General features: G+C 40.6%; 11 protein-coding genes and 1 long non-coding RNA gene across 22 annotated transcripts in view; 10 read left to right on the plus strand and 2 right to left on the minus strand.

Moving 5' to 3' along the window:
* The window catches only part of rab3db (RAB3D, member RAS oncogene family, b), an 11,030-nt gene extending 1,465 nt beyond the window's left edge, over positions 1-9,565 (plus strand). Inside the window, exons 2-4 of the mRNA XM_058654427.1 lie at positions 7,901-8,019; positions 8,243-8,367; positions 9,196-9,565. Of these exons, the coding sequence (XP_058510410.1) occupies positions 7,901-8,019; positions 8,243-8,367; positions 9,196-9,383 (432 nt within the window). The 3' untranslated portion in view covers positions 9,384-9,565. The remainder of the gene's footprint in view (positions 1-7,900; positions 8,020-8,242; positions 8,368-9,195) is intronic.
* Positions 9,566-12,662: 3,097 nt separating this feature from the next.
* On the plus strand, positions 12,663-17,480 carry epor (erythropoietin receptor). Its single transcript, XM_058652535.1, has 8 exons — positions 12,663-12,976; positions 13,114-13,249; positions 13,377-13,543; positions 14,439-14,590; positions 14,686-14,842; positions 14,966-15,053; positions 15,168-15,255; positions 15,572-17,480. The coding sequence occupies exons 1-8, from the start codon at positions 12,874-12,876 to the stop codon at positions 16,319-16,321; spliced, it is 1,641 nt and encodes a 546-aa protein (XP_058508518.1). The 5' UTR covers positions 12,663-12,873; the 3' UTR covers positions 16,322-17,480.
* Positions 17,481-19,618: 2,138 nt separating this feature from the next.
* Positions 19,619-25,879, plus strand: LOC131475299 (cyclin-dependent kinase 5 activator 1-like). Its single transcript, XM_058653296.1, has 3 exons — positions 19,619-20,212; positions 22,735-23,356; positions 24,248-25,879. The coding sequence occupies exons 2-3, from the start codon at positions 22,844-22,846 to the stop codon at positions 24,737-24,739; spliced, it is 1,005 nt and encodes a 334-aa protein (XP_058509279.1). The 5' UTR covers positions 19,619-20,212; positions 22,735-22,843; the 3' UTR covers positions 24,740-25,879.
* Positions 25,880-31,963: 6,084 nt separating this feature from the next.
* Positions 31,964-70,838, plus strand: LOC131475907 (vesicle-fusing ATPase). 3 transcript variants are annotated; one of them, XM_058654285.1, is made up of 22 exons: positions 31,964-32,164; positions 46,543-46,560; positions 51,089-51,174; positions 52,588-52,687; positions 52,879-52,918; positions 54,279-54,445; positions 54,537-54,647; positions 55,513-55,588; positions 56,655-56,810; positions 58,423-58,622; positions 58,708-58,873; positions 59,534-59,608; positions 62,162-62,349; positions 62,852-62,947; positions 63,034-63,190; positions 63,789-63,922; positions 64,015-64,161; positions 65,200-65,334; positions 65,871-65,984; positions 66,896-66,951; positions 67,373-67,430; positions 69,542-70,838. In XM_058654285.1, the coding sequence occupies exons 1-21, from the start codon at positions 32,153-32,155 to the stop codon at positions 67,401-67,403; spliced, it is 2,265 nt and encodes a 754-aa protein (XP_058510268.1). In that variant the 5' UTR covers positions 31,964-32,152; the 3' UTR covers positions 67,404-67,430; positions 69,542-70,838. The 3 variants fall into 3 exon arrangements, with proteins under 3 accessions (XP_058510268.1, XP_058510269.1, XP_058510270.1); XM_058654286.1 differs by lacking the exon at positions 67,373-67,430 and having other exon boundaries at positions 31,965-32,164; XM_058654287.1 differs by lacking the exon at positions 46,543-46,560 and having other exon boundaries at positions 31,965-32,164.
* A 4,963-nt stretch (positions 70,839-75,801) lies between these two features.
* On the plus strand, positions 75,802-182,322 carry LOC131474914 (thyroid hormone receptor alpha). 4 transcript variants are annotated; one of them, XM_058652633.1, is made up of 11 exons: positions 75,802-76,144; positions 90,813-90,903; positions 119,014-120,232; positions 148,446-148,653; positions 162,628-162,689; positions 164,103-164,224; positions 167,855-168,002; positions 170,211-170,416; positions 171,919-172,065; positions 173,703-173,961; positions 174,506-182,322. In XM_058652633.1, exons 4-11 carry the CDS (start codon positions 148,607-148,609, stop codon positions 174,754-174,756), a joined length of 1,242 nt encoding a protein of 413 aa, XP_058508616.1. In that variant the 5' UTR covers positions 75,802-76,144; positions 90,813-90,903; positions 119,014-120,232; positions 148,446-148,606; the 3' UTR covers positions 174,757-182,322. The 4 variants fall into 4 exon arrangements, with proteins under 4 accessions (XP_058508616.1, XP_058508617.1, XP_058508619.1 ...); XM_058652634.1 differs by lacking the exon at positions 90,813-90,903; XM_058652636.1 differs by lacking the exons at positions 75,802-76,144; positions 90,813-90,903; positions 119,014-120,232; positions 148,446-148,653 and adding an exon at positions 154,683-154,780 and having other exon boundaries at positions 164,124-164,224.
* Positions 182,323-189,014: 6,692 nt separating this feature from the next.
* LOC131474916 (dual specificity protein phosphatase 3-like) lies at positions 189,015-192,090 on the minus strand. The gene is made up of 3 exons (XM_058652637.1): positions 191,954-192,090; positions 189,323-189,555; positions 189,015-189,228 (listed from the first exon to the last, which is right to left on the minus strand). The coding sequence occupies exons 1-3, from the start codon at positions 192,073-192,075 to the stop codon at positions 189,020-189,022; spliced, it is 564 nt and encodes a 187-aa protein (XP_058508620.1). The 5' UTR covers positions 192,076-192,090; the 3' UTR covers positions 189,015-189,019.
* A 1,946-nt stretch (positions 192,091-194,036) lies between these two features.
* prl (prolactin) lies at positions 194,037-196,963 on the minus strand. Its single transcript, XM_058654604.1, has 5 exons — positions 196,664-196,963; positions 196,113-196,225; positions 195,338-195,445; positions 194,989-195,171; positions 194,037-194,905 (listed from the first exon to the last, which is right to left on the minus strand). The coding sequence occupies exons 1-5, from the start codon at positions 196,701-196,703 to the stop codon at positions 194,717-194,719; spliced, it is 633 nt and encodes a 210-aa protein (XP_058510587.1). The 5' UTR covers positions 196,704-196,963; the 3' UTR covers positions 194,037-194,716.
* A 1,910-nt stretch (positions 196,964-198,873) lies between these two features.
* LOC131476108 (uncharacterized) lies at positions 198,874-208,243 on the plus strand. 2 transcript variants are annotated; one of them, XR_009242562.1, is made up of 4 exons: positions 198,874-199,031; positions 201,010-201,135; positions 207,543-207,667; positions 207,908-208,243. It is a non-coding gene; the product is annotated as an uncharacterized LOC131476108 (long non-coding RNA). The 2 variants fall into 2 exon arrangements; XR_009242563.1 differs by lacking the exon at positions 198,874-199,031 and adding an exon at positions 199,566-199,696.
* A 6,098-nt stretch (positions 208,244-214,341) lies between these two features.
* On the plus strand, positions 214,342-235,202 carry brsk1b (BR serine/threonine kinase 1b). Of its 3 annotated transcripts, none has more exons than XM_058653087.1 (20): positions 214,342-215,427; positions 215,819-215,913; positions 218,706-218,791; positions 219,113-219,253; positions 219,813-219,929; positions 220,354-220,387; positions 220,618-220,686; positions 221,562-221,708; positions 226,244-226,275; positions 226,843-227,007; positions 227,346-227,443; positions 227,551-227,701; positions 227,791-227,851; positions 229,804-230,410; positions 231,053-231,101; positions 231,837-231,960; positions 232,068-232,169; positions 232,371-232,479; positions 233,057-233,146; positions 233,294-235,202. In XM_058653087.1, exons 1-20 carry the CDS (start codon positions 215,340-215,342, stop codon positions 233,506-233,508), a joined length of 2,580 nt encoding a protein of 859 aa, XP_058509070.1. In that variant the 5' UTR covers positions 214,342-215,339; the 3' UTR covers positions 233,509-235,202. The 3 variants fall into 3 exon arrangements, with proteins under 3 accessions (XP_058509070.1, XP_058509071.1, XP_058509072.1); XM_058653088.1 differs by having other exon boundaries at positions 230,140-230,410; XM_058653089.1 differs by lacking the exons at positions 214,342-215,427; positions 218,706-218,791 and having other exon boundaries at positions 215,827-215,913.
* A 4,548-nt stretch (positions 235,203-239,750) lies between these two features.
* On the plus strand, positions 239,751-266,062 carry cpt1a2b (carnitine palmitoyltransferase 1A2b). The gene is made up of 19 exons (XM_058653130.1): positions 239,751-239,899; positions 242,404-242,546; positions 242,953-243,092; positions 244,991-245,168; positions 245,617-245,718; positions 249,127-249,264; positions 250,107-250,184; positions 250,847-250,954; positions 252,224-252,311; positions 252,515-252,710; positions 254,465-254,653; positions 255,992-256,097; positions 257,013-257,129; positions 260,301-260,465; positions 260,677-260,805; positions 260,987-261,142; positions 262,242-262,355; positions 262,486-262,578; positions 263,223-266,062. Exons 2-19 carry the CDS (start codon positions 242,406-242,408, stop codon positions 263,358-263,360), a joined length of 2,376 nt encoding a protein of 791 aa, XP_058509113.1. The 5' UTR covers positions 239,751-239,899; positions 242,404-242,405; the 3' UTR covers positions 263,361-266,062.
* Positions 266,063-268,010: 1,948 nt separating this feature from the next.
* On the plus strand, positions 268,011-284,108 carry LOC131475647 (uncharacterized). 2 transcript variants are annotated; one of them, XM_058653899.1, is made up of 11 exons: positions 268,011-268,240; positions 268,360-268,455; positions 273,440-273,506; positions 273,989-274,048; positions 276,352-276,405; positions 276,500-276,574; positions 277,419-277,542; positions 277,831-277,842; positions 278,335-278,373; positions 279,632-279,817; positions 282,757-284,108. In XM_058653899.1, exons 3-11 carry the CDS (start codon positions 273,468-273,470, stop codon positions 282,834-282,836), a joined length of 669 nt encoding a protein of 222 aa, XP_058509882.1. In that variant the 5' UTR covers positions 268,011-268,240; positions 268,360-268,455; positions 273,440-273,467; the 3' UTR covers positions 282,837-284,108. The 2 variants fall into 2 exon arrangements, with proteins under 2 accessions (XP_058509882.1, XP_058509881.1); XM_058653898.1 differs by lacking the exon at positions 268,360-268,455.
* Positions 284,109-288,106: 3,998 nt separating this feature from the next.
* The window catches only part of pih1d1 (PIH1 domain containing 1), a 10,803-nt gene continuing 10,551 nt past the window's right edge, over positions 288,107-288,358 (plus strand). The window contains exon 1 of one of the 2 annotated variants that reach the window (XM_058653047.1): positions 288,107-288,191. The gene's annotated coding sequence lies outside the window, so the exon portion shown is untranslated. Of the gene's footprint in view, positions 288,192-288,249 lie in introns of those variants that run through there. The other variant, XM_058653048.1, reaches the window with a different exon arrangement.

The raw sequence follows: 288,358 nt of genomic DNA on the forward strand, positions 1-288,358 counted from the left end.
TGGTTTTTAATTGATGCACAGTTGAACATCAGTGTTTTTTGTGGCTCTACTTGCTGTGCATACTTACTGCGCAAGAGATGAGAGTGTTGTTCTGTTGTTGCCTGTTTGTTAAAGACATTTTTCATTGATTTCCTCTCTTTTATGCATCGCGTCTGAGTTCACGGTCTAAATCCACGTTCCCTGGTTTATGGCCGATGGTTTAAAAGGGCTGTATTTGCCTGAGTCATTATTCATGGTGGGTGTTTTGGTTGTAACACTAAACCAATCCGAGTGCCTTCTCTCCCTGTAAAAGGCAGGTGTGCTTGCACTTTGGCAGATTGCTGCTATTAGGGTGAATTTGTTCAGTCGTTGGAGAGAAGGCTTTTCTGTTTGTTCATATCTGGAGAGTGTGAGTGTTTGGATGATCAGCTGTGTTTGTAACAAGGAGAGGGGAGGCTTGTTTTTTTATGATGAGACTGCAGACTGTGACAAAGGGAAGACTCTACTCCTCTTATGCTTTTAAACACAAGATTCACACACTGGGTAGTTGCTGTGTACATTTGGTGGAGCAAGAAGATGATGGCCTCTGTGAAGCAAGTGTTGATAAAAGTCTTGATCTAAGGCTAAAGCAAATTTACACTCATACAAACACACTAATGAGCAGTATGTTGGTTTTCTAAATCTCCCTAAATGACTCACACAAGACCTTTTAACTTTATTTATCCAGGAAGTCCCCGTATTTGCTATTTGGATAACATGTGACATTGAAATCTGCATCGTCTGAAACTGGCAGTTGTGTTGCACCACATTCTGCCAGGTGTGAAAATCTCTTTCCTTGGTAATGGCAGAATCTCCTGAGTGCCACGATTCTCACACGATAAGATCCAAGGTGTCATTCATCATGTCATGGTTGTGTCGTCTGTGAGTTAATACAGTGCGTAGTTGTCGTCACTCATATTGTGTGTGTTTAGACCTTCACGGGTTGATTTATGCATTTGTGACGCTGCACTTTGACATAAATGTACTCCGTTGAGATCACATCTTTGATTATGACATGATTATTTAAGGGTTTCACTTGTATGTATTAAGTAAGTAAGTCAAGTTTATTTATATAGCACCTTTTGCAGATATGGAATCACAAAGGGCTTCACAGGGCGATACAAGTAAAATACTAATAGTTTAAACAAAGAACGGGGAAACACAATTAAAAACTCTGACTAAAAGCCTGATTAAAAATACTTTTTAAATGTGACAACAGTGTCTAGGCTATGAAGAGGAAAAGGGACAGCTAATATTATAATAAAAATGAAATCTGATACAATCCAGAAATCCTAAATGTCACATAAATGCTTCACTTGCCATTGATGCCATGTGACCAGAGTGCCGATCAAGAATCCACATGTGTGCCATACTGTAATGATCATGTCACTTATTTTGAAAAGAAACAGATCAGTGTCATGTTTTAAAAAGTTAGTCTAGACACACAAAAGTTGTATCGTTGCTACCCGTAGTTTACAATATAATAAAAGCTAATGAGCAGAATTTACAGTTGAAAATAAGGATGTGACTTAAAAAGAAATCAGGGAGATCACAAGAGAAAAAAAACACTGCAGCGATAAATCAAGGGAAATTAGGGATTCAGTGTTTGTTCTTTTAGCTGGAATGAGGATATTTCAGCCTGTGCAGTTTGAGTGTGTCTATTATCTGTTGCTCTAGCCTTACACAAATACAATATTCCATTTTTGAAGTATCTTACAGAAAGGTAAATGACAAACTTGGCACCGCTCGTGTCTTCAACTCCGGACTTTTCACTAAAAGGTGTTTCACCTTTCACCGGCACACATTCCTCACTGTGCAATAGAAAACCCATCAATAAATATTGTGACGGCTGTTCAAACAGATGATTCATGTGAGCCAACACTACACGAGCCACTGACTGTACAACACACACACACACACACACACACACACACACACAAACGGTGGCCAAGGTGAATCAGCAGCAGAGGAGCCCACGCCAAAACACACACACACACACACAGCTGAGTGAGAGGGTGGGACCTAAGCATGTCCTATAGTTCCTTCTGTGCATGTTTGCTGATCGGGAAGTTTGACATGAGTATATTTAAGTTTATATTCTGTATAAATACAGACGTACAGCGAATTCACAAGCGCACTGTACGTCACAAATTCCCCACGGAAGCGTATAAATGTGTGTTTATTTTGTCTTATTTGTTCCTGCTTCTATTTATATACTCTGATATGCAGTGCTATATGCTATTGAATCATTAAAACGACTTGTTTTACAGTAGTAGCTGTATATACATTTAATTTTAGTTAACAGGGACGGTGTCCATTAATTAGCATTTCTGTAAATGCACCACAGTTTTGCAGAAGTCCCGGGGCAGATGTTGTTAGTCAACATGAAAGTTAAATCAATACATGAAATCAATACATGTCTATGAAAAGTGAACATAATTACAACAATAAAATGATAACTGAACAGCACACGACTGATGTAATAAGACAAAACAACACTAAGACAACGTTTGAGGACAAACTGAGTAAAACCAAGATAGCAGCAGGTGGTTACACAGTTGATTGTGTATGAGCCATTTTTTCTGGTGATATTTAAATAAATGATATGAAATGGAGCTGGAACAAGTACTCGATTAATCGATTATTAATCGTTTGCTAATTAATTGTCAACTTTTTTTCTTTATTTCTTTCCTCCACAAAACAAAGAAATCATTAAAACTCAATCATTTTGCTTTCTGGATAAAAGAAGACATTAGAGAACATCATCATTTCCAGGTTTGACAAACACTGATCAACGACAGATTAATCAATTATGAAAATAATCGTTAGTTGCAGCTGTAATATGAAACTGTACACATGTAATATACAGGATACATGTGCCACAGTGTTTACATGCAGTGTGCAGGATGTAACATAAGCAAAGCGTCAGATATATAAGTGAAATGCGTAAAATAGCATCAAGATACTAGTGAGTCTGCTGTTATTTCAGCCAATGAACGAGCTTTATTTTAAAGCTCTTTCCTGTTAACAAGTCTTTGTTGTAGTTGGACTTGCTCATGCAAATGTATGATTTTATGTCTGTTAAATTCTGTCATCTGTTGCATTTTGAATGGAACATATCACAGAATTTGACATATATATACATATATATATATGTACAGTATATATATGTATATATAAGCATAAAATGTCAGAAAACCTTAAAAAATGTTGATCAGTGTTTGTCAAATGTCTTGTTTTTGTCCACAAACCAAAATTATTCACTTTTAATAATTTTTTTGTTATCGGGAGCAAAGAAACGTTCTAAAATATTCACATTTAGGGAGCTGAAACAAAGAAAACTTGTTTTAATAATGAAAAAAGCTTCAAACCGATTAATCAATTATCAAAATAATTGAGGATTAATTTAGTAATCGATTAATCAAGTAATTGTTTCAGCTCTATTTAATATAGTTTATGTATTAGCGAGGTTCCAGTGAATTAAGCGTGCACAGCATGTGTATGTTATGCTCAAGGTTTAAAAGAGCCTGATTCCTGCTATTGTTCAAGTGTAAGAGAGGAGGTCGCTCACACGAAATGTTCTCTTTACCCTGTGGAAGCATTTTTCATCTGAAAAAGAAGTTGCCATATTAATACCACATAGACACTTCCTGTATGTCCTTATTGTTTTCTAGTGAAGAGATAGAGACATGATGACATATGTGTAACAGTGTTGCTTAAACACTTACAGGACACTAAGACACTTACAGGACATCCTGAGAATATGTCAGGGGACTGCTCAGATGTTCTGGTCTCCTTAACATAATAAGCATGCAGTATTTATACATATATGTATATATGTGTATATATATATATATACATATATATATACAAAGATACAAAGGTGCAGAAAAGTTAACAGCAGTGAAATTCTCATTCTGTGTTTGTTCCTCTGTCTGATTTGTGAAATATTTCATTTAAAAATAAATAAGAAATAAAAAAGTGTAGAAAGAACTATCATTACAGGATTATTTTTATTAAATTCACATAAATATTTGTGAAGAAGATAAAACTTGATCCGCCGCAGCGTTTAAATGGATTGCTGGATGTAATGTTATTGCTGATTGGTGTATAAGAAACTTTTTTTATTTAGTTTGCTGCACATTTACTGACTACTATCTCATTCTCAGTGACACCTTCCTGCTAAAGTAAAGGCTATTTAACAGTCAATTTAGACGGCGAGGACATTTTGGCCGGTCCTCACAACTTTAATGGGTTTTTTTGAGGATTAAAACCTGGTTTTGGTGTCAGGGTAAGGGTTAAAGTTAGTCATTTAGTTTAGTTGTGATGGTTAAGGTTAGGGAAAGGGTCTAGGGAATCCATTATGTCTATCTGTCCATTCAAAACCAGCGTGTGTGTGTGTGTGTGTGTGTGTGTGCGCCCACTCTGCCCTCAATTACTGATAGCCTTGTTGTTGTGAATCATGACGAAGAGAGCTGGTATTTCCTCAGGTCAGGAAGTGGAGGAAGTTCCCTATCTCTGTGGATCACAGAGACTTGGAGTAATGAAGACGGAGCAGTGAGAGTGCAGCGGTGTGTTTTAAGGGTGTGGGAGCAGCGGGCATGTCCTTGTTTGAGTCTTTCTTGGTGTGACGTTAATATAAATACACTGAAGGGAAGTTCCCTGCCTGTCAATCCCACGTCTGCTCCCATTCATCGCCGTTCAATCTCACCTGAAACAAAGAGTACTGATGATCCTATGCCAGCTGCTCTGTGTGTGTGTGTGGGTGTCATGGAAACAGACGAGCGTGATAAGACGCCACATGGCCCTCACACACTGAATGTGCACACTTATCGTTTACATCCCAGCTTTTTTTTTTGTCTGTGTCATGGAAATGTATTTTTAATCTTTGAGTAAACACACATGGACGCACACACACCTTCTGCACACTTGAGCATAAGTGCAATACAAATGCACACACTCGTGTAAACACAGGTGACGCGTTGTTGAAAGATCGTGGTCAGAGTTATGACGTCAGAGACTCGGACCAGGCGGTTCAAGTGTGGAGGAAAGAGTTTCTATTTTTATCATCATGGCCTACTTCTGCACACGTCAGAATAATTAGCATAATTAACATTTATGCTGTGGCAGCGCTTATTTGAAAATCCCTACAACTCAACAGAAGAAGGCTTATAATAGGGTTTTTCCTCATGTCCTGTGTCCTGTGTTAGGTAACATTTGTTTATCACTTGAAATATAGATTTGAATTTAAGTTTCTGACTTGGAAAACTGAATCATTCTTGCAGGTAAATACCACATTCACTGCTAAAAAAGAGCCTGGTCACTAACGTACAGCGTGTCACACAATAGTTGCTCTAAATGAACAGCATTGTTAATTATCTAAATCAAAATCATTTTTTATGTTTCTGTAATGGTTAATACACCAGTACGTACAAGCTCTTAAACAGAAATGATATTTTTTAATGCTAAAATGTCATTATTATTGTTCCAAATAACTGAAAAATAGTAAAGCACATCATTATTATTATTATTATTATTATTTACTTGCATTCCTGAAGAGAAAAACATAGTTTCAGTGATTGAAATGTGGGAATAAAAAGGTGAATTCAGTTTTTTATTTGCCAAATAAATCAAGGTTTTTGAAAGATTTCTCAAATATCTATGTTTTAATACCTTTGCATCTTCACAATTATGATTTTAATTCACCGTTTTTTTCTCCTAGGTCATTATGTTGTGTTTGATTCCACTGTTACTGTCTTTGAACCTTTAATTTTCTCCCTAATAGTTTGTTTTCTCTCTTGTCTTTTATCATATCTCATGTCTGCACATATGAGAGACATTTATTTCTGTATACATGTGTGTGTTTATCAAAAAGACAGAAGGTAAAGACAGCTGCTCATCCCTCTCTCCCTCTCGACTCTCATATACGTAGACGACGTGAGGGCCAGCAGCTTTTGTTTACAGGCCGGCCTTGATTATAGCCGCCCTAGAGACCGTCTATTTGGTCAGACGGCCCCTTTTTTACGCTGCCAAATGTTTAATCACGTCTGCGTGGATGAGATAAAGATGAGGAACCTGGATCGTGTCACGCAGAGAGCAGCTTGTGTGACTGTGGCAGATATTTCTCTAACAACTCTCTGGCCTCCACCACTTGTCACTGTGTCGCACAAAGTAAGACGGATCATTTAGGCCGATCACCCGGAGCAGTCCGGGCTGTAATGGAACATTCATAACCTTCAATGGCCCCTGGTTACCTGGACAACCCACTCCTCCTCCTCCTCCTCCCTCCTCCTCCTCCTCCTCTTTACTGTGAGCAAAACATCATAGAATCAGAAACACTCACACATTCCCCCCCCCACGATGCAAATGAGAGACTCAGACTACCTGTTTGATCTTTCTGCTCTGAGCATCCACTGAACTATTTTGGAGCTGCGAGTGTGACATCACACACAGACACACACACACACACAGGCCTGATTGAATGAGGAGATGCTGTTGCTGCGAGTACCAACACATCTTCTCTGACTTCCTGACGCCGGCTTACTGATGTGAGCCAAACGCCCCGGCTGATGAGCAGCGACTGGGATAGACGCTCGTATCTAAATGCCATCTTGTGCTGGACTGTGTTGAGAGGAGCAACAAGCAAGTGTCTCCGTCAGGGCTACAGTGTTCTCTCTCTTTCTTCTTATATTCATACTAACTGTCTTTTTTTATTTTATCTCATCCACTACAAATCCACTGTTGCCTTTAATGATGTGCTGCTCACAATCCAATACACAATACACGGCCCACAATAATAATATAGGGTTATGATGATGCAGTCAAAATGCTGCAAGACAGTCATATAACAATGTTACGATTGCTTCTTCTACTTGTGTTCACTCCAACTTCTATTCTGTATCAATATTTAACGATTTAACTTCTATTTAATAAATCAAAAATACTCCTCATCATGAATAATGTCAATTAATTAGAACTGAAGTAGGGCCGGAACTAACAATTTCATAATGGATGGATCTCTTTTTATTATTTTCTCGTTTGTTCTCGTATTTGTTTGGTTCATAATGTAGATTTTCTGCATGGACGTTTGATGCAGGGATTAAGCAGCTAAAGAGGAACTTTAGTCTCAAACTGTGAGGAAACGGCAGTAAACATTCTCCTAAGATGTAATTGACTTAAGCAGGTGTAGCTTTAATTAGATGAGCGTTGTGTTAACAGTGGCTATAATCTGTTTTTCCCTTCTGTCCTCGCTGGCAGCCGCGTTATCCGGGTCCTGGATTGGTCCATGGAAACGGTTGCATGTTAGCAACGTGTTTAACACAAAGTCATTGTTGATAGTGTGTAAAATCTCTTGTACAAACACATACAAAAATATCCAAACTATCCCTTTAAGTCTGCTGTGAGTGAGGTAAATGACCTTGCAAGTGAGCTGCAATGAAGAAAACCTTTCCTTTCTGAACTGATTTGCAAATCCAAGTAATAATAGAATTAAAAATGTAATCACTTAACACTAATGTAACAATTTACACTTTTAAAGTGTCCGATAACGTCATATCATCACGTGAACATGTTACAGATGTTACAAATAATCTTATTCATGATGGCTGCATTCCATTAAGCTTCCTCAGTGTGTGCATGTGGACTCACACTGTCAAGAATAACAGTGATCACAGTCACAACAGTTGTGTTTCTATTCCTAACACAACGAACAAAACCTTTCAAAATGCAGCGTGTGTCACTGAAGGCCATAGTTTGAACAACATTGCCCCCTTGTGGCGTGAAATCCCATCTATGCCGCATGTGATGACACAGAAATGAACGTTACTGACACATGTAGAGTGTATGAAGCGTCACATAGAGATAAATGTGTGCTTGATTGCAGGACACAGCCGGTCAGGAGCGGTACCGCACCATCACCACAGCGTACTACAGAGGAGCCATGGGGTTCCTGCTCATGTATGACATCACAAACCAGGACTCCTTCAATGCAGTGCAGGACTGGTGAGCAGCAACTGAGGCTTATTACTGACTCCTGATAGATTTGTACCCAACATTCATCACTTTGAACACTACTCTTCTGATCACGTGTCCTCAAGGATTTGATGTGGTGCAGTTGCTTCACAAACCAACAACAGAGATGCCGTGAAATGTGCTTTTTCTTTTACATATTCTTCTTTAACGCTTTTGACACCGTCGTCCGTGCGACTGTGTGTTTGTTGTGCAGGGCGACACAGATCAAGACTTACTCCTGGGACAATGCTCAGGTGATCCTTGTTGGTAACAAGTGTGACCTGGAGGACGACAGGCTCATACCCGCAGAGGACGGCCAGCGATTATCAGAGGATTTAGGTAAAAAGGGTTTTTATTATGGGGCTGTTAGAGTTTTGTACTTACCTTCATTCATTTTTGGATCGTCTTCTTTCTCTATTTTCTTATTTACTTATTTTTTAAATTCTGAAACACGTCACAGGCTTGATTTTATTACTCCCAGTTTTTTAAAATAAAATATGCTATTTAACTATGACTCAACACACATAAGAAGACGAAAAACACGTTTTTTAAAGCCCGGAGATATACGACCTATAAACACACCCCCGCAGGATGTCCATATAAGGAGTTGTGTATAATTTACCATCAACCACCAAGGGTTAAAGAGTTGTTGTAATGTAATGTAAGTACACTACACTGCTTTAGTGTAGTGCTTGGCAGCCACTAGCTGCTTGGCAGCCCGTGGCCAAGTGGAAAGGGAACTTGACTTGTAACCGGAAGGTCGCCAGTTCAAATCCCCACCCGGCCAAAAAGGGCTGGGGTACCCCTGAGCAAGGTACCCAACTCCTAATGCTCCCCGGGCGCTACTCAGTGTGGCAGCCCACTGCTCCTAATTCTAGGATGGGTCAAAATGCAGAGGAATACTTTCCCTAAGGGGATTAATAAAATTAAAACTTTAGTAATACATGAGTATTATCTTTTTAGACAATTGAATACAGAAGTGTTACATACATATATACATCTTTGAAGTAAAAAGTCGATTTTTACAAAAGTAAATGAATCGTTCCTTCACATAAATAATAGTGGCTGTATTCTGTTAGGACACATGACAGACTCACATGTTACACTGTTCACTGCGACTGTAACAAAACCACAGTAAACCACGTTTGCGCTCTGGCTCGTCTTTAGGCTTCCAGTTCTTTGAGGCCAGCGCGAAGGACAACATCAACGTTAAGCAGGTGTTTGAGCGTCTGGTGGACGTCATCTGTGAGAAGATGAATGAGAGCATGGAGGGAGATGCCAACCTGGTGTCCAACCACAGGAACCAGGGCCTTAAAGACTCGCCTTCAGAGAACCAAGGGGGCTGTGCCTGCTAAACCGCCTGTCCTCCCACCGAGTCCCCCCAACACACACACACACACTAATACTCCCACATCCTACAAAGTGTTGCACCGCTTCTTCTTCTTCTTCTTCTTCTTCTGTCTTCACTTAAGCCACGCCCCAGCTCTGCTTTGTCACAGCTTCATCATCAGCACTGTCAGACCCCCCCCCCCCCCCCCCCCCCCCCCACACACACTCAACTAAATCAGCTTTTATCGTTTCACGTCACATTTTGGAGAATTCTGCAGTTCATAGTACCCGTATACAAAATAACTACTTAACCAACCATGCAGTGGGATGAAAGTACAACATTAACTCTGTAACTGTTAGTTACAGTTACATTTACACTAGAGTGAGGGCTTAATAAATGTCACATGCTGGTCGGGATGATTCTAAAGCTGCAGGATCACTAGAAACAGAGCTGATTGTTGACATTGTGGGACCATGGCTCTCTGTGCTGAGCTCCTCTCATCACATGAACACGGCGAGTCTCTCCATCTCTAAAACTCTCCACTGATGTTGAAAGGTTTTATTGTATTTATTGTCTCATTCACTTTTAGACTCTAACCCCTCTTTTGTGCTTCACTCCACAGAGTAGGGAGTGAAGTGTTGTTTTTGGTGGCTCTGTGTGCGTCTGTGGGCTCTTGATTTCTTTGCAGTGTAGGCCGTGGTCGCTGATGCTGAAGCAGTGATCTGTAACTTGACTTAACTGATCTGTGATCTGTGAAGTGACGGGAGACGCAGAAGTCTCTCAGATCACTATATTTTTCGTTAGGCTGAAATTTAATTATGCTCAATAACAGCAAAGACATCCTACCTCTGCACCTTTAAAGCTCACTCCATGTGCATGCGTGGGTATTCACGTGCATTTACAGCATCTGAGTGTGTCTGTAGACGCTGTGTCGCAGTAATAATCAAACACTTCTCATCACTTGCAACAAAATCGTCACTGGCATCGAGCTCAAAAATAACCTTTTCATCAGCTTTGGATTGTTTCTGCATGTTTGAAATACAGTGATTCCAGATGGATGTACGGTGTCAGCGCAGAGCATCCAAATGTGTGTTTCCTCGATCTGTTGTGACATTCTGAGGCGTTCGCTCATCAGTCACCGCTTTATCATGCGGTGGTTAAACATGTGTGAATCTCACTGTCAGTCTCTCACGCTGACACTGATGTCCACTGGTGGACGCTGTGCCACGTCCTCCACGTCACGTTGTTGCTCATGTGAGGAAGTCGTTTAACACTGGTGACAGCGGTTGTTATTGTCAGGGGGACCTGACACTCTTTCCCTCTCTCACCCTTCACACACACACACACTAACTGCTGCATGGCAAACCAGTTGACATGGCTCTTGATAACTGGAGCATTTGTGAATTGTTTGTGTGTCAGTGTCATGTTGCTTGCTGAGGGTTTTTTCTGAGAAAGAAAAGGTGTGTTCCTCCTCTCAGAGGTCGAGAGGTGACGTGCCTGTGTCACTGTGAAATCAGTCCTGTTCTCATTAAAGTGGCTCAAATGAACGTTTTAATAGCTTTTTGACATTCCAGTCTTCAGTATTGATACCGGTGTCACGGTGGATGAAACTATAATCCCATGTGAGTCCATGTGAGACTCATCAGTCAGTTAGTACCAACCACAGCCTCTACATAACGATAGTAGCCTTGTGTTGCCGTGCCAATACCCGTTGTCACTTGGCACATTTTTTGGGGGGGCTGGGTCACAACCCTCCTCCTCCTCCTCCTCCTCCTCCCTGCTGTTGTAAAAGCCTGTGGTCAGTTATCTCTGCTGTTCGCTGTGTGTTCTGCTAAAGACTGGACATTTGTGTAATCATGTCACCTGCACCACGGTGAGCTCTGGTGCGGCTCGGGCCACTGACTCTCAACACTACACCGTGTGTTTTTTGCTGTTGTATTTAAAGTGAATGCAAAGGAGGCGGAGCGTGCACCGTATCTGTGACACAATGTGCTTAAGATGTACCTGGCACCATTGTGATAAAGTGTCCACTTGTCTTGTATCTGCCAGTTGATGCTGCTCTGTGCTCTCCTGAAACTCTAAGCCAGATGTTTCTTTCTTACTTGCTTGCTTTTATGCTCTGTTGTGTTTAAGCACTCCTTGTTTTCACATGTTCTCCTAATATGTCGCTTTCTAAAAAAAAACCAAAAAGAGGTGAAATCAGATCCTTCAGTTCTGAATGTGTTGGCTGGACACATTATGGAAAACGTGCATCTTATAAACAAATCAAACTTGAACATGTTCACATGTGTATATGAGAATAAAGAGTATGTTCACTGCATAAATCAAGCGTTGTTGTTTTCAGTTCCTTGTGCAAATCTGCAGCAGTTCAGTTCTGCTTTTGTCTTTGTGGTGATTGTTGTGTCCAAGGTGTAATTTATGACCATACATCCTCCTGCATCTTAACCTCAAAACATTCGGCCACAGCGTCTCTCATGTTTTATCTGGAGAACCAGAGAAACCACACTCTGCCATTGTTTCCACAACAATGTGGATTTCTTCATCTTCGTTTTCCTGTTACCACAGTCACAGAGGGACTATGAAGTTCTCCCAGTGCTGGGCCTCTCTGCACATCATGTGTGGAGTTACCTTTTTTTTAAATGTTTTTTTATGGAGCTAAATTGAACAAAACTGGTTCTGTTGTAACACATAATCTGCTGGACGCTTTCGGGTGAACGCAGGATATGTTGTCCTTGCATCATTTCACTGGGATCACATCATCTCTCGTTTGTGCTGATGTAAAGAAGCGTTGAATTACATTTAAACTGACGGGGATGAGCCGCCACGCCCCCTTTTTCTTATCAGGGGTGAAGAAAAAACAGGGTTATCTGCGGCTGCGACGCTGTGTCAAACGTGGAAAACATGTGGGTGCAGCGAAAAGATAAGAAACCGTTTAGGACCGCTGCCTCTGACGCTGCAGCCTCACTTTCTTCCAGGCGGACAGAGATTAAATTGTTTTAGGGCCAAACTGGAGCTGACCTATAGAGGGGTCAATACTTGTGAGGCACATGTACTCGACTAATAATTAAAATAACAACAAAATGACATTTTAAATTGTCATTTAAAAAAAAAAAAGTCAAGAACAATGTGATCCATGAACGTTTGTGCGCTTTTACGCACGGCGCAGGTCACCTTCCTCATCCACGGCGCAAACACGTAAACATCAGTGAGCTCATGATTCCCGCCCATCATGAGCAGAGTGAGAAGTTTTGTTAGACTGCAACCCCCAAACCCCCCCAACACACACACACACTCACTGACTTGTAGTAGAAAGTAAACAGGACAGCTCTCCGCGCCTTATCGCTCACAAGCAGGCGCGTGACCGCGCTGCACTATCCGCGGCATCTCAAAGTGAAAAAACAAGCCTCCCCACTGTGAAAGCTGTGACGGACGCGCGTGTGTGGCAGCTTGTTCTCCAGTGATGCAGGTGGACAACAAAGAGCCACGGTGTTTGTGTTCACAGACGAGACACAAGGATGAGATGTGACCGCCTGAGCCGAGTGTTGGCACTTTACCTGATGCTGTGCGCCTTGCGGACAACTTCCATCGTCCAGGGCGCACGCGATTTCGAAAAGAAAGGTAAGAAAACGTGCTTTGTTTTTTTTTGTTTGATAATAATTTTAAAAAACGACATTTGAGAATTAATACATTGAGTCAATGCGACTCTGTTTTTGGCTGATTATCTCACATACTTGATGTCAAATGTCGAAATGTAGTGTCTATCGTGCTGAATGAAGAGCCAGAAAACCCAAAGTGCTTTGTTGAAGGCAAGAATGACTTCACGTGCTTTTGGGAGGAAGATGAGGAAAAGGCTGGATCTGTGGATCAGTACTCCTTCACATATGCATACCAGTAAGAAGGCTTACTTGGCTTAGAACGATTATTATAAGGATTAAAAAACTGTTAAACAGCTCAACCCATACTAGGACAGATCTTGAGGGGCCTCGTTGTTCACCGTGTGTCCTCTCGTCCTCACCAGATATGAAAACAGCAGCCAGTGTCCACTGAGAGCGCTGCCTGCTGCAGGTGGGAAGAAACTCTTCATCTGCCACCTGAATCAGTTCCAGATGTTTGAACGAATGTTCATCCGCGTTCACCGCGAGGGAATCATGATCCACAACCGCAGCCTCCTCATCGAGCTCACCTGTAAGTTGTTTGGTCTGGGATCCATGAATGTATTTAAGTGCCAGTGATGGATTATCTTACTTTTCATCTTTTTAAGCTGCTATAACTCACTGTTATTTCAAAGTTAGTCGTTGCGTCTGAGCAAAAAATTACTTTTTGTCACCAAAATGAGAAGCACTTTGTGATTCCTTGCACACACAGAGCCTCTGCTTATGTCACATGTGCTTCTTCAACTTAGAATTCAAGCTCTTCTCAGTCGACTCGCTCTTTGGACACAAACTGGTATTCTTGTGATTTTCATTCACTAACCACAAAGTCATCAACGTCGCTTATGAGCATCTAGTCTGGTCAAGCAGGGGCCGACATAGAGGAAAAAAAGTGGAAAAAACAACTATTTATAGCCGGTGGGAAATATAAGATATTCATTATGATATTAGACAGAATTGCAAAGTAAAAGTGCTTGTTTTGATATAAAATGATTCACAATAAAAACATATTTATGATGCACAAAAATGGAGAATTAAATTGAAAATTTACTAAATAATGAGGAGGATAATTGTGATTAAAACAGCTTAAATATATGCAATTTCATGTTGAGTGTAATACATTTAATAAAGCAATGATTACAATCGAATGTCTTATTACTATTATAAAAATATTGCCGGCAAATACATTTAGTCTTAAATTCTGTCTGTATTCCATCACCTCGCACAATGGTGGGCCGGCCGCATGTAATCGATTGGAGGGCCACATGTGGCCCCCGGGCCACCAGTTTGACACATGTGACTTAAAGCATTTTTCAGCTTACTGTTAATTTTATTTCATCAAATATTTTGGGTGTCAGCCGTTTACAGCGACACAGCTTTAAAATCAAGGGAAAAACCTCCCACTCCCACTCCCACTCTCTGCTCCACAGTCCTTCTTGACCCGCCCACTAACGTGACAGTGAACAGCACGGGGAAGCAAGGCCAGCTCAACGTGAGCTGGGTGCCGCCTTCTCTCAAGTACATGGACGACAGCATGGTGTACGAGATCAGATATGCGCCAGCAGACAGCCGTGTGGCACAGGTACGCTGCTGCTGCTGCTGCTGCTTACCCCCCAAACATTGACTGTCTGTCACATTAGATTATGGACCGCACTGATACGTTGAGGACTCTCACAGGTGGAGGAGGCACGAGCCGGCTCAGAGTTGATCCTGACGGGTCTGCAGCCGGCCACCGCGTACAAGGTGCAAGTGCGCGCGAAGCTGGATGGGATGAGCTACAACGGCTATTGGAGTGCCTGGAGTGAGACGGTGTTCATGGAAACACTGCCTGCAGGTGAGACTTCATTCATTCATTCATTCATTCATTCATTCATTCATTCATTCACAAAAGCTGTACAAGTTATATAATCATTAAAGAGGATTATGTGACTTTACTGATCTGTGATGGCTCCTCCAGAATTCGACCCACTCATCGCGTCGCTGACTCTCGTCATCGTCTTCATCCTCATGGTGCTGTCGCTCACGATGCTTCTGTCTCATCGCAGGTTGGTCCCACGAGGATCGGGACACATTATCTCATCACATTCAAATTCATGGCCAACTTTGCACACTGAGAGTTTTTTTATTTCATTTTCTGTGTCTGTGCTCCTTTTCTGCAGCTTTCTCTCAAAGAAGATTTGGCCCATTATTCCAACTCCAGACAGCAAGTTCCAGGGGCTTTTTACTGTTTATGGTGGGAACTTTCAGGTGAGAAGTCTCCAGCCACACTAATGATGGTGCTTTAGCATCATTTAGCTCATTTATCATTTATCTGCCTGGCTTTATTGTCTCTTTTCCTCCAACTGTTCTACTGCAGAATTAACATTAACTTTCGCAGGACAATGTTTATAAATCAAGTGAAAAGCAGAAGCTCATTTTCTTTTTGACAGCAGCTCTATCGCCCCTGTGTGGCTATTGAGTAAATTGCTATTTCTATTATGATCTATGGTCTGGACACTGGTGTGAGAACATTCGATGGTTGCTGTTGTTTTACGGTCTCTTTTCTCTTGTTGTTGTTGTACAGGAGTGGTTGGGACACACCAATGGAGGCTTGTGGGTGACGCCGGCTCTCCTCTACTCCGAGGAGCGGCCCGCTCCCCTGGAGGTGCTCTCGGAGCTAATCCCCCGTCCCTCACTGCCCTCCCCACCTCTGCCACCCAAGCTTTCCAGAGCTTTGCGTACGGACAAGAAAGAGGGCAAGAAAGGGCAGGATGAGAGAGAGCCGGCGGAGAGAGGCAATTCAGCTCAGACAGACGGATGGAGAGCAGCAGCAGCAGCATCAGCACCATCAGCACCACACGACCACTGGCTGGTGGACCGCTTACGGGCCCTCCACCAGCTGCCCATGCCCTGCTCTCAGTCCTCTCTGCTGGAGTCTCAGGACACCTACGTCACCCTCAGCAATCACAATGAGAGTGAGCACCAGGATGACACTCTGGAGGAGGCATTACCCCTCGAGGTGCTGTTTGCTCCCAGAAAACGAGAACTGTGTGAATCCCACTCTGACCTGGGCTCCGGGCAGCAGAGCTCCGGGTCAGGTCGTCTGTCGTCACAGTCCAGCTTTGAGTACCCGAACCAGGCGTGGGCGAACAAAGGCCCCGGGTACACGTACATGGCAGTGGCAGATTCGGGGGTCTCCATGGATTACAGTTCCATGAGCAGATTTGACGACATTGGGAAAGTCGTGATCTACGCCAACGACTACAAGAACGAGATCCCCGCTCACAGACCGCCCGTCCTGCCGAGACAGCACGCCGTCCACGACGAGGGCTGAGAACCAGGGCCGCACAGCAGGGCTGCACAGACTTGATCTGGAAATTCACCCAAAACAACAAAGCCTCATATCAACTGTTAAGACGGGAGGTTTTTTTGGCTCTGACAGAAACAAACTCCTACTTAGTGTAAGCTGAAGGACTCACATCTTTAGCTTTAGCCAAATCGTTCCTGATCTGTACTTTTCCACCACTATTACACGGGAATGGCAGCTGTGGTTTATGCCAAATACTGATCAGTGTTAAAGGTTTGTATGTTGGTCTCTCAGTGTCCTGTAGATCAGATCAGGATGTTGTTGTTTTTTGTTTTAATATCATTTACAAATTGAAGCTGAAATGAAATATGTGTGTTTGAGCTTTTTTGCTATTTTGATGGTATCCTTTGCTCTTCTTAGGCTTAAATAACAGCGTTAAGATAAATACACATTAGAAATATGTAAATGAACAACATGGACTCATGCACTTTTCCTTCTGCCGCTCTGACATGTCACACTTGACAGAATTGGATAAACTCTACAATTTTGAAATACAAATCCCGTGAAAAGACAAACCAGTAATGAAGTGATGATCCATCTCTGTGACCTCGATGTTTTGATTTGAATTCACATACATGAAGGCTGTAGGCTACTCAGTAAATAGACGTGATTGCATGTCATGTCTATACATTTCTGTTCTCTACGTGAGATTTATTGACAATAATTGAACATAGAATGTCACCTCGTGCCTTACAAAGCTGATAAAACTGTATTTGTAAATAACTTTATGATGCTTTTTCTATTTTAACTGTTTTATTTTATTCTTTTTTTATTCTAAATTCAAAGGCTTAAGCTTACTTTTTTTTTTTAACTATAACTTTACGATTCAAATGTCACCATTATACAACAAATGCTATATTTTCTAATTAGTGTTTTACTTAGCGTTAAGAAGCAGAATATTTCCTTTACTGTTTGTCTTCTTTAAACATTTGGATTATTATTTTCTGTGGGCAAGTATTAAGTATAAGTAAATTAATAACTGTACCCACTTCAGTTCAGTATTTCACACACAGTTCTCACTAACAAGTGGTTCACAGAAAGTGGGAGAGGACAGGGGAACAACTACTAATACTCTACAATGTACAAATATGTGTTTACTTGTAATATACAGTGAATTTCTCTCTGACTCATTGTTTTCATGAGTTTGTCCTTAAGTTCATGATTTCTTTGCCTGCTGGTGTCAGAAAAAATACAACGTTTTCAACGAGAATCTCTTATAATAGATTAAAATAATGTCTTAAAATAGACAAAACTAAAGAAAAAAAGATTCTGTGAGTGATATATATATATATATATATATATATACACGTATATATAAGATAAGATAATACTTTATTGTCCTTTTGCACAAAAAATTGAAAAGTATAAGGAATGAAGGAATGATTGTATCGGTTCTTTCTACAGCTGCTAATCTTGAACCAGAACACGAGAGGCAACGTTGTGACTCTTCCTTTTTGATTCATAGTTACATCATAGACATATAAGGTATAACATTCAACTCACAAAAATATGTATATATGTGAATCGTGTTTGTGTAACTTGTCTCTTCTCTTTCTTCTGTATTCCACTCATCTTAGTATCTTAAAGCTGTGGTGCTTTGAGGCTACGTACGTACGATATGTACGTCTACATGTAAACACTGACAGTATAGATCATTAAGAAGATAATGACACTTTAAACAGACAACAGTGAAAATGGAGTGTGAAAGCTGTGAATGTGTGGATGTGTGTTTATGGCCTCTTGTTTGTTGAGTGGAAAAATAATAGAACACACTTGTTTGAGTTAGGTTTGAAGATGTTTCACCTCACATCTAAGAGGCTTCTTCACTTCTGAATAACTGGTGGAATCATCCTGGTATTTTGCGTCTGTAGGTTGATAGACAGTGCAGGTTCACCCCCCCCCCCTTGACCAGTTCCCTTGACCAGTTCCAGGTTATTATTTTCACCTGAGTCCAGGTGTGACAGAGGGTTGTTAGGGTCACCTGTTGAGAGGCTAAAACCCAGGTGAAACATCTTCACACTTAACTCAACCAAGTTCAGTTGCCTCCAGCGATTCTGGTGAGTTAACACTTCACTGCTCCATAAAGTGTGTCCCTCTTCTGCCGTTAACTCCAACCCAAAGCCTGATTTGAAAAATGCAAAAATGCAAAAAAAAAGAAAGTGGGCTGAGTCCTGAAAGAGGGAGAGGAGGAGGGAGCAGAGCAGTTAGGGGGCGTGGCCTGGTGGTGATGTGTGACAACAAGTCACAGCTGCAACACAGCGACTAACAGCCTGTGGCAAAAATGTGAACGCAGTAGCTGGTATTTGACCAGAGAGAGGGAGTAGATATCACAACATATACAGTCAAATGTCAATACTTTACACTAAACTTTCATATGAAAAAAGTGGTTTAACACACTTTCAGATCTGACAGATGGATCACATTCTTGTTTCAAAATCCTGTACCCCTTCAGGTATTTGACCTCCACCCATGTAAACATTTTTTTAATTTTTTAATTCTTTATTTATTTTATTGTGAATTAAGACTGTGTCAAACCTTGGGTTTGTTTTAGTTTCATTTGTTTGCGGTTATGAAGCTCATTGGCGTATGTTCAGATATGATGATTGTTCTCTTATCAACCATCAAGACTGATGATATGATATCTCACCTATCTTTACAAAGTCTGTCCTCCAACTTACCTGATGAGTCACTGGCTGCGGTAACCTGGGAAACAGAGTCCAGAGAGTAGCAAGCACAACAGGGGCCAACCCAGTAAACACCTGGTAAAAGCCCCCACAAAGATCATCTTATCTGTGCATTTGGTGCATCTGTGCAACGTTCCACATTTCTGAAACCTGAAAATTAAAACCAAACCAAAGTATCATAACCAATAAATAGATGAACACTAAGATCAATAAGAACTATAGGAGAATTTCCTGTGATGGAAGATTAGATTTGATGTTCTTCAGTGAATTCATGTTCTTTTTACTACTCTTCTGCTGAGAAAGAGGGGGAGAGAGAGAGAGAGAGAGAGACTCTGATTCACAAAAACCTCCATCTCTCTCCCTCTGCAGCCTCCTCCTCCTCTTGTGACTCATGTGGCTGTTTCAGCACCTCGGACAGCGCACCATCTGATAGGCTGCAGCCTGTCAGCGGCCAATGTCTGGATCAGCAGCAGCATCTCTGCCGCAGCCAATCAGAAGCCGCCATTTCTCCCCTGCATCCAACCCGAACATGCACATGCCCGCATCTCTCTCTAATCCCCCCGCCCCCCCTCCCTCTCTCCTTCTCTCTCTCGCGCGCGCAGGGTTTCATAGCTGATGGTCTAAGCCGCAGTCTATTTTTGGATTTCATAGTAGCCATTTCCCCCCCTCTCTCTTGTTTTTTTTTATTTTTTATTAACGCCATTGTGTTGATTAAGGAACGCGTTGTTTTATATATATATGTGTGTGTGTGTGTGTGTGTGACGAGGTAAGTCACCATCACATCAGTAGCGTGACATTAACAGCCGTGACCGTGTCGGTTTCCCACTCCTCAATGGAAGACATCTTCCCACGCTCGGGAGTGAAGCTCGTGCCGCATCTGTTGTGCATCAGTATTCCCATCGAGGAGCGGGGGAATTCTCTACAGATGAAGATTTGAAAATTACAAAAAAATCTAATCAAAAAGACAGGAGGAGGGAGGCAGCAGCAGCAGCCGCCGCCTGCAACGCTGGGGTTTTACGTTTGTCATCAGGGTCCGATCCGTTTTTCACGGCCTGGACCCTCTGGTGGTGTGGACAGCAGCGGGTGGGAAGCGTTCTGACTCCTTCACCGCATATTCCCACAAGATAAGGAGGCAAGTCAATGGATTTTAAAGGAAGAAACAACTGATCAGAAGGTAGGACATGCACAGAGGGGGGTTATTTTTTTTTTACAGCACATGACACAAATCTGTATTTTTCTGGACCTGCAAAGGATGAGTAAAGCCCACAGAGAAGGCCCTGAGATGATAAAAAAAATAAAAAATACCCAACAGCACAGACATGATTCCATCACCATCATTTAATGCACCAGTGCGGCACCAGGCTTCTGTTTCCCACATGAATCTGTTCAAAAGAATACATGATGCACAGTAAACACCATCACCATTGCATTGTGTTTGTTTAGACTGTTGCATGGCTGATGTTTGTGAAGCTGCCTTATGTTGGAGGGGGGTGGGGGTGTGAGGGGGGGTAGGGGGCGTTTTCCAGGCTTCCATTTTGAAGCTAAGATGGATGCTTGTGCACACTTGTTTCTTAATGCCTCTGTGGCCTTATCTACAGTCTTATATAACGACCTGACGAGCAGCAGTAGGTGGGCGACACTGGGGACAGGACACAGTTCTGGTGAAATAAGCGCGGTGAGACATTCTGTGTGTGTGTGTTATGTGAGGAGACTTAATTACACACATTAAAGCTCCATCAGTGATTAAAACCCCACTGGAAACCAAAGTGGTTGTTGCTGATGTTCTTCGTGGACGCTCAGTGTCAGGGACAGGAAGCAGGGAGATGCTGTGTTCTCAAAGGCAGCAATTTATGCAACAACAGATTTTCTATTCCAGTTTCAGGCATGTTGTCTCTAAGATTAAAAAGAAAAGGGGAGGGGCTTGCATGCAATGTTTTCAATCAATCAATTGTTTATTTATAAAGCACTTTACTATACTGTATCTGCAAGTATCTGTATCAATAAATTAGCAGGAAACCATAAGGAAAACTAATGAAATAAGAGGGAAAGTGTCACTGGGCTGCTGAATATTAAAAGCCATTCTAAATAAATATGTTCAGTTAAGGTCAGTGATAAAAAAAAACACAGATCAGGTGTTAACCTGTTCCAGAGGTTAGGAACAGTCACTCTAACTCTAACCTGATGAGCGTAAAACTCTCATGTAAACGGCCAATGTTTTGTTAAGTTGTAATAGAAGAATACTGTATCTAAGGTATTCTTTAAAATGTATTCTTCACAACATTGGACAACGTTTTGGTTCTCTCAATGTTTAGGGAAAGTTAGGCTCCCACCTACTCCTAACAGTGTAAATTTTCCCTTCTTATCTTATCTTATCTTAATCTTATCTTACCTTAACCCTCAGGGAAAGTTTTTGGTTTGGTTGTAACCTTAGGAGGACGATCTTTGAACATTGTGTGTAAGTAGGGCTGCTGGTCAGGAAATCAGAAAACTCCACCATAAATAGGAGGAAAAAATTAATTAATAATAAATAAAATTAATAATTAAAATAAATGAAACCAAACTTTAAATAAACTGCAATCCTTGTGATGACATGTCCCTATCAATTAAATTCAAGTCCCCAAACCTCAGCAACAATGATAGGAAAAAATACATTCATTCTAGCTTTTTGTGCAGTTATGAGTCATATTCTATAAAATCATCCTGAGGTGAAGCCCTGGGAAAAATTGTATCCTGAATGAATGAAAGAAACAGAAACCCACTCTCTACTGTAGGCTGAGTAAGACTATGACGTGTTTAAAAGTGTCAGCTTTTAAGTGAACCTTGATTTTGTTACAAAAAGTCATCATCCAGGATGACAAACCTTTTCCTGGAGCTTTCAAGATCTCATGTCAGGATCTTTGTCTTTGAGGATTGAGTTTGTTCATTTGTGATGAGAGCAGCAAATCAAGCAAGAAATCTGTGGTTGAAGCCAGTTGTAAGGTTTCTCTCCTCATAAGAATGGTTACAACAAGTTCACAATATAATATGTATCATGATTTTGTGACAGTATCCACACTATGATATGAGTAGCTTGAGACTCTTATGTAACTTTAAGTGCTCGTCTCTATGAAGAAAGCTGGGAAAAGGTGTTTTAATTCAAGTGTGTCAAACACAGGTTTTTAGACATGTATCTCTCACCTTCTAAATCCTTAGTTGTCCACGACCAAAAAATGCTCTCGCTTTAGTTTTCACAGTAAACATCTTGAAATCTCTTGAGCTGTCACGCTGTCATGAGGAAGCAGGGTTGAATCAGGATGTGACCTCGTACACAGTGTTACTGGCATTCCCCAACATTTAGGTCACAGCAGTCTGGCACAGAGTCTGCATATTGGAGGGTTTTTGTCAGTCCAGCAAAATGAACCCACCTGGGACCATGATCTCTGTATTACTCACTTCACAAACTGCAGTTTCTGCTCAGAAGACGTGTGGTTTGATAATGTCACAGGTCCATGACTGTCAGGAAACACCTCTGTTATCATGACAAGTTTCATCCCATCATCTTATCAGTTTGCTCTGTTGTCATGGTAGCTTGGACATCGGGGACAGCGCCATGATAGTAGCCAGTCATGAAAACTAAGCATCCATCCCTAAATAATTGAAATGAATCTCTATAACAAATACAAACTACTAACACTACTTCCTGTTGTTTTCCCACAGCTTTGACTTCCTCTAGAAGTGTCACTTTAATCTTCTCAAAGCTCGCTCAAAGAGCTTTCTCACCCCACTACTCCCTACTCCACTGTGTCGCTACCTGTTGCAAGGCATCATGGGTACAGTGCTGTCGTTGTCTCCCAGCTACCGGAAGGCGGCGCTGTTCGAGGACGGCCCGGCTACAGTGGGCCACTACACAGCCGTGCAGAACAGCAAGAATGCCAAGGACGCTGCCGCAGCTGCAAAGTCCCTCAAACGGCCTTCCATTATTAGCGTGCTGCCATGGAAACGAATCGTGGCTGTGTCGGCGAAGAGGAAGGGCTCCAAGAAGCTGCAGTCAGAGGGCGGGGACGGCGGGAAGGGGAGCTCCCCGGAAGGTCACGCCACCGCCACATCCGGCTCGGCCTCCAACAGTCTGAAGCTGAAGAAGTCGCAGTCCTGTGCGAACCTTTCATCTTACACATCCAGCCAGGACCCCGCGACCACCACGACCACTACCTCCTCTCACCTGCCCACCTCTAAGACCCTGGCTAATGTAGCTACTGTAGCTGTCAAAAAGAATTCCCTCACAGGCTCTGGGATCCAGCCATCTACTGCAGCAGGCACGCCGAAACGTGTCATTGTCCAGGTAACTCTTTATTTTCTTCTGTCACGGAGAAATTGTGATTTAAAATTATTGTTAGCACAATCAGTTTAACGAGTCATTAACAGCGTTACACAAACCCATTTTAATGGCGTAAATTTTTCGCGAGATTAACGTTCTTTTTGGTAGAGAAAAAAAAATGTAGTTTTTTTTCACATGCTGTACAACTAGTAACATTAGAAAAACTACAACACCACAACGGATCTAGCTAGACTGAAAACAAAAAAACAGGCACACGAGCCTGCCAGAGAGTATAGGCTAACGTTACGTTTCGAGTGGATGGCGAGCGCTGTGCGCTTCTCCGTCTCCAAGCGGGCTCTCCGTACCCAACGCAGCCTGGATTATTTCTCAACGCACTCCCCACATCCAAGTAATGATGTATGCAGTGTTACCAACCAAGCTGGCAGACCCCCGAACTGTAGTAAGGAGACCACAGAAGACAGCTAGCTGCTTTAGCTCGGATTAGCATGTTACGGCAACAACACATTAAACCCCGGGACCCTTTTATTATTGTGCGGCTCTCACAATTAGAGGAATAACTCAAAATATGCAGGGTGACAGAGATATTGTCATTGAGATAATATATATGAGGGGGCTTGTGCACCTGGTAAGGATGCATCCTGGACGCCTCCCTGGTGAGGTGTTCAGGACACGTCCCACTGGGAGGAGGCCTCGGGGAAGACCCAGGACTCGCTGGAGAGACTATGTCTCTCGTTTGGCCTGGGAACGCCTCGGGATTCCCCCAGAAGATCTTGATGAAGTGGCCGGGGAGAGGGAAGTCTGGGCTAACTTAAGCTTGCATCTTAAATACCTCATCCTTGCCTTATTTTTATCTTCCCTTCTCTCTCTCTCTCCTGCGTTCTTTTCTCAACCTAGGCTTCCACCAGTGAACTGATGCGCAGCCTGGGTGAGTTCCTGTGTCGACGCTGTTATCGTCTGAAGCGTCTCTCCCCGACGGATCCGGTGCTGTGGCTGCGCAGTGTGGACCGCTCCCTCCTCTTACAGGGCTGGCAGGACCAGGGCTTCATCACTCCGGCCAACGTAGTCTTCCTCTACATGCTGTGCCGCGACGTGGTCTCCGCCGAGGTGGCCTCCGAGCGGGAGCTGCAGGCCTCGCTGCTCACCTGCCTCTACCTGTCCTACTCCTACATGGGCAACGAGATCTCCTACCCGCTGAAGCCTTTCCTGGTGGAGGCAGAGAAGGAAGCCTTCTGGGACCGCTGCCTGGAGATCATCAACCGCATGAGTGGCAAGATGCTTCAGATCAACACCGACCCCCACTACTTCACCCAAGTGTTTGCCGACCTGAAGAACGAGAGCAAGAAAGAAGAGGAGAAGACCAAACTCCTCATAGGCCTCGACCGATAAGAGGGAGCTTGGAGGGGGGTGGGGGGGGAGTGAGTGAGTGTGGAGGGATAGATAGAAAGATTGGTTGTGGTGATCGGTGGAGTGACGGGTGGATAGTGCTACTTTGGGGCAGTGCTGTTGTCTGGCGTCTCTACTGGTTTACGATGAGTGAAATTTCTTATTTGCAACCCACGACAAAAAAAAAAGCTAGAGATTGAATCATTTCAGTTTGATAATGTGCCATTTAAACATTTTACCAAAACGCAAGAGATAAAATCAGGGTTGTTGAAGTGACTTGTTGCTGTCCTGAGTCTGAGATGAGTTAGAAACACCAGACAACACAGATATTCACATAAATAATGGTGAATGTTATTATAGAGATAAAAAAAAAAGGTATTGATATTGTGTGATAGGCATTTTCACCATAGGGGAAATGTCGGCGTAATTTAATGAAGAATCGCACTGCTGCATGAGGTCACCTCATAATATGTCCTTGCACATGACCGCCTGCTTATTGCCAACTCCATTTTTCCCTTTTCCCTACTTTCCTGCCTGAGCTTACTGCACTCACCAACACTAGCTGCGAGGCCCACTGTTGAAACCTAGAGAGCATTAACTCTCTTTAATTCCATGATATGGATGAGCGAGAATCAACCACGACCAAAATGTGAAAATTACATTTTACCAACCGCGTGCAATTGTACTATAGTGGATTAGTTTTATCCATGTGGAACATAAAGTACTGTATCTTCAGGAGAGTGTTTGGGTTCATCCAGCCAAATCTGCTATGAATTGGAAGATCAGTTGTTTTTCTGTTTTATAAGAGTATAAAATGCTAATTTTGGGAAGCTGAAAGTGTTAATTGTTACAGAAGCCGGAATGCAAACTGTTTACATTTACAAAATTGACAAGGGAAAATGCAATACTGACCCCCGAGGGCACATTTACACGAGGAATTGTTGAATTCCTTCCTGTCCCCTGCACTTTGTCTTGCAGTCCATATTGGTGCTGTATTGAATGATCACGAGCAAGAAAGAAAGAATTCTGCTTTAAAACACTGCGCTCGTGTTGTGTGCGTCATACGTATGAATATGAATGATTGGCAGAGCTGAGCTGATGTTCAGAGGCTGGATCACATGATCCATGTCAGCTGATGGCAAACATCAGAATGATAGGGAATGACTTGGCGTGCGGGTGTGTTGAGCGACGGGGGACAAAGTGCAAAATGTGACTTTTCCTCTTCTGCAGCAGCAGCAGCGTTAACGTTGCTGTCGCTGCTCGACACGAGGGACTGAGGTTTGAAGTGTCCAGCCCCGTCCTCTGTCCCCTCCCCGTCCCCCGCGCTACTCATCACTCTTGGACAAACAACATGGACGTTTCCATGCTGGTCTGAACCAGTCCTGTCCTGTGTGGATACGGTCCAGTCCAGTTCATATCTAGAGACTGGTCCACTGACCTCGCTCATTCAGTCGTTTGATATGCATGTGTGCTTCTATAGGTTTCCTGGCGGCATGCTGCTGTGTGTTTTGGACACACTGCACCACACGTCACAGAAGAGACTGAGCATTCGCCGTGCTGCACTACTGAAGGCCGAGCTCTGTGATGTGACATCCACTCAGCATCAGGGTTCTCTGACGCGTCAGAGGCCGGTTGTGTCCGTGCGTCGCAGATAACGACAAAATCTGAGGAGCAAAACCGCCACCATTGTTGATTCGACCTTAAATGGCTCTAATTTCAGAGTTGCACAAAAGACTGGAGGGATTTAGAAAGAGAAAGCTGTCACGTAACGTGACAGAAGAACAATACATTTCCCACAATGCAATCAGAAAGCACATGTCAGACTCTATTTAGTCTCAAACCCAAACAAATATTGCTAATATTGCTCACCTCAATGTGTGGCAGGAAATCGCGTTTTAAGACAAAAGGAGAATGAAGAGACTCCATGCTCCGACGATGTCACATCACTGAGTGTTCTTTGTTTTAAAGAAAAAACCTCTGCCTTCTCAAACGGAGCAGAGACCTCGTGCCATAATCATTCTAAAGACTCGTTATTTAATACACACGATGGAGTGACACCATGAGCCAACTGAACAACGAGGAAGACTCTGGTGATGAAGCTTTTCCACAGTGTTGTTGTTTCAGGTATCAGTCATGCAGACCAGAATAGAGGGACTTTGAGAGGGATGTTATGATGCAGGGAGGCGGCTTTATGTGCCACAAGAACTCAACTGGTATCGTCAAAAGCTGGAGAGTACGAAGCATTCACTTCACATAGGAAGGTATTGAAATACAGATATGACAGAGTGGGATGCCTGTTTCCAGGTGTGCTGTCTCCACAGTAGAGATGAGAGACAATGTGTCGGGATGACGACCGTGCTGAGGGTTCCGTGCTGTTTATACACAGAAACAAACAAAAGAAAAAACACGTAGCCTTGATCCAGAGTCAGACCTCATAAAATATGAATACGATAAAATATGCACGTGAAGAATGAATCCATGGCAAACAGCTCGTTTACATGTACTTTATTATTAGTAGCATTTCTCCCACTTTAATTTTGCTTGTATTTATTTTGATGGTAGGTTTGATGAAGTAAAATATAGTGTATATATATATATATATATATATATATATATACATATGTATACACACACAAACATATATATATATATATATATATATATATATACATACATATATCCCTGCAGGTTAATTGGTAAAAGATACTTTATAAAATTAAAGGTGCTACATGTGTTGATGCAGCTGCTTTCTGCCAGCACAAATGTTTTCAAGTTCAGAGCCCAACCTTCCTTTAGTTGTTTAAGACGTTAAGGCATTAGCTCCTTTTCCACCAACATTTCCAGGAAGTTTTATTACCCAGAGAAAAGAATTCCTGTGGTAATATGTGTTGTTTGTGCTTCCAAAAAGTTGGTAAGCTGCAAAATATGCTCCACCAATCAGCGTTCTTCAGCACACAGCCCCGCCCCCTCTATGGTACCTGGTAATCTGAAAAGTCCCTCATCGCGAGTAGGTAATTTTGGTGGAAACAGAAAGTTCTGTAGTGGAAAAGGGGCTATTGATTTCCATTAGTGTTTGCTGAAGCCTTCTCTGACCAGAGGAAGCAGCACTGCTTCAGACATTATATACTTGATGACGGCAGAGTCTCTTAACAAGCAACAGTCACCGCTGACCACTGAAAAAGCAACTTTAAAGGTAACAGGATAAGACATCAGGTGAATGGAGAATAAACTGAAATTCATGATTTGCCATGATCCGAGCGAGGAGTGATGATTTCTTGCTTTCAAGAAGAACGCTCACACACTGATGATTATAATATACAGTAGCAGGATTCATCAGGTGATTTTACCAGCTATTACTTTAATGTTAGCTCCAAAACGCTGCCTCATGCTATACCATCTTTGTTTTGGGCCTCCCTCTTTCATAGTTCAAAATAAGGTCATATGAAACGGCTCTGTAGCATCTGAAGTCAACATACATACACAGTATACGTATACAGACGACCTGACCCTATTGTTCTCAAATATCGAGGGTAAAGCTGCTAACGTTGAACTCTGAACGTATCCTGGAATGTCTTCCTCAGAGTGGCGTGCATTTGTTGTGCTAACTGTGAATGGGGCTTTTTTGTTTTCTGTTTGAGGAAATGAAAACTTCAACCCCACCAAATAACGAATGTGCTCTTCAGAAAGTAATCCAGGTTGCAGCTTAAAGTAGACGAATGCTCTTCGTCCGGTCTGTACACATTTACTCTCTCCTTACACAGTTTTTAATTTAAAAAGTTCTGTTGATGCCATGTATTCTTACTTCTTATAACAGCACCGTGCAAACTCCCTCGGCCTGTGGAGTGCAGGCTCCTGAATCTCCAGAAACAGTCCAGTTTACCTCCATCTGTTCTGCTCATTTCTGATGCTAAATCAAAAACACATGTGTGCATGCATGCATTCACACACACACACACACACACTTAGAGTATTAAACGGGCTGTGGATGTCTGATGAAAGCCTTTGACGGACGAGACGAGCGATGGAAAAAAAATGTCCATCGACCACATTTGAACCACCTTTGCTTCCGGCTGCTTCACACTGGGACAGTAAATGAAGACACAAGGAAACGAGCAAAGGAACTGTCCTGTGGATGAATCTTTATCCGGTGTTAAAGAGAGAGATGTGTACGGTTTGAAATCACCCCCTCCTATACATCCTCTCATCACTGGTTCACTTAGAACTATGTGCCATATTTTTCTCTCTCGCAGACATGAACAAGACAAAAAAAAAAACTCTTGTGTAACATAATGAAGCTTATGATAACGATAATAATGTTATTACAGGATTTTTTCTTCCTTTTCATTTGTGAATCATAATTGTGTAAAGAAGAAAATCTTCGTTGAACAAAAGTGGAGGCTACTCGTGTTACTGGAGTGCTGATGCTGCAGTCTGTTACCATGTGGATGTATGAATATGTATGTGAGAAATAAGAATAATTTGATCAACTGTTACAGGTACTTTATATAAAAACCTTTACAAGCACGGCTGTCTTTGGTGTGTGTGTGTGTGTGGGTGTGTGGGTGTTCTCCGGGTTCTCCGGTTTCCTCACACAGTCAAAAAACATGCAATATGGGGATTAGGTAAATTGGACCCTCTAATATTGACCGTAGGTGTGAGTGTTAAGAGTGGATGGTTGTTTGTCTCTTTGCGGCCTTGTAATGAATGGTTGGTTTTAGAAGTAGCAGTCCTGAGTGTGACCACAGCAGGGCAGCAGTGCTGTTGAAGTGATCCACTGCAGCTGAGAATGAGACTGATGAAGAAAAGAGTTAGACGAGGAGGGGAAAGTGGTGAGAGCTTCTGTCACAGCAGAGAAGGTAAAACTGGCTCTTTGTTTATCATTCATAACTGGGCTGCTGATATTTTAACATCAACATGTAGAGCAACCTCTGACAGTTTATGTTAACATGTGACATCAGAGGCTGGGGCTGTGTTCAGGTCAACACAGTCCTGTAAACACACTGTCAACATGTAGAAGAAGAGAAACCACCTGCACTGTCTTACATTTAGTCCACATTTGGCCAGTGTTGTGGAGTCACTTTACTCACATGCTTTACATGGATTCTGTGTAAACAAAAGTGACCGCACTGCATCATTTACTGTGAGGTTGTGTGATAGTAACATTGGAGATGTGGTCATTTTTGTCATGTCACAGAATACTGTCATGTTCCCACAGTGAGACCTGATGGTTACTGACTCAACAATAAGCCACAACATTAAATCTGATATATATACATAGAAAGAGGGATAGATAGATAGATAGATAGATAGATAGATAGATAGATAGATAGATAGATAGATAGATAGATAGAAAGGAACAAAGATTGCTTGACATTAGAAAATCATAACAAATTTTGGTTTGTGGACAGAAACAAAAGACATTTGAGAAGCTTCATCATTTCCAGGTTTTAAAAACAAACACTAATCATTATTTTCAACAGTTTATGACATTTTATGACCACATGATTACTAGATTAATATAAAAAAAACATAAGGAATTTGAAAGATTAATTAATTATGAAAATAATTGTTATTTGCAGCTCTAATTTTTATATATTAGACAGCTAAGAATTGATTAATGCACTCATTCACTGCAAAAGTCAGATAGATAGATAGATAGATAGATAGATAGATAGATAGATAGTGTAGTGATAGATGCAAATGTACATAATAAGTTGCAATAAAGTTAAATTAGTTTTGACAGTTCTGCATTAAAATGACATCATTTTGATTGCTCAGGGACATTCAGGTGTTTTATATGAAATACACATTTACAGTTTAATTGGTGCTGCTGAAAACAGTTGACAGCTTTGTCTGTGTACAGTCACACGCTGAGTTTGTATGTGTGTGTGTGTGTGTCTTACAGTTCTGCATCTTGATAATTGACTCCAATAAACAAGCAATACATATAGAAACTGTAAACACTGAAAGACTGAGTGTAGTATTAGGACAGTAGTTTACATTTAAACGTTAAAAAACAACAGTCTGAAGTGTCCAGGAGATGGATGACTCTGTTGCTGTCCGTGGTGCTGAATCACCCTGCAGGCACTGCTGCTTTTTAATGGAGTTTTTGCTCAGCAGCTCTTTTCATATAGTGTCACAGGAACAGCACAGGTGTTACAGATCACACTGATGGAGGAAGAGAAATGGAACTCAGCCATCATTATATCTGATTAGTTACACTTGATTTTTAAAATGGCTGCTGTACAAAAAGACCATTGCTTCTCTATTAATAGTTTCCCCTATACATGATACACTTCCCCATGTGTTGTTACTGTTCTGTTGTTGCTTCAGATGTGTGATTCAGGTAAATATAAGTGGGATGATCTCAGCAGTATGTCGTCATCATCAGTGCAGTCATCCTCAGCACTGCCCCTCAGAAGAGGGAACACTGTTCAGGGTGCTGTCTGTGAAGCTGAAGCTGTGGAGCTGTGGCCACATTCTGCAGTGAGTACCAAGAATATGCAGAAAAAAGAAAAAGAAAAGTGCTGAGTCACATAAAAACCAGGCGCTCATCAACAATAAGAGCAATAGTCTAATCAAAATTCACAGGACTGACTGCCTTATAAATTTAAAAGGAAAGTCATTCAAGGGGGTATGTGTGTAAAATATGTACAAGTCCTGTAATCCCAATTCTAAATAGAGTCAAACTGATGATTCATTTTCTTCAGTATCAATATAGCAAAAAAACGATGTTGATGCAAGTGTAAAATACCTGGTTTCCTTCAACATTTACCGAGTATTTCATTATAATGAGATAATTATCAATATCGCCTCATTTCAATCAGCATTGTGTGAACTCTTGGTTGTTTGAACAGACATTTCATTATAATCTAGAGTTTTGAGGAGAAAGGCACTAGTCATTAGAAAATAAAGGCATCAAAGGCACTGAAGTAGACAAATATATTATACTGGTTGAAGGTCAGTACAGTGAATTTTGATCTTATCAATTGAATCGTAGTGTGGGAATTTGTTTTACATACAATCTCACATTTATTGCAGTTATTGGGATTATGCAGATAATCGCATTAATAGGCACATTAATAACCAACTGAACCTGGTTTGATTGCGTGTACACGTGCCACGTTGTAACCGTCGACATTTCAGTCACAGTGTTATATGTGTATGTGTGTGTGTGTGTGTGTGTTTTAGCCCACTCTTGTCAATCCCCCCCCACGTGAGAAGGTTTGTCACGGCAGAGGAGGAACGATCCTGTCGCGCGCAGCGTCGGCACGCTCGCGCTGCCGTCAGCCAATGAGCGCGCGGGGCAGTGCGGCTTATAAAGGGCCATCTGCTGCTGAGCCTCTCTGCTCACTGTACTCTCTCTGTATGCATTAGAGACCTGAGCTGCATCCCTGATCTACCGCAACCGTGAAGATGGCGGCCCGGGTAAGACGCACAAATACACACATTTACGCACATCCACGCGCTTCTTTTCTCCTCTGTAGCAACAACATTGTTGAGCCGCGGTTCCACACGCGGGCGGTGAAACATGAGCAGGACGCAAAATGTCCGTCGAGCTTTCAGATTATAGTCTTAGTGCATTTTTTTTGGCTCTTGAATGTGACCGTGACTGTGGTCAGTGGTCAGTGTTTATTCCACATGCGGCTGCACAGATATACAAGTCTGACATGTGTCACGGGGAATCATTTCCGCTACGGTGTTGTACCTTCAGCCCGTGAACCGCTGCCTCCTCACGGAGAGGATGGCTGTGATCCTGGGCTCTGTTTGTCCTTGAGCATACGCAGTTGCGTAAAAAAGAAAAAAGACAAAAGACATAGAGCGGTCACTTAGAGGCGTTTATGCGACCTGTGCATCTGGAATCACAGGGTGGATACAAAAACACGTCAGCAGGAGAGACTCTAACCTGCTGTGTGTGCATTAAAGGTCTGTTTGTGGAGTAGCTGCTCCGACTGCTACGTCTTCACTGTAACCTGTCAGACGATGTCACGTGACCACAGTCCCCACTGCAGAGAGTGGGTTCTTGAAAAGGACAGGGATCTGGTCCTCTGGTCCCACCTGAACCTGGACTGTTGATGCTAAAACAGGGGTCTCAAACTCAAATGACCTGGGGGCCACTCAGCTTCTTGTCTGGTCAGGAGGGGCCACTCACAACTGTTCAGTCAGAGTGGTCAAAATAAGTCTAAAATGATATCACAACATGCCATAATTACATCACAGAAATAATTTCCGTTACAATATTGCATCGAATTTCTAAATCAAAGGGTCAATAAATAATACGTAAATGTACTGTGATGCAAAATGACAGAAATAACTCATTCTAGCTTGATATTAGGTGGAGTGCACATGAAATCAGTTGTGGTCCACGGAATGTGGGTTTGAGACCTCTGTGCTAGAACTAGAGCCTTGTTGTGTGGTGGTTTGAGTGTTGCTGTTGCAGCATCTCTAAAGAAGCAGTGAGTTAATATCTAATTCATAATAGCCAATCAGACATATTTGCTGCTGCAGTTCAAATGTGTAAAAGTTCAAATTTGACCCTTACAAACCCATTTTATGTCAAAATATACAGTCTAAAGCTACATCAGACCATTTGATGTGATTACTGTGTGGTCCAGCAGGGGGCACTGCGTTCCCAGCTTGGCCTTAGCTCCCTCTCATCAGAAAATAAGACATGTTGATGTTTTGCTGAGAAAATGAAACCATTGCACCAAAGCATCTGAGAAGCAGCGTGTCAAAGTGTTTCAGATTCTACAATAAATCTGCAGACTCACCTGTTAGCTTAGCTGTTAGCGCCGCCTCATGTGACTATAAACATCTGTTTGTGTGTGTGTGTGTGTGTGTTTGCACAAAGCAGGTTATATTCATAAAAGTGACTTTTACATTCATAGAAACGTGTTGTACTCTATGTATGGTCTCTTATGTGAGGCTGAACGATATGGGTGAACTTGTGACGTATATAATAATGTGGGGCCACGCGGTTGGTGTAGTGGTTTCGTGTGTGCGTGGGTTTTCTCCAGGTTCTCCAACTTCCTCCCACAGTCCCAAAAACATGCAATATGGAGATTAGGTAAATTGGACACTCTAAATGAAATGGTAGGTGTGAGTGTGAGTGTTCAGTGGTTGTTTTGTCTCTGTGTCCCTGTGATGCACTGGCAATCTGTCCACAAGATCAGCAACCCTCATGTGGAGGATAAAGCGATAGAAGATGAATGGCTATTATAATGTGATTTGTGGTATAAATGTTTAAGTCCAGCAAAAAAAAGAGCTTTGTAACATGAGGTGCCACAAAAAATATGAACTACTATACTTCAGTGAGAAGGATGAGAACAAATAGATAAGTATGTTCTCCTTTTTTATTATTATTGGCACAGAACAATCAAAAAGAGAACGACTAAACAGCCCTTGTTGCTAAATTGTGTTGTTTGAAATTGCGATTTTGATTTGAAGACGATGAATTGTTCAGCCCTCGTCTCATGCTGTTAATCACACAGTCACACAGGATGAATTTTCTGCTCTGTGTTATTATTATTTCATCTCTGATTATTGCGAAGCTAGATCATGTTGGCTGTCAGGTGCAGTATATGATGGAGCCAGTATAGAAGTCCTGAGGCTGTGCTTAAACATAATGTGTTGCTTACACTCTTGCCAGTGGGCGTGGCTGATGCTTAGTACTGGAGGCAGCTAACAGAAGTTAGCGGAGCCGCGTCCTCTCACGGCTGCCTATGTAGCAAGAGTTGCTAATATTGCTAAAGGGATCGAAATGGTTTTTGTCTTTAGCATTAAGACTCTTCAATGCAAAGACATGAGTTGACACAAATGACTCTAAGGCTGTGACAAATCCTGCAAAGATGCGGAATCCACATTGTTTCCTGTTGAAAACAATAAGATAATTTACTATCATCATCCTCCTCTTCCTCACATATACTTCACACACTGGTATAGTGACATTAGATTAAGATGGAGCGAGAGATGAGGTGATCCAATCACATAACCTGGTTTATACAGTTGAACAGTATTTCTGATTTTCTCCAAGTACCACCAAAGGAAACTTGCGTATCACTGGTGGTACACGCACCACAGTTTGAGAACCATGGCTCTCGTGTGCTCAGTAATATTTCTGCAGATTGCTTATTCATAACTTCATAACAGAGCAGGTAGGAGACCTCATTCACAGCCTTTGCTTTGTACTTGCAGGCTAAATTTAGAGAAGAACCTTGTGCAGAAATGACACCAATGGGTTAATATTATGCAATTAGGCTGATGCTTTTATCCAAAGAGCCTTGAGCTGCTCGTGTATAGATTTTTCCTTTGTTTTGTCAATGCAAATGTATCCGACCTTTCAGAGGAAACACTCACTGTGTCAACTATTTTTCCCTAGTTGTGGCTGTTTTTTGGGCGTTTTATTTTGAGCTTTGATGAAAAAGTAAATCCAGCAGAACATATTTCAGGCTGTCGGGAGTTAACCCATTTGTTTTTCTACTGCAGAACCAGGACATGCAGCTACAACAGCAACATTAAGTCAGCAGTCAGACCGCCGCTGAGTCTTAACAATGCGAACATGGGCTGATTTGTTGATGTGGCAAAAACGTCCTGGGGAGCCCAGTCAATACTGCATCGAACGACAACAGGGAACGGTTTTAGCTCTTGAAGTAATTCAATAAATAAAACCCTTCTAATGCTGTCATATCGAGAGGAAGCCTTCAGGTCGGCAACAGTAAGGTAGCGACAGATCATGTGGACGACAGGCTGTGTAGTGTGGACTGAGAGGGACAACAAATATGATCATTCTCTGCCTCACTTGGCACCTGTGAGAATCTCCTATACATTTTAAAGCTATAGAGACTGAAACAGTGTTGCTCACAATCCTTAGTTACTGTTGCTATATCTGTGAAGTTTCAACAAGCGCTTACCATCGCGATCCCTGGATCGGAAACAAAAGAAAAGCAGATTCTCACGTCCGTCACATGCGTTTCAATGTAGTGAAACACAGACTGTGCATATTATCACGTTAAAAGACAAAGAAAATTCAGCGTCTTCACCAGGAGATGAAAACAGGAGGCTCCTGCTCTCACCAACAACACACGTCATCATTAAAGCCTGACCTGATTACTAATATTGAAATTGCAAATGTGATTCAACTGCTGTCGAGCCCAAAGACATGTCTATGTGAAGGCCCGTTCTTACTGAATGGGGACATTAAGTATTTTAATAATCCTCCTTTTTCTTAGCTCACTAGTTTTGATGGTTTATATTTTATCCAGAATAATGCAGCAGCCCTTGATGATGTGTTCAGTGCAGTGTAAGTGCCTCAGTCACATTATCGTCACCAAAGTTGGGGTGTTTTCAGTAGCATTTACCGTCTATATGTTAAGATCATCGTAAAATATTGAAGGAATACTACAGGACAGCAGCTGTGTGTCAGACTCTACACTGAAGACACTGTGTTGTCAGTGTAATCATGCAGTCATGAAGTACACAGCCGTCTTTGCAGTAGAGAACTGACTCTTCAAGAGTGTGCCACTTGTTGGTACAACGTGATAAACACCTGTCTGAGAAGAATCTTTAAAATCAAGTGGTCAGACAAGATCAGCAACCTTGAGCTGTGGGACAGAGCAGGAAAAAGACCCAGTTGGTAGCCTCAAGACCCTCAGGAGGAAACGCTCCTGGATAGGACGCACACTTGGGAAACCACCATCCAGCATTTACACACCAGGCTGTAACCTGGAATCCACAGGACAGACAAAAGAGAGGAAGGCCTAAAAACAGCTGGAGAAGGGACACGGAAGAGGAGATGAGGACTATAAGCAAGCAACATCTGTGTCCTGTACATGATTAAAAAGGTACAATAGATAGAAGTAGAAGTGCAGGACTGATGGCCTTTTCACTCCAGCAGGGCTCCGTGTTAGTTCCCGAATCGGCCCGGCATGTTTAACACGGACAAAATTGGTTCAGAACATGAAAAGTTGGTTCTCAAGCTGAAACCAAAAATAGTGCTTCTTCCTCGCAGACGAGACAAGCACAAAGTCGATTTTGCAGGTGTTGTGTTTACTTCCGCCTGAGTAACGTCCTCCCACTCCCTGGTTCCTCTTAAACTGGTGTGAACGCAGGCTGGTTTTGCCAGAAAGAACCATGGTTCTGAGGCTCCAGAAAGGCACCAGAACCTTGTCTGTCTGAAAGCACTATGAGAGACCTAACTACAGTGAGAAGTCTATCTGCCAATTCAGCACCACGGACAGCACCATAGATTCATTCCTTCATTCAAGCCTCAAAACCTACTCACAAACCTATACATAAATATCCATCCATCCATTTTCTACCACTTTATCCTCCACAGGAGGGTCGCGGGCCAATCTGTGCCAATCTGTGCCAATCTCAGCTGACATAGGGTGATAGGCGGGGTCACACACTGGACAGATCACCAGTCCATCGCAGTCGGGACACATATAGAGACAAACGACCATTCACTCGCACTCTCGCACTCACACCTATGAGTGTGCTAACCACTACCCATACATGAATATTTATGTTAAAATTGATAATATGTCCTTTCTATATTTTATGAGATGCATTTTTAATGTTTTTCACAGTAGATGGAAATTAAAATCACAACTGTGGGACTGGTTAATGTTAAAGTTAGTCTAAGTCAGGGAAATGACCTGCAGATACATGCAAAACCTGAACTGGTTCCACATGAGGAGGCCCATCTCTCTCTCTATATATATATATATATATATATATACTGCATAATCAATTCAGGTCATGGATGGAAGAGATGCAGCTGCTCTACATTTATATTTGGACGTCTGCTGGGTTAGTCTCATAATGTGAGCTCAGGCTGGACTCGGCATCATGAAAGAGAGAGGATTTTAATAATGCATAAGTGTGTGTGTGTGTGTGTGTAACCTCTCAGACCACATCCTCTGGTCCCACCAGAACCTGGACTGATCATGTGACTGTTAAAGCCCTAAAACAGGGGTCTCATGAGAAACTAAAACCCAGAAACTGGTTAAGGTTAGGGCTAAGATGTGAACTGCGCTTAGGTTAAAGGTCAGGGTTAGGCATTCACTAGTTAAGGTTAATATTGGGGATAAGGCTTTGTTTTGGCTGCACAAACGAAGAGATGTGATGGTGCATTCTTTCTCGCCGTCATCTAGCTTGAATCACAAGTGTGTGTGTCACATCCACCCAACCCCCCAAACCCTCCTGGCTCCAGCAGGAGACTCTCACACACACACACACACACACACACACACACACACACACACACACACACACACACACACACACACACACACACACACACACACACACACAGACACACAAACACCCCCACTGCAAGGACAATGTAAGGGCAACTGTGTTGATCCTGACTAAGGATGGGCATTTCAAGCAAAAAAAATGCTTGTTGAATATTTAAAATGCCTCATTAAGCACAGGATGTTAAGAGAGGTGATGTCATGTGACCAGAATGTGAACGAGGTTTGCACAGGATTGATTCTATTTGAATTTTGTTAAAGGACTATATCTTTTTCATTATAAGTATCATGAAAGAGGAGTAGTATTTAGCCAAACCTAGTGTCCATCTATTAGATTATTTGTTGTTTTTTAACAGATTTTCACAAAACACTGTGGTGGGTTGAGATCTGAGCCACGGACGAGCCAATTAAATGTTGTGCAGCTCCGGTTCAGAGGTGTAATCAAGAGTTAGAGTAGCTATGAGACTTGTTTTTATTTATTGACTGATTGTTTATCTGTGCGGAGGCTGGTGGTCTTAATTAAATGTAAATAATTACTTTGTGAAAGTATCCAGGACACGCGGCCACCAGTCGATGTCCTTCATTGAAACGCTCTGAAAGCTCTGATGTTTCAGGCTCATGCGTGCGATCAGCGTGTTCATCCTTAACAGAGTCCTCTAGTCCTCTCCAGTCTGATCAGTATTGATCTGCAGGACTAAGGCTAAATACTTAACCGGCCTCAGAATCCCCACAAGGATTGTCTGTGTTGCACTCATTCTCTTGCTGATGAAAATGCAAACCACACTTTTGTTCCTCCTCAGAGCAGAGAGTCAGTTTATGGTCAGGGAAGAGTAAAACGAAGGGTCAGTGAGATGTTTTGGACAAACTCCGGCTTGAACTAATGACCTGTTGTCCACTGGGCAGACTCACCGTCCATCTGGTCCAAATGAAGCTGCAAACCTGGGGATTGTCTTGATCATGATGAGATTGGAGCCAATACAGGCTTTTTTAAGTGATTGGGAGTTGGCAATCACCTCAATCACCTCCCCACGAACTTTTAATCCAGTTACACGTTGTGCCGTTGAAGTGCCTTCTGTTATCTACTTAATTAATAGTGAGCAAGTTCGTCACGTAGCTCAGCTCTGACTGTAGCATTTATTTCATATCACCTGTGTTTCATAGAATTGGTCACATTTTCATACAGTGACTTTTTTGATTTAGTTTTTTTTGTATTCTGGACATCAGGTGTTCTTTGTTTCTGCTTTTCCATGTTTCCTGTTTTATTTTGTAGTTTGTTTCCCCTTGTATGTACCCAGTTAAGTTTCACTTCCTGTCCTGTCTTTCCTCCTGATTGTCTGCCCCGCCCCTCATGTGATTCACCTGCGTTTGATTGTCCCTGTTTGCCCAGTGACTTTTGTTGGTTTCATGTGTTCTTGTGTCTCAAGGTATTTTCCCGTTTGTGTTTTACTTGTTGCCCTCCTTTCCTGCTTTCATTATTTTGTTTTATGAAGCACTGTTTGTAACGTTTGTTACAATAGAATATAAAAGTAAACACCTGTTAAAAAACATTTAATAAATATGAACAGAGAAGATATTTTTACACTTCTGGTTGCAGTTTAATGATACTAGTGCAGTGTCTGTGCAAAATCTGTTTGTGTGTGTGTTTTTAGTAATTGTTACGATTACACAGCAAAAGTTCAGTGACATTTTTATTTTTATTTGTGTACGGTAGCTTGGCACTGCACTGACTCGTGCCCGTAGCAAGACACCTTTCAAGTTAGAACTCAGACAGACACACACACATACACACAGACAGACAGTTGTGTTGGCGTGTTGTTGCAAAATCCGTCGACTCATTTTAATGCAAGCACAGCGCGTTCAGGGAGTCTTTGCACTCGCTTATCCTCTCAGGAAGCCCACAGTGCTGTGTGAGTGAGAGGGGGTGTGGCTACAGTAGAGCGGCGAAAGCCAATGTGTGCTTCTTTTACCGATGTTTTTAACGATATCTTTTGCATTACTTATCCAGACAACGTCAAAATTGGCACTGCACTCGTGCCCGTATCAGGAAATCTGTCACGTTTGAAATCAATCGGACCATCAGCTATGCGAATAACAGACACACACACACACACACACACAGACAGACATTCCTGTTTATAGATAGATGTTGTTTGCAAAAACACCACTAGTTAAGCTTCTGGCCCAGTCTCTCTATATTAGTGTAACCTCACATGAGCAGCAGGACAGACAGATGACGGATGAGTCTGAAAAAGATTCAAACCGATGAATCGATTATCAAAATAGTTGATGATTAATTTAGTAATCAATTAATCGAGCGATTGTTTAGGCTCTGAATTCTTCTATTGACCAAGTCATACAATACAAATTATTTATTCTGTGTATTCACAATAGTGAGAATGTGATTATTCTTTGGTAATGTGGACAAAACACTCTAATGTCCGTGTTCTCTGTTATATTCTTACTTATGTAGAAATCTACATTTGCACCTCAAACCACTGAAGTTTGGTGTTTTATCTGTTGTTCAGATAAAAGATGTAGATTACAAAATGTGAATATTATTTAGGATTAGTCAGCAGCTAAAGCATCAAACTCAGTTTGACCTCTGACAGTGGCTTCCATGTGTAAATTAGAATCCTTTTCACACGTGTCAACATTAGCTCCATCTCCCACCAGCACTGTCAGCGCCTGCACTGATGGATGAGTCGGCCGATCTGATTGTGCTGAAATCAGTGAGAGGAGCTGGAGTGGGAGCCAGCGTGAGGGGGGGCAAAAAGAGACAGACCGTAAAGAAAAGTGACTAAAAATATGCCCACTTGTGTGATGAAATGACTGTGAGGGCTACAGAAGATGGCAGCGCTCCTGATTTCCCCTCCTAATGAAACGAGCCGGTTGTTTCCCTCCTAATTTCCCTGCAGTGCAGTCGTCTTCTGCCTCTGAAATTTTTCGCCCACACCCAGTTTAGGATGTAGCAGACTGCGTTGTCGACAGCAGAGGCGGTGAAACTACCTCTGCTGCATTTTGGCAAACACTCCCCTCCCTCCTCTATCTCTCTTTTTTCTTTTCTTTTTTTTTATCTGCGATCAATGAACCTGAACCTGCAGCCTGTTTTACATACAGCAGCAACAACACCTCCATTTTCTGCAGCCTTTGTCTCAATTATTGTCCTTTTTTGTGCTTGAGATAATGTTCAGTTTAAATTTGACTGTTTTAGTAAAGGATAGATAATACAGATGAATTCATTCACTGAGAAACAAACATGAATATCAAACCTGAAGCGCTCCCTCACACCTTCACACGACTGTGTGTCACGACCGCCTCTTGTCAGGGTATAACAGCAGCAGCAGCTTCTTTTGTTTCGTGTTTGAACGTGATTGTGAGCTCTACCTATCTGTATGGAAACCTGATACGTGTGTGTGTGTCAGTGATGTCTGTATACATACAGATTGTTTGTGTGTGTGTGTGAGTAATAGATAATCTGTGGCTGTGTCAAAGTGGGGCCTTCCTTTTGAGCTGGAGCTATTTTTAGAGAACCTCCTTATCATTCTGCTGTGGGGTAAACAACCCACACACACACACGCGCGCACTTACGCCCATTAAAGCCCACAACAGGAAATATAATTTACATAGATCGTATACGCCTACTGTACACACTGTGTAGTTTAGGGTCTTTGAGATAAGCAACATTCAGAGTGCACTGTCTTCCTGGGTTAATAGTGTTTTGATTCTTTGAAACTCTGTATGTTTTCTGTCAGTGGTTTTAGGTTTAGATTGCAGTTAAACCTTTAACACCTAAGCCTCAAAATGTCTGTCTGCCCAGTTTTCCAAAATAACTTTCAATACCTGGCAGTTATTTACAACTTACTGCATGTTAAAATAGTGTATTAAGAAGTTTTATTTAAAAAACTTTGTCTCAATGTCCAAACACAGGCCAAACAATGGGAACTACTGTATGCACAGGCGTTTTTCCACAAATACGCTGATTCGACAGCGAGTGGTCTGCGATACACTCGGTGTTAAAGGGTTAATCCTCCATATTGTTGTTACATGAGTTTCTTAAAATAGATTATTTGTGGGAAAACTATATGTCTTGTCACCACTAATTTAATTTTAATTTAATCTAATGTAATGCTGTGGTCCATTTCTGGGTCCCACTCACATTATATATGAAAAAAGTCACATTTAAAAAGCATAAACTGGTCCAGCTGGTCAGGTCCAAGCTCTTTCACTTCCCACAGATGGTGTTGGTTAAAAAGTTTTCTTTTTCCATTTTCCTTCTGTTCTCTGCAACTCTTTTGCGTGCGTTGGTGTCTCATGAGACAAAAAATGAACTGTTTAAGCTCCTTTGTCTTGTACTAAGCAGAGTGATTTGTGCATGTAAACATTTGAATGAGTCTGTGACCAAACATTTCTGCACCACAGACAGGAAATCCATCACCTCTCAGACATTGTAGATTTTTAATCTACATTTTTGCTGCAGATTATACATTTATTCACTTGAAAGTCTTTGTGATCATTTGTCACGAGTGTGTAGTGTCTGCATGTCAGGCTTGAACTGAGAGAGGCTGCAAATAGCAGACGGCCAAGAAATTACTTAGTGTGATTTATTTAGATGGCAAATCGAGCTGACTCTGGTAAAAGACTTATTAATCTGATTAAGTCTTTGTGTGTGTGTGTGTGTGTGTGGAGCTGCAGTGGGAACCTTTGAAGTTGACTTGAGTGTTTCCGTTTTATTTGTGTGTTTTTTTACTGACGCAGTAATCATTTGAAAAGGTTTCAAACTTTAACTGAAGTTATTTAGTTTGACATTGACTTTTTTTCATAGACAGACGTTAAACTCAGTTAGCACATTCTAAGAATCCCCTTCTTCATAACAAATAACAGTTGCTAATATTTTCAAAATGTTGGTTTTGTTAATGTTGTGGCAGATAATAAAAATGTTTTACTAATGCTAAATAACATTTCATAGGCTTCTTACTGTGAAGAGGAACAACAGTTCAGTACACTGTGCATGTGATTTAGTCAGTGGATTAAATGTTAAATTGAATGATACATATTTTGAAAGGTTTTTGTTGTTTGCTGTGTGACTTTGTGTCTTTTGTAAAGTTGATGATGTGTGTGATTGGAACAGTAACAGGGTTTTGTCTTCTTCCAGCTCTTTTCCTGAGCTGTTTATCTTGCCGGCTGCTTCAGTGTCTTTCCCTGCGTTATCTGCTAGATTTAATGTCAGCGACAGGCAGGTACAGTACAGTACAGTACAGTACAGTACAGTACGAGCAGACAGTTGCTCGTGGCCCGGTGCTAAGAGCGGAGAGAATTCCCTGAGAACAGCTGATATCGTTAATCACAGTTATATGAAAACCCCCTAAAAGGTGATGAATGTAAAAAGGTACAGCGACAGATTTAAGCATATAAAACGGTTGTGTTTGTAATAAATAGCGTGTCTGCTTTGGAGCAGAATAATATAATTACATGAGAAAAAAACATTATGCATCTTAAATATTCACCCACATAATCTATGAGAGAGGGATGGAGAGAGCAAACATTGGCTGCATTTCCCAGTTTCTCTTCCCGTGCAGGAGAAAAGTATCTATCCAGTATCTATGTTTTAACTCATCTCCATGACAGACCCTCGTTTTCTCCACCGATTGAGACATTTTTGGTATTTGGTTGTATTTCTTAGTAACAAGCTGCTCTCTGCTTGCTCTGCTGACTTAAATGGTTTTTCAGCCTGCAAATGAAAATGTGTTTTGAGAGTATACAGTGAAGCCACTATTTTCAAATTCTATGTTAAAATGTACAGTATATACAAAGGCTTTAAGGATGTGCAATATAAAGTGTCTTATATCCTTTTTTTTCAGCACAGCCTCTCGGCAATGTGATGAAAAATGACTATACTTCTATAACTATACTAACTAACTAAAGAAAAGGGTCTACTTTACATTACTACTAAAAATGCTATATAAAATGAATCATAACTTTTGAGAAGCATTTTTCTTTTTAAAAAAGCCTGAATATGTGACCTATAAACACACACACACACACCCACAATGTCCATATAAGGAGTTGTGTATTATTAACACAGCAATTCACCACTGAGGGTTAACATCTGATACAAAATAATCATTTTATATCTTAACATAATCATTTTCTATTGTCAGGTCCCTATTGTATCTTAAAAGACCAAAAACTAAAACATTTAGCTGGAAAATGCATTAAAAAAAAGAACTGTGGAGTCCCAGAGGTGGCCGAGAATCCTGTGAGACATTATTCAGTAAAAAACCTTCACCTCTGATTCAGTAGCAGCTTCATGACTTATCAATTGCCACCCTGCAGACATCTGACTGGATAAAACCCCATGAGACACGGGGGGATGAATAATTTAATGGGATGCCTGGAATAAGAGAGAAAAATGTCGAGATGCAGGGAGTGACCGTGTTGTCACTGTCCTGCTTCACGCACGGCAAAGAGAGGAAGCACTTTCACAGTAATAGATTGAAGAGGTAGATATTCATTATGATAATTAGTCAGTTAAAAAATAACCCAAAAAAGAAGTGGAGGAGGAATTGGATTCAAGCATTTGAACCGACGATGAGCCACCAGAGCAGTTTTGCTGATGGTAATGGTGTTTGCTGAAATGATCGCACTAACTGATTTAGATGAGGGCGACGTTCTCAAGAGGCCCAGCGATAATTCCCCCGCCCACAACAGATTTGGAGCTCTGCTTCAACTAAAAGAATCAAAGTTAAAGAAGAGATGATGTTTTCACAGTAACTAATAACTCGAGAGGAAAGTGGAAAAAAAACAAAACACACGCGTTAACTAACAACACATTCAGATGCAGCAAATCCTCAGCCAACAGCAATTTAGAGGAAATCCTGTGGTGACAAAATGTCGACTCACCAAACCAGACAAAACATCGACTGTGGCTCAATATCCAAATTAATTAAACAGACTGTTTCACTCTTTTATTCTGTGTGGAGCGCAGGTGCAGTCACTGCACAAAACCACAACCAACAGGTGGATAGATGTCATTGTCATTGTCACACAGATCAGTTTATATTGTTGTATGCTGTGTTTTTATTAAGGAGTTACAGGGGAGTTAGTGGATTTATAAAGGCCGATAGATTGAAAAAGGTATGAAAAAGCCAACCGGCTGAAATATTCATTATAGTACTAACAGGAGTTTTTGTTTTATAAATGGTAACATTGATTAAGAAAAACAAACAAAGGTATTTCTAAACCTCCCTAATCTAATGACTCTCAGTTTTGAATCTATTACCACTAGGTGGCAGCAGCAGTAAGCACTGTTTAAGTGGACTGCAGTCTGAGAGTTACAAGGTTCACTGAATGCACCTCTAAGCTCGTGGACTCTGCATTAATCACACCAGCTCTCATGGATCCAGCAGCAATCTGCAAAGTCTTTAAAACAGTTCTTTAACCAGTTGTTATTGTTATCACTCATAGGGAGAAAAGTCACTTGTACTCGAGTTTTCAGCTAAAGTGGCCCTTAAATGAGCAAATATAACCACTGACCCATCATTGCTGCTGTGGTGATGTGCACCTCCACATGACAGATGAAGACAGAGCAGCCAATAGGTTGTAAAATGTCCCATTGGAGCAGATTAATGGGCGAAACCATTCATCTGTCAAACTCTAGTATCAATCTTAATTTCTTACTTTCTCCAGAGTGTTGACGAGCCATATGTTGTGTTTCCATAGGAACTAAAATGTGTCTTTACATTCAATGCCAATACACTACCGCAAAAAGAGGCTGCCACCATTTTGTACTTCTGCAGTGCTGTAATAAAGAAACACAGCTGTAGTTGTTGTATTCCTCTTTAGTTTGTCGAGCTGTCACAGGAAGCTCGGAGCTTTCCTGAGGCAAATGTAGGTGCTGCGGTTCTACCCGGTAACAAGAGCAGGAAGGCAAACTTGTACAAGACAATGGATGTTATAATAACTTGATCATGTGTTTCTCTCACTGTGATGTTTTGTCAGTTTGAGCATGCCGGCTAATTTGAGCCTAACAGTAGACGAAACATGAAACAACAACAGGACTTGTACTGGAATGAAGAACTGCCCTTTCAATAGCAAAAGGACAATAAAGTAGCAATCAAATATCAATGATTGACTGAATAATTGATTGATTACCAAAGGGCACATGACAGTAAAAGTTCCCAGTATTCCCAATCATTTTCCCCTTTTTTTTTTGTTCCCATTTCTGCATTTGTCACCACAATAAGACGGTTTGTCTCTAATGTGGGAACATGAACCTTGTAATGAACATATCATTATATGTTGAGCATGGCATGCATCGTCTCATGACTACCAGACGCCGGGCGTTACTTTGTCAGTTGGAAACGATGTATTTAACAATGATTTTAAAGCAGTCAAAGTGACCCCCGGCTCTGTCCTGTCCTGCATGCACGTGTAACCATCCCATCTCCCGGCGTTGCATTTAAACTTCACAGCTTAGCAGCTTGATCCCCCTCTGTCTCAATTGCTGTCTTCTGTCCTCCCTCTCTGCTTACCTACGCTGGCGCCCTCAAGGTCGTAATATTTTTCAAGGTATGTATGGAAACTCACTTGTTGAAAATGAAACGAGAGCGAGCTGCCGTCTTCCCCATCATGTGGATAACGCGGTATTGTTGTGTCTACAGAGGTGGTTGTGCGTCACTGTTTTCCGCTCCCTAGAGCTGAAGCACTGACAGGCGTCTCAGGAGAGAGGAAACCCTACGTGACATAATAGCGACAGCAGCCCTTGTATTGCCATTGCATTGCACCATTGCAACGTCAGGCTGGTGTCGACTGCTGACTGAATGGAAATGCTCGCTCATTAGCTTCCATCACTCAGCTCCCCCGACGCTCTTGGCTCAGAACAAATAAAGTCTCTGAAGCATTACTGGCTTTGTTCTATGTGGAGCTTTGCCATGTTTCTTTATGCGGTTGTCTGATAACCATAGACTGTTTCTGAAAGTGGACTAGTCTTCCAGTAGCAAAACGACTGGCGACATGAAACTGGAAGTTCACAGTTGTCACCTGAAACCAGGCTCCTATTGGACGGTACAAGCTGTCCATCGTGAAGTGTCCACGGGTCAAATGGAACTTACAAAAATCATCATCATGTGAGATCATCAACTTCTCAATCCTGGTGCTCGGGACCCACTGCCCTGCAAGATTTCCATGTTTCCCTGCTCCAACACACCCGTGACCAGACTTCTGCAGAGCTTGTTGACAAGCTGATCATTTGAATCAGGTGTGTTGGAGCAGGGAGAACATGGAAAACATGCAGGGCAGTGGATCCCCAGGACCAGGGTTGAGAAACACTGCTATAGACTTCCAGCAACTATGGCTGCAGGACTGTTTTTGGTGTAATTGAACAACTTTGCCAGGCAGCTAATGCTAATGAGTGCTGAACTGGTCCATATAAAAGCAATGGAATCGAGGAACTGGTAAATATTCCTCAGACATGTAGTTCTACTGGTCGTCTATGCCCCTCTTCCTTTTTCGTTCTATCTCCATAGAGTAGCTAGAAAATCTATCGCTCAAATGCGAAACAGATCGGCAACAATACTGTCATAATGTTGTCTACTACTAGGGATGTTGTTTCAGTTCCTACTCAATGTTTCTGGGTCTGGAGTAGATGATACTAAGTAACCATTGACGTTCCAGAACACCTAGTTGTTGTACAGTTTGTTCACCGCGGTAGAATTGTCATAAAAGGTGAAACCACATCACAGCAAATTAGCATTCAGCACAGCAAGTTCACTCCTACTGTACGAGAGCTTATTTTTAGTTTTCAGCTCGCAGTGTTTGTGCAGAGCTGAATATCCTGAGGACAAAGACGCAGTGTGGGATTCTATTAACCGGACACTGCATAAACATTATTAGGTCATTGCTTTAGGTTTTAAATAGACCGCGACACGAAACTTTATATTCACATTTTTCTAGGTTACTCTGATGTTTTCTTGGACATTTGAGCCGTTCACAAATAACCATGGCACGCTTGTGTTTGTATTGCAATGGTGTTGTGGTGTTTTTGCCCGTGTTTCCCTCTCCGTATCCTCCGTTATTGATTTACGAACCACTCTACTATCCATGTTGAAAGCAAATCTTTCCATCTCCATTACCTCAAAAAAAATATTTTTAATCACTTGTGTTTGTAATTTGTTCAGTGAGATAAATAGTTTCTCACTCCACAGTTTGTGGCGCGCCTTCATAACAGCAAATACTTAGAATGTCCATTATTATTTCTCACACCTGTGTTTTTACAGACACAAAATGGCTGCCGTTTATGCTCCAAAGTCATAATATTCATCTCTACCTATGTTTCCAACCCTGTCACACGTTATTGCGTTGACGACATCCTATGAAAAACTACAGCCTAGTGAGAGCTGAGATGGTTTCTATGGTGATGTGACCCCTGATGACCCTATAGGAGTGCAGGCAATAAATAGAGCTTTGTGTAGACAGCCTGTGTGCCATTGTTAATGAGAAACAACTGCCACTATAAGCTTTAATGGCTATTTGTTTTGTGCAAATGATCAGTTAGTTTATATCTTTAATCTGAAATTAGATGACAATATCATTCCCAACCAGGATTTCTCTCTTGTAAACACTTGTAAAAACCACAAGGGCTGGGCCACATGTCTGCTGCGTTATTGAGCTGTATAGAATAAGACCACTTACCATGAAAAGTCTCCTTTGGGTTGATTATGTATACAAATATGTGCAAGAAAAGGAAAGAACTGCTTTACACTCACTGGCAGCAACTTGATATGGTTAATATGGTCAAGACCAGTGAATTCCAAAAACAATAGATTGTTCGAGTGAGATTTTTTTGTGGGTCGACCACACCAGGTACCACTCCATCATGTGTCCTGTGTACTTAAATGAAGTAGCCAGTGAGTGTGTGTGTGTTGTTTTTTCTCTCTTTCACTGGTGTCTGGCAACCAGACCACAGAGGGGCAGTTGATGTACACTGCACTGCAGCGTTTCCTCCTTCCTCAGTCCTCTTTATCCTCTGTATCATGTATGATCTCATACTTTGATCCCAGATCCTTCTCTTGAAAGAGAAAAGAAGTTTGAAGCATGACCTGCGAAGTCGGGGGCGATAATGACAGAAACGACACGATGGAAAGAGAAAATCTGTGGAGGGAAAAAAGGGAGCGGTTCTCTTATCCAAGTGACTGTGGCGCTGGACCTGTTGTGGCGTTGGCGTGTATGTCTGCCAGATATAAAGTAATGGGATGAATGCTGAGGAATGAAGGAGCATCAGGGGAGTCACTTTCAGTACAATAAAGACTGGGTTTCAGGTGTCCACTTACTTTTGACCTTCTAATGTGTGGACACTGTTTTTATTTCATATTAAAGCAGATATTTGACTCTTTATTGTGAAATCCTCTGCTTTATTGTACTACTGCTGCAGCTCTCGGTGAAGCAAATCTCAACACACAGATCCAAAGCGGAGGGGAGCCTTTCCGCGCCCACAGTGTGATGCATTTGCTGTAATACATCACACACATATGATAGAAGCCCTGTCAGTGTAATTGCTGCAAAGCCTCGGGAAACACATAACTTTAACAAGATAAATCAATTGTCCCCTGTCCCTCCGAGACAGGGGACAGGGTCTCTCGAGCCAGTGATACATCCAGCTACTTGTGAAGCCTGATTTATATTGTTAAAGTCTCGGTCTGGTTGCTCAATGCAGTTGCCATGGTTACCACTTCATGGGCTCTAGCTGCAGTGATGTGCGTTGGAATTTCTCTATCTGCCAAACGCCGCCTGTTAAACGTTTGTACTTTTCTTCTCTGCAGGCAGAGATGGTGGCTCTGCAGAGGCTTCTCCATTAGGTCTGAAGTGAGAGTGTGTGTGTGTGTGTGTTTAGCCGTCAGCGAGCAGGAGAGATGGACTGTCAGCACAAATGTGGACGGACTGATGAATAATTCACACCGCTGTCTCAGCTGGACTCATTTTTTTAGAAAATCTCAAATATGTAACAGAACCTCTGACCGTGTTTTGGGAAGAGATGACGAGGGATTACATGCTCAGAAGAATGTGACGTGTTAGACCCAGCCACCTGAAAACTGTTGCTTATTAGTTTTACTCGCGCTACCTCAAATTTTCTGCAATATTCCTTTGGACAATACACATTCAGTGTTTGAGCTTACGCTTGTAGGTTTTGTATACTGTACATCTTGCTCTTTTAAAAGAGGCTTTATCTTATATACTTCAGTGTCGTATATCCTTCCATACCATAGCTGCCTTGCCTATTTTTTAACTTTGTACTTTCCACAATAATAATTATCCCTAAACATCCCTAAGTGAGATGAATCAAAATATTTCCTGGCTTATATATTACCTATTTATCTGCACCTGGTGTTGCACAAAAACAGCAAGTCATATATATCTGTCACTTCTGGTAGCAGTGAAAAGTTACCTTGCTTTGAGATGACGTGTCTTAAACATTGATTTGGTGATATATCGTCATCCTTTCTCATGCAATATAATATTGATTGGTTATTTAATAAATGAAGGCGCTCTAAAACACTCTAAACAGTCCCAGGCGCCGCTCAAGTCAATGAGGGAAACTTGGTTGGAAGTTACCTGGCTGAAGAAGAGGGCGTTTACAGCGGGATAATGGTGGAGAAAGCTACGTTAAGAGATGCTCCATCCACGTTCATACATAGACTTTATGCACTTTGTTCTCTATGTTGTGAATCTTTAGAGAAATCCTGCACTTTTATCTTTTCACAGACTGATGTATCGCTATGTGACTGTCTTGCAATAAAGTCATTATCTCAGAATCATTGTATCGTGATATGATTTAAATATGTAATGTGTAAACCACAAGTAATTAAAGAAATGTAGTGTACATACATTATACATAGTATACATATAAGAACACAAGTTCTGCAGTAATATTATCGCCATGTGAATCACAGACCCTGTGAAGTGCTATGTTTCTCAACCCTCTTGTTTGCCAGATCTGTTTAAATTAAATCACGAGAAGTGATGGATCACTGAAAAACTAATCAGTCATTTTCAACTCCTATCCTTCACTCTTCCTCCTCCTCCTCTGCTCTTGTCTTTGCAGACAATGCAAGCGGCACGATGCCCGACAGATGAGCTGTCGCTGACTAATTGTGCCGTGGTGAGCGAGAAGGATCTGCAGTCCGGACAGTGAGTCGTCCTTATCGCCCTATTCATCTATGGGTTTGTCAATGCAGGAGCACTTTGATCATTTTATCCTCCGTTTAAACACCCGCGTCCACGTTATCATCCATCACTCAACTTGAAGGTCACGGTCGATAATCTGACGTGCAGTTTGTTTATTTGGTTTTATGTTGTAATAATGAGCATGATGATATTACTATGGTGGATAAGATGGGTGGTAAAAAAGTCTCGATTTCATACTAAAGTCTGCAACAACTCCATGAAACTAAACAAGAAAAGAAATGTCACCTTTAAAACATTAGACATTTGATGTTATTTGATTTCCTGCCATCACTTTTGGTTGCATTTCGATTGACTTATATATAATAATAAGTAATTATAAACTTTATTGGTATAGCACTTTTCTTACCAAATGTTAGAAAGTTTCAGTGATTGAATCAGTAAATGAATGTATTTCTTCAGTTTCTGGCATACGTTTCCCTCCATGGACTGCATGCAATAAAATCTCTGATTTGTCATTGCATGGATTATCATCTCAGTTTTATCCTCTATTTTTACTGCCATGGCAACTGCAGCGTTGTCTTTATTGCACTAACAGCAAATAGCTCTTCACAGTTTGGTATTAGTCAACTCTGGTTGTTATTTGTCTCAATACCCCTGTTGTTTATTGCAAATTAAAACAGGTCCTAATATAAATATAAATATTTAAAGCTCATAAAAAAAAAACAATTATCTACCTAACTCTTTAATTAGTGTTGTAGAAAAGTTCATATGAGAAGGAGGAGCTGGTATCTTAGTAACCATCAGATATTATCCAATCACAGTTCGTCAGTAATGTGTCTGTAATGGCATATTAAACTGTGTTGCATGGTCTCTAAACAAATCCAGCTCCTAAGTGGAATAAATTAAACGGACTCTTTATGCAGCTTTGTAATTTGTTTTGTAAGTTATTTTCTTCAGAAGTTGATGGAGATCAGAACAGAGAAACAACAAGAATTGATACTGAACTTTTGTGATTATGAACATGTCTCAAATCATCTGGATAAATACAGATTTTTACAAAAATATGTCTTTGTTGGGCTTGACTTGTTTGCTGCCAATGTAGAGAAGAGTATAAATAGAGAATGCTAATTTGATTTAATCCTGATTGTTCATACATAGTGTGGAAATTATAATCAAAATACCTTGACCTCAACTGATGGGATTGACATTTTCCACAATAAACGTTCAGAGACATTATGTTCAGGAATGAATGCTTATGCCATTGCCTTCATTCTGCACTCTCCATTCATGTTCTATGAAAGAAAAGTTGGCCATTGTCTTGTTTAAATACATTTTTTTAATTAGGATCATTTGTATAGCCTAGAGGTGATAAAAGATGCAGCTCACATGTTCTGTAACAGTATTCCCTCTCTGCAGACACGTGACTGTGAAGACGACGCCCAACCACAAGTTTGCATTTACAGTCAAGACCCACCACACTGTGGCACCTGGAAGTATCGCCTTCAGCCTGCCGCAGGTACATAATGTGCACACAGGCACATTCCCATTCATTTAGACAACCTAAACAAAGCATTATCCCTTATTCTAACCATAACCAGTTAATACTTAACCCTAACTTTAACCTAACCACAGGTCCTAAAGATGTAAAAAATACAAGTACACACACACACCTAGAAATGTCCTAATAGATCTTTCTTTCTCTTTTAGAGGAAATGGGCCGGTCTCTCCATTGGTCAGGAGGTGGAAGGTACAAAACCCTCAGTTTGCTGCATCTGATGATTACCTGTACACAAAGAGAACCAGATTTTATTTCTATTTTTTTATTTCTGTTTGTTCGCACATATGAAAATACCATGTAAATGCAAGAAGTGATGTAATGATGAGATACAGAAACCCACAGGGTACAATTTTTAAAGGGAAGAACATTTGAAATAATTATCTCAATTTAAAAAGAAAAATGTGAATAAGGGATTCAAAACATGACAAAATATGAATTGTATATTGACAAATATTCATATATACACTGGATAACTGAACAAAATAAAACGAGGCTTGTATACAACAGCATAAATTATATTATATGAATTCTCAAACACTATTTATCCCACTAGCTGCAGTTATAGCTTTCAGTAGCAGCATTAGCTTACTTGCTAATGAAGCTAATATTAGCTCTATGAACCGGTTTAAGTGCTCTATTCTTTTCTCTTATTTTATTTTTTTAGCTGACTTGATAAAATAACAGCCCTGTGTATACAATACACTTACAAACAATATCATGCTAAAAATTGAACAATGCTGAATGTGTCTTCTTCACAGCAGACATTTTGACATGCGCTAACAGGATTAGCACAAGTGTTATTGATAACATTAACTAGTTAGGTTTAGTCAGGACAGAGAGGCAGCAGGTAAGTCACTAAACTAAAGAATCAATTTGATTATTAGCACCTGTGCTTTTCCTACTGTTACATGTCAACATGTCTGCCATGAAAAAGACAAAATAAGCAGTTTTATTAGCTTAAAAAAGACAAGGGAATAAAAGAGTGTATCAGGGTGGAAAGTGAGTTTGTGCTTACACAGCTTAATTTCTTTTTTTTCAGTTTCTTAGCTTACAGGATTATTTAACTCTCCTGTAATCCTCAAATCTACTGACATTGTTTTTCCTTGTTACATTTGAGGTACCTCAAATGCTGACTTTATGTCTTAGACATGGGTGACTGTATATTTGGTGAGGCCTGGAGCCATTTTTGATTAGCAGCACTAATAAGTCTGCCCTGTTATTCAAGTTGGGAGAGGGACCATAACTTTCCATTTTTGGAAGGCAATGATGCCTCATAATCATCAAAAAACCTCACTGACAGAAAAACCTTTAAATTAAATTCAAACACCTTTTTTTGTGTCATCAAATATGAAGCAAAGACGTTTAGAGAGCCATTAAACATTAACTGGTTGACCCCAAGGATAAAAGAAAGGTTACATTTATAATTAATGCCACTTTACAATTTTGCATTAAAAAAAATTAAAAGAGAATTCTAATCTAGTCGTTAAGTTACATTTATTTTCATAGACATATTGTTCATTTGCTTTTTGTGTGTGTGTGTGTCATGCAGTGTCCAACTATACATTTGACAAGTCCAAGCAGTGCATTGGCGCCATGACAATCGAAATTGACTTCCTGCAGAAGAAGAGCACCGACTCCTCTCCCTATGACTCGGACAAGATGGCTGCCGAGTTCATCCAGCAGTTCAACAACCAGGCGTTCTCTGTCACCCAGCAGGTTGTGAAGATTTTATTACCTCAAAGTTTCAAACATTTTTGCTGTTGGTCTGTAGGGTTTGTGATCGTGGTCTTGCCTCTCTGTCCCTCAGCTAGTGTTCAGTTTCTGCGATAAGCTGTTCGGCCTGGTGGTGAAGGACATCGAGGCGATGGATGCCAGCATCCTGAAAGGAGAGGCACCCTCAGCAAAGAAACCGCAGAAGGTAAGGAGTTGTTCTGCGGTTTCTGCCTCAGAGTTTCACGCAGTACAGTCGGTGATCGATTATTATTCACTGCGGCTGAATTCTGGCACCTGTGGGATTTCATTGATTATCCAGAACAAACATGTTACCCCTCCGTCATATAGTTCAAATTAATAAAGCACCGGCTTCATTGTTCTGTCATTAAATCAGGTCAAAGGCATTTTAAATCATACAGTGGCATATATTGTTAAATGATTTACAGTATGCTGCAGTTTATCAGCTTTTAGTGAATAATTAGTATCACATTTTCATTTATTTTTATTCATTAATGTTGGGGTATTAACATAAAAGAAATGCACTCCATATCTGTAAATACAGCAACACACGTAAACTGTGAAAATACAAATACTTCTGTGGAGGAGGATTAGGGCCACATGACACTTTATTAGTATAACAATAATAATAATAATAATAATAAATATAATAATGATGATAATAATAATAATAAAGCCAGAATTCTGAGATTAATATCGGGAATTCAGAGAAAGATAATAGATATACAAATGCCACATGTTAAAACTATAATGACAGATCACACACAAAGAAATCTGGCAAGATTATTGGAACATAGCTGACACAGGACACACTGTACTCACCTGCTCAAGTTTAGAACACACAGGCCTCAGTCATACACTTTAAACACCCCACTGGACTATGTGACCACTGCAAAGTTTTTGCATCACCAGAAAAGCAATAGTGGTCACTAAACATGAGCATGTGCTGCATTTGACTGGTTAAACATGGTGTATGATGTTGGAAGGGAGGCAAAGAAAAGATAAAGTCTTCTACATCACAAACTTGACTGTGGCTGTATTTCTTCTGACAGATCGACGTCGGGCTGATGGTGGGCAACAGCCAGGTGATATTTGAGAAGGCAGAGAGTTCTTCCCTCACACTAGTCGGTATGTGTCTTCTGTCTCCTTATGTGTATATCCCACAAACGTACTGACCTCAAAATCTGTAGGTTGTTAAGGTTGTTATGGTTGTCGGAGCCAGTATTGAGTTCCTTTAGTTTAAATGATTAATGCAGGATTACATGTTACAGTGTAATATCTCAATAGTTAAGGAGTTAACTAGTGTGACACTAAAGCTCGCTTTAAACCCTGAACTACAATCCCATAAAACCACGGCTTCAAAGCTTGCTTTAGTGTGAAAAAAAATCATGTCACATTTGTTCGTGATTCAATCAGGTGATTCACTGGCACTGTTCCTTGTGAGTGTTTTCCAAATGTGGAGACGTTGTGAGCCAAAAAGAAAAAATGAACTGTTGAAAAAACAATAGAATCTTTTGATTACACATAATAACCCCCTGCTATAGTTACACAAGCCCATCCAACCTCTCAAATCAGAGAATTTTCAAAGCAAAGAGACTTTAAATCCAAGGCTGATCAGAGAAAAGATGCTTCACAACAAAAGCCTCCTGTCCACCAACGAGTCTGCCTAATTTGACTGCAGCCTTGCACTTCGCCAGGAGAGGTCACTCTAACACAGTAATTAAAATATTTTGTGATCACGTGTTGTTGATCTGAGAGAGGCTTGCATGTATGTGGATGGAAATATGACGTGGATGTACAGCCATGTAAGTGGAAATAAATGTGCAAAACCTTTTCTGTGCCTTGGTGATTGAGGAATAGAAACAGCACATATGAGTCAAGCCCACTGAAACCTGCCTCCAGGTAATAACTTTGAGTGGCCTTGAAATTAACTTTAGGTTCGTTTAGGATGTAGAAAATGACATGAACATCTGCATGAAAAATATGGCATGACAGCAATGAGAGGCTTTATATCATTTGGCCACAAGATGGCAGTTTTATCCTTTGACAATCACAAATATCTAAATCACACCATCAACACACAGACGTCCTTACACATGGCTTACTTGCAGAACTTTTTACATATATATTATGCTGCTTTTATTTTCAAATTCTGACATGTGTAAGCTGAGTTGTTCCCTTTGTTTTTCCACAGGTAAGGCCAAGACCAAGGAGGCACGACAGACAATCATTAACCCAGACTGGAACTTTGAGAAGATGGGAATTGGAGGTCTGGACAAGGAATTCTCTGACATCTTCCGCAGAGCCTTTGCATCTCGTGTCTTCCCTCCCGACATCGTGGAGCAGATGGGTATGAAACTTAAGATCACATGACATATTTTATGTGTTACAGAATAATACAGTACAGACAACCTTTCTTTGTCCTCTCTTGTTGCAGAGCAGCCTGACGTACAGAGACAGGGAATAGACCAATAAATCATTGTTTACTTCAAGTCATAGCATTAACACTTTTGTCACCATGTAGATGTTTTTAAGTATATTAATGAGATTTATTGAATTGTTTAGAATGAGTTCAACATAGGCACTGCTATTTTAATCGTACTGAGACAGAACGAGGTTTCAAAAACATAGGTTTAATGCCGGGGATTTGGTTCACAAATGGTCAGTTCTTCGAGATTCATAGACGCACTTGTGCTCGTTTTCATTTCACCGCAACAGAGAGCCAGCGGTTGACTTGACATGCGTTTGTGAGAGAGAAAGAGTATTTTCTAAATCTGGTGGAGAGAAACTGTCACGTAATCGTCTGGTTGCAAAACAAACTCTTGTTGTGAATCCTTGAGATTTGCATTATTAACTTCACCTGCATCACGGCTCCTATTGTTGAAACCAGCTTTGAATCACACTAATGTTTACTATGTGTGCGTTATCCTCTTTTTTCATCTAAATGAGAACGTCATTTCCAAAATTGACATCATGTTCTTTTAGAGAAGACCTGAAACTAACAATAACTCCTCAGGCATCCAGTTCCAGTATGTATGGCTTCAGAAACTAGGGCAGTGAAACATGTACACTGAAGAAAACTACGACCTAAAACAACAACAAAAAGTACACATCATGACAAAGGGAAGAAATGTATTTTTATTTAATGGCCAGTGTTGGCCATGTTTGACCTCAACTAGTACGTCTGTGTACGGTGTTTTTCCCTGCGGCAGCAAAATGTTATATATAATAATACAGTTGAAAAAAACGGATTAGTCACAGCAAGAGCAACGATCCTCTCTCTGGTTCTCTCACACGCACACTCGTATGGTGTTTCATGATGCATTTTATGAAACCATTTTTCTCTCCCTCTGGCTCCAAGCACATAAAACACATAAGATGCAATCATCTATTCTCTTTCCCTCTACACTTTTGACCTCTACATTCCTTTCTTTATCTCCTGCATCCCTCACTAAATCTAAATCTTTTTTTCACAATTACTATTTAATTTCCTATTCATTACTACGTTGGTTTTTTTTTTTAGACGTGGGGTTAAAAGAAAGGTTAATTGGTTTATTTAATTGTTAATGTGGCAGTGTGATTGTGTGGCGGCCTTGAATTAAAGTCCAGTCCTGTTAGAACACAAATATTTAATGAGTTTCCTGAGTAAGATAAGTTCATTATCATTGAAACAAAATCAAATGAAGATTTAAATTTTACCGTTAGTTTGAGCAATGTCTCCTCAGTGCACTTACCTCTGCTGTGTCTCCTTTCCAGGGTGTTTGGTCTAACTAGTTTATTAATGTCAGTATTGTCACCACACATCACAAGAGAGATCTCATGCTGCTGAAAACAGGACCGAAAGCCACGTGTGGTTCAAAATTTGCTGCCTCCAGCCTCCTGACTTAAAGTCCAGCCGCTACACGGTCATTCCTAACACTTCTTTCATCCTCTAAACCCCCCCCGACTTCCTTTGTTTTCAGGGTGTAAGCATGTGAAGGGCATCTTGCTGTTCGGCCCTCCAGGCTGTGGTAAAACACTAATGGCCAGGCAGATCGGGAAGATGCTCAACGCCCGAGAGCCAAAAGTCGTCAATGGCCCAGAGATCCTCAACAAGTACGTGGGAGAGTCTGAGGCCAACATCCGCAAGCTGTTTGCTGACGCTGAGGAGGAGCAGAAGAGGGTGAGAGAGGTGTAGTGTAGTTTCTATGTTTGATTGAAAAAAAAACCCACAGACATTAACGCTTCTAAATTCAATCCTTCCCCAGCTGGGAGCCAACAGTGGACTCCATATTATCATCTTTGATGAGCTGGACGCCATCTGCAAGCAGAGAGGCACAGGAGCCAGCAGCACGGGCGTGCACGACACTGTGGTCAACCAGCTTCTGTCCAAGATTGACGGTGTGGAGCAGCTCAATAACATCCTGGTCATTGGTACGTAGAATCAGAGCCGAATCATCGACCTTTACGGTTTACGGTTTTTATGATACAAGAGCAGGGACACATTTCTCTCCTCAAATCAAACGACACACTTGCAACCTGGGCTGCAGCAATTAATGAATTCATTCATTAACGAATGAATCACCAACTATCTTGATAGTTCATTAATCAGTCTGTGTTTTGAGTTAAAAGTGTTAGCGCCAATTGTAACATACTTGTTTCAAGGAGAGACAGTTCACATATTGTACAGGCATCAAACTAGGACCCTCACTAGGATTCTGTACATAGCCTTCCACAGCAGACATTTAATAAATACCAAAGTGCAAGATTGTGGTCTCTGTAAAGCAAGGTCCTGGTCTACAGTACAAAAGACAACGCAAACTAAATGTTATATATATATATGTATGTACTGTGTATATATATATATATATATATATATATATATATATATATGTATATGTGTATATATATATATATATATATATTGTACTCAATTTCATCCAAGGAACCCTCCTAATTACACATTGAACCTTAAATTGCACATTTCATTGCACTTCATTTCTGTTAACTCCTGTTCAGATGTCACCTGAAACAAATGAGGTCAAATAAACATCAGTAAAGACAGTAAATATGTGTCTGTCATTCTGTCTCCAGGTATGACCAACAGACCTGACCTGATAGATGATGCTCTGATGAGGCCTGGAAGGTTTGAAGTCAAGATGGAAATTGGTGAGTGTTGCTCTGTCTTTTCCAGTTTCCTCTCTTTAGCTAACATGTGTTTCTCAGTATATTTTACCAGTAGCTCTAATACAGCAAGGGAAGCTCAGCTTCCTCTAAAATATCATGAAATAATGTACTGTGTTGTATCTATATTTCAATACTAAACTTGTCCTAGATGGATGACGGATCATCTTGCGTGATTTTCGTCACTTCCAGGGAAGCTCAGCTTCTCTCGGAGTCAATGGAGCAGTCGGGCGATGATTTGGTGGAACTGTCTGAAAGGCAGAACCAGTTTTTGATTGACAAGGTTGCAGAAAAAAACACGACAGCGGAGCCTCTTCTGCCTCAGTCCTGTGTGGATTTTGCGAGGAAAGTCTGTGGACAAATAGCTGGTGAACAGCGATATAGCCCATTTTCGTTTGTAGATATACACTGTAAATAAAAACGCATAATTATCGCATTTCCTTGTTCAAGTTGTTAGTTTGCAGAATTTATATATCAATAACTGGGCCTGAAATGAGCTCCCCCGTGTTTCAGTAACCACCACTGGTTCAAGGGCAGTTTGTTTGATATGCCAGGAGAGTAACCCGGTACATTTTTCAACCAAGCATCTCAACTGTGCCACCATCCTGTCGTTGTGGGAGAGACAAGAAAAAGCCCAGAAATTGTGTTGCAGCTTAATTGCCAGACTAGAACATATTTACCAAGCAGTCACCCATTGAAGAATCAGCAACAGAAGTTAGCTATGTGCTGTCATACGTGTTTGCTGAACAGAGCGATCCTTTCTCGGATGGTGAATTTGTGAAAGCCTGTATGGCGGAGGCAGCTGCCATGTGTCCCAGCAACAAAGGACAGTCTTAAAGTGTTAGTATGTCTTGCCGCACAGTCACTCAGCATGTGGAAGTAATTGATGAAGAAATGTCAGCTGAGCTGTCAGATCTCGCTAGACTGGATGAGAGCACGGATATCCAGGATGCAGCCCAGCTATTTGCTTTCATTCGAGGGATCAATCAACAGTTTGAAATAATGGAGGAATTTCTTGCCATTGGGTCAAAAAAGTGTCAAGATGTTTGGAGAGACTGAACCCGCCATGGACTAAATCATTGACCATGACAACTGATGAATCTCCAAACCTCATTGGGAAGAACATCGGGCTCCTGTGGAGGATTTAGGACCTGGTAAGAGGTCAGGACAATCACAGCTCTGATTTAATCTTCCTAGACTCTTTGTGTAAATCTGTGTTGAAACTTGATCCAGTCCCAACGGCTAAACCGTCACCAGTTCATCCAGTTACTGGAAGGAAGTGAAACAGAAACGGTTACACTGCTCATGTTTGTTGGTTGAGCCTTGGAAAGTTGTTTTGTTTTGTGGTAGTTTAAAGAGGGGATTTCTCGTGACTATTGTGAAAGTTGATGAGTTTCCAGAGTCGCAGTTCGCAGTGTGTGGTTTGACATGTGGGACAGATATGATGATGGGCTATCTAAACCTGAATCTTGCATTGCAAGGGGAAAGAACATGTTTGTGTACGAGCTGTACTCGCGTGCGAGCGAGCTGACCCTGTTTTACTGATAGCTACCTGACAAGGGTTTTTCCACATTTTCTAACGCTGGCCAACACACTGACAGACACCTTACTACTCCCACAGACCTCCACAACGAGTTCAATCGGCGTTTCTTCTTCTACTTTTTGTTTTGTTTGGCTTGGCACCACATAACATGTGCATAGATCATGACTGACTGATAAACACCTGTCCTCCGTGCCATGCATTCCAACTAGAGCTGCAACTAACGATTATTTTCATAATCGATAAATCTGTCGATTATTTTCTCGATTAATTGATTAATCGCTTGGTCCATAAAATATCAGAAAACCTTAAAAAAATGTGAACGGTGTTCGTCAAACCTGGAAATTATGACGTTCTCAAATGTCTTGTTTTGTCCACAAACCAAAATGATTGACTTTTAATGATTTATTTGTTATCCAGAGCAAAGAAATGAAGAAAATATTCTTATTTAAGAAGCTTAAACAATCAGAAATCTTGTTTTAATCATGAAAAAAGTTTCAAACCGATTAATCAATTACCAAAAATGGTTGTCGATTAATTTAGTAATCGATTCATCGATTAATTATTTCATCTCTAATTCCAACATCAAACATGACGCTCGAATTTGATAGTCTGGCAAAAAGAGGTGACCATCTCAACTGTTCGCATTAGGATAAGTTACATGCATAGAGATTGATCTTAATGTTGTCATTTAAAATGCTACTTACAAATTCATTCTCATTGGACAGTCACAGTTCATCTGTCAAACTGAAAATAAGTCACATGTCATTAGCCTGATCGTTTCTGTAGATCTGCTCTGAATTTGTTGCCAATAATCATATTTTCAGTCAAATGAATGCGATTCGTGTATTTGTTTAGAGATGATGGGAAGGTTAATGTGATGTTTCAAGCGGCCTTTTGCTAAATGCTCCTTTCTTTTCCTTCCCATACTCCTTTCTTCCTTCCCCATCTTTTCCTTCTCCTTCCACCCAACAACTGCTTCATCCTCCAAATTCCAGGTTTGCCCGATGAGAAGGGCCGCGTGCAGATCCTGAACATTCACACCAGCAAGATGCGAGGCTTCAATCTCCTGGCACCAGACGTCGACATCATTGAGCTGGCAGCCGAGACCAAAAACTACAGTGGTGCAGAACTGGAGGGCCTGGTCAGAGCTGCTCAGTCCACTGCCATGAACCGTCACATCAAGGTCACCTGGCACTTTGTTTTTAAACCTTTGATCAGACATATATGTGTCTGATCAAATATATATATATCAAATATATCAAATGATCAAATATATATATATATATATATGTGTGTGTGTATATATGTATATATATATATGTGTGTGTGTATATATGTATATATATATGTGTGTGTGTATATATGCATATATATGTGTGTGTATATATGTATATATATATATGTGTGTGTGTATATATGTATATATGTGTATATATGTATATATGTATATATATATATATATATGTGTGTGTGTGTATATATATATATATATACATATATACACACATATATATATATATATATATATATATATATATACATATATACACATATATACATATATATATATATACACACACATATACATATGTATGTATATGTATATGTATGTATGTATATGTATATGTATATATGTATATGTATATACGGTATACGGTTATTAAACTTCACTTTGCTCCTCCCAGGCTACATCTACAGTCGAGGTGGACATGGAGAGAGCAGAGAAGCTGCAGGTCACCAGAACAGACTTCATTGGATCCCTCAACAACGACATAAAACCTGTACGTGCCGCCTCCTTCAGGAGTCTACTGTACGCTCAACACAGATTAACCTTGAACGTCTCCTCATGTTGATGGTTTCTTTTCAGGCGTTTGGTACAAACCAAGAGGATTACTCCAGCTACATCATGAACGGCATCATCAAATGGGGCGACGCGGTCACCCATGTTATGGATGATGGAGAGCTGCTGGTGCAGCAGACCAAGAACAGTGATCGCACACCACTGGTGGCTGTGTTACTGGAGGGTAAGACATCATCACCACCACATGCAAACCTCAGCTAGGATCTAAAACTCAGCTTTTAATGGCTCCTTAACCATATTTGGAAAATAATTTCCACTCTATTCTGTCAAAGGCAATAGCTGGATGCTATTATAAGTCCCCACTCTTGTCGTAATATGTAATTACCTCGTGTTATTGAGGCTAAGCGAAAATGTACAGTATATGCTTTTTCCACTGGTTTTTGCAAGGATTTTTGTAAATAATGTATTAGCATTATTTACAATACTCAGTGGCCTAAAGTTTACGGATGGTCCTTGGCCTGGTTTGGGGATCAGTGTAATGTTGGCTTAATGTAAGCACTGGAAACATTCATAAAATCAGTTGTAAAGCCCTCATTGAGATGGATTTTATAGCTGATCTACCGTAAGTGCATTTTCAAGGACAGGCTCCTCCAATTATACCCATGCCTTTTCACTAAGGGTGGGTAGAGATATCTAATTATATACAATGTGCTGTACAACTTGGTGAATACTCAATTAATTTGATTTTAGTCACAAACCATACTCCCACCTTCATCGTACAGTTAACCCTCTTTTACTCTCAATACTCTCAACCCACTCAGGTCCACCCCACAGTGGAAAGACAGCTCTGGCAGCTAAGATCGCAGAGGACTCGCAGTTCCCCTTCATTAAGATCTGCTCTCCAGACAAGATGATCGGACACTCGGAGATCTCCAAGTGTCAGGCTATCAAAAAGGTATGTGCTGGAATTATGTGTCAACACATCTAGTATTGTTCTCTACGCCTACATTAACATCCCCCCTCCCCCTCCACCATCACCTGTTTCAGGTGTTCGATGACGCTTACAAGTCCCAGCTCAGCTGTGTGGTGGTGGATGATATCGAGCGTCTGCTGGACTATGTCCCTATTGGTCCTCGCTTCTCAAACATGGTCCTTCAGGCCCTGCTGGTGCTGCTGAAGAAACCTCCACCCAAGGTCAGAGGTCATCAGAAAGCCTTTTTACTATCCTGCTGTCCTGCTTTAAGGACCAGATCGAACCATTAATTGTATCCAAATATACATTTCTGTGTGTCTTCACAATTATTTGATCAAAGTCGTGGGCTGTCGTCGACTGTGGGTTTAGACCTAGAGCGCTTCACATCAGGTGATGTACAGGCCTACAGTTTATCCAGGGCTAATCTGAAGAGGGGGCTCAAGAGGGTCAAGTACTGCTAAAAACTGAGGCTTGAGGAACACTTCATCAACGTCAACCCTCAACAAATGTGGCAGGGCATCCAGGCCATGACTGAGTACAAACCCAGCAATCATTCGCCCCCAGCTACTGAGGGTTTTTTTGTCCTTGAAGAGCTGAACAACTTCTCTCCTCACCTTGACTGAGACAGGCAGGAAAATGCCACTAAGGCTGAACTCCCTGCAGACCAACACACTTTTCCCCAACTCGTATGTGGCAGGAGTTTAAGTGGAAGTGACATTTGTTATTTTACTACAACAAAGCAGACAGAATACCGACGTTTAGAGGTGCTGTGGGTGTCAGGAAGCCAATCACATGCATTTACTTTGGTTTTAGTAAAAATCTCAAACCCTAACCCTGTACAGAGGTTCATAAAACAAGAAAAGTAGAATTTAAAGCACTTGCTTTGGCAATTCTAACCTCTGTTTTAAGGAAATTTGAATTTCAGATGAGGTATTGTGAGGAACACATACAGACTAACTGATTATTACTAAATATTAGGCAGTCTGATTGCCATATGAATTCTTTTTTTTCTTTTTATTTTAAATGGTTAAAACTTATTTCATGCTACAGCATCATGAGTATGATGTTGTTTCACTCGTGGGAAGCCAGATCTACAAAACTACAAAGTTTGCTCGGCCAAAAAGAACGTTAATATTGCGGTAAAAAATTTTTTACACCGTTAATAACGCGTTTAACTGACAGCACTTATATTAAATTGTACTACATTTGTAATTAATTGCAATTAATCTTCACTCATGACATTAAATGTCCGGATACAGGGTCGGAAGCTGCTCATCATCGGCACCACCAGCAGGAAGGATGTGCTGCAGGAGATGGAGATGTTGGATGCCTTCAGCACCACCATCCACGCCCCCAACATCTCTACTGGAGAACAGCTCGTTGACGCGTTGGAGGTATGAACACACGCGCACCACATTTGTGAGTGCAAACGGATGCTCAAGGTTGGGCACTTACACAAGGACACTCAGACGGAAGTGATGAATTATACATACCCTCCATTCTCAAGAGCACACACACGTAGCTGTCCTTTGAAGGACTCTCGTTGACTTCCATTCATTTAGACAGACTAAACGAAGCATTAGCCCTAACCTCAACTTAACCACAATTCCATTCTTAACCCTCCTCAGAAATCAGGTTTTGCTTCATTATGACCAGGTCAAAAAGTCACTCATAGGGTAGCGAGGAGACCCGCGCACACGCCGGCATACTATTAATTACTGTGGCATTTCGGCACTAGACCTTCACAACATCGCAAAGGCCCTGCAGCCCAGTGCTCTGAATGTCAAAGTGGAGAAATGAAACGTCGGGAGTGACGATGACTCCGCTAAGGTAGCCAAATGCCTCGTCTAATTAGCGACGGGCATAATGTCAAGGATTTAAAAAATCTTCACCCTTTCTAAACGTCTGTGTCTGTGTCATTTTCGTGCAGCTTCTGGGGAGCTTCACCGACAAAGAGCGGGCCAAGATCGCACAGCAGCTCAAAGGGAAGCGAGTCTGGATCGGCATCAAGAAACTCCTGGTGTTCATTGAGATGTCGCTGCAGGTAAGTGGGACTCGTCAAAACAGCATTAATATCATTATTATTAATATTATTATTATTTTTAGTAGTATTATTATAATTGTAATAATAATAATAATAGTAATAATAACAGTAATACTTATTATAATAATAATTCTGTTATTATTAACACCATGCATGAGCTGTGATAGAGTGTGATGTGTTTGACCATAGGTATTCACTGAGAATTAAAGATAATGTGAAGAAAAGCAGGGAATTATGTCGGGTTTGGAAATCTAGTCTTTCTTTGGACGATTAAAAAATAAAAACATGTTGTCACTGGATTTTTTTAATGCCAACTCTTAGCTGCTCTTTACTGCACTTTGCTGGATCTTGTGGTCGCTGTGGGAAACAACAGGACGACGTGACATTGTTGTCATCTTGCATCTCAAAGCACTTAACAGTTTTGTGGTTTGTGAGCCTCGGAGTGTGACATTTACATCATTTTATGCTAATTAACTTTCCCACTTATAGATTTATGGTTGGATGCTAATCCCGTATCTGATGAGTAACAATAGATTTTCTTCTTTCTTTCTTTCTTCTACAAATTTGATTAAAACATGCAGTTGGACTCGAGGATGAATTGATTAAAATTCGGTGGTCACGTCTCAAGGTTGCCATGTCCTTGCAAAGGTCGCTTGATCTGATAATGTCGACAACTTTGCTCGAGGCGTTCACATAGGACGAGTTCACACTTAGGAGGTTATGTGTGTGTATATATATATATATATATATATGTATATGTGTGTGTATATTACGTTTCCTACCACGACAGTACTTGAGACAGTACAGCAGCATCTGTGTAGCTGCTGGGAGATTTTAATGAATGCAACTGTTTATTTCTGCCATGAACAGACTGTTCTCACGCTCCCACTGCTTTCTGTCTCCGTTTGTAGATGGACCAGGATTATCGAGTGACCAAGTTCCTGTCTCTGCTCAGAGATGAGGGGGCGTGAGTACAAGCACTCTGCACCACTTAATCATTTCACATTCACCGCTTGTAGTGCAAGCGCCATCAAATGAAAAGTAAATTAAAGTAATTAAAAAAGTCCCCGTCTTTCACTCTCCTCACATCTGCCTTCCATTTTAACGTCTCTTCTCTTTTACCCCTGTCAGCCTGTTATTTTAGACCATTACATGTTGTTTTAGTGTTATTTCAATAAACACTATTGACAACACACAAACACACACACACACACACAAGACTCAGTAATAGCAAAAAACAAAGCGTATTGATCACGATGTCTCCATTCTAGAGTTTACACACACACACACACACACACACAGAATGTGGGTGTTCTCATCGTTAATAATCAGTGACCTCTTCCCATCAACTGCTGACCTTTTTAACAGCTTTATTTTGCCATCACCAGGTTGAATGAAGGAGATCAAATCAGAATTTAAGGTGTGAGTCACTTTCACAGCAAACTGGTAAGATCAACATTAAAGCGATGAACCTGTAGAGCCTGACAGTTGAGCCGTGTTTCCACCGCGTGGAGCGCTTCAGCTTGGTACAGTACGGTACATTACGTTTTCCATCAGGGATAGTAACACAATAACCAGCCAGTAAATTATTTGGCACTAGGGATGTCGCGATGACTTGATTTCACAATTAATCGCAGTAGTAAACGCTACGGTATATTAATCATAACGTTTCCTCAATACCGTCAGAAAAGATTATTAAAGGTAAACGCACAGTAACTGGGTTAAATGACGTTATTAATGTTCAACTGAAGTTTTATACATCATGTGATGTCCGTTTCATTTATTACAAATTTATTTGTGTCATTGTAATTTAATAAATGTTCCTATATAATAGTGTAGTGCATTTGCTACATTATTTTGTTATGTTGCCATCAAAATATAAAAATAAATGGAACTTTTAAGACCTATAAGAGGTGTCCATGTGATTTTACACATTCATAGTGTTGTGAAATCAATGAACACATAATAATTGTGATATGGTGTTTAATTCTCTGACAATAATAATCGTCACATCCCTATTTGGCACCCTTCCCTTCGGGTAGCAGAGTAAAATGGTACGGTGAGGCTGGAGATAGACTGGCTCCACCCACAATGATCAGGTGATTGGGCGACATGGACGTCAAAGTAATTAGAAATAGCACAAAGAAGAAGAAGAAGATGATGATGCCTGCAAACGACAGCACGATCTTCTTTACGTCGTCGTTTGTTATTGTCAATATGACGTTACACACGACACACCTCCCTGACACAACCACCGGGCACAGCCTCACACTTCGCCTACCGAGTGAAAGGTACTGACCCAGGGCTTTACCATCCATTCCTTACCGTGCTGTACCACAGCGAACGTACCATGATGGAAACACAGCAGAGTTAGAGTTTAGAGTCCATAGTTGGCTAGTACAGTCATTCCCAACAACCTGTTTTTTCTTGAAGCTCCGCCTTTCTTGTGTTCAGAAAATGCCAGGGCCCCTTACTCACACACACATGCACCAGAAGAATAAAGGTTTATTTGCAAAAAAAATAAACAGCAGTTGTAGGTTTTTATAGGTCCAGTGTTTATGGCTGAAAACTGTCCTGTGTTTCCATAAATGTTATGATACCCATGAAGTTATGGTCACAGAAATCCAGAAATCAGAGGTGTAAATAGCTTAATAAATTTAAATGTGGACCAGAAACATGTGTTTTCCTTTGCATTTTCATTTGATTAGCAAAATAAGGCGTTTTATTTGGAATTTTTAAAATGTAATATGCACAAATATAGTTTTGACAAACGCCCTCTGCCTCTCAGGTTGAGAGCCATGGAGCTACGAGATTAACTTTACATGGATTTACCTCTGCTGTAGTATTTCGATAGGAGTGTTTTCGTTAGTATTGAACATTTTTATATGTTCACACAAAAGACGTGCGTCTTCCATTTTGCACCGTTCATGCATCACCCTTTTTTTGTTGTCTTCAGCATCCAAACTTTTGCACATTTGCCATGAATGTATGATCATAGTAAACGGTCCATAGATGAAGAAACAACAAGTGTTAGTCTTTATTAGATACAAAGTGTTGCTAAAAATGTCTTTGTCTTTCCTCATGCTCGTCCATGCTCACACGTCTGTCATTAGTGGAATTGATTTATCACTTTATCTGTTGATTATTGATAATCAAGCAGTATTACCAAACCTGACGGTGGGCGTGTTTGTTTTTCATACAGCCGCAGCAGTGCAGGGGCGGTCAATCATCGTTTCAGACTGCTGAACGCCCGGGGGGGGCGGTTTGTTAAGCAGCAGAATTCACTTCTGTATGCACTTCATTGTGTTCTCACTCTTCATGCTCCAACCTGTAATTTACAGCCGTCTCACTTTACTCGCAAAGTGTCGCCCTCGCCTCCATCTGACTCGGCTTAAAATACATCACTTCCTGTGTGCAGTGCGAGCTAATCAATGCTTTACAGAGGAAACACAAATAGCCGTGTGAAGCTGACAGACTTGATTATTCAGCGATGTGTGAACATAACAGACAATCCTAAAATAAATGTCTTTCCTTCTCCTGTGTCTTTGCTTTTCCAGTGGCCGCAGCTTCTATGAGTAGAGTCTCACCTTCAACATCCGCCAACCCCATAAGGAATTAACTAAGGAGAAGACAAAGATGGAGAGATCTTCGTCCTTTCTTTCACCCTCCGCTCCATCCGTCTATATATCTGAAATACGCCTGGTCTATGAGAGGAGTCCACCGGTCCTCTGTCTCTCAGCATGTTTCCACTGGCACTTATCACCTGTGTCACCTTCTTCGTTGTCAAAATGCTGACGCGTCACAGCGTCTCTGTTATCTGTAAAAAGGAAGGTTGCATTATAATGACTGTAAAAAAAAAAAAAAAACACGTGCTGTTTTGTGCATCCTGCATAAAAATAACAAAAAAGGGTTCGTAAGTACATATGTTTTTAGCTATAGTGTTTGATGTATATGTTGCATATCTCTTGAAGGTAGTTATCGTTACAGTACGGTGTGCGTGCGTGTGTGTGTGTGTGTGTGTTTAAAGAAATGCATACAGTATAAACAGAATACGTCAGAAAGTGACACAAAAGCCATCTGAATATTAAGAATCTATGAAAGGCTTTTTAGTAAACTTTGTTGTGGCTGTTAAAGAAAAAAAGAAAGACTATATAAAGCAGTTCCATGTGTAAATGTAATCCCTTTAACTATACAGTATATTCATGTCCTGTAAATAGTATATATAGACCAAGCAAAGTACAGTATGTCACCAAACTAATTTAAACGATCCATTTATTTGGTACGTTATCAGTATGATTCTTCTTCCCCGTCGCTCTTACCCAGGTTCCTGTGATAGTGAAGGTAAATGTTGGATAGTTGGCCTGTCTGTCTGTCTGTCTGTCTGTGTTGTGTACAGTTCAGTTCAGTTCAGTCTGCCGAGTGTAGCTATGGCATCATCAGTGTTAAAGATTTCTTTTTATTATTATTATTATTATTATTTTTTATTTTTTTTAAACAACAAAGATCTGCACTTTTAACATCAACTCAGAATTTGACCTGCTTCTCGGAAGCTGTTCTTGTGGGAATAGAAGTGCTACACGTTACTGTGTGTGTGTGTGTGTGTGTAAATGTGACAGTCGATGTTTAATTTGTGGAGTTTGTTTGTTTTTTTCCTCTCACGTCGCGTGTTCTGTGCTTTTAGTCCCAACAACTTCTTCTCTTCCGACCACTACTGGTGTGTATGCGCGTGTGCATGTATGTGTGTGTGTGTGTGTGTGTGTGTGTGTGTGTGTGTGTAAATATATTTTATCATGCAGGTGTAATAATATTGCAATAAAAAACACAGATGCACAAGTGAAAGACACTTCCAACCTGTCGTCTGCTCCTGTCATTTATTTATCGCCGCTCCTCTTTAAGCTGTTTTTGATCTGAACTGACTCCTGAGGGAAATATCGCCCTTCGTCCCCTCGACTCCACAGTGACGCAAAACCCCGTGTTTCCCACACCTGTTCATTACTGCGACCACATGTGTCTTATCTTTCCTCCCCAGTGTTTTCCTTTTCCCCCAGGATTGCACCTCGGGGGCTTCACACAACCACGGCAACTCCATTTTTGGCAGGAAACTATGCTGATTTAGCCCCTTGTACCTTCTGCACTATGAATTCCACATCTTTCCACATGACTAATGTAAAAGTCCATGCTGCTGTCCGGCTGTGAAACGTGGGGCCTGACAGAACCTCCTCCAAACCTTCATTAACTCAAGATTACGCTGTATCTGTGGAATCTGGTGGCCCAGGAAGATCAGTACTCAAGACCTACTGGAGAGAACAGGCCACGAACATGGTGGAAGTCACCATTAGAAGAAGGAGATGGAGATGGAGATGGATAGGCCACACCCTACGAAAGCCTCCTGCATCCATCACTAGATCTGCCCTTGAGTGGAATCCTCAAGGGAAAAGAAGGAGGGGAAGGCCGCGGCTGTCTTGGAGCAGAGGCGTCAACAAGGACTTAACCAGAGCCAACACCTCGTGGCAAGAGGTGAGGAAGACCGCATGTGACCGGATGGACGAAGAGGATTAAGTCAAGTGAGTCAAGTCTCCTCACAGCACATCATATTTCATCTGTATGGTTGTGCTTTTCTGATTTTATGTTCTAAACAGTCTGCAATCCAGGAAACTCTGGGATTTATCCTTATATCATTCATTTTTAAAATTGTGTCTGTTATTTTGCAGATGTTAGAACTCATTTACATTTTTCTGGACTTGTGCCACAGTTTCCTGTCTTACGTGTTGTGAGAATTATGTCGGCTTCCTCTCCCAAACTTTAGGATTAACTGCCCTAGAAAACTCACAAAAGATGACTCATCTTGACAAATCGGACATCTTACTTGTCCTACACTCCCTTCACAGTTTGTGTGAAAACACTATAGGCAATGAACAAAATCAATCTCCCTATAGTCTGCGCTGCGTCACTTTCCTCCTCTCGCCTTATCTCCGAACCTGCAAATTGACTCATTCTGCTGCACATTATCACCACAGCTCACCTCCTCCACCTTTGGGACACCTCTGCTTTCCTTTGATGAACTGATGATGTCTCACACTCAAAGATTTCTCCAGTTCTCTGACATTTATAGCAGTGAGGCGGCGGAGAAATGTAGGGTCTATACAGGGAGCGTGGACTCCTGAAATTCCAGAAGCAGAGACGAGCTGTGAATCCATTCACCGTTAATGTTTTTGAAGCTTTATTTATACTCAAATCTTTATTAAGCTCCTAATGCACATTTGTAAAGCTGATATTTACTTTTAAAATGCAATGTTTTTTTTTGGCGAGGGACAAAAATTCTTTGTTTATGCTGAGTTCCATCTGCATTTACTCTGACACAGTTGCATCTCCAGTGAAATGTACATTTCTTCACATGGAGTTTGTAAATGCAGAGGTTGACTCTATTTAGTCATTTTTCAAGCAGGGACCCCAAAAAGGAGGGTCAGGGAAGAGGAGGTTACCAGGAATATCTGTTTTGACTTTGTCTCTTGCAGTCTTCTCCCAAAATCCTTCAATATGCAACATTTAATTTTTTTATTCTTCTGTTTTTAAACAAGTTTCCATCTCTCAAGATCCAAGTTCTCTTCTTTAATTCCCTCGATAGTGCGGTTTCCTAAATTTTAGAATGACTTAGAACTCCTCCCTCACCACCTTGTTCATCTGGGGTGTGTTTTTTTTGCATCATAAATACATTTTTTTAATGTAAACTAAATATTGTCGGACATTAAAACAAACACTTTTATTTTGAAATGATCCTATCCAATCCCAATTTTATTTGTAAAGCACTTTAAAACATTAACAGTGGAACAACAGAATAGTAGATAAATAAAAGACATGAAAGCTCACACGAGGCAATAAAATACACACAAGAAAATGGCATATTGTTATATAATTGTCATTTTATAGCAACAGTTCAGTGGTCTGTGTCTCCCTGACGCTCAGTAGTCTGTGTTTTTACTCCCTCCCGTCAAATGTAGTCATGATAAATCAAGAGAAAATCTCATGAATGTTTAATATCATGTATATTCCTCTGCTAATGCACGAGACGGATTGATCGTTCACGTGTATCGCTACGGTATCATTTGTGTTTTGCCTCAACGTGCACTCCGGTTTACAACAGCTGCCGTTAATGATTCCTGATCCCAGATCATCCTTAACACACACACACACACATATACCAATACAAACACATGCAGATGGTGAACTGAATCATCAGAATTATTTCATCTGAACGAGTCTTTGCATTTGCATTCAAGGATGAACTCATTAGAATTGAACGTGTCTGATCTATACTGACGTCTCAAGATCACCTTCAGAGGCGCGTGACAAGTCAACGACAGGTGGAGATTTAAACTGTAGAAGAGAGAGCGGCACAATGTCACGGGCGTGACGCCGTGTAGGAGAATAGTTTGTTTGGACAGAGAGCAAAGTTCCTCAGGAAGACAATGCCTTTGCACAAACAGAGTGTGACAGCGACATGAAACAGAGGTGACGTGGGTGAACCAAACAAAACTTGTTTTCCCTGTCGACACGTGAAAACAACCAAACACAGAACGCACGGTTCATTCTCAGAGACCTGACACACAGCTTTTCTTTTTACACTCAGGGTTTATGACAACGGTGCGTAGTATATGTTCTTATTTTCCTTGCTGTAGTGTTTCATTTATGATTGAACAGCACTAAAATAAACTTTTCTTACTTGTGTGTGAGAATGACAGAGATGAGCGAGTGTGAGCGCGACCACTTCATCATTTCACATTCACTGCTCAAGGGGCAAATTTCGTACACGTCTCTCCTCTTTTACCCCGTCAGCCTGTTATTTTACAACATTACATGTTGGTTTAGTGTTATTTCAATAAACACTATTGACAAAAACACGCACAACAAGACTCTGTAATAGCAACAAAAAAGAAAGCGTATTGATTCTGATGACTCCAATCTAGAGTTTGCACAGACAAACACACACAGATAATAATCAGTGACCTCTTCCCATCAACCACTGACCTTAACAGCTTTATTTTTGCCATCACCAGGAGATCAAATCAGAATTCAAGGCGTGAATCACTTTCACAGCAAACTGGTGCGATGGACATTATTAAAGAAATTAAGCTGACGAGCCTTAGAGTCTAGAAACAACAGTGACACAACATGTGGTAACATAAAGCATCTTTCATAAATCAGCAAAACCCACTGAGACGTGAGAGAGAGAGAGAAATTACAAGTATTAGTGCTTAATGAGTCACTGAGTGTCCGTCTCTCCCCGTGCTCGTACGTGCTCACGTTAAATAAGATCTAAATAGATTAGGGCTGTGACAAATGATTCTTTTTATTTTCAATCTCTGTTGCGCCAAAACTCAAAATGACAACATACTTAAATAATGCTTCAAATATGTTTAGTTTACTGTAATAAAGTAAATAAAACCAGAAAATAATGACAATGAATTGATAATTGATTGATGTTGAAATCAACCTTACTATAAATCTACTGCACTAACATTCCTCATCTTCTTTTATACATATTTGTCAAAGATAACGTTCAAACTGATTGATTTTTCCTACTTTCCTCCCTGTTTTCATAATTCTGTATGTACAGGTATTACTAATGTTGTGGGGACCTAAGTCTGTTTACACAGTCACATTATGGCGACAAAAAGCAAGTTCCCATAATGTAAATGATTACATTTTAAGGTGAAGACATGTTTCAAGGTGAGGTTTAGACCAGTAGTAATTATGGGTAAGGTTAGAGTAAGTAGAGAAAATGAATGGAAGTCAATGCAATGTCCTCTGAAGTCATGGAAACCAGTGTAGAGGTGTGTGCGCTTCTCGTTTATTATTGCAATAAAAAAAACACAAAGAAAAAGACATCTGCAACCTGTCCGTTGTTCATGTATCGATGTCTCTGTGCACCTAACCATCTCTAACCATCTCCGCCTGTAGTTTGGTGCCGGGCAGGTTACATTAAGTGGCTTATAAGAACTTTCTTGCTGAAAAAATGAATTGTCTGCATGTGTGAAAACAGCGGCTGACAGAGTCCCAGTGACAGTGAACCAAAGTCTGCACAGTGGAACAATTAAACCCACAATAGATGCAAATCCCTCTCATATGGAGGCGCTGATGTCGTCACATTGTTATCCTAACACTATTACATACAGCTGCTGAGGACCCTTAGGCTGGGTCACATGGTGGCGTAGTGGTTAGCTCTGCTGCCTTGCCGCAAAAAGACATGGGTTCACGACCCAGTTGGAACAAGGGCCTTTCTGCATGAAACAGCTGATAGCTGAAACCCAGCGTCCAGAGTGTACAGAAACCCGGAGACCAGAGCCTCGGTGTCTGACACGGTAAACAACGAGCCGCTGGTGTGTTTTAAGTCCACTTGGAGCCGTAATCTGCAAATGTACATGTAAAAGTACACGTTTTATTTAGGAAATGTAGTGAAGTAAAAGTAAAAGTTGTCAGAAATATAAATAACGAAGTAAAGTACAGATATGTGAAGTACAGTAATGAAGTATTTGTACTGAGGATGGATGGATGGATGTATCTGTCTGTCACGGCTGAGCCATACCAAATCTGGGGGCCGTACAAAATCTGACCAAGGGCCAAGATTGTCACGCGGGCCGGACTTTGGACACGCCTGATTTAGAGAAGAACATAAAATATATAAAAAATAAAATATAATACATTACAAAAGACTACAAAGCAAAATAAAACAGAATAAGCATACATTATTATAATGAACATGTATGACAGTATTGCACATACATTCAAATCCAGTGGCATTCCCCGGTAATTCTCCAGACACTGAGCTTATGCAACCCCCCACACACCCACCGCCTTGCAGTACTCTCTCTCCGGGCGGTAGAGGGCGCTGCAGGTCCTGGTGGCGAATCGTCAGCGGCGGTATCTCCTCTCATGCTGACCCGCATTCACCCATACTGTACAGGCAGAGAGGGAAGGGGGAGGACCGAGCGCGGAGAGCTAACAACCGCTGCACACTTCCCCCGCAGACAGACCGTGCGTGGCCGTGGCTTTGGCAGTCCCGGGGCAGACATGACTATCCCGTCTCTACTCCACCTGAAAGCGGACTGAGAGAGGGGCTACCACCGGGGAAGAAGGCACCGGCAGCGACGCCGTTTGACACGGTAAAACCCAACCGGGCTCGCTTATTATTTATTCATTTCTCTGTTTCCTTCATTTATTTACTTGTTTCCTTCGCGAATGTTCGCTCTGCTGTGCTCGCTCCACACGTGTTAGTCGCGGCGTGTCGCGGCGCAGCGGGCGGCGAGGTCCAGGCTTGTTGTTGACGGTGTCAGAGAGTCTCGCATGTACAGTCAGTGGAGCAGGAAGAGGAGGGAGGGGAGGGGAGAGGGAGAGGGGAGAGGGGAGCGTGGAGGGGGGTGGGCGCGCTGGTGTACGGGGACGGCGGTGCAAGGTGAGTGCTGTCCTCACGTCAACCCGGTCGCCGCCGCCGCTACTGCACCGACTGACCGACCTCATGACTATAGCCGCCGCCTGCACCTATAGGACAGACTGTAGACTCTGTTACCTCAGTAACCTGCAGTCTGAGCCACATGACTGCCGTGTACTGTACTCACGCTGCCAGGACTCACGTTGAGCTCCAAAGTGCACGCTTCAGATGGAACTATAGGATCAGCCTGCAACAAGAAACCTGTTAACCTACACACACGCACACACACAGGCCCTGGCTGACCCTGCTGAGGGAGAGAGGTGACACCACAGCAAAGCACAGAACACAGGTTGTTGTTGTTTTCTCTATAATGTCTCTATATATACATCTACAGTGTATGTATATGTCACTCCCTGAGAGTGATATTTACTGCACAGTCATTGTTCACATTCCTTTGCTGTGACATAAATGTCTCTCTCTCTCACTGTTTATGTTAAAGTATGCCTGAAATGCTGCATATGAATCATGCATGTGTTTAATGGGCAGCATAAAATGTGGATCATGCCTGCGATATTATGCATTGAGTTCCATGTGGGCGCACAGTGTATGTATGTATGTATACGTGCAGAGCTGAAACAATGAATCTGTTATTAATCGATTACTAAATGAATCATCGGTTAATCGGTTTGAAGCTTTTTTCATGATTAAAACAGGGTTTCCCGTTTGTTTAAGCTTCTTAAATGTGAATATTTCCTTAATTTCTTCTCCGAAGTGAATCATTTTGGTTCGTGGACATAACAAGACATTTGAGAACATCATCATTTCCAGGTTTGACGAACACAGATCAACATTTTTTAAGGTTTTCTGATATTTTATGGACCAAACGATTAATCTAGAACAGTGTTGTCAAACTCATTTTTGTTCAGGGGCCACATACAGCACAATTTGATCTCAAGGGGGCCGGACCAGTAAAACTAGTAAAATAATAGCATAATAACCTATGAACAACAAGAACTCCTTTGTTTTTTCTCCTTTGTTTTACATTTAATGAAGGATATTTTTACAAAACATGAAATTTCTTGAGAAATTTAAGTGCAATTTCAACAATATCATGCCTAAATTTACTATTTACACAGCACACTGGATCTATAAATGCACAAACATTTAGTCACGAGTATCTGGAGCATTTGACATTACGTTTAGATTAGTGTGAAATTTTAACAAATTCATCCTGTGGGCCGGATTGGACCCTCTGGCGGGCCGGTTCTGGCCCCCGGGCCGTATGTTTGACACCCCTGATCTAGAACATAATCAACAGATTAATCGATTATGAAAATAATCATTACTTGCAGCTCTATATATGTGTGTGTGTGTTTTCAAGTATTTGTAACCATTTCTGGTTCAAACTCTGACCTTTTAAGGACTGGTCGTCCTCACGGAGACCAAAGCCTGTTCCTAATGAGGCAGATAGATAGAGTCCCATGTCTGAGGCTGTTGTTGAGGTCAGAGGTGAGTTGTGATTAGTGGTTAGGTTAATGTAAGCGTTAAAGGTGAGATATTAGAGAATTAAATGATTTAATGTCCTAACTAAGAAGTGCTATGCAAACCTGTGTGAAGGAGGGAGAGTGAGACAGAGACATGTCTATGATCTGTGTTCAATTTGTGTCATTTATGACCAATCAGGTGCAAGTCTGTGGTTCATATCTGTGATAAGTGTTTAAAATTGCAGGGTAATTCACTCCACACGATGCCTGAGAGTGAAACAGTAGTATTACACAATACAGTAGTGCAATAATCTACCCTATATGTTGCAAGGACGTGTCACATATCACCCTGAAATATGTTAAGTACAGGTTTGACTATGCTTTGCTGCCGTGATATCGCTGTCTGCTTCATTTTTGGCTTTCTTTTTATCTCCAGTGTTTATTCATTCCAAATCATTTGTAATGTCCATTTAATAAACTTTCTTTGTCCCCAGGGGCAATTCATCAGTCATTAAAAACATTTAGAAACAGTTAATGACAAAAACCCCAAAGTAAACAAGCATGAAACAAATGGAAGTGCATACTGGAAGTGAGCGCAAACTTGTGAGATTTATATGTATATAAACAGAATAAGTGAAGTCTGGTTTATTGCATGAGATGTAGCAAGAATTCAGCATGCAGGGGGCGTTCACAGATGTAGACGAGAAGGAAAACAGGTTTGTTAATATGACTGTGGGTGTAAGAATGGAATGAAAATGAAACTGTAGTAATAAAACAAGTCATATTTTCCCCCTGGGGTGCAGGAGCCAGGCAGGCCACGGATAAAATTACACAGGGAACACCCACAATGCTTACGAGGTTCCCCCAGTAACCCAGTTATTATTTCAGTAGCCTGTTCTGGAGGCTCTTTTAATTACTCTTCAGCTCCCTGCCAAAGGTCCGTCCCTCTGTACGAGCGCCGCTTCCTTTTCTTTTCTTTCATGCTTGTGTTTTTCTGGAAGCGAGGAAATCAGCTTTACAAGCACAAACCCAATACTTAATTGATCCTATTTAAGGGAAATTATTTCTAAAGCCCCAAATTAAAAAACAGAAAGTCTATGTGGAGAAGGAAGAGGAAGGAACAGTAAACACAAGCTGTCAGGAAAATGGAAACAGGATGTCTGTATTGCATCTTAGAAAATGTGCGGTATTGCATTTACAGTCATCCTAATACTACTGGAATATGTACACAAACCACACACACACACACACACACTCTCTCTCTTTCTCTCTCTCTTTCTATATATATTTACATATATGTGTATATATACAGTAATATGTATGTATGTGTGTATATCTATATATATTCTGTTCATACAGACATTGAGTCATAATCTTGGCCAGACATGACCTCTTTTGACGTCTATATCCCTGACTCCACCCCCTCCCCTCCCCTCCATTCCCATAGCTCGTTGCTGCGAGGCAGTGCCCTGGTTTTCTGAGGTAGGCTGAGGATTAATGTATAGCGAGAGGGGAGGAGGAGGTGACGTGGAAGGGGGAGGGTGGGTTGGTGGGCTCCGTCTCCCTCCCTCTCGTCCTCCTTCCTCTTCCCCCCTGCCCTTGTCTTTCTCAGTCTGAAGGAAATCAGTTATGTAACATATATAATGGGGCCTATGGAGGCAGTGGTTGCAGTCCTACAGCATGCCTGACGTCACACACACACACAAGGAGACGAGGGAGAGGGGGGAAGGGGCTGAGACGCATATATCTCCAGTAAGCCGGTTTGCTGAAGAAATGTACCCTCACATGCCTTCACATGCAGCGACGACAGCGACATGTTCCCCAAATGAACCACGGATAATGACGTCCTCTCAGGAGGTCATGGTCTGGGCTGTTTGTCCGCGAGCAGCAGAAATCACAACAGTGTGAAGGAGCCATAGGAACAGAATGTTCTGGGATATGTAGGTCTATGCCCAAAGAAGAAATGATTTGATTTTGGTGGTGATTCACGATGTGGATTTTTCTTCTTTCTTCTTTTAAATCAATTGCTAACCTTGACAGACAGAGAAGTGAATGGACACTGTGAGAAACAGGGTTGATGTGCTGGTGGTACATACAGGATTATTGATAAAAATCTGTGTGTGTTTCAACCCGAGATTAAACTGGTTTTTGACCACCAGTGGGACATGGTTGTAATACTCAGAGTTGACAAGTTGTCAAGCCAAAAAATCTGTGAAGTGAAAATTCTCTTGGTAAGACATTTCATCACAATAATCCTTACAAGATAAGGGTGATCTTGAAATTATGAAAACTAATTTTAAGATATATTTTTACTAGTATTGTGATGTTTTGTATCTCATACTAAGCTTGTGATGCTCAAAAATTGTATTTTCCCCTCAAAAGTGGCATCTTTTTTTGTCGTCCTGTTTGTTTCAGGTATATTTAACTCATTTTAAGTTCTATAATTGTGACACTGTTCTAGATTTAAGTCCAACACCTACTTGAAGTTAGATTAGAAACAAAATGTCTTGAAGTTAGCATTCCTTACTCGTTTTAGGCGGCGTAAGAAAAATAGCCACACTGTACTGTGCATTGGGAGTTGGGCATGTTGACCATGCCGTTTTCAATAAAGCAGATTATTTTGTTATAAGATATTCAAGATTCACAGTCTAAAAACAAGCTCCTTAAATCTCACTTAGATCTTACTCTATAGGTGATTTGGTCTATATATCAACCCGGGATTAAACTGGTTTTTGACCACCAGTGGGACATGGTTGTAATACTCAGAGTTGACAAGTTGTCACCTCTGAGTGGAGGAAACCTATTAATTTTCAGTGTGTCTGCAGGATTTCTTTTGCACTTAATCGTCATCCCAGAGCGGTGAGGTACTTAGTTTGATGTTCGACACCTATCAGCTACCTTAAGCATTTAAAACGGTTCAATCCCAAGAAATTGATTGAACCGTCATACAGTATACATCCACCTACATATATACAGTATATATCCATCTGTTTTGTTTTTATAAACATTGACACATTGTTTGATTAAAATTTGCATGTCAGAAACCAAATAATAAAAGCTGTAAAAATGACTCTACAAACATTGCATGTCGCTGCTGGCAACCAGTTACCTGAAGTGCTAAGAGCTTCGTTATTTACTGGACGGTGCATTAAACCGAAACATGGTCCACCATCCCCACGGCCGAGGTCATTTTATGACTTATTATTACATATATCACCTTTTAAAGTACTGATTTTGACATTGCTCACCGTCTATAATACATTGGCGCTGCTTCTCCTGTGCGTTCCGTAGTATTCAATGAAACCTTCTGACTGTTTTGAGGACAAGTGAACTCAAAATAGCAAGTGTGAACGTGGAAATATGTGAATTGAGACAGACATGGCAGCAGGTTGCACATACCCACGCGGCCCCCGAGTGCAGGTCTAATCAACCATAGTAAGTGAAATCACATGTTTGGATTTCCCCCGAGTGTGCAGGGCTTTCTCACGTTGACTTTGGACGTGGGATGGCGGGTAATGTACAGGTGTGACGGTGGCCGCATGCCATTTAGGTGAAGCAGTTGTTGAGTGTTGGTATAGAAGAGAGCTACACTGGGGGAAAAAAACGCCACTACAAAAATAAGCAAAACTAAATTAATACAACATATTTTTTTGCTGAAAATTCTCTTGGTAACATTTCTTGAAATAAGACATTTATATATAAGGCTTACAAGATAAGGGTGATCTTGAAATTAGATGTTTTTTAAAGACTGTTCCACTTAACAAGGTATTCAAAACAAGCTCCTTTATCTCACTTAAATCTTACTCTTTAGGTGATTTTGTCTAATATTATTTGTGATGAGATATTATGACTAGAAATTAGAAAAATATACTTTGATTTTGGTTTTGATTTTTTGCAGTGCATGAGTCTCTACTGCTGTGACTATACCGTTAAATACCCTTTTCTCTTTTGTGTTGTAGGAAGAGGCCACGGTTGCACCATAATACAGTATGCTCGTTCATTTTTCTGCTCACTAGCACATAACGTAGTTTCCATCATAATTACAAGGTGCTTCCAAAATGATAATGATGATGATAATTAGTGGCTGTGGAGATCTTCACATCACGAGTGTTGGTGGAATATCCTGCCAAATTGAAGTGTGCTAATTAAAGACGATTCTCCCTCCGCGGCAAATCACAATGGACCCAGTCAAGCTGCTGCTGTGTTGTCTCCATGTTGTTGTCAGATCTGATTTAATAATGAGAATGTCCCTGTCCTCTCCTGCAGCCGCACAAGAAAAGAACTTAACGTCTAAGACTAAGCAGAATCAAAATGGGTCTGAAATATAAGGGACGTCATAAGTAGCGTTTAAAGTTCTGGTGCTCTAAATTGAATTTCTATAATTAGGTTAGGTCTGTATGCATTAGTCTGGATGGAGGATGACTCACACGTCCTCTCTTTGAGCCAAGAGTTTGTACATCTCACCGTGCCTGTGTGTATTACCCACAAACCAGTTTCATTATATTTTATGAAAACACCCGTGCAGCAAGAGAATATACATGATTATACTGTAACATTGACACTACTTGTTGTTTCAGAGTTGTAAATAATTGGTGCTGATAAATTAGCCACTAGTATCTTTTACATAAACACATAGCGTGATATATGTGTGACACATTGGGACGAATTTTGACAAATAAGGATAACTAATATCGCATTTTGCCCTAAATACAAACTCATCAGTACTTGCGGTATGAAGTATTGATCACTGCAGTTTCTCATTTCTTACTATAATAGATACATTATGGATATAGTCTCAATGGAATATTAACTATTTACAACTAATTGGAAAATTAGAATTACAAAATAAATACATTTTACTAATTGAACACTTTGCCCTCAAACCTCTTGTTGTATCCAAACATTCTTCTGATGCGACTGTATTTCTGGTCATTTCCAGGACGCACCGAGATGAACAAGTTAAAACATCTAGGTTTTGATTGCAGTGCACTGCATATTATGTCACATTGCACTAATCGGTTTCATTTGAGTCAGGACGGTCGAGTTAACTGCCGCAACTTGATCATTGTCCCAGCACCATGCACCTCAAAAAATATTCCTGATTTGGGATGAGCAGATACGATACTCAGTCCTGGAATCCGTCTGATATTCGTCAAAATCACGGGATCAGACGTCGGAAAAAGAAATTTGATCCAAAAATCCTAAATTTGACATAAATGCTACACTAAGCACGGACTGTAAAAATGTTGTGCATCATTACACTCTATCAGGCTAAAATAATATTGTCTGTAACTGACAAGATAAAGTGGTATCGAGCCATTGCTAGCCACTGTTAATGTTGATCGGAAAATGAAGACAGTTCGTGATGTGCACTTTCGCTGATTTCCACCAATGTCTCAGGGTGAATACCTGAGGCAGATGAGCAATAATGAAAAAATAATTGTTAGTTGCAGCCCTATACAGTATGTGACTGAGCCAGTGTGAGAAGAGCTGTGACTAATTAGCCTTAAGAGATAATAACCCTTCCTAACCCGAGGCTGTTCTAGGAGTCATGTACATCCATCAGGTGGATGAACATGATGTACATACTGTCTGACTGACAACACCAGCAGAACAAAACATGCAGTACAGCTCTTAAATGTGCTCACACACATGCACAGGGTATTGAAAAAGAGCCTCAGGGTCCCTCCATGGTACCCGTTTCTTTGGAATGTTCCTTTTCTTTCCTGTGTTTAATGCAGCCTGTATCGAATTGTTGTCAGAACAAGAGCTGTGCATCTCCTGCATAGAAAATGAAATCAGGGCTAAGAAACACCAGAAGTCTCCTGACATATGTGTGATTGAGAGGAAAAGGTGCTGAAAACAGGACACATCTCCATCTCTCGAGGTGTATGTTTCGGGACAGACTAAACACGTGGAGATTTACCAAATGAATTGGTCACATTCTGCTAATGAGGAAGACAAAGTGGAGCAGGTTCTGCTTGTGAGGGGAAATGGAGTGTTTTTCCTGCACTAATAGGTAGACTTGATTAGCTTCCTCCCTGTAAGCACTGTCCTATCTGTAAAGCTTTTCATTCAGTCTTTTCTTTTATAAGCCATGAAATCATTGCATCTACAAGAAACCCCATGGTCTGGCTCTTATTTGTTCCACCAGAAATATTCAATTCAGTTCAATTTCATTTTTATTTGTATAGCGCCAACATAACATGCATCATATTATAATGTCATGGAGAGCAGAGAAACCCAACAACTCACACAATGAGCAAACACTAGGCATCAGTGGAGAGAAAAAAACTCCCTTTTAACAGAAGAAGAAATCTCTGACAGAACCATACTCAAACATGTGCAGCCATCTGCCTAGACCGGTTGGGGTGAAATATCTCAACAGTAACGTCCATGCCCCCTTCAGCGCAGGTAAATGTTGTTTTGGTGCTGATCTGATCAAAATTAGGACTAGAACTCACATTTATTTTGAATGATGATGTTAGAGAAACAATGACTCGATTACTAAATGAATCGTCAACTATTTTGATAATCAATTAATCGGTTTTAAGCTTTTTTTCATGATTAAAACAACATTTCTGATTGTTTTAGCTTCTTAAATGTGAATATTTTCTTCATTTCTTTTCTCCAGATAACAAAGAAATCATTTAAACTGAATCATTTTTGGTTTCTGGACAAAAACAAGACATTTGAGAACATCATCATTTCCGGGTTTGACAAACAATGACATTTTATGGACCAAACGATTACTCGATTAATCGAGAAAATAATGGACAGATCAATTGAATTTTAATGATTAAACGGAGCAAAGAAACCAGAAAATATTCGCGTTCAAGAAACTCTAAATAAATCACAAAGTTTTAATTATAAAAAAACCCAGCACTCAAAGCCAATTAGGCGATTATCAAAACAGTTGACGATAAATTTAGTAATCCATTAATCGTTTTAGCCCTAATCAAAATCCACTTTGTCCCATTTGGTTTATGAGCAGAATCAAATCTCCGTTATACATCGTGGGAAAAACTGCAAAAATTACAAAGTTGGCACATCTTAGCTGCTTAATGAATAGAGAGGGAGAGAGACGTGCCTCTCATACAGAGGGAAGTACCTGCGTCTTTAGCTGCTAAATGCCCCACTTCACAGTTCACCAGCTGTTTGGTGCCGGGAAGGCAGCGAGTGCTGTCTTAACTGGAGTAGGTCTGTCACAGTGAAGGAATTCCCCCTGCTGTGTTAAAGATTTGCATATCATTGCCAGTATCTGGTGGTATTCCACGCATGCCCTCTCAGTTTGTACAAATGACTGTAGCGTCAATGGAAATCCACTGTAGTTGTGTTGTCGTGTTGTGTTGCAAGAGAACTGTTCCTTCAGTCAGTGTGACATTGTGTAACAGTGGCTGTAAAGTATTCCCGCCGCACACTTTCACAGTTGTATTTGGCTTCAGTTTTCTTTTGGCTGACGTCCACGACACCGTGGTGCAGGAGGAAGGTGTTTACAACTGGATAATTATCAAGAAAACAAAAGGGGCAGAAGCTGTAGCTATTCTGGTTAAACACACATACACTCAGCTTTGGTCTTGAGGAGTCTTGACGTTTATTTCAGCTCAGAACACTTTACATTAATGCTCTGTCTGTGCTCGGTCACCAGCGTTCTCATCACTTACACACCACTGCTCTTAAAGGAACCACCTGTTTAGCCACCAGTGCAGTTGCCATTTTTTTTTCTGTCCGTCTACGAGATGAGGTCAAGCCGTGGTCACTTGCGGTCGTAATGGTTGCTTGCCATTATCTGCTGTTGGCTTGTTGTTGCTATCGCAGGAATTCCTTATTGCGGTTGCAGTGACTGCCCTATACTGGAGAATTGTTGCTAATGATGTTGTGTTTCGCTTTTCTCTAGTAACCGTTTGGTCCATAAAATGTCATAAAATGTTGAGAAATGCCGATCAGTGTTTGTCAAACCTGGAAATGATGATGTTCTGGAAAGTCTTGTTTTAGTCCTCATACCAAAATGATTCAGTTTTAATGATTTCCTTGTTATGTGGAGCAAAGAACTAGAAAATATTCACATTGAAGAAGCTGAAACAATCTGAACTCTTGTTTTAATCATGAAAAAAGCTTCAAACCGATTCATCGATTATCAAAATAGTTGACGATCCATTTAGTGATTGATTAATAATCAAGTAATTGTTTCAGCTCAAATAAAATGGCGGTGTTTCCCAAATCTCAAAATAATAATGTTGTCAAATGTCTTCTTTTGTCCACAAAAAAAAAAATTCCAATCTGTGGGTTCCTTTTTTTTATATGGAGCAAAGAAACCAGAAAATGTTCACATTACAGAGCTTATTTTAGTTATAAAACTCCCCAACACAAACTGATTCACTGATTATAAATTTATTGGATTGGATATTTTGATAAAGCGCATTTAAAATAACATAGTTCACCAAAGTGCTGTCCTGTAATTAAGCAAACAAAATACTTTATTATTTTAGCAATGGATTAATAATTGATGTATCAATGATCTAGTTTGGTATTGTTGTGGTTTCAGCTTGGGCTGGGTCTCATATGGACCAACAATCAGGTCAGAGTTGCACTTTTAAACGGTCATCTTTTTAAAAAAGTGTGATATTGACCCCCGACAGCATTGTGACTAATAATGTCATTAAGTAACAGTAAACTGTGAAGAATGGGGACAAAAAAATAGTATGTAGTAGGTATTTTTACCTGCTTCCAAACTGAGGATGGGTATTTCGAGCGAAAATGCTTGTGACAGTATATCATGCTATATTATACTCTGTTGACTCCACACACCACAGGTTTAATGGCAAATAAAAATGTCAACCCACAATGACTCCATTCCTCCTGTAGCGCTCAGATCTCGACTTGAAGCAAAGCCACACGCTGAGACCAGGAGGATGAAGAGAGAGAGAATCACCAGCTACTTTTTAATTGCTCACGATCTCTAACTGCTTGTGTTGTGCAACGACGGTCAATTAACAACAAAACAGAGGACAAAAGCAGCTTAATAGTTGCAGTCTGGAGTTCTTTGAGCTGAGCTCACTCAACAGTGTTGAGTGATCCTTTATCACGCTTGAAAACATAATGATATCATTTAAAAACTCAACATAAGGCCCAGCCCCGTTCCGATCATGTGTCGCACTTAGAGCTGTAACTAACGATTATTTTCATAATCGGTTAATCTGTCGATTATTTTCTCGATTAATCGTTTGGTCCATAAAATGTCAGAAAACCTTCAAAAATGTTGATCAGTGTTGGGAAATGATGATGTTCTCAAATGTCTTGTTTTGTCCACAAACCAAAATCAGTATCTTTTAGTTATTTCTTTGTAGCAAAGAAAGGAAGAAAATATCCACATTTAAGAAGCTGAAAATCTTGTTTTAATTGCGGTAAAAGCTTCAAACCGATGAATCGATGATCAAAATAGTTTAATTAGATTAATAATCGATGAATTGTTTCAGCTCTAGTCTCCTCATTTACATTGGAGTGATTGAAGCCTGTGAGTGCTGTTACATCAATCATGCATTTCTTCATGTAAGTGACTTAGTGATGCCCACTTTTCTTCAAATGAGCAACTGTTTGGCACAGAGGGTGGTTGGCGTCATCTGAGAGCGACAGCATGTTTTTTTGCTCTGATATTCTGTATTTTCCCTCATCACTGGTTGCTGTGAAGTCTCACTCTTTCACAAACATCTCTCAGGGGGATTGTATTGTTTTAGGGGATGAGAGGAGAGATAGAAATACCCTGCTTTAGTGGGACAAGAGAGGGACTTTGTAACAAGCTCTTTGCCTCCAGGGAGGGTTGTCAGACAGGACTGCCACACACACACATATATAGTACATGAACTCAAAGTAGCCAGAGCTCTGCACACTGTGCAGCACACACACACACACACATGCACTCTGTGTCCTATGAGGAAAGGAACCAAGACTGGCGTCGGGAGTGGCAACAACAGGAAGTGGTCCAGGGATTACTTTAAAAGGACGGACTCCCTGCTCGGATGAACTTACACGGAGAGGTTGAGCCTTTTGCTCGTCCACTCGGGGGCGGCTTCTTGTACAGAAAATCTTGTACAGAACGCTCACACTGTGACTTTTAAAAGAATATCTTGATATTCTGAGGGACACAGGCAGAGATGTTGTCAAGGGAGTTGAGATCAAGAGTGATAGAAGATACAGGGACTGGAAAAAAAACACTGTGAGGCACTGTGCAGTAAAGGTCACTTACAAAACATGGATCTCCAAAGCTGGAGGCATGCAGCATAAGCCTCCACCAGCTGGGTCTAATGAATTTCATCAGTTGCACATTAGCACTGTTATTGTTTTCCGTTTCTTATCAGATCACCTCTAAACAGTACATTGTGCACTCTTGCTCTGTCCATGAACAACATCATTTATTTAGCAACAACATCAGCGTTTTTAAGAGTTTTAGTTTTCAAAAGTGAAACTGTGTAACAGACAAATCTCAACCCGTTTCTTCCCCTGATGTGATTTTAAAATTCATGTGCTTGATGTGAATAAAGAGGGTGCATTGGAGTTCACCTCTGAATTATTCACAGATTAGAGCATAACTTTACTAAAGCCACTGATCTGAGGCTAACTCTGCCCCATGCCTGCTTTTGAAAAATGCCATGAAGTGGACAGAGAGCAGCGAGTGAGACCACCTGTGTTTTGAGTGTGATAGCGTTCTTTCCAATAAAATTGTTTTTGGTGGACCTGGAAAGTTGTGAGCAAATGACAAAAACTCTAAGAAACTATTACATTTCAGCTATTCTAACAGTTTTTAGTGGTCACTTTTAGTTCTCACAAATGTCAGTTATTACTGTGAGATTAAGGTTTGGACGTTATATCTTTGCCTGGCCATTATCATCTGTTGAATGTTTGATTACCTCATCGACCTTTGGACACAGTCACGCCTCTGTCTGACCAATATTTGCGTTTCAGTTTGTCACTATTCTTTTACTGTTTGATTTGTGGTATAGAATTGAATAAACTTTATTGTCTGTCGCAGGGAAGTTATCTTGGGTCAACAACAGAGATTTATATATTATTATTTTTGCACATTAGCACCCAGAGGGTGAAAGCTGGCAGCTGATATCCCAGTGGAAGTTCTACCTGGTATCAGAGCCATGTGATTTGTCTTGAGGCACATATTGACCCACTTATGAACAGTCAGAACATTCAGATTGTGGGGAATTTTCCAGCCCTCCTTTTCATTTAAACTAAATCAGCTTAACAAGTATATCAAGGACACGTAGCCATGCACAGACACGCAAAGCTCTGTCCTATATATCCTTTAGCTTCACTGGATTTAATACATTGTCAGTGTTTCCCCAGGGTTGGCTGCGTTTTTTCAGCAGTGGGAGGGGGTCAGGACACACAATGGAGAGAAATGTGGCCACTTACTGTACGTGACAGTAAAAGCTAAACACATTTATAATTGGCTGATGTGAAACACGCACACATACTTAAACATTTTTTCCCCCCTTTCTTCTCCTTTTGGAAAGGTTGTGAGGTCACAGTCATAGTTGAAATACCGAATCTGAAAGAGCTTGTGTCCCCTGGTGATTTTGAAATGATAATTAGACAGGATCAATCCAGAGCATCCAGGCTTTTTGCAGTCCAGACTTAAACAACTTTGACCCATGAACCTGATGGCACGCTAATGAGATCCTGCCTCGGTGTGCTGAGGGACTAGCGCTCTACATCGCCTTGAACCCAATCATTTTTTTTTACATACATCCTTCTTAAATGCTGCTGTCGGCTGCTAAAGCGGACATCAGTGGTTCCATTTGGAGAGTTATTGGTCAGAACTTTGGAGACGGTGACCTTGAAAGGGAAAGTTCATGTTTTTTTGAAGTGGGGTTGTATAAGGTAGTAGAAACCAAGGATAGGGTTCAGTCTGTGTTCCGTTTGGAGAGGGAGATTGGACGACTGAAACACGTTTTACGTGTTATTTTGATGTGAATAGGGACAGCGAGGCGAGCGTGTTATACCCCCGTAAAAGAGAGTACACTAAAGTGAGAGCCACATTGTAATGCAGCTCCCGTGTTTTTGCACCTCTGTGCGTAGGAATACAGTATGTTGAAAAACGATAAAAACAATAATGGCGTGTTTTCACCGGCATTTCCACTAGCATAGTACCTGGTACCAGGTACTTTTTCAGTACCTGAGGAGATACTATGCGTGACATCAACACACTGCCGGCCACTGATTGGTCAGAGTGCCGTCACAGGAAGAGACGTCCGACACAAAAATCAAGCCGAACAATGCCGAACTGTAGATCAGTTAAAAAGACTTAACAATCCTAAAAACTGTGGTTAATCTCCAACAATTAGCAGGGAAATGTCTAAAATCTCAATATTTAACAGAGGAGTCTGGTGTATTTAGTGACAGTCCCTATGATTCTAGTGATTCAGTTACACTGAAAACAACTGCTTTACAAGTCACTAGTCACTCGTTTGTTTGTGTGTGTGTGTCGCGTATAAAGCGAAGTCGATACTTGGGTAGTCTGATAAGTCGGTACTTTTTTTGTAGTGGAAATGCAACCTAAACTGTGCCGAGGCGAATCAAAAAGACGCATAAATCACGTTACAGTTACGCCGTATGAACCCCCGCTTCATAAAGACCTGAACTATCTTTAAAACAAACAGTAAATTGTTCAACCCTAGTCATTTGGCTGCAAATAATAAAAGCTCTCCATATAAATTAACCCCAATCTGCATGTCTTTGGATTATGGGAGGAAACCGGAGTGCCTAGAGAAAACCCATGCACACGTGGGGGGAATATAAATGATGTATAACATTTGTCACAATCAAAAAAAGTCACATTTTAAATTGACTTTCTTCCGTTAACTTAAAAAGAAAATTCTAAATGGATTTTTTTCCCCTGTAATTTTACAGAGTTATTGCATAGAGGACGACGCTCTGCCATTAGATGATTGTGTCAGTGAAGACGACGTAAGAAGACCGGCCTCTGTCTTCAAAGCACCAGGTTGGTTCTCCTCTCTTTTCCAGCGTTGAGTAATAACAGAAACCATGTGTTGTTCTGCCGTCTGTTCCTTTTAACCAATCCAGCCAACGCGGCTAATGCTCCAGAGGTGTATGTGCATTCCCTGCACAGATGGCCCTCAATTGCAGTTACTCACGTTTTAAACAGTGTATTCCCCTGACTTTACAAGCTGTCATGGGGTATAAATGTAGACTGAAATGATTGATCGTGGTGAAGCGGTAGAACCGTGCAGATTAAGATTCTGCAGAGGCAAAATCTTTATCATCTGAAGATAATCACACACCGACTTTAAAACTTTAAATCTGTAAAATCAGCATTGTATCAGACGGTGAGAAAATTGTGTAACACCTGCAGGCCAGGGCACATCATGCATTGACAAGGTAGCAAAGGATCAGTAGAGCTGGTCTGTGGAGCCCGCACACAGAAGACGCCTGGAGGCTCTGTGCTATAAAAAGGTCTCATGTGTAGCTCTCTTTAATGAGACACTCAGACATGCATCGACATGAGCTTACTAGCCCTTTTCCATTGTTTGCGAAAACTGTCTATTTCACGGAATCACTTCATACACTGTGCATTGCACCATCACTAACCTGCCGGCATGTTTTTGTCAGTTTAATGAGCCTCGATGTCTAAACCCCAACGAAACCACCAAGGATTAACTGTATATTAGCTCTGACACTGAGAGTATATGCACTGTGTTATTCATATGAGTGGAAATAACAGGATTTGACAACAAAGACCGCGTTCAAACATGACACGTCACGTCTCCGCAACCCTTGTTACGCTGTAAGTGCACTCTTAAGGACATCACGCTAACCCTGGATTTCCACTGGACGCGGAACGGCCGCGTAACGGCAGCGGCCCGGTAGCCGTTGCAAATCGTTTCCATTCTAATCAATGTGAGCATTCCCACCGGCCGCGCTGTGGCGCGGATCAGCAGCGGCCCAGAAGCGCCGCGCCGCGCCGCAGCGCTATCGATAGGAAACAGTTCTATTTTTTCCGTTGCCGCTGCTGAACCTCGTAAATTTCAACGAAGCAGATCGCACAAGACAGGAAGTCCGACACAGTATCAAAGTAAAACACTTTACGCAGGTCACAACTTCACCTCAACGTTACGTCATAACCGGTGCTCCCAGGTCAACAGTCATTTGATCCGAGGGTCTCGGAGACAATGGACGACGAGAGACTGATTATGGAAGTGGAGAAATGAAAGAAGCTGTGTTGTTGTTGTTTCCTTTATACACACAGTCTATCGCGGGATCTCGCGTCCGTTCGAGATTATCGCGCGGTCTTTCCCTGAATACCGCTGGCTCCCAAGGCTCCGCGCCGCTGCCGTAACGCGCCCGGTGGGGATTGACGTTTGGGAGAGGACGAAGCAGAACCGCGCCGCGGCCGTTCCGCGGCCGTTCCGCGTCCAGTGGAAATCCAGGGTAATGCTGTCGTCACTTGAGTCCGCGCAGCTTGTCCCGACTGTGACACAGTGACACATCCAACGTGTAGACCACATGTGTCAAACTGGTGGCCCGGGGGCCACATATGGCCCTCCAATCGATTACACGCGGCCCGCCCACCACTATGCGAGGTGATGGAATAGAGACAGAATATAAGAGCAATATTTTTATAATAGTAATAAGACATTCCTCGTCATTATTTGCTAAATTTTCAATTTAATTCTCTGTTTTTGTGCATCATAAATATGTTTTTATTGTGAATCGTTTTATATCAAAACAAGCACTTTTACTTTGCAATTCTGTCTAATATCATAATGAATATCTTATATTGCCCACCGCCTATAAATGCTCATTGGCCCCTAGGGCATTTGAGTTTGACACCCCTGGTGTAGACTGAGCACTGTCAGCGAACACTTGACTTACGAGGAGGGCTTTTTATTGCCGCTGATTTCCTCAATTTGGTTCCTATTCGATTTGACTGGATATTGATTCATTTAGAGCAGTTCTTCTCAAATAGTGGGGTGGGCCCCCCTGGGGCGTGAGAGGCAGGGCAGGACAACTCATACAGTGGTTTATACAGATAAATAAATAGAAATGATGCGTGGGGGGGCGTGAAGACATTTCTGTCCTCTGGGGGGAGGGGCATGACAGAAAATAATAGAGAACCACTGATTTAGAGATATTTAGTTGCCCCATTAAGCTTGCTTTATTATAATGTATCAAAGTAGTTGCGTTGATGCACTTTTGATTTACAATCCAACTCCAAATTTAGTTCTACAGCATACTGCGTTGACCAAAGTACTGTATTATTGCATAAATACATAAAATAGGATATTAAACTAAAAGCAATATAAAAAAACCAACAAAGCAATAAAAATGTAATGTAAAACCAATAAAGGACACAAACAAAGTCACTAAACAACATGAATATATTATAAAACACTAAAACTGCCGGCGTTTACACGTGGAGTGCCGAGGAGAGAGATCAAGAAGAGATCTCTCTGCAGACCTCGGTAAATAAGGATGTCAAAGATCACTGCGGCAACTCAAACTCAAACCTTAAAAACCTGTTTCAGTTCAAGATATACAGGCGAGAATCAGACTGTGACAATATTGATGGTATGTTAATTTATGTTGACATTGGAGGTAGTGGACAAAATATAATGAACTGTCTTTGAGCAGACAACCGTGGCACCAAAACTTCTTTTCTACATCCAGCCGAACCAAATGGTGGCCTGGGGGCCACATGTGGCCCAGAAGCAACCTCTTAGTGGCCCAGCACTTTTCACTGTCCCTCAAATGTTCCTACGCGGGACAGATATTTATCTTAATTCAGAAAAACAACATTAGTTTAGCTGCCTCCTTCACCAGGAGTAAGAGCTGACGGTGATAGTTTCACAAGAATATATTAAAAGATTGATTTGAGTATTTTATTAATAAATGTCGTTATGAATTGGAAAATCATCTTCAGGAACCCCAACCTACTTACGATTAGTTTGTCTTCACGACATTAGTAGGTAAACCAGCATATATGTTACACAGTGAGAAGGTAATTATACTAAGTGGCACAGTATTGTTTATAGTCCCATTATCTTAATACCATAGATTACTAGATTAATCATAGTATGATTTATCTAGGCTGACTCACACGTGCGGTGAAGGTGTCGACTAAAATGCTTCACATTCACAAGCATTTTTTAAACTGCGTGCGTTGCTTACATCGTAATCCGAGAAAGGTCAAACTTTGTCACTGCAAATTATACAATTATACTAACAGATGTTACAATTAAACCGTCCTCTACCAAACTGTAGTAGCACAAAGTGTCAGACACACCCACCGTCTATTGTCCGTGTGTGTGCGCGCGTGCAACGTTAGGCCACACGAGGCACTCATCTTAAAGAGCTAATCCTCGGTTACTGAGCAGCAAAGGATTCCTACCCAACAGCTTTTAAATTAGGTGGACGTGTGTGAGGACTGTAGCGCCGGGAGATTACAGATTTGTGCTCGTAATGATTTGATGACAGAATGTATTGTGGCGTGTTGTCAATCATGAGCCCATTCAAAACACTTCAGCAACGCATCGTTCAAGACTGTGTTCACATTGTTCCCGTTTCTTCACATGCAACATTGGAATCGGTCTGAGCTACTTAGAGGCTGGATGGATCTGCCCCTTGTGACGAGCCAGTTGTAGCGTTTCTGCTTTGAGTTGAAATTCCGAGTTCAGTGAAGAACAAAAACTGAGTGACAAGGAAAAAAAAATGCAACCATGAAGAAACATCCAGTTTCCAAGTAGCAAGAGAAATAAATGACGCCTTGCAAAGCAAATACGTGTGACAGGTTGATAAACCCTCTGGCTGTTTCAGAACAAAAACTGTGTTGCTACACCCTCGGATGCTTTATCAGGACGTTACCGCAGGAACTGCAGAGCGTGTTGTTGTCAGAGCGGGGAGCAGCAGGCGAGTAACAGATGAGGACAGACTGGTTGGTCAGGGTTCATCCCACAGCAACGTAATGAGGCAAAACATAGCAGGAGAAGAACCAGACGCAGGCTTCACGTGATAAAGAGCTGTACACAGTCGACTCCAGATTCCAACCCCATCAAGCTGCTTTGAGATCAAGTGAACAACAGGTGCAACGCGTTTGTGGCAATTTCCACAAAAGTGTTGACGTAAAAAAATATGTATAAAAAGAGAATTATGTAGGACATGCAGACCATTCGTATGTGGCTGCTGAATCAGCCAAAACATGACTAACAAGACCTGATTTTTTCCTTTTTTAGTGCATTTAAATCACAATTCATCTCAAAGGTGAGATGAAGACTTTGTTTCACTGTCGATTCCCTCAGATTTAATCTGAAATTAAGAGAAGCAGCAGATGAAATGCTGCAAAAACGGACTTTTCATTTCTTTGTGTTTAAGTGAATAATAAAGGCCGATTGCAGTTTGTTTGTAATGCAATTGATTAATTCAGTTATTTGCTTTTATTATCAAACCTTTATCTGATTTAAAACCTGAAACATAATAAACATACTGATCGATTAACAGCCACTGATTTATTCGATCAATTTAGTTTTAATCTGCCAGTTTTGTTGTGGAATAGATTCATATTTTGTCTATAAATGTTTTACCAATTTACCAATGATCGACACTCTTATGACCATCATGATAAACAGGCCACCTGGATTTATATTGATTTTTATGACTAGTAGACTGTAAATTAAGCTTTATAAAGTCAACTTCTGTCATTTATTGTTAAGTCGCGTGTATCGTCAGACTAAACATTGCAGAGTTTGTGATGTCGGTCATCAGACTCTCTCTCTCTGCCGTATGAAAAAGTTGCATCAGTTCATGTTGAGTTTACATCACTTATCTGAGATGCCTTCATGGGCCAGTGGGCCTTCAAACCCTTTCAGAGCCGCTGAGCATCTACTGCAAGATGCAAACTCCCTTCTCAGCATAAATTATAAAGTCCTTCTGAATGTTGCATAAATAAATTTGGTCACAAGATGTTCGTGAACACGCAAGAACACAGTGAGCCGAAGGCAAAACTGTGCATTAACCTATGACTGAGAAGATGTTGTCATAAGAAATGACAACAACAAGTTTAAATTCAGATTATAGACGGTCTACATACTGCTCTAAAGTATAGTCACAATGTAGTGGTAAATGGGATGTGTTCCAATATCTATCCTCCACTTACTGTTAGATATCATCCCTGTCTACAACTCATCCAGCAGGCCAGTCGGACAAGGTGTGGTACAGGATGAGTGTGATTATGGACTTAGATTTCATAACCTCCACACATCATCTTTACGGATGGCCCACTAAAGAAAGCAGTTCCTATTCAACCCCAATCCTTCCTTTGCCTGCTTCCTGTCTGGCTTTGCTCTTTTGTACTCCCTTTATCCAGATCCTGAATCAACATGCAAGGTTACTAGAGCTGGACTCTGAAACTCCGTACCATGTTGCATCAGTTCCAATACAATCGCCGAATCGCAACACAGATTTTAGCGCTTCATTTCGGTGCCTGACCCTGTTTCCATGAGCCACACTTTCATCGGCATCACGTCGGTTGGTGATAGAGGTTCGCAGATGTGGAAGGCGACGGTGTGCATCTCTGTTTGATCAGAGTTCAGATCACTAAGTTGTGGCAGGTAAAGAAATGAGACACCTCAGGCGGCTGCTGTGTGCATTTGTTAATGTCTGTTTCCACCTTAGATAAACAGAGCCTGACATAAGCAAGGACCTAATACAAACGAAAATATATCATACAACTGTACAAATGTTAGTGTCTATGTGTTATTTACTGCACAAATGCTCCAATTCAGTTAGGTTTTAGTCATTTTCAATTTATATAAGTAAAGTTATAGAAGTGTAAGTGGCAGCCCGTCAATAGATGGCGCTAGGGCGCCGCCCCACCTGTCTCACATGAAGAAGAAGATAGGACAATTTTTTTCTCGCTATAAACGGTGCATGTGCAGTAAACCTTCCTCCAATACCAAAGATAAGAAAATTTAGACAAATTTAGGATTTATCCAAATGTATCCACAGCAGGTGAAGCAGAGCAGCACAAGTACATCTGTGCACGTCAGCCTGGTCATCATGTCTGATCTTTAATCAATCACCAGCACCAGGCTCCAGTTTTTCTTCTTTTGATTTGTGTATTGCTCCCCCCCTCCCTCCCTCCCCAACATTTTCTATCACCAGTCGCCACTGATAAGTGTTCAGTTATATAAGTTCACATTTGCCTCGCAATGGAAAACGCCATACTAGGGAATAAACATACTCCAGAAAAAGAAAGAAGATAGAGGAGAGGAATGGTTGTGTAACAAGTGTATCGTGAATAACAGTAATCATCACCGTCTCCTTCACATCATCTTGACCAGGGTGTAACACGCCTCTTGCCCCCAACGCCGTCTGGGATTGGTTCCCTCAGAAAAGGGCAAGCCATAGATGAAGGATAGATGATGATAATAATAGCTTAAATAGTAATTGTAGTCGTGAGAGTGACAGTGTCAAAATCTGGACCTTGAAGCTCTGGAATCAGGGGATACCTGCAAATTAAGAACAGAGAGAGAGAGAGTGAGTGGATGGAGGGAGAGGGAACAAAGTTATCATCATAGGTACAAGAAATTACATTTTCGATACGCATCTAGATACACAGGTTATGATACGATTCAAAAACGTTATACTTCTATTACAGACTTGTTGCGATACAAATCGATACACTATATGAACGAAACGATTTGATTTGATTCTACGGTTAATATTTGTTGTATATGCTAGCAGCGCTCCTGCTTGTTGGTACTCACCGTCCTCTTGACCGTGTTTCCTCCTTGCATGCTGGTCGAGATTTGTAGTGCTGCCAGTGAACGTCAAAGATGCTCTACATAGCTTACAAATACTGTAGCATGGCTTCTGTCGAGCTTCCCTTCCTTCTTATAAAACCCAAAAATGGTCCACACTTTGGATTTTTGTTTCCTAGTTGAAAATCTTTCCCGGTGTCGTTCTTAACCTCCTTCATTTTCCTTGTTGTCACTTGTCTATCACTCATGGTAACGCCAGCTAGGCAGCTACGGAGTTTGCTTCAGCTCTCGCGTTGTTTTAGAGACGCTGACGCAAACTGTAAGTGTGTGAAGCCGCCAGCCGATTCCCAGTCTCGCGATACCCGATCCATGACTCTACAACCGATTCATCTAGGAATTCATGGCTAATTCGTATCGACTGAGAAGGCCGCTATCTCTCACGGTTTATCGTTCACAACCCTACAAGAAATGCCGACACACCGCACCATAATACACACTTTAACTGTGAATCTCTTCGTGTCAGTACCCCACGTTGTACAGCAGAGATGTATTTCCACAGACCTGCTGCTCTTCATCTGAGATTGTCCGTCGTTAACACCAGTTAGCTTAACTGCAAGCAATTCAGTGCAACAAAGACATGATGAGTCACACACGCAGGGCACCAGAGTAAGAGCCTGAACATTGTTGCGCCCGTTGATACTTATTGGGTAGAGAATCGACTATGACAAGTCCTGAATTCTAAAATGGAGGTGCCAAGAAGTGTAATTGAATTTCTACTGGTACTCTGAAGAAGCAATCAGCACCAACTGTGGGCTATAATTCATCATGGCCTATTTTGCCTGTGAGTGATAGTAGAGTCTGACAGACAACTACCTCTACTTGCAATTATTGGAGGAGCCAAATGGAGACACTTAAACACAAGCATTGTTAAAAAACACTGGTTTAATGCCGGGGTACGGGACAGATCAATCCAACGAGGCAGATGTATCTGAATCGGTAGACGGGAGGATTCCCCCCCACACTTGGTTATCTGGTTCATACATGTGAGAAAGTAATCTCTGCTGGAAGGCTGTACACGACTGACAACAAAACAAACTGGCAAGAAACAAGTAGACAACAGGTGTGGGAGATAACAATACACTCAGGTGAAACACTAAGGAACAGGTGAGGGTATTAATCAGTGTAAAAACAGCAAGTAAAACGAATTCTAACATGGCACCACAGCAATTTACAGTCAATCACTTTTCATTAATCATAATACTATTTGCAAATCTCAAAGGCTGTGATTTAGGAAATGTGTTATGCAGCATTGGGGTTGGGTACCGTTCATAATTGAATCGATATGATACCTGTATCGGTATTTGTAATTCGGTACCGGTACCAAACAGTACCTTATTTCGATACTTTAAAAAGGTTTTTCTGTTGTAAAACAAAGTCTGCACTTCAGTTTCAGTTTTTTATTAAGAAGATTTAAGAACAGTAAATAAATAAACATAAATAGTTAGAAATAGAAACAACAACAACGAGGATCAACATCTGGCCGCAAAACCACCTTCTGAGCTGGATTCAGCAGTTTGATTTAAGACCATGTCCAATGCTCCTTCGCTGTGTTTATGCTCAGTAAAGACACAAGAAGTGACTAAATATGAATAATGTTACTGTTAAAAGCTGACATCTGTTTTACTCATGTTTTGTACAAAGTAACCATGATAGTTAAATGGACACAATCTCTCCAGACCCATAAGTAAGAAGAGAATTACAAGAGGCAGATGCCTCAGTATCAGAGGCTCAAGTTGTTGTTACCAGAATCTAAAGAAATTAAAGCAATCTATTCTTTGAAATTCCACAATTGTTTATGGATGTACTGTGGGAGTTTATCCTCATAAAGTTAACTCTGAAGACTATTACAGCATTCTATGTGAATTTCTAAATAGAAACACTGTATTCTTTTGCCTGGGGGGGTTTTTGGTTGAGTCACATAAGTTCCACTGTTCAGTAAAAGAAGCTGCACTAAAAAGATCTGAAGGGAAAATAGTGTGTACAAAATGTTTGATTTATTTTCAGTCATGTTCATGTACCAGATCAGAGCCATAGATAAAAGCTTTTTGGCCCAAGGGTGACGTCTTTATTCGCGATGCACTGTTTCTAACAAGAGAGCGACTTATATTTAGCCCCAGCTGTGCATCAGAATATCTCGTGTTAACACATGGAGACATAGCTGGTGTTCCCAGCATGCTTTAGTCACAGCATGGCTCAAATGGGGGAAAAAAAGGATAGAATATATTTCCAGCCCATGAGCCATTAAATACTTCATGCTGTATGCCCTGGAAAGTAGCACCAGCTCTCACTAATAATTTCACTCACCATTGAATACCACTCCTTGTTAGAAGAGTCATGCGTGGACTGAGCACTTTTCCGTCCAAACAGATGAAAATAATGAAGTAGATGCATCAAGTGCCTTTGTGTGTATTTTCAATTTGTGCGAAAAAGGACTCTATGGTTATTTAATACGACGTATAACAGGAAAAATTAAGGAATCACAATATATAATATACATAGTAGACATTTTGGGCCACATAAAAACGGATTGATATATACGATAATTGCATAAAATCTGTTTTGCTTGGTTTTATGTAAACACACATTATCTTTAATATTATTATTATTATTTTGCAGTAAGCTTTTACAATAATACTTGTGCTCGTGGTTGTTTGTTGCTGGCCCAAACAATTCTCTTTGAAGCAATTATATTAAGTGAGTCATAAAGCAGCACAATGTAAATTGATAGAGCCTCTGCAGGTGTGTATATGTATAGTTGCAAGTGTGTGTGTGTGTAACCAACCATTGTTACTATGATTGAACTCAATCAATTAATTCAGTCCACTAAATTAAATAAAGAAGGTATTTCACACGTGTCTTAATGTTGATTTCTTCTTTTGTGTATTTCCCTGATTCCTGTGATTTTTATTGGGTCACTTATGGGTCAATATGACCCGCCTCCCATATAATTGATTTACGCCCACAACAGGTTTGAAAACAGTAGGTGAAAGGTGGTTGGTCATTATTTTGGAGAGCTATGACACGCGTATGCACGCCCAGGGTTGTTTTCAAGGTTATGTAGCAGTTGTTTTATAGTGGCACGTGGGAGCGTTTGCAGCAGTCACACAAATTTGTACCTAAATAGTGTAAGAGGATACTATTGATTTCTAATGGAGTTGCACAATTGGGTAGTATCGACACAGACCTTGTCCAAATTCATTATCATGGTCTTTCTCTTCAGTTTCAATTTGTAAGCAAACCAAGAGCGTGTGCCACCAACTACTGTAGACTGGAACTGGACGATGTAAGTTCAAATGGCTGCATGTACATTAGAAATACCTGTTCCTAGGAAACACTGCAGTGCAAGCTTTTCAAATACTCTAGGCTATAAAATTGTAGCTAAACTAGCTTTTATTTCAGTGCAAACTGTCCAGGATCAACAGTCTTGCTTTGGTAATGTTTGATTGTAGTTTCATCCAAAACAAAACAACACAAACCAAGAAGTGAATGAACGATTAATTTCTACTGGTTCATTTTAGCTTTTTATCTTTGTTTTGGCATATTAGGAGTAGAGTTTACATCCTTGCCCCCTTTACATCTGCATTAGAAGGTGTTTCTGTGTTCAGATAGCGATCGGATAGCTCTTCACCACATCAACAACAGCAACATTAGCCATCTTTGACAAGCGGAAAACAACGAAAGCACATGAGACTGTGCAGTTCTGGCGCCACTGTCGCATTAGCTGTACTCGGAGCCACCAAGTACCTCCACTCTGCTCAGTTGTTGTGTGTGGTCCACCATAATGTGTCCGCCTCCCGAAGTGGTTTGGCAGATCGGATAACATTCCGTCCTTGGGTGTATTTACACGTGTACTTACATGTACTTACATCTTTTTCTGGCCCACTCTTTACGGTGTACCCAGATTCTTTGGCACTTTTGCTCAAACAATTTGTATTCTAGCAATCTGTGAGGAAGTCGGTGGACACGGAGAAGTGATTGCACATTTTACACATAGGCGACACAACAATGGTTCAGGAAATTGCTCAAGTGCCCGAGTGTTGAACGCCAAGTTTCATCCGTCTTCCATTGTGGTCTGCATCGAATAGGAAGCCTTCCTGAGATGGATGTTCTTATTCAATCCTCTGAAGAGGCTGTAGAGAGGCGTCATTTGTCTGATTTCTTGTGAATTGATTAAAAATCTAAAAAGGCTGAAATCTCTAGTTTAGAACAGTATTTAGACCCTTAATTCAGGATTCAGAAGAAGCCCCTTTGGCTGCAATGACACTTCAGATTTCTCAGGCAAGTCTGAACAGGCTTTGCACACCTGATTTGGTTTATGACAGATACTCTCACGGTGTCAGTGAACTGCCATCGTCGGTGCTCTACACAGTTGATCAGGTCTCTCAGGGACTTGTGCCAAAGCCACTTAGGTGTATGTTTCAGGTCATTGCTGTACCGTGGGGTTAACAACCATACTATGTTCATGTACTAAAAAGCCCTCACCCCCACCCTATGGTTTTATGCCATACCACTATGTTTCAATGCTCTTCTTTGAGAATCATCCTGAAGCTTTCAGTTGACTTTCAGAGTCCTTTGAATGCCGTTCCATCGAGACTTTCTACGTAACAGAACTGATCAACGTTGCTGCTAAAATGTCCGCCTGGAGGATTTCTCATCTCTGCATCTGCATCGATTTTCTAAAGCTCCACATTAAGCCCTTTATATATAGGTTTATGCGTTTCTAAATAAAGACCAGTTAATTTTAATTTGCCTCAGATTGACTCTAATCAAGTCCCACATTAGGGATGAATTGAACCACAAGAATCACAGTAAACCACAAAAATATCCCTGAGGGTCAGTTGTATCATTACAATTTCTAATTACCGTTAAAATTGTGAGTAATTACTGTGGTGATGTGGTCGATGCTGTCTAGAATCAGTGTTGGTAAAGGTGCGCAGGTGCCGCAAGCACCATGGATTTGTCATGTGCAGTGAGAACTTGGCAGAAGGACTGTCCGAGTGTAAGAGGAGAATGACGGATATGAACCGCTTACATCCTCTGTTGCAAAAAGGCTGTTCTTACGGATTCGGACACAGGTGAAAATTATCTAAACATGGGGCTGGCAGTGGGTGGTAACAAAAATATATTAGTTTTTCACAATAAAACTAATATTAAGATGTGCTTTATGAAATAAATCACTCTTATCAAGCCTAAAGCCCAGACGTTATAACAGAGATGGGTGATGAGAGGTGATCAAAATAAAAAAGCCTGTTACCTTGAATAGAAATATTTAGGTTTTTTATGTAGATTTATAGAGGGTACAGTGGGAAATCCTTTGGCTCATAACATAAGGATAGACGTTTACGACAAGCATTAAGGCATCTGTGTGCAAGTGAGCCTGAAAGAGAAACTGTTGTTTCATAAATAATGTATGACACCAAGTAGTAAACTTTAATAGTTATAAAAGAATAGTTCAGGTTCAGTCAAGTTGTTCATAGTTTATCTCTGACAAGGATTTATCTTGTGCTTTCGAGGCGTTTTCTTAGCCTACACATTTTCCACAGTGTATTGACAAACTACCGTGTCTGTATCCTGTATGTATTTGTCTTGTGTTTACGCCGTCTCGCTAGAGCCATCTATCATTTCAAAGCCTCGGTGACATCGATGTTGCTGACCAATTCCTAACACTGTTGGATACTTCTTTGTTCCCTCAGCCCCACGCACAGTTTGTGTGCGCGCGCCTGTGGATGAAGGACTTTGTCGTCTTTGTGTACCAATGTCTTTTGTTTTCCCAGGTTTATATGTGCATGAATTCCATTTGTTGTCTGTGCTCATCAGCCTCGCGTCGTAATACGTTTCATTTTGATGGGGGGAATGACTGAGGCGCTGAGCGCTTTGAAAGCAAAACAAACACTCCAGCTCGTATTCAGACGCATGAACCACAAATGAGGCAGGACTGTGAGCTACTGTATGTTTGGTCAACTGTTGTGAAGTAGGTTTGGATAATCTGGTGTGAGGCCCATATAATATGGGGACACGACGAGACAAGCGAACCCTTGTTCCTGCGTGAACCCCCCCTCCCCCAAGAACGACCACCCTCAATTGTACTAAATCCTCAGTCTACTGTAAGATGACTGTGTGATTGATTTAAAATGACACCTCTGTCGTCTGACAGCTGACCGTGACATGAACTCATCATCACTTCAAGGTCAAGGGTGACATTTCCTTGATACTACAGACATCTGTGCAATGACCTATTTTGAGTCCTCCACGGCTGTTGTGCTGACGGCGTGCAGTATGTTGTTGTTGTTGTTGTTGTTGTTGTTAGTGTCCTGAGCTGACCTAAAGGATCACGGCTAATGAAAGACGTTTTCATAAATCTGAGAGCTCTGTGTCATGTTTGACAAACAAAATATTGAATGCAACTTAGGTAAAGAACGGTTGTGGGCAACATGGTATTAAACCTTTACCAAGCGGAATCACACGCTTTCATTTTCCTGCAGAAATAAACCATCAGATTAAATGCTAATAAACAGGCATTACGTCACCCAGTCGACTCGTATTTTGTAGTAACAAGTAACGAAGGTGGTTAAGGGAAATGTAGAGTTAAAGTACACATTGTACATAGGAAATGTAGTGGAATAAAAGTAAAAGTTGTCAGAAATATAAATAATGAAGTACAGATTGGTGAACATTTTACTTAAGTACAGTATTTGTACTTTGTTACATTAAAACACTGAGTAAGAGTTCACACATCGTGCTCGGCTACGACTGGATGACCACTGTTTGGACGTGGGGTTTAGTAAAGAGCTCTGTTAAATATTTGAAAAAGTTCAAACCACTGTGATGTTTTAAAGCATCAACATGGTTGTGCCTGTGAGATGGTGTGGTTCTGTCTTTATTATGGGCTGTGACCTGTTACAGTGTCATAAAGCTGCAACCGTGGCTCGACACTCTGTGAATAGATCGCATAATAGCAGAACTAATTTGTGTCTGCCCACAAGACTGGATATGTACTTTCTAAGTGGGTCATTGTCCTCACTGCATAGATTTGTTGCTGAGCAGATTTTTTTTTTGTGGGTAATTGAAAGTGATGTAGCATAACGTGAAGTGGACATTTGACCACAAGCAGTTCAATCTAACCAGAGTGGCTGGGAAAATCTGTGGGGAGATTTCATCTTTCATCTTCTCTGTTTCAACTGTTGAATATGGATTATTGGTAGATAATCCTGATCTATATTCAGGATTCACTAAAATATGTAAATAATCATTGTTCAGCAGCTGCTGAAAGGGAAGGGGACGCATCGAGCTGTTAAACAGTATCTGCAGCAGCCAGTTTATCAGCGCCCTGTTTCGGATGAATGATTAATTTTCATTTTACATTTATAGCTACGTTCAGCTCTCTACCTGTATTTTTTCCCCCGTTTCAGCTGTTAGATGAATAAGCCTTCAATGGTTGTACAATAGCTTGTGTGACACAAATTAACTTCCATGAATGGCATCATATTTTACACCGTTTATACCCTTTTCACGTTGGCACTCACGAAGCTTGGTTTAGCTTTATTTTCAAAAGGAGGAAAGAAAAAAAGGAGAATATTTTCCTAGAACATGCTTTCTTTTTTTCTACACTAAAACCTTCACCACAGCATATTGAAATACAGTCAGGCTTTTTTGGTTCATCCAGCTATGATCAAAATAACACTGTACTAGAGGGCATTCATCCTTGTATGATGTGAAGTCAATTGCTTAATCTAAAGTAGTTGTAATCTAATTTTTTTTTAACCGAAATGGGATAACACATGGGTTTCCAGATGATTCAAAGTAGGGCATGGGAGTAATATGTCTGAGAACCACTCTCTCGTCTTCTACCGCTTTGTCCTCCAATATGAGGGTCGGGGTGGGGCTCCGGTGCCAATCCCAGCTGACATAGGGCGAAAGCTGGGGTGTACACCCTGGACAGGTCATCAGTCCATCACAGGGACACAGAGACAAACAACCATTCACTCACACACTCACACCTACTGTCATTTTAGAGTGTCCAATTTGCCTTATCCACAAATCTGCATGGTTTTGGACTGTGGGAGGAAACCTGGAGAAAACCCACGCACACACAGGGAGACCAGGCAGTGTTGTACAAATACTTTGTTACTGTACTTAAATAGAATCTTCACATATCTGTACTTTACTTTGTTATTTATATTTATGACAACTTTTACTTTTACTCCGATACATTTCCCTTAACCATCTTCGTTACTACAGAATAAAAGTCGAGTTGGTTAATGCCTGTTTGTTAAGAGGCTTAAGCTAAGCGGCCAACTGGTGAGCGAGCGAGCTCACGCAGATAAACCGCAGAATTCGTCTCCAAGTGGAATTAAATCGCAGTGTTTCATGAACTACAATACTCTAATGCAATTAGAGCTGAAACGATTACTCGATTAATCGGTTTGAAGCTTTTTTCACGATTAAAACAAGATTTCTGATTGTTTCAGCTTCTGAAATGTGAATATTTTTCTTTGTTTGTTTTCTTTGTTTGTTGTTCCAGATAACAAAGACAAACTCGTTAAAAGTGAATAATTTTGGTATGTGGACAAAACAAGACATTCAAGAACATCATTATTTCCAGGATCGACGTTTGACAATAGTCAACAGATTAATCGATTATGAAAATAGTCGTCTAAATGCAATGATGCAAACTTAAAGACATGAATTGTTACTTTGGATTATTTGAATTGGCATCAAGCATAAAACCAATCAGAACTAGACGTGTTAAATTGCAGCCTTTGTCATTATTACCTTAATGTGTTGCAACAAATTAGTATTTAGATTAAAAAAATTTTGTTTTTTGAAGGTGTCATTTTTTTTACAGTTAATAAACACACACACACACACACACACACCCGTGGGGAAAGTATTAAACTGAAATAACCGGCATGAGCACAGTTTGGTTTGGGAGAGGTCATAAATAATGGTTTTACTAATTGGCTGGTGCTACTTCAAAGGTGTTGCAACAAAGAGTCGTCAGCAAAATGAAGTTTCACCAATAATCAGCTTTATTTCTCTCACCCTCTCCTTCCTTTTCATAACTTCCTTTGCCTCGTTCCCTCTCCCCCGCTGTCGTCCTTTGCACCCCTATCTCGACTCCTTTTATCTCCCAATCCCCTCAGCAATCTTCTGTTCCACCTTCAGCACTCTGTAACCACCACATCCTCTCTAGTGGTGGATGTTGTGTAGGATGTGTGTGTGTGTGTGTGGGATAATGTATGGAAGTGTGTGTATGTAGCTGTTCTGCCTGTGAGTGAAAAGCGTAGAGCGGTACATTTTGTCCCCATTTTGAGCAGATTGCAGAGATTACACAGACGTAGCTTTTCGCACTTCCACACAGTGCCTTTCCTCCCTGTTTTCTCCTGCTTCTGGCTGTCTCCAATTTGTTGATCCCTCCCAGCTTTTGTCTGCTTTCTCTCCTTCTTGCTTATCTTTCACCACCCTCCTTTTTAATACCATACTATATATAATATTTTTGACACTTTGTCTCTATTGCACCAGCACCCCTTCAAATCTTATCTGTCATGCTGCCTCCCCTCATCTCTATCTTGGTCTTGGTTCAACTGCTGGCAAAGCTTCCAGGATCCAAGGTCACCTATACTGTGCTTTCAGCCTGACAAGTGGGCGGGTGTGTGGTGTGTGTGTGTGTGTGTGTGTGTGTGTGTCCCCATGTGTGATGGCTGGGAGAATTTGGCACATTCCACAGAAGTGTTCATATCCATACACAAGTATTGTGTTCGTGTGTTTCATACGTGTTAATTCCATTGTCTGTTGTCAGTTATTATGCCTTGAATCAACGTCCTGATTGCCCCTCAGGATTTCCATATTATACACGTGTGTTTTGTGGGCGTAGACGTCTCTCAACATACGTGTCTCTGTGTGTCCTCGTGTGTCCCCGTGTGCCCTGTGCTTGTATAACCAACCCCCCCCCTGAGGCCATACATTGTAGGCGGTGATATAGGAGGCTGCGTGCGCTGGTTAACATACTGGACCTGCCTGTCTGTCTGTCTGTCTGTCTGTCTGTCTGTCTGTCTGCAGTCACTTACTTCACCCAGCAAATATTGACCTTCCTATGTGACATGGACTACCAGTGTGGCAAGAGCCGCGTTACTGTACAAGATGTACGTTATTTGGGTTTAAAGCTCGCCCAAAGCTGCAGTATTGATTGTTGTGTACCAGCACTAAGATCCAATTATGATTGTTCACGGTCTGTGCTATGCTCTGATGTTCAAGTATAAGAGACCTTTCCACATAATTGGCTGTAATTTGACTGCGTGGATCAGGTTGCTTTGAGAGAGTCTGCTGTTGTGGAACCTGTGGAGCTTGAAAAACAGGGGGCGGGAAGGCACACACACACACACACACATATATGTATGTATGTATACACCCACACTTATTATACACAAACATCAACAACAAGAGCAGATGAAGTAAAAATTGATTTCCAATTAAGCTGCATGTAACAGGTCACTCTTGTTATGCCAAAACTATATCATTTCATTTTCCCTCAGAAACTTGATATTTTACACTCGTCAGCTCTTTAGTTTTGTTGTAAAGTTCTTTGCAATATTAAATCCGGGCCGCGCCGTGGACATGTGTATCAATCAAGTCGTTCCGTTTTCATTAAAGTCTGTGGTTACGTACAAGAGAGAATCTTCATTTGCATGAAATTAGTGTGAAACTGAAGTAATAAGTGGTGGGACTCGCTCTGCAGCTGAACCCGTTGCCCCTCCGCCCTGACTGGACTCCTAATCAGACGCGCAGATCTGTTTAGGCTCCGCGTTGCTGTCCCATAGATCATCTTCCTCTTATCAGTGTTAATCAGCTCCTCCACATCAGTACATTCACACTCTCTGATCACGTGACATAACCTACATAACCCGAGTTCCCCCCCTCTCCCTCTCTCTCTATTTACTCAACCTGCATGTGTCCTGTTGCATATACAGTCAGTCAGTCACATGGTGTTCTGATTCACGCGGAGCGTGTCTGTAGGAGCCGCAGGCTTCACAGCGGGACGCCAACTCCGCACTTAACAGCCATGACAGGAGTGAAATATTAATTCCTGTACTGTGCATAATGGACACCTTGACACGAGACTCGAGCTAAAGTGTAATGTGTTCGTCATGTGTCATTTTTCAGCTTTGTGAAGACTCGTCTCTGTCATCTCTGAAGACATATTGGAGTGTCGGAATGTGCTTTTACTTTAAACCTGTGTCTGACAGCACCCACTGTGTGCCGTTCACTTCAATTTAGTCCGTCTACTGAGCGATTTTAATTCATTCTAATGGGGGAGCAGAGATGGTATGTGTGTGGCAATGTGAAGGAGAAATGTGGTTTTACTCATGGTCAGGCCGGGAGCCTTAATAGCTCACTCTATATTCTGCTTCCATTCTCCACCCCGGGTGAAAACAGACTCTAGACTTAATCTTTTGTTTTGGTGTTGAGACATGCGACTATAATTTACGCTCCCTAATGACTTGCAGATTGAGTTTATTGTCTTTACAGCTGCTTAAAGATATTTATGCTGTGCTATTTATTTTACATCGCTCATCATCACAGTGAATTCTTCCATTGATATTGTGGGGGTAAGATGAGTTAACCCCTCTCCTGTTACCACAGGGTTTGGCTTGCATACTTCCCATCATTACCGTAACTCCTAGAGAAACAGAGCTTTGAGCCCATATACTTTTCATTACCGTAGCCGTCCGTCCAATCACAACAAGATTCACCAGCGCGTCACACGTTTGTGACGTCAGCTTCTCAGTACCGTCATTCCTAAGCGGTCTAACTGCCAGATATCAAGAGTAAAAGTTATTTTGGGAAAAAAGGGGGCCAGAAGCCGTAAAATCAAAATAAATCCAGGCAGCCTGATTATCATGATGGTCAGAAGAGGGTTAAAAATGAACATGACTCTTTTTTAATTAGCACATCACTTGTGAATGATGTTGCAGCTTTTACAAAGTGAATGTTCTGCTGTTTCTGCGAAAAGCTACAAGGCTAATTGGCATAGTTTGGGTGTCGGAGAGTTTATGGGCTGTCAAACTATTCTTAGACACATGTGACATAAACACATTTCTTCAATCCGGTCTGGCCCTTTCCAGTGTATTACGGTAAAATACTCGGTTGACTCTTTGACTCCTCTGCTGTGACCAGATCACATCACACTTGCTTGGGCTGCAATGATTCTTAAATGTGTATATTTTCTGCTTTCCTGCCTCTGTATAACTGAGTCAAGGTCATTAAAAGTGATCAATGTTGTTTTGTGGACAAAATAAGACATTTGAGAACGTCATCCTTTCACGGTTTGTCACCGTTTGTCAACATTTTATGACATTTTGTACTCGATTCATCAAGAAAATGATCTGCAGATGATCACTTGTGAAAACAGTCATTTGTTTCAGCCCTGGCTCTATGCAAATACCGCTCAGTATATTTGCACGTTTGCTGGCATGTGCTGTGTGTGTCTGTGTCTCTATTTGTGGCTATACCTGAGATTTTTTGAACCTAGTGAACTTGGCTAATAACATCATTCCCATGGTGTGAATGTGATGTCACAAAGCCGCCAACAACAAGGCAGTGGAGCTCAGTGACACTGTTACAGCTACTGCAGGAATAATCAGTCTGTGTGCAGAGATCATGCTCTGAGACGGCCTTCAACGGTGGAAAGTTTTCAGCAGACGTCATTACTGTCAATTATTCATATGACGCCGACAGTGAGAACGCCACACCCAGCGAAAACAAAGCTCAGAGTTTATCGGTCCGTTGCAATAGTGAACTATACAGCACTCGAGCACTGATTCGAGGCTTCACCGGGTCTATAGAATCACCTTCCCCTCGTCCCAGAGTTCCACCCTGCGTTTTCATGCAAACTGCTTGACCACTGAACCCCTGTCACCACAGCAACGTGTAGTGTGGCACTCCTACAAAATAGCACAGGATTTATAGCTTAGCTTTGTCTAAAAAAAATAATGAAAAAAATGCTCCTATGCAAGCGCAGCTTTGCTCATATTTGTATTCAGTTATTCTTTTATGTTTGTTTGACAGGTTTTTCTACTGGAACTGCTTTACACTGGTGTTTTTGTAAGAAGGTCACACACGTTCTTATATAGTATTCTAAGTGAGTACACGCAGAGACATAATGCATACCCTTGCAGCCTTGCCCTAACCTTAACCATCACAATTAAATGCCTAACTTTAACCCTTAACGCTTCTAAACCTCAAAAAGCCCTTTTAAGTTCTGACAACCAACCTTTTTATGGTATATATGCTTTTTTTTGTCCTCACACACAAACAAAGTACACAAAAACTTGTTTTTATATCTTAGTGAGGATACATCATTGACATAATGCCCCCCCCCCGATCTTACCCTCATGTCTAACCTTAGCCCTGACCCCAACTTCAACCTAAACCCAGTGTCTAACCCAATAACCCTGAAAAATCCCTTTAAAGTTGTGAGGCCCGGACAAAATGTGCCCACAAAGATAAGTTTTTAGGGATTTTTTTGGACCTCACAAAGATGGAAGATGGAAAGACACACACACACACACACACACACACACAAACACTTGGCCGAGCACCAGCAGTTATTCCTATCGAGTGTGTGGAGGCGGAGTGGTCGATGTTTTCTTGACTCTTAAATCCATCCACCTCCAAAAAATACTTAGCAGTCTCTTTAAAATAATAAATGCACTAGATACGAAATGACTTCATCACTCTGTTGCCAAATACTGAAACAAAACATCGGGCCAAGTGATTCTACTCACACACACACACACACAGGCAGGCATGTGGTAAAATGTGTATCTCAGAGACAATGAAAGTAACACTGTTGTTGTTTATTGATACGTGGCCGCTTCCTTCTCTGTCTCTGACAGTTAAAGGTCAGAACCAGATATAGTTTAATGACCGGCAGTCTGACTTGCCAAATGTTCAGTACATGTATACTATATATATATATATATGCACTGTATCTATACAGTATATATCCATTAGCTGCACAGCTTATTCTTGTGGTGTTACAGGGAGGCAGCAGCAAATCCCCGCTGACATGAGGCGAGAGTGAACCAGGACAGGACGGCAGCCTGTGACAGCTGTTATATACAGACAAATCAAATCAAACGGCCATTCACTCATGTACTGTACACACTGATGGCTAATTTGAGTTTACCACTAACCTAACCTGAATGTGCTGGAATATCCTGAGAATACATGCAGTACACAGTATATCCTTTTCTCAGAGTAAGACATAATTCCTGAGTAAACCAAATTAAGTCAATCTACTTTAGTTTATTGAAAAACAAACCGAAATAAGGGATGTTTTTATGTCACGATTCACAATATTGATCCAGTCGATAACAAATATACTATTTAAACTGGTAAATTGGCTGGAAAAATTAGTAATATCCCACGGTTTGAGTAGAAAAAAATACTTTGAAAATAGCATATATATCATAATTTAAAAAACAAGATACACAATTATATATGCTCTATATACTATATACATATACTCTAACAATGTATCATCATAAGTAGAGCTGAAACAATTATGCGATTCATCGATTTGAAGCAAAAACAAGATTTCTGATTGTTTCAGCTTCTTAAATGTGAATATGTTATATATATATATATATATATATATATATATATATATATATATATAAAATATAATATAATATCTTATGGACCAAACGGTTACTCGAATAATTGAGAAAAGAATTAGTTGCAGCTCTAATCATAACCAGTAATGGAATTCTTATAGTGTTAGTTCAAGCTTTACAAAGCAGCAGAATAGCAACATTATAATAATTTAATGAAAGAAGAAGCACAACAGAGTCTTCAGGTCCTTGAGTGAACTTGCAGGCTCCCCCTTGTGGCATTTTAAATAAATCAAATCCCAAGGACTGTCAGTTGACGAGGTTAGTTGGCATTCTCACGTCACTTACGTGAGTGAATATTAATGAGTTTCCTCATTCATGATGATCCAGATAATGAAATTTCACCACAATAAATGTATCATCACATCCATAAATGTTACAAAATTTGAAAAAAATTTGGATTTTTAGTAGCGGTTGTGATTGTTTCAGCTTCTTAAATGTGAATGTTTTCTCGTTTCTTTGCTCCATGTGGCTTCATATTTCATAAATGGTCTAAAATGACTGTATCAGACTAAAATCGGTATTGGTATTAATAGTTTGTGATATCGGTATCGTCCCATCCCTAATTTTTAGCTTGATAAATGCATTAAAATGTTTGTGTCATCTTCAATTCATCGCTGACTCTGTCAGGTCATCTCAGTGATCTTATTATTTTCACATTACGGGAACACGAGGACGTTATGGCAACACAAATTACTGCCACTGTGCGTGCAGCTCCCAGCTTTATGAGTCCGTGTGAGCGCGCAGGTGCTTTGAGCTGAAAGCGCTACCATGAGACTGCAGCTGAGGCTGTTGAAAATGTTATGAGCTTAAAAAGTATTTGATCATAATCCAAATAACTGGACCATCAGCCTCTTGCTTGAAAGACAAGCAGAGAGAAAAAAGACAGAGAAATGCCTTAAAGGCCTCAAATTCAGGTCCTGGATCTGGATACGCTCCACGTCTCTCAGACCACTGATCCATCACAACACCCCCCCTTTTTTTCCTTGTGTATTATTATTTTTTTTTATCTCATGCCATGCCTCTTTTTCACTCCCCTTCCAACAGCCAAATGGTTGTTAATTTTCATGGCTGATCATTTATTTTTTTGGACTTTGCAGCCAATTTGGCAGCCAACCCCAGTGATAACAGCCTGTACTGTAAATCTGTCACTGTATGTGATGGGGGAGGGAAGTCATTTTCCTCCCTGCTTATAGAATGATGCATATTGTACGACCTCGCTCTTTCCTCTCATCCCACACTCTCTCTCCTCCTGTCGTCCTTCGTGAAATTAATCTTGATGTCTCTTTCATTTGTTGTTTCCTGCTGTTGGTTAATTAGACCCACTGCTGAGGTCGTCTTGGTTTGCCTGGGAGACGCCTGTGTATCAGGAAGACAAGGCTGCGAGGATGGTGTGAGAGTGTTTGTTGTTGTTTACCACAAAATAGCGGCAAAGAGAATGGGGGAAAATGAACAGGTGCTAATCTCAATTTATTACAATATTACTAATACTTACTAATACAGCTGGTATTAACAAACATTAGTGAGAAATGATCTGTTTTTGGGGTGGAAGTGTGGAGTCAGAGTGCTGACCAGAGCTGGCATGAACTTTCCCAACCAAAGTTAAAGTAGGTGCAAGGTAGACAGGCCTGTAGTGACATGAAAGAATTTGCACAGGTGAAAAGTAATGAGTTACATTTACTTGTGTAGGTTTTTTTGTACACTTGTACTTTTTAAAGTAATTTGTAATTTACCTTTTACTTAAGTATGTTTTTTTGGAAGTACTGTACTTGAGTATATAATGTTGGCCTGAATTTAAAATAAATAGGTTTTAGGTAAATGACGAGGACAGGTGAATGTCGAGGACAGGTGAGTGATGAGGACAGGTGAGTGATGAGGACAGGTGAATGTCCAGGACAGGTGAATGACAAGGACAGGTGAGTGATGAGGACAGGTGAATGTCAAGGACAGGTGAATGATGAGGAGAGGTGACTGATATCAAGGACAGGTGAATGTCGAGGACAGGTGAACGAGGAGGATAGGTGAATTGGCGTTAATTAAGGTCCCTGAGTGAGTAAGAAAGTAAAGCATTTGTGACCTTTGACCCATTTTGACTGACACATTCAGTGTTTACATATTTTATTTTGTCCAAACTTTATTTTGTAAAGGTTTAATTAAAAACAATTCAACTTTTACTCAGAGTACATTTTAACTAACTACTTTTTTACTTTAACTTGGGTCCATTTTTGACCAGTACTTTTACTTTACTTAAGCAAAATAGTGGTACTGTTACTTGAGTAGAATATTCCAGTACTCTTTTGAGTCTACAGTAAGTGTAGCACCATATTTCATTAGGTACGGCACGTGTCGGGGGGGGGGGGGAACACCTAAGCGGTAACCATGGTAACGGCTGCTTGTCAGGTACAGGTCTGTGAAATCTACTGCTGACAACAGAACACCTAATCTTTACACATATCCTCCCATGTTTTGGCGCAAACCTCTCCAACTTTTCCATCTCCATCTCCCACGACTGCAGATTGCCTCCCCGCGTCTGCGGTTTCCAGCACACCAGGTGTTCGTACGCCATGACATGTTTTCAGAGCCTCATTGAGAAGGATTAACGTCTAAAATGACGGCAAACGTGTCCGTACATCTGCCCGTATGTGTGCATTTGCGGACGGTGTAGGGCTTTTTTCACGGTAGGTATGTAAGTGCGCAGTATGTCACAATAATGTGTGTGCGTGAACTGTACATCATGAACCACATATGCATAATGTACAGCCGGTGTGCCAACTCCCAAGTTTCCAAACTCACTTGTAATAAGTAGGTGGGTGTAAATTTATGGCTCTTCTCAGCTAAATTCATTACGTGAGTCCTGTGTGTGTGTGTGTGTGTGTGTCTTGTGCACCAACCTACCTTACTTAGAAGTATGTTTGTCTCTATGATAAAAGCAGTAACACAAAGAAAATGATGTCTGTCTGTCTGAAACCCAACCCAATTGCAGCTTACACAGATGGAGGAAGATTAACAGGGTGAGTGTGTAGTGTGTGTGTGTGTGTGTTTGTCTGCACATTGTGTGCATTGTGTGGGTGCCAACAATAGATGTTCCATGCAGTAGCTGCTCTGCATGTTGAACAAGTCCTATAGGTTTTGTTATTGCGAGATGAGTGTTTTTTTTTCTTTTTTTTTTATGTCAGAGACATGTCAGAAAAACATCCTTTAGTATGGAATGCATGTAATGATTCGACTTGTTATTGCTCTGCCACTCCTTGTGAACTTTAGTGCAGTGAATAAACCTGCAGGATAAAGCACCTGGTGTCAAAATCACACTCGACCTCCTCATTCTTCTCTTTTTATACATGTTCAGGGCTGCTAAGACCGAGGTGTATTTTTTTATTAGTGATTTTTTATCTGAAGCATGTTTGTATGAGGTACTGACACGTTGTTCCTGAACGCCCCGTCACGTGTGCTGCTGTCACTTAACAACCAGCCTGAGATACGGACGCTCGCTCATACTGATAACATGGCAGCAGACTGGGACACAAGGGAAACCACACTTTGAGCTACTTAACAAAAACCTTATCTGATGAAACTGCTCAGCTCCTGCTTAGATCTGCTATATTTTGCCAATTTTTCTTGCCATTAGACGGCACTTTGTGATTGGAAACTGAGGTTTGTGAAATCCATAGAGACAAACGAAAGCTTTCTAACGTCAGTGTCACAAAATAACACATTTGAACACATTATTGATTGAAGTGTGTCACGATGGGAAAATCAATGATTTACTCAGTGGACTTCTCTGTGCGCAGGAAGTGAGTTTAGAAAGGAACACAAATTTCATCTTCTTGAGTCTGAGAGATGTGATTTTTCAGTTTTCACTGGACTCTTGTGAACTTCTGTAAAATGAATTTTACTGACCTTTTGTCAATCTCAAACTCGTTCTCGTGAACTGCCTGAATTTCATCGATAACAGTCTCTGCAGCTACTTGTTGTTGATCCTCTGACTTTTACAGCAAAGCCTCAGTGGCATCTTTCGATATCTCCACAAATATTAAATGGCTCAGATATTTATGATCCTCACAGTTTGAAAAGTTTTTTTCACTTTTCTTTTGTACCTTTGATGACATGCAAGCACATTTCAAATATATATATATATATATATATATATATATATCACATACATTTTAGGAGTCTATTTTAATATGATTTCCCCTTGGCCTTGCCCCGCCCTCACTCAGGTCAGCTGATCAGCTGCTCCTGACTGTGTCAAAAAGTAAGCACACACTTGTTTGGCCTCTGCTTTTACCCATGTTTTATGTCTGTTAACTTAGTGTCGGTGTGTCTTTATTTTATTACTCTGTGCAGCACTGAGGTGGTTTTAAAGTGCATTATAAATAAAGTTGAAGAGACTATGCTTTAATTAACAGCTGTAAACTAGAAATCGCACACTCTGTAACTGTGAAACATCGGCATTTCAGTATGAAGGTCCGCTATAAAACAATTAGAAGGGGGTTAATGGGCAGAAATTAAAATGTGCTGCCCATAATTATGTTTGAATAAGTGCATAATCACTTAAAAATGAAAGCCCACTGACTTTTCAGGCATTTCATTTGTACGTTCCTACGGCAACCTGACTCCACAAACCAGCCAGTTTGAGTGTGGATTTCCCGTTGTTTTCAAAGAACTACATCCTCTCTGACATGCAAAGTAAGGGCTTACCAAAGCAGTGCTGTCTTGTTTCTGACCATTAGATGTCTGCAGTTGATCTTTGTGTCTCACTATACTGCAGTAGAGCATGAGGCTTGTTTACTGTATCTTTATATCCTCATAGAACAAGAGTCCTGGATTACTGTGAGGGCTAAAGTGCATGCTGCGCTGCAATAGAGCAGATTTTATTCCCAATAAGATCATTTACTCTCTCATCATTCTCACATAAACGTCACGCTCTGGTATAGTGACATGAGATTAAGATGCAGTGACATTCTTATTATTTTTCCTCCAGAGGAAGCTCACTGGTGGCAATCAGGCATGTCCACTCTTGTTAGTTAAACAGCAAGTAATTTAGGTGCAAAGTTGAGACACAAATGGGTTTTATTTAGCGTGTTGAAGGCGGAACATGAATTCAGTCAATCACATCTTTGCTTGACGAGCAAAACAAAGCCGTTGTGCTTGTGCCTGTATCTGGTGCATTGCTATTTAAATTGCAAATGCAGGAAAATTGGAGAAGTGAACCATTCTGTGCTGAGGAGCTCATTTACTGTATGACTGCAGCGTGAATCCTTTCAAGAGCTCCATTAGACTCCGCACGATCAGGGATTGCACTGACATCCATCCTGCATTTAACTGATGAGCAAGAGCTGAAACACCCCCCTGTGTGTGTGCGTGCGTGCGAAATTGAGCCCATAGTCAAGAAATCTCCGAAACTGAATTTTCCTACTACTCATTTGAGTGTAGGGCTGCATCTAACGGTTATTTAGAGAGACTGATTATTTTTTCGATTGATCATTAATCGGATAAAAAGGAAAAAAAACACACTCTCTCTCAACAAAAGGGAAATACATTTAATATATATTTGACCAGATATTGCTTAAGTTTCTTTTACGAAGAAATGAAGGATTCACGATATACACCGTTATTCACCTTTTTCTGGCAAATCTTTGTCGGACGAGTGCACGACTTCAGGCCAGTTTAAAAAAAGAAACTTAATGCACATAAATACCCTCAGTTTTGTCCACTGTTGTTGATGGATAAGTGGTAAAATTAACTTACTACGAGCTTGGCGTGGATCTCCTTCACCCACGGCTCCAACATGAACTTCCTCTTCAGGTGCTCGTGCAGCGACGTTGTGCAGCCGCGCACCGAACGCTTCTTTGAAGGCGTTTATGTAACGTGCTGCCACACTTTTGACCACTTGGGTTGGACATTTTGTCTCTGCTGTGTCCGCCTCTGCCATTTTTCAAACCCTTCTTTCAGAATCACGTCACATGAGCTCATGGTTCTCTTCATCTTTTCCTTCTTCTTCTCCTTTTAAGCTTAATGGCGCCTACTGCCCCGGCTTTGGTTGGCTTACAGCAGCTGTACGTGTAATAACACAACTAATCGATTAAGTTAGTTGCCAACTATTTGAATAATCGATTAGTTGTTGCAGCCCTATTTGAGTGTGATAACCTATCAATATACGTTAGAGCTGAAACAATTAATCGATTATTAATCGATTACTAAATTAATCGACAACTATTTTGATAATGGATTAATCGGTTCGAAGTTTTTTCATGATTAAAACAAGATTTTTGATTGTTTAAGCTTCTTAAATTAGAGTATTTTCTTAATTTCTTTGCTCTGGATAACAAAGAAATCATTAAAAGTGAATAATTTTGGTTTGTGGACAATACAAGACATTTGCGAACATCATCATTTCCATTTTCGGTGTTTGACAAACATGATCAACGTTTTTTAAGGTTTTCTGATATTTTATGGACCAATCGATTAATCGAGAGAATAATCGACAGATTAATCGATTATGAAAAGAATCGTTAGTCGTAGCTCTAATATATGTGATGGAATCTTTCCCCACTGATGTCCATGGTCATGTTCTAACCTCCCGTTGTTGTCTTTCCATAGGTGGAGCGCCCTGAAGAAACCTACCTGTGTAAGTGAAGGGGGCGGAGCCAAGCAGCAACCTTTTTTTTTTTTTTGTCCTGATGGACACTGGACAGCCACCAGCATTTTTCTTTTTCAAAAGACATAAGATAGGAATCAAGTCTACTCAAGACTGATACTGCACAGTTTTACCTCTTGCCGTCCTCTCCTCTCACTCTGATCCGATCAGAGGAAAACCTCTTCAGACCATCTACCTCCCAGAGAACCAGGAACACAAAACTGTTTGCTCTCAGTTCCTCAGTTCCGTCTTCTCTTCATGCAACATTTCTCCATTTACCTCAGGGATCTTCTCCCACTGTCTACCTCCTCCACCAAAACAGCCAACCCACTGACTTTGGAACACGGCGCGAAAACACACCTGTTTGTGACCTTTCGCTGCTGTTACCGTGACGACCTGTATTGCCTCTCAAGCGCTAACCCGCTGCAGCTGTGACAACCAGCGATGACCTTGGACCTCTTACCTCCTGCCAGCTTGGATCTGCTCACTGCATGAATTGTGCCGATGCTACAATTGTAGCCTGGACCTCTGGCAAGTTATCACTGGAAGGACACACTCATACCCTCATTCCCCGTCTTTTACAGTCTACCTGGCAACTATATACCTCAGCAGATACAGTGTAGAAACTTTTTTTAGTCAGAGGGAGCAGAAAGGGAACTTTTCCGTGTCAAAAATCCACTTCCCTGGTTGCTCGTTCGAACCCAGCAGGTCACAACGAGACGACAACTCACTCCAGGATCTTCCACTTGCCTTGGAGGCAGGAGTATAGCAACAGTATCCAGGAAGGCCTCCCAGAGAAGCGAGAGGGTTTGTGAGCATCACCTGGATTCTCTTTCCCACAAAGTCACATCACACATGCACCTCGTAGTGTAAGCGGTAGCGTCGTTGGGAGAGGAGATCACAGAAGAGACTCAGAAGTTCCCCCTGCTTTGTGCTTCCTCTTCACCATGTGAAGCCTCCAGAGAAATAAAGCTACCCACAGTGCAGGAGAAGTTCTCATTAGCTTTCCTTGCTCAGGAGACGCAACTACAAAGACTGAAGCACTTCGTCGCAGATTTAACTGTTTAACCTTCGGAGAAGTACAACAACAAAAAAAGTGAACAGAGCAAATCCATATTCTGTGACGGCGGAGAGCGAGAGAAGGAGGGAAAAGCATTTGGGAGTGAAGAGAAAAATGCAGCGGTGAGTTCCTGTTCTTTTTCCTGCTTGTTCATCCTTCTTTTTTATGCTCCTCAGTAACAGGAGGCTGTGATAGGTATGAGGAACATCAAGGTTATACTCATCACTTGCCATTTTACATTAATGACAAAGAAACACTTCAAGTTTTCGGGCCAATTTTTATTTCTTTGTGTCTCTAACTGACATTTAACTGGCATTTCTGCCTTATGAGATAATAGCGAGCGGAGACAGAGCGGGTATTATGATGGAAGGAACATGGCGCAGTAAAGGTCATTATGAGAGTTTGGGCTTTTTATACTTCATACGTCTTTAGTTCGGAACAGAAATGCAGAAGACGGTCGACTTGAAAGAAAATGAAAGTTAATGAATGTTGATGTTGGCATTAGGCTCGGTGTTTTTGGTGTTTGGGTTAGAGCAGCTGTTTCTTATAGTCTCACGGTTCAAGAGCGGAGGAGGGCTGTGCAACTTCTGCTGGATGGCAGCCATTTAAAGAGATGGAATCATATATATGATATCATATATATCTTTTACAGTTTATTTTCCTCGGGAGTGGGAGACAATTGATCAGCTATTGACTATATATTGTATTGGCCTTTTAAAAAGCCACGATCTGTCACCAGTGTGAATCGCAGTTTCACTGAGGCCTCAGTGAGTTTCTCTGGCTTGTTTCCATAATCCAGTACTATGCAAATTGGGGTCAGGTTAACAAGAGACTGTAAATGTTCTTACTTTACCGATTTACATTAGGGCTGAACACTTCATTGTAATTTTATCGAAATCACAACACAGAGACGCAAAATTTGTTCAAGCCAAAATGTGTGTCAAAATATCATTTTATATGAATTATTATTATACATCTTATTCTACAGACTGAAGAGAACATCTGTGTTTCTCACAGAGCTGCACAAATGTCACACATGAATCCTTTTAAATATGAATGAAAATAATGAGACATATAATGATTCAATAACATTTCCTGTCAAAATAATCGGAATTAGATATTAGATATTCGTTGTATTACTAGAATATGGCTAGTATTTTAAAAAAATTATTGTGCTTCCTGACCTCAGTTTCCCCTAAGTGGAGAAATATCTTCATTCTCTTTTTTGTGACGTGTCCACCAGTGACACTTGGTCTGACCCTTGAAACTATAACGCACTTTTAGACCCACTCGTAGAGGGGCGGGACCTCATTCCCAAATGTAAACAGTGTCCGCCATCTTTGCTTACAGTTAAGCTAACAGGACCAAGCGTCACTGGTGGACACGTAACAAAGAAAAGAAAGAAAGACTCAAGGGAAACAAAGCTAAATGCAAAATCAGGGGTCAGGGGTGTCAAACATACTGCCCGCGAGCCAGAACCGGCCCACCACAGGATCCAATCTGGCCCGCAGGGATGAATATGTGAAAATGTGATGTCATTTACCATATTTTTCAGTTCAGGATACCTGTGACTGAATATTTTGTGTCTATGTCGATCCGCTGTGATCTTGCACACATGTCAATTATAAACTTGGGCATCACATTGTTAAAATTGCACTTATTTTGTTCAAGTAATGTTTTAGCTTTTTCATAATTTGTAAATGTAGTGAGTTGTGTGCATGAGTTTATTGGTTATTATTAAAATAATTGCATCATTGTGCTCACTATAATGAGTTTGATGCCCCTGCTTTAGGTCATAATATGGTTGTGGGGGATCCCTGGGTGGAGAAAATGCACGACACAGCTGCTGCAAAAATAGATTCACTCATACAGTGTAATATGTGACTTTGATAATGTGGACACACACTGTTCCTTTTTCCTTTTTTCTTTTTTTTGACAAAGCGAGTGTGTGGTAGTGAGGAAATTGTTGAAAGTGAAGAACGGTGAGATGAGAAAACGAGACGACTCACAGATGAGACGAGGTGGAGGTCGAGAAGGAGGAGAAGAGTGGACATGGCTTACCTCAGACACCCTCTGTCCTCTCGCTCCACCCCTCCCTCTGTCATTGACATGGAGTCACATATGTACAATCCTCATTGATAGTCCCCTCACACCTTAACGCCATAACTTACGCCTGTGCTCTGTCCCCTGGTTTGTGTTGCCATGGCAACACACAGTCTTCTTCCACCAACTGTGACTCACACGCGGGTAAATGTATAGGACGGAAAGCCTGTGTTGCCCAATCGGATCACTGGCTGCTTAGGTGCAAGAAGTTTGATCTGTGTGTGTGTGTGAGTGTGTGTACGATTTGTTACTCCTTTCTGGCATTAACACTGAACTTGTCAGGGCTCGTAGACCTAAAGGAGACCAAAACCAGCTCCTAATGAGGCAGACCCTCATTTCTGGTCATGTTTAGGGCTAATATTTGAATTGTTCAGGCTGTGCAATTGAAAAGAAGTCAGTGCAGTGTCCTAAGAAGAATAGCTGTGCAAACCTGTGTGTGTTTGTGTACATGAAACTGGAACACTGAGTGAGTCATCCATGGTCTCTCTGAGACTGCTGCTGCTATCACGCCATGTCTGGGGATGAAGGCGGGGGGTCTTGTTATTGCTCGTGCTGTTGTGGAGACCTAAATCTTTCCACACAGCCACATGATGGGGACTTCATTAGTCTTCATTTAAAAAAAAAAAAAAAAAAAAACATAACGAAAAGACTCACATATTGAAAATATGACAACATCATAACATGAGAACATCATGAAAAGACTGTTAGTTCTTCTTTACAGGAATGGACTTATATTATTTTACTTTATCTTCTGTTCCCAGATGATTTAAGGCACCAGTTTCAAAATGTGTTTATGTTAAAGAACTAAAATGAAGTTGTTCAGTGAAAACACTGAAAGTCTCTCTGGGTCCCTCCAGCTTTCCTGGAAGTGTGGTTCGTGGAACACTGTCATTTAAAAGCGCTCTCTAAATTATCTCATGTCGTACACGTCTGCCACGCCCCTTTTCACACTCTGAGCCCCGTCTGCTGTGATTGGTCAGCTGGCCCACTCTTTTGTAGTTGCTCAACTGCTCGGAAAATTCACACCCGTTACCGGCTTCCTGATCAGCTATAAAATCTCCTGTAGCCATGGTAACGATAGCGTCAGTCCTCGCCTACCGATTCAAGCTCAAAACAAATATTGGATGTCAGGATGAAAAAGTGCAGAAACCACCTTCGCAAAACAGATCATTTTACAGTTTTTAAAGTCACAGCTCTCTCGTCTCATCAGTCTGTCCATCTGTCCATCTGTCCTCTTTGTCCCACAGATGATCTGCCTCCATCTGGCACTGTCCCAGGCTACATGTCAGACCCATCTCTTTCAGCTCAGTCATCCAATGCTGTGTTTCCATCATGGTTTGGTTTGGTATAGTTTTGAATGGTAAAGCCCTGGGTCAGGCTTGAAGGGTGCCAAAGATTGGAACGGTTGGAGAACCGTACTGTGCCAAACCAAACCGTTCCACTCAGGGTAAATGAACACAGCTTTAGTTTGCCACCAGGTTTTCTCAGGGCGGCCTTTCTTACGGTTTCCAGGTGGGAGAGCAGTCTTTGGTTTATGGTTCTTGTCCATTCTGACCATTCAAGCCATTGTATGCAACAATCTCCATCACCAAACTTGATCTCTACATGTAAGATTAGTGTTGTGAGCTCCTGTCAATGTCATGGCAACAGATGTCACAGATGATTTATGGAAGAAAGGCCTTTCAGGTGCTGTCTCTCTTATTGCCCTGTGCTTTTGGCCTTTGGTCATTTTACATGCACACTAAAGGAAAGTGGAAAAAAAACCCTTAAAGCATAATAAAGGCAGTTAAAGGGTTATCTTTCTGTAGGCCAGTGACCAGATTTTTTGACTGGAATTGTTTCCAGTTTGACCAAAACATGTTGCAGCAGGCTTCGCTTGCCCACAGGCAAACAAACTCATTCATATGCAGATACCTGTCCATAGGGACGACCCAAAATCTTCAACCCCGGTCCTCGTCTTCCTCTTGTTGCTTGTCGTAAACACTGTTTGCCAAATGGAAAAGAGAAGTCTTGGCCCAGATATCTGCTTTCTATGCAGGAAAACTGTTGTGGCTAATTTGTCTCCAGACGATATAGCTGATGGTAATTATATGGATACATTATAGTCTTATAATCTGAGAAATAAACTTGAGTCCATGTAATGTTCTTTTACGTCATTAAAACAGACATCTGTGTGTGTGTGATCTAAGCCAGTGGTCTGTAATCCGATTTATTAACAGGAATTTTCCATAGACCTTACCACACAGACATTTATTAAAACATGTTATTACATTACACATTTGACGATTTGATTATTCGTTTGATTACAAAGAGTCGGTTAATGTGACTGTTTGTCGTCATGTTAAACAGACAAAACTGTAAAAAATGTTAAATCACTGATTACACTGATTGATAGATTGATTGATTATTTCTACATCGATGACACGCTGTCGATCCCACAGAAATGTCCCAAGATCTTTGAAGGCATCTCGTTCGCTGCTCTTCTAGCCTAACATGCCGTGAGCCCTGCATTACTTCCACTCGCTCTCATGCACTGGAATTGAGAACATTTGAATATGTTTTCACTTAAAATGCTCGTCTCTGTTGTGTTTTTCACTAGTTTGTTTGTTTTTAAAGGAATTGTTTGGTCCTGTCTGTGTGCGGGCAGGAGTTAGTCAGACATGCGGCGCATAATCATGTCCATCTTCATCTTCATCCACACTCACCTCGCAGTTTCAGTCGTTTAACGCTCATTACGTGAAGTGAACTTATTCACTCATCAATCAAAGTTGACACACCACACAAATGAAATTAACATTTAAATTTGGAATATTATAAATCATTGTTCCGTAGCTCGCCGTCGACATGCAGAGGACTTTAAAGTTGTTGAAGGGAGAGCTCTTGTACGCCACTTTACTAAAACGCTCTTAATAAAACTGCAAAGTTAAGTTAATGCCACTTTGTGAAGTGCTCTTTCCCCGCACACCAAACTCCAGAGGGAAAATGATCGATTTTACATCACAGCATGGAAGCAGGAAGTGTTGATCCCACGTTGATCCAACGGTGCCTCCATCATTAAGGTCAGATGTTTTATTGCGTTTGAAATCCTTTGATCGGTCTTACGTAAGTTCCACATGCGGCAGCAGGAGCTCCGGCAGCTCCAGTGTCCTGATTTTCTCTTTGGACTCTGTTGTGGGAGAGGGAACTAAGTTTTAGAAACTTCCACTCTCCAGTTGGAAACGGCTGTCAGAGGGTGAGAAAATGTACAAAGACATCGTAAATGTAAGCAGATTTTATGAAGTAAGCAAAGTTAATAAACGTCACGGCACACATTGGCAGTCACATGGGAATGCAAATGAGTACAGTCTCAATGTAGAATTAATATAGCTGCTTAAGGACTTTATAAGTTTATTGATCCTTAAAGAATCAAACTTCTGGGGAAATGTTAATACTTTAGATGGTTTCAAACATGCTTTAATCACTTTGTGCTTCACCTCAGTCTCGCGACAGACGCTGTGTGCGTCTTTGAAAAATGAAAGCGTAGGTGGTCACAAGCGGTGGCTCTGTTTTGAACATCTGTCAGATTAACATAAAAAAAAGACATTTGTGTACAGAGTAATACTGTTTTCTTAAGCTCCATAACAGTCAATGTGTGTGTACATGACTTAAAAAAACAATCAAATTCTCGCTAGTCTGACTAGAAAATGTATGAAATCAAATTTCTCAGTCGCACCAATTTGGCTAATTCACTTTCTTTTGTCTCTTTGTGTCGTCCCAGAGTAATCTTAGATGTATTGTTGTTGGTACCGTCCCCTGAAATGTTCTAAGTCTCACATCATTAACTTAAAGTCACTGTAGTCTACTACAGACTACTACCATGTTTTCCACATTCTCCTGAGAAATACTATCAAACTCTCAGATTGCATGGTAGTCATGAATAGAATAGCCTTTATTTGTCATGATGCATGTAAAAACGCATGAAATTGGGGAGCAGAGCCGGGAATCGAACCCACAACCTTCAAGTACCATTGAGCTGCAACTAACGATTATTTTCGTAGTCAATTAATCTGTCGATTATTTTCTCGATTAATCGTTTGGTCCATAAAATATCAGAAAACCTTAAAAAATGTTGATCTGTGTTCGTCAAACCTGGAAATGACGACATACCACAAATCAAAATGATGAACTTTTAAGGATTTCTTTGTTATCCAGAGCAAATAAGTGAAGAAAATATTCACATTTTGAAGCTTAAACAATCGGAAATCTTGTTTTAATCATGAAATGTTTTTTCGAACTGATTAATCAAAATAGTTGTCGATTAATTTAGTAATCGATTAATCAATTAATTGTTGATTTGATTAATTAATTGTCTGATTGCAACAAGCATTCAGACAATGCAGTGCAGTATTATAGGAACAATTCATAGAATTAATAATATTGGGTGAGGTAGTGTGTTCAGTGTGTCTCAACTGGACTCCCTCCAAGCTTCTACGTCCATTTCAGTGTCTCCAGTGTCCTCAAATGTCAGCACTATCAAGACTGAATTATCTTTATCAGTGTCACATGTTTATGGATAGAAGTTAAAGTTAAAACCTCTGTGGAATATTCTCCTCTCATCAAGTTTATGACTTTATCAATGGAAGCAAACGACAGCTTGGCCCAGGCCTTAATGTCAGTGTATTAATTATTTTTTGCAGCCATCCCTTTTTTCAATTTGGCATTAAAAGCACTTTGTAAACATGAAGACATTAATAAAAATAATCCCTCACATTGAAGCACATAACATCATAACATGCTTTGTGTTGCACATAAAGAACTCTCATTACTAATTCATGTATGAGTGGAGCTGTGCGGCGCGCCTCAGGGATAAAAATATCTCACATCAAAGCAGACAAAAACAAGACCAAAACGACAGAGACGGAGTTAAAAAAAAAATTTAAAAGCTTGGACGGGACAATAAAATGTAAATGAAAACCCGGAAAGGATGCGTTTAAAGTAGAACCTGGACAGTGTGCTGTATGTAACGTCACTAAACAATCACCTCTACTACTTACTTTGTGTGGAGTAGACTAACTGCACTGCTGTCTATGAAAAGCTGGACTGATGGAGGCCGATCCATACTGTTGATATAGCTCTGAGTGGCAGCTGTAAATTGAGCACAAGCAATCGAACTATAAATCCTTACCAGCATTTGTATAATCCCAGGGATGGGAATCAGCCTCACAGACGACAGAATAAATAATCCTTTAGACCCTTTAGCAATAAGGAGTCTGTACACAACTCTATAATAACAACATTAACTTTTATGATCATAAAAACTAAAGAAATCCTTCAGTCGTGCAGAATAAAACGAGGGTACTCCCGGTCAATTCTCATATCACCTTCAGTCTCCACAGACGGGCTGCACTCTGTGATGATCTGTACTCGTACCCCACACATTCCAAATTTTATAATTCATGTCATTTAACATGTTTGGGGATTCTGACTGATGTCATGGGCCATTTAACCTGTCGTCTGTCTCACGCTCCGCTGTCAAGTTACCGAGTTCAAACGGACTAACAGAGCACAAACCTGTCCCACATTCCTGCACACGTGTTCATATAAGTACACGCAGTGATTATGCTCTTTTTCTTTATCCCTCTTTGTGATTGTTTCCTTTTTCTCTTTGTGACTCATATCATTCCTCTCCTCCTTCACTCACTGTCGGTCTCGTTTGGTCTCTCTCTTCCTCAGCCGCGCTTCACCGCCCGTCTCCCTGTTGACGCCATAGTTTTTCACGCTCTCTTTACTTTGTTCGTTTCCCCACCCCCTCAGGGGTCTCCCATCATCCTCACCTAAACCATCAGATTTCTTTCTCTTTCTATCAATTTTCCCCATCATCTCTTCTTTTGGCCTTCCTACAGGGTGCATTGATCGAAACTTGGATGGACATTAAGTCCTTTGGCAGGCTTCATTTCAGTGTGTCAGCATGATCTGAGGCCACGCTGTTGGCCGTCCTCCTATAGACGCTGCTACACAGTAAATACATTAAGCTTGTCAGGTGCGGTTTTGCACCCAAGGCTTTTATTTTGGTCCTGAATTCAGACGCAGCTTTGGGGCCAACCTGACATGAAGGTTGGGTACATTAGTGCCATTTTGTGCAGTTTGCGCTGGATGTCTTAAGTTGTGTGTTGTGGTTGTGGCTCCAGTTAATAAACACATGCATCCTTCCTTCCTTCATCCATCATCTATACCACATAAAGTAATACTTCAGGTTTTTTTTTGATGTGGGCTTGAATAATGGTGCTTCTCCATTGTACAGTTCTAGCACTACTCAGCTCGACTCATAGTACCTGGTGCCTGTCTTTGTTTTGAGTACCTGGTTCCAAGCGAGCTGCTGCCCAGTGATTGGTCAGAGAGTGTCGTCACGATTATAGATTTTCTTGGTACTATTATTGTCAGAGAATTAATCACATTATTAGGATTATTATATGTTTATTGATTTCACAACACTATGGATGTGTAAAATCACATGGACACTGCTTATAGGTCTTAAAAGTTTCATTTATTTTTTATCTTTTACAACAAAATAATGTAGCAGCAAAGTAAAGTAACCGAAAAGTAAGGGGAAATGTTTGAATTTTTTAAGTCATCAATTGTCATCTATACCAAATAATCATTTTAATAATGTATGGCCAGATATAAAAACATAACTATATTCCATGTTTAAATTACAATGACACAAATACATTTGTAATAAATAAAGCGGGCATCACATGACGTATAGTGTAACGTGTCGTTTAACCCGTCACGTTACCCTGAAAGCCGAACATGTGTCATACACAATTGCAAATGACACGCTAACATTTAATTTCCTACCAGTTCAGTGTTACGTTAGTTGAACATTAACGTCATTTAACCCAGTTACTGTGTGTTTACCTGTACTCTGGCGTACAGAGACGGGTGCTTACGCCGTAAAACTCCCACACGGCTGATTTGATGCTCTTTGTTGGAGGGAATAACTCTTCCCCTGCCACACGTTAACAATCGGGTACGGCTCTATTCTGTGTTTTTTAGATTCTTTGTCACACGTTGTATCAGGACTTTTGTCTCTAAACAGAGATTTTAAACCGTTCTCAGTGTATAAGCGTGTCCTGTCGTTGCGTTCACTATCTCAGTGAGCACTAATCAGCCGACGGGGTCAATCCCTCGCTCACTCTCATTACTTTCACTTAATTATATTCTATGACATTTCACAGTTTTAATGCTCCCGTCTTTATGAATTCTCCATATTTGACACCTTGTTCATTTTAGCAGTCAAATGTCAGGAGACAGAGATTTATATATATATTATATCATCTGTGTTGAAGCGGCCTTCCTGAACCAGCCAAACACTTTTAAGGGTTGATTAACTCTATAGTTAATTTGATTAGACTGTGCAGAAGACTTTATGAATGAATAACTAAGTTCTGAAATATGAGGTCATCTCCCATTGTTAGATGTAAAGTTTTCAGATTAATAAATCACCCTATTTAAGGAGCAGCATGGATTGATTTTACACCGGAGCAGGAGAGAAACAGGAGCAGATATACATTAGGTCGATAGATGCTTATGTGATATGGATCTTCTGTCTCTTCCCCCTCGTCCATCTGCCTTCTTTTCCTGTGGAGATGCCCTGTTTTATATCCAGCCATTAAGGTTGATTAGCACTTTATCTCCTGGCTGCTGATTCCTCCTTACCCAGCGTCACCCACACACCAGTCACTATAACAAGGACGACGGTGGCAGGTGTTGCACTCGGTGTGTTTGAGTTGCTTTTCTATCGTTTTCTATCAAACCAGTCTGGTCATTGTCCTCTGATCTCTGATTTTCACCCAGAGAACAGATGCTCGCTGGATATTTTCTCCTTTTCACACCATTCTCTGCAAACACTAGAGATGCTTGTTGACATTTAGTCTCCTGGTTGCAAAACAAACTGAAACCTTGAGTTCGCAAATGGACCGGCGGCACCATGTCGGGTTTTGAAATTGGAAAATTCAGAGGCTTCACCTGGAATCAGGCACAAGCCGCCTGTCACGCTGGTTCACTTGTATGCGCCATGCTTTATTGTCTATTTTGTGATACACTCCACTTTGAGAGTCCGTTGTTGACTCTCTACTAGTAATTAACAGGTTTTCAGTGTCATGTCAACAGTAAATCAGTTGACAATTATCATTATTATCTACCTGTGGCCTTGGATAATCGACTGTCGACAGATAATTGTAAACTAATGTATGGTTTAACGTTTACTTGACAATAAATAAACACATAAACCATAAAAATGTATCACACATGATCCTGTGGATTGAGACTAATAGGAGGCGGAGACAATCTGCAGAAAAGAAATTAAATGGTGGTTAAACACTGCAAACATGGTATTTATATTCCACAGTGTCAGTGTTAAAGTCTGTAGACAAACACTTGAAGCACAACTGCCAGTTAATTGTATTATGTCACTTATCAAGTGAATTGAATCTGTTGACATGACACTGAATACCTGTTGATGACTGATAGAGAGTCAACAATGGACTGTCAAAATAAAGTGTTACCCTATTTTCCTCTAAATGGAAACGCAATTTACAAAACTGACGTCGCGTTCGCATTACACACGACCTGAAAGGACCAATCGACACCATTAACTCCTCAGGAAAATGTGAGTAGTTGAGTGATTGAGTGAATAAAGTAGAAGCTCGTTTCCCCATGTATGATGTAGTAGATGGAGTTCCCTCTTGGTGGCTAAACCTACTCCCTAAGCTTCACTTTTCAAACCGGAATACTATGTCCATTTTTTAAAATATACAATATAAAAACCATTAACACACAAGTAATAATGGGTAGTGACTCCACAGACTCCAGCCTCTTAAAGGTAGGGGTCGGAGATCCTGGTAAAACTGTTAGATCAGGCAACATTTTAATTAAAAAGTCCAAGCCCCTTTTCTTCCGACTTCCCCTCGAAGCTCCGCCTCCAGAGCAAAGGAACGCACAACAAACACAGATTCACGAGCGATGCGCGGCATCGCTGACTTTCGGTACTTTTCGGTGACACTAACCTTTTCTGGATACTAACGAAAAACAACAAATACTCTCAAAAGACCACAAAGACTTAACGCTAATCTACCTGTGCAGTAGAAACGGAGCCTCCGTGGCGTCATTTCGCAACCCTGGCGTTGTCTTCTGAGTGAAGAGATGTATGCGCATAGGCGTGAGGGGGGCACATGGCATCACAATCTAATTCATTTTGTTTGGGCCGTTCAATAAGATTGGACGGTGTTTTTACAGGCATGTCCGTTCCACAGGTGATTGAATTTTTTCTTATTTCTGTGATAACGCATTCATTAATTGGTGTGAAGAGGATTTTAAGTAATATAGTAAAAAAAATGCTCTAATCTCCCACCCTACGTTTAATGGATCCTTGTCGGAAAGTGGAAGTCACTGGAGCAGCAGTGACCTGTAACAAAGAAGAACACAAAAACATGGAGAAAGCCCGAGCTGAAAAATAGGTGGTTCTGTCGACAGATGTGTGGAGTTTATTATTTCAAAACCGTTTGGGCAGCACCAGACCATGTATGCTGGATGTGCAAATGAGATATGAAGATAGGAATGATTTACAGTGTTTAAGGGCTGTATAATGTTGTAATTGTTCCAGCCTTCCTTCTGTCAGGAGGCACAACCATATGTTTTCATATATTTACATTTCATTAAAATTAGAATGAACACTTCTGCTGTTTTTTTCCCTCCGCGGGAATATAACTCAAGTACGGAGAACAGGTGGCCGCATGTCACAACACCATTTTTCCTCCTCCTTCTTTTAAAAGTCAAGTTTAACTTTTCCATTTCTTTTTCACTCGAAGACCTTTAACCTTTTACAGATGAAAACGTCGGACAAGTGAGGTAACGTGAGGTCGAGAGTAACAATCCCTTTAAGTGCTTTACGTCTCGCAGAGAAATGTACTGTGTTTACAGCGTGTGTAATGTAATTCAACAGCTGGCAGTGTGTGGCATCACAGTGGCCATGGTGATTAATGTTTCTCTTAAAAGGGTGACCGTGTCCTGCAGTTTAACTGTTTATTTACACCCTCCCACTTGAAGAGGAGAGACCCACACAGCTGCTTGCGTGACTTCACACTGAGTGACCCTCCATCGAGAGCCTGGTGGGGGGGGTCCGTCCCTCCTCTTTTATTGTTTAATTTGTACAGAAAAGGATTAGGGCCACACAGGGCAAAAATATTTGAGTTCTGAATTTAAACACAGTTAAAGTCAGAATTCTGACTTTCTCAGAATTTCTGGCGTTATTCTCAGAATTCTGACTTTAAACTCAGAATTTCTGACTTTATATTCTGAATTCTGACTTTATTCTCAGAATTCTGAATTTATACTTTGAATTCTGACTTTATACTCTGAATTCTGGCTTTATACTTTAAATTCTGACTTTATACTCTGTATTCTGACTTTAAACTCAGAATTTCTGACTTTATACTCAGTATTCCTAAAGTCAGAACTCAAATAGTTGTCCCCTGTGTGGCCCTAATCCTCTTCTGTAAATTTATTAATGGGGATTGTGGATGATACGGATTCTGACTTTATTCTCAGAATTTCTGGCGTTATTCTCAGAATTCTGACTTTATTCTCAGAATTCTGACTTTAAACTCGGAATTTCTGACTATATATTCTCAGAATTCTGACTATATACTTTGAATTCTGACTTTATACTCTGAATTCTGACTTTAAACTCAGAATTCTTAAAGTCAGAACTTTTTGTCAATGGGGATTGTAGCTGATAAGGATTTAAGCACTGACTGCATATGATTAAAGCTTCTTTGGGCTCTAGAGCAGTAGCACTTCTCTCAGTTTTATATGAACACGAGAGTTTCATACGTGCGATGCATTCGCTGACTCCGTTAGCTGCTGACAGCTGAGTCTACAGATCTGTTCATTGCTTTGCCATCAAGTGTGTTCAACCGTAAACACGTCCACACTTTGCTTTCACACATTTCTGCTCGCTTTTGTCCTCTATTGTCACCGCAGAGCAACATCACTGTTGTCTTCCCTTGATGAGCAAAGACGGTCTGGATACAGGCCAAGCTGCCTTTACAGCTCCCTCTGCTCCCTCTGCACTTTCCTTTCCTAGTTAGAATGGATATCCATATTTCAGATTAAACTGACAGCCTTATGTGTCTCACTGATTAATGATGGCAAAATATTGTAACCCAGTTCTCACAGTAAGTGGTGACAAGTATGTTTTACTGTTTTACTATTATATTGAGTAGATATTTCAAACCTATACCAGGGCAAATATTGATATTTTAATTAACAAATAAAGCCACTCTGAAGTAAAAGGTTTTTACTAAAGAAAAAATAGAGAAATCCTGCACTTTCAACTTTTTGAAAAGTGCGTTTTCTTCATTTAGACAGATATTGTGATGTGTCGCTATGTGATCGTCTTGCAATATGTAGATTATCAAAGAATCGTTGTATCTGGAGCGATTCTTTTCATAATTGATTATTTTCACGATTAATCGAGTCGTCGCTTGGTCCATAAAATGTCAGAAAACGTTATCAGTGTTTGTCAAACTTTAGCCACAAACCAAAATGATTCACTTTTCATCATGTCTTCGTTATATGGAGCGAAAGAAACAAATAATATATTCACATTATTAAAAAAGCTTCAAACCGATTAATCAATGAAAATAGTTGACGATTCATTTAGTAATCAATTAATAAACGAGTAATTGTTTCATCGTGGTATTGGGGACCATGTGTTGTGTATGAGTCATAACTTCATTACAAGCATGTTACAGTGTGTCAGTTTCGATGATTACTGTTCTTGTTGATGTTACGTCCTTCATCTGATAACAGGCTCTGTCAAGCAGTACTATCAGACCCGACTGAGGGAGCGTTTGTGTATACAGTGGCAGCTCAGGGACAGACACGGACGTGTGTACAGCGAAGTGAATTGAACACTTGCTATACTGGGAAACTCAGAGAGAGAGAGAGTCATGTGGAACTGATTCAATCAGCGTTTGGGTGAACTCGTCTGACAATGGTTTAAAAACAGACATTTGCTGCTATTAAAAATTTAATGTTAACAGTTTTGAGTAAAAAAAAAGCCCAGACAGAAATTGCTGACCCTAAAAAGTCTCGGTGAATGACTGCTCTCGAGCGCTCTTGAACCAGGGTCTGGTTCAGTAATGCCGAGTGTGTTGTGCCATAAATACTTTTTTTATTTAATTCAGTGTGTGTATTCATGGTTATTTATTTACACGTCTTATTTGCACAAGTGGTAACCACGGCAACGCACAGTGCAGTTTACATTGCCTGCGTTTTGGCTGCGTTGGGGTTGAGATGGGGCTCAGATGGAACTCTCCTGGGCTTGAGTTTGAACGGAAAAATGCAAACCATGCAGCGTTCCAGCTCCGGCGTTCACTGGTTCATAAAGTACATATATTTTTAGTGTCTCATTTCAGTTTCAGCCTGAGCAGTTTCCACATGATTTGTCATGTGTGTGTTATTACATTATAGCTGATGTAATATGTTTTTATACCTACAGACTGCGGTGGGATTATAATTGAGACACTGAGATTCTTTTTTTAAAATTAAAAAGCGTCTGGCTACGATAAAGAGATCGAGGCTGGAAAGGAAGCAAAGGACACCTGCAGGCAGCTTCTAGTTTTCTCCCCTCTTTTTCACTTCCAATAGCTCAATTTTCAGAATGACTTTAAACTGATAATATCACATATATGTGTGTGTGTGTTAGATTGGATTGGCAAGGAGCTGAGAGAGGAATTAGAGGTCATATTCGAGGAAGGGATTAGAAGAGGAAGTGGAGCTCAGAGGGACGGAGGCTAGACTAGAGGTTATTAAGTCCGTTTAATAAGAGCACAGTGGAGGCTTCTCTTCCCACCACCAACACTGTGACCTCGGGTTCATGGAGTTGTTGTTCAGTTTTTGAGACCTCCATCCGTTTTGGTTGTACACATTTCCAGGCACTAAATATCTGCGTGAGGTTGCATGTAATTAACAGCTTGACTTGAATTGTAAGGCAAATGCAATGGAAACAGATCCAGCAAAGGAAGGATGATGTTTATAGATCACATGACAGATGCATCGCTCCAGCCTCAGTGTTTTACTGCACTGTAAAAAAACAGCAGAGGTGGTGAGTTTGAACTAGAGCTGCAACTAACGATTATTTTCATAATCGATGAATCTGTCGATTATTTTCTCGTTTGGTCCCTAAAATATCAGAAAACCTTAAAAAATATAATAAACCTGGAAATGATGATGTTCTCGAAAGTCTTGTTTTGTCCACAAACCAAAATGATTCACTTTTAATGATTTCTTTGTTATGCAGAGTAAAGAAATTAAGAAAATATTCACATTTAAGAAGCTTAAACAATCAGAAATCTTCTTTTAATCATAAAAAAAACTTCAAACCGGTTATCGATTATCAAAATAGTTGTCGATTCATTTAGTAATAAGCATGATATTTAGTTTTGATCATTCTTCGTGCTCTTTATTTACTCAAAACCATATGGGACCGGCATAACTGACCCACTTTGAGCCCATGACCAGTTAGTACACCAGGTACCCGGGTGGGCATGTGCTTGAAGTGAAGAAGACGCAGGTGGAGCCATCATGGAAACTGTGGACAAACCCCGTTGTGACCCCTGTTGACAGCTCAAATAGAAGCCTTATGGGGCCCACATGGACATGCTGGCTTGGTGGGACACTTTTTAGGACCGTGCCGTACCGTACTGTACTGTACTGTACCATGATGTAAACACAGCTATAAACCCATGTGAAACACAAAGAGATCTGTTTGAATGTGCCACTAAAATATAATGATTCCTCAGAAATCACCTTCAGCTGCCTCGGCTTTCTGCATCATTTTATTAGAATAATAAAAATGTCACACCCCGGGCGCTTAAGAGAATTAATATTGAACCCGACATAAAGAAACATCAATATTTGTGGTAGATAATCCAGATTCAGCCTGGCCATCAGATTAGGATGATTGTTCCTACATGTTTCCAGCAGCTGGGTCAATTATGCAGCTTCTGCAGAATGATCAACATCAGGAGTGAATGGAGAGCGATGGATGGGGATGGGGGGGGGGTGTAGTGCAGACGTGCCAGCTCATGCACATGAACTGGAGAGGAGAGGCGAAGGGAAGGTCAGCCATGGACGACATTCTTGGCTGCCTTCACACTGGATGAGCATTATATAGGGAGAGAACGGGGAGGAGGGAGGACAACGAGACAAAGCAGGCAGGTGGAGGAGGAGACACTGCAGGGGGGTGTGTGTGTGTGTGTGTGTGTGGGGGGGGGGGGGTAGTGGAGTGCTTTGATTTCAGAAGGTCAGTCTTTGCTTTTACATCATTTTGTGTGTGTGTGTGTAGTGTCCTTATATCATTAGTTAAAATTATGATTAATGAAAAGGTCATTTTTAATTTGGCTGTAAAAAATATATATATTTCATATATTTTTATATGAAATATGGACGTCCTGCAGCTACAGTATGTATACATATAGATATATATATACAGTATATATACACACAAACATTAAAGTTTGTCCTAGAATATAGAAAGGAGTACATCTGAATAGGCTTTTCATCTGTCTCTCTGCCTCATGCTGCTGAATGCTCAGGGATAAATATCTTATTTTCAACTTATTTCCCACTCACTTGGCCGTGAATTATTTGCTTTTTTATAGAATATATGAAGTGCAATGTATGCACGTTTTTGAAGGTAATGCAATTTACTGAAGAATGAGATTCAGTGTGACTTCCGTTTTCCAAGGACGTCTCTAAAAGCGTCCATAAATTTGCCTCGGAAATCGTATTACAAGCACGCTCCATCAGAGCTCCGGAAATCAATCAAGGCGATCCAGTATTGTTTGTACATAATCAGTTTAAAAATAATAAAAAACAGTGACGGAGAGCAAATCCTCACAGTGGAGAAACTAGATCCACTCTATATTTGGGTGTAAAAAAGAAAGAAAAGAAGCTGAAGCAATTACCCGGTTATCAAATTGATTGTTGGAATTGGTATTCCCATAATTTATACAGCAGAATGCAGAAAAAATAGCCTTCTCTCACCCAGAGTTGATCTCATTGTCACATGACTCACGTTTTTTTTATTTATTTTTTATTAAATCCTCGGGAAGTGCAGAGAGAGCTGAGGGAGGCTGATTAACTGTCATATTAATGTCAGCTCTGGTGGTTTTAAACCTGACAGAAACCCAGATACACATTTAATACGTCACTCTCTCTGTTTTGACTCATAACTACCTGGTAAATAGAGATGTTTCTTTGTATTTGCATCTTCCTGGTCTCCATAGCAACAAATTGCTAGGCAGATTTGAGTGACACTGCATATATTTATGTCCAGTTGCACCAAAGATTGAGCCATTGTCTCTTTTCTTTTTACCTGTTCATACCGTTTGTATTCCAGTGGTGTAGAGCTGCAACTAACGATCATTTTCATAATCGATGAATCCGTTGATTATTTTCTCGATTAAGCGAGTCATCGTTTGGTTCATAAAATGTCGTTAAACGTTAATAAATGACAATCAGTGTTTGTCAAACCTGGAAATAATGAAGTTCTCAAATGTCTTGTGTTTGTCCACAAACTAAAATGATTCACTTTTTATGATTTCTTTGTTATCTGGAGCAAAGAATCAAAGGAAATGTTCACATTTAAGAAGCTGAAACAATCAGAAATCTTGTTTTAATAATAGGGCTGAACAATTTTCAATAAATATCTAATAGTTAAAAAAGCTTCAGACAGATGAATCAGTTATCATTAATAATCGATTAATCGAGGAATTGTTTCAGCTCTACTGCGGTACACACATTTCTTCTTCAGAAATTTGAATAACAATATTACAACGGCACATTTTAGGCAAGCTAGCTCTCAGAGACGATGACCTGCTGCCACCACCAGAGGGCAGGAAATCACAGAATGAATGCAAAGAGGCAACAAAGGACATTTTAGTAACTTGACTTTCTTCCGTGAGTGAATTACATGTGGAGTCAATTAATAGCATTTTTTTTATTTTAATAAAAATCCAGTAATTCTATAACTCAATGCACTCGTCTGGTACAGCAATCAACCTTCTGTCGTGTGGACGGTATGAAGTCACTGATGGTGCTTTTAATTTCATCCAGGTCATGTGAGTGAAGTGCTCTGGCAGACGCGGGCCCCGGTTTCCATCGACATGTACCGCAGATGTTTATTACATTTCCAGAGAATGTGCTCAAGAAAAATGCAAATCAATGCACCTTTCCATCCATTACTGTTATGCTATGAGGAGTTGAGCGTTAAAATTAACAGCCGGTGGCGCTAATTGTCTTGGCGGGTGCCGTTACACTCGTCTGGTGTTGCCAGACTTTTAGAACCTCTTGGTTTATTCCCAACATCCATGGGGTGCAATCAGTGGCTGCAGAACAGACAGTGAGCTGTTTGCTCTTGTAGAGGAAATGTCCTCTCGTCTTCACGTCTTACTAAAATGTAAAAAAAAAAGGTGTTTTAATAAATCTTTATGGTTCTTTACATCGGCAGTATTTCCCACTGGGTGCCGTTCATCAATGATGTCAGAGGAGCACTTCTGATTTGCCAGTTTCAGGACAGATGGAAATCAGCTGGGATGGGACTTGAGCCAGATCCATCTGCGAGAGTGAATATACATGAGCCTTTGTGATTGGTCCGGTTTCCAGGCGTCAATTAGAACCACTGCATCATTAACTGTGCCCCAGTTAAACCACAGTCAAGCAGCAAGGAATTGGAAATGTAATTAACATACCGTGTTCGGTGCTTCATTTGAGGAAGTTCTGACCTTCTCGTCTGCTGCCATTTTTCTTTTCTTAGTGTATGCCAACATTGATTTGCCTCGTCTGTTTCCATTTTACTTTGTGCCATTCCGTTTCCTATTGATCCACCAACCTTTCAACTGCTGTGAGGCCTGAACACTTGACAGTTTTATCCAATAATGTTTGTGTGTGCAAACAGCTGTTTGCTGTTAAAATGACCAAAACAGGTGAAAACAGCTGACGGGGATAGAAAAAGACGACAGGGCTGTGAGCAGTTGTGTGGTTCTGGTGTTGTCAGGTGTTGAGAAGATAAAACTGACTGTTAAATATGATGTTTGAAGGTCAAGTGTGAGAATTAGTGCCATCTAATGGTGAGAAAGTAGAGCGCAATAAGCAAAGAGAATTGCGGTGACCTTCACATACTGGAAAGAATGTATTCTCTCCATTCTCCCACTCTGTGGTTTGTGTCTTGCTCTTACGGGAAAAAACATGTTCAGAAAAGGTTGATTATTTATTCAAGACGTGAATTACAGAGCATTACAGACGCGTGTTGTCTGAGTTTGGCACTTTGCTAATATATACTGTGAGACCAACTTCCATTTATGTCATTTTAATCCAAATGCCAACAATCACAGAATTTGACAGCGAGAAAAGCAACGCAGCAGGTGGCGCCCTGAGACCTTTGCACAGCACTGCAGTCTTGTGGTTTTTCAGTGTTTTAACACTGGTAATTCACCTGTAGTCACGCTCCCATTAGACGGTCCCAGCCGTCAATCACACATTCATATGTGCCAATTTTCCATCTAAATGGGAACAACATTGAAACTGGTGATTGAGAACATTAACTCTTCATGGAAATGTTTACTGATGTTATAAACCAAGTAAGAAGCAAACTATAGCTGAAACGATTAATCGATGAATCGATTAATTGATCACTAAATTAATGGACAACTATTTTGATAATCGATGAATCGGGTTAAAGCTTTTTTCATGACTAAAACAAGATTTCTGATTGTTTAAGCTTCTTAAATATGAATATTTTCTTCATTTCTTTGCTCTGGATAACAAATAAAAGCTGAACAATGACTCAAAATGTTATCGCAACACAGCTTACTGCAATTTTCAAATTGCATGAGACCCGCAATATTTGTTCAAGCCAAAATGTGTCAAAATATCATTTTAGATGAATTATTATTACACATCTCATTCTACAGACTGAAGAGAATGTCTTTGTTTCTCACAGAGCTGCACAAATATCGCACAGTAATCCTTTCAAATGTGTTTTTTTGAATGAAAATGAGAATAATGATGTAAAAATTACCATTCCCTCTGATATCGCAATCGTATTTCCTGTCAAAATAATCGCAATTAGATATTTATTCAAACTCGTTCAGCCCTATTTTCGTCCGTCTTTTTGCTCGTAGCATTCTTAGCAGTAGATCTTACAATGGTGAACAGAAGGAGTGATACCAACTAGAGCTGCAACTAACGATTATTTTCATAATCGATTAATCTGTCGATTATTTTCTCGATTAATCGATGAATCGTTTGGTCCATAAAATATCAGAAAACCATAAAAAATGTTGATTGGTGTTTCGTCAAACCTGGAAATTATGTTCTCAAATGTCTTGTTTTGACTTTTAATGATTAATTTGTTATCCAGAGCAAAGAAATGAAGGAAATATTCATATTTAAGAAGCTTAAACAATCAGAAATCTTGTTTTAATCATGAAAAAAGCTTCAAACCGATGAATCGATTATCAAAATAGTTGTCGATTAATTTAGTAATCGATTAATAATCGATTCATCGATGAATCGTTTCAGCTCTAATACCAACTACTGGAAAATCGTGTATTATGGCTGCAACCATTATTTGAGTAATTCATTATTACTAAATTAATCGGTTTGTAATAATGAACGATTTTTCAACTTCTTCAATGTGATTATTCTCATGGTTTTTTTTGCTCCATATAAGAAATAAATCAATAGTATCAATAATCAATAATCATTAGTTGCAGCCCCGGAGCGGTATAGTATAGTCAGTAGTAATCAGTCAGGAAAACGACAACACCTACAAATACAATTCCCCATAAATGGGACGACTTACATTCAGATTTCACCGCTGCGAAATCAGCTTGTGTTTTTTTTCTGGACAATAAAATGGTCGCCATGTTTGTTGATGCCTGCGACTCGGTGCTCGGCACTGCCCTCTAGAGGAAGTATTATGTAACGTCCACACCAATGTACAAGACGAATAAAGGTGTGTAGGGTAGTGACGGAGATGGAAGTAAAACGGATGAAAATGGAGCATAATAATAGACTTTAATGGACATTCAGACGTGTGCTCAGGTGATTTATATATAATGTACAGCTTGGAAAACCAAAGGTTTTTTTATTTTAAAAGGGATTGTACACGTAGATTAACATATTCATGGGTCGTATTTTTCAATTTCTGCCAATAATCCAACCTAAATGTGACACAGCAGAGCGCTAACCCAGACACTCCTGAAGTGGAGAAGTGAGTTTGTTGTGGCTTTAAAAAACAAGCAGACAATGTTCCCGGACATAATATTTGCATGTGAACACTGTGACACACAAAAGTGATCTACAAGGGTATGTGTGTGTGTGTGTGTGATCATGCACAGACACACCACAGACACAATGTCACAGAAATGACTCTTTTGTGAGAGATGCACACACATGGATGTGCACACGCGCACATGCCCACGCATCCATGCACACGCCATAATTACAGTCGCTGGCAGAGAAAACAGCGGCCATACATAGTCAATGAGAGTGGGGAAAACAATGCACCCGGAGAAGATGATTGCTGTAAATAAAAGACTGAATGTAAAGTGAGGGAAGAGGGAACAGAGGAGGACACGGTGCCACGAGCACACAGGGAAACGGGGATTGGAAAATAACAAGTGTAGAGACGAGGAGGAGGAGGAGGAGGAGGAGCAGAGCGTGATATAAAGACCCACGACATGGATCTACAACTCAGTTTTCACTTGTTTTTTTTTTTCCACTTCTGTGTCAGTTTGAAATATTAATAAGTAAATTCATACTAACTATTTCCCCACATGCTCGGAGCAGTTTGGCAGAAGAAGGAACTTTTTTTTTGTTTTTTTTTATGTAGACGCGTCAGAGAGGCTGTGGTAACTCCATCAGGTAAAGAGTGAGCAGGAAAAGATGACAGGAGGAATATAAAGGTTGACAGCGGCAATAATTCCACAATGACCTACAAACACTCAAGTGTGATCCCCCCCCTCTCCCCCTCTCCCCCTCTCCCTCTCTCTCTCCCTCTCTCTCTCTCTCTCTCTCTGAAAATGATGACATACATACTGTTTGTCTGGAATCCAGTTACTCTTTCCAGTGAGACATAAACATCCATAAATCATCGGCAGTCAGACATCGACGTGACAAGTTGATTCATTCAAACGTAAATAATGAAGTTTTGATTATAATCGTACAGCTCACGGCAACATTACACTTTAATAAGAACCGAGCAGCCCCGTCAGTTCAGACTGCATGTTTCATGCAGACCACATCATGTGGTTTACAAAAGAGTTCGCAAAAATAAATAAAAGTTGACCTTGACTATAGTTTTGTCAAATTTCCAGTTTCAACTTTGATGTTTAAAGCTGAAATATGCAACTTTTAAATAAGGACAAATAATACATTCTAAATTGAAAATTTAAATAAATAAAAAAATCTGTTATAGTCAAACCATTGTCAGAAGATAACAGATAAACAGCCACAGAATAACCATGTGGCAACCGGTCGTCATGTCACCCATTCAATTCAATTCAATTTATTTGTATATCGCCAAATCATAACATACATTATCTCAAGGCACTGTACATAGACAACATCAAGGAGAGCAGAGAACCCCAACAGTTCACACAATGAGCCAACACTAGGCATCAGTGGAGAGAACAACTCCCTCTTAACAGAAGAAGTCTCTGACAGAACCAGGCTCAGAGATGTGCGGTCATCTGCCTCGACCGGTCGGGGTGAAAGGAAAATGAGGGACAGAAAGGGGGGAGAGAAAGGACAAGAGGGAGATGAGGTAGAGACAGAAGAGAGAGACCAGGAGCAGATACACAACAACTGTGTATACAGTCAATGATGTCATGTTTATAGCAATACAATGTCATTTATATAAGCCGCAGCAGAGAGTGTTGATAAAAATGATACTGATATCGACTTTTAATTATAGCATAATAATAATGGTGATGATATGTATGATAGTAATAGCCTTGAGATATGGATCCTGCAACCTGCAACCTGCAAGATGAGGATACAGAGAGAGAGGGAAGGACGGAAGGAAGGAAGGAAGGAAGGAAGGAAAGAAAGACAGACAGACACAGACTAGGGAGAGAAAGAACAATGTTAATGACATATAAAAAGTCATATTCATACCCTGAGCATGTGACCTCGCCTTTTTGAAAATACAACACAAATACAGCTGTGTGTGTGTGTGTGTGTGTGTGGAGATGTGCTGTGAAGTGTCTTTAATTGTCGACTGTTGTGGAGGACGTCGTTGGCACTCTGCCACTCAGCTCTTTTTGTTTGTGTACTTCCTTGTAGATGAAGCCTACACTGCTTTGTTTTTTTTGTTTTCATTTAAAATGAATCACACTTTAATCTTTAGAACGCACAGCATTTCGGCTGCTTTTTTCCATCACTATGTATAAACGTACAGATCATACAGAGGCTATAAGACTGTGCAGTGTAGAGTCTCTTATATCCTTTTTTTCAGCACAACCTATAGGCAATGTGATGAAAACAAATCTTTTTCACCGACTATATAAACACACCTGAGCAAAAAAGTACTCAAAATGTTTCAAATAGGATCAAATTTGTGAAATCGCTCCGGTTCAAAGTTCACTTGGCTCGTTTTTAGGAACAAAAGAAAAGAAAAACGGTCTATTTTTGTGACTTCTGCACAATTATTGCTACTTTATGTCACTACTAAAAGATGATATAAAATGAATCATAACTTAACTCAACAAAACATTTTGTCAAATTTAGAGCTGCAACTAATGATTATTTTCATAATCGATAAAACAAATAAAAAAATGTTGATTGGCGTTCATCAAACCTGGAAATGATGATGTTCTCAAATGTCTTGTTTTGTCCACAAACCAAGATAATTAACTTTAAATGATTTCTTTGTTATCCAGAGCAAAGAAATTATGACGATATTCACATTTATGAAGCTTAAACAACCGGAAATCGTGTTTTAATCATGAAAAATGCTTCAAACCGATAAATCGATAATCACAATAGTTGTCAATTAATTTAGTAATTGATTAATAATAGATTAATTTAGTAATTGATTAATAATCGATTAGATTAATAGTTTCAGCTCTAGTCGAAATCATTATTTCCCATTAAACTTTCTTATTGCATCTTATTGGTCCCGACCTTTACTCGAGGAAGTTTTCTCTCTCTAGTTTTTGAATTGTAATTGAATAATCCTGCTTGTCATATCAACCATGAGATTTGCATATCGGGCTGCAGCCATTAATTGGTTTCTAGATTAATTGCCATTTATCTTCATGAACTGAATATGATATGGTTTGCCGACAAAGGGGAACATTTGAGGATGTTGTCATTTGAGAAAGTAACCCACAGATGAATTGATTATCTATGTCTTTGAATTGATTGCAGTTAAATAAAACATGTTGCCCTCTTATGAACAGTCCAGAATTTGAAGTTCTCCTCTTGCAGGTCTCTAAAGGTCATGTTTATTGCTTCTCAACATGGACTTGATCGAGTGGCACCTAGGGTTACACACACACACATGCTTGTGTGCAAGTCGCTGCAAAGTGTTTACATATGCTGTGTGTGACCCGGGTCAGATTAAAGGAACACACTGGGACTTTCACAGCAGTTGTTACCTTCTTGAACTCATGCAAACATCTAAGCCCGGAACATCCTAATGGTTTTACCCCACCTTTCACTCACTAAGTCCCGCTTGTGGCCTCATGTGGCACAGTCACAACGAGGGTTACAAATTTGGAAATATTACTTCCTTACTCCTAATTTAAAGAAACGGTGTCATATGCAAATATAAATATTTTGTTTTTTCATGCAATATGTTATTTACCAACTCTATTTAACTTCCCAATGTTAAAAAAAAATCAATTTCTGTTGATTCCCATGGAAGGTCAGAACTGCATACATGCATACTTACTTACATACATACATACATGCAGTGGCCGGCCTGCTTCTGTGATATATGTTCAGCTATAAAAAACTCCAGTGCTATCATGGATCATTCTAAGGCCCATATTTAACATGCCCCCGATGAACTGAAAGGTAGCCACATGTCAGCTGTCATAACGTGCTTACAAACCGTCAGCCAGCCTCTGCATGCTTCAGGTTTTCCTGCAGACGAGAGCGCAGACACAAGAGCAAACTTCACGTGAGTCGGTTATTGGAATGTGAATTTTAAATCTATTATTATTATTATGCTTTTATTAAGTTTGTCGTGTCACATTTTATGTTAAACAATGCAACAGAAAATGATGTGAAAGTAAAGCTGTGTCGCGGTTCGCCTCCCTGATGCACTGTGAAAGAAAGAAAATGTAATTGTGGCATGAAATTGAATACTGGCGATGTACACGCTGGGAAACACAGAACACAGAGAAGACGACTTATCCTCTGGGATTGTAGATCTTATTGTTTTTAAAAAAAAAAAACATTGGGAAATAAACCGATGCTGCAGATGATAATGATAATAATAATAATGATAAAAAAACAAAAGCAGTTCATTGAGTTATGGAATGATATTTATGAGGCTCTGCAAGAGTTGGCGGCTGAGGAAGGGGGGGGGGGGCTTATTGGAGAGACAGGGCATTAGAATCATAGCGTTTTGTGTGCGTGTGTTTTGGTATAGGTGTCTTTGTGAGGACCAAAAACGTATAAACCATGTGACATTTTGGGAACGTGAGGACATTTTTTGCTCGTCCTCACGTTTCACTTTGCTCGACACCAGACTCGAGACTTGGTTCTTTCAACGTATTACGAGACAAAATGTGTCATGTACTCCTCAGTGTTTCACGTATACATAATATATATGTATATATATATATATATATATATGTGTATATATATATATGTGTATATATATATATATATATATATATATATATATATATATATAGACATATACATATGTACATGTACACAAAATCCATCAAAAAATATGTGATACAGTGGACGACATTGAAGGTTTTGTCTTTACACAGACACAAGAGTTCAATGGCAGAGGTTATTTAGTAGCCTCTCCTCATTCCTCTCATGTTACGTTTTAAGCTAAATTGTTTAAACAGGCTCTGAAGAAAATGGAAATCTGAATGAACTTTAATTAGAAACAACACAAGAGCATGCAGGTTAATTGCACACTCTGAATGGACCATAGGTGTGAGAGTGAATGGTTGTTTGTCTCTGTGTGGCCCTGCGATGGACTGGCGACCTCTGCAGGATGTACCCTGCCTTTCACCCTCTGTCAGCTGGGATTGGCACCAGCAGCCGTATACTGTATATACCGCGACCCTCATATGGAGGATAAAGTGCTAGACAATGAATGAGTTAATTAGATTCTGATTTATGTTTGTTTTTGTAACATTGCTCAGTAATAAGTTGTGTTATGAACTGTTAATGTATGTATTGGCCAGATTTATAGAGTTATTGTGTTATTTTTCAACAATCTGGTCTGTGTCTCCTCCCTTTGTCTGCACTTTTATTTATTTATCTGTCTCTGCCTTGATAGTGATTATAGAGACATAGAGAGAGAGGGAATGCTGGATAGTGAAGTGATTGAAGGAAAATGGGGAGAAGGAGCTGGAGATGCTGGGTTGAAACAGTCATCTTTGATCACGCTGTCATGCTTCTCTCCATCTAATCAGCTCCCTCCCTCTTTTCATCCCTCCCTCCTACAGACTCAGACAGACGTGAGAGTGTTTGTGGGTCTGCTCATACCAGGGTGTGGTTTTGCCAAAGTGAATATGTTTGACAGAGACTCAAGTGTCTGTGTTTGATGGTGAAATAGCAGTGTGTGTGTGTGTGTGTGTTGAAATCCTCATGCATGATTTCTTCATAGCTGAGTGTCTATTTCCAGACGGGTACAGTACGTTCCACAGCAGAGTCAATGCACTGGTCTGTCTGTCGTTAACGGACAGGACATCGATCCGTCCTGTATGTGCGTCGCTGACCCATTGACCCACATGGTGTTGACACCAGCTGTGTTTGTGTGTGTCACTGTACCACTCTCTCTCTCTCTCTCTCTCTCTCTCTCGCTTCCTCACAGACATCATTTAAGACTCTTTGTAAGCCCAGTGTTAATAAAGTTGTGTTAGTTATCGACTCCTGACACTGAGTAACTATTGACTCTGTGTGTTAAACATGAACTGTGTCACCGCGACCTCCCTAACCTCGCATGTGTTCGCTCCGTATCACGGCTGCGTGATGTAAATATGGTTATCTCAACCACATGTACAGTATCATATAATAAAAGTCACCGTACGGCAATCACAGTAACTGTTTGCTCCACAGTATCGTTTTTATTAGGATGTACTTTGTGTTGGATGTGTGTGTATACATGTGCGTTGTGCACACAGTGTAATCAGACTGTTGTTGGTTCATAAGAGTGTCACAACAGTTTGAGGTTCACCCGATTTCTCACACTCTGATGCCATCTACTGTCGTCTCTGCAGAAGTGGAGCCCTGGAGTAGTAGCCTGGAAATACTATTTTATTTGAATTGTTTTTTACATTATTGACATTTTAATTGAGACAACTGTTACCTGTCAACACTGCCACAGAAACACTCAAAAGCAGCAGTGTCAAAATAAAAAGGTACTGATCCTGATATGGTCAGTGTTTATATCAGAAAAGGTCCTAAAGAGAAGTACAGTACAGTAATAAAAGTAAAAGCAGCACTAAAATGTAAATTTAGAGCAACAATTGTATTTAAAAACACAACACTGACATGAAAATGTGAATACCTATTGAATAAATGTATTTATTCAGCTGTTTTTTACATATTTTGTCCATTAGATGATCATCAATGCAAGAGACAGAACTCCTTGTGTTGCTATTTTATACTTAGATTTTGAGATTGACATTGACATGATGATATAATCCTGTGTTCATGGCAACATTGTGACACCCCGACACCTTACCAGTGCAGCTGTAGTCACTTCACTACTGTAACAAAGCTCACTTTTAGTAAGTATTTATGCCAGAAAAGCTCCCAAAGAGGTAACGAATACAAGTACAGTACAATAACGAAGGAAAACACAGCATTAACATGAAACATGTATATGAAAATAAGGTGAAATGCAGCTGAAATAAGCATTAACTCTAATGCTGTGTGATGTTTAATTGTACTTCTTTCTCTTGCTCCCTCCAGCTGTCTCTGGCCTCCACCGACGCCCCGCCCACTATGCTCCTCCTAGATTCCCCTCTCTATTGAAGGCGCCGGCGGCGAATGCTGAGCAGGCTGGCGAGATTACGGTCCGCCTCATTGTCCTGTGATTGGCCGCTGGACCGCGCCGAGGTTAAACCGAGCCAATGTCCAACAAGCAGGATAGCAACTCGTCTGAGGGGGACGATAAAGGGTGAGACAGACACGCGTGTGTGTGTGTGTGTGTGATGTGAGCTTGAAAGGGAAGCACTGGTTTGACAGAAGTGACTGATGAGAAAATAGCTGCAGGCTTTGATGAGTGGGTGGATTGATGGATGGATGAAAGACATAGAAGTGCACTCACACCCTCTTTTTTTTTTCCATACTCAAACATTCTTGTTGTTCTTACGTTCCTGAACCAGCTTTTTGGCTGAAGTGTGGATGAATCTGGAGTCAAAGGAAAACAATATAGTTTGAAGAGAAAATGAAGGAAAAGACGTGATCTGACTTGATGGAGTGTAGTGTATTTTTTGGAGGGGGGGGGGGGGTAAACGGGAGGAAGACGGAACTGTCTGTCACGTTGCCATCTGTGCCCTCTGTTTTTCTGCAGCACACACACACACACACACTGTGCCCCGACCGCTTTATTAACTTAATTCACTGCGACAGTTCAGAAGCGATAAAGAACTCTGAACAAGTCAAATCCCACTGTGAGGGGAAAATAATGAACGCTAAAGTACATCGTCATCACATGACACATGAATTGTGTCAAATATGTGACTAAACAATAACATGTCACAATGATTCCAACTCAACCCAACAAATCCTTATAAAAACTCTGTTATTATTCCAAAGTGATATGATTTTTTCAGTGGGTGCCTTAAAAAAATCATAATTGCACTTTGAACATTACATTTTCACACTTTTTCTTTTTCTATATTTATCATTGGACTAAAGCCCACGTTGCTCCTGTGTGTGAATGAGTGTAAATGATGTGTGGTAGAAATATGGCTGCATATAGACGCACTGAATGATTGCATATGAGAATTGGGACTTAACTGAGATTCAAAACTACGATGAAAATACAGACTATTAAGTTTTTCAAAGGATTTAAAAACCTACACTACTAGACAAAAACACCTGAAAGTAGTAAGGTTACTTTGTATCATTGAACTGAAGACCAAAGAAACAGATAATCGACTATTTATAATATAATTGAATTACAAACTATTTTAAAAATGGGTTTCCGTGCTTGTTCTTGATGTTTTTTTGTGATTACAGCTACTTAATTGTGAATATATTCTGGTTTTGCTCCTACATGAAATGAAAAGAATATTTGCGGTTTGTGAAGCTGGAGGACACAACGTCGCAACACACCTGACACCTGATTTATGCGTTATTCAAAAGGTTCAGTTTGTTTGACTGACTCTGAGCGGCTGAATCATCAGAGTTATCATAAAGCAAACAGACCAAACAATAGTGATGACAACTCTATATTCAGTGACTCTTTCACATCATGGTCGACTTTTTCTTTCATCACAAAAGTGACTTTCCCTCCTGACTCTGATGCAGCAGAGAAGCCCTGATCCTGACGACCTTTGGTGTCACATCACCATGTTTAGCAAGTGCGAGCTCTGTGTGATTCTAAATTAGCGTCTACCTGGGAAGATAATTGGGCTTTGGCGGGGTGTGTGTGATTAGCGTGTGTGTGAGCAGACGTGTGTGTGTGTGTGTGTGTGTTTTTCCGCCAACTGCTGTATACACAGTATGTGCGTGTTTACAATGTACATGTATGTGTGTGTGTATTGTCGTATCCCTGTGTGTGTGTGTGTGCGTGTGGATTAGAGGAGAGAGCTGGATTAGGAGCACTGAGGGCAGATGGAGCCACAGAAAGCAGAGGACAGCTCAGGACGCCTCAGTATGTGACATCAACTGGGGATTGTCGCTTTGTGTCTGTGCGCATGTGCGTCTGTGCCTCTCACACAGTGTCATTGACCACGCACGTGTTCTTGTGAGTGCTGCCTCATGCCCCGACCCCTCCCCTCTGTGTGATCTGAGTCACAGAGCATTCTGGGTATTAGCACTCACTCACACACACACACACACACACAGAGAGATGCTGCAGAGCTTGTTATTGCCTGGGGAAGAGGAAACTGACACAGAATTGTTGTTGTGTGGATGTGATGAATTTTGTCAAAATTAGCCACAAATGATGTTCCATTATTACAAAAATCAATACATCATCATATAACTACATCATCAGGTCACCCGCACGACTTTTGCTCAGCATTTGTTCTAGGAAGTGTTTTCTCCTTCTGTGCAGCATGGATATGGAACGAGCTGCAAAACCAAACTTCACTGGCTTCTTTAAACACCTTCAAAGGCGTTTGATGGAGCGTCATGAAACATGTTGTTGTTTTGGAGGGATTTGGATTAAGGACATTGATTGTATGGCCTGTACTTCTGTATTTTACTTTATTATATCTCTTCTTTCTTTTTTTACTCTCCCTTAACTACTTCCCTTTAGCTTTTCTATTCTGTTGTGAGATTTATATCTGAAATTGTTTTGTCCCTAACTATTTGTACTATCCATGCTGCTATCTTGACCAGGACACCCTGGAAGAAGAGATCTTGTATCTCAGTGTAATCTTCATGGCTAAATAAAGGATAAATTAATACAAATAATAAAATATTTAGGGAGAAAACAATTTAATATATTGCCTTGCTTATAGTATCCTGATTTATTGTATTCATGCTAAACATAAACACAGATTAAAGTAGTAGAAACTGACTGTACTTCTGTAAAGGAACGTGCATTTAAACTAGTGCTATTAACGGCGTTAACGCAAACCCGTCCCATAGTGTTGCCGCAGCCTTATTCCTGAAAATGACACCATTTTATTCAAGTTCCATGCAGAGCACACAGTTATGTGAAGCTGTATTGTACTATTTTATTTGAGTTTGTTACGCACTTTTTCTTTTTTATAGATTCCTTTATTTGATATATATATATAAATATACATATATATACATATTGACCCAGATTGATTTAGAGTTTGATGTATGCCACAGCTCTGTTGGTGACTAATAGGCCTGCATTCCTCTCACAACTCCTGTTCTAAAGCCCAGTCTTGCGCTCTCTCGTCCTCAGATAACCTCAGTGTAATTGTACATGGAGTCTGATGGAGCAAACACGCAAACACAACAACAGCTGTTTATTCACTCATTCACAAGCCCATTGGCCATTTTACTGGCTAATTTTGTCTGTGACAGGCGAATAATGAAGAAAAAGGATGATCATTATCATCATTATTATCATATTTCTTCTTTTTCACTTCACAGAAATCTATTTTTAGTGCTTTTCTTGTCATTTTATATCACATTTTCACTTACTGTTGATGTTACAGTGTCACCGTTCACGTCGCTCTCTCTCTGCTTTGCAGCATCACTCACAAACTCACCTCAGCAAATCCAGTTAGCATTCCCAAACCCTCTCTGTTTGAGCAGGACCGCTCTCTAATCTGCTCTCTAACACAGTTGTTCCCGTTAATCTAGCATTAATGCAGCTCCTTGTAGAGCAGAGAGTCTCACACACTTGTTTCACTCACTCTGTCATAGTTTAGTTTTGCAAACATGTTAAAGGAAGGTTAAGATCAGCATTTATCCTGGAACTTACTTATTTATATTAAAATGATATATTACTGTATGTTCATGAATTGTTTCATTGTTAACCAAACATCTAGCTGAGCAGTGTAAGATTAATGGATTATATATGTAATCCCACAGGTTTATTCAAGACTTTGCATGTAAAAAGAAGTACATTCACTTGCCTAAAATGTATTCTTTTGTTTTTAATCGTTGATGTTAAATGTCGTGGAACTGCAGATTGATTCTAACCTTAATTGTTTTAAGTTCCCACATCGGTTCCCCATCTAACCCTATCTGTACCTCAAAGCTGAAGAGCAAACAAAGGCAACTAGTTTCACTGAAGAAGAGATAATTGATGTAAAAAAAAAAAAAAAGCAAGGCCTTGCAGATTTTTCAGTTGGCAGGCAAACAAAGAGAAACATCACCAAATACTCAGAAATGAGAAGCCGCGGAAGCATGAGACGATGAGGGAGACAAACGGACAACACAGGGACAAATTGGGGAGATGAGCAGGCCAACTGACAAAAGAGGACAAGGAGCACAAAAACTAAACACACAATGGAGACAGGGATAATTGGTTATGAGTGAAAAACATTAGGGCAGGGCAGGCAGTCATGAAGGGGGGGGGGGACTGAGTCGAGAGACTCACAAGGTAAGGAAATAATAACAGACTGAAGAGTTATAATATCCATTCAGACGTCAAAGTTAAAGTTTTACACAGTTACAAGTTAAAAACAACAACAACAAAAAAGGTTCCAGGTGTCTAAGTTTATGATTCATGACAATCTAACGTAATGATTTAGGTAACACTCACACTAACAGCTTTTATTTAGCTTCTCTGTAGAATCTCCCTCCCTCCCCCTTCCCCTCTCTCTCTCTCTCTCTCTCTCTCTTCTTAAAATATGACCAATTATACACATCAGACACAAGAGAATAAAGGCTGTGACAAATGTGCTCCTAATAAAGCCCTGCTACAGTTTACAGCTACAGCGAGATTTGAAACGTACCGTTTAGAGCTGCAACTAACGATTCTTTTCATAATCAATTAATATGTCGATTATTTTCTCGATTAATCGATTAATCGTCCATAAAATATCAGAAAACCTTAAAACCTGGAAATGATGATGTTCTCAAATGTCTTGTTTTGTCCACAAACAAAAATGATTAACTTTTAATAATTTCTTTGTTATCCAGAGCAAAGAAATGAATAAATGATTCACATTTAAGAAGCTTAAACAATCGGAAATCTTGTTTTAATCATGAAAAAAAGCTTTAAATCGATTAATCGATTATCAAAATAGTTGCCGATTAATTTAGTAATCGATTAATCGTTTCAGTTCTATATGAATCACATTATCCAGGTATAGTCCGACTAAAACTAGCTGGATTTTTTAATAAAAACCAAATAATTGTCTTAGTCTGACTAAAGTCGGACTTTTAACATGCATGTAAACACCCTGCGTGATTTCTGTCTTTTGTGTCCCTTGTTTGGACCTCTGACTGTGAGCGAGGACATGTGTCCGGATCACTCACCCACAGCCACAGCCACACACACTAACCTCTCCCTCCGCATCAGTAAAGCCAAGCAGGTGGTGGTGGATTAATAAAGGACGCATTCCTCCATTAACAGAGGCAGAAAGAGAGAGTTAGCACTTTCAAGTTCTCGGGTGTGCACGGCAGAGAGAACCTGTCATGGGATCTACACTCAAGAACTGTAGTTAAGAAGGCACAGCTGCGAGTCTATTATCTAAAGCAGCCCAGGAAATCCGGCTCAGGCCAACAGACTATGAGGATTTTCTACAGCTGTGCTATGGAGAACATCCTGGCTGCAGTTTCCAGGGCTTCAAAACCTCAAGACTCCAGTCTGCACTATACACACACACACACACACACACACACACACACACACACACACACACACAGGAAACGACCGAGCGATGGGCCACACACACACACACAAGTCAGTTCAGAGCAGCATGGACACGGCTGTGTTAAAAACAAACGCACATGGCCAGGAGAGGGGGAGGGAGGGGGTATTGTTGAGGATAAAGCAGTAGACAATGACTGGATGGATGGATGTTTACGATGGTGTCGTAAAAATGCTTACTCCAAAACTGTAGGGGGAGCTACAGGCGCAAAGATTTGAAAAATTCCGCTTTAAACAGCAGTGAGTAACCTTTCTGTGTGTTCTGAATCAGATGATCTGGTCTTAAGATTCTCAAAGATCTACTACTCACTACTTTACAATATTTCTCAGCCAAATGCTGTCAAGAATATAAGAGAATCATTTATTTAATTTATGCAGATTTTAGAAAAATATTGACAATTAGGTGTGGCATTTACTTTTCCATTAAAAAAGATCCATCCACGTACAGTAAATAGGTGAGCACATTCCATATTAATGTTTTCACTTTATGACTTTTATAAGTTTCTGTTTCACTTAAAGCTGCATTTATTAAATAACAGCTTTCACCGGTCTAGAGTGACGTAGATTTCCTTTTTGTGCTCATGAAGTTAGCCTAAAGCAGCCTAAAGCTCAACCACGAGTTGACATCATTGATAGCAGCTTTAAAGGCGACATAGTCCGGAAGCTCCAATTAACGCTGCGTTTGTGTGTGTATCTGCGTCATTACCTCGTTTATGAAACCCTACAGTTTCAGAACAAACAGTTCAGCCACTGCTGAGAAAATAGGGTTTTATTGTTTTCCTGGGCTCTGCGAAGCTGATCGGCACTTCCCTATGCTGATGATGTCATCAGTAAACCTCTAGCACTAGTCCGGGCACATCCGGTTGCGTACATTCAACCGCAGAAGAAGAAGAACCACTCTCGTTGTAGCTGCTGAGATGCAGAGCATCCACCGTGCCAGAGGGGGAGCTGTGTATCTGAGAGCTGGCCTACCAATTACGTCACTTCCAGGTACCTGGCCAATCACAGGACAGTGGGAAAGCTCTCGTTGGCTGGCCAATCACAACACAGTCCACGTTCTGGGGGTGTGATTTTGGTCTGAGGCGAGAGCCTCAGTGAGGAGATATTTTGATCGGCTCGTTTGCAGCGACTTGGAGGTTTTTAACCATGAAAACAAGTTAATATATATAAGTAGACCTCCATAACTAACATATATGTGCGATACCAGCATTCGATGTCACCTTTAAGTCCAAAATATCAGCAGTAGCAGTGTAAATGCATTTGGAAAAAAAATAGTATCTGTGCAACCAACATAAAAAAACCAACAAAAGCCGTTGATCTTGAGGACTTTGAAGAGCTTTGAAGCACTTGATTTAAAAAGAATTCACCCTGTGGACATTTAACCATGTTATTGCACCTGGTTTGTCCGTGTCCTGCCACGTGAGATTGTGATCCGCTGCAGTGAGATGATATGACTATTGTGGCGTTTCATTTTTGCAATTACTGCAATCTAGGAAACTCTTGTTTGAACATAATTGTCTGGGCACTGTGCAACAGAAATGCACTGACGATGACATAACACTGTGTGTGTGTGTGTTTGTTTGTACGTGTATTTATATCTTGGTGGCGACCAAAGACCGTACAAACCTCATCTTTGTGGGGTGATTTTGTTCTGGGCACCACAACTTTAAAGTGCTTTTTCAGGGTAAATACTTTAGGTTTTAGGGTTAGAATTGAGTTTAAGGTAGAGTTAGGCACTTAGTTGTGATGGTTAAGGTTAGGGTAAGGGAATGCTTATATTATTTAAATGATGTGACCTCATTAAGATACACAAAACAAGTTTGTGTTGTTGTTTAACATGAAACTCAAGACCCCACATGAGCAGAATCACAGGCTTGTCACAGACACATGACCTCATGAATGAGGGAGCATAATTGAGGCTGGTTGCATCACGTGTCTTGACAACAGTCTTGTGATTAATTTTTTTTTTTGACATGATACTGAACCAGGCCTGAGGACGAAAAGTGGGAATCCAAATGTAAAAGCAGAGCTTGGCCTCTCTTCTCTTCTGTCGGCTGCTCCTCGGCGAGCGATGCAGCCCACAGACGGAGAGCCGACACTGTGCACTTTACCTCGAGGTGCTGCTAAAACCGTTTGCAGCACCTCGTGGTCGATGTCTGACAAAAAGGTGACGCTGTCAGTAAAATGGAGGAGACGTTTGCGGGAGTGATGGAAGGAGAGGGGAAATAACAAAGATGAGATCAATATAAGATTAAATATTCACCATTTACAAGAAAGTGACACGTTAAACTCTCCTTGAGGATGAAGATACATCTTTTTATTTATTAGAATGTAACGTTGCTGTACAGTATGAGTGTCGTGATGAGTCTGTGATGTATAAACCAATTTGGACAGACGCCATGAGCAGATGAGAGGATGACATGTTGAGCATATTTAGCTCTAACAGGATTAGGAATTATTAATGTCTGGTTAGGGCTCGCTTTCCTGGCCCACTGCTGCACTTCTATCCAGTCCTGTAGACATATAACAACTATAATAAGGGCTTTTTCTTTGAAATGCCACTTATTCACCAAAGGCTTTGTGTCTCTGTGAATACTGTCTGTGTCCTCACTCTGTCCTTACAGTTCCTCTTGCCTTTGCACTTAAAGATAAAGTGGGAGATCATCTGTGGAACGGACGGGTCTGTAAAAATACCATCCAGTCATATTGAACGGCCCAAACTAATGAACTGGATCAATCAAACTGCCATCTGGTCCTCTATCTCCTCCTTCTCCTCTATGCTCGTACCCGTCTTCGTGCACTAATCGCAGAAGACAACGCCAGAGCTTATGCTAGCTCACTAAATCCAGAGAGAGTATTGGTTGTAGAGCCCCAATTAACGATACTTTTCATAATCGATTGATCTGTTGATTATTTTCTCGATTAATCGAGAAATCGAGGTTCGTCAAACCTGGAAATGATGATGTTCTCAAATGTCTTGTTTTGTCCACAAACCAAAATGATTGACTTTTAATGATTTCTTTGTTATGCAGAGCAAAGAAATTAAGAAAATATTCACATTTAAGAAGCTTAAACAATTGGAAATCTTGTTTTAGTCAAACCGATTATTCAATTATCAAAATACTTGTCGATTCATTTAGTAATCGATTAATAATAGATTCATCAATTCATCGTTTCAGCTCTAATTTGTTGTTTTTTCATCATCACGCTGTCATTTGAACATGTATCCAAAAACCGAAAAGTACCGAAAGTTACCGATGCTGCACAGCGCTCGTTCCTGTGCTCTGGAGGCGGAGCTTCGGAGGGAAGTCTGAAGAAAGGGGCTTGGCCTTTTGAATTCAAAATGTAGCCCTGCTCTCTAACAGTTTTTCAAGGATCTCCAGCTCTACCTTTGAGATGAAATATTCTGCTATTAATCCAACTATGCATGGAGAAATTTGCCATTTTGTAGAAGCAAAGCGGGAAAACGGCAAAGTGGACGTAAAAAAAACAAGTTGGAAAAAAGAAAACAAGAAAAACAAAGCGTTCCATTTAGGCTAAACATAAATATTTAATAAATGTATATTATTATGCAAATGTTAATTATGTTTCCTTTATTTAATAAAAGAGTGCAAGTGTTAGTGACATCTCATGGTGAGACTACAGATTCCAACAAACGACGACGCCTCTGCTCATGAGGCTTTGAAAACCAGTTTTTATTTCAGTAATTATACACTTATACAAACATGTTGTCTATGAACCTAAGGTCATTTACAGTTTACAGTCAAACAGGAGCAAAGTAACCAGGAAATATTCACAAAATTATTATAAACTGCTAAATGGATCATCAGAATCCTCTGTAATTAATCTGGTAGTTGATACTGATCCATTTAGATAATGAGTAATTAATCATAGCACAGGTTTCACTGATGTCTTTTTTAATGAATGTTGAACAGCAAAGTGATAAAGATGAAGAGTGTGTTGAAGTCCTGCATGTTTTTATCTCGCCTTTATTAGAAACTCTGCTGCTGTTACAATGATTCTCTTTGGGGGGTTTACAGTGTACAATCAGAGATCATGAAGCGTCTCAATTCACTCCGTGTCCTCACAAGACTTCACTTAACTGTACTGTACAGAGACCGTGCCAAGCCTGCTGTTATGTAATCAAGTCGGCATTAAAGCTTAAGTGAATTTGGATGAAGAGTGAGTGGCGGCGGCGGCGGCGGCAATTTCTTTGTTTTTGTTTGCTCCTGCAAGGAGAGGAAGGAGGAGGAGGAAATCAGAAAAGGGGCATGAATGGACAAAGTGAAAGGGAGTCAATTATAGAAGTGTCAGCAAGGATGACAGGTGACAGACTGAGAGAGGGGGCGATGGATGAAAGGAGGACAGAGAGCGACAGCACGCAGGTCGGACAAGAGAGAGAGAGAAGAAATATGATTGATATGGTAGACGAGAGTCTTGTTTTGGTGGAGAACACGCCACTGGGGCAAACTACACACACACACACACACGCACGGAGAGGGAGGGAGGTGTTTGAGAGGAGGCTGGACTAGAGCAATTACAGGGGTGGAAGAGAAAGAGGGAGGGAGGGAGGGAGGAGAATAAACAGAGTAGCTGTTCCTCCCAGCAGTCAGTCTGAGGCACACAGATAGGGTTGCCTCTGATATCTCAGCTGATAGCAGCAACCTGAGGCTCCGCTCCACAGTCCACACACAGTGCTTCACTCAGCCACTTCTCCAGTGCAGCATGTGTCTTTGGAGATGAACCCAAAGTTGCTCTCGGTCACACTTTAGCTGCCGCTGCTGAAGAAGAAGAAGAAGAAGAGGAAGAAGAAGAAGAAGTGGAACTATTGTTATTGTTCTGGCTCAACGTGAATGGGACTGCACGTGCAGCGGCTCCTGTGGACCACAGCGAGGCTGTAGCAGCAGAAAGAGCTGCCGGCTCACCGTCTCTTCTGCTGATAATCCTTCAAAGGCAGCGTCATGCATATCTTACAGCCATACTTTATCAACAGGTTAGTGTTTTTGAACAGGTATTGCTCGTTCTTAGTGTTGGTGTTGGGGCAGTGTGTGTGTGTGTGTGTGCAGTGCTGGCATCCACATCCTGCTCCACAACAACACTGCGTTAACAAGGTCTCTCCTCCCTGTCAGTTTAGACTCGTCTGCTCCCTGTTTGTACACTAATATATTATCCTGCTGTCATGACAGTGTGGAAAAGCTTCAGCAGAAAATGGCTGGCACCAGTTTTAAGCCATCAGAGTTCACTGTGCACGTTTAATCCACGGAAAAATTGACTGATTGACTGAATGTGTCTGACCTTTACAGGAAATATGACCCTCTGATAAACTGACAAACTCCAGAGAAGACTCCAACAATGCAATGAAATGTACTGAGGCGTCGCTAGATATTCTTGTTTCCTGAACACAGCTGAAAACAACACGATCACCTGGAAATCAGCTGATTTTTAAGTTCACCATTTGTCTTTTGTCTTTTAAGTGCAGGTTGTCTTCAGCTGTCAATGCGTGTTAATGATTGTAAGAAACCAGCCAACAAACAATGGCCCAACTAATGAGTCACGTGTCAGCTGACTGGACCTGAGGCTATTTACAGACATGAGTGTCTGTGTAGCTCAGTGGCAGAGCTTTCAACTGGAAGGTTGTAGTTTCACTGTATACAGTAAATACTGACCATTCTACCATTCACATGCGTGGGCATTCACATTCAAATGTGCCGCCAGATCGTAGCCATGGGCTAATTTGTATCCGTCTGTAGTCTCTAGGCAGGTTGTTGCAACTCATAAACACATAAATGTATACAGTAATAACATCGGTACACAATACAGCCATACTTTGTCAATTTATTGATTTTACATGAATTAAAAAAACTGACAACTGGAGTTCTTTGAGTAAAACTGAAGAGTGGCACTTTAATATTATAATATGTACTTTTTATAGTCTCTCAATGGCTCTTTATTTAGACCAGGGGTGTCAAACCTACGGCCCATGTGCCAGAACTGGCACCCACCAGAGGGTCCAATCCGGCCCGCAGGATGAATTTGTTAAAATGTCCCATTATGATTAGAATCTAATCATTTGATTAGTTGAAATTGTACTGCATGTGGCCCCTGAACTAAAATGAGTTTGACACCCCTGATTCAGAAGACCATGTGATTAAGTTCACGTTCTGCTCAAAACAATAAAACATTTAACAGAAATTGATGTCAGAAATAAAATTGTGCAGCAGGAGGAGAATCCTCTGAGTGTTGCTGTGCTTCCTTCAGAGCTTCTCCTGTTGCGCTCTCACATTAGCTCACTGGGACATAAAGGAAGAGTTAAAGAGTTAAACCCTAAACATTTTCAGAGTTTTCTATTAAACTATTCTATGTTTCACAAAAACCACAAACTTAACTGTGACACATTTTCTCTCGTCATAATTTACTAAATATTTCATCTTTATAACATTAACATTGATGTTGCACTCAGAGAGGGAGAATCTGGTTTTAAAATAACATGAGGGAGCTGACAGGATGAGTGCACGTCTGGAAACCATGGACTGTGTCGCTCGTTAGCATTTTCCTTTACATCCGTACTTGTTTAGCAGTGTATCACCGCTTAAAGAAGCAAAGTATGACGGTGTACAACTGCACACACACACAGGAGGCTTTAAACTGTCAATTCCTCCAATAACAAGTGTGTCTAATGTCAAAATGTCTCCTCCAAACGTAAAATGAATGAATAAATCCGTAAGAGATTGATTCAACACAGCGCCACACACAATAATTATCATTACAGAGTTGACTAAAAACCTACAGCCGGCAACACAGCGCCAACAACCGACGCACAAAGCTTACATTAGCTTAATTAACTCGCTGCGGTGGATTGAAATCTGATCGAGATAATTAGCATTTCAGCTGCTGACGAGAGTTATTTAGAGAGCCTGTTTTTAGCGACCTCATCCCGACAGCGCGCAGTGGCTTAAGAATGATTCTCTTTGTCTGCCGGGAAAAATGGTGTTGATCATTTGTCAGATGTTGTTTTTGTGTGTTCTTTAGTTTGACTCCAGTTGTTGTGCCGTATAGCATCCTGCACGTTTGAGTAGTTGATCTCGTATTGAAGCTTGTGGTAGACGGACGGAGACGCACCGGCACTGGCACACAGTCGAGCTGCGGTTTGTCTTGAACAGACAGTGGAGGTGATGGTGTAGGTTGTTGTTGTTGTTGTTGTTGTTGTTGTTGTTGTTGCGGTGGTTCACCGTACAGTGATCTACGACAGAGCAGACGCCTTCCCAACGTGTGACTGTCTGACCATGTGCACTGCAATGAAATTAATACGTTTGCTCAACCGTGAAGAGCTGCAAGAACGGAGAGAGATGTTAGAGGATTCGCCCCCACCCCTCTTTCTCTTTCTCTTTTTCTTTCTCTTTTTTTAGCTGGAAGAGGGGAGTGGATTTGACAGCCAGGGAGAGGGAGGGGAGCAGTGTTACCTAATACTGCTGATGGAAGTTTTGGGAGGAGAGGAGAGGAGAGGGATGACTGGGAGGAAAGTTAAGGGAGCAGACAGACAGAAATGGGCAGTTACCAAAGCAGAAATGGAAGTGGGCGGGGCTGAAGAGCCACCCGTCAGACACGAGTGTGGACGAGACAGTAAATCCAAATCTGCTGCCAGGAGTGAGAAGAGTCGAGTGACGATGGAGAATCACAGACGGAGATAGGAGGTGTGAGATGAAGGAATTGTCTGAATAATAATCCGGATGGTGTCTGTGTTCTGTGCAGAGTATATGTCCACACGTGTCTGTAAGCTCTTTGGTGTTGATATTATAATACATAACTTGAATACTGATTCAAATGCATTATTGAAATGGAATATTCAAGACTTCTATAATATAAAAAGTCTTCCATTTCCCTCCAAACGGACATCATGTCCTATTGAAGAAGAGCTGAAAGTAGCATTTGAGACTCTTCAGGACAATGTGTGAGACATAGCATTGTTTTCCCATACACTTCCTTTTGCCCCCTGGTGGCTATTCAGTAAAGTGTCACTTCCTGGTTAGACCCACCCTGCAAACCTGAAGACTATAGCGATGTCCCAATCCATGGGCTGCGTCCTCCAGAGTTTTCATTCGCCTACAGGATGCTGTCCCATTTCAGTTTGATTTGTCATGTCCGACAGAACTCAATCTTACTTTATTTAATTTAAGAATGTGCGTTGGATGCATCACCATGGTTTTTGACCATCAAATATTCAACATACAGAAGTGATGGAACTACCATCCATCCATCTTCTACCGCTTTATCCTCCACATGAGGGTCATAGGGGGCGCTGGTGCCAATCCCAGCTGAAAGGCGGACAGTTCACCAGTCCATCACAGGGCCATCCACTCTCACTCATGTCATAAATGTGCATTCACTCACTCACTCACTCACTGCTTCATCGACAGAAAAGTGTGTGTGTTACTGAAAGTTGTTCCAGTCGACAAAGGCGCAGCTTTTCTCTCTTTGACATCATCGTTAGTTGAACCGGAAATCAAATTTGTGTTGGACACATTCAAGGTTTCTCTTTTGGAAAATGAGGTTTTCACATCATTCAGAGTTCACTTGAATAATGAATCCATTTCTTCTCCCTCTGCTCCTCCCCAGGTGGCCAGATGTGCCAAAGAGAAAGAGGAAGAACAGCCAGTGTTCGGTGAAGAGCATGTCTGGTAAGGATTCATTATCTCTGTCGTCACCTCCCGGTGAACACCAATCAGGCAGGTTTCTTTCACGATATTCAGTCGCTCGATGTGCTGCAGGATTTGTTTAGCGTAGCTCATCACTCTGCAGCGCGCTCCCCCCGGGCAGTGAATGCTTTCCTCGTACTCGTTATTATGATAAGCTCCTCCTTGACATCGTCTTCTTTCTTCTCGGAGGCTTTGTTGAAAACAAATTAGCTCACCTAGGTGACCAGATACAACCTTACAGAACTGGTTCAGGTTCAGGTTTATCTGTGCAGAAGACTTTGAAATCTGCCGCTGAAGTAGAGGTGAATGCGGGTTAGAGTTCGGACGCTCTCTTGCTCATCTCACATGACCATCACTTGTGACAAATCCTGCTTCCTTGAGCATAGAAATACAGCTATATTCACACTCTAAACATGGCTATTAAAAGTGGATCTATTTCTGTTTTCCACTTGTTTTCAGTGTATAAAAAGTCCTTGTGTTCATTTTCCAATGAAATACTGATGATCTTCTTGTGTATGTGTAAATCGCAGACTATGCCTTTGTCTTTGGCAACAAAGAAGTGATCATGTTGTCTGCTGTTTGATCATGGTGCTACTTACAGATAATCTGAAGAGCCAGATTTGGAGATTAAAGTTCTTTGGAAGGATTTTTATCTACAGTCACCCACATTATTCTTGCTGGTGGTTTTTGTCATAGCTTTATTTAATGAGTCCTGGGTATCGTTTCTATCTGAATATCCCCAGTTTCAAAAAGTAGCAAACTGAGGTCAAATGAAATTATTGACCTTAGTTTAGTTTAGTTTAGTTTTGAAATTATGAATTTAATGAAATTGTCCCAGAGATGAAATAAAAACCCCAGTAAAATGCTAAAAGTTTAAACCAATGCTTTTTTTTCACTTTTGTGTTTAATTTTTGAATCTTCAACAACATAAGAGCACACACACAGAGACTTTTGTATTTCCTCGACTTCTTGCTCTTCAAAGACTCTACATAGGACCTTCTAATCATGCGACTGTGACAGCTCGGAGCTCAGAGTTTGAAGAGAATTAGAACACAAATACAAACAGGAAATACTGTCTCCTCTCGGAGAAATAAATAAGGCAATAAAAAGTCCAGATGAAAAGCATATCTAATGACTTCAGGGCTTGTGACCTCATATAAGCTGTGCATGCAGAACAGACTGCCTACAGTTGACATGTTCCATCCTACATCACAGTCTCTTGGGGCCCAATGCACAGGAGCCTTGTTGATGCCCCTGTTCTAACACTCGGCCCCTTTTTCCTCCCTCCATCACTCCTCTCTCTCTCCTGCATCTTCCTCCTTCTTTATTTCCTTGTTCGCCCGGCTCTCACTCCACCCTTGTCTTCCTCTTCGACCTCCTCTTCCTCTCCTATAGCTCTTAGCGTCTCTGTTCCAGGGTACATCCCCAGCTACCTGGAGAAGGACGAGCCGTGTGTGGTGTGCGGGGACAAGGCCACTGGCTACCACTACCGCTGCATCACCTGCGAGGGATGCAAGGTACAGTAAAGTCATCTCATTCTCCACCTGTTTATTGTAAACTATCTAGTTTCCAGACTTTAGGAAACCTGCATGACGGGCCTGAGAAACCTTACATATCTTTAGTCTCAGTTTTGTACACATTCAAAGTCATCGTTCAGGTTTTCAGCACTGCACTGTGCCGATAAGCCGCAGTAGAGAGGCAGACACTTACTGACAGTAAGTGCTGCCACACCAAGGGACACCAAGGTGAACGCAACACAAGGCTCGTCCACTAAATCCAAGTTTGCACTAATTTAAGACCATTTTCACCACATTATCCCACAGTTAGAAAGTTTGTGTCGCTTTAACCGCTCACTCCGCTACGACAGCGTATGAAAAAAATACATATATATATATTTCAGGTAAAATTTCAAGAAAAACATTTGCGGATTTATGAGATTAAAAGTGGTAAATTTACAAGAAAAAAAGTACCATAGATTTGCTACTTTTAATCTCATAAATCTGCTACTTTTTTCCTAAATTTGCTACTTTTGATCTCATAAATCTGCTACTTTTCTCATAGATTTGCTACTTTCAATCTGATAAATATGCAACTTTTTCTCGTAGATTTGCTACTTTTAATCTCATAAATATGCAACTTGCAAGTGCATGGTTTACAAAGCAACCCAAGCATCAGTTTCCTCTTGGAAAAAGGCCGTCTTAACAGTGCACTGAAGTTGCTTTCTCTTTGCTGCCTGTCTCCCGTGTGTTCTCTGCACAGGGAGTGCACAGAGCACAGTCAGTCCTCATACAAACACACTGAAAGCTGTGGAATTCATCACATTTGTACAGTCACGTAAGCTGTTGAAGCTGCTTTATATAAAGCTTGCACTGTTCTCCATATGCAGTCACTGTGTTGTTCGATGAGACGATGTGTTTTCCTGGGGAGCTCACAGGACTGAACCTGGGCCGACTCTCAAGGCTCTGGACATACAAAATAAATGAACGGGACCTTGAAGTTGACAGCAGCCCAGAGGGCCTCCACTTTAAATCCTCACAGCAGCTACAGAGGTCATGACAAAAAAGAGATTATAAATGCATACCATCCACTGAACTGAGTTGAAAGAGAGTGCAGGAAAGTACATGGTTAACTATTCTCCCTCACTTCAGTTTCCCTGTGGCTCACTTCATTTTCCTGCTTGATTAACTAATCAAAAGCTCCCACAACAGTCTTTTGTGTTCGGGAGAATGGGGTTCTTATTTACAGTGATTAACCTTTATTTAATTAGGTGTCCTTGCTAAAGCTAAATGCCAGTGTCACATTAAACTTAAATTAGTTAAGGGGGCACATGTTAAAGGGGCATCAATAGCCTGCTGTCATTGGTGGCTTAATTTAATAAAATTGCATCAGCCTAGTCTTTTTACAAATCAAAATCAGTGGAGATCAATTGAAGATGCTAATGTAACAAAGACGGCGTCTCTAATGTGTAATGATTTGCACTTCCTGTCTGTTAGATGGGCATGGTTGCAAGACACAGTTGTTCTTGTTGTAGCATCCCATAATATCTGCACAAAACAGCAGCGTGTTTAAATCAAGTTAATGCACCAGTGTCTGACCATGACGAATCAGCACAACAAAATAATAGAATTAGACACAGAAAAGCACCGGCACCTTGTTGGTGATAAAATCCTGTTCAGTTTTTAGAGTCGTGCGTCTCGCTGCTCATTTATATGCTCCGTTAAAATCTGTTATCAGCCCAGTATCAAATCAGTATCATTGATTATTGATATTATTCGTTATTATTGGTAGTATAATAATCGAAACGTGTCATTCCAACCACTGTCCTCCCGTGTTGAATTCATTTTTCTTTACACTGGAAAAACAGGCCAAAAATACATGAGTGTGAAAATTCTCTTGGTAAAATGTTTCAAATAAGACATTTTTATTTGCACTATTCGACGCGACACAGTGGGATTTCAGTTTATTTCGTCTCCAGTGGCGAGAGACGGTGGACAGGCTTCTCTACGGGAAGCCAATCATTAGATAATCAATCCCCGCTCAGCGGATACAAACATCCACATCCACCGCGGAGGAACCTGCTGCCATGTCAGTACTGATGCACTGGAGTTCATGTGATTACATCAACACACTGGAAAAAAAGGCCACTCCAAAAAGAAGCAAAAACAAATTCATACAAGATATTTTATCTTGTAATAAGAAAAAAAAATCTGCATTTCTACTTTTTTTGTAAGATACTTGATAGAAGATTATTGTGCTGCTGCATGTACAGTATTTGAGTTTCAGACAAAAACATCACACAGCTGTTTAGCTCAGCACATACAGTACATTACATGTACATACTGTAGTCTCGGCTGTGAGCAGTTGCAGTTACTGCCCAGGCTGATATAAATGAAAGCAAACAGCTGCCCTAAAAGTTGCAAAAAGCACATTTGGATGACTAAAAAAAACCACTGATGTTCTTAGGACATGTGTTTGCCGTGCTGTGAAATGTGCTAATCAATACTGTACTGAATAACAGTGTTTATTCAAAGCAAAAGTGGATCCTCGTTTTCCCTCTGCACTGCAAAAATCTGTGTCACAGCAGTAGAGACCCATGCACTGCAAACACTCCAAATCATAAAGTATATTTGTCTAATTTCTAGTCAAAATATCTCTGAACTTAACTTGAATTGAGACAACAAATCTGCTTTATTGAAAACGGCATGGTCAACATGCCCAACTCACAACGCACAGTGCAGTATGGCTATTTTTCTTACGCTGCCTAATACGAGTCAGGAATGCTAACTTCAAGACATTTTGTTTCTAATCTAATTTCAAGTAGGTGTTGAACTTAAATCTAGAACAGTGTCACAATTATAGAACTAAAAATTTGTTGAATACACCTAAAAAAAAGATGCTACTTTTGAGGGGAAAATACTATTTTTGAGCACCACAACTTATTATGAGACACAAAACATCACAATACTAGTAAAATATAGCTAAAAATGAGTTCACAAGATCACTCTTTTCTTATAAGGCTTAAATATAAATGTCTTATTTCAAGAAGTCTTACCAAGAGAAGGTCCACTTTTTTTCCTATTACAAGATAAAAAAGATCTTGTATTACATTTTTTTGCTTCTTTTTGAAGTGGCCGTTTTTTCCAGTGTGTTGATGAAATCACAATCCTCCGTGGTGGATGTGGGTGTTTGTATCCGCTGAGCGGGGATTGATTATCTGATGATTGGCTTCCCGTAGAGAAGCCCGTCCACCGTCTCTCGCCACTGGAGACGAAATAAACTGAAATCCCACTGTGTCGCGTTGAATAGTGCAAATAAAATAGTCGTTTTCGCTCGGGCATTATGGAAAAGTACATGCTTTTGTTATATTAGTACTATTGAGGGATGCTTCTCACTGTATTACCTGCTGTGCAGTTTATTTTAAAAGCTATTCAGTGTGTGTGTTTTTCACAATTCCCGACACGGCTTACACACCCATCCTTGTAAAGCAGGGTCTGACCATGCAATCAGCAGCCTGCCATGTGATTCAACGCATTCCATGCACTTGTTCTGCTGCTTCAAACATTTCATTGGATTTAATTTGGAGGCTATGGTGTTGCAGATTCCCCCTCACTGAATGCTCTCTCTTCTTTTCTCTTTTCTCTCCCCAGGGTTTCTTCCGAAGAACCATCCAGAAAAACCTCCACCCATCATACTCCTGTAAATATGAAGGCTGCTGCATTATTGACAAGATCACCCGCAACCAGTGTCAGCTGTGCCGCTTTAAGAAGTGCATCTCTGTGGGCATGGCCATGGACTGTGAGTCATCTGTTCTTACCACCACTGCTGGTTTTTAAATTCAGATTCAGGCACAAAGCTCTAATATACAGCTCATGCTTCACCTTTACCAAGCACGTGAGGGAACTATGGTGGCCTTGACATATCAGAAAGGAAGTTGTTCTCCTGTGTTTGTGTCGTAACTAGCGTCTGGTTAACACAGGCTGTGGCTGCTGTAGGGAGATGGCAGTGTAAGACTGTACATGTAAGAGGCTTATCCCAGGTTATTTATACATTTGTACAAACAAGCATCTACAATTGTTAGATCGACAATTAGCTTTAAAAAAAGTCTAGTTTCAGTCAGTTTTACATGAAAAAAAGTCTAGTTTTAGTCAGTTTTACATGAAAAAAAGTCTCGTTTTAGTCAGTTTTACATGAAAAAAGTCTAGTTTTAGTCAGTTTTACATGAAAAAAGTCTAGTTTTAGTCAGTTTTACATGAAAAAACGTCTAGTTTTAGTCAGTTTTACATGAAATAAAGTCTAGTTTTAGTCAGTTTTACATGAAAAAAAGTCTAGGTTTAGTCAGTTTTACATGAAAAAAGTCTTGTTTTAGTCAGTTTTACATGAAAAAAGACTAGTTTTAGTCAGTTTTACATGAAAAAAAGTCTAGTTTTAGTCAGTTTTACATGAAAAAAGTCTAGTTTTAGTCAGTTTTACATGAAAAAAAGTCTAGTTTTAGTCAGTTTTACATGAAACGTCTAGTTTTAGTCAGTTTCACATGAAAAAAAGTCTAGTTTTAGTCAGTTTTACATGAAAAGAAGTCTAGTTTTAGTCAGTTTTACATGAAAAGAAGTCTAGTTTTAGTCAGTTTTACATGAAAAAAAGTCTAGTTTTAGTCAGTTTTACATGAAAAGAAGTCTAGTTTTAGTCAGTTTTACATGAAAAAAAATCTAGTTTTAGTCAGTTTTACATGAAAAAAGTCTATGTACATACTGTAGACTCGGCTGTGAGCAGTTGCCAGGCACGCACCTGAGACTCCAGGAAGTTACTGCCCAGGCTGATATAAATGAAAGCAAACTGCTGCCCTAAAAGTTGCAAAAAGCACATTTGGATGACTCAGTTTTACATAAAAGATGCTTTTGTGAAGCATTTACTTGATATTCTGGGTTTATGGATCATATCAGTTTTTATAGTAGTATAGAAATTATAGTCAATCAAATTGCAATATCCATCAGCAAAATTGCAGTTACATATCTCTAATGGAGCCGTATCTAATTAAACATTAAACTGTAATTTCCAAATATCAGCATTCTAGCTTAATCATCACCATGATGTGAGCATATGATGATGATGTCAGCACGGTCACACTCAAAACAGCGCAGTGCCTTTCTATTACATTATCTCATCGTGTCCTGGGAGTAATATTCATTTAGCAGCACGTCTGCTTTCCCGGATAAAGGAAATGTTTTCTTTACTTTACTGAATACAGAGCATCTGTGTGTTTCTCCCACAGCACTTTAATTATGTTGATTTAGCTGCTGTTGTCTTGCTGTAATATTCTTACTTTACACATAGCCACACGGCCACATACACACACATTATACAGCGTCTGTAATAGTCTTAAAGTGAACGTGTAGTTTTTGAATTTACCACATTTCCCCTTGAAACATGTTTGCAGCAATTACGGCGGTACAGTAAAGAATATCTAACTAAATACTTACATATGCTTCCTGTCAGCTTTGAATTGAGGTGTAGATGTATGTGTTTTTTTGTTTTTCTGCCACACACGGGTAATAAACTCTCTCGTTACCTTCCTTTGAAGGTCATCCAGCTTCACTTCTGAGAATATTAAATCAAGAATCCTTTCTTTTCATTCATTCAGGGACGACTCTGCCGAGAGTCACATGTTCAGTCCTCGTTCCTTTTCATAAATATCAGGTTAAAGTGAATAATAAAAGATGACGTGTTACAGGAGAGTGGTTATAAGCTCTAGTTGAGTTTGTTTGTCATCCAATTTTATATTTAAATGAATGTGCTTGGTACGAGGAAATGGCAGAGAGTGGAAAGGTAGAGGAGTGTTTCCATGCTTTGTAGTACGCTGGAGCAGGTACTAAAAATAGTACCTGGCACCAGGCTACTTAAACCGGGGTGAGGCGAGGCGAGGCGAGCCGGTGGAAATAACGCCATAATTCTTACACACTGCACACATTTAATTCAGCTAAACGAGTGTTCTCTCCTCCTACCCATCAGTGGTGCTGGATGAGGCCAAGCGAGTGGCCAAGCGGCGTCTGATCGAGGAAAACCGAGAGAAAAGGAAGAAGGAGGAGATGGTTCGGACGCTGCAGGTGAGGCCAGAGCCGGACACAGCGGAGTGGGAGCTGATCAGGATGGTGACCGAGGCCCACCGGCACACCAACGCCCAGGGATCCAGCTGGAAACAGAAGCGCAAGTTCATGGTAAGTCAATGTCAATGGCATTGGTGTTTGTAGTTGTAGTAAATGTATGCAAATCTTCTATATTATTTTCATAATCTCGATTAATCGTTTGGTCCATAAATATCAGAAAACCTTAAAAAAATGTTGATCGGTGTTCGTCAAACCTGGAAATGATGACGCTCTCAAATGTCTTGTTTTGTCCACAAAGCAAAAAGATGAACTTTTAATGATTTCTTTGTTATCCAGAGCAAAGAAATTAAGAAAATATTCACATTTAAGAAGCTTAAACAATCGGAAATCTTGTTTAAATCATGAAAAAAGCTTCAAATCGATTAATCAATTATCAAAATAGTTGTCGATTAATTTATGAATCGATGAATAATCGATTCATCGTTTCAGCTCTGTGTCTCACACCATCAGTTTTACAGAATGAACATCTCCATAGTGCACGAGCCTCAGATTCTCTTACTCTCTGCACATCAGAGCTTTTCAAAACTGGGCGGCTGCCTTCCCAGGGGGCTTGTCTTCAGTCTCATTATCTCTCCAGTCATTTCAAATAACCCTGATAAATCTGCATATAAGTCAAAGAAAAAAAAAGAAAAAAAGACTCTCCTTACAACCCCAGAAGTTGCCTGAGAATTTTTAAGTTGCTGTCATTGATGTACAGCACTGTACAAAGGTCTAATTAGAGACCGCTATCTAAAGTATCATTATTTATATATATCATCCCAAAAATACATATATTTTAAAACAGGAAACAGTTTTAAAATAAATATAAATGCTCCAGCTGCCACTAAAAATCTGGTAATATGTCCTGTAAATGCAAAATGTAAACCTATAAAATAAATCAAGAGAATCTTAGTTTTACGTGTTGAATCTGTCGTTATTTCAAAAACATTGTTTCCCTTTATCAAGAGTTGAACTCACATATGAAAGAAAGCAACTTCTTTCATTTCCTTTCATCCGCACCACGCTCCGTCACATCCCATGTGATCGGAGCCACATGCAGATACACGTGTCTACATTGTCGACGGTTACCTTGAGACAGAAGTCAGATGGCTGTTACCGGGCAACTATTTTCACAAAGGCAAAAACTGTCAAAATACACTTTTTAAAGACCTGCCAGAAAAAATAAAAAAATAATAACCCAGGGTGGTGAGGTTACATCACAGAACACATTTATGAATCAATTTTTCTTTTTAGCAACTGTCTCATTCCTCTACAGAAGGATCTTGTGAATATGAAGTGGCTTTGTAGATGTTTTTGTGTCTTTACTGTGTGGCTCAAAGCTGTTTCCTGTTGTAAGTTTCCATTCTGTTAAAACAGTGGTGCTGCTGATAGTGATATAACATCTTACCGCAGGCTTTTTGCTCTGCTCTGAGTGACCAAGACTTCTCCTGTTGATTTAGTAAACTACTGCTGTTGTTATTAACAACAGCGAAAATGCACTGCCATATTACACATTCATGACTCAATTATCTGAACATTACCCTGTTATTGAGTTTTTTGTTTTGTTTTTTTAGCCGGATGATATCGGCCAAGGTCCGATGGTTCCCACCTCCGATGGTGATAAAGTGGACCTGGAAGCTTTCAGTGAGTTCACCAAGATAATGACACCCGCCATCACACGTGTCGTTGACTTTGCCAAGAAATTGCCCATGTTCTCAGAGGTGGGTTTGCTTTGCATGCTTCAAATCTATTTTAACCAATAAATGTGTGTGTACATAATGGATTAAGGTTACATGTGGTGTTTAATCCAGAGTTCCTTGTATTACTAAGCATGTTGTAAGATAGCAAACCCATGCACGTCTGTTAAAGTGCGCTGATTTAGACCCAGTTCAAAAAATATCTCCCTGCTAATTAAAATTAAAAGGTAAATTTACCAAATGAAGCCTTTTGTCTTTTCCACGTTAATAAGCAGCGAAGCAGGTTCATGTTAGAGACTGTACTCACAGGTGCTACTAATGATGTTAATTAAGGTTCTTAATTAGATTCATAGCACATGTGTTTACTTTCTATTTCATGTCAAAATGGCTGCAGTGAAAGTTCTGTTTCTCTTTTTATCCTTCATGGATAACTGAAAAAGCTGTGTTAGCTTGTAGCTTTAGCCCCTAGTTTTTAGTGCAATAACATGTTTGTAGCCATTAAGTTCACTTGTAAAACTAGTTTTTATTAGTTTTCCAGTATTGTTTTTGTGTCGGCCCCTGACTTTGTGTTCAACCATCTCGTTAGTGAACGTTAGCTGGATTATCCGTCGAGCTAGTGCTAACAGTGTTAATCCAGTTAGCAATATTTACGGTCGCACGGGTAGAAATTCTGGTTTTCTGCTGTAAATGGAGGAGCCATTGTTTAAAGTTCTAGTGAAAGATTTGCATACTCTAGTAAATCTATCCTTTGCTGCGTTATATAATCTCATTTGATAATATTAAAAAATCTCTTCAAGGCTGTGTCGAAAACCAGCGCCTCATCCACATACTTGTTAATGTTCATTTATATATCCTAACCCTTTACGTATAACATCTATATGTATATTGACATTTTTTGTGCGTGCTGTAATTACTGCACAGTTTCTGTCAAAGCCAGGAGAAGATAGTTTATATACTTTAGACTCTGTGATTTACCTTTGAAAGGTACATTTGTCCTTGTAGCTGAACACTTGAATAAAAGGTAGTGAGTAAAAAGCCGCATAGAGACGAGAGATAAATGGACTAAGCTTCTTGTGTGGCTTGTCAGTGGTGCATGAGTTCCTGCTCGTTAACTCCAAACTTGTGTCATAAACAGTGTAAAATGACTGAAGAGCTTTTTTGCTGTTGATGGGATACTTCCTGTCTGGAGCCATTTGTCATGCTTATTTTTAGCTGTCATTATGTCAAACACTAATCAACCTCTTCCTCCATCTCTCTCTGTCTCTGCCCTCTCTCTGTGATGTGATAACTCACATATATATATATATATATATATATATATATATATATATATATATATATATATATATATATATATATATATATATATATATATATATATATATATATATATATATATATAGTAGAGGCTTCACAGTTACATAATTACAATTACAACGTATTTCTCTGCATTTAACATGTGGAGCATCGTTAGCAGGACAGCATGACGTTCATCTGTGTTTTTTTCCTCTGGTGCTGCTGGAATCCAGCAATAAATCCAAAACAATTATCTTAAAAATGCTAATTTGGTTTATACTTGTTGTAAAGTAGGTTAAGGTCAAGATTGTTGATTGAAATTCATTACATTTTCACGTCACTTCCTGTTCTCTGGTGTTTCCCAGCTGCCTTGTGAAGACCAGATCATCTTGCTGAAAGGCTGCTGCATGGAGATCATGTCACTGCGCGCCGCCGTGCGCTACGACCCAGAGAGCGAAACGCTGACGCTGAACGGTGAGATGGCGGTGAAGCGCGAGCAGCTGAAGAACGGCGGGTTGGGAGTGGTCTCGGACGCCATCTTTGATTTGGGCAAGAGTCTGGCTCAGTTTAACCTGGATGACACAGAGGTGGCTCTGATGCAGGCTGTGCTTCTCATGAGTTCAGGTGAGTACAGTGATCAGAATGCTGCTTCTTTTGTGGAAAGACTTTATTTTACTGATTTTACTGCATCACAGTCGTTTTGCTTTAGTCAAATATTTCATAATTTGCACAGAAATAATACTTTGAAAGGAATCAAATCACTCAACTTGTTGAACGGCTTCATGGAATTTTCCTTTTTACATCCGCAATTAACATGTTACAAAATGTAAACACAAAATTTGCACAACTTTGTTGACGCCTGAGTCACATGAGACATCAAACTGTGACAAGAAGTGACACATATCACAACAGGATATAAACAATCGAGACATGAACGGTAAATCCAGTATTGTGTTTTTGTGGTGTAAAATGTTGTCCACGTTCAGTTTGAATATAGTCTCCTCTAATCTGCCTTTAATCCTGCATCGTCTCAAACTGGATGAGTGATAGAAACAGTAGAGTGGACGCATATGAAACGTATTTATGCTGAAAAGTTGTCTTTAAGTTGAAAAATTTGAATAAATGTTTTTGTTTTTTTGGAATTCCTTCCGTCTCCTTTGTCACTCAGACCGCTCGGGGCTGACCAGCATGGACAAAATTGAGCAGTGCCAAGAGGCGTACCTGCTGGCGTTCGAACACTACATCAACCATCGCAAGCACAACATCCGCCACTTCTGGCCCAAGCTGCTGATGAAGGTAACAGACCTGCGAATGATCGGAGCCTGCCATGCCAGTCGCTTCCTCCACATGAAGGTGGAGTGTCCCAGCGAACTCTTTCCCCCGCTCTTCCTTGAGGTGTTTGAGGACCAGGAAGTGTAACACAGACACAGAAGTAAAGAAAAGACAGAGAAGTAAAAGTTCTTTTTTTTTATTCGTCTTCAGTGAGAACTGAAAACTTTGGTTCCCCCCCCGTTTTTTTTTTTTTTATCAAAACCTACAAGACCCACCACCTACCACCAGCAAACACATTAACATAACCAGAGAGAAACACACTGCTACTTTTTGTCATTTTGAGAGGTATATGATACACACACGGGGGCAAAATAGTCAGCCTTTTCACAGGGTTCAATTCCAAACACAGTGCCATGAAACTGCAGAATATCTATATGCAAACACAAAGTATCATCAACATTTAACTCCTTTTGCACCTGTGTGGAAACAAATAACAGCTGCACTCTGTTCCTGCAACTCATACAAACTAAGGTTATGGTTCTACTCCTTCCTCACACCCTTCAGTATAGAACAGTGTAGTCCTTCTAATCTCTGGGACCTTACCACTAGCTGCTCCTCAGAGAGCTCCACCCTGTCCACATAGCCAGCTCTCCTGCATCTCTTTCACTTGGACGGTGACCGACCATCATCTGCACGTGCAGTCCCGCCCCTTCAGTCCGCCGAGGTCACTGTGAGTGTTTGTCAACCTACCTCCCCTCACATGCTGGACCTCTCTATCTCCGTCTGAACATGCACAGAACACACTCGCACACGTTTACCTCATACCTTGTGTAACGTATGTCCTTTTTTTTTTATTATTATTATTATTATTATCATATGGTAGTCTATTTAGAAACCATCCTCATTTGTCCATTTACGTCTCAGCTCGTGATAGAAGCTACAGTGGGATTTATTTTTACTGAAAATATTGTTGACACACACCTGTGTGTGTGCGTGTGTGTTTCATATTAATAGTAATATAGTTATAAGATAGTATGATTGTATTCCTTTCTGTAAACATACTGTTAAGCGTATCCTGCAGCCAATTAGATTAGCTTAGCACAAAGACTAGAAATAGAGAAGGTCATTTTAGCCTGACTAACTTCGCTTATCTTAGATAGTTTATTTGTAGTACCATCAACCTCACTTGTGATGAGTGTTCGAAACTTATTAATATATTAGTATATATAAGCCTGTGTCAGTATAACCAATAATCACTGTGTTTATTTACATATATACTGTGTATAAACATTGATTACACAGTGTAAGTTCATATGTTTACAGAAAGGAGTCTTATATTAACATCTTATATGTTCGCCCCACTGTGCTTGGAGATTAAAAAACTAACAGAAAGGAAACTAAATGTCAATAATAGCATATAATATAAATAATTTATATATTATCTAGATTATTTATATCTAGAATACCTCTTCAACACGTACCTCTTGTTTTTATTACCTCACACACACATATTTCACGCATCTTTTATTATATTTTTTTTTTATATGTATGACCTCGGTGGTCGTTGTGTTGCTTTTTCTCTTCCTCCTCACGAGTTAATCACTGCTGGACTGTACCACACTTCCTGCCTTTGTGCGTGTTCATGTCCGTGCGTCTCAAACTGTTGCCCCGCCTCCCCACCTCCCTGCTGTCCAGTGTTCGCAGATGGTGGTGGGAGGGGATGGCACTCACTCCTGCAGCCCCCCCCCCCGCCCTCCCGTGTCCCGCTTAAAACCGACAGATTCTACCTCACCTCTCATTTCTTGTCTCAGTGCAGCCGCACCTCCCGACATAGGTGAACACACATACGGACAACGTGCACAAAAGAGTTGCCAACATGCACCTGTTGAGGTTGCTGCTCCACCGATGGTGTACAACGTGTCTATTAAAATAGGCCGTGGATCAACATTTGTCAGCTGACCTGGCAGATTCTGTCATGTTCTCCCCCGGTCTCATTTGTACCATACGCCACATGGGACCAACCATCACTTGGGGTTATGTTTTTTATTCAGGTACCTTAAATGACAAAAAGGGCGGTGGTGAGTTTGTGGTGTTGCCCGTTGAACTCAAACACGCTGGGACTCCAGTGGGAGACATTTTGGCCAACGGACTATGTTGGTGGTGACTGAGAGGTAAAAAAACAAAAAAAGCAAGTGAGTCAGCAGTATTTTGCCTCTGGATATAGTTTCATCTGGGCCAACGGGAGGGAAACTGTGGACGGACAACTGTGGTGGGTAACCATGTGACTCAGGCCAAGCCAATAGCAAACCACCACACAAAAAAAAAAGAAAGAGACCCTTTTTCTCACATCTACAGTTCAACAATGGATCCTTCCCTCACCGTCACAGGAGAAATGGACATCAATCAAGCCATTTAAAAAGACTTTGTGACTGACTGTCCTATCCCAGACACAACATGAAACAAGCTCCACCAACCATATCCCGACTTGCCATCCACTTAAAATAACGATCAGGTTTTTTTCTGTTGCACTAAAACCACAATGTCTGTATCCCTTAGTAGCTCAGAACCCTTCCTTTATCCCCGTCCCCCACATCTTTTCCTCTTTCTGCCTGTCTGAAGTAGTCTTAACTATAGTTTTTTAAAATATGTAACACACACACACACACACACACACACATGGAAACACACGCGGTCCTTTATTCCATCTCTTGATTACCTGGACTGTGACAATGGCCGAAAGGTGCCGCCACTCTCAGTGTTACTAATCTAAGTTGCAGGGTATTTAAATAGAACAGTAAGCGCTGATTATACAGGGATATAAACACACACACACACACACACACACAGAAAAAGCAGCAGCGTGCACACACAGCAATATTGTGTGCAGGCACAAGCAGGAAAGTCTCACATCCACCAAACCCTATCCAGGTCTGCTGCGTTTGTAACGAACTCTGCTCACGATCACTGTGAATGAAAGCCATGCTGCAACCAGGTCATGGCTCCGACAGGGAAACACTGGCTTAGTAATTCTGACATGTCAATGTGCCTCACAGAGGTTAGTAATGCAAAATATACACTATATAAATACAGAATAATACAAAGTATATACAATATATAAAGGTTATAGTCACTTTATGTGGCATTGGAGCGATCAGTGGCTGAATATAACGCTTCCAGCTCGGTCATGTAGCGGATGGTGTCGGAATTCAAGTTTACGCACCTGTATGACTAACTGTAAAGTAATATTTACCAGTAGTTTTCAGCTGTTTGCCTTGTGGTGATCGCCAACTAACCATCCTGGTCTAGCTGCTGCTCGCATACCTCGAGATCACGACAAGGAGCACAAGAATGACCCTGAAACAGAAATGTGTGTATGAGAGACAAAGATGGGATCTGGTCTCTGGTCCACACGGCTTCATGAACTGGGATTTGAGCTGGAAGCGCAGCCTCTTTGTACGTCTCTATTGCTCTCTCACACTCAGCCAAATGATCAACGGAGAAGTCCTCCCGCTGTCCTTTTAAAAATAAAAAAAACAAACAAAAAAAAAAAAAAGAGAACCACACCAGCACCACAGAGCACACTGCCTTCAGTTCAGTTGCACCAGCATAGCTGAGAGACAGACCAGTATAGTCCGTGAAACATTCTCCTCACCAAATAGCCATTTTACCTGGACGTCACTGTTACTACGGTAACGCTATGTTCAGACCTAACCAGGCAGAGTTACTACTTAAAAATTCTGTTAACTGTGTACGTTTTAGGTTTGGACACTTTTTGCTCTTCTGTATCCAAACTGATACTAGAAAAATGGATGTTTTGCATGGTTTAGTTGAGTAGGTGGTGCACAGGGCAGTTCTGCGACCTGTTTGTTTGTCATGACAGTAAAGCACCGCTTGATAAAAGCTCTTCTAAAGTCGGATTGCTGCCCTGTCGCCTCTCGTACTTCCTCGTCAAAGAGCGAGCGAATACTTTTCTTTAGATATACGTTACGTTTACAATTCAAAATGTGAATTTAATGCTAAGCTCTGCCACTGCAACATGGAGCAAAATTCCAACAGATACTCTAAAACAGTTCAACAACTCTCATGCAACTCGTTTTACCTCTTCTATATGAGATATTCCTACTATTTTCATTAATTACCCAGGGAAGCATCCTTTCTCTCCTCCTCACTTCTCTCTCACCATCCTTTCTTCTTCTTTCCATTCCCCCGTCATTCCCATTCCACTCTCTTTTTAGAACTTAAATTCCCACTATCCTCTTAGTAGTGTGCGCTGTCTTCTTCCCTTCCCTTCCCTCACGCACACACACATATACATATACGCGCACACACACACACACACACACACACAGACAAAAAGCTACCCTAACTCATTCTAGCAGTCTTTGGTGGAGAAAGTCGACAATCCCTGGAGCAATATGTCCACATGTGGAATGTAAAATACTGACATTGTACGATTAAAGACACGGTGTGACGTCCCACACTTATGTTTTAGATGTTGTTGATGTTACTTTAATTGTGCACCAAGTGTATGTTGTTCTGCTTATTCAAGGGTGGATGAATTTGCTGGTGGAGTTAAAACTCCAATCGTGTGATAGACTGCTACTGATATGTCTTTTTTTTTTTCTTTTCTTTTCTTTTTTGTTGAAAACATAGTGTGGTTGTAAAAGACTTGTTATGTGTGAGGACTGAAAATCCTGAGCGATGTAAAGCAAGAGATTTGTTTTTTGGATGGTGAAAAGTCTGGTTTTATATGATTATGTTTGATGTCATTATTAAGTTGCATCTGATGTTCTTGGTAAGTGAATGTCTATCTGTGTTGATGCTTTACTGTGAGAAAATGGCTGTATATGCACTTTTCAGACCATCATTAGTGCAGTGGTAGCTAGTGCTATAACATCACCCAAGGGTCAGGTTTTATTTCACTTTCAGTTCAACTTGTTTAATTCTGGTAATAAAAAACACAATGTTAATTATAAGATTTAGGAACCGGCCCACTGGTCACATTTCATTGAGAGTTTTGGCACAAAAAAATAGCTCTGTAGTGTGTATGTTGGCACTTTAATATGCATATTTGTGATATAATTATGCACATTATCTTAATTTTATTATAATTGACTGGCATATTTAAACAGTTGCAGTTAGTTAGTTTTATTTCTTAGCCAACTAGCTAGTTTTCAAGATTTGAAACCTACATTTGGGTTTTCCCGCCTTTTTTTGTCACCACTGATGTTATAATGACGCTTATATTCTCGGTGACTGAGAAACACACCCTAACACACATTTAGGCTCTAGATTATTTTTTTTTTTTATTATTATTTTTTTTTCAATTTGGCTTTGTTGCTAATAGAGGAAATGCAAGCTAAATGCTAACTAGCTGACGTCTTGACAACCTAATAACACAGTACAGCCCAGTAGAGTATTGTCACGTCAAACACAGAATGTGGTAGGCTAGTTTAGTTGTTAGCTGAATTTATCTGCTCCCACATCTGAGTAATTAGCATTACACCAAAGATTCTGAACGCAGAGAACACTCACTGCAGCTAGCTGACTAGCATTCGGGCTAATGTGACACAGTTTTCGCTCGCTCTCTATATATATGTATATATAAATATATATATATATACATATATATAGTTTTGTTGTTTGTATTTAGTATACAATCGTGTAAATTAGAAAATTAAATGATTATGTGGTTTTTCTGTTAGCACATTTCGCAGCCAGTATTTCGCCAGCCCAAAACCTACTTCTATTTTTGATATATTAAGCATCACTTATGTACAGTAAATGTACAGTAAATGTACAGTAAATGCACAGCATGCACATTACTTAGCTCTGATGTCTGCTGCCACTCTCATATTTGTTTGTTGCACCAATGGGCTGAAAATCCAACAATATGTTTCTTCTAAGGGACTGTTCAAAAATGACTGTTGTGGTAATGGGGGTTGAACACTATATTTTTTTACCTTACAGAGAAATTAGGTACTAACTAAAGTCTTTTTTTTTCTACTTTGTTATTTTCTTTTTCTATCATCTATAAACAAGGTAATTTATTAATAAAATATAAATCTCCAAGAAAGCCAGACAACCCTCCCTGTAAGAAAAACCTTGCCTTTTCAGACCCCCTCCACCTCCTCAGTACATTTTTACGGTCCCTAAAATTCCCGGATGTGTTTTCAAATCTGAACTGAAAGTGAATGAACTTGAATCCTGCTTTCCACAGTTGCTTGGGCTGTATCACTTTCTAAGCTGGGCGTTTGCTCTTAACCCTGATCTGGGTCAATGTAAAAAAAAAAAGAAGAAGAACATTCTGATCTTAGACCAGGGCTCATCCTGCGATATATAAATCTGCCATATATTAATCTCAGTGTTGTAACAAGAAATATGCTTGTGATGGAAGATAAGCCTCAAGTCATTAAGTTATACAATAAAAAAAAAAGATCACAAAATCGTAAACCAAAAAAAAAAAAAAGTACAACTGTTCATACCTCATCTAATCAATCTGTGCCAGAGGAAGGGAGGGGGAGTGGTCAGTCTCAAGCATGGAAATTCAGTGGTTGGCAGAATATGGACCTTACTGTGGTCACAGGAAGATTAAAAACGTGGCCCCAAACTTTTTGAATTAAAAACTGGTGGCTGGAAGAGTTTCTGTAGAGAAGGTTGAAAGTTTAGTCGCTTCTGGCCAAACCCTCTCCACATCCCTGAAATGAAATACTTCACAAAAAAAAGGAAAAAAAAAAATACATTGAAAATGTAAAAGTGTGCATCAACTTGATGAAATGCTTACATGATCTGTCCAGGTTGTGATGACAGTATTGTTCCTCTAGAAATCATAACAAAAAAAAAAAAAGAAACTACAGCACTTACTATGTTATATCTATAAGCAAGTGACAGCATGCAATATGAAGCCATGCTTTGAATATTTACCATCAGCTAAAAGATATTTATTCCTTCTCTATGTGTGCTCTGCCCTGACTAACAAAGAGAGGACTGACGCTTTCATCCGGACACCAGATGAGACGTAGTTTGGCCAAATGAATAATGACGAATGCAGCGCAAGCTTAAATTATCCTCTCAAAATAATCACCAGTGGAAAGGAATTTCAAAAATTGCTCCCGCTTCCCTGAAGCTCTGAAGAGAGACTTTTGTCTCTTCAAGCCTTCACATCTCCTCAAGTGCAAATATGCACTTACACACTTGTATTGATGACCATTGTACTTAAATTCAGGCCAGTAAATTGTGCCTTTAAAAGAGAGATTCTGGACATTTTGTCCTGGACGACTATTCCCCTGATACAAAATGTCCCCTCTTTTTTTATACTGCTGCTCCCTGCAGCTCCCCTTCCCACTGACCTATGCAGTAAGCACACAAGTCGGCCCCAATTAGCCAATCAGAGTGACATCATTTGAGGCCCTGCGCGAGCAGTCGGCCGTTTCCTGCTTGCGAAAGCAGCCATAAATATTTGGCGCAGCACAGTGTTGAATGTAAAGCTGAGAGTGCGACGTAGTTTGAACGACCCCGGGTGGACCATTTGACGGTGTATTTTGAAAAAATGCTGGTCATGGGTTTGTAACGGGCACAGTTGTTGTTTGTCTTGATTTCTGTGACGAATCATTCATGGCACAATCAGAGAATGGCATCTCAGTGGCTCAAAGCTGTTTGTGTTTGTGGCTATGTGACATTCATTTTCAGCATTATAAAATGATTTGATATCAACGTGGCTCGCCTTTGTTTTGTGACGCCGTCGCCGGACGGACGCGATGTTTCTCTGTGGCGTCGCACGCATTTGTAGAGAAAAAGTAGTTCTATTGAAATTAAAGGTTAGGAAGTAGCAGTAAGCCACCAGGGGGCGACGCTCATGTTTGCAAAAATAGTTCAATTTCAATGGAATTCTATTCTTGATTGACTTAAAAAGATATTAAATATGTTTCTGTTAATCATCTCAATCTCTAGTTCCAGATCTTCTTTTATAGAACTTTTATTTAAACCTAAGTCCGCGACCCAGTTGGAACAAGTGCAGGTTCACAACATAGAGATCAAAGTGCTTAGAGTCCATGTGTTGAACATGGGCGGGGCTTCTCTTAACATAGCTTTCTATTTGCATGTTCTCCCCGTGTGTGCGTGCGTTTTCGCCGTGGTTTCCTCCCACATGTCTAAAAACATGCAGAGGTTCTGACCCCGCCTTTCACACCATGACCCCACCTCCCCCATGACCCTCATGTGGAGGCTAAAGCAGTAGGCGATGAATGAGTGAATGTTCCTATTTAAAAATAGATGATAAAGCACAGCACGTACGAGTGGACACGATGGTGTGCGCTGCAGGTGGCAAAACGTGCGCCGATCACAAATCTGTTGTTTTCAAAACAGGAGTTTGGTTTGTTACCGGAAGACTTCGTCCAATTTTATTAAGGTACAAGTACATTTGCAGTAAAAGCTACCTGTGTTAATGCAACACGGTGATTAATCAATGAATTAATCAGACCTCACTACCATGTTATTACCATTACTTTTTAATTATATATATTGTATTTATCCAGTTATCAGTCATTTTAATCAAACATTGAGATGATTATTGGTAAGTACACATCAGACACGACACAGTGAAGACAGAGGCTTGTTTCCACACGACACTGGAGTTGAGCTGGAGTCAGACGTTCATTATTTCCAGTAAAACCTGCAGTAGAGCTGGACCGTACCACCATTTAATGTAGACACATGACCGTGTTGTTAAAAATGGTGGGAATCACAGGATACAATATCGCGACACAACGATTCTTTGATAATCCATAAATTGCAAGACAATCATACAGCGATACATCGCGATATCTGTGTAACCGAAGAGTTAAAAGTGCAGGATTTCTCTATTCACAACAGAGAACAAAGTGCATAAAGTCTATGTATTGAACGTGGATGGAGCTTCTCTTATTCATTTGAGCAGCGCCACCGTGAGGACACCTGGTGAGTGAAACTGGTATGGACTGTTTACTTTACAGAGCCTTAATTTAAGGATTAAAATATCAACATTTTCCTTTGAGACAATATTTTCCCTGTGATTCCCATTTTCCCTCCCTCTGAATCCAGATGTTCTTGTGTAGTGTGTGTAATTAAAAGCCTGGATCGCTGAATGCTGTGTTCCGTGTAAATCATACGTGCACATGCACAGGCTTGAACGGCTTCTCGACTGCTTGATGCACTGCTGCTAAATTTGGAAACAAACCACTAAATTATTACACACTCTGAGACGCGTGAGAGCCGGCCACTGTCCACATTTTTTGGAGCGCTGTTGTAGTGGCGATGATGTAACAATGAGCAGCTTTGCTCTCGACCAATCTGGACCCGCTCGACCCCCGCCTTCCCCGTCCAAAACACACAGCTGGTGCAGAGCAGACATGCTGCACGCTGACATGGATAGTGTGTGTGTGTGTGTGTGTGTGTGTGTACAGACTGACAGACGGGGACATCCATTACAGATTTTTCCCCTCAACTAAAGGAAAAGTGCTCGCAGCAAAAAATTGTCCCGATTATTTTGATGACGCTAATATTTCACTGACTTTACTTTCAGTTGTAATCGTTTTGCACGTTTGTCAAAAATCACACACACACACACACAAGTAGTAATTATTGTTTATTCACATGTCAGTGCTTTAAGAGCGTGTGGCATGATTACATAATATGTCATTTATCATCATGTTCTGAGATCAATACTGAGTCCATGTCAGGACAAAAGCTGTCAGCAGTGATGCTTTTAGTGGCTTTAAACTCTCTCAGATCCACTTTTTCACTTAAGCCCTAAACAAAGGAAGTTGTGGGGATTTCTCTGTATTGATATTATTCTTTAATCTTCAATAACAAAAACAACAGGACATTTTTAGAATCTGTCCTTCATCTGAGAACAAACTGTCAAGCAATACTATCAGCCCTGACGTTTGTGTGGAGTCAAGAAGCATCTATTCCCTCAAACTGCTGAATGACCAGGGTTTTATTCAGCAGAAGAATTTAACTCCGTCGTTCTCCAACCTGTACTCTTGCCTTTGCAGCACAGAACGTAAAGACGCCATCGTTTCAGGAAACATCCCCGTCCACACGCAACGACACAAAGGGCTGTAGTACATATATATGTGTAAACATTACAGATATAATAAACCTGTTTCCGTGAAGTCCAGCTCTAACTCAACAGGTTACCCAGCTTTGGTCGTTGTACATTTTTCGTCTTCTTACATTTTTATTTAAACATTTAGTAGATGCTTTTATCCAAAGCGACTTACCAAAGAGGAATAAGCTACATAGAACTCCATTAGATCGTGGATCCAAGTGCAGAAGGAGATGGTGCAGGTAAGTGTTAGGACAGAAGATGCTCTTGGAAGAGCTGGATTTTCAAGAGCTTCTTGAAGACCCCCGTTCTGGTAGCGCTCGGTAGCCTCAACAGTCTACCCAGCTCCTAGTACCGGCTTTGGTCATCTCCCAACTCAACGACTGCAACGCTCTGCTAACAGGCCTCCAACCTGTGCTGTGAAACCACTACAGATGGTCCAGAACGCCTGGTCTTCAATCAGCCTAAAAGTTCACGTTGTTCATTGAGCTCCGCTGTCTTACCCTTAGCCGCCTGCATCAAATTCGAATCACTGATGCTAGCTCCCAAAGTGCTTCATGGGTCTGCTCCCACCCACTTAAATGCCCTCCTAAAGGCTTATGTTACCCCTCAACCACCCCGTTCATCAAAGGATTGTCGTGTGACGGTGCCAACGTGTCGTTCCACGCTGGTGGAATCACCTGCCGAGCGCTACCAGAACAGGGGCGCCCCTGTCTATCCGCAAGAAGCTCTTCCAAGAGCATCTTTCTGTCCTAGCACTTACCCTAAACCCCCTCCCCCCTCCCCTCTCCCCTGCACTTGGATCCACTTCTGCACTCTCACCCTCGGTCAGTCCACTGTTCCTATCTAGTGGACTTCTTTCCAAGGCTTCTTCTACGTAGCTTATTCATCTTCTGTAAGTCACTTTGGATAAAAGCGTCTGCTGAATGCTCAAATGCTTAAATGTAAATGTAAATGTACTGTTGCTGTTCAACATGAGTTTAGTGTTTAAAACTGAATGCGCCGGTATAAATAAATAGTTTGAAAGACTGAGGAGCGAGACGAGGAGCGCGATGCTTCATTCATACCTCACTCACACACACACACACATGCATCTGACTCACATGAAACACATGGCTTACCCTCCCCCACGGATTCATTCATGCAGACTGCTGTTATGTAAGAGTTTACCCTCAGCTCCTAACAGACATGTCCTTGCATCAACTCCACGTGTCAGACCAGGACAGAGACAAAAATACAAAGACACACAGAGAGAGAGAGAGGGAGGGAGAGAGAGGGAGAGAGAGAGAGAGAGAGGATGGACACACAAAGAGAGAGGGAGAGAGCATGACAACAGAAGAGAGGGCAAAAGAGACAGAGAAAACATCAGGGACAGAGAGAGAGGCCCGGCCATGGAGCTCAGCCTCCTAAACCTGTGGAATGTGCACACACACTTACATCAGTCTGTGTCCACTGTCCGCATGGTTAGGGTTTACAGGAGGAAAGGAAATGAGGAGGCAACAGGGGACGAGTACGACTGTAAACACAGAGGTGTTTTCTCTTGTGTTGATGCTGAACTATGTATTTTACTTTTATTTATATATATATATATATATATATATATATATATATATATATATATATATATGTACATATATAATTTTTTAATTTGTGTTTCAAATAAACATTCAACTTTTTGTGGATTAGCATAAAACAAATTTCATTCCACTAGATGGTGCTCACTCTCCCTGGAGCTGGTGTGTGAGTATGTCGCGATACATGAGTTTGCAAATACTCAATATTTTAATTTCTTGTAAATAAATGTCCGATTTTATTTACCAGAATAAAGTCGTACATTTATGAGATTAAAGTGGTTAATTTACAAGAACAAAGTCTTAATTTACGACAATAAAGTCTTCATTTTACAAGATTAAAGTCATAAATTTACAAGATTTTCCTCAATGTGGCCCTAATACTCTGTCATAACTTACAATGAACCATGTAATTCATTATTCCTGAACCTACAGACATTAAAGTTTATGACTTTAAAATAAGAACTGATCTGTTAAATACAATTCACAACCAGAGAGAGAGTCACTGTCAGCTCAGAGGAAATGAAACGAGAAAAAAAAGCATTTAGAACAAACATCAAGTAAAATTCTATATCAGTCAGAATGTAGTGGAATTAAAATGATATGCATCACTATTTGAACTTAAAGAAGCAATATTAATACATACAGTATATAGAGTAATATTATGTCCAGAGATGTATTTTTTTCTTGTTTTCTTTTATAAATCACACGCTAACTATAGTTAGTTTCTTTTGTGCAGAATGTTACTGTTTAATTTATAAGAATGTGTCGACACACAAATGTACGTGTATTTATTTGTATTATTTGCATTTGTGCGTCCACCATCAGTCAGTGAGAGCTTGGGGCCGTCACCACAGTTTGAACATCCTCCCTCATAATCACTTACCCTAAAGGGAATTCCCCTTAATTCACAGCATGTGAGCAGCAAAACAATCAAACACTTCTGGTCACTTGACGGTGGTGATGTGGGACATAATGGTGTATGTTTAAAACAGGGTCAGTCATGTGCATCACATGTGCTTTTGGATAGATAACAAATCACAAGGAAGAGATGATGCACAGCTGCAGCTCACAGTAACTCCCTCCTTTATTTCACTTTTAAAATAAATTCAAGGGACGAGGATTCCATGCACGAGTTAGCAGACGGGAAACAACGTAAACTCTCAAAGAAAGAAACCTTTTTGGGGATCAACAAGGTCAATATTTGAGCGTCTTACACTTGACAGATGACGTCATCAGAGTCTGTGAGAGAAACACTGGTGTTTTTACAGTATTGAGATGCAGATGGAGTCACTTTAACAGTCCAACGACTCCCTCTACAGGACAACATGGTTACACCTGTCACCGTGTACTACTTTGATGTTAAAAAAAACCACTCAGTTGTGTCTTTTGTTCCCAGTTTATTACTAAATGTATGAAAAGAGAAAAACAACAACAACAATCACCAGTGTCATTAGATAAAGTGCACTTTGTAGAAGCAGCAGAGTCATAATCTGAGGCTCCATCCCATCATACAACGCACACACGTCACACACTCAGTCACGAGTCATGCACGACACTAATAATACACACACTGCAGATACACAACACTTATACTGTGTTTATAACAAAGCCAAGCTGTTGTACAATATAAAACCACATTCAGCTGAGACTTTATCCAAACATGGTGAGGTCACATGTTTGACATCATATGGCAGTGTTTAAGTTACAATCTTCTGTTTCCACTGATTGGACCATTTTGGCAAAGAGTTACAGATTATTTACCATCAGCATAAATACTGTGTCAGGCCAAATCTATCTACTAATCATCTCCCAGAGATTGATTTGATTGATTTTAGCAGGAAAGGCTTGGGCCAGCATGTGTCCTTAGACTGGGGAAGCTAAATGGAAAGTAGCCTTAAAGTTTATGTTCACTGATGGTACATTAATATTATACTTATTGTAGTCCTTAAAATTCAAAAATTGTTCCATTATTAAACAATTAAGAAATGATTATAAATAATTAAAGTTTGATAAATGACTCACACAATTGATTCGATGAATGCTCTGGTTTCTTGGATCCGGATTTCACCTTTGTCCCACATTTTATGGACAAAATGAATCATGAATCATCTCTAATAATATAAAAAAAATAATAATCAATTAGTCACCAGATTATTTGATGATGGATAATCACAGAGTTAGCTATTTAAACACCACGCGATGTCCAAATAAAGTCAAAATTAAAACACAATAATAACACAGAGAAATACTTGTGAGGCAGGTCTCAACATATTAGACAAAGAACGTCTGGTTTTAAACGTAAAACATCACAGTTTCTACATTTTCCTCCGACAAAAAGCATCACCAGTGTACACAAACTTACATACACGTATATGTCATAATATCCACTTTATATTTTAGGTCCACGGTAACACGAGTAACTCGTCAGCTCCAACTGGACTAAAACAATCAGATTTAAACAGATTTAACTAGTGTTAAAGTGACACTATGAGAGTTTGATTTAACACTGCTCTGTGTTATTTTAAAGGATCAGTAAACAAGTTTTTTGGTCCTAAAGGGAATTGGACTCAAGACTGCAAAATGTACCATTCATGATGTTCACTATGTAAACACACTAAACTCAACTAAACGTGTCTGAATGTACACATTACGAGCACGTGTTGATCCTCTTCCCTCACTTCTGGAACATTCCCCTCACAGCCCGAGACAAAGGAGGCGACGTGGCACACGTGTCTTCTCTCTTCACTCCTCACTTGTTCCAGGACTTTCTTTCGGCCGCCAGCCGTTGGTTCAGCCGGCACAGCTGCCGGAGGAAGCCGTCGTTGGGCCCGATTTCTCTCTTCTGCCGCACCATGGCCAGAGCGGTGTGGACGTCCATGTTTTGGCGAAGCATCAGGAAGGCGATGACTAAGGTTGGTGAGCGACTGTAGCCTTCCCTGCAGTGAACGTACACTTTACCTGCAGAGGAAGAGGAAAGCAAATGTTCTTGTGATTCTAGTAACGGCCATTCACAATATTTGTAGAATGCCAGGTTTCCGCCTCCATCTCTGACCTTTCCCGTGTTTGTACGCCAGCGCCTTCCCGATGAAGTCCGCCGCCTCCTCAAAGTAAACGCTGAGGTCGTAGTGGTCCGTGTCGCTGGCTGGGATCCCGTGGTAGAGGAGGCCCGTGCCGGCGTAGAACTCGGCGTTGGTGTTGACGTGCATGAAGGAGTTTCCCTCCGCTGCGTTCAGGATGTGCGTGACGCCCAGACGCCGCAGACGCAGCGCGTTCGTCGCCACAAACCTGCGGAAAATACAACTTTGAGCATTTTTGTGACTCAAATCAACAGATCTTTACTGACTTAGTGAAAATATATTCTAATATCATCCAGAACGATTGTGATTAAATGCCAATTATTACACATGTAAGTTAGCACCTTTTGTCAAAGTTTAGTTGTTTTTTTATTACTTCACTCCCATAGAGTTGTTTTTGGTGGCTCTGTGTGTCTGTGTGTCTGTCTGTCTGTCTGTCTGTCTGCGCTTCCACACTTGTCAACATGACCAGCAGAGGGCGCCAGAGGCTTGTTGCATGAATGGGGTGAAGTTTGCCATCTCTGATTGCCTTGTTAGTTTATTTTGTGTTATTGTGTTGTTGTGCTGCAGTGCAGATTAGAGAGACAGACGATACGTGTTGTGCAATTAATGTTCAAGTTAAGAAATGTTGTGAATCATTTGTTATTATTTAACTGTGATGTTTTATCAGATGAAGGAGAAAAAAAAACATTGGAAATCTACTACTCACATCTTTGAAACTGTGGAACTCCAGGACTCACACAGTAGCAGGTAGAGAAAGGAAAACTCTCTGTGTGTGTGTGTGTGTGTGTGTGTGTGTGTGTGTGTTGATGTTGTGATATAAATCTTTGCTAGACCAGAATGCTGGCAACACAAGTTATATACTGGGGCTTTAAGTTGCTACAGAAGTTAAACACCAGGGGTTTCAGTGAGAAATAATATACTATACCTGCAAATCTGTGATGAGTCAAACAGTTGATTTAATACACCTGATTAAAAATAGCAATGTTTTGACTAATTATTCAGCTGCTAATGAAAGTGTTTCACACACACACACACACACACACACAGTTGGCCTGGAAGTGCACGTGGCGATGAGCACGTCCTGCCTTTTCAGATGTAGAGAGCTAAAAATAGAGCTGATACACACTGTTGCTAAATCTGAACGCAACCTCCACAGAAAGTGTCTGGCACAGACACAGAGAGGACACGAGCATACACAACAACAATAAAGGGATATGAAGTGAATCTTCTGAAGCCTGAGTCGAGAAGTTCACCAACATGTCTGAGACATGACTGCAGACACACGAGGACAGTAGATGAAAGATCAAGAGTTCAACACCAGCTCGAGGAAGAGGAGGACGTTCATTAGACTTAGACTTTAGTCCACGGACATGTTTGCTCCATTTATTATCATGTGCCAAAATGACACATTATTATTTTTATGTTGAGACGTAATGATGTGACTGCTTAGATTCAGGTCAGTGTATCAGTGAAACCTCATCACCTTATCTTCTCATCTCCATCACCATCACTGTACTGTAGGCGTGAGTCAAATATCGATTTGATGATATGTCGCCGACCTTCCTCATGATAAACAATAATCGATACACCAGAGCAAATATTGATATTTTAATTAGTAAATTAGGCGCTCTAAAGTAAACAGTTCCTGCCAGTTGCTACTTTGATGAATGGCTGAAGAAGACAGAGTTTACAGTGAGATAATGGTGGAGAAAGCTACGTTAGAGATGCTCCATCCATGTTCAATACATAGACTCTATGCACTTTGTTCTATGTTGTGAATGAACAGAGAAATCCTGCACTTGTAACTTTTAACTTTTCACGTGAACGTTTTATTTCCTTCAGTTACACAGATATCGTCATGTGTCGTTATATGATTGTCTGATTATCACAGAACCGTTGTATCGTGATGTCATTGGTATCGTGGACCATGTATCGTGATTCCCACCTCTACTATACTGCATATATCAGATATCAGTATGAAAGCGGCACCTGTTTATAAGAATCATTATTCTTTAATAACGGGCGAGTGAAGATGCTTCTTCCATGTTAATATTCGGTCATTATTCTGTCTCTCACCTGCAGATCTGTCCCAATTTTCACTCATAGACCGTTCTATAAAAGGTTGTATGAAGGTTGTATTCTTTCAGGGATCTCAGAGCGTTCTGGGAACCAACATTTGTCAGCTGGGTTATTACGTCGCCCACATTGTTTTTCCATCACCCTTTTTCCTCAACATTTATCCACATCAACATACTCTGTCTGCTGCAGACCTCATGACTTTAGTCTTTAACAATCAGGACTGCTTTTAATATATAAGTCAAACATAAATGTCCCATCATATTAAAATAGTACTCTCAATGGCATTGATGATAGAACAGGCTCCATATAGTTAATATTTATCTATCTGTTCACAACTCTATCGATTTGATGCGATTGTTTGGGAATCCACGCGTCACCATGGCAACAGAGTGTAATGAGGTAATGTGATGAATGTCGTCATGACACACGTGTTTGTTGCTGACAGTGAAAAACAGAAACATTGTTGCGGGTGAATGAGAATTAAAAACAATGTTTATTATGACATATACATAAACACTGAGACTCACGCGTTCCCCACGTAAATCCTCGGGTAAACCTCATGGAAGTGTTTGGTGGGCCAGCTGTAAAAACCACTGTCGTCTGTTAACAGGTCGTTGAGCTGCTGGAGAGAAACCTCGAAGCTCGACATGTCGGAGTGTCTGTGTGTGTGTGTGTGTGTGTGTGTGTGTGAGAGAGAGAGAGAGAGAGAGAGAGAGACGTGACGCACAAACACACAGACAGAGAGGAGGAGGGAGGTGGACGTGGAGGACAGGTGTCGAGTTCACCAGCAGAGGAGAAGAGAACACTTGTTCTGTACCTTTAACTGCTCGGTGGTGGACAAAACCAACGCACATTCAGTCAATGGTTCATGTCACTTTGATGATGTGAAAAGAAGGTCATTTCTGCTATTTAAGAGGGCCTTTATTTTGAAATGCCACATCAGAATGGTCTGATATTTGTGAGGTGGTCTACTATCAGTGTAAAGTGGAAACACGTAGTTTCATTTTTATAACTGTATAAATTTAGGTAGAATATAGGTCAATTCTGCTTTTACAGAGGGCTTTTATTTTGAAATGCCACATCAGAATGGTCTGATATTTGTGAGGTGGTCTACTATCCACGTGAAGTGAAAACACGTAGTTTCCTTTTCATAACTGTATAAATTTAGGTAGAATATAGGTCAATCTGCTTTTTCAGAGGGCTTTTATTTTGAAATGCCACATCAGAATGGTCTGATATTTGTGGGGTGGTCTACTATCAGCGTGAAGTAAAAACACGTAGTTTCCTTTTTATAACTGTATACATTTAGGTAGAATATGGGTCAATTCTGGTATTTCAGAGGGCTTTTATTTTGAAATGCCACATCAGAATGGTCTGATATTTGTGAGGTGGTCTACTATCAGTGTGAAGTGGAAACGCATAGTTCCCTTTTCATAATTGTATAAATTTAGGTAGAATATAGGTCAATTCTGCTATTTCAGAGGGCTTTTATTTTGAAATGCCATATCAGAATAGTCTGATATTTGTGAGGTGGTCTACTATCCGTGTAAAGTGGAAATGTGTAGTTTCCTTTTCATAATCTTATAAATTTAGGTAGAATATAGGTACATTCTGCTATTTCAGACGGCTTTTATTTTGGAATACCACATCTGTCACTTTTATTTTGAAATTGCATTCTCTTACCGTAAAGTGTAGTATATATAGATATCCTAAAACAAAGTCTGTCAATATGACTAAATCATTAAACACTAAATTATGAAAATCCTCAGTAAGTGAAATGATGCTTTTCCATGATACAGTTCTAGCACGACTCAGCTCTACTCGGTTTGATATCAGGCACGTTGTTTTCTATTACTGTAGTACCGCCTCTACATGGGCGGCGGCCTCCTTACACGACTGCATGAAACTGATGTGACCTAGTTTTATACGCGACACAAACACACAAACTAGTGACTTGAAAAGCAGTTGTTTTCAGTGTAACTGAATCATTAGAATCAGTTCATTAAAAAAGATGAGTTCACTACTTCCTCCATGACCGTGGCACATTCTCCACACGACTCAACAGGTTGTGATTCGGTTCACGATTTTAGACGTTTCCTTTGTTAAATGTTGGAGATTAACGCATGTTTTCAGGATTGTTAAGTCTTTTTAACTCATCTACAGCTCGGCAGTGTTCGCGTTGATTCTTGTGTCGGACGTCGTGCTCGTGACTCTTCCTGTGACGACACTCTCTGACCAATCACTGGTCGGCAGTCTGACAACGTCACATTTTAATATCTACTCAGTGCTCACTTAGAACCTGGCCAGAGCAGGTACTAAAAAAATCACTAATGGAAAAGCTAAATCACCATGCCGTGCCGAGGCGAGTAGCACCGGGACCATGTAGTGGAAAAGCGGCACATGTTACAATCTGCAGTCTCACCAGCAGATGTCACCATTTCTTACAAACCAGACCTTAAAAGTAATGATCCAGGACTCACAGGAACAAAGTAGATCAAATGTTGACATATTACTTAAAGTAAGGTCATTTTTGGCTGAACATAGTTCTAATTCGTACATTTTCGTGCACGTTTGCATTAGCCAGGGTTCACTCGAGAATAATTGTGCAAGAGATTATTTTTTATTGACATACAGAACTATTTCAGTTTGCATTCACAATGCTTTGAGCAAGTATCAAGTACAAATGCTGCAGTTTGTCGTCAGTAAAGCGAACGGTCACATAAGCTAGGAAGAGAAAGTTATTATCCAAACAGCCCCGGATCCCCAACATGAAGAGAACCTTGTGGTATTGCATCAATCAATCCTACGGCAGCTTGACTTTGGGAGGACACAGCTTTCAGGAGGAGGAGGAGGAGGAGTCACAGGACAGATTAACCACGATGTGGTCACATGATAACACCGGTCCAGCTGGAAACATCTGGTGATGAGCCAGCCTTTAAATTTACTTCTACCTGAAATGTCCCGACCTCTTTTTGCTTCTTTGGCAACTTTAGAAAGAAAGGGTTCCGTCACTAAGAATATTTATTCATCATATCTAATCATCAGGGGTTGGTTTAGTGTCGTCTGTGTTTTCTGCTTCACACAGGATGTGATTTCCTGTGTGTGTCATGTAACTTCCTCCTTATCTCCAGCTGCTGAAAGCGTGTAATACCTGCTACCGAGCAACCAGGACATTAGCTCAGATGGTCGATTCCTGGAATATGCTGTTGGTAGCAAGTCTAATCTCCCCCCAGAGTCAAACTGTTTGCCCCCCCCGCCCAGCACCACCAATACCACCACCACCGCTGTCTTTAGCACAACTCAGGTTGCATCGTTGCTCGGCAACGAAGGACTTTCAGGAAGCTGTCAATCTTGTGGGAGTCCCGTCGAAAGCAGGACATCAGGAAATGGAAGTTGACTAATTTGGAAATCCGGTCCTGGCTGATTTCATTCCCTCCTCTGAAGGGAAGGAAGGAGAGGTTCTGAGCTTCCGGACCCATCTGAAAGTGGAAGGGAAGTACGTGTTTTTATTCTGTAATTTGAATGTTGAATAAAAATCTGTTGACAGGTCGTTCATCTCTACCTTCCCAGAGAGGATATCCAGACCGTCTCCCAGGTTCTTGGAGTGCTCCTGCAGCTCCTGGATCTTGTTGGATATGGCGCTCTGTGCCGGGTGCGGCAGAGTCCTGGCAGAGGCCGACAGAACCACCAGAGGGTCCAGCCAGGCTTGGAGCAGAGAGCGAGCCAGAGACAACAGGTCGGACTCCTGAGGGACGAGTCAAACAGTGAATGTTACAGATTTTACACAGTGAACGGCATATATCTGTATTTTATTTATAAACTTTATAAACTTTGTTTTTATACAAAACAGTAAAGACGTTTGAAAACACAAGCGTATGAGAATACGAGAGAAGTGAGATAGAGTCACTTACAGAGACTTGAAGCGTTTGCATCTTGTCGCTGGGTGTCTGCAGAGACGAGGTGTGGCACATTGAGGGACGAGGGCTCATCATCCGACCTATGGGAGGAAAATGAGAGTCCTGGGAGGGAAGAGAGAGAGAGATAATCTCTGAAACACTCAGATACCAACATTTCTGCAAACCACAGATTATACAGTCAATATGTTTACATGATATTAATTAAGAAATGAATTACTGTGTTAGTCTGACTTAAAATGGGGGAGGGTTGCCATTCAAGTCTGGGGTACCCATGAGCAAGGTACCCAATCCCTGATTGTTTATTGCTAATTGGATATTCTTAATAATCCCAGCCAGCATATTAATGCTTTCTCAAGATAGAGAGAGAAAAGGAGCTGCACATGTTAGTCTGGCAGGTTAGGATGTGTGTGGGTTTTCTCCAGGTTCTCCAGTTACCCTCCACAGTCCAAAAATATGGGGATTAGGTCAATTGGACACTCTAAATTGACCGTAGGTGTGAGAGTGCTGTTTGTCTCTATGTGTGACCCTGTGACGGACGGGCAAACACCCAGTGACCCTCATGTGGAGGATAAAGCGGTACAAAATGTAGGGATGTTAGTCTGGCTGAATTTGTACTGAATCAAATTTCTTAAAGTCAGACAATCACGTCCAGATCATGTGATTGGGAGTCAAGCTACGACTGCATATATATATATATATATATATATATATATATATATATACATATATATATATATATATATATATATAAATACAGAGAGGTACTGACCAGCTCGTGGGTGAGGGTTCTGCTGAGTGAGTGCATCCTGTCAGAGCGCTGAGAGGCGCGGTCCAGCAGGTCACTGATGGGGACGGCGCTGCATGATGTCACCACATAGAGAACTGCAGGATATGAACATGTTTTCTGTATTTTTTGGCAGCTCAGTTTCTCTATCATTTCAGCAACAGTTTAACAAAACGACAGTTAACATAGTGTCGAGAATGACAGTGACCACAGCGCAGGTCACAGCACTGACCTGTCCTAACAGCCTGAAGTCACTACAGAATCTTCATCCTGACTTTCCCCCTCTCTGGTATAATAATGAAGTAATGCAACAAAGCTGAAGATGAACTTTATTATCTGTTATTTCTAATTCCCTGAATGTCAGGATCATTACATGAACATACTGCTGATACAACGACATTGAGTTAGATTATTGGCCTGACTCTATATATCTCTGGTTTATTTGAATTAATATTGAAGGAGTTTGGTTCAGAAATTCATGTTGAAAAAAAGTATTTTTTAAATGTTTTAAATTTTAGCTGAGTGGATGATCTCACCTGTGATGAAGAGTTTGCTTCCTTTGGTCCTGTGAGCCATCTCTCTCTCTCTCTATCTCTTTCTCTTTGATGTTTATTTGTCTTCTCTTGGTTTCCTTCTCACTCTTTTGTTCCCCTGTTCCAGTTTACCTCTGTTTTTATAGCAGTGGGATGACGCTGCGCTAATTATTTGAACATGTTCTCTTAATGAGAAACATGATCAAGTCCATGTGTACAGTTCCTTCCGCTCCTTAATAGAGTGGCTGAATAAAAATACCTAAATTCAGTGTTTGGTAATGACTTGGCACCATGTGACTGAATTCATTACAACGTCATTTGAAGGCTGATTTCCTGATGTGTGAGTCCAGGACACACCTGACCAGTGTGTCATCAGGCCTCACTTTTCCTTTCCAAGACTTTACCTTCATATAAATCTGTATCTTAAGTATAAGACACATGACAGTTATTTTCAGCTGTCGTGTGTAACAATGTTGACTCTCTCCGTGTCTCTCAGTGTAGCCGGGTTTAGATGTTGATAAATGCGTCGTGTTCCCACACAAGGTCTGATAGTTTTGCTTGACACTGCCTGTTGTTACAGAATTTTTGTTCATGAAGACCAAACAGAGGCAGAATTACTGAAGTTCTGCAGCTTTTAGCTCATTATTGAACCATTTAAACGTGGAATTAAAGGGCTGACTCTTTTGAGTCTGTGGTCATTGTTAATATAAACATGACTTCTTTTAGACGAGACAGAATCATTGGCTTTTTATCTGAGTACCTTCATCAGACCTGAACTGAAGGCCAGACAGAGGTTGTATGTGAGGACACAAAGGTCTGGAACTTGTCCCTCATGTTTGGACGTTCTCCAGCGTAATCTCCTGATGCATAACCGTGTGATCACACTGATTAAAATCTGTCGCACGAGCAGATTACATGCAACGTTAATGTGAAGATGCATCACTTGAGTCCGACGGTTTGATGCTTGTGACGCAGGCGTTTGATCACACTTTACATCCTCCTCCTCCTCTTCTTCTTACAGCTTACATGATGATGATGATGAACATTTCACTATTTAAAATCCCCACTTGCTGAAAGACAACTTGGTGTTCTTGTATTTGTGGCTTTGTGAGGACCAAAAATGGTATAAACCATATGGAAAGTGGACATTTGGTCAAAGTTAAGTCCTAACTAAAGTTTAGCAGGAACTTTTGGTCTCGTGGTAACCCGGACTCATTTTAGTGACGTAGAAAATACGACGACGCATATCTCAGTCTTGGATTCACGGTTGTGTCTCAAAACATTGGCAGCATGAAACCCAATAAATTGAAGAGATACTTGAAGAGACCATTCAATCTAGTTAAGTCGGTAAGCCACCGGAGTTTTTTAAGAGGAAACTTTAAGAAGCAGGAAAGTGGTTTAAAAGAAATAAAGCACAGCTAGCTTCTTAGCTTCCTACAAGGAAACCACACACGGTCACAAGAGGAGTTAAAACTAAAAAAAAATTATTTGCACAGCAAATTATTCATATTGTTAAAGTATTCTTTGTTATTGAAATGTATTTATTGTTTAAAAAATGACATTGTTATTGTTATAATTGCACATTTCTATTTGAAAACTGCTTTCTCGGGAAGCAATATTGAGGTTATCTGTATTGCTAAAGCAAACATGTTATTTGCACAGCAAATTATTGACAGAAAAGTGAAACATTTGTTCTAATATTGAAGTTTTCTTTCAATAAATGTTATACTTGACACATTTTTACAATTCTGTGAGGGGGGTCCTGAGAAAGTTTGAGAACCCCGGGGTTAGGGTAAGGGGTTAGGGAATGCATTATGTCTATGAGGGTCCTCACTATGAATGAAGGGCAAACATGTGTGTGTGTGTGTGTGTGTGTGTGTTTGTGCAGAGTCAGTGTGGAGCCTCAGATCTTATCTGTTACATAAGAAGAAGACTAAGGACATGCAGGGGACAAAGTGAGATCAATTCTGTGCATAGTCAGTGTTTTATCAGCTGAGACACTGAGACATGTCCCCCAGTCCTCCACCAGGCACACACACACTAACACACTGTGTCCACTATACATTCAACACTATAGTTGTTGCATTCCTGCCTCAAACTTCCTTCTAATTCTTCTCTCTTTCCTCGGCCCTCCCCACTCCTCCCTTCCCCTCCCCCACGCTGCCTTTCACCTCCAGCCCATACATGTGTGTACATAGTGTGCTCACATGCACACACATGTACACACACGCACACACAGCTACACACCCCCTTTTCAAGGAGAGAGAGAGCACACTCAGCTCACAGGACCCTGAAAGCCCACTCTGGTGATTCCTGCACACACTGAGACTCCAGACCAGGACCCAGACGTCCCACCTGCACATATATATCGGTAGGAACGACTAAGTTTGTCTTTTGACTGATCCAGACTCAAGTGCTGGGGGGTTTGTGCACATGAAAGCTACTGCTGCTTCTGAAAGGACATGATGTTCCTTTTAGTCCCAGAGCACATGGGACTCACTTTGTCTTCCCATTCAATCATTAACTTCACAGATAGATAATCTGCTTTTTTAACATAAAAACCTGTCTGATGTAGATACTGTGTGCTCTGATGAGCAGTTTAGTGCTTTATATTATCATTTCCTGCTGTTTTCAGCTTTTATCACTGTATGCATGAACATGATGAAGAGTTTTTAGTTTTTTTCTTCCTCCTGCAGGGAGTTAATTGCTTGACCTTTGATGCTAATGTAATTTAGGCCCTGGACACTTTTTCCTTCTTTATGGAACATGAATGAGCAGCGTGTGCTATTATTAGGACACACAGCTGGAGGTAATGTGGGTTGTCCTTGATATAAAAGCTGCACTTGTAGGAGTTTTTCACTGCTGCTTAAACAGAGGGGAGAAAAAAATCCTCTTATGTGTCTGTGAAAACGCCTCAGGGTTTTTGAAACTTAAGACTACATTTCCCACAATGCATAGGGTCGTGTGATTTGATTTTTAGCGGTAGCAGGTGCGCAGTTAATGGGCACGAATTCCGCAAAGTTTGAAGAGCAGCAGGTGAGAGAGCAGCAGCAGCACACACAGACAGACTGTTTTAAGTTCTTTCACTAATGATTGACGTGGTGCTCAACATAAGGGGATGAATGTGTTCACTGGCAGTAAAGGTTTATAGTCGGAATGGAAAGTGTGCAAAGGAGACGCCTTAAATCTGTCAGTCTGAGAGAAGTAAGTAAAACAGACGGTGACGGATTATTTGTCACTTATTCTTAGCAGCGGTGTGTGAGCAGGAATGAGGTAAATCATGTAGAACCAGCACCCCCAAAAAAATGCATAAATGTAGTAAATTAATAAAAATAATAATAACTTAGTTGTAAGAGCAGAACTAAAATATAGTCTTATAGCAAACTAACTTTTTTTTTTAAAGGTTTCAGTGTTACTTTCAAGTTTGTTTTCAAGGACAAACCGCTCAGTGCAGCCACTATTTCACTTGTATTTAAATGATAAAAAAGGGTCTTTATTTATATTTTACTGCCTATAAGAAACAGTAACACGTGACTGCTGTACTTTCACCGGGTTTTTTTTGTTTTTTTTTTTAGCCCCAAACATTAGTTTACTGTGAGTTCCACTCCCTGACCTCTGATGCATGGCTGGCTGCCATGTGCTGTCACAGTTGTACCCAGATGTTGCCACTAGGTGGCAGACTTCAGTGGCCGGATGATAAAGGAGGACGGTTGATAATGTCGCCTCTCTTTCACACACACACAAATGAAACCACCCAGATCAAGTAAACTGAAGTCTTTTTCATTTGATTTATTTCACAGAATTTTAAGATGATATTACATCACTGAAATTGTGATATGAAAACAGTGCAATAATTTGATAAAGATAAAATGGTGTTATGCTCTTCAGGTGAGACTTTGGGGCTTTTTCAAACAATAAAACATGTCCCTGAGTTGGGCTTTTTTCATGTAAATGTCAGTACTGATAAATAAAAACCGCACATATGCACATAACGTGCAGCTCTATTACTTTTAAACCAACTGTTTGAAGTCACTGAAAGCAACACACATAATGAGCCTGAAACTCATGACACCTGTCCACACACGTCCCTCCTCCTGTTTTCTCCTATCCTTCAAAAAAATCTCCCACCTTTGACCTTCAGTCCCGGTCACTGGCCTCACTCTTGCCCCCCCTCCTCCTCCTCCTGCAGCCCCTGCAGGCTCTGCAGGCACGTGTGCTGCCCTCTCACATGTTTATCTCCTCCCACCTCCCCCCCTCCCCTCCCACCAACTCACTCTCATCTCCACTGTCTCTCTCTCTGTGTGTCTCTGTTGGTGGCGCTGGGATCCATTGGCATTCGAACCGGACAGGACACGCAACCCTCAACGCACACACAGCAGCACTGCAGTCATGTCGGACTCTGAGACCGCCGCCGCCCCCGCCGAGGCCCCCGTCCCTGCCGCTTGTGCCAGCATCAAGGCCGACCTGGACAAATGGTGGGTGATGGTGTGCATGAATGAATGAATGAATGAATGAAAGAGCAACTCTCAGGGAGCTCCATCACTGCATGTGTCACAAGTTCTCAGGCTTTTAAAATATTCATTCTTTCTAAAGAACATGTCAGCAGTGAGGAGCTTCAGCGTTACATATGAAGACCGCGTCATGGTCCAAGCTTGGAGCTCAGATGGTTTAAAAGTCCTGAGCAGATTTAACTTTAAAACACAGGTTTTTCAGGGAAGGATCAGCGATTTTAAACTGGAGGACGACAGCATCCCAAATACGCCACGCTAAAATGGAGTCTCTTTGGTGATTGTTGGAGGTTAGAGCAGGAAAATCTTCTCCTAAACTGTTGAGATGTTTTGAATCCTGGTGCAGAGGGCAAAGGTTATGAAAACCAGGGTTTTTTTCTTTGCGGGGTGAAAAAATGATGTGAGGGCTAATGATTAGTGGCAGGAGGGCGATGTTTCATTCTCATCCGCACGCATGGATGAAGTCTGGGAATCCGCTTGCGTCACTAGCCTCCTTTTTCCCACAATACCTTGCGATGGCTTGGTCCCTCAGTCCCCCGCCATCTCCCGTTGCCTGGTGTTGAGTCAACAGCTCGCGGATGACGACTCACGTTCACTGTGCGTGCGTGTGTTTTTAAATATTAAACATTTTTCTATATTAAAGTGTTTTTTGGGCTAGAATCAGGCAGGGCTGAGCCGTTATGGCCTCAGATCTTATCAGCAGTCAGTCAGTATTTAGTGCATTAACATACTGTGATACAGTATTTTGATTATAACTCTGTTATATTAACATATTTGATATTATATTAAATGATTGCTCAGTTTTAGGGGAGGAGTAATTGTCCTCTCAGCGTGTGTGTGTGTGTGTGTGTGTGTGTGTGTGTAAGTGTTGATAAGGTGTCGTCATGAGTGTGAAACCTGTAGATAAGGCAGTGGAGGGAGGGAGGGGGGCGGGGCCTCAGCATGTTCTAACTTTTACTCTCCCACTCATATTTATTTTTTAAGTGCACAGACTTGTGAGTTTGACATAAACTAATGTTTCTTCATCCTCCAGCACAGAGAAAATGCTCTGGCCTGCGTGTGCACAGTGTCGGGCGCAGTCATGCTGCTAATTTGCAGCTTGTTTAAGTCTGAGTTGGTCTTCACTGAGACCTCAGACCAACAGTTAGAAGTACACAACAATGGCTTCTCACTGATAAGGCGTCCTGTCACTCGTGTCATGTGTCATGGTTTGATCATGTGACCTGAAACTGACCTTGACAGGTTGCACAAGCAGGAGCTCACAGCACTTTTTAAACTGCTGGCAGCTGTTAAGCTGAGGGCCATAGTGGCCCCTCATACTATAGGCTCTATAAGTGTGTGTATGGTTTTAGTCGCATGTATCTGCATCGATACATAACGCACAGTCCTTTCTTTCCATGTGTGTAGAAGCAACAGTGTGTGTGTTTGTCCACTCTGGGCTTCTGTAGAAACAAACTCATTGTACATTTAAAGGTAAAGTCTCATTCTAAGCCACCAAAACTACAATTGTCAGGTTATTATAGACTGAAAATAATAATGGTGATTTTTTTTTTTCTCCACTGACGTTTCCTTTTCTTATTTTATTAACTTTAGTGACTCTCGCTGCCATTTTAAGGCAATGCCGCTTTTTTTATATAGTGCATTTCATACACAATGGCAACTCAATGTGCTTTACATAAAACAAACTTGTAATAGTAAGAATTGGAAACAAATAATATAAAAACATGCAATTTGAGAAATAAAAACAATTGAGAAATAAGAGATAAAGGTACAGAAAAATGGAAAAAGAGTGAAATTAAATTGCAGCACAAAATAATGATTTGCTTCAAAATCATTAAAAGGACATACAGTGCAAATGAAAGTGCTTTGAAAGCGCTCAGTCGTAAGTGTTTTTATCCTGGATTTAAAAATGTTGACGTTTTAAGTGAGCGTGTCACCGTTATTTCATAATCTGTTTGCTGTTATTTTTGTATAATTGTCTTTTGTTTTCACTGAACTTCATGAAAACAGCAGAATAAAGCAAATAACGTTCACTATTGTTACACTGGCACTTTTGTCAAACAAATATAAAACGAGTTGAACTTCAGAACAGTTAAATGTAAGGTCTGTGTCGCTTCTCTGCTGTGATCATTATAGTTATATCATTTGTACTTCCTCTTTAAGAAGTGTAGTAGTATGACATTAAATGACAGCCATAACTGAGTCAGCCTTGGGAGTTCCGTTCTTTTGAAGTTTTATATTGTGAACTACTGTATATGCAAGTTTCCTGTCTAGTTATTCAGGTCAAAACTCTTAAAATATTCTTGTACACTATGCAGTTTCTTCCTCTCACCACCTGTGTGATGATGAATGCCTGTACATCCGTTTGAAGGCGGCTCAGTCTGGACACGCTGTATTTAAGTCCAGTCAAACTATACTTGTCAACTGTAGTTTCAACATGGCTGACGCTGTGTAATCAACACCAGCGCACACACACACACACACACACACACAGTATATATAGACACCCTTTAAAACCCCCTCAGACAGCAGAGTCCATGGGTGAGACTGTATGTGCAGGATACCATGACATGTTCCCTGCTATAGATACGTTACTGCTGCACCTCACACCTGCTACTGTTACCCAGCCACACACATGTTGACGGCCATGTTGTGCCTCAGGCCCTCATGTCATGGTCATGCATGTCTTTATCTTCCTCAGACTTGGTCTATTTTTGACACAGAAACACTTTTTTAAGTTACGATTATTTTATTAATGCATTTTTGTTTTTTTTGTTCTCTTAAAAAGTTGCAGTAGTAATGACCTTGTCAAGGTCACATTAGTAAATGTGTGCACCAGGCCGTACAGTGAGCTTTTGCAAGAGGGTAACGCGTGTGTCTTTGATTTCTTTTCTTTGTACAAGAGAATAAATATAGTTTTAGATATTTCACATGTAATGCAGTAGAGTTGAATCAGTGAATGTAGTTTTTCTAGTTCTTCTCGCCTCAGCAAATCCAAGAACAATGGTGAACTGTAGGGCAGTGAAAAATACCTGAAAACATGAGTTAATCTCACTGAACTCATCTTCTGAATGAACCTGTTCTAATGAGTCACCTGACCAAAGTTTAAATGTATACAGTACAGTGCCATATATAAGTTGTTGAGCTAATGTTTACCATGTACAGTACTGTATGTTCTCTCTACTCTTCTGTAGTTAACGTGTTGGCTGGAGGTGATAAAACCTTCACTGATCTCAAACACAGGTGCAGTAAAACATGGACTCACTGACTGAGGCACAGAGGGATATATTATATCAGGGATTATTAGTTACCAAGCACTATGGCCCACTCAGCCTTAATCACATGATCACCTGACTAATGTTTGGCCTCCTCATCGTCATCATCTCTAACTGCTGCACCTGCTCGGTGATCTATTATGCATGTCTGTCTCAGAGGATGGACTCTAAAGCTCGTTCAGACCTAAATAATTCAGCCTTCATTTCCTGACGATGATGATGTGACGATGACATCATTAATCCGAGCTGACGATGCAAGTGTTGCACGAACGTCTTAGATCAGTGGAAGTTTCCACATCGCACTGTGTGTGTGCTTGACCAGTTAACGGGAAGAATCGACTGTATGTGTAAGTATTTAATCATCGTTGTTTTAAATGTAACCAGGAGATTGAGTCTGGATTTGGCCAAATGATCAGGCTCCAGCTGAGAACCTGCTTCATGGTTGCCATGACAACTGGGCCTCACCCCATGACCCTGTAATATGACCTCGCTCATAGTAGGGATTTCTCCTGGGATATTGCGTGATGGCTCTAATAGTGTTGATGTCATTGCCCCGCCCCCTGCCTTCTGTGCATGCGAGCGTCGCCACTCTGATGCTGTGTGTGTGTGTGTGTGTAATCTGTATGTTTGCATGTGATATACACATCTACATGTGATGTACACGTCTGTGCTTCTCCCTCAGTGAGGCTGATGTGAGACAGATATTGATGCTTTGGCAACAAACAGTATGTACAGTACTCACCCCTGTTACAATGCAACATAATTTAACTCAAAATAACTGAAAATTATTTATATGTGTTACAGATGGTGAGGTATTTTTTATTTCCTCCAAATGAAAATGACATTTTACTTCAGATAATTGTTTGTTGTCCTGCAATTCAATACAATTATATCATTTAGGTTTTTGAACAGAATAGAATGACTTTTTTTCCCCAAGGGGAAATTAGTTGTTACACCAATAAAATAATAGACAACATTTTCTTTTTACATTTTATGACATGTAGCTTATTCATAAATTAGTTTGTGCAAAAAGTGATTTTTTAAAAAAAAAAAAAATTGCATAAAAAGTCAGTGCATTATACCACGATGACCACCATGAGACAGGTGTGCATTGTCATGACTGACGTGACACACACTCGGTGGCTCCCACTTTTTATCGCTCCAGCCTCGTCCTGCACTGAGATAATCTGCAGCTGCCAGCTGTGAGTTACATCACTGAAGGGCATTAAGCCACAATATCAGAGATGAAGTAGCAGAGGTGACACAGTGTGACTGAGTTTATCATGTTAAAAAGGTTTAGATGTCACAGTGTTGGTTCCATGTTGTCTCTGTAATTAAACTGTTTAGTTATCTTAACACAAGCAAAACATCCTCTAGTCTGGTTTAGTGCCATTTTTGCCCCAGTGATTGAATACTGGACCAAAACATCCCATCATCAGCCAAAACCAGGTTGTCTAATCTTAACAAGTCATTCTTGACAAGAATGTCACATTTAAGATATTACAGTCTTAAAACTCATGTTTGACTCAGTTCATCTTTCTTCAGAATAGACTTCTCTGAATATATCTCCAAGGCTTATTCCAAGATAACAAAGACATAAGTGTGGATTTTCTTTGTGACGATAAATCATTTCTCTTGGTAGAAGATCTCCATTAGCATCTGCTAACATGGCACACCTCAGACACCTTGAATGCGTTGGCACCTCAGTGCGTCTCAGACCTCCTTGGAGTGGTTAACTCCCTCCAGGACTGTGAGGTCTGCAGATCAGCTTCTCCTTGTCGTTCCTAAAATAGGTGGAAAATCGAGAGGTGACAAAGTCTCGAGCTGCCACTCAAACTGTGGAATGAGCTTCTTCCTCATGTCAAACTCTAGACTCCAAGTCTAGTCTTAAAACTCACCTTTTCTCCTTGACTTCCGTCTCTTTTAGTCTTTTATGTCTTTTCATGTATTTTAATCTCTTACTGTACTTTAGTTTCCTATGTTCAGCAATCTTGCATTTTTAAATGTGCTTTATAATTAAAGTGGATTGGATAATCATGCAGGCTGTAGATCTAGGAAATTAAAAACAACTATTTTGGCTTTTCAGACACCGTTTTGATGAAAGATTATAGTCTGTACATTTTAACTTTTTTTTTTACAGTTAAGGAAATTCTATAATCAGGTGAATTTCCAGTGTGAAGCAGCAACGATCAGGACTATTCTGTTTGAATGATCTCTTGTTACAGCTGCACAGATGTCAAATGAGATCAAATTTAAAAGCAGTAACGATGAGTAGTGATGCTCGGTGCAGGCTTTATTCTCTCTAAATCCCTCATGCGCTGGTATGTGCTACAGAGATTACTCCACCATCATGGTGGGAAAACACCACAAATGTATTTATTCTAGGAGAAGCCTCCTGCTCTCCGGTCCTCTGCTCAGTTGAGGGGATTGGAGGACGAGCAGAGGGACGTCATGATGTGATGGGTGGAGCCGGTGGAAGGGTGAAACCCCTCCCCCTCCCTGTGCACTCTTGCCTCCGTGACGTGTTGTCGTTACGTTATCATGCAGTGTCCTATCAAACGGTCTCTGTATCACTCTCTCCTCATGTTCACTCCATCTTCATCTGCCTATTTTCTCTCTCTCTCCCTCTTTCACTCCATCACCCTAATGCACTGTGACAGTGTTTTCAGCCTTGGCTCTGTTTCTTTTTCAATCTTCATCCTGTTGTGTTGCAGCCTCCATTCTTTCACTTTTATTTTCTTTTTTTTTTACTGTCACTGAAATGATGGTTAAAAAATCAAATCTGTTTACACATGAAATAAGCATGTGTTTTGTCAGCAGGTTTGTCCGTCTGCCAGGTCACGTTACACAAATATTAAAGCAACACTGTGGAGCTCTTGTGCATGTGGTGTTGCCACTGCAAACATGACCAACGCTGACTTTTGCTGACTTTTGAAAGTCTCTCCATACTTGATGTTTTCCGTGTCGTAGTACGACGAGGGTCTGACTAATAAGTAGCCAGAACTCCACAAAGACGCTGTCCTCCCCTGTGCATGTGAGGTTACACTGTTTGTCCTTCAATTAATGACATATATTTAAACGTGGATTTTCTTCTTGCAGTGTGGCCGAGAAGGGAGCCGAGGGCTGCAAGGATCTGATGGAGGCCTTCGCTGCTTGTGTGAAGAGCGCAGCTGAGGCGACGTCGTGAGGAAGTTGCTCTACAACTTCCGATGTCCCTCAATTTGGTGATTCATTGATACTATTTATTGTTTTGTTGTTACCTCTGTTCAAAAAGCTAGAAGTTTGTGTTCGGTTACCTCGTGTTCTGCTACACGTGTGTGAGACGGAGGGAAAAGAAGCTCTTAAAGCGCCCGTACCTCCAAAACAGAAGCAAATGAATAAGTAAATAATGAACTAGTGTTACACTTGTAGCCATGAAAGATGAATGAATGAAACCTCTAACACGCCTCTCCGTTCACCTCCAGGTCCACTGCACTGAGTCCTCCAAGTTCCCAGCATTCCCTTCTGCACAACAGCACTGGACTGAGCGAAAACAACAACAACAATGATGCTGATGATGATGATGATAGTGATGCACATGGTGTTTGGGATCTGGCAGCAGTAAACCAGTTTCCTCCTGTCTTTAAACTTACCCCGTGTTCCTCAGTCTTACCCCCCGTTCTCCCTCCCCCTTCTCCTCCATGGGTGACATACAGAACATCGACTTGTAGACAATTCCAGAGAGCCGATGGGCTGTGATGTAAATTGTCGACTTGAAATGAAATCTTATAAATGGAAATAAAAGTGAATATTGATATAAATGCATGTTTTGTCATTTCTGGCCTTGGTGTTTTATTGCAATGTGGACAAATTATGTTTGAACATGAACACTGACCCTGCTCCTGCTCAGTGAAGCCTCTTTTCTTGGTCCAGTGAATTATATTTAGTAGGGTTTAATGTCATTTAATTTAAATGGCCTCTTCACCCAAAAAATATACAGTTTTTTACTAATTTCCTGAGATAAATGTCTCATTCCCACAAAAACGGAGCATGTTGGGATTGAAAATTGACCGAGTGGATGTCAAAGTAACTTCCTTCAAAGAAAATAAAAGCCCTACACTGCTCTTTACTGTGTTTCTGTCAAGTTTATGAGTAAAAGATCTGGAAAAAAATCTAATAAAATTGGTCAAAGAATGTTAATTAAACAGTGGAGTTGTAATGATTTTAAATTTATTCTTTATTTGACCAAGTAGGGAAAAAATGGTCGAAACCACGCTTTAATGTACTTTGTGTATTTGCATGTTTATTATTGCTTTTAAATTAGAATCATTTTTATGGTCTTAGAATAAGCCTTTTTATATGTGTTTTACACAATAGCCTTAGTAATAGGTGTGGTTGGAATTTACTATGTGAACATAGAGCGTGGCTGACCTTAGATACAGACATCATTACAGTCCGCTCTCTGATTGGCTGCTCTGATTCAGCTCCGGGGGGTGAAGCGGGACAGTTTTTGGTATCACACCCACATGAGTCTGCTCTCCACTGTCACACAAACTGTCACTGCTGTCAGATCTGTGCATTTAAAGCCTGGAACGTTTCAATAATCAATCACTCGTAATGTAAAGTATTGAAAGGTTTTATTATTATTGTTAAAACTCATAAACCCAGTAACATAACTGTATTTAAGTCTGTTACCTTTTTCAAAGAACAGTTGTAATATTTTATCTCACACTTTATTAAATCACCGGTAGTGAACACAAGAGGGCGCCAGAGCTAAAGTCTTCATTTACAACATATGAGGATTTTGTTTTTTGGAATTATACAAAAATTAATGAATGAAGTGCACTGAACTGAAGGTGAACAATGTGATCTCTAAACATCAATGGAGGCGTGTGCGTGTGCGTGTGCGTGTGCGTGTGCGTGTGTGTGTGTGTGTGTGTGTGTGAGAGAGAGAGAGAGAGCATACGTGACTGGTGCAAACATGTGTGATATGGTTCCAGGAATGTTCCACTGGTATCAACATGTGAAAGGAGAAACCATGTTCCAAAAACACACACACACACACAATCCATACATACAAATCTCCATAACTCAAAAATAAAAAGAGAGATTTGAATGTGATCGTCCAAGGAAGAACTAATTCAAATGTTTGATGATTCACTGGATCAGATGATTCTGGTCATTTTTAATCACTTGTTAACTGTGTGAGATAAGGGAGTGAATGTTAGGTGCTTTGGTGGAGCTTTGCACTCTCCCACCTTCCTCCGGTTCATTCATTCATTCATTCATTCACACAGCCACAGACATGCAGTGCAGAGCTGCACATGGCAGCACATGTTGCAGTTACATTGAGCCAACTCGGCATTTGTCAACACTCAGCAGATATACAGTACACCAGCTCCTCCAGTTGCTTCACATGGTGACTGTGTAAATGCCTGAGGCAGATTCCACCGAGGAGGGAGAGAGGGGGGAGAGAGGGAGGGAGAGAGGGAGGGTGTCCAGCTCTCCTGCCTGACTCTGCAGATCAGAGCTTAAAGGCCAAGGGTTGAAAGGAATTGGATTGCACTGAACACTGTGTGGTGATCAGGGTTCTGTGTGTGTGAGTAACAAGCAGGAGTTTCATGGAAGTTGTTCATGAAAACTTACCCACAGCAACACAACACGTCATTATTTCAATGTGTTAACAGAATAACTACAACTATTCACAACAGACACACATCAGACACTTCTAAACAGACACAACAAAAAACAGCATTTTTAATGTGTATATACAGTATATACAGTATTTAGGGTCAAAGGTGACTGTTGCCATTTTAAGAGGTCTTTGCTGGTGGTGGAGGTGAAAGTTCAACTCCTCTGACCTCTAGAGACGCTGACACATCAGATCAGTTCAGCCACTGACACTGAAAATAGATTATCAAATTCAACGGTCATCTTAAATTCTGAGATTAAAGTTCCCGTGTCAGAACTGAAGAGTAACGGTGCTTGAAACTTAACTAAACAGATTTTGAGTGTAATAAATCCTGGTTGTTTGATGTTGGCCCAACATCAGTCCCAGTTTTTGTCGTTTTAATTATAACATTATTTGATCGAGAGCTTTGCAGTCAAACCCTCTCCTATTTCCAAATCCAGCACCTGAAATGACTCCCAAACTGTTTCTCCTGTCCTTCCAGAATGCTCGATTTGAAAAGATTTATTGCCAAAACAATATCAAACCATGTCTCAACCACCTGTATTGCTTCATTTTATGTTTAACTTCAGTTTTCACATGATTGTAAGCCAGTGAACAAAGTGTAGTGATTCCTCTGGTACAGAAACATGAGGAAGTTAAACCTTTAATGCACAAACAATCTACCTGAAGTACAACAAAATGAGTTGTGTCTTTCATAATCGATTAATCTGTCCATTATTCTCTCGATTAATCGAGTAATCATTGAAAAGAAAGCCCTGAAAAATATTGATCAATGTTTGTCAAACAAACAACAACATTGTTTTTGTCCACAAACCAAAATGATTCAGTTTTAATGATATCTTTGTTATCTGGAGCAAAGAAATTAAGAAAATATTCACATTAAAGAAGCTGAAAAATCACAGAAACTGGTTTTAATTTTTTTAGAAAATACTCCAATCGAATAATCGATTATCAAAATAGTTGGAGATTCATTTAGTAATTGATTAATAATCGATGAATCATTTCTGCACAGTAGGCGTGTGCACAAATAAAATGATTTCTGCAATCAGGACCAAACATCCCAACACCTTTGGATAGTGTGGTATCTTATTAGAAGTTTCATGTATTTCAACTAAAAATCATTATTTATATCCAGCACTGCTGGTAGGAGGAGCTTACACTGATCATGTATGATGAGATTCATTCTTGCACTGACAGTGAACGTGAAGCTGCAGCGTTAATGTCAGAGTTAACGTCTGCCGTGTACGTCTCACTGTCACTGTCATTGAGAAGAAAACTCATCTGCACCTGCATGTGACGCTGAAGGTGAACACCAGGGCGGAAGCATAACAGCACCATCATGTGGCGTTACAGTAGATAACTCACATCTACAACTTTACTGACCTGTGAAATCTGTGAAACTTTAACATGTTCATGTTTCTGATTTCATATAAATGCTGTAAGAGTTAAAGAGACATTGTCATGTCTGGACACACAACATTATCAGCTACATCAACCCTTAAAAGACGTTAAAAAGCAGGAGTTATATCACATTATTAATAATAATCTTTCCTGACCTGTATGTCATGGAGTCAGTTCCTGTCCTTTATTTTATTAAACTTTTTGGTTTCCTGTGTGTTCTGCTGTTTGTTTCAGGAGGCGGGCTGGTTGGTTGGTTGGGGGCGGAGCTCCTGAGCCACTCACCTGCAACTCATCTCCTCATTTACTTCTGATATTTAAACCCTGGTTTCTGGATCCACAGTCACCAGTGTGTCATGTCTACTCCGTGCGTTCCTTGGAGAGCTGTGTTTTTTTCCCCTTTGGCTTGATTTTGTAAATGAATTAGCTCCTCCTTTTTTTTCCTAAAACGATCTGGATTTCCGCTCATTTTGGGTTCAGTCAGTTTATCGTTTATTCATCATCACTCTATATTTTATGTGTTTATTTTTAAGCCTAAGACTAAGCCTATTTGTTTCCTATTTAAAACCTTAAGATTCATAAGCAGGAAAACACATATTTGCTCATTTCAAGACAGTTTGTTGCATTTAGTTTGGTATAACCTGTAGTCTAAAGGTGGCCAACGTTTGAAAGTGATCAAAAACTGTTGGAAAATACATAAAATAAGAGACAAATTGGTTAGCATGCTGACTTCAGTTGCCGCAAAGATGAGGTTGTGTCATGGAAGCATCAGAGTTAGTATTTATGTTGTTTCTCCTGTCATTTGTCACGTCCCTGCTGTTGTTTATTTGTGTATTTTTATTTCTGTGTGTGTTCGTGTGTGTTGGGGTTTTCACTCAACGTCTGGTTGCTACCCAGTGTCCAGCAGGAAAGACCCGAGGCCACCAATCCCAGGGACCCCAAAAAAGACAGACGAAGCAGAGGGTCACGAGGCGGGCGGCCCCCACACTCAGGGCCAGCCCCAAGAGGATTAGCGATGATAGAAGCGTGGACAGAGTCTGAAAAGCTCAAAGTTCATATACCCAGGGCCCCCCACAGAGCCCATCACGCACCGGAGACAACAAAGTCCTCCCCCAAGGGAACGAACCAGGGCCTTCTACAACCACCTCAGCCACACAAGCCGGGGGTCTTGACCCCTCTTGACCCCGCCCACGACCGTGAGCTACTGCTGTCTACACACACCCTCAGTCAGGTGAAATGTTGTGTTTCTATCATGGTACGGTACAGTTTGGAACGGTAAAGCCCTGGCGTCAGGCTTGCGTTTTCCACTGAGAACAGTACCGTTGCTTTGTAGGCGGACTGTGGGCTGTGGACTGTGGACTGTGGGCTGTGGACTGTGGGCTGTGGACTGTGGGCTGTGGACTGTGCGTCGTACTGACGCGACGATAGCGAACAACAGAGATCCAGCAGCTACTGTATATTTGCTCCTGTGCGGTTTGTGGCTGTTTGTTTCAACATGACGTCAAGCTTTGTGTGAGAATAGGCTTCCATGGGATAAACACTGATGCATCAGCTGACTGTCGTGGGAGGAGCTGACCTCACCATACCGTTTTACTCTGGTAAAAAACGAGCTGTTTCTCAATTACCATTTATGGTTTTTACACAAATGTACTAGTTTTATAGCAGGAAAAACTTTCTATATTTGTGTAAAGACATGTTTAGACTGCAGGCAAATGCCCATTCAGTGCGGCAGCGCTCCTGACTTCAGGTACAGTGCAACAGTTTCTGGGTCTCAACAAAGTAAGCTATGTTTATTTGCACGTCCAGACAACCGATCATTCTGTCGTTTTCCCTTTTCAATTATTGTCGATTTTTCGTTTTTCATTTTCCCATTTGAGCTGAGATTCGCCCCCCGCCTGGATGGATGTTCCCATTTGTAAATGGGAATCGAGAAACGTCTCGTCTTCTGATTTTGGTTTTATTTTCTTAAAAGGAAAATTCCCGTTGGCCGTCAAGTACACAGACCGGGAAGGGTGCCAAAGAATGGAACTGCTGTTGCTGGGTTATTTTAGTACTATTCCTAATGGAAAAACAAAAAATACATACAGTAATATACCTAAACTATAATATATATATATATATATATATATATATATATATATATATATAACTGAACTGTTCCACTCGATGGAAATGCGGTTTAAAAGCTTGACAGAGCCTGTTTTGGATGAAGGACACATCATGATGAGCCTGTTTCTCTTTACAGAAGCAGAAGAATCAACAACAACAAAATCACCAAAATTAGCGCACTGGAGCTTTATTGTTTTTCTTCATCACGGATCATGGATATTCATCACAATAATATGTTTATTTTTATTGCGATGCGCAAAATGATCAAATACTGTCCCATTCCATAGTTACAGCCAATCACATGATATGGAACTTTGCTGTAGTAAAAAAAGGGTGGGGGCAGGAGAGACTCAGAGAGGAGGAGAGAGGTGGAGATGGAGGGGGAGAGGAGGAACCCGGATGCTGATGCTGCCCGATGAAGAGGAGGAAGAAAGAGAGAGAGAGAGAGAAGCGTAACTGTTCACTTCTGACAACCAGGCTGAGACCTTACGTTCAGAAGTGAAAGGCGATTTTTCTTTCATGATTATTTCTCTCAGTGGCTGTTTTTTGTTTTTTGGGCTCAGTAACCAAACCTTAAAGGATGCGATGATATGATGAGCTCAGCCGGCAGAGGGACAGAGAGAAAGAGAGAGAGGGAAGGAGGGAGGGAGGGAGGGAGAGTCAGCTTCCACAGAGCCAGCTGAGGATGCTTGTTGTTTCTAGAAGCAGGATTTAATCACCGGGCCGAAGCGGCCGCTGATCCTCCTGCGGCACACACCGTGCGCACCGCTCCTCGCTCCGCTCCGCGCTGCTGCTGCAGCGGCTCCCGGGCCGGACCTTCCCGAGGCTGTTTGCCTGTGTGTGTTTTTTTTAATGCTCGTTCCCCTCTTCCTCTATTTCCTGATGCAGGGCCGGGGAGGGGGTGAGCCAAAGTGTGCACCGGATATTGGAAAACCCATTCTTCTTGCTGATGCTGTTACGATAATAGATTACTATCTGGACAACGCCGCGTCTGCACAGGGAGGCACATCCTGACCAAGCGAGGCCTGGTCTTCACAGGAGGGGAATGTGTCGTGTTGGGAGGATTATTGTGGAAACATTTTTTTGGATGGTAGCAGTGGCCAGGACTGAGGTGGTGCTGGAGGGGGGACCTTGATATCGATCAGAGCAGGGACGCAATCAGGGCTTTCTGACTTCGGATATTTGAGACTCTGCTCTTACAGAAATCAATCCTGTGGCAAGTGTAGCCTTCCTGTCCACGTCTGGAGGAGATTTTTCTTCTGCTTTGCTCCACTTTTTTTGGGCCACCACCATAAGCTCAGCAGAATCTTTCAACCACTGGTATTTCTAGCAGGAGTGGCTTGAAAGTGACTATTCACTCAGTTGTGAACAGACCTCGTTCGCCTCCATTCTTGCTCATCTTCTCTGTCTGGATGATGCTGCTGCATTAAGAGCGAGACACATCCTGGAGAATACTTTATTCTAAGAGAGGAAACAGGGCCCAGACCTGACCGCATGACAAACAAGTGTATGGGAGTAGCCTGCAGGGCCCGGCTTTAGATCACGACCACACCAGTCCTCCTCCAACACCTCCTCTCTCCTCTCTCCTCTGTCCTGTGTCCTCTCCACTCTCCGCCGTGCCGCCGCCTGGGATGTGCGTTACGGGATTACGCACGGAGCAGAACCGAGCCCTATCCTGATCGGCCTTATATTCTGGAGAGAATTTCACCTCGGGAAGGATGAGCAGCAAGGAGCTGACGGGGGGCCAGTCCACCCAGTATGTGGGGCCCTACAGGCTGGAGAAGACCCTCGGGAAGGGACAGACAGGTAGGGACCTCCAGAAATGTCCAAGTCCTTGCAGTAATGCTTATTCCACGGTGTTAAACCCCTCTTTAAAACCCATTGAAATCCCTATTATGTTCAGAGCTCATGGTTTAATCCCCACTGCATGTCTTCTTATCTACACTGGTGTTTATTGTGCTGCAATCTTCTTAAGGAGTGTCCTGAAATCCATTAGAAGGCAACACTAATACCGGAGGAGGGAGAAGACATAACAGCAATCCATATTTAAACCTGAGATTTTTCATTGTTTGTGACAATGTCAGTAAAGCCTCTTGAATTATGTATGACACCCCCCCTTCCAGTTCTCACACTGATGATTTGTGATGTTGAAACATTTGCTTCCTCCCTGTCTCTCTGTCTCTCTGTGCCTCTGCAGGACTGGTGAAGTTGGGTGTCCACTGTATAACGGGACAGAAGGTGGCCATAAAGATTGTGAACAGAGAGAAACTGTCTGAATCTGTCCTCATGAAGGTACGGCGCTTCTTCTGTCTGTGTACATATGTATATACAGTGTATTAACTGCATCCGCTGGGCCTGAAATTGTGGCCGTATCCTTGTAAGCTGTGCACCATCCAACCTACAGAAATAGATTCTTTATTTTTGTCAAGAAAAGCCCAGTGTCAATCTGTTGTAATTCAGAGGTGCTGAGTGTGTGGGCACTGCATCTATACACTGAACAATGGAGATGATTTCAGTCTGCTAATTAAGCTCTCCGATGAAAGCTACTGCAGCTGAAACACACCGGTCTGAGATAATACAGATATTAAAAGGAAACGCTGGTGCTTCAGTTACGTCTGACTACTCGAAGCCTTTGTGCAGTGTGTTCATTTTAAAACTACAGCGGGTTGGTCATGGGAAAAGTTGAGGCTGTGTTGAGCTGTCATTTGTTCCTGTACATTCAGTATCGTCATAATAATAATAAGAGTCAGAAACCTGTGGACGACCAGGCTCAGGTTGTTTTAAAAACGACTGTCTGCGGGTTTTTGACCTAAATCTGTCAAGTTTTGGTTTCTTTCTTTTAAACTTTATTGAGTAACTTTGACAATATTTGCCACTTACATTCAAACACAGAAGATTAGATTGAGGCAAGGCATGTTCTCCCTGGTTGTGTGTGGTTTCTCCTCTGACAGTTCAAAAACATGTAGATTTGGTAGATTAGGAAAATTGGACACTCTGAATTGACAGGTGCGAGAGTGAATGGTTGTTTATCTCTATGTGGTCCTGTGATGGACTGGCGACCGGTCAGCTGGGATTGGCACGAGCGCCCCCCCCCCCCCCCCCCCACCCCCCACCCCCCACTGATGAATGAATGAGTGAATGATTCGATTTATGTCAAGAGAGACGGGAGTTAACAGCCAAAAGACGCGCCCTGTTTCAGAAGTGAGGTCTTCTGCTCAGAAACCCCATAATTCAGCACTTAGATGGGATAACTGCCACTGAGCTGCCACTGCATACACACCCAAAGTCAGATGTGATAGTTTTGCTTGACAGAGCACGTTTTCAGAAGAAGGAAGCTGCTGTTACATCATTTCTGTTCACGGAGACCAAACAGAGGAAGAACAACAACAAAAAAGTGACATCCTGCAGCTTTAACGTAAAAGTTAACTTAAAGTTTACTAAAAAAAATCTCCTCTGGTTTATAAATACTGTACTGTACTGCTCAGTTGTGTTGCTTTGGAAAGTTGCCCATTGCTCATTGCTAACTGGCAGTAACTGTGCTGCTGGCTGCTGTCTGCTAGCTTTAGCTGAGAGGGCCAAACAGCGAAAGCATATTTAACTGCATGGAACTGAAGCTGCTTTTTCTTTTTTTGGTGCCACAACATCACACCACAGATATATTAGCATGGCCTAATACTTCAAACTGACATAACTTTAAACCCACACCAGGCTAATTTCTTTGGTAAACTCACGGGCAAAACAAGAGGCTGAAACAACTTTAATACAATGTCAGCAAGTTAATGTATAGCTAAATTCAATACAATTGAATTAGTCTCTCTGACAAACCACTAAATGTGAGGGTAATATTCTCATCTTTGAGCTTTGGTTTGGTCTGAACCAGCCCCTGAAGGACACGCTATGTGCTAATAGCTGCACTATGTTTACCAGCTCTTCTAGACCTTTTTTTTTTTATTGGCAGACAATTTGACATGTGACAGTAGGAAAAGTACAGGTGTAAATAATCCAACAGGGCCTTGAAATCGGACTTGTGAACCTGTGTTTTTAAAGCGAAAAAGAACACGGTTAGCAGGCTAATATTGTTCGATGAATAAAGACAGAAGAAAAAAAAGTCAGTTGGGGAATAGACAAAATGAACAATTCTGAATTTTATATTAATAAAATAAGAATATTTTAACTTAGAATCTACCAGAAATATTCACTTCTAGGGGGTCGACAATTTTTGGGAAGCGTCAGCGCGAACATTGTTACTGGTGACTCGGAGCTTTCAGAAACTTTCCTCTTACGAGTTTGTGATTACGTGATTGCAAGAGATTACGTTCAAATGGATTTATCTGGTGAACACAACCCCCACCAACTGTAACACTGTCTTTATTTACTTATTAACTAAAACGTCATCAGAAACCTTGTCAAAATGTCTGCTGTGTATAAAGGAGAGCAGATGATGCCATCAGTTTCAAACCATGTTGATAAGAAGAGCCAAACTGTAAGAAACAGTGAAGTTTGTACTACAGAGTGAAATAGATCACAGCAAATGTGAGCCAGTGCTTTAGTAGTAAAAACCAAAACTTTTACATAAACCCAAGTTGAAAAATCTATCTATGAATCTATCTATCTATCTATGACGCACAGAAAGTCAGTGGCTTTGAATGTGTGGCTCAAAAATGTTGTTGCTTTGTGAAATCCACGCTAACAATCCACCAGAACTCCTTGTATCACCTGTGCTCCCATACACGTGTCAGTGTCTGGTTGCCATAGCAAAGATTTTGGCTCTCATTGAGCTATGGCATTACATATGATGTGGTCGCCCTCATAGCAGTTCATGGAAATGGCCATAATTTGCATGTTTCCTTCAATGGAATGATTAGAAATATGTTTTAAAACTGAGAAAAGTTTGGCGTTATTACTAAAAGAATTAAAACAAATATATATAATGCTGCCTTTGTCATTGCTTCCGCATCATATTTACCTTCCTGTTCTTTCTAACATTTCTATTTGCATCATTTTAACCTCCCTCCTCCTCTTTTCTCTCTCTCTCTCTCTCTCTTAACCTTTCCACACATCTCTCCCTCCCTCTGTCTGTCCAGGTGGAGAGAGAAATAGCTATTCTTAAACTAATAGAGCACCCTCATGTTCTGAAGCTGCACGATGTCTATGAGAATAACAAATACCTGTGAGTATCTCTTCATCTTTCGTCTCTCTCCTCTCCTCTCCTCTGCCTCTTTTCTCCAAATCGTCCCTCTCTGCCTCTGGATCTCCGCCAGAGCAGAAACAACCTTGAAACATACAGTGATGAGATTAAGTTAAATAGCCGTGTGACATCGACGATATACGAGGCGGTGAGAGTGTGTTTAAGTGTGTATGAGCCTTAATATTTAGAGGAGGAGGCGGCGGTGACTCATGAGCATGGATGTGGAGGACTTCTGTCGCCGCACGTCCTCCGCTGCCCTCACCTCCTGTCACCTCTCTGACTTGCGTGATCTCCTGTCTCCAGGTACCTGGTGTTGGAGCATGTGTCGGGCGGAGAGTTATTTGACTACTTGGTGAAGAAGGGCAGGCTGACCCCCAAAGAGGCCAGGAAATTCTTCAGACAAATCATCTCCGCCCTCGACTTCTGCCACAGCCACTCCATATGGTTCGTGAGACACTTTTTCTCTTGGTCTGTGGTTTTATATGAGGATATTGTCGCGAGATTCTCTGCTACTACTGAGTGTATCGCATGGATGAGACTTGTATTAGTGAAGTGAGGAGAGGCAGAAGCTTTTTAAATCCTTACTTTAAGGTCCAGTATGTTGGATTCAGAAATTGAATACAATATTTATTATGTTATCATTAATTAATGGGGAGCAGTTCCTCTTCTGCAGAGTGTGCCATGTTTGTACAGTAGCCCAGAATGGACAAATCAAACACTCAATCTAAGGAGGGCTTATAGTCCTATAGTCTTAAACCTTTTTAAAAAGAGTTTAATAATGGAAAAAGCACAATAAAAATAAATAAATAAAGAGTTTAATGTTTATTGGCTCCCATGAAAAGTTAAGGGAAGGAAGGAGCTAAACTCAGCTGACATATGGCAGAACATGTCGCCAGTTAAGAGAGGAATATTTATGTAAATGCTACACAATTGCATTGTATTGCAAGTTAACATACATAGTGTTTGTGTGTGTCTGTGTGTGTGTGTGTGTGTGTGTGTGTAGTCACAGAGACTTGAAGCCAGAGAATCTTCTCCTGGATGAGAAGAACAACATTAGGATAGCAGACTTCGGCATGGCCTCGCTGCAAGTCGGGGACAGTCTGCTGGAAACCAGCTGTGGGTGAGTCGATTAAAGTAACCAGTAGGTTAAAGTTGTACTTTTAATGTGTTTGAAACAAAGCTGCCGCAAACCCCCGCCGTGCCTCTTTTTACGCAATCGATGGATTTGCTGATTAGAGGCTAAACCGTTTTTTAATCAGGAGGAGCTTGGATTTAACAGATGAAATATGTAGCACTCACCTGGATTCACCTCAGTCAAATACATGCATAATAATAATAATAATAATAATAATAATAATAATAATAATTATTATTATTATTATTATTATTATTATTATTATAACATATAATAATATATATAATAGTAAAAAAGCTCTCAGTCTTTTGCATAAATCACCTCTCTAACATAAGAACATGTATATAGAGCACCTGTACATTGGCATCTGTTTAAACGGTGTAATAATATACCTGTGCTGTCCTTACAGATCCCCACATTATGCTTGTCCAGAGGTCATAAGGGTAAGTAACCTCTCTCTCTGTGTGTGTGTGTGTGTGCCAATTATTACTCATGGGGACCTAAATCTGTTTACACAGTCACGTTATGGGGACTTGTCTTCCTTATGGGGACAAATCAATGTAATGTCTTAATGTCTTCTGAAGTCCTGGGAACCAGACTGTGTCTATGTGTGTGTGTGTGTGTGTGTACATGTATATAATGCCCCGCTGCCTTACTTGTGTTCATGTATCAGGGGGAGAAGTACGACGGCCGCAGGGCAGATGTTTGGAGTTGTGGAGTCATCCTCTTTGCTCTTCTTGTGGTGAGAATGTCCATTTATTTTTGCTCCATTTTGTCTTGGCACTTTTTTTATTCTCTGAAAGCCAAAACCGTTTGTCATTATCAAGTATTAAAGGAACTTAATGGAGCTTTTGGTCACCAGTAGCACCGCAGAGCAACGATTTTGATAATTGATGTCTTGTTTGTATCCTGTGCTCCGCGCGTAAGAGACTGAGGACCAGAGACGGCACATAAAACATGGACGTCGTCTTCCTGTCGCAAAACAAACTCACATTTTAAAGCCTCGAGGTTGGTGCAAATGGAAATTCACGGACGTCACCTGCAACTTGTCCAAGTTCCTCTAAAAGGGAACAAAGTTTGCAAAGTCAACATCACGTTCTATTACAGAAGACCCGAAACTAGTGATTTAGACCATTAACTCCTCAGTAAAAGGTTTATGGAGGTTTTAAATCAAAGGAGAACTCCGACGTGCATTCAGAAGTTCTTAGACTGAGCCTGCTCCATGCAGCACAACACTTTCCGGTCCTTGTTATGTTCAAAGAACAAGACGACGACAGCGAAGGAGGTGATAATCAGAGAGGTTATTTGAGGAGATCTGCCGCTTTCCATACATGTTCAGCCCGTCACTAAAAAGAATGAGTGGGAACACCTGGTGAGAAATCGCTGCTGTTTGGAATGAAATGTGAGACTGACTGACGTGGACCCTCATTTTAGCGTGAATGGCACTGCTGCCATGTACACGTCAGCAGAAACGTGTAGTGCTATGCAGATAAAGAAGTAAGGAGGGGCCTTCAGTGTGTCCCAAAGTATTGAATTACTCCTTGAGCAACTGTATGTTGAACACAGCGAGTATTCAGTGTTTTTCTCTCTCTCCTTCTCCTCCCATCCTTTTCCCAGGGTGCCTTGCCCTTCGACCACGACAACCTGCGGCAGCTTCTGGAGAAAGTGAAGAGCGGAGTGTTCCACATGCCCCACTTTATACCTCCTGACTGCCAGGCTCTGCTCAAGGGAATGATCGAGGTCAATCCTGACAAGAGACTCACGGTGAGGAGAGGGACGATTCAAATATTAAGTCCCCGTAACATGAAAATCCACATTTTAGTGCCTCAATCATGTTAAAGTTGCTTCAAATGTCTCAAGTCCTCAATTCTGCTTTGATATTCTTGATCACTCCCTCCCGAGCGGCTCCATGGAATTGTCTCCTTCTCCAGGAACATCACTCTCAGCTTCTGCTTTAAAGTTAACCGTTAGTGCTCGCGCGGTGCAGGTCTGTGCCGCAGGCGCACCCGTGGTAAATTGCCGTGGGAATAATACACAATTCCTAAGCAGTGGAATGTAGTAACCACATGGATGAGACTTTTATTAGTGAGGAGAGCCATGCTGAGAATTTCAAATCCTTATTTTAAGGTCCAGTATGTTGGTTCTAAGGAGGGCTTTTCATCTTTTTAGTAGTATCTTTTTCTTGACCCTCTAGTCTAGAGCTGCAACTAACGATTATTTTCTCGATCAATCGTTTGGTCCGTAAGATATCAGAAAACCTTAAAAAATCTTGATTGGCGTTCGTCAAACCTGGAAATGATGATGTTCTCAAATGATTCACTTTTAATGATTTCTTTGTTATTCAGGGCAAAGAAATGAAGAAAATACTCACATTTAAGAAGCTTAAACAATCGGAAATCTTGTTTTAATCATGAAAAAAGCTTCGAACCGATTTCAAAATAGTTGTCGATTCATTTAGTAATCGATTATTTGTTTAATGGCGCCCATGATAAACTTTGGGAAGGAAATATTTCCCTACCAGGAGTCAAACCCACGCAAATTACCGTGGGAATAATACACAACTCCTTATATGGGCATCCTGGGGGGGGTGTGTGTGTTTTACAAAATGCGATTTTACGTGTTGTTATAAGAATATAAGACATAATGTTGCACATGTATTATTATAGCATATAAGTAGAAGTATCTGTATGTACTTTTTAACAGAGAAAAAAAGCAGTGTGTCCTAAGGGTTAACTCCACAGATGGCAGCGAGAAGTCGTCCACAACAGAGAGTATGCATGGACGACAACATAGCCACATACTGTATGTCCTCCTGCTGAGGTGTCGCTCTAAAGGCCAATCAGTGTGCCGACGAGCTCGTCCCTCACAGCATGTTCTCACCAGTCAAACAGAAATGTGCTCCATGAGCCATGTTTGTTTCTCCTCAAGTTTCCATCCCGAGTACATCAATGGAAACAGGGAACACAGTCTTCTTTTTGGAAGCACCGTCACTGAACAGCAATCACATGCTATTGTCAAAGCTAACACTTGTCAGTGTATACACAGAAGAAAAACAGCATTGTTTCTTCTGTTTGTGATCCCCGGGACAAGACTAAAGCAGGCGTGACACTTTAAACAAGTCCTATTTATTTTGGTGTACACCTGACTGAGGAAGAGCAGCGAGCATATGCAGTACATGTATTATTATTATTGTTCTTATTGTAGTATTATTATTATGTGGCAGCGATAAACATATTCTGAGCATTTTATCCAACACTGTTCGGTCTTAGCTTAGCCGCAGATGGGACCTGTCAAACTTTACACACTCTGAAAGAGTTGTGAGGAAGAGTTTTGGAAGATAAACTGTGCCAAAGCAAAAACTACAGGGCAAATATTTGTCTGTTTGCAGTGGAAGCGCAATGTAAATAACTGTAAGGACGCACATAGATGATAAATACACGTCTTTGTATGCACTAGTGCGACACACGTAGTGAGGCTGAGGTTACCCAGTCTGACCCCGCGTGAACTTTAAAGATTGTGCAGAGAGACTTTTTAGGTTAAAATACTTTAACCTTACAATTGACACATTTAAACCAGGAACATAAAAACAGACTCAGCCTCTTTGTTACACATGGTTTTCAAACCGTGGTGTGTGTAACCACCAGTGGTACGCAAACTTCCTCTGAAATACTGTTCTACTGTATATACCAGGAAACTTTGAATGAATAAGAAAATAAATACATATAAATAGTCTCGTCTGAAATGACTCTAATGTCACTACACCAGTGTGTGAAGTATATGTGAGGAAGAGGAGGATGATGAGAGAGCAAATGATCTTGCCTCCTGTGAAAAGCTGACTTCGCTCGGCATATTTACACCGCTGTATTTTAACGTTTAACGTGATAATGGTGTTACTGTGAGAGCTCAATATTTCCTAAGGTGTTACTTGGTATGAAAAGGTTGAGAACCACTGCTTTAGTTTATTCATTTTATCTTTGGTGCGCGGTTGTCAGGGATAATTATCAATGGCACATTGATATTAATGATTAATGAGTGGAAATGAAGTGTCCAGCAGTGACTGAACAGAAGGACACAATGAGGCACGGAGGGTGAGGGAGAGGAAGATGCCACTTCCTTTTCACCTAAATGCCAGCTTTCCATACTGAAAACAGAGCTTGAAAAGAGGCTGGCAGCTCAGGGAGACAGAGGGGAGGGGGGGGGTGAGTGGATGAATAAAAAGGATGACTGAGTGAAAGGACCGTTGGAGGAAATTCCACTGCACTCAGCTTATGAAGGGAGGCTGAGCTAAAGCAGGCGTGTGGGGGAGAAATGAGCTGGTGGTTATGAGGCAGAAAGAGAGAGGCAGCTGGGATGATGTGGTCGGTCTGGTGCTGTGAAAAAAAGACGAGGAAGACGGAAGAGTCTGGTCACTCAGTTAGTCATTCAGCTAAAACAGAGCAGATTTAATCAAAGCTGTGGGTTTGTGTGATGAGCTGTTGATTAATGGAGCCTGAAACCAGGTCAGACTGTCTCTATCTGCCTCTGCCTGTCTGCCTGTTCCCTCCATGGAAACCAAGCCACCATGCGAGCCAGGAGTGATAATTGCTATATTTGTAGTCAGCAAGCGGAACAGGAGGAAAAAATTAAGTCAGACGTATTCAGATTTTGGCCTTTTTCTTTGTGTTCACATGCACAGCTGTGGCTTCGTGCAGCTATGAGCTCGTCTGCTCTCTACACGTGTGCAGAGTCAGTGTTCACATCTGCAGTTTGATGTCTCTCTATGACGTCCTTATGCAGGGACGGGACTTCTGCACAGTATTCTACAGCCGATAGCTCGTTGCTCTTGTATAACGATGACAAGTTACTGTATTCACTGTCAATTAATAATCATTTAATAACAGTTAGCCTGGACTACAGTGTGGCTCGGGCCACATTTTCACACTAGGGCTGAACAATTCATCGAATTTTTTATCAAAATCGCAATACTGCAATACTGCATTACTGCATTTTTCGGTGCAATATTTGTTAAAGCCAAAATGTGTGTCAAAATATCCTTCACCTTTATATTAATAACTCTCTTGATTGTTACACGTCTTATTGTACATCTTTGTTTCTCACAGATATCTCACTAATATCACACAGTCATCATTTTAAATAGGTTTTTTGAATTAAAATGAGAATAAGGATGTAAAAATGACCATTCCCTCTGATATCGCATTTCCTGTCACAATAATCGCAAATAGATATTTATACAAAGTCGTTCGACGTGTCCTGGAACGCAGGTAGAGTAAACCGAAGTGTTCTCATGAGATGCTGAATAGAAAGTTCTATCAGTTCTAAACAAAAAAACACTCACTGATGGTCAATCACTTCCCAGTTTCTACTTCATCCATCTATCCATCTATCTTTCCCGCTTTATTATCCACATGAGGCTGGTGCCAGTCCCAGCTGACATAGGGTGAAAAGGCAGTGTACAGCCATCACAGGGCTTCTTATAATCACTTATTTTTACTCATTAGACGTCTATTTATTTAATGTTTACACCATATTTTCAGTAAAGCAACAATAAAAAGCCATTTAAATTCCCCCTTATTTCACCAAACAAACCTGAAATCACCATGTTAGAACAATGACCCGAGCCCAACAATCATCATCTGGATGGGTGATACATGATCTTTGGAAACACTTACATCATTACTCACATTCACAACTCTACTATCAGCTTTGAGCAAAAAGCTGCATTAAAACTTACTTTCAGCTTCATGTCGTCTCATAAGACAACGCCATGGTCTTTGTTGCAGCACAATTTAACTTTATGCAAATTCTAATTTTGTTATGCGAGAGCTAAATTCTAAATTCATACTGTGTTGCAAATGTGATGTAGAAAAGGAAATATTGACCAGTGACTGATGGCATTTAAAATAACTCATTTTGATTGGCGACAAGATTGATATAAAAGCTTAAGCACCAGCAACATGGAGCAGAAGCCACTGGACCTCAGAGCCACACAGTCTTTTGACCTACACCGTTTTCAGTTAACTTTTTAAAATCTTAAAAGTCAAGATTTTAAAGCAAGATTTTTTGTGTTATTTTTATTTCACAATTAAAAATACAACAAAGAAGAATTTTGCATTCATGACTTTTGCTTTCTGACGTTCGTGTGTTGAGTGCAAAAATGTGGAGGCCCTAAGCTATATTGTCACTTTAATCATTACTGTTAATGTTTGTACAATTGATGCTTGGTTTTATTTGATGAAAGCATAATTAAGTCGGTTGTTAATGATCCTAAAATGTGTGTTTTTTTCTGTTGTTGATTGCAGCTAGAAGCAATACAGAAACACACCTGGTATCAGTAAGTTTAACATCTTCTTACATATTTTACGTGTGTGTGTGTGTACATGTACTGTATACTGTATATATGTATCTATATAAATACCAAAAGGCAAAAAGTCTCCCAATGAAATGGTAGAATAATAGTGTTAACAGCAACATTGATTAAAATCCGACTGGATATGAGACAATATGGAAATCTCATGTCACAATTATCCTGACCAAAATAATTGTGATTCACGACATTCTTGGGATGATTGTTAATATATTCTTTAAGACCTTAAAATCGCTCTAAAACTGAATATTTCTAGTAAAAAAACAAGAATTTTTATTTGGAAAATTATAAATCACGAGGCTGTGGAATGAATGGAAAGATGCAAGGCTCCCCCTAAATCCCTAGGACTGTATGATGGCGAGCTAGACTTTTTGTACTAAAAAGTCATGTCATTCCATCCCTATCACCAAGATCTAATCCCATCCAAAGTAGGTCATCGTTTTCTACCAGCGCCTGCTGCAAACTCTGACATCTGTCTAACGGTTCTTCTTGCCCATGCTGACTACATACAATGACATGTTCCTCTTCCGACAGAGGTGGCCGTAACGAGCCTTGCCCGGAGCAGCCGCCTCCTCGCCGTGTGTGTTTGAAGAGGATTCTGTCCTTAACGGAGCTGGACCCCGACGTGCTGGAGAGCATGTACTCTTTAGGTTGCTTCAGAGACCGCGTCAAACTCACACAGGACCTTACAAGTGAGGAGTGAGTAAAAATAATATCACCTTAAATGTTACATTTGTCCATTAAAATATCTCTATTTGCCCTGGTGTATCGATTAATGAAGACGATATATCACCAAATCTCTATTTTGACCCATCCCTGATGGGTGACACTGCATTGGAATTCAACATGTTGGTTTTTGTACTTTGGATCCCCTTTAAAATGAGACAATACAATGTTATTTGCATTTTACACCTTCAGAATTTTGTGAGACAATACCCCAGTTATCAGGGTTTTACCAGTTTGTGACTGCCAATCAACGTCTTTACTCTCGTCTGCTGCTGTTCTGTGACCTTTGACTTCTGCTCCTCTGTCTGCAGAGAGAACCAGGAGAAAATGATCTACTACCTCCTGTTGGACAGGAAGGAGAGATACCCAAGCTGTGAAGACGAGGATCTGCCTCCCAGAAATGACGTTGGTGAGAACACAAAAACAACGTGACAAATCCAAATGTTCCGTTTGAATGGCACTTCACTATTGAGAATGAAATGAAAGATTTTTAAACCTGTATTTCTCTCCTCAAAGACCCACCCAGGAAGCGTGTGGACTCCCCCATGTTGACGCGTCATGGCCGTTGTCGTCCAGAGAGGAAGAGCCTGGAAGTCCTCAGTGTCACAGAGCAGGGGTCTCCCACCCCGCCTCGCAGGGCCCTGGACACTAATGCACACAGCCAGAGGTTTAATGAAAACTCATGCATTATGAGAAGTCATCTGTTTCTCACCCAGCACCTCAGGGACTCATGTTGCATGTTGCTGTCTTCCAAAGGTCTCGTTCAGTGAGTGGAGCGTCCACAGGTCTGTCCTCCAGTCCTCTCAGCAGCCCCAGGGTAAGATCTTCATTTGTATTTAAAATCCATAATTCTATGAACTGTAAGAATAAGGTAATATAATAAATCACATTTCAAGAAATGTCCTCAGACACCTATAGTATATGGCATGTAGGTACATGTCAGGCCTGTGAGTGGCGCTGTAACGCTGCCACATAAACACTTTAGAAATGGAGTTAAAGGATTCTGTAATAATCAATATATTGCAGGAAAATCATAACGCGATACATGACGACATCTGTCTAACTGAAGAAAACAAAGCGTTAAGGTGAAAAGTTAAAAGTGCAGGATTTCTCACTTTATTCACAACACAGAGAACAAAGTGCATAAAGTCTGTGTATTGAACGTGGATGGAGCGTCTCTCAACGTAGCTTCTCCACCTTTATCCTGCTGTAGTCTCCCTCTTGTTCAGCCAGGTAACTTCTGCCCAAGTTTCCCTCATTTATTTGAGCAGCGCCACCATGAGGAGACATGAAGTAGTGACGCCCGGCGAGTGAAACTACTTTAGAGCGCCTTCGTTTGTTAATTAAAAAATTGATATTTGCACTAACGTATCCATTATCATATTACACAAGAAAGGACTGTGATATATCACCAAATTGATATTTTGACTCACCCCTATGGAGCATGTACATAAAGCTAGCACGGTTAAGGGTTCGGTTAGAGTGGTGATGCTATGACATCAGCGTTCTCCCAAAGCTACGTATCGTTTGTGTACACATGAAAACACAGGGGTTGCGTCACAAGATAAACGTTTTACGGCTCCCAAAATGCTAATGTCATGTTTTTCTGAAACTGCATGAAATACTGAACCTTGAAGCAGCAAATGGTCAGATGTGCTTTCAGGCATTTGTTTAAATGGGGTCAGTAAGTCACAGTGGATTGTTTTACCATCACTGTTTGACATGTATGTAATGTACTGTACATAATGTACTAATAAGAAAGTAAACAACACATTCATTTAATAATATAATAATAATAGATTTTATTTGTATTGCACTTTACATTTGAACAACAAACTTCAAAGTGCTACATTTTTAAAAACAAGATAATAAAAGAAATAAAAGAAATAAATTAGCTGTATGCTTTTCTAAAAAGGTAGGTTTTGAGTTCTTTTTTTTTTTTTTTTGGCCATTTCTTCTTGATAATTCCTGCTGATATGGGATCCTGTATCAAAAGCGACTCATGCGTTTGATCGAGGCATGAGTCGCTTAATAAAAAGCAGTATTAAATCTGATTAGTAATTTGTGATACATGGTGCTGATAAGGTCGTGGATTATTATTAATATGAAATGATGCAACACACAAAAAACAGCTCCAGCTTTTCCTTTAAATTATGACGATTTGGAAATGATGTCCTGTTTCTCAAACGTTTTCTTTGCAGTGTTGTTTTTTTATTTTCAGCAATTTAAATATATACTCATGAGTTTTGGCCATCAAAAAATGATCTTTTTTCTACAGTAACTTTGATTGTCACCGTTAGTCACGCCTCTTCATCATTCTGCCATTTATCAACTTTATCAACCATGTACATTCTCATTTCATGGACACACCTCCTGCTGAAGTCACTCTACACAAGCTGTCAAGAACCAGAATGATGAAAGGATGAAACTAGGGCTGCAACGATGAGTCGATTATTAATTGATTACTAAATGAATTCAACTATTTTGAAAATGTATTCATCGTTTTCAAGTTTCAATTCAAGTTTTCAGCTTCTTAAATGTGAGTAGTTTCTGGTTTCCTCGCTCCAAATAACAAAAGACTGGATTAATCGATAAGTTGCAGCCCTAGACAGAACACACATACAGGACTGTACCCCAAAATAATCCTGATTCCATTTGGTGCGTTTGATCGAGGCATGTTGAAGAATTGTGTCCATGACTCATAATTCATGACCATTGCTCTCTGCCCATTCCTCTTTTCCTCCCCATATCTCTCTGTCTGTCCATCAGAGCCCGGTCTTCACTTTCAGCCAATCAGAAGTCACCTCCTCCACCGCTTCCTCCTCCAAAGATTCAAAACCAGGAAGTGCCAGCACCTCTCGGCCCACTCGCCCGCCACCTGACCCAAAAACCCAGACCCTGCCCACAAAGGGCCAGAGTGACCGGCCCCAGCTTCACTCCATGAAGTCACTCCCTCTTCAGACCCCTCGCTCGCCTTCCCCGTCTCCGTCCCCGCTCCTGTCCCCCATCCCGCGCTTCTTCAACTTCCCTTCTCCATCTGTCTTCAAGTCCAAGAACGCCCACTCGTCCTCTAACTCCTCTCCCACCCCTCCTCCTGTTTCACAGGTCACACCGCAAGGTTCACCTCTGCCCACCCCACTGGGCACACCTGTGCACCAACTCCACCACCCCTCCTCCACCACCCCTCCCTCCTCTTCCTCCTCGTCTTCTTCTTCCAGAGCCGACGGAGCCGGCGGGGCCTCCCTGACCCCGCCCTCCAGCCCTGGAGGCAGTGGTGGGCTGGCCTCCTCCAGCTCCGCCCACTGGAGAACAAGGCTCAACTCATTCAAAAACAACCTGCTGGGCTCGCCGCGCTTCCATCGGCGCAAACTACAAGGTGATTATATGTGAACGGCTGCATCCACACTACTAACTTTTCATTTGAAAATGATGTTTTCAGATAAAAATCCATCTGCATCCAGACGAGTAGTAATCGGAAAACCAGGAAAATAAACAATGGGGATTTCTGTATTCAGTGGTAATGGAACAAGAAAGTGAATGTGGGTAATGGCCGTTGTTTCTGCTCATCCAGACTAAAATGCAGCCCTGGAGTTTTCAAATGAGAATGAGCCAGCAGTGTTTGCACACTTCTCTGTTTTTTTGGTTTTTTAATCTCTTAAATGTCATGGTAGTTTGGACAGACAGACAGACAGACAGACAGACAGATTGGCAGACAGACGGGCAGGCAGGTGTATACGGAGCAGGATTTCTGAAAAACAAACAAAGCACAACAAACAAAACACTGAGTAGTGTGGATGTAGCCTTTACTGTGAGTCCTCCTCACTAATCATGGAAGTAAAGTTACACCCTACACATGGGTTTTTATATTTCACATTACATTTATACACATATGGAGGAAAAATAGTTCATCTACTTAGACTTTTCCTGTTAAAGCGTGACTTTGTTGAGAGAAATGTGAGATTCTGTGATCATTTTCATTTAGCGCGGTCAAATTGAAGATTTACTTTTTGTCTTTTAGTCCCTACATCAGAGGACATGTCCAGTTTGACTCCAGAGTCCAGTCCAGAGTAAGTAAACACACGTCTCACTTCCCTTTTGAATGTTTTTTTATGCCAAAAACAAAAATTCAATAAGCAAGATTAGTTCAGTAGTTCTTCTGGAGTTATAAACCATATATATATATATGTATGTATGTATGTATATATATATATATATATGGGTGTGTCTATTTATATATGGGTGTGTCTATATATATATATATATATATATATATATATATATATAAATAGACACACCCATATAGATATAAACCACTATAGATTTGCTTCCTTGACTTTGTCTCAAGTAGATTTAGTGACTTGTTTCTGGATGTGTAACATTCCATTGTTTGCAGAGTTTGTAGCACTTACTGCAGCTTTCATTTTCACTCTGTTTTCTAGTGGCAGATTAAATTAAATTAAAGCGATGACCTGCTTTATCTGACGTTGATGCGCCAACAGTCACCAACAGTCTAGACTGAAGTTAGTCTTCTGAACAACCTGCAGTTAGCGTTTACTTTTCAGCTGGTTCAAGTTTCAGTTTCTCGTCGAAAAACAGACACAGAATGAAAACATCCATATTAGTACAATCTCTCATCCTGAAGACATTGTGAAATTACACGATGGTTGCACAGTTAAGCAATTAAGAATATTGCAGAGTTAATGGATGGACATGATCATGTGTGCAGTGTTTTACACAAATGCAGCATAACTTTAGATTATTACAAGCAGATAATCCTACATGAAAAACTGGTTTATTTACAGGCTGGCCAAGAGGTCGTGGTTCGGTAACTTCATCAGCCTGGAGAAAGAGGAGCAGATCTTTGTTATGATCCGAGACAAGCCGCTCAGCTCCATCAAGGCTGACATCGTTCACGCCTTTCTCTCTGTGAGTGCCTCAGTGGCCACCAGCATGACTTCATTCTCCATTTATGACATCTTTGAGAAATGTACCTTCTGGTCTGAGCGTCACCCTTTTTTCTGCTGCCTCTGCAGATCCCGTCCCTCAGCCACAGCGTTGTGTCTCAGAACAGTTTCCGGGCAGAGTACAAGTCCTCAGGCGGCCCCTCTGTCTTCCAGAAGCCTGTCAAGTTCCAAGTACGACTTCATTTTCCATCTTGTCAGCCATGAGTGGTGTACACTTCTGTACTCTCTGTAAAAACTGTGTGTGTTTTTTTTTTTTTTTTTTTAAAGATTACATGTAGGATTTAATGCTTCAGTGAAGTGAACAATAGAGAAAATACAGATTTGCTGCCACAAAAGCAGAATGCTTTTTGTTGATTTGTTTTTCTGCCACAGGTGGACATCGCATTTTCAGAAGGAGAGAGGGAACGTGAGAGAGAACGAGCAGAGAGGGAAGGAAGAAGAGAAATGGGCATCTATAGCGTCACCTTCACTCTAATAACAGGTAGAAGAATATCTTTTGAAGGAGATAAATAGATTGAGACACAAAACTGGACATTAATAAATAAATATACTTCATACAAAGAGGATGCAATAAACCTTGAATTCTTTGCTAAATAGATAGTTAATGTAGCACTTTTAAATACAAGTATATATATGTATATATATATACGTATATGTATATGTATATATGTATATGTATATGTATATATGTATATGTATATATGTATATGTATATGTATATATATATACGTATATGTATATGTATATATGTATATGTATATGTATATATGTATATGTATATGTATATGTATATATATATGTATATGTATATATATGTATATATATGTATATGTATATGTATATATATATATATATATATATATATATATATATATATATATATATATATATATATATATATATATATATATATATAATGGCCTTTATATTTAACCCCTGTTAGGACACAATGTAACGTGACTTCTCACAGAACTAGCATGAGTTTATTCTCTTGTAGCTTGTTGACACTGTGTCAAGTGTTAAATAGACGTTATTGCCGGTTTCCTCTCTCCTCTCAGGGCCCAGTCGCAGATTCAAACGAGTGGTGGAAACCATTCAGGCTCAGCTGCTGAGTACTCATGATCAGCCTTCTGTGCAGGCACTGGCTGGTGAGTAACACACACACACACACACACATACAACCTAACTAGAAATCCAGTTCCTCAGAAATGAGGTTCCGTCTCGTTGGTTCATACACCGGCTGCATGCACATGTGGTTTGTTCGTTTCACTTCTTCTCTCCCTTCACTCGCTCAGACGAGAAGAACGGTCAGCTTTCCCGTCAGCCCAGCACTCCGTCGCGTCAGAACTCTCGGCGCTCTGAAAGTGGCTCCGATCGGGGCGAGAAGGAGCGCGTGGCAGACGGCGGGAGTGGGAGCAGCAGCAGTAGCACTGTCTTACAAAGGCGAGGGTCGGGGAAAGACAAGACCAGACTCCTCTCATCGTCCAATGGGACGCAGTCTCACCCCTGAAAAGAATGTTGTGGAAGAGAGGCCTTTCTCTCTTCCTCCCCTCTGTCCTTCCTACATTGTTTCCTTTCCCGTTCCCTTACTTTCTGCCTTTGCTTTCTGCCATTACTCCTCAGCGATGGGATGAAGGAGGGGGGAAGTTTTTTCTTGAAGCTGATCTAAGGATATGACGAAGAATTCCCCTCAAATGGCTGATTTCAGCAGAAATGTATATTTGTGGGGACATGGGGACAGGTTGTGCTGATCTTTAGTCAGCCTTCAAGGAGAACTTTGCCTCAGAGGGACGCGTGTAAAGACAGGAAATTAGAACATTTCCATCTTTCCGGAGGAATATAGGAAAAGCTTACAGCCATGGAAATTTCACGACATGCGACGATTTAACAAAGCACATTGCCTTCCCACCAAGAAATCACATGCAACACGTGGTTCACATCCAACAGGAAACCTCCCATCAGTCAGTCAAAACAATTAAGGAAGAGACTGGCCAATAAACGAAGCACCTCAAAGCATTCTCATTTTTCATATCCCGGCCAGCCAAAGGTCAACTGGATCATCAAGTCTCCTCAACACCACCTGACCAAACATGATGAGTCACATGACAAGAAATATGCTCTCCTCCTCGACTTGGCGCCAAATCACAGACGCAGTAAATCTGAATTCTCCAGTGAAGGAAACAAAATGACAATTAGCAAACACACACATACAGAGCCGTTTTTAACCATGACCACAGAACACGGGAAAAAGCTGAGAAGTGATGGAAAATGGGTGTGATGTGGTTTACATCATGTAGGCGAAAGTCAGGACAGGACCTTGAGTGTATGAGAAACATTTATTTCCATAATTATTCCTGAATTACACTGATAAAGCTATGATACCGTATTGCCTTTAATGGAGGAGAAAAAGTGGATAGCTAGTTAGATTTAGCTTCATTTTTAGGACACTAGTCTCACCACAGGTAGACTGTAAATACTCCCACTGAAGAGAGATATGATGAATAGATAGACACAGAACAAAGGATAGCTAGAAACATTCCCATTAGGTTGAAAAGGAAGGAATAGAGAAAAAGTTGCAAAGATCATCTTGAGCAGGCGTGGTCCTGTGCCTCATCACGCCGAGTCTGGCCCCGCCTCTGCCCCCGCCCGAACAGGAAATTCAATTATTCATTTTTGTTATGTCATTTCAAAAGCTGAAGAAATGTGGTTCAATGTTGTCAGTCAGAGCACGACACCCAGATACAGTAAAAAAACAAAAACACTCCCTGCTCGTGTCGATCTAATCCATCTAAATGGATCTACAACGGTCAGTGCTCCTGAGCTGTGGTGGTCATAGAAATCTTACTTTGGATTGGTCAGGATTAATCTGTTTGAATGCAACACTGATACGCCTATGTACAGTGACAGAGTTCCAGTTCGCTCTGTGTGCTGTGAAGTATTACCATCCAAAATCCACAAAAGTGAAAGACATGGGGGGTTTGTTTAAAACAAACAAACAAAAAACCCCACTGTAATCAATGAGCTGAAGTTAACATCAGGCTAAACCCCGCCTCTCTCAAGCAGCTGTCCAATCATAGCTTTTCTACGGATGATAACATCTGCCAGCTTCACCGCAGGAAAAAAAACTGTTGTCTAGAAAATGAGAATCATGCTTTTGTTCTCTTTTGTTTTTTAAAAAGTACAAAGAAATGAGTCAGGGCTCTCTCACATGTTTGAGCAGGAAAAGCTCAGGTGTTACTGATTTACATGAATGATGGCTCTCTTCTTGTTTCTGTAAAGAGGGACTTGCACGTGTGCAGTGAAGGCGTCACCTTTTGCCCAACTGCATTGTGGGCCTGTTGCTTTGCTGTGATCGCGTTGTGTGCTGTAGAAGTAGAGAAATTAGATTTTTGTCTGTGTTTTTCATCACTTCAGCAACGTCAGCGACAACAACAAAGTCTTAGAAAGTCGGAGCACTACACAGTAAGATAAGAATTTTAAACTCATATTGCTCACCTCTACTGAACAGTTGCTTTTTCTGAAAAAGTTGGACTTTATTCCCCTTGATCGCCCCCTACTGACCAGACTAGACACTCATTTTTGTTATTGACAGGTGTCGGCAACAATGTGTAGCCTGAGGTACGCGTTCGCGTCCATGTTTTTTCCCGACTTCTCAACTGGAACACTGGACCCTGTGCTCTGATAGCTGCCTCTATGCATCCTCACCGCCAAGCAACATGTACGAGCAAGTCCCTCCTTAATCAGGACAGTGTGAAAATGTGACGATGATACAGACATCAGTCAGTTAATTATTTCCACCTGTGCTTTCCTTAATGTCATCTGTCAAAATATCTGCCATGAAAGAGGCTCGTCCTGTGCCTCGTTGTCGGTTATTACCACCTCTTTACCTTCAGCTAGACATTTGAATGTGTTACTATTTTGCATCCTATCTCTTACAGGACGTTTAAGAGCAAGTACGGAGAAGAATGATTACCGAGACCAAAAGCTTGTACAGTGTATATAGGCATATTAACAATGACCCGAAAAAAAACCCCAAAACCTGTCCATTCAATGAAATGTAGGACTCAACACGACAGCCAATTGTTTAATGTTTATGGTCCCACAATTAGGCCATCGAAACCCTTTCAGTGTTGCGTTTAGTATGACAATAGATGCAGAGTGATGCAGGCCTCAGCGACACCCCAACAAAACCTCAGTCCGCTGTGAAAGGACAGATGGGGAGATGAACAAAAGTACTGTACTCACAAGACGAGAACGGAGTAAACAGAGAGGAAAGTGGGGGGAAAAAATTGGGCGTGTCGTTGGTCATACAAATTGTCCACACATGTCTGCAAGGGGAAAAGAAAGACTGAAGCCACATGTAAAGAATGACATTTAGTTTGTTTTGCTGGCCACCATTTCCTTCTTCTCTGCTCTTTTCTTTCCGTTTGTTTGGTTTTTGTTGTTTTTGTTGTTTTGAATGTTTTTGTATGTGCCACCAGCACAAAAAAAGGAAGTGTGGCCAAACCATGTGAATGTCAAAAACCTTTTTGAAATCACTGCAAGAGTGCATATTTGTTCCACATATTTATTGAAAATGTATTTATTTATCTATTTATTTATTTTCCACGTGTTTGTCGAAGGTGTGACTTCTTTTCATGTACGGAAAAACGCAGGAGGAAGACGTTGCTTCTGAGATGTGGGGTTAAAGCAGCTCTCCCTGCAGATGTGGAAAAGAATTCCTCCTCCCTTTTTGTAACATTTTAAAAACTTAAAAAAGATAATAGTAATAATCCATCAGCAGGCCAACAGTTCTCAATATCCAGTGAAATATCTACAAGTGGAATTTAGATTCCACTTTCTCCAGCAGATGCAAAGCCTGACTTAAGGATTGAGTTAGTTAATAAACTACATTTTCCATTGTAGCCACAGGAGCTAACTAGCAAATGTTAGCATGTTAAGGCACTAAGCTAAGACAGTGTATTAGCATAACATTAGCATCTTAATGATTTTCTGTGGGCATGTTAGCATGCTGGTGTTTTAGCTCAAAGCCCTTCAGTCCTGGTTAGAAAGAACAAATAATTCATGAACTGTAAACACAAACGTCTGTTTCATTCTCTGTTTGATGATTCTGTCATTTATTCGCGTAAACCAACCTAATTACACTTTTCGTGATTGACTTTCGGTCGTCTTTTCCCCTTTTCTGCCCATTTAACGTTAACAGTCAGAACAAGAATGAAAAGGTTGGTGTTTGGTATCTATAGAAACTGTTCTGAAACACCCTGGTCTCAGTTGACAAAACATGCAAATGTAATGTGTTCTTAATGTCATTTTGTGCCCTGGGATGAGTTTCTGAAAGCTTTGGAGAAACCATTTGCTTCTCCCTTAACAGTTTTGTGGTATCTGGTGGCACAGGACATTTGGAAAATGTTCTGTGTGTGCTGGGATTTGACATCTTGAATCCAGATCTACTCATTAGAAACAGGTCAGGGAGCTTAAAATGGGCTTTATGTAAGATATGCAACTAGAATTTAAAAATCCCTGCAATCTAAATGAAATTCATCAGAGAGCGTTGTCCCTCGTCCCTCCCCTTCCTCTCCAGAGACTCAAGTTTACTCGGTAGTTTGTAGGAACCAATTCCACAGGCTTCAAGGAGCTACACTCAAACTCCCTTTTCCACAACATGAAGACAGAATTTGCAGGCTTCAAATTAAACTTTAAGTTATGAATAAACTTGTCTGTACCACTGATACCAGTGAAACTAGTATTTTAGAATAACATGTTTCCTTACATACAGTAACTTTAAAGTCACACACACACGCACACACCTTTACACACACAAATCAAATGTCACGTTTTGTTTACCACAAGATCGGAGCCAACGTCACCCACATTCACTTTTAGAGACACATATTCTCGTGAAATGTTAGAAAATGGAAGGAAAAATGGAATAAGGAAAAGAATCTGCCTCAGTCCAGTCTGAGACACAGCAGGGCCCTCAGCACATTTGTGACAGAGATGCTCCCTGTGCGCTAAACTCTCCTATTGAAAGAAATCTCATACGTCCCTCCCTCCATCAATCCTCAATCCACCCATTCACTTTTGCTACCCCCCCCCGCCATCATCTCTTTGTATCTCTTGAATCCTGCGCCACGCCCATCCTTGTCCCAATCGCACATATCTCACCCCCTTATATAATCAACACCCCCTCCCCTCCTTGTATACATTTTATACACCATATACTTCAATGCAGATGCTGTATATTTGTATACACTGTATGCTTGTCTCTGTCACCATTGTATGCCATTCATATCTACGTAGCATTCACTATCTTTTATCAGCATTATAGCCGCAGTACCACTCTACGTCTCATCATTATTGCTCATTCTTCTTCTGCAGATAGAGTTGTATGACTATAATCTCTTGTCTCATATTCCCCTCCATCCATCCATCCATCCATGACCACCCCCCCTTCATCTTGTGACCCTCCACTCCACACAACAGAAGAAGTTTTCTTTTTTTCACTCTAAAGAAATTCATGATGTCAGGAAATATTCAGCGGTGGAGCGGGGGGGGAGGTGTGCGTGCGTGTGTGTGTGCGTGTGTGTGTGGGAAGGGGGAGGGTGGGTTGAGAATACAGCTAACACAGTTAATAATGATGACAACAACAACAACACAGAGAAATGTCTGTAGTATAATTATGAAAAAGGAAAAGTGCACTATTATTATTGCCTGTGACAAATACTGACCAATAAACAACGATGGAAATATGCATTGGCTGTTTCTGTTCTGTTTCATGATACACAGGAATGTGAGCAAACATCATATTGGAGCAGATTATTATATTAATGACAAAACTATTTAGCATTAGGGTCATCACCAGGTCACCACACATTTGTTTTTTAATCAAAATCCTTTGCCAACTGCTTATGTAGCCTATATATTCCATGACAGGTGCCATAGTACCATGGTAACATGACACCTGTCAGTGGTTAAAATATGGCTGATAGATATATGTATACTGACTATTACTACTTCTATGAAAATAAAACACTTGCTAGATAGTATTAGTGATAAGGCTTTTGCTTGTTTGTTTTTTGTTATTATATTTAATTTTATTAAACAAGCGGCCACGTGAAAAGGGAAACATGACGGCTTGTTGTGTTGTTGGCTGTAAAGAGAAGCACAATATCTTAAAAATGTAAAGTATCTAGAAAAAACTAAAATAAAGCAATGCATTCTCTCTCTCTCACACACACACTCTCTCTCTCCATGTTTAAAAAGCGGGCTGGTCTCCGTGTGTGACGTCATTTACAGCTTTCTTCACGGAGAGTATAACAAAAAGTAAGATGTCTTACTCTGGTATCTAATAACGGGTCAGCAAATTTTTTAATAGAATTGAATCGAGTGCTCAATCAAACAATCTGCACACTGTGCAAGTTTACAAATATAAGTTATTAATTACTACATAAATATACAACATAGCCTACACGATATTCTAGTGTGTTGCTTTTGTTGTATACGTGTTGCTATCCTAACTATTCATGCGTCATAGTTATAGTTTGACTATAATTAGAATATTATTTCAATGTATGTTGTTTACACACGAAAGTGTAAACATGTACACTTTCTTCTTCTAGAGGGCTGCTGTCATTTAACAGGTGGTTGTGTGTGTGACTAGCTTCAGCACGAGACTCCCAAGTTAACGCCTGCATTTCCACATGTTCGGCCCCTTCGGCTTTTTAAACAGGGCGTGGAGTGACTCATCCTGTCACATTCCATCGATCTTTGCAGACCGGCGCTGGCTTTCAGTGAGCAAACGCTCTGCGTGGCGAACGTGAAGAACAGGGAGGGGTCTCGGTCCAAATAGTTGCTTCTGTGTCAGATTTTTCGGCGTCTGAACAGCTCGAAAAACGCACCAGGTAATTTTTATCCCACTTTCATTTAACCTGGCCGTCTTTGGGTGTCAGTTCCCGGGCTTTATAAGTGTGACGCGTATCCATCGTATGTGTGCGTGCAACGCGCGGTGCTGTGAGCGCGAATGGGCACCAGTGTGTTTTCAAAAAAAATGGAGTGATTGATGGAAAGAGACGTCGTCAATAAAACACCAGACTTTCCGATTTACTTGCGTTATTATTAAGTCCGGTAGCGATGTGGTCGCGTTTGTGTCCCCACCCACACCCACACACACACAAACACAGACTGTTCAGTGATGGAGAGCAGAGAGGTTTCCACACGTAGACACTGTTTTCTTTGATAAACTGGTTTGGACTGATTCCCAGTTTTAACTCCTTTAGTCTGTGCTCGTTAAAATTCCCTTTGTCATCGTTGTTAGAAACCAGCTTTGGATAATATTGTGGTTTTAGTCCATGTAAGGTTAGCCTGTTGCTGTACCCAGCAGCGTGTACGTACAACAACAACAACAACAACAGCAGCAGTGGTAGAGAATGAAAAAGCCATTTATGGCACAGCACGCACTTTTCAGTCGATGTATAATGTTTATTTTGGACCATGGGTTTGTTAGCGAAAAGAGTTAAAGGTAAATAGCCTGAACTGTGTAAACAATATACCTGTTTTTTAAACATCACGCACTTTGACTTGACACGGGTGTTCACGTTAATGACTGCTAGTGATTATGTGAATTATTTACACCTGTGCTAAATTGCCAAAATGTCTGCTTTGATCAAGTCCTTACGTTTGCACAACACCAAGGTATTTCAGATAGTGTGTGTGTGTGTGTGTGTGTGTTAAATCAGACTATTTGTTGCAGTACAATCATACTCAATAGCAATATGACTATATGAATATTCAACATGATGCTGCTATGTATATTGTTATGTTTGTCATATATGTTATTTATTCTATTTGTGGTTAATTCAGTAGCACAATCTTGACAGTACTTAAAGAGTTTTTTTTTTTTTAATGTGTCAAGCTTTGGATCAAGGGTAAGGGTTAACATTAGCCTTGGGGTCTGACATTCATTTGAGGCGGTTATGGTGAGGTGCAACGGAATGCAGGTGAGTGTCCTCACCTGCTCCTGCAGGTAAAACTTGTTTGCCGGCTTTGACTTGATGACAGAAACAATCAAATAGCAAGTTGTGCATTTAAACAAAAAACTCAAAAAACCCTTAAACTATTGTTGCCTGCTTGAAAGACTGGTTGTTTTTCATTGTGCATACAGATATTGAAGAACAGAAATGTCTGCAATGATTCTCCAGAGGAGCAGTGAGCGTTGTGAAACAACCTCAGGTTTTACAAGATCTGCAGACACTCTATGGTACATTAGACTGGAATGTGTCCAGCATTTCCCTAGCAACAGTGTAGATTTTTTAAAAAGGGAAGTTGTTTTGGCTAATCATTGCTGCATGATGACGTCCTCATCCTGGTTATAATTGGGTGATAGTTTAGATTAAAGATTCAAAGGACCTTAAGTACACACACACACACAATAGTATGTTTCCTCCAACCGTCATTTCCCCCATCTCATTCAAACACTTGTGCACAAACGATAAACTGGCAGTGTGTGAAGTGAGACATAAGCAGCTGCTTGGCTGTGCAGAGAGAAGCAGAAGTGATGACAGAGGTCTACAAACATCCACACACAGACACTGGCCTCAGTGACCTCACAGGGATTGTTGTTGATTTACTTTTTATAGGTTGTTTGGTGGTTACTTTATTGTCATAGGGCTCATTCATCTACAACAGTTATACTTTACCATGCCTGTTAATGGTGCAGGGCTCAGAGCTCCTTTCCCCTCAGTTTCTCTCTCTCAGAGCCCAAGAATAGGATTTTTTTCTATGTGCTGATCAATTATTGGGGTCCAGTATTAGGCATTTTGTCAATTATCTGTGTCTGCATTTTATTTTAACAATCCCCGATATGATTAAGTCATTCAAGTGTGTTTCTGTGGCTGGAGTTTCTTACTGCTTATTAGAATCTGTTGCCCAGTGTCCATGTACATTTTATTTATTGTACTAATTTTAATTTAAATGTCATGTGAAAATTAGAGGCATTCAAGCTAAGTGGAGTAGAAAAAGACTTGTTTTTTTTTTTTACTGTAAATGCATATTGTTCAAAATATCAGTTATCTACTTGATAGTTGTCGTCAATATCAGCTCTGAAAAACCTATATCAGTCGACCACTTATCTTATCTCTCACTCGCCTACATCCTAAAGGAAGTGAAGGGACAAATAAATCAAGCCCGCAGGATCGCTTTCTGTCAGGTTTCAGAAATCTTCATAGACACAGATCGTTTATTCAAGACCAACACGCTGAACTGTTGGTCAGCTGTTGGTGACGGGGAAGTTTTTGCAGATTATTAGGTGTTATTTAATGATTATTTTGAAGTACTAGGCTTTAAGTAATGTACAATAAAAACAAAGTTGAATTGACTGTTAAAATATGTGTTACCTTTGTTCCTACAGCTATGGCAGAAGCCCACCAGGCCGTGGCGTTCCAGTTCACCATAACCCCAGAGGGCATTGACCTGCAGCTGTCCTATCAGGCCCTGAACCAGATCTACCTGTCCGGTTTACGGTCATGGAAGAAACGAGTCAGCCGCATACGGGTGAGCACGAGTCCAGTACTTCTCATATTTGATATTGACACCTGTCTTAAGCTGTAGCTTTAAGCTTTGCGTGGTATGAGTAGGGAATGTAATGTGTGAGCTGTGAAGAGGCTTGAATGCAGGTGCCATAATTATAAGCTGTGAATTCCCAGGTGTAGTGGTTAGGAATGATGAGTCTTTACTAACATGCACTGACATGCATGTTTTCCTCCGGCTGCGGCTGCTCATATGAGCACGTGCAGTGTTTTTGTGCTACGTTCACGATGATTACATACAAGTGAATGTGGCGAGGTCACAGACTGTTAAAGTATCAAACATGTATTGATTTTGTCGTATCAAGAAACATTCTTAAAGATGAAAACGAACAATAATTACGTGTTGTCTGCTGTTTCTTCTGTGGTAACAGAACAGGGTGATTAAGGGAGTGTACCCCGCCAGCCCTTCCTCTTGGCTGTTTGTTGTCATAGCGATCCTCGCCACCATGTACATGCGCTCTGATCCCAGCATGGGTCTCATCGCCAAGATACAGCAACACCTGCCGCTCAGGTACCCACCCACACACACACACACGCACTTTTCAAGAGAGCAGTGTTTCAGTGTTTTTTGTTCATCACATTATACACTGGCCGCTTAAGTTGTATCGAGGTGGATGTGGATACCTGGACACAAAATGGGACTCGGTAAATCCTGGTTTGGTTGCCTGGCCATGGTGTCTGATAGTTGAAACACCCGGTGACTTGGTTACATCACTTATGAAGTGTCTAGGTTTATCATTATTATGTTATTGTTCCATTGTTTATCTTTGAACTCTGCTTTTTAGGCCAGTGTTGTAAGTACCAGTAAAAAAGGGTTTGACTGATCTAAACACACAGAAAATATACAGCTGATGAATCACTGCTCAGGGTGGGTGTGGTGTCTGGAATTTACCTTTACCCGACTTCCCTCCCAGTCTATTGTCTAATTGTTAGTTTTTATATTTTACGACACTTTCTACCTTGTACACCCATAGCTAAATTGTTGATTACAAATGCAAATAAAATATGTTTTATTGTTGTGTTAATGATGTACAATGTCGTAGTGAAACCAGACACGGAACAGTTCATATTCTTCATATGAAATCACACGCATGTTTCATGACAAATCACTGACTCATGGCGATGACCCACTCTACCTCCTGATCCACAGCCACCCCAGTAACCCCTGTAGAATTATCTGAGAGAATCAGTCTATCATGGCCACTTAACATAATCTACATATCATACAGTAGTTGTCCCACATTAAAAACAGGTTCTGCAGCCTCGTTATCTCTCTCACTCTTAATGAATGGGTTCTGTAATGCACTGACTTAAAATGTGGAACTGAACACTAGGACCAAACAGTGTAACCTGGTGTAAGGGTTCATAACAAAATACTTTACATGTCTGTGACATAAAGACATGGAAACTGACAGTTGCATTTTATTTGACCCATTTTGTTGTGCAAGAAAACTTTAAACTAAAAGGGGAACTTCATAAAAAAAAGAATCTCTTTTTACATTCCTGCTCTCTAGTATTGTTTGGAGACTTGGTCACCTCAGCCTGCATTACAGCACTCAAAGGTTTTGCAGCAGGTAGTTAACTGGACCATGTACATACAGTATGAGTAAGAGGTGTCGGTCTCCTTGCTGTTATTATGTGCTTTATCTGCCCTCTGCTGGTTGCAACTGTGCATAGGTTTGGACAGGATACAGAATGCATGTCTGGTATTTGAAACCTGATCCTCCTCGTTGACGAGGCAACTTTGTCCATAGCTTTTATAAGTATGTACATACTTGTATGTACATATACAGTGTTGAGTTAGGACTCTACACTAGGGATGTCACGATTATAGATTTTCTTGGTATGATTATAGCCAGAATGTTAAAGTTTCATTTATTTATTTATTTACTTTTGATGCCAACATAATAAAATAATTTAGCAAATACACTACACTACTATATAGGAACAATTATTAATTATTAGTGTTTAAATTATTTAAGTCATCAATGGTCATCTATACCAAATGTTTAAATTTATTTTAATCATTTTGATAATTTATCTATTTTATCTATAATACGTTACACTGAAAGCCGAACATGATGACACCTTGGTCATTTGTTTTGAGGCCGTAAAACTCCCACACGGCTGATTTGATGCTCTTTGCTGGAGGGAGTAACTTCTTCTGCCATACTTTAACAATCGGGAATGGCTCTATTCTGCAACTCTGCATGGAACAAAAACAAAGCAACACAAACGGTAACACACAGTGGTTGTGTAACTACCTATACGGTATTGAGGAAAGATTATGATTAATATATCATAGCGTTCAATACCGTGATTAATTGTGAAATCAAGTAATCGTGACATCCCTACTACATTAACATTAATCAATCAATAACTTCATATACTTCCCCATCCTCTGTGCAGTCTCCACGTATCCCTCAGTGCCCAGGGCCAGACTATGTTGTCAGCGCTGGTGTTCAGCACGCTGCTGTGGCTCTCCCTCATCCTCGCACTCAGATTCTGCCTCAAGCTGCTGCTCTCCTACCACCAATGGATGTTCGAACAGCATGGCAGAGTTTCCAACACCACTAAAATCTGGGTGGTAAGATATGCTTCCACATGATATCACCGCTTTGTCATCATCATCATCGCTCTGCAGTGGTGGTTTTCGGTTGGACACAAAATAGCTGTTTATGTGTAATATTGTTAATTGTCAACAAAGTTCTCAGGAAGCCTGTAAAAAAAGGCAAACACATTACAATCACTGCAGTTTGTTGCTAATAATAAGTCTCCTAATTGTTGTGTCAGTTGGCTGCCGTGTGTTCTTTCCTGCTCCACGGCATAGAACGTGTTTCTCAGCTTTCCTCTGATGGCACAAATTCCAAGCTGTATATTTACAAAGAATTGTAGAGCATGATCTATACTTGATCTATTGTCGCACGTATCATGTTGCAGCTTGAGTGAGTGATCTGTTTGGTTTGTTTTTTAACTGAACAGATAGATAATGGAGTGTATAGACCCGTCTAGAAAAGTCTCTTTGTTTCTCACAGACCCTGTTGAGGTTACTGTCAAGCAGGAAGCCCTTGTTGTACAGCTATCAAACGTCTCTACCTCACCTGCCTGTTCCTGCCATTAAAGACACACTGAGCCGGGTGAGTAGACACACATGAGCACACCTGTACACATTCTCACATTCACTTTTACATTACATTACATGTCATTTTCTTCACACCTTGGTCTTGCTTATCTTCTAAGGTTGTCACTTATTATTTCTGAATAGGGCTGCAGGATGTATTGTTTGAGCATCATCTCTGCTCTGCTCTGCGCTCACTCTCACTCTCTGAGCAGTCAGCTCACAATCAACCCCTCCCCCCATGCACATCCTGTCCCTCACACACCACACTGAAGATGAGCAATAAACATAGGCACAGGACTGGAAGTTGTGCTGTAACCCTTTTCGTCCCGTTTTTATGTTCATATTTAGCGACTTTACAGACCCCGGCCACTTTTTTTTTTTTCCTTCCAAAAAGCGAATGGCGACAAATTTACCGACTTTCTGTTATAAACCTACATACTTTCTGAGACGTAAAAGCCCAATTCTGCCGCACAAGTTCCATCTAACTGAACTTACTGCTGAGGGAAAGAGTCAGACACACACACGATCTTGTTCCAGGGTGTCCGCGGGGTCTTTAAGTTTTAAAAGTTGATAAATCAATTTTGGGAAAATTCAGGCCCTTAAAAAGTATTAAGTCTTAATCGTGTGTCCATAGAGTTTGACTGCAAAAAGTATGCATGATGGTACATTTGTTAAAAACAACAATGCGCAGGCATGATTGGCTTGGGGCCTCGCGTGACTTTGCGCATCTTGCGACAGTGAACGAAAATATATCCGAAATCGCACAAAATAAACTCCAAAATCGTCAGACATGGGAAAATGTAAGTTTGCAGACTTCTGGTTGGAGATCCCTGAATTTCAGGAATGCTTGAAGCCGGTTGCTGAGAACAACCAGGAGGCTTTTTTTTATATATTAAAGGGGACATATTATACCCTATTTCCCCCATTAAAATAGTTCCCTGGTGTCCTAATGAACATGTCAGTGACATGCTTTGGTCAAAATACCATAAGGATGAAGAATCATAGTAGTTCAATAACCCTGCTAAACCCGCCCCTTTCAGAACGCTCGGTTTTCGTGCAAGGTCCCTTTATATGCAAATGAGACACAGGCAAACACACACCCACTTCTTCCAGGGGGTTTCTGATTTGTCCTCTTTACAGCTCTATTCGTCTCCCCCTCCCTCCACTAGCTCTCTGACAATATCAACATGTCAGCGAGAGTGCCGTCACAGGAAGAGACGTCCTACATAAGGATCGAGCCGAACACTGTCCAACTGTAAATCAGTTAAAAACACTTAGGAACAGATCACCGTGTAACGCGCCACCGCTGATCGCCAGCGGCGCGCTGAATAAACTGTATGTTGCTGTATCAGATCGTGTGTTCGTGTGTTCGCACCACTTCACATCAGACTGCAAACAGCGGTCGCCGCATTCAGTCTGATACAATCACATAAAGCAGCTGTTTATGCAGCTCGCCGCTGACGATCAGCGGTGCTGCACTCTCTGTGCAGCGGTGCTACACTCTCTGTTTCACCGATAGCCTAAACTGCCGATCGCCACCGCTGATCGCCAGCGGCGCGCTGAATAAACTGTATGTTGCTGTATCAGACCGGAGACCTCACCACCGCTGACCAGCTCCGGTGCTCCGGCGAGCTGGCGATCAGCGGTGGCGATCACCGTGTAACGCGCCACCGCTGATCGCCAGCGGCGCGCTGAATAAACTGTATGTTGCTGTATCAGACCGGAGACTGTGCTCCGGAGACCTCACCACCGCTGACCACCTCCGGTGCTCCGGCGAGCTGGCGATCACCGTGTAACGCGCCACCGCTGTATCAGACAGTCTCCGGTCTGATACAGCAACATACAGTTTATTCAGCGCGCCGCTGCCGATCAGCGATCGCCAGCGGCAGTTTAGGCTATCGGTGACACAGAGAGTGTAGCACCGCTGCACAGAGAGTGCAACACCGCTGATCGTCAGCGGCGAGCTGCATAAACAGCTGCTTTATGTGATTGTATCAGACTGAGTCTGTGCTCCGGTCATGGAGGACGTACTGAACAAATATGTTTAATTAGGACGTGTCAGAATGGTCAGTTATGAGCTCTATGTGATCTTTTCTTAACAATTTGTGTGTTTGTACGTCGGTGAAATACGTCCCCTGACTAAATACGGCAACCGCTGGCCGCAGTCTGATGTGAAGTGGTGCGAACACACGATTGCTGACTTTATCCGGCACATTAGCTTCATATATAAAATCCTCTGTAAAACACTGTGCTCCACTGTGCAGCCACCAACAGCACACTTGTCCCGCCACGTTGACATAATACCGCTCTTCCTCCCTCGCCTGCACTCTGGCAGGGACAAGGTGGAGCTAAGGTGGAGCTTGCGAAGTAAACGTACTGGTGGGGCGGTAACATTCGCGGGAATTCAACATCGAGCGTTTTATCGCCTATACTTACACTAAGCGGAACCACGAAAACATGACTGAGTATTGTTTTTCCACACTTTGGCGACTGGTAGGGCCCCCAGAGTCCCAAATATCAGTATTAAAATGGTTAAAAAGTTGATTTTGCATAATATGTCCCCTTTAAAACATATGAGTTCCTTTTGTATGGTTGTGCTCTATAGCTTTAATTGCATATTAAATCTGGTTTCTAAGTTAAATATGTGTTGCTGATAACAGCTTGAAGTGGCGATAATTATTTTAAAATATATTTAATATATTTTGAGAAGGTCAAAATAGGAAGTCTTTTCCAATATCGTGCAGCCCTAATTTTGAACATGGTGTATGAAATTCAAGTTTGAGCTGCTATGGTAGTAGAGCTGAAACGATTTATCGATGAATCGATTATTAATCGATTACTAAATTAATCGACTACTATTTTGATTCGATTAATCGGTTTGAAGCTTTTTTCATGATTAAAACAAGATTTATGATTGTTTAAGCTTCTTAAATATGAATATTTTCTCCGTTTCTTTGCTCTGGATAACAAAGAAATTATTAAAAGTCAATCATTTTGGTTTGTGGACAAAACAAGACATTTCAGAACATCATCATTTCCAGGTTTGACGAACACCAATGAACATTTTTTAAGGTTTTCTGATATTTTATGGACCAAACGATTAATCGATTAATCGAGAAAATAATCGACCGATTAATCGATTATGAAAATAATCGTTAGTTGCAGCTCTATATGGTAGAGATACATGGGGGTGCACAAAGTACCTGGTACTCTCTGTAAAGTGGCTCGTAAATATCTGTGAGCACATGTTCTTATTTACAGGTAAGTAAAAAGAACTGCACTCAAGGGGGTGTGTTTAAACGTATTCGAGCAAATCATGGGTACACCCTTTTTTTTTTTGTAAGTGACAGCCTGTTATCAAAATCCATGTCTAGACTGTTCATATTGTAAATTCTCTTTCTCTCCTCCCTCTCTTTTCCCAAAGCACCTGGAGTCCGTGCGCCCACTGCTCACTGATCCAGAGTTTGAGCGAATGACTGAACTGACCAATAAGTTTGAATCTAATCTGGGAAACCGTCTTCAACGTTACTTGAAACTTAAAGCTCTGTGGGCCACAAATTATGTAAGGGCACTCACTCATTCACACACACACACACACACACAAACACACACACACACACGCATCTACGTGGACACACTCAAACTTTTGCAAACCATGTTACCACACTTCATATCAGACCATATTCTCTCATCTTTAGCCTGACCTCGTAAGGATTCATTGTATCCACATACAAAACTCACAAATAAACAAAGACCAACAATTAATAAAAAGACCACCCACTGTCATCCACACTGGTTGAAGTTTTGTAGTTGGAAAGCGTTTAAAAACTATCAATGTTTAATGATTTCGGTGTAATTTTCTTGCAGTGTTTGTGTATTTGGATACAATTGTGTGACTCTCCATTCCTCTGACATCACCCACTCTCAAATTTGATCCATTATCACTGGGTAGTGTCCTTAAACATGCCCCTCAGTCTTTCCTCTCCTATTATTATACTTGGTAAAAAAAAAAAAAAAAAAACCTGGATTAGTCACTAGGTGGTGGACTATACCAGTATTTCTTTTTTTGTAAGTATGCTGTTTTGTACAATAACTATTTTGTTCTTTTCTATTGGCTGTCCTTTAACTGCTGCCACATGTGAATATCCCCAGTGTGGGATCAAATAAGTCTTTATTTAATCTAATCTAATTCCTTTAGCTCCATTGTTCATTGTTGTTGAGCATATTTAGATATTTGGAGTTTTTTTATGTCCCCACCTCACTTAACAGAGAACTCTGTCTGCATTATATGTTTAAAACACTGTATTTAGTAGCCCTTAGTAGTTACAATAATATTTTTTTTGTACTTCATTTTCAATTTTGAATGAATAGAAGAATAAAGTTAATGTTGTGTTTTTGTTGCAGGTGAGTGACTGGTGGGAGGAATATGTCTACTTGAGATCCCGAAGTCCAATCATGGTCAACAGTAACTATTATGGCATGGTAACTACTGCACAGTTTTATAACTTTGAGAAGAAAAAAAGCAGAATCTTTTCATTAAGCATGTCAAATCAAATTAAAAATTTAACATTTGGAACACAGCTGCAGAACAGAACTGTGTGACAGAGATGGAAATGGCATACAAAGCACAGCATACATTAGCAGGATCCACCCAGTCAGTAGATGAGAATTGGATTTTCTTTAACTTTTGAACTGCTTTTAATCAACTTCCTTGAATAATAGACAGTGAATAGACAGAATGAAATATTCGTATTCACAGTTTGCAGCATATCTGTCGTACATGTCGCACACAACATTTTATATTCCTATTTCAAAGTTGAACCCCTGTGGCTTTTAGTTCAGGGATTGCGTTCATATTTCTTTTTTTTTTTTTTTTTTATTGGAGAAGCTCTGCAGCAGACATGCTCAGGTGCACAAGATGTGACAGTGCTGCGGTCATCACACACTGCACACGCATCCAGTGTATGTAGTGTATTACATAGTGTCATGGTGATCATTGTAGTCCCCTCCTCACCCTCATCCCTCTTATTATTTCTGCTATTGTTGCAGCCATTTAATAATTACCTGAGTTATGTTGTGTTATTTGTTCAAAGATTCATATTCACAGGGTTTAGGTTTAATTATTAGTTTTATGTCCCTTCCAGGACTTTCTGTATGTGACCCCGACTCCGCTGCAGGCTGCCAGAGCAGGTAACACCATCACTGCCCTGCTCCTCTACCGCCGCAAGTTAAACCGAGAGGAACTCAAACCGGTAAAACTGCATGCTTTTCTACAGAGGTCAAGGATTTGGGGGTTGAACTGTTTGTTTTGCTTTTTTTTATTTGGTAAGATGGATGGGGATGAACAAAGGGGTTTGAAACACAATGGTGTAGACAGACAGAACTAGACAGCTATAATGTTTATATTAGCACATAAGTGGACACTTGGAGTCGATTCATGGGTGAAAAGGACACATGGCTGAGGTCCAGTTGAATGTGATATCTGTACAAACAGACAGTAAGAACGGGTCTGTTCAGGAATTTCCTGTGCCCTGTTCCAAAGGAAGATAAACAATGAGCACATTTGGAAGTACAGTTGGTTTAACTCTGCTTCAACAATTTCCCCCCTGGTGAATAATGGTAGATTATTATCAAACATAAATTTAGCAACTGATGCTTAGCAATTTTTTCTTTTATCCCACGTCGGGGTAACACCATGGAAACCAATTTGTCAAATTTGATAATAAGATAAGATAGTCCTTTATTTGTCCCGCAGTGGGGAAATTTACAATGTTACAGCAGCAAAGACAGTAAAGATAATAAATAATAAACATGCATTACGAAATAAATTACAATATAAAAGATATTAACACTTGGACTATAAAAAAATTAGTTAAAATAGAATGTAGAAGGTACACTATAGACAGTTTGCAGAATATTCACAGTATGGACTTGATATTTACAGTATAAATATGTACAGTACTGTACTTGGGGTTATGTGTGTTCTACTGAGAGCTGTGTTTGTTGTATAGCCCACCACCTCCACTGGGTCAAGGTACATGTATCAACGTCAAAATTTAAAATGTTTTCCATTGTGACACACCCATCAGCCTCACTTGTACGTTTGTTTAATGGGAAGCAATCTGACATGAGCTCAAATCACTGCTGTGCCTCACAGAAGCTAGTGTGGCTGTTGAATTGTTGTTATTTTATTTTATTTTATTTTATTTTATTTTATTTTATTTTATTTTATTGGCTAACAAACTTTACAAATACAAAATGTTACAATTGAACATTTGACAGTTTCTCAGTAATTGCATGACATGAACTTGTTTCATTGGAACGTAACACACTGTTAAAAAAGCATATAATGGCACATTATTAGATATTTTATCTAACTATTCAGACAAAAACTAAGTTATTGTATATGCCTTTGTCTCACTGTATTGCTTTCTAGTTTGGAAATAAGACTTCTGCCAAAATGAAACCAGCTTTAAAAAGAGTAAATATTAAAAATAATTGCTGTGTTTCTGTGTGTCAAGAGTCGTGTTCCAGGTACTGTTATCCCTCTGTGTGCTGCTCAGTGTGAGAGGATGTTCAACACAACGCGCACGCCAGGAGAAGAGACTGGTAAGTCGCACCTTTTTATATAGACTTCATTGTTCCTTAGATAACATTGTGTCTGCAGATCTTTGTGCACGTTAGAATTAGAAATGAATCAGGAACTAGCAAACATCAACAGCACAGTTGACTCCTGAATTCAAATTTGTTTGTTAGAGCAGATGAATGAAATGTCTGCTGAGCCATGAGAATGATCCTCCTCTCCTCCCCAGATGTACTGCAGCATTGGCTGGACAGTGAGTTTGTGACAGTGTACCATAAGGGACGCTTTTTCCGCCTGTGGGTGTACCGGGCGGGCCGACTGCTTTCTCCTCGGGAGATTGAGTACCAGGTCCAGAGGATCCTGGATGACACTTCACCCCCACAACCTGGAGAGGAAAAACTGGGGGCTCTCACTGCTGGTGAAAGGTAGGAAGAGTGGTGTGGGTGTATGAACTCCAGTGTGGAATTTTATTTAAATGATGCATGACAATTCTTATCGGTGACATCTGTGGCTACATGCATGAGCAGATACTAAAACTTAAGAGGTTTGTTGATGCTGTTAGTCATTTTGAACAAGTATATAATAAACACTAACCGTAGACATCTGCAAGTGGGCCTTCATCAAAATACACCCACAATAAAAAATAATTGTACCAGTACAGCAAATATTCGGGAAATGAATCAATATACACTACTTATTTGTAGCTGAGATTGGCACAGCACCCCCCACGACCCTCTGGTGGAGGATAAAGCGGTAGATGATGGATGGATGGATGGACACTACTTATTTAGAGAAGTTTATTTGCGTTCTGATAAAATCAGCTAAAGAACACAAAAGTGCATGCTGGAAATGACAAGCATGCAGAAAAATCAGAGTCTAATGGGTTCCATACAGAGGTTTTAATGAGCTTTCAGTACAACAAACAGCAAGTAAAACATTCTGTGCAAGTTAGTTCCCCTCACTTGAATGACATTTGTTACTTGGGTTTGATCTTTGGTCTTTTGTCTTTAACACAAACAAAATAATTCTGAAATCTTGTGAATTTTCCAAATATTGCATAGTGATATCAATATTGAGCCTGATATGTCCTTGCGTCAGTGTTTTGAAAGAGAATAAATGACCACATTAGAGCCATATAGAAGATGCATCTGTGGAAAAATCGCTGCTGAATTGTCGGCCATCTGGCCACTGGGTGGCACCAGAGTACACGGAACATACTCACCTCATGCTTTCTGTTTACAGAGCCAATGTCTGTTTAAGTGGAGTACCTTTACAAAATGTGATTTATTTACCAACACAGAAAATAATGATATCAAAGGGCTCAATGATTTTGAATAAATATTTAATTGTAATTATTTTGACAGGATTTGCGATTGTGATATGATTTGTGATATCAGAGAAAATGGTAATTTTTACATCATTTTTATCATTTTAATTTGAAAACTGTGATATTTGTGCAGATGTGTGAGAAACAAAGATGTTCTCTTCAGTCTGTAGAAAAAGATTTGTATAGATCAAGACAATTGGAGCTGCAACTAACGATTATTTTCATATTCGATTAATCTGTGGATTATTTTCTCCTTTAATCGTTTGGTCCATTAAATCTTAAAAAATGTTGATTGTGTTCTTCAAACCTGGAAATGAAGACGTTCTCAAATGTCTTGTTTTGTCCATAAACCAAAATGATTCACTTTTAATGATTTCTTTGTTATCCAGAGCAAATAAATTAAGAAAATATTCACATTTAAGAAGCTTAAAAGATTGGAAATCTTCTTTTAATCATGAAAAAAGTTTCTAATCGATGATCAAAATAGTTGTAGATTAATTTAGTAATAGATTAATAATCGATTCATCTATTAATTGTTTCAGCTCTAAAGACAATAATTACTCAAAAATGATCCTAGTGGTTAGATATACAGTAACTGTTTAATGATAAGAACTTATACAGGATTGTTTAACTTCATTATCCAGTTATTGAGCAATCCATCTCCCCAATCTACATTTTATCGGCCCAATGAATGAATTGTTCTGCCTCTAGAAGCAAAATCTTTATCAGTGTTTATTTTTATGGTACCTGCAGAGTTACAACCAGTGTGTGGTACAGTAACAAACCATATGTGTACAGATCCATGTGTAGGAAATGAGTGTTGCAATAACACTGTGACACTCCATTCCCCAGGATCCCTTGGTCCCAAACGAGGAAGAAACACTTCAGCTCCGGTGTCAACAAGCGATCACTGGATGTCATAGAGAGGGCAGCCTTCTTCGTAACTTTGGATGATGAAGAGCAAGGCATGAGGGGGGATGACCCAGAAGGCAACCTCGACCGTTACGCCAAGTCCCTGCTCCATGGGAAATGTTACGACAGGTGAGAAGGAAGTGATGCACTATCTTTGGCCCCAGTCAGTGGAAATTGAGCCAACTAATCAAAATGTGTCTTGGGAAAAAAGAGATGCAACAAATAAAGTCTTTTCTGGTGTTGCACATAAGTGACTCTTTGTCACCAACAGCTGTTTTCACGCTGTCATACTTTTCCTCCCCCTCTCCCTGTGGCCTACTCCTCTCACCCTCTGAAACATTGTCAATCCTTCTCCATTGTAATCCCCTGAAGCAATATTGCGTCTCAGTTCAACAAGTCATGTTCTGTAGTTATTTATTTGCGTGTTACAGCTGCAAATGTCAGTATTCAGTGTCTTTGTGAAGGCTTGAATGACTGACATACATGCATTCATACAAATGCTGCCTTTTTTCCCCTTCAGTTTGCACCATATGAAATCAACACAAGCAAAACACTACTGCTACAACCGTCTTATCACTGTCACTCCTCAATCCTCATTTTTATTGTGAGGTACTGACACTGTGTGGGCTTGTTCTGCAGAACTGTTTGGCTCGCATGACTATGCTGTACATTGTCACATCAACAACAGGCAACATTCAGCTATGATGACAAATCTAGGCATAAGACCACCATGAGATGCACGTTTGTTGTTTTCAAAGGGACATTTTCCAACGATTATTAAAATAGATGTGCATAGATGGAAATGTCAGTCAGTCAGTCAGTCATCATCTACCGCTTTATCCTCTGCCAGAGGGCCGCGGGGGGTGCTGTGCCAATCTCAGCTACATCGGGCGATAGGCGGGGTACACCCTGGACAGTTCGCCAGTCCATCGCAGGGCCACACACAGATAGAGACAAACAACCATTCACTCTCACACTCACTCCCTATGGTCAATTTAGAGTGTTCAATTTACCTACCCCCACATTGCATGTTTTTGGACTGTGGGAGGAAGCCGGAGAACCCGGAGAGAACCCACGCACACACGGGGAGAACATGCAAACTCCATGCAGAAAGGCCCTTGTTCCAACCGGGGCTCGAACCCGGGTTAGATGTAAATGTATAAATGAATATTGCTTATCTATTTTCTGAGTATGGGGTAAATTGCTCTAATCTCTCCCACTGATGGTAGACTATTGTAATTGTCATTACCAAGAAAATACATGAATATTACACTGGAAATACCATTGTATTAGTGTAATATCTCCTCATTATCACACAATCATTACCATTGTTATTACCAAGCTTAAACCTGGACATTATGAAGAAGACGGTATTACCATAATAACCTCCCATCAATGATTGCCATACGATCAGCACATCGTTGCCAAGATGTAATGTAATGCTGTTACCTTGTTTCTGTCTTCCAGGTGGTTTGATAAATCATTCTCCATTGTGATCTACAAGAACGGGAAGAATGGACTGAACGCAGAGCACTCGTGGGCTGATGCACCCACTGTTGCTCACCTTTGGGAGGTGGGTTTGTCTCTGTTTGTCTTAATAGGTTAAAAAACAAAACGGAAACGGCACAGACAATTAAGACACTAGTGCCATCACCACAGCTCCAAAACCACATAGAGCCACCACTGTTTCTGTTGTTGCATAAAGTAACGGCTTGTGATACAGCTGGACAGTGTGGTAGCAGCACATGGGCAAGCTTCAATGAAATGGATGGAAAACCAGAAAGGAGTTGATTGAAGATTTTGATTGATTATATCACATTTAGTAAATACTGACAAATGGTTGCTTTGTTTTTTTATGTCTGATGTAAAGAACACAGACAGCAGTTTTCTGAGCAGTTGAAAGAAGGGTTGAATATTTTTTTTTCTGGCTGCTGCTGCTGCTGCTGCTGCTGCTGCTGCTGCTGCTGCTGCTGCTGCTGATATTGTGGGTGAAAGTCGTGACGGAAAGTTTACCAGTTAAGTCGTGGGGTTGATTTTCCAGCCACTTTGTGAACTGTGAGTGAGTGGTTAATGAAACACTACTTTTTAGAGATACATTGTCACATCTACCGGGGTGGTGGGAGGGGAAAGTTTCCAGAATAACCCCCAATCTAGTGAAAAGTAGCTCCTTCATATGTTCTGTATTTTCTTCCAAGTCGTCCATAGACGACACACGCACATGTAGAAGTACCATAAAACCTGTGCAAAAGGGGAAAACACGATACAATAATACAACAACACAATCACTGTTTAAAATGAATGGTTTGTGTAATTGTTAGGCTACACCCACAGTAATGTTTCAATCTTCAATTTTTATTTTTTTTTATTTATGAAAAATAGGAATGTTGTTGGACTGGCAACCTGTCCAGGGTGTGACCCCGCCTTTTGATGGATGTTGTTGTGTATTTGGATGTAAATGTGAGAATGTTTTTTTTTTCCTCCTCTTCAGTTCACGCTGGCCACAGATGCCTTCCAGCTTGGTTACACTGAGGATGGACACTGTAAAGGCGAGGTGGACCGGTCACTACCCCACCCTCAGAGGCTTCTCTGGGACATCTCCTCTGAGGTACTTGCATTCTGAAAAGATTGTGTACATGTGTCTCTGTTGAAATGTGAGGCTGTTACCACCTACATGGTTGTGGGACATACCATGTTTTTATGATTGGGCTTTCATTCTGTCACTTGTACCTGGCTGTACAGACAGGTACACGTCCCAAACCTACAGTATGTAGGGTCTCCATGTGACTGTGATCCCCTTGTTTATGTAACGTGAGTGTCATTGTATGTTACTGTGAAAATGCCTGATCGTTCTTTAGGCCTCTGTCATATTGTAGCATGAAAAGCATAATTGTTACTATCACATTAATGGTGACTCTGTCCAGTAAGTCAGGACAGTAGCGTGTGACAGTGACATGTGCCCTCAAGCTTAGGGAACAAGTGGACCGTTCACACAGAAGCCATTCTGATGGGTCACAGTAATTAATCACAAGCGTCTTTTGCGTGAGTGCTGTTGTCAAAATGGCTGCTGTGCTATGAGCCCATTGGAACTCAGCCATTGTTAAAAATGTCATTATTTATTTCCCGCGGTGACCAGTAGACATGTCTCTTTTTGATGAGTTAAAAATGTGATTTACTGCTAATGTATCATTTAGTTGTCAGCAAGTGAGCAAGTAAGTTATTCATAAACTATTAAACAGAAACACAATAACAAGATGAATCGGGGAAAAACGCTTTACATTTTTCAATCTCTGCATGTTAAAGTCAGTGTTAAGACTAACCTTGGTGATAAGCTTCATGAATATCATAGTCTTGTTGGGGCACAGGTGGTAAAGAGGGTAGATCCATATAAATAACATCACTGTCATCGTCATGCATGCATTCACAACATTTCTTTCACTTTTGGGACCTACACTAATGAACTGTGTGTCTCTTTTCTCCCCGCCTCACTGTCTGCTTCCTTTAGCAGAGAGCCAAATATTTATAATCCTTATCAACTTCCACAAGCTGTGTTCATACAAAAGAATTTCACTTTCTTTTTCATTTAGTGGAAGTTTTTGTTTCTTTAAAGAGGCCATCGCCTTGAAGTGCCAATAAACGCTGCGTTTGGGTGTATATCTGCACCATTACCTCGTCGATGAAGCCCTAAAAGTCCATAACAATCAGTTCAGCCACTGCTGAGAGCGCAGGGTTTTACTGTTCTCCTGAAGGCACTTCCGTTGACTAATAACGTCACTGGCGAATCTCACCACTCCTGTAAACAGCAGCGCCTCCTAGATTCCGAGCACATCCGGTGACGTACTTTCAACCGTAGAAGAATAACTACTCTCGCTGTAGCTGCTGAGCGTATCGGTCGAGACTGTGTCAGACGGAGTCTGTGCTCCGGTCATGGAGGAAGTACTGAACAAATAGTTGTAATGATTTGATTCAGTTACACTGTAAACAACTGCTTTACAAGTCACTTGTTTGTGTGTGTGTGTGTCAGATGTAAAACGAAAGTCACCACAGTTTCACGCAGCTGTGCAGTGATTACTCCGCCCACGGTGAGTAGGTACTTTTTTTGTAGTGGAGATGCAACCCGAGCCGTGCTGAGGCGAGGCGAGCCCGGACCATAGTGGAAAAGGGCCATAATACTCGCTTCTGTGTAGTATTTATTTAGTTTCCACTAACAATTAACTGTGCAATTTCCTTTTTATTTAGGGTTTCACCTTCCATGATTTATCCATTTCTTTGTTTCATACTTGTTTTATACTCATATTTAAGAGCTGCTAGACAATGTGAATTTCCCCCATGGGGGATCAATACAGTATTTTTCTATCTAGTATGTAAGTAAGAGGGCAGCACAGACATTGGACTCGAATCAAAGACGAGCTGAAACACGGACTCGTCTGGTCTTAGGACGTGTCCACTGTCTTTCAGACTATCTCAGATGAGTTCAGGCTCAGAGAATTCAGTGAATTCAATTTCTTTGTGCTCTCTCCCTTTTTAAATGAAGGTTGAGGTCATCCAAGTTACAGATTGTAGTTTAATAATTGTTTTTCCCTGATCCCTTGTATACAAGTACATGAAAAGAGAAAGGAAAAGCCTAGAGTCAGTAGGACAATATGTGGACCACTTTCTGTTTCGTAAAGAAATCTCATCTCATTTCCATTAGACTATCACATGAATTGTAACTATATCACTATCTTTGCTCTTTTGATTCTATAGTGCTGCTTGATTTCCTGTAAACAATTTAACAAAATTTACATTTAAGCATTTAACAGACGCATTTATCCAAAGCGACTTAAAAGAGAGGAATAAGCTACATAGAAGAAGTCTTAGAAGGAACTCCACTCAGTAGGAACAGTGGACTGATGGAGGGTGAGAGTGCCGAGGTGGATGCAAGTGCAGAAGGAGATCGTGCAGGGGAGGGGCTAGGGTGTAGGGTAAGTACGCTACTGTTCTGGTAGCGCTTGTTAGGTCATTCCACCAGCGTGGCTAAATCCACTTGAACCTTAAATCTGGAGCCACTTTGTTTTGACGTCTGTTTTCATCACTCAGAGTCATCATAATGACTTGCAAAAGTAACCACAGGAAATGGCTCCAAACTGAGATAACCTGTGCTTGGCAGGATGTTGTTATCAAGCGTCTTGTGGTCTTCTAAAGGAAATGATGAAACCCCCGAGGTTGAGTATAGAAAGAAGGTTTGCTCTGAGTTTTCAGCTGCTTTTATTCATCAGAGCTACTGACTGATGATTGTTGTTGTTTCAGGCATTCTGTGCAGTTATGGGTTTGCATTCTATAATGTTTGAGAGGTAGAAACAAATGAACCAGAGGCAGAATAATTTCCCCACACAAAAACAATTCCCCCCCAGGGATTAATAAGGAATTCTGATAACAAATCTATTGACAGGTTTGACTGATTTCAGTTTCGATCTGAGCGACTGCGAAACCATTTTCTTGTTATCATATTTCCTGTCTCCACTTACGTTGCCACCTTCCCCTTTTTCTGATTCTAAATATACCACACAGTGAAACAGTCATTACTTTTTTATGTTGTGAAAGTTGATTTAAAGGCTCCGTTCCCTCTGCAGTGGCCAAACACTGCTTTGTTTCTTCAAAGATAATGACTTATTGAACATTAGCTTTGGAGAGCAAACATATTTCCCTAATTAATTCATTCATGGCTCCTTCAAATTGTAAATTTTGTTCAAGGTTTGAAGTGTGTTTGCTCTTTTTTCTTATTTTTTTTCTCTGACAGGTTCAGACGCAGGCGGAAAGTTCCCTGGCTGTTGCCCGCACACTGGCAGACGATGTGGACTGCCATGTGTTTCCCTTTAGAGAGTTTGGCAAAGGACGGATCAAGAAGCTCCGCGTCAGTCCGGATGCCTTTATACAGATCAGCTTACAACTGGCTTACTTCAGGGTAACACAACGTTCCCTGTGCCTCTCAATCTTTCTTTGTTTTTCTTTCTCACACACACAAAATGTATTTTTTGGGAGATTTTGCTTTTGCACAAACAAAGTAGAACTTTGGAGCTTTAAAGTAACTATAATCTTCATTCCTGACTCCAAAACTACGACTACTCTTCAACTCTTTCATCCTTTTAAAACTTCATTTCTCTTCCTTCCCCCAGGATCGCGGTGGCTTCTGTCTGACCTACGAGGCTTCCATGACACGCCTGTTCAGGGAGGGCAGGACAGAGACTGTGCGATCCTGCTCCAATGAAAGCTCCGCCTTTGTCAAAGCCCTGGATGGCGGCGAGGTACTAAATAGTGTCGTCTGTTTCAAGTCAGACGTTTGCTCACAAAAAACTCTAAACTGCTGATGACCCCAGTGTCAAGTGTTGTAGACCCTGTAGCTAAAAGCTAGATGGATAACAAATGAATAAGTGATCTTAGTTAAGGGATTGAATAAAAAGTGTAAGTTGTGATTTGTTTTGATAGGCTGAGGAACAATGCAGACATCTCTTCCAACTGGCTTCAGAGAAGCACCAGAACCTTTATCGGATGGCTATGACTGGAGCTGGAATTGACAGACACCTCTTCTGCCTGTATGTGGTTTCCAAATACCTGGGGGTGGAGTCACCATTCCTGAAAGAGGTAAGCTGTCAGTCACTTGTCCAGGTCGCGTCATACGTGTTTCAGATATACCATCACCTGTCAGTTTGAGCTTTACTGATCCATGTCCAGGTCATGGTTTAAACATGAACCCAGACAGAAGAGGTGGATGAGCGAAGCTATTCTTTGGTACAGAGGTGCTGTATCGGAATCAAGTGTTTCAGTTTTTCATGCATTTTCAAATTAGTGCAAAACACAAACTTGTGAAGCTTTGTCACGGTCATTAAATTTAATATGACTATGGGATGAAATTAGGGCTGCCACAAATGATTATTTTGATAAGTGACTAGTCACCGGTTATTTTTGTGTTTAGTCGACTAATCGGATCATATGTAAATTGCAGCATGCAGCTGCACTTATATATAACCATCATTAGATTCCAGCTTGACGTGTTTAAGGTATGTGCTAACTAAAAATAAAGACAAGTAAGATGATAGTTTATTCGACTTTTAATGAACTTTGCAGCCTGTAGCAGCATTTCTGACATTTTTTAATGTGATAAATAAAATAAAATGAAGGCACAACTCTGGCCTTTAACATTTTTAGCTGTAAATGTTTAGTGCTTTGTAAAATGGAACCAAAAACTATGCACTATGAATTTATATTATAAAAAATTAGCGTTATCACACTTCCTATTCAAACATAACTACTGCGCAAGTACGTCAAGGACAGAAAGGCAGACAAGACAGCGGGTGGTGCAGCAGCAGATTTGAACAAAGATTCGCAAAAATAAACGATTGCGTTGATTATTTAATTTGATAGTCGACGTAATCGTGACTAATCGTGGCAGCTCTAGATGAAATAAACTTTTGACCTGATGGTGGACTTGATGAAAGGTCCGGGTGTCGTCATTGGTAATATATGATGTTCTCAGCACATAAGGACCATAGTGGACCTCCGTCTGTTCACTGTGAATTTACCTTAACTGTACATTAATGAAGGGAAATGCATTTTTTTTTTTTTCTTCAAAAACCTGACCGCTGCACCACCAGAGAACGGTTGTGTGATGAGGTGATTTATCACAGTTTATGTTGAAGGTTTCTTGCAGGATACTCATTTCTCCCCCCCCCCCATGCTTCAGGTTCTGTCGGAGCCTTGGCGTCTCTCCACCAGTCAGACTCCAGTGCAGCAGATGGAGCTGTTTGACATCAAGAATCACCCTGACTTCATATCACTGGGTGGAGGATTTGGACCTGTGAGCAGCTCATCATTTTACTGTAGTCGTATCTGCATATTTAACATATTTGGCAGACTGAATGGTAGTGAACACAGACTGTGTCTCTTGTGTGTGTGTGTGTGTGTGTGTGTGTGTGTGGTCATGCCAGGTTGCTGATGATGGATATGGAGTTTCATACATTATCGTGGGCGAGGAGTTGATCAACTTCCACGTGTCATCCAAACACTCCTGCAGTGAGACTGTAAGTAAAATATAATAATAATAATAATAATAATACACCACATTTATATAGCGCTTTTCTCGACACTCAAAGACGCTGTAAAATCTACTTTATCTACCAAATCACACACACACAGGTTTGCACAGGACACTGCATTGATTTCCATATTTTTGGACAGGCTAAACAAAGCTTTATCCCAAACTTAAACCATAACCAGTTAATGCCTAACCCTAACCCAAACCACAATTTAAAATCTCAGCCCTAAACTTAGATTTAAACCAGATTTCTATACTGGTCCTGACAAGGTTGGCGTTTATTCCAGAAAAGGTCCTAAAGTGATAACTAGTGCTGTCAGTTAAACACGTTATTAACGGTGTTAACGCAAACCCATTTTAACGGCGTCACATTTTTTATCACGAGATTAACGTTCTTTTTGGCCGAGTAAACTTTGTCGTTTGGGCTTGCGAGCCGGCCAGAGAGTAGCAGTAAGCTCAGCACTAGTGATAACAAAACAAAATACTTGGGGTAAGGACTTTCCTGATACTGCAGCAGTATTTTACCCATTTCTGCTCTCTGCACTTCCTGTCCTCACTTCCTCTGTCTGTAAATGTGAATGCTCTCCTCTTCACTTTTTCCCACTGTCTTAATTTGTTTCTTCGTAACAGGACTCCCACAGGTTTGGAGCTGCGATACGTCAAGCTCTCCAAGACATCATGGTTGTCCTGACTGTTGACCCCAAGTCCTCCTCGTCCTCCTCGTCCTCCAAAGGCAGCGTGAAGCCACAGGCCAAGAAGCTCCTCTGAATACAGTAGGACGCGTCTATTATCCTTTAGGAAACACAAGAGCCCGTTACGTAGAACCTCAGTTTTTAAAGTGGCATTTGCTGTAAGTGAATTGAATCATTTGAAGGGAGAGCTCAGTCGGCTTATGTTCCACATCCTTCATGTTGTGATCTCTGACTGATCTATTGTATCCTCTTCAAACACCTTATTCCATTTGCCTTTCTCCTTTTTCTTTTAAAAAAAACAATCTTTTCAGCATGAAGATATAAACTTGTTCCTCAGTTTGAATATGTGACAATACGAAGCGCTTACAGTCCCTTCTTTTTCTGAGAATATGAGATCTGTCAGTGGTGATTTTTTTTCTTTGAAGAAAGAGGGAGTGAGAGTCGCCACTTAAGAAGGAAGTCTTTAGGGAAGAGACGCGTTTCCTCAGCATACGCAGTAACATTTAACACTTCTTAAATCTCAATAAAAGACAAGGGGAAATGGTGTTTTAGTTTTTAAGTTGGTCGGCCTACGTGTGAAATGACGCCGTACAGCTGATCCCACGCACGCAGTCCACTACAATTTTATATGAATGTTTTCCGGGTCATAGAGTGCATGTTAGAGTTCAAGGTTAAAAATGGAAAATGTCATGATGAAGCAGAAAAGACGAAAGCTGAGGCCTCGGCGTGAAGAGTGGTGCAGACTGAGAGGATACGGTGGAGGGCCATCAAGACTCGCTTCATTTAACACCACTGAGTCTGTGCAGGCCAATGAAAGTGTCAAAGGTCATGACCACGTTTCTGAACATGAATTATAATGAGCATTATATTTTTTTATTTTTTTAAAGCTAGGGTTTTTAAGAGCTGTGTGTGTGTGTGCCTGAATTTAAGTATTGGTTCAGTGAAACAGTTTCAATGCAACATTTAAGTCAATGCAATTCCTAATGGAAACCTTGTAACAAAATACTGTTGAACTGTCTTCTCTCTTTGTGTTAATAAATAATCTAAAACATCTACAAACATTCAGAATGATTTCCTGATGATACATTTCCATTATATTTGCCTACTAATACGGCAACGTTGGACAGAGAGCCTTATTGGCCCTCCAGTGCATCTACTCTGACTTTAGATGTGTTTTTAGATAAATTGATGCCTTAATATGAGCAACTTTAGACCTCAGTGGCTTCTGTTTGTCTCTGTGCCTGATTTCTGAACTGTTGGATGCCAGAGTAGCCGCTCACTCCCATCACAGAGGCACATCTCTCCCTCTCTCCCTCTCCATTTGTTAGTATTTGTGTTTAAATGTCCTTCAGGTGGAAGGCCCCCAGTTTTTTTCATGAATAAAACAAGATTTCTGATTGTTTAAGCTTCTTAAATGTGAATATTTTGTTAATTTCTTTGCTCTGGATAGATAACAAATCATTAAAAGTTAATCATTTTGGTTTGTGAACAAAACAAGAATTCTATGGACCAAATGATTCATCGAGAAAATAATCGACAGATTAAACTAATCCTTAGTTGCAGCTCTAGAATTAACCCACTGTATATTACTTCATAAAGTATTCTTTTTATAGCAGTGCAGCTGCTGTATAAACACACCATGTCATACACTCTCAACATGAGTGCCGACAGGCCAGTAAAGTGCACACACACACACTGTTGTAACTCAAACCTTCTGAGGTCTGGCATTGTCCTGCTCAAACAGACTAATGGCCTCGCCTCGCCTCCCCTCGCCTCCCCTCGCCTCCCCTCGCCTGGGCACGGTTAAGTTGCATTTCCACGAGCATAGTACATGGTACCAGGTACGTACCTGCTCTGGCGAGGTTCCAAGCGAGCTGAGGCGATACTATGCGTGACCGTGCCGTCGCAGGAAGAGCCATGAGCAAAAGTCTGACTCAAGAATCAAGCCGATCAGTAGATCAGTTAAAAAGACTTTACAATCCTAAAAACGTGGGTTAATCTCCAACAATTACCAGGAAAATGACTAAAATCTCACTATTTAACAGAGGAGTCTGGAAAAGAGCCAATAGAGTTTCTAGTAAAAGATTTTGGAGGAGTTTCCCCTAAATTCCTCTATAAGCCTCTGTGTCATTGGCACATTCACAGTATACAGAGAGAGAGAGACAGACAGATAGAGAGAGAGACAGCATCAGTGTAACAAATTCACACTAAAATGGATTTTGAATTTAGAGGTATTTTTGTAACAAAAAAAGTCGGCGGCTCTCTTTAATGAGACGACTTGTGTGAAAACATTGTAGTTTTTGTACTCCTGTCGTTGCAGTTTGGTTACGGTGCGTCTGTGAAATGTGTCGTAATGGATCACGGATTTCTGTGTCTCAGTCCACTTCACTGCTAATACGTTATTTTAGTATTATTATCATCAAGTCGTGGGTGCATTAATGCATAAAACCTCTGGCCTTTCAATAGTTTTGACGGTGAGTCTGCCAACATTTAGCAGCACAGTTACAGTTAGATTTTAGAATCCATGATACAATATGAACTCTTGTTTGTTTTTGGGTTACACTTTTGATCTTTACCTGGTACAGCTACTGTTTTAGCTTCATAGTGGTGAACAATTCAAATGCATTGATTGTTATTGTGGTTGACTGTTTGATGACTAGACTCCAGAACATCCGTGTCGCTTATTTGATTGTTTTTCATCGTAAAACTTTATGTGGACTTTATAAAGATGCTAAAGGTGTAGTTCTGTAAACAATAAAAACATCTTTACTGACCCTACAGTGCTTCTTGTTTTTTTTCTCTTCTGTTTCGTTGTATAGTTTTTTTTTCTTTAACCCATTACTAAGTCTTTGTCACAGCTGATGCCGGAGACATTGTTTGCTGTGGTGCTAATGTTCAGCCAGACTCCAAGGAAAACTGATTAGATAATGTTTTATTTGAACAATTTATCATTAAGTGAAATATTTTACTTTCACTTTTTTTTTGATTATATTAACGCTTGTCTATTTTGGTTTTATTTTGTAGTTGAAAGTTGCTCATTTAATGCACCTTTGCAAATACTTTATTTAATATGTTTGTGATCATTTGTTTTCAGAAGTTTCAGTAAAAGTTAAAAGTTTTAAAAAAACAAAAGTGGAATTACTGAGGTAGTTTATTTGAGATCATCATTAAAGTATCCATTAAGTTTGTCTCGCTTAATGCACAATTACAAAGATCTGTTGGGGAAAAAAAAACAACAAATCATTAAACTGATAATACTTGTTTACAAATACAAATGCTTTTAATGCTTCACTTTGAATATGAAAGCTTAAAATAAATCTGTGATCTGTGCCCTCTTAAGGGCCCAAGAGGTCAAGGGGCCCTGAAGCCCAAGTCAGCACCTCAATAAGTCAAAAAGCAAAAGGCTATGAATCTGAACAAATTGAGGTGTTGCCCTTCTCCAGAATATAGGAAATCACATCTACCAAATTCAGAATTTTCCGGGGGAGGACCCCACACCCCCACACCCCCACACCCCTCTTCCCGTTTGTACCCACTCTTGAACAGATAGGGTGGTCGTTATGCATCAGTGCCCAGACAGTAGTTCATTATCTGTTTGTATTAACACAATTGATAATGTAACATTATAGTGTGACGTTTGTGTCAATAATCGTCGAGCACAGGTGACTCAGAATTATATCTGATTTGTGTCACATGGGAGGAAAAGATCAGGGAGGAGTGGACGGAGGGTGCGCCACACCTTTGAGCCATAAAAGCAGAAAGTGGCATCACTCCATCTCTTTTTGAAATTAAGGTTAAAAAAAACACATAGATTTTATAGAATTGCATTTTGATTATTTGAGTAAAATTAAAAAATAAATATTTGAGGGGATAAGCTAGAATCATGTTTCATATTCTAATCTCGAGGAAAAAAGAATGACTGCAACTGAAACTTTCTAATCCATAAATCCGTCTAAAAGTCAATTAAATGTAAATGTTGAAAAAAGTTAATTGTTTTTTTTCTTTGTTTCATGGAGCAAAGAAAGCATCAAATATTCACATTTCAGAAGCTGGTTCGGTTTCTTTAGATATCTGAATAGTGTTGCGCTAACCCTTTAACAGCGAGCGCATCAAAGAAAACAAGTTTGCACAAGCACACTTACTTTTAAGTGTTACTGCAATTACTCAACAGAGCCGGCGAATCAGCATCTTGTAGCCTGAGAGGAGAGAGTTGGAAAAACCTGGCCTGTTTTTGGACATTGAGACAAAGACTCAAACAAATGTGTCTTAAAACGTTTTGTTTTTCTTCATTTTAAATTGTTAATACACTATTTTAACATGCAGTAAATTGTAAATAACAGCCAGATGATCTGTTAAAGTTAAAGTAGGGCTTTTATTATTTAGTGCACATCTGTTCTAAGTTTAAAAAATCAACCAAAACATAGTTATTAAACTGGCTCTTTGAATATGAAAGTGCACAATCTTTATAGAACACTATATAGGCAAATGTACTTCGTGTGGTAGGACATGACAGATTACAATTGCCCCCCCCCCCAAATAAAGGTTGTTTCTTTGTTTCCTTATCTTCCTTCCTTCCTTCTTCTTATCCTCACACTAGCAGCCATATTTCTGTCTGGTTGCTCTCTTTGATTATTTTATTGTCTTTTAATGCACATTTCGTTGCCTGATTGACTGATTGATTGCCTGATTATGGCCTGTGAGGCATTTTGGGGGCCGCTCCCTTCTTGTTGAGCAAGTCTGCACTTTACTCTCTCCTCACGCTCTCCTCACTCTCTCACACACACACACACACACTTACACACACTGCGCTGTTCGATTGGGAATTTCTGGGGGAAATCACATGCGCTAAAAGAAGAGGAGGAGACATTCTAATAGAAAGTGAAAGTAAAGTGTGGTGGCGAGACGAGCAGAATGTGTGCCGCCTTGGATCAGAGCAGACGTTCGCAGCGAGACACGGTAAGTCCTGATGCTTTCACTTATACGCGTGCGTGCGTGCGTGCGTGCGCACGTGCGTGTGTGGGACACTTGTTGGACATACAGTACGTGACTCTGTCGCACTCTATTCTATTGTTTAGTCTGTGAGTCTGTGTGAACCAAGTGTGCGGATGTCGACACAGTGTTTCGTGGTGTTCACGTGTAGAGACTCGTCTGATCGAACACTGTAGGCTACAGTAAGTACAGGCTCCACAGAGACACACACGGATACACACATTCATAATCGATGAATCGTTTGGTCCATGCAGATCATCCATTTAACGTCACAAAATCGATTATCAAAATAGTTGACGATTCATTTAGTAATGGTTAGACTTATTTACACCCATTTTAACCGCTATTATAAAATATTACAGCTTTGTTGGTTGGTGATGTCTGTGGCTAAACTTTAATGTATGTTTTTTTAATGTTGGCTGAGCAGTGTGTGTGTGTGTGCGTAGTGTTTGTTTTTGTGGTTAAGGTGGTCTTTAACCATTTATGGTCCATGACCTTTCTTTTGATTTACACACCTTTCCATGGTCGCCCTTTAACTCTTTAACAGATCTGTGCCACAGGTGCACCAATGGGAATAATACACAACTCCTGGTGTTGTGTGTGTGTGTGTGTGTTTATAGGTCACATATTCAGGCTTTAAAAAGTGCCATTATTTTCTTGCCTTCTGTCTGAAAAAAAGAAAGAAAAAAGGTTGCCACCAGTTTTACAGTAGCCGTTTATTGTTGTTAGTCTTGGCAGTTGGTCAGGACTAGGTTTAGCAACGTTATGTGCCCAAAGAACGAGGTCAGCTGACTACCTGAATATAGTGAATGGCATATTCCAAGATGACAATGCCAGGATTCATCGGGCTCAAATTGTTAAAGAGTGATGAGAGATCATTTTCACACATGGAGTCCAGACCTTAACCTCATTAAGCCTTTTGGACGGAAATAGGAAATAAATCTGTGCAGAAGCTTATCAAAGCAATGCCACAGTGAATGAATGCCGTAATCAAAGCTAAAGGCGGTCCAACCAAATATTAGGAGTGATTTTGCACGTGTTGTTGAGTCAAAGTCGTGATTCCTTTTATATATCGCATTTTTAGTAGTGAAATAAAGTCACACAAATAGACCAAATTTCCAAATTTCACAAATTCAATCTGATTTTGAGCACTTTCTGCTCAGGTGTGTTTATGTGTATATATATATATATATATATATATATATATATATATATATTATTTTTTTTTTTTTATTTATTTATTTTTTTTTAAATCACATTGCCCATAGGTTGCGCTGAAACAAAAGGATGTAATACACTCTTATAGCCTCTGTATAAACTGTATGTTTTAACATAGTGTTCTAAGGGTTAAGAGCCAGACGAGTGTACGTGCAGGGTGAGAGAGAGAGAGAGAGGGAGAGAGAGAGAGAGAGTACAGAGTTGGCATTCTGCCTGTGTTGAGAGAAATAAACACTCAGACCATGATCAACCTGAGTCACGGCTGGACATTGGGCTCTGGCATTTTCACATATGTTTTGTGGAAAGATTCATTAAATGTAAAACAAAGGGAACACATTGGAGTTCTTGTTGTTTATATGTTATTATGCTATTATTTTGAGCTCAGACTGCTCTGTGTGTGACTTGTGGCACCGGTCCTCATATGACTGGTCACTTTCCGTGTGGTCACACCCACAAGGAGCACATGAGCATGTTTTACGTCGCTCATGACATAAATCTGACATAAATCTGACACCATACGTGACACTCGACTACATGTGCATAACCATGTTAACCATGTTAACTCAATATCAACAATGTCTGCATGATAATCATGCATACTTGCTCTTCAAATCGAAGCCCCTCATTCACAACCTAGACTAGGCACTCTCATGTTCTCCATCGCCTTCCGCATGTTGCTGCCGTTGTCCCTCAGAGTCACATGGACTTTGCGCAAACGAATTTGCCACTTGTCAAACATTTCCAAGCAGCTGTCAAGTTTGTGATTGTTAATTGTACGGGATTAAACTTTAGGGTTTCATAAACGAGGTAATGACGCAGATACACACACAAACGCAGCGTTAATTAATAATAATTAATAATTCCGGTCTATGTGGCCTTTAAAGGTTGGCACAGTCTGTGGTTGCTGTTGTCTGGTCCTCCTCCTACAGCAACTCGTGTACAATGAGGCCTAGTGCTGTCTCTTTTGATGTCCTGCTGAAAAGGCCAAATAGTTTAGGATCCAAGACGTTGTGTTGACAGATGCATGTCTCTCCAAAAGTTCAATACAAACCACTGTATCACTGTAGCATCTTCACATTATGTGCAGATCATCCATTTAATGGGCACTGATGCGCCCCCGTACCATCAGCCATGCAGGTTTTTTGTACCTTTCACTGAGGACACTCTGGATAGTCTTTTGGTTCTTTTTTGTCTTTTTGTCTTTTTGAACCAGTGGAAACACACCAATAGCATCTGTTGTTTTTCCACTTTCCCACAAAACAACTGAAAACATGAGTCTGGACTCTGCAGGGACCAAGTTGGACTTGTCAGTTTCCTCTTATTTATGAAATGCTAGGTGGGTCAGGCAGATTCTTTCCTCTTTCTGCACAGTAAGAAAATACAGATTTGACCACATCTAATAATGATTTTGTGAAATTTTAATTTAAATAAACAGAAACGTAAAAAAAAGAAAAAAGTTCCTTGGTGATACAAACAGGACTGGGTAACCGGCAATAATTGGTCTGCGATTCACTATAAATTAAATTAAGTCAGTCTAAGAGTGAGTTAAATCAATTACACTTACAAAATAATTGCTTTTACAATAACTATTATGTGAATGTCACTGTTTTTGTTGGTTTGCTCTAAATTTTATTCTTTTTTTAATACATTTTCTTTATTGTGCAAAACAAGTGAAGACAAAGTAATGAAAAAAAGACCAAATAACATAAGACAGATGATAAATAAATAAATGAGGATTACAATGGCTTGCGTGGTATATGAATATATTCCAGGTTTGATTGAAAACTGATATGTTGTTTAATTCAAGAGTCGTCATTTGTTCTGTTGAGATATATTCAATCCAGTCCAATCCAACTTTATTTACAAAGCACTTTAAAAACAGCAACAGCTGAAACACCAGAGATAACACAAATAAAACACAAATAAAAACATTAGACCTTAGAACAAGCAATAAAACATGCAATAAAACAATAAACAAGTCATATAATAAAACTATAAAAAAGTTCAAACCAGACGTAAAGTGCTGTTTAGAAAGCATAGATTTGACCTTTAAGGCAACGTTAGGTGAAAAACGCTGGACTTCACTACTGCACCAGTTTGACGGCCCAATTGAAAATCCCTGTCCATTTGTGACTGTAGGCTTAACATGTGGTGCCAAAGGGCCCAGGTCAACAGGAAGGGTCTGACAGGAGCCATTGTGTCCAAACACGATCACTTCTATCTTCCTTTCATGAAAATGTAAAAAAGTTCAGGGCCATCTCGTCAAGACACTCTCAGGTGAATTGACAGAGTAAGCGTCCTTCTGCTTTAGGGATGCATCAATCTGACTGGAACCTAAAGAAGAAGCAAGGGCCCTAAAATTGAGCCCTGTGGGACCCCACATGACAGGGGAGCAGATGAGGATTCTGAACCAGCAAGCGTTATAGCGTGCTTCCACTGGCTCGCCTTGCCGCGTCATAAAAACATGGGTTCATCCCCAACAATTACCAGGGTCTAAAATCTCAATATTTAACAGAGGAGTCCGGAGTATTTGGCGACAGCTGCTAAAAATCACAAAACCACAAAACAAACCCTGCAGCTGTGTGTCAGACGGAGTCATGGAGGAAATTCTGCACAATCCTTTTAATGAACTGATTCTAATGATTCAGTTACACTGAAAACAACTACTTTACCACAGTGGTAAAGGGTCATTACACACACAGTTCTATCTACCAGATAAGACCGTAGAAATTATTCAGTAAGAGACTTGAACCCGTGGGTGCATATTTTTTTCAGATTTCTAATGTGAAAGATTACTTTCTTGGCGATAGTGAGATTAATTATTTATAATAATTAAACTTATTGTGTTAAGTTTGAAGGGCTGATGGATGGAGATGATGGAATTTGAACCATACTTAAATCTGTGGAATTGTATATGAATGTAGATTAGAGTAAGATCTACCAGTTATGTATTGAATGAAAACTACACTACATAAATTTGCAGACTTTGCTTAAGACTTGTATGTATATGTTTTTAAATACAATTTGAACCATTTGTTATTTTATCATTCAGCAGTTTATCACTCATTATTCAAGTTTACACCTCTTTGTTTTCAGAAGCTGCAACGATGAATCGATTACTAAATGAATTGTCGGCTAATTTTATAAGCTGTTAATCACTTTGAATGTCTGTCTTTAAGCGTATTAAATGTGAATATGATATAAATCCTAGTTTCTTTGCTCCATGTAACAAAGAAATCATTAAAAGCAAATCATTTTGGTTTGTGGACAAAATGAGACATTTGAGAAACGTCATCATTTCTATTTTATTTTTTACTTTTTCTAACATTTTATGGACTCGATTAAATAATCCACATTAACTGATTATGAAAGTAAACTTTTGTTTATATTTTGATGACATAATTCATGTGCAAGCCTCAAAGTGCACGAGTGAGTGAATTTTATCTATCAGCTGTAAATATTATTATCGTACATCAGCTAAAAACTTAATCTAAACCCATATTGGTTGACTTTATTCAAGTGTTGCAGGAAAACGGCAGTAAAAATACTTTGCTCCTCACATTTTGCTCTTGTCCCGATTCACTGTATGTTGTGAGTTGTGAGTGAAAAAGTTAAAAAGGAAAAGGAAACACTGATAATAAGATAACATGAGCCTCTACTTTTAGTCTTTGACGGTGTGGGATGTTTCTCATCTTCAATCGTGTTCTGTCGTGTAGGAACGCGACAGAACAGAATAACGTCATGCAGCTGCAACATGCTGGTGTGTGTGTGTGTGTGGGTTGTGGGTTGTGAGTGCGTAATCAAGTGGAATTTGACTTTCACTTCCTTTGCCAAAACTGTACTCGAGTATTGTTGTCTTTGTTTTTTTTGGAAAGGAATTCACTGATGAATGATGATATAAATACGTCTGTCATATTTCCTTCTTTCTTTCTTCTTCTCTTTTCATAGTGCGAGTCTCGATGCTCACGATAGCAGCATGTCCTCATGGAAAATAGTGACCTGTGTGGGTCTCTTGGTAAGTCCGACTACCACAGCTATTTCTTTCAGACACAATATGTCGTTTACATGTTTGCAATATTCTTAATATTATTAATCATTAAAATAAAATCCTGCCCACTCACCCTTTAACGGAACAGAGAGCTTTAATTTTTTTTTTTCTCCTTTGTCCACCGTATTGAACAGTCCAACATTAATGCATGTTTTTAAAAAAAAACTTGTTGTCATTCAAGTCTGTTAAATGCTGTTAAATACTCGTGTTCAGAAATGTGAATAATTTGGGTTATGCACCAATCTGTGCTGTACGCTGTTGTTGAGCTGGTTGTGAAGAATGAACAGAGATGAGTACACAGTTGCAGACACACGTCCCTGTGAATGAGCTGTATGTGTTACCTGCATCAAATATTCCCTTATCCAGAAAGACAGTGGGACATTTGTGTGCATGTAAACTGAATGCTCTCAGTGTCGGCTAGTTAAGATGACGCTCTTTGTCTTCTGCAGGTGTCGCTGATTTCCATCGCAAAACAAGACTGTTCTGATTACTTCAAAATGACAAATTGGGTATGTGTGAATATTCACATTATATACGGTATATCTCTGCCAAATCAAATATGTGGATCATGTACTGTCGTGACCACTAGAAAAAATAATATATATATGTATGTATATATATATATATGTGTGTATGTATGTATGTATATATATATATATATATATACATACATATATATGTATATGTGTGTGTATATATGTGTGTATATATATGTATGTATATATATATTTGTGTGTACATGTATATATGTATATATATATACATATATACATGTACATATATATATTTTTTTTTATTTTTTTTTATTTTGTGATAATGGATGGGGCATCACTTAAAGGAATACTTCACCGATTTGCATTTAGCTTTGTATTACTAGAATAGGGATAATATTTTTGAAAAATTGTGAGAAATATCTTCATTCTTTTCTTTGTTACGTGCTCACCAGTGACACCGAGGCTTGAAACTGCGATGCTAATTCCACACATTTTAGACCCACTCGTAGAGCGACGGGACCTCATTCCCAGAATGTAAACAGTGTCCGCCATCTTTGCTAACAGTAATGTTAACAGGACATAGTGTCACTGGTGAAGTGTTCCTTTAACGTAGCTGGTAACTCAGGTAACTACTGCTCATCGGTAGATATTTTGAACCACCCCTAACAGTGCTTAACAGATGTGTTAGACCACACGTCATAAAAACCTGTCTTTTTAAATAACAAACTGAATTCACCGTTTTGTACCCAAATATGAGCCTTCTTCTCTGAGAAGTCAGAAATGAATCAAGCACAACATTTCAACCACGAAAACTAATTTTTCTGTTCAGGAATGCAAGTAAATAACTTTAATTTGACATCTTAATCGTAAAATTATAATGTGCTGTACTATTATTTCCTCTTTTTTTTAATAAAACAGAACATTAGAAAATGCATGGATAACAATAATAACTATATGTAGCATTAAAAATATAATTTGGGTTAAAGAGAGGGTTGAGAGGTGTAGTGGTTAGCACTCTCGCCCTTGAGCCCCGGTTGTAACAAGGATCTTTCTGCATGGAGTTTGCATGTTCTCCCCGTGTCTGTGTGGGTTTTCTCTGGGTTCTCCGGCTTCCTCCCACAATCCAAAAACAAATTGGACATGTTGAACACTTGCAAGGCTGGTTTCCCACTATAGCCATGTTTCCACAAAGTGGAATTGTTTGGCTTGGCTTGGTAGTTTATCTTTTTGTTTGTTTTATTTGGAATGGTACCAAAATAACCAGCCTCTACTGCTCCATTTCATACCCCTTTGGGGTACTTGAGTCAAATGGCATGGTACTGTCCAAAACCAAACAGTACCATGGTGGACACACGACATAACAGACAGTAGGGGGAGTGGAGACAGGCCCCTAAACTCTCTGCAACAAGTCATTTAAGAATCACAGTGACTCCGAAGCTAGGGTACAAATCCTGCTTAGTTCTGCTTTATCTGCACATAAAGCAAATCAAACACCACAGAGGAAATGGCTTTATTCCTCAAAACAATGTGCAATGAGGAAACACTGGTGACATAAATAGCTAGCGGTTATGAAATGATTAAAAAAAGGAAACTACAATAACAATTTATACTGTAAGAATAAATAAATAAATAAAAAATAAATGAATAAAGTGTAATACATACACAAAGTCAATAAAAAACAAGCCAGAATTATGTTGATCCTAAATGAGATGATAAAACGCACAATAGCAATTACTAGGGCTGTAAAGTTCCAGTCGACTGGTCGATTTATGAGTCGTTTCGTTCTTGGTCGACTTTTTGCCGTGTTAAGTTCATACAGTCTATGGTTAATTTGATTTCATCAGGAGGAATGTACCACAAGTGCTAATGGGGGTGTTTTCAGAGCACCCCTGTTTCACACCCCTGTAACAGCGTATCTTCAGAGAACACCCCCTTTGTTTTCAGTATTTTGGATTAGCCCAGCCCACAACGTCCGGTCATGTCATCGGCAGTGTGGCAGCATTTTATAAAAAATAGATGGCGGGAAAAAAGTCAAGTGCAAAGTTTGCAAGCAACAGTTTTCCTATCATATAAAAACGGTTAGCTAACTTGTATAAGAACATATCAGAGTTACCATATTTCAATTTAGTCTAATAATCGCTGATTCGTTTAATAATCGAAATTTCAGGGCTTCAGTTGACCAAGAATTTCTTTAGGTTGATTGATTGATTACAGCCGTAGCAATTACACACTAACCACATCAACATCAGTGAGGGAGAAACCACAGATGTACTTTTAGTGACGTCTTCTCTTTGTCTCCTTCTCTCCTTCACCTTAAGACGGAAAATCAGCTGAAGCAGAGTTTTCCCCTTGTAAACGCCACAGATTCAAATGTAAGTTCCTGTTCAGCTCTCTTACTACACACAAGTGGAACCAGTTTGCCACAGAGGGACTGGACTGTACAAATGCCCTTTTTTCCCTGTACAGGACGTCATCGAATGTACTTTGGAAATGCTGTGCAAAGAAAATAGATCCCCGTGTCACTTATTACAGTGTTTCAACGTGAGTCATTTATACTTTCATGTTTTTTTATCTCTTCAAAAAATGTTTAAATGACATGTGTTTGCGTTTCCTCTGTCTTATGTGTGTGTGTTGTCTGTTTGTTTGTGAATGTTATATGATGATGTACAGTATATACACTCAAAGTCAGTTTATTAGGTACACAGTTAAATTAAGTGTCGGGAAGAATAGCGCTCAGAGAAGCAGAAGTGGTTATGGGAGAGCCTGCTTCATAATGGACCATTACATGACGACACTGTGACCCTTCTTTTTTCCAGGAATGTGTGCCATGTCTTTTCTAAGTATTTTGAGTAACCATGGCGACAAAAAAAGATTTCTCTCAGGCTGGAGAAGGGTCACAGTGTCGTCGTCCTTTAACGTAGAGATGTCATTGAAACTTCAAACGGATCCCAGGACTAGAGACTTTTTTCTTTTAATTTGATGTTTTGACACCTACTTGGGTTTTTACACAATCACAGTTTAAGTTCTGTGCTTTTTGTGGACATCCATGAGTGTGTATTGCGCCCGTTGAGTGTGTGACATCGTCGATGACAAAAATCACAAAAATCCCTAAAGAAACTCTCTTCCTGCCCACAAGATCCAACCTACACAGAGTGTTGTTGTCATTCTCATATGACTTGTGTTTTTTTTTTTTTCTTAAAATCACCTTAGAAGCAGAGAGAGTTCTGACCAAAGGGGGATTTTTAAACCGTCATTTCTCTGTACATATTTATATATAATTGAAAATTCATTTTTCTCTTTTCTCATGTTAGACATGGTCAACCATTTATATTCTGTTTCTTTAGTATTGTAATTGCAATGCATCATCTCTGTGTTTATACCACAGGAAGATACAGTCGAGGGGACGAGAAGGCCATTAACGTGTAAAAACAAGACTTCTCAGAACATCTCGTTCTATCACCTTCACTGCTTGGTCGCCAGAGCAGCCCGTGATGTTATTGTACCTGAAGGTATCTATCATGATCTCATCACCTGCTCTCCTTTAACGGTCAGCGGTGCCTGCTTTAGCTGGACGGGGCTGACACCCTCACTCTTCTTGCTCCTGTTTTTAGACGGTTCATGTTTAAATCTAACTATTGTCCTTATAACTGTTAACAAACTGTTTATGATTATTATTATTATTATTATTATTATTGTTATTATATTTCCAAATGTATAATTTGCTTTTTTCTTTCTTTCTTTCTTTCTTTCTTTCTTTCTTTCTTTCTTTCTTTCTTTCTTTCTTTCTTGCATCACAGCCTGCAATTACGGTGAGTATGCTATGTGTTTACTGTATTTACTGAAAAGTAAGTGTGTGTGTGTGTGTGTGTGTGTGTCTTGTATTTGGTACCACTGTAGGACCTTTTCTGACAGAAACACTGATCCTGTCAGGACTAGTAGTCTTCATAGAGACCAAAACCTTGTCCTAGTGAGGCAGAACCTCACACTAAGATTAGAAGAATTGTAATGAGGTTAAAGTTAGGGCTAGGCATTAACTGGCTGTCCAAATGAATGGAAATCAATGGTGTGTGTGTTTGGATGAGCAAGTGAAACCTGAATTATAACACTCTTGCAATTATATTACATTAATATGTTGAAGGGCTTTGAATTGTCAAAAAAAGTAAATAAACCTTAATTGCCGTCTGCAAATCATAGTTTTTCCTTTTTGGTGTACAGTGTCAGAGGAAACTTTGTTGCAGCCCATCTGTTGTATCATGTTTTAATTTCATGATCTCATGTGATGTTATCTTCTTTGTTTTCAGACAATGTGTGCCCTCTGTATTACAAGATATCACCACACGGTAAGTCATGTTTTTGTTAAAGAAGTTAAAGAAGTAGTAAGGTTTATGCCTCACTGTCTCGACTGTAAGTCCCATCTGCACATTGCTAGTGAAACTCAGGGGCGGTTGCCATATAATGCACTTTGCTCATCAGTGCGCCCGTGAGTGTGTTGTGGTCTTAAAATGAGATGTGGTCAGGCGCAATCTTGCTATCTTGAGGCCGCATAGATCCACTGGGTCATTGGCTAACAAAAACCTGGTCTAAAGTCAATGGCGTTATTTCTTCATGGTTATTTATGTGGCACATTACATGCCCCAGCACAGTAGGGTTCACAATCCACATGCAATGGATGGATGTTTATGGTGGAGTTGTTGGTGAGGGAGAAAAGCGCAAAAAGGGAAGTGCAAACACAACTTTCCTGCCACTGTACTCCCTCTCCGTGAGTAAAATATTATACTGCTGATTCAGCTAAAAACTGAAATAGGAACAGGCACTAGATTCCATTCTATTGGCGTGTTTCCACCGGCTCTACTCGCCTCGCCACGGCACGGTTTAAATAGCGTTTCCTGGTGCCAGGTACTTTTTTTCAGTACCTGCTCTGGCAAGGTTCCAAGCGAGCTAAGTAGGTACTATGCGATGATTGGTCAGACTGCCGGCCACTGATTGGTCAGAGTGCCGTCACAGGAAGAGACGTCCGACACAATCAAGCCGAACAGTGCCGAACTGTAGATCAGTTAAAACAACTTAACAATCCTAAAAACGTGGCTTAATCTCCAACAATTACCAGGTAAGTGTCAATATTTAACAGAGGAGTCTGGTGATCATGAGCAGTGAGCTGCATAAACCCTGCAGCTGTAGTCTGTGCAGTAGGAGTCTGTGCTCCGGAGACGTCCTGAATTTTTTTTAAAGCCTTCATTTTGGCAATGAATTTAAATAATTTAACGTGTTAAAAAAAAAATAAACGCCATTAACGTCGGCGACGATGTGGTCACGTGTGCAGGCAAACCGAGCCATTAACACTGACTACGCTAACGTTGGTTTTGAAATGTGAGTATCACTGGTTTGCAGTAATGAGCAAAGGCAACATTGGGTATAATCATGGCAACTATAGATAATTAAAGTCATTTTATTCTTCTCCTCTCATTCTGCTGCTTCAATTGTTCAGTGGCATGTTCACAAGTCCTAGACTATTTCCGTCTTTTCTTTCTACTGCATCGTTAACGTTCACTGTCTGCATGATTTAGATTTAATGTCTGACTGAAACACCTGCAATTTTAGATCAAACAACAACATTGCCGCCCACAACAACAGCAGCAACAACAACAACAACACAGTCAACAACTGCAACCACAGCAGCAGCAACAACAACAACAAAATTGCGTCCAGCAGCAGTAGCAGCTAGCAGCTCAATTACAACAGCAGCAACAACAACCCCAGTACAGGGTAATGCTGGCAAATTGAACGGTAAGCTGTGTCATTTTTTTGTGTAATTTACCTCTTCTGCCCACACTAGACTACCACACTAGTTCCACACCATCAAACCTGAGCAAACACTTCCCTGCAGCTTGTTCTAAAGCCTCAATCCCATTTCACCATCATTTTACCCCTAGACTGTAGCCCTCCATTTTCCCTGATACTTCTTGAGGTAGAGGGGTAAGGTGGCCAAGTACAGCCCGTGGCCAAGTGGAAAGGGAACTTGACTTGTAACCGGAAGGTTGCCGGTTCAAATCCCCACCCGGTCAAAAAGGGCTAGGGTACCCAACTCCCAATGCTCCCCGGGCCCCACTCAGTGTGGCAGCCCACTGCTCCTAATTCTAGGATGGGTCAAAATGCAGAGGAATACTTTCCCTAAGGGGATTATTAAACTTTAAGTGTAAGGCCTGCTTTATGCTGGATGCATGCATGTCTCTTGTCATGTAGATGCACATGTGAAAGAAATACTAAGAAACACTATTAATACTTTAGTACTCTTTGTTACGTGCCCACCAGTGGCACTTAGTCCTGTTAGCTTCGCTGTTAGCAAAGACGGCGGAAAGTGTTTTTACATGAAGTCTGTCACTGTCCGATCTGCGGTGTCCGCCCGATTTGGGCCGCCATCTTGGCTCTAAAAAACGACAAAAGTTTTCATTTTCCAAACTTCAGTCCCGCCGACTAAGCTAACTAAGCTCCGCAGAATGGGCGGAGAACTGAGCAAAATTTTTCAAAAATATTACCCCTATTCTAGTAAAACAACAACTCAGTATCTGTATCCGCTGCACGCGTCACAAATGCAGCACATGTTTCAAATGTCCGTTCCCTGATCGACTAACCCCAAGAGTTTTATTGTGATGTACAGCATGTGTATTGCGTGCGTAGCTTCAAAGTGAACAGTCCTGGTATTTAGTTGAGTACAGAGTATTGTTATTTAACCCTTTTAGCACCATAATAATATAGATATATAGATATAATATAGATATAATAATATAGATAATAGATATATTAATTAAAACGCCTGGTCTTTTTTGTCAATTTTTGTCAATAATTGTGTCAAAAAAATGCCCTTTGAAATACACATGCGCCGCGGTGCCACCGGTGATCCCCGTGGTAGTAAAAGGGTTAAAGTGTTTAAACGATAGCAGACGCTCTTCAGCAGCTGCTTGGCAAGCAATGAACAGGCATCTGGTGTGATCAAATTCAAGATTTTCACACTTACACAAAACTGGTTTGCAGTCTTTAATACATACCACAAGTGGCTCCACCAGTATGCCAGGGCACTTATGGTGATTTGGGACATGTCTCCTCTTTGCCACATGTCAGTGTTGCTGGTGTGTTTTCAGTTTTTTGGGCTTTTTTTTTTGTTATTGTTGACGGCATGTTAAATCTTCAGCACAGACATGTTGCATCTGCGTACATAAACGCCACCACAGACTACTGATGATGTATCAGAGGTGTTCCATTACAGTGAGGTAGATTTTAACCACTGCCGCTTGGAACTGTGTTGATGTGGCTAAAAAGGAAAAATGGAATTGGTTCCAATTTTATTTGGGTCCCATCCACTGCCTGTGGGTCTGGAAGTTCTCAGTGTAGAAGCTCAGGGAGGCTACTCTTCCTCTGAGGCTGGAAGACTCGTCAGATTAGCTTTCTCCAAACCAGTCAGTTCACATCATTCCAGTTGTTTAACTTATTAAACACTTATTGTAACAGACAAGGAAGATAAGGCTAATGCATTTTTCATTGTGCCTCCAGTAAAGAACAGCTAACGCCCTGAGCGTTTAACACATCAAAAGACTTAACACAGCAAATGTTTTATCAGTTAAAGCTGCAGTAGGCTCTCTACACTCATGAGCTCCTCCCCCCCCTTGACCAAACCAAACGAAACAATGAACAACTGGAACAACTGATTATTTAAATGATGTAAAACTGAAAAAAGGAACTGCTATAATATTGTGTTTATATATATTTTTTTTACAGACTATTATTATAATATTTACAATTGTAAATGGGCTATATTGGCAAACAAATAACACACATCAGGTTCCTATTTGTTTATAGACTTCATTCACAAAAATTCTGCATGGGACTGAGACAGAAAAGGCGTTCAGGTATTGTTTCTGCAATGCTGTTAATCAAAAAGTGGCTCCGCCTTTCAGCTAGTTCCTCCAATCACCATTCATCAGCCTGGCGTCCACGTTCTGCCCACAGAGACGCTGAGCTTCCCCGGAAGTGACCATTTCGCCACATTTATCCAATCACCGTCTCGCTTACCGCAGTGACAAAAAAAAGCAGAAAAAAGAAAGAAAATAACGCCGGACGATCTGTGAGAACATAAATATAAATAGATAAGCACTACATATAATGAATTAACACAGATAAAAAGATAAACAGCTGATTCTGAACAAACTGTAATGTAAATACAACAGTTCATATTTGACCATTTATTTAATGACATTTTAGAGCCAAAATACAAAGGAAGGAGTAAACACTGTCCACTAATGTGGGAGCTGTCTGTTGCTTACGTTGAGAGAATTAGGCCCCGTTAATCCTTGACATCCACACACCAGCCTGTTGTTCATCTGAAGCTGAAAGTATAACTCCATGTTTGAGCCGCATGGACCTTGTTGTTGCATGAAATTCTGCTTTTTGTAAACATGTTGACTTGTCATGAATACCGATTAATGTTTACACTAGCTCTTCGTGTAGCGCCCCCTCATTGGTTTTGAGCTATGAAACGTTTTGACAATTATTGTCTTCTGAGTTTACGACGAGTCGTCATACAGTTCTCAGACAAAGGTAACAAGAGATAAATGAACAAATCACAGAAACATTGGATTTAAACTGGGAAACAAACCTTTTTAAATGTGTCACTGCTGCTCAAACAGTGAGAAGTATTATACTGATGTTGTTTTCTCCTTCTTTTCATACAGTTGAAGACAAAAGAAGTACAGGTAAGCATTATGTCAACAATCACATTGTGCATGTAAAGTATGGATCAATGTGTTTATAAAATGTCTGAAACGAGTTATGATGTCCTGCATAATTTCTCTGAACTGAGGACAACCTAAACAGTTTATTCTACACTTGTTGTTTACTCTACATTATTTACACCACGATGCTGATTGATGCCCAAATGACCGAGATATTGCACAGTCACCACCCAATCTTCATGTTAACATATGCATGACTCACCTATTTCACATTCTCTACTGGGTTGTGTGCATGTTGCAAGTTCCATAAAATTCAGCTGAAGCAGACTTCACGTCATTAAGTTCCCTCTATGTTTAAAGTTTGATATATTTTATCTTCGGGGAAGAAAAATCCACCAGCTTAATTTGCCTGAATTACATACTGTAATTAAGAAAAGAATGGTGATTTAAAGAGCCACCACCCTGACACTGCTTTGTTTTCTAATGGACGACAGCTGTCTCACCATTATTCAGTTGAAAGCTCGAGACGAGGTGTCAGGATGTGCAGCAATTTGTTTCCATCCTGTCTATGTTTGCATCCTTCCAAAGGTACAGTGTGTAAAATTTAGCAACGTTTGTCCAAGTTGTTTCTATCATGGCACAGCACAGGTTGGTTGGTAGGCGGGGTGTGAATGGCCTGTTTCTAACCAGTGGAACAGTTTGGTTAAGTACAGTACATATTTTTTGTGTGTTTCCCTTAGGAATAGAACCAAGAAGTTACATTTTTCAGTACTCTTCCCCTTGGGTACCAGAGTCATGGTACGGTACGGTACAATTGGAGCTAGAGCCATGACAGTCAGCTTATTGGGTGAAAGAAAAGTGTCACTCCCTTGCGACCAATATTTCTTCAACGGCCGCTGGATTTCCTCCGTTGTGTTGTTGTCTGTTGTGTTGTGTGCGAGGTCGTTGCATCAGTCAGTACAACATCGCGCTATGTGTCTCGCTGACACGGCCATCGAGCACAGCGCACACCCCACCTACCAAGTAAAGGATACTGTTCTTTGTTGAAAAGCAAGTCTGACTGAGGGCTTTACCGTTCCAGAATGTACCGTGCTGTACCAAACTGAATTGTACCGTGATGGAAACACAGCCTTATTGTTGCCAAGGAAAGGGTGCCAAAAATACAACGGTATGGGGCGGGTTATTTCCGTACTATTCCTAATGGAAATGCAAAACAATGCGTATCGTACTGTACCAAAATTCATACAAACAGGTGACTTCACACTCGTGAAAACATAAGCACAATTATTTAATCTTCAATTTCTTTCAAAGTGATTTTACACACTGGACCTTTTAATTGTCTTTGCATTGACTTGGAACCTTCCTTTATTTAATTATTTATTTATTTATTTATTTATTTATTTATTTATTTAATTAACAATTTTAAACTTTTTACTTCCTGGTGGATACTTATTAACATATTATCAAAGTTCAGGGTTGTTTTGTCATGTGCGAACATTAACAGAACTCTCCGTGTGTCTGTTTTCTCCTGAAGATACTGCTTTTTTTACCATGCAGTCATTATTAATCATTTCCCTGATCCTCAACGTCCTGCTGGGGTTTTTCGTCTTCATGCAGTGGAGGAGGCGGCCAGCGGTTGTGAGGGGAAATGCGGATTCGGGGGAGAATGACAGTGGAAATGCGGGCAACGCACTCATGAGTAAAGTCAACTCAACCTCATTAGACTAGGCACTAAAGTACCAGGTACCAGGTACTGTCCCTAATGGAAAAGCTAAAAAAAAAAGCTGTGACAGAACCTTATAGTGAAAAAGTGCCAATAGTTTGTCACGACAGACACTGCTCTGCTAACCTCCAGTAGCTACACATCAGGGCCACATTCATTTTAAAGTGGCGCATGTATGAATGCACCGCCATGTATAAATGCAACATTTCCCATTGAGTCCCCTGAGCTTGTACAGTAGAATTACAGTCTGTAACTGTAGTCTTGTTAGTGGACTGCTTTTTCCATAAAGCTCACCGAGTGTGACGGAGACCTTTAATGTCCACGAGAGACTGGATACATCACTGTAGCCACACTGCTTTAAGGACTGCTCTCACAACATTGCATATTCTTATATTCTGATAAGAGAGCTGTGGGATGACACTCTGTGAGGATCAGATCCACACTGTTTCCTGACAGCAAAGAATGGACTGACTGACTGACTGTGGTTTGCAAATGCCTCACTGGGTGGGGAAGCTCTGATGTGAGCTTTCATGTCAAAATGTGAGGAGGGCTGGGAGTAAACGAGCAGCAGCATGCCGCTGCACTTGCCTTGAGGCAGGATGAGTCCCTGCAGCGCTGAGTCAAAGGTAAATGAGGGGTGATGAGTCCAAATGGTCACATTAGACTGAGATATTTGAGGAATTTGTGTGTCACCTGTGATAAGTACACCTCTTATGCTTGTTTTCATTGACCAGGACATGCACACAGACAGTGAGTGAATGATTTATTTAATGTCGAATGGAAGCTCTAAACGATATTAACTTTTTTTTAGCATTTTTAGTGCTGAGATGTAGGTTGGCATTGTTTTGTTTTTTTTGTTTTGACGTATGATATAGAATTATGACATGTTTTTACAGTTCAGTTCAGTATTCAGTATTGTAAGTCGCTTTGGATAAAAGCGTCTGCTAAATGACATGTAATGTAATGTAATATTCAGCTCAGTAACAACATGGTAATAGTAGGCAGCACTTCAGTAATAAATGAATCATACAGGGTTCCCACGGGTCCTTGAATAAATAATATGATAATATTACAGTATTACCATGTCGCTGTAAAATAAACTGTGAGCTGTGGTTAAGATATGAATAACATGGTGTACTGTAATATGGTAGCAGCTTATAATAATAATATGGTTATACAATATTATGGTAATACATTTGTTTTATTATTTAAGATGACACGATAGCCGAGAGTGAATATAATATAAATACAGCTATCATCACGTGCAAAACTATGTCTAGTGTTGTGTGCTTTTGTATATATATATATATATATATATATCATATATTTTATTTGGACATGTTACAAATAATACACTGACTTATTCAGTGTGAAATAATTGCTTTCCTGACTGTATTTTCTGCCTTCAAGACACTTGTTGTGCTATATTACTTACCTCACTGTTAATAAAGTGGATGATTATGTCTACTAATGCCTCACCATAACAAACCGCCTTGTGCAGCTGTTCTCACACTCCCTCTTGTAACAGTGGTCAGTTTCTCACACACTCCCCTGTCTTGCACTGTTAACAATGAACAAGTAATGATTTTTTTGATTTGACTGAAATTTATGAGCCATAGCTCAGCACCGTCACCAGGAAGTGTCGCCCTAATCCCTCCTTTACTTCCTGAGTGTTACTGCTCACAAATCGCATCAAATCCAGCTTGTTTTGCCATCTGAGAAACTAACCAAGATAAATGGTGGAGCATCTTACATTTCTGAGGTGATGTTGTGTAATGTAACCGGGATATCTAAGATAAATCCACATGTACAGTATTTCATTAAAGAGTTGTCAAAAGTTGATGCAGCTCAATGTTTGTAACTTCACGTCAGTCTCTTTATATAGCCAGCTGTGTTGGATAGAGGGCAGTGATGTGCACCTGTGGGGGCCCCTGATGCTCTAATTGACAAAAGAGTGCCCTCTTGAATCACAAAATCCTGGGGATCCATGTTTTCTATAGTTTCCCTGCTCCAATATACCTGATTCAAATGACTGGGCTGTTATCAGGCGTTTGCAGTGCTTGTTGATGAGCTGACCATTTGAATCAGGTGTGTTGGAGCAGGGAGAACATAAATGTGTCCCACAAGGGAAATTCCTTCTCTGCACATAACCAGTGACGTGCAGTGAGGTTCATGACTAGGGAGGCACTGACTGAATATATGAACCCAAAGCAGAAGCTTATATTTCAATTTTGACCTTAATTGAAACATTTAGTTGTTTTAAAAGCTTTTAATTAAGCTTTAATCAAGTCATACTGTTCAACGATACAATAGCGATATAAGATATATACATATATATGTATAAGGTATATACATAAGGTCAAATTAGATTTTTTTAAATTTATGTTTTTTTTTAAAATTTAAAATGTAAAATTGTGTATGGTCTTACCTCTATACAGTATGTATAAATGTACAGTATGTATATGTATATATATATAAATATATATATACATATATATATGTTGTAATCCACCATAGAAAGTGTATAATGAACAGGTATACACCGGTGTGTGAGAATGTGGGAAATATTATCCTGGTGGCACCTGTCTCACCAGTGTGCAGTATGTGCCCTTTTAATTTTTGCCCCAGCCCTTCCAAATGTCTGCACTGCACTGATAGAGGGTGGGAATACCTACTTGCTCCCTACTTTCACTAGAGATTACAGTATCATCCGCAAACAACGGAGTCCATGGAGGGAAAGGATGGGTTAAATGCTGAGGTCAACTTCACTATCACTTTCTGTGTGTGCAGTTTGTATTTGAGTTCCAAGTGCTGTACAAAAATAAAATCATTACATTAAACATTACCTCATGTTTATTGATTTTAGTTGCGATAGCCTTGGTGTAGTTTCGGACAACTGTTAAGGTGTTACTGTTCTGTAGCATTGGCCTCTTTGTAGTTCAACCCTATTGTCAGAACAGCTTAGAAATGAAGGTAAGAAATGTACACTCACTTTATTACATACACCTGTTCAACCGCTTCTGATTGCAAATATCTAACCAGCCAGTCATATGGAAGCAGCTCAGTTCATTTAGACATGAAGACATAGCAAAGACCAGACCAGAACAGAATGAGGAAAAAAGTGATATAAGTGGCTTTAAATGTTACATGGAAGTTAGATACAGAGAACAGAGTTTGTAGGATGTAAATTAAATTAAAGCTGCACCATTGTTGTTGTGCAAAGACAATATTTCAGTTTTAACATGCTTTTTACATGCTACATCTATCCAGCGGTGAATTAATCCTTCAGTCTCTGATTACATTTATGGTTGTTTTATCAATTAGTGTAAAATATAAATAACATTTTCCAGAAATACTTTTATAACTGCACACATATGGTGGATGGACTGGAGAAACTTAATCGCCAGTGAAGATTATTGATTAGTTGTAATTATTGATGAATAAGGAGAAGGGACTCACACAAATATCTTGTATTCCCCAAGCTTTAATCAATGTAAACCATTAAAAAAATGCACTGAAAAGCAGCACATCCTCACACATTTTCCCGAGATAAACAACAACATGGTGTAATGTTAGTAATATATAGTTCTGTGCTAGACTTTAAAGGCTTTTATTCTGAAAGGTTCTGGCCAGAAGTGATGTTGTTGTTGCTATTGCGTGGAACGTCTGCTTGAACGTCTCACAGCAGCTACCGGTGTGGAGGAAAAAGCAGGTAAACAACTGTTTGTTTTCGTGTTTTAGTGGGTGAGAGGAGGAGCGACACAGAGAACACGCAGCACATGAAACACAGAGTTTTATTATTTCCCAACGAAAAAAAGAGCGAGGCTACTGGGCTTGCGGGCGATACTTGGAAGCTAAAGCTAAGCTAACGCCACTTAA

The sequence above is a fragment of the Solea solea genome, chromosome 16 (genome assembly GCF_958295425.1).
Source record: "Solea solea chromosome 16, fSolSol10.1, whole genome shotgun sequence".
NCBI classification, from domain to species: Eukaryota; Metazoa; Chordata; class Actinopteri; order Pleuronectiformes; family Soleidae; genus Solea; species Solea solea.

Excerpts from the sequence above, each read along its gene's own strand:
- epor (XM_058652535.1), top strand. The coding sequence starts at position 12,874 with ATGAGATGTGACCGCCTGAGCCGAGTGTTGGCACTTTACCTGATGCTG. Across the intron at positions 14,591-14,685 it reads CAGACAGCCGTGTGGCACAG|GTGGAGGAGGCACGAGCCGG; the intron begins GTACGCTGCTGC and ends GGACTCTCACAG. Across the intron at positions 15,054-15,167 it reads ATGCTTCTGTCTCATCGCAG|CTTTCTCTCAAAGAAGATTT; the intron begins GTTGGTCCCACG and ends CCTTTTCTGCAG.
- LOC131475299 (XM_058653296.1), top strand. The coding sequence starts at position 22,844 with ATGGGTACAGTGCTGTCGTTGTCTCCCAGCTACCGGAAGGCGGCGCTG. Across the intron at positions 23,357-24,247 it reads CGAAACGTGTCATTGTCCAG|GCTTCCACCAGTGAACTGAT; the intron begins GTAACTCTTTAT and ends TTCTCAACCTAG.
- LOC131475907 (XM_058654285.1), top strand. Across the intron at positions 52,688-52,878 it reads TCGCCTTCAGCCTGCCGCAG|AGGAAATGGGCCGGTCTCTC; the intron begins GTACATAATGTG and ends TTTCTCTTTTAG. Across the intron at positions 63,923-64,014 it reads AGTGTCAGGCTATCAAAAAG|GTGTTCGATGACGCTTACAA; the intron begins GTATGTGCTGGA and ends CACCTGTTTCAG.
- LOC131474914 (XM_058652633.1), top strand. The coding sequence starts at position 148,607 with ATGTCCAACAAGCAGGATAGCAACTCGTCTGAGGGGGACGATAAAGG. Across the intron at positions 168,003-170,210 it reads TGTGGGCATGGCCATGGACT|TGGTGCTGGATGAGGCCAAG; the intron begins GTGAGTCATCTG and ends CCTACCCATCAG. Across the intron at positions 172,066-173,702 it reads AATTGCCCATGTTCTCAGAG|CTGCCTTGTGAAGACCAGAT; the intron begins GTGGGTTTGCTT and ends GGTGTTTCCCAG.
- LOC131474916 (XM_058652637.1), bottom strand. The coding sequence starts at position 192,075 with ATGTCGAGCTTCGAGGTTTCTCTCCAGCAGCTCAACGACCTGTTAACA. Across the intron at positions 189,556-191,953 it reads AGGATTTACGTGGGGAACGC|GTTTGTGGCGACGAACGCGC; the intron begins GTGAGTCTCAGT and ends TATTTTCCGCAG. Across the intron at positions 189,229-189,322 it reads GGCGTACAAACACGGGAAAG|GTAAAGTGTACGTTCACTGC; the intron begins GTCAGAGATGGA and ends CTTCCTCTGCAG.
- prl (XM_058654604.1), bottom strand. The coding sequence starts at position 196,703 with ATGGCTCACAGGACCAAAGGAAGCAAACTCTTCATCACAG. Across the intron at positions 196,226-196,663 it reads AAGCAAACTCTTCATCACAG|TTCTCTATGTGGTGACATCA; the intron begins GTGAGATCATCC and ends CATATCCTGCAG. Across the intron at positions 194,906-194,988 it reads TGGATATCCTCTCTGGGAAG|ATGGGTCCGGAAGCTCAGAA; the intron begins GTAGAGATGAAC and ends TTCCACTTTCAG.
- brsk1b (XM_058653087.1), top strand. The coding sequence starts at position 215,340 with ATGAGCAGCAAGGAGCTGACGGGGGGCCAGTCCACCCAGTATGTGGGG. Across the intron at positions 227,444-227,550 it reads GCCTCCCAGAAATGACGTTG|ACCCACCCAGGAAGCGTGTG; the intron begins GTGAGAACACAA and ends CTCTCCTCAAAG. Across the intron at positions 231,102-231,836 it reads ACTCCAGAGTCCAGTCCAGA|GCTGGCCAAGAGGTCGTGGT; the intron begins GTAAGTAAACAC and ends GTTTATTTACAG.
- cpt1a2b (XM_058653130.1), top strand. The coding sequence starts at position 242,406 with ATGGCAGAAGCCCACCAGGCCGTGGCGTTCCAGTTCACCATAACCCCA. Across the intron at positions 242,547-242,952 it reads AACGAGTCAGCCGCATACGG|AACAGGGTGATTAAGGGAGT; the intron begins GTGAGCACGAGT and ends CTGTGGTAACAG. Across the intron at positions 262,579-263,222 it reads AACACTCCTGCAGTGAGACT|GACTCCCACAGGTTTGGAGC; the intron begins GTAAGTAAAATA and ends TCTTCGTAACAG.
- LOC131475647 (XM_058653899.1), top strand. The coding sequence starts at position 273,468 with ATGTCCTCATGGAAAATAGTGACCTGTGTGGGTCTCTTG. Across the intron at positions 273,507-273,988 it reads TGACCTGTGTGGGTCTCTTG|GTGTCGCTGATTTCCATCGC; the intron begins GTAAGTCCGACT and ends TGTCTTCTGCAG. Across the intron at positions 279,818-282,756 it reads TAATGCTGGCAAATTGAACG|TTGAAGACAAAAGAAGTACA; the intron begins GTAAGCTGTGTC and ends CTTTTCATACAG.